Source organism: Lissotriton helveticus, chromosome 12 (assembly GCF_964261635.1).
Source record: "Lissotriton helveticus chromosome 12, aLisHel1.1, whole genome shotgun sequence".
Lineage (NCBI taxonomy): Eukaryota > Metazoa > Chordata > Amphibia > Caudata > Salamandridae > Lissotriton > Lissotriton helveticus.
Window position 1 is genome coordinate 98,118,159 of NC_136073.1, and position 288,358 is coordinate 98,406,516.

The following is a 288,358-nucleotide window of genomic DNA, read 5'->3' on the forward strand; positions in this document are numbered from 1 at the left end:
TTTCACAATGTACCCTTTTTTTGCGAAGTGTCTAGCTGTAGTTTTTGAACACTAGCTCTGCCGACACCCAGGGAAACCTAGCAAACCTATACATTTTTTAAAACTAGACACACAGGGGAATGCAGGATGTGGTGACTTGACTGCCTCTCACCAGTTTCTGTTACCCAGAATCCCTTGCAACCCTAACAAATTGTAAAAAAATAAAAACACATTTTACCTACATTTCTGTGGTGGAAAGTTCTGGAATCTGCATGGATCCACAACTTTCTACCCACCCCGAGTTCCCCAAAGTCTTCCCAAAAAAATGGTAGCTCACTTGTGTGGCTCGGTCTAGTGCCTACGACAGGAAACGGTGCAAAACACAACATGGTCATACCTCAATTTTGCTGTGAAAAATGACCCTTTTTTTGCAAAGTGCCTAGCTGTAGTTTTTTAACCCTACCTCTGCCGGCATCTTGGGAAACCTAGCAAACCTATACATTTGTGAAAACTAGACACCCAGGGGAATCCAGGATGTGGTGACTTGGCTGCCTCCCACCAGGTTCTGTTACCCAGAATCCCTTGCAAACCTAATATATTGCCAAAATAAACATATTTTCCCCACATTTCTATGGTGGAAAGTTCTCGAATCTGCGTGGATCCACAAATTTCCACCCACCCCGCATTTCACAAAGTCTTCTGAGAAAAATGGTACCTCACTTGTGTGGGTCAGCCTAGTGCCTGTGACAGGAAACGGTGCAAAACGCAACGTGATCATACCTCAATTTCGCAGTGAAAAATGAACCTTTTTTGGCAAAGTGCCTAGCTGTTGTTTGTGAACCTTAGCTTTGCTGGCACCTCGGGAAACCTACCAAACACACACATTTCTGAAAAGTAGACACCCGGAGGCTTCCATGGAGGTATGGCTTGCATGGATCTCCCAACGTTTCCTTACCCAGAATACCCTGCAAACCGCTATTTTAACTGAAAAAAATCACTTTTACCAGACATTTTTGTGTGGAAATGTGTAGCATCAACGGGCTCACACAAATTTGATACCACCCAGCGTTCCCCCATGTCTTCCAATAAAAATGGTGGTTCACTTGTGTGGGAGGCCCAAGTACCCACGACAGGGAAGGGCCCAAACATTTTTTGATAGGCAATGTTGATGTTGCCTCAAAACGTTTTGTGTCCTTGCCAGTCGCTGGTATGGAGTAGATGAGTACTACAGACTAATTTTTACCACCATGTCAGTATCAGCTACATGATGATGAGTACAAAACCCAGGCCATATACTCAGATGCCACCAAAGATCAACCAGTGAGTGTCCAAGTATGTCGGGGAACAGACTTAGTGGCACCCGAGCTGGAAGGGTATGCAGTCTGCGATGAGACCTGTACAGTGATATAAACTGTGTCATAAATGAATCACGGTTCAGTTCCACATGTGTGACCTACTCGACCGCAGTGCAGGCTGGAGGCAGTGGACATAAGGGGCACACAGCCACGTGTCATTGGCTTGCGATGCACAGAGTTAGTGACACCAGAGTAGTTGTTGGTAGTGTTCGATCCCCTCTGTGATGAGGATCCTTTCTTCCTCCCGACTGAAACGCGTCTTCCTCTTACACCTCTCCTTGCGTACAATGATATGAACTCTGCCATTGAGAAATCAAGACTCAATTCCAAATTTGTGACCTACCTGACCGCAGTGTGGGCTGAAGGCAGTAGTCAGCAAGGGACCACAGACACATGTGGTTGGAATGCTAGGCACAGAGTTGGTGGCACCACATCGAAGGGAATATAGTGATATAAATACAGCCATTGACATATGAACTTGGCCATAATGATATCAAGACTTAGTTCCAAATGTGTGACCTACTAGACCGCAGTGTAGGCCGGAGGCAGCGATGGAGTATGTCTACGAGAAAGGAGTACTGTGGGACTGCGTCGCGGAGGCCGTGATGGTCTGAGGAGGCTGCCAAGGTTGTGGGCCTCGGGCTTGGAACTTGCACCGGCATGTGATGGCTCCTCTTTAACACACACCGGTGTCGGCAGGTGAGCAGTGAGGCCTGGCTATGCAGGGGCGGCCAAGACGGGTTCATGGACTAGCGGCCCAGGGTGCAGTAGGTGCACAGGATTGCAGGCAACACCACTCACGGCGACAGAATTGGCCTTGTGGCGGGGTGAGAGGCACCACCTTGGCAGACACATTAGGCATTCGAGAAGAACACCACGCCCAGAGCTAAGTGCTTTTTATTCACACCCCTACACTGGCCTGGCGTACGCCGGGCCAGCCCACTCTGCTCACGCTTACTGGAGGGGACGTACCAAGCTACATTTCCGTTATCTTCCCCACTGGTTGGGGTGACATGGTTGCGTACACTATCCACTACACTACCGATCGTTTAGAACAGCGGCAGCTAAACTCTGGAACTCCCTGCCACTATCCTTGAGGAGTCTTGAGGATCTCGTTGCCTTCAGAAAGGTGTTAAAAACCTATCTTTTCCCCAAAACAGGCTAAGCGCTAAATCTGCTGGTTCATTGTTCAAAGCGCCAGGATGCCCTTGGTGGTGACAGGTTTTGCGCTATATAAGAATACCACAATACAATACACTCCAAACACCAGCCGTATATGTCGACATGGACATATCCGTGGTCTGCATACTGCGGTCTGGCCAGCACATCCACGCCACACTTGGCATTGTGTATGTTCTTATTCATGGGTCATTTGCCCCCTTTGCACATGTTTGGTTCCCACCTCTCCCCACATTCTGCTATTGTGTGGCTGAGGTGCTATGCCGTTGATGGCTCATGTACATGGATAGCCCAGGTTACCACTGTAAGTTGTGCTGTCGTGTATGGTGGGTGGTCATGTTGTTTGGCATGTTGTATGTGAGTTTGTAACGTATGCATTACCAGAGTTGTGAGTTGCATGATTGTGGAGTTGGGGTGTGTGGAGTGTTCATTTGGAGCAGAGCAGAGTATTTCCGTAGGTGCCATCCCGGAAGCGCCAGTTGATGATGGACTGTCGGAAGATGTAGGAATCATGCACACTGCCTGGGTAGTAGGCGACGACATTGGTGAAGAGTCTCCGGTGGTCAACTATTGCCTGCACATTTATGGAATGCATGTGCTTTCTGTTGCGGTAATTGTGTACAGTGTCGGCAGGGGCACAATTAGGACATGTGTGCAGTCAATTGCCCCCAACACGTGCGGGAAGCCAGCTATGGCATAGAAGCCTTGCTTGGTCTCCAGCTTTTCCTGTGCAGAGTGGGGGAAGTGAAGGTACCGAGGTACCAAGCTGATGATGGCATTCAAGACAGTTATGAGGAAATTTGATAGGGCTGGCTGTGAGACTCCTCCGACTCTGGCAGTTGCTGGTTTGAAGGGACCAGAGGCCAACAGATGCAGCTTTGTCTACAGAGGGATGTTGGTTGTCCGCTGTGTTGATACCATCAGCCTGTGGGCTAGGATGTTCAGGATGCTGAGGATGGTTATCCTTTTGAACCTGTAGTAGGCAATGACATCCTCTGGTGTTAGGTCTATGAGGCATGTGTGTTTTCTAAAGGTCTGCTGTCTTTATCTGCGCTGCCACTGCCAAGTGGGAGTTGCGGGCCTGGTGGTGGTGGCAGTGGCAGTGGGTGTTGTGGCCCTCTTGGGGCTCCGAGCTGCATGATCAGTAGCTCCATGGCATCTGTTGTTCTTCTGGTGTGGCTCTGGGCTGGGCTCCCTTTTATGGTGCAGGTTGTCATCCGACTTTACACCAGGTAAGAGCAGGTGTTAAATTCCTGCTGCTAACGTGCCTTATCGCCTGTTTTAGGATCTTATCGCCGATCTGGCTGGTCGTTGAGAATGTTGCAGAGTGTTGTTTTTGCCGCTTTTTGCACGGGAGCCCATACTCTGCATCTCATTAGCGTTAGTTGCCGGGGTCATCTGTGGCAATGTTTTTTGCTGCTGCTATCGCAGGATAACTGGTCAACTGGTGTTTTCGGCTGATAGCACCAGCTTGTGATTGGGGCACCAAATTTATCACCACTTTGGCTACGATAAAGTGCCGATAACTCGGCAATAAGTCCTTGAGAATATGCCTATTTGTTATTATGAGTCGCCTTCCGTTGCTGTAATTGGTTACTTGACTGAGCATAGCAAGCACTCTGCATACTTGCAATTCTATCATTCGGGTCTTTTCTTTCACTTGTTATCTGTTGAGTGAAATCCATTGCCTAGCATACCTTTCGCATGGTACTCATATTCAAGAGTTACCTTTTAATAAGACTGAATTGTTTGACATATTGTTTGACTACATTGACTATGAATTCTGTTTTTTTTATAATGTACATTCAGATAGCGTTGTATAGGTCTGTATTTAATATCACTGTATACGGAGTATTTTACACTTGGTTGCAAAACCCTTTCTCGCTTTAAATAAATCTATCATTCACAAAATGGGGTCGCACACTGCTAATACACCAGCGGGATCGCCCCTAAGGACCATGGTAATTGTAGTACAGTTTTCTGCGATGCATCTTCTTTCGAATTCTCGCGTATCTTCGAATCTTCGCCATCCCTGGACACGTGTTTCGGGGTATTTACCCCTCATCAGCAGGGATTAGGCTATCTTCTGGGGTTGCTGCGTGCTGCCAAATATTACCAGGTATAGTACCACACAAAGGCACGCAGGTGCGGGATCCCGAGCTCGTCAGCTCACGGCTCCAAGGAGCATAACATTCACAAAATGGGGTCGCACACTGCTAATACACCAGCGGGATCGCCCCTAAGGACCATGGTAATTGTAGTACAGTTTTCTGCGATGCATCTTCTTTCGAATTCTCGCGTATCTTCGAATCTTCGCCATCCCTGGACACTTGTTTCGGGGTATTTACCCCTCATCAGCAGGGATTAGGCTATCTTCTGGGGTTGCTGCGTGCTGCCAAATATTACCAGGTATAGTACCACACAAAGGCACGCAGGTGCGGGATCCCGAGCTCGTCAGCTCACGGCTCCAAGGAGCATAACATTCACAAAATGGGGTCGCACACTGCTAATACACCAGCGGGATCGCCCCTAAGGACCATGGTAATTGTAAATCTATCATTTATTTTTTTCACCCAAGAATTAGCATAAGGTTTCCCAGCATGCCCATGTGCCTCGAGGACGCTGCTTGGAAAAACAAATTGTGTCTCTAGGCCAGCAGTGTAGAAGCCGGTGGAAAAGGTGAATCACACAAACACCATAGCTACCGCTAGATATGCTAAAGGAATTTAACATTACAAACTTTGCAATTGGCAAAAATCATGGATTCGCGACTGCAACAGTTTTTCCAACTTCCGAAATGTGTTATGCAACCCATAAGAACCGCAATTTGGAAGGGGTGTAAAAGAAGTGTTCCTTTCATCCACATTGTGATTTGCTATGGTTTGCAACCACTATTCGAAACCTCAAAGGAGTTGATAGAAGAGCCCCCTTTAGGGATCATATTGACAGTCTTCAGGCGGTATAAAAAGTGGCACAAATAACTGTAATAAGTTCATGAGCAACACTGTTTGAGACTTAGCTGATAAGGCAGGGTGTTGCTTTGTCACAGAAAATTTGAAATGCAGCAAACTAACATAACTCACTTGCCTCTGAGAAAGTACCTTTGGCTTGGACAAGACAAGACTATAGCTGGGTTGAAGGCAGAACACACGTGACATCCCAAATGCAACAAGGAGTTGCCACCTGCTTGGTCCAGCTGTTTGCAGATACTACCCAAACAGGGCTAGGTGGTTACCTAACAGGAATTACCCAAACCTCTCTGAGAGCTGCAAAGTGTGTGCACTGCTACAGGCCTGCCAACTTACAAACATATTTCACCGTGTGAGAGGGGGCTCGTTTGGCCTAGGAGTGGGTGGGGCCTTGTGCCGAGAGCTACCTAACAAGCATTCCACCCCCTCCCCCACCAATCCCCCATGCGCAATAAAAGGAAAGACAAAAGCTTGCTGTGGATGTCCTGGGGTACTTGTATGCCCCTTAATGGATAACAGAAGCCTCCAGAAATGTGCTGGAAAACCACTCTGTGTACTGGTTTTCAGTTTGCCTATCCTGCCACCGTGTGATTGCGGCTCCTCACCATGTGACCGTGTGAATATTTTTCCAGATGAAAAACTTTTTTTTAAGCAGCACCGATTCTTTTAGGGACCCCGGCAGCTTTAAAAAAAAAGTTTTCTATTTGCAAATGCAAACGCAGGGATGGTAGTCTTGATTCTCCTGCTATACACTATCTCTGTGTTTGTAGCTGTTGCACTTGGCCCTTTTTGCAGGGTCATCCCTGAACTTTTTGCCTTCCTCCTGTATTTTGCCTGACCTTTTTTTGTTGGTATTATGACTCTGGGCACTTTACCATTGTTGAACAGTGCTAAAGGGCATATACTCTCCCTATTATAAATTGATGTATGAATTAGTGATTCCATGTTTGGCTGATTTGGTTTACTTGTCAGACCCTAGTAGAGTGCACTGAGTGTGCCCATGGCTTGTAAACCAAATGCTGCTGGTGAGCTTGCAGCACTGGTTGTGCCACCCACAGAAGCAGCCTGTAAAGGTGTGTCTAAGGTCTGCCATTTCAGAGCTTGTGTGCAATCTGGTACTGTCATGCTGACTGGGCAAGTGCACCCACTTGCCAGTCTCTAAACCTTCCCTTTTCTTCATATCAGACACCCCTATGGTAGGCCCAAGGGCAGGGTGCATTGTAAGTATAAGGTAGGACATGCCCTGGTGTGTGTGGCTTGTCCTAATCGTGAATTACAGCCATTTTCGTTTTTCACTATTGCAAATCTAAATGTTCTCCATAGGCCAGAATGGGCAGTTAGATTATTACATTTTATAATCCTAACTGACTCAGGGAATATGGTGGAAATTCGAGTTTAGTATGCCTGAACTCAGAATGATAAAATACATCTTTTAGTGAAGTTGGTTTTAAGATACCACTTTTAGAAAGTAGGTAGTTTCTTGTCTAACCTTCCAAGCCTGCCTCTGCTACGTTGTGTATTCCTTGTCTGGAGTTTGAGTGACAGGGCTGGGGAATTCCAGGAGACAGAATGAGTCAGCCCAGTGGTGAATAGAGAGATCTGCATCTAGATGGGAGGGAGGAGTTGCACCTGGGACCTGAATAGGACTGTGCCTGCCCCCCACAGTGCTGGTTCCTCCCCCTGTGGCGCGTCTGATGTATCTGCCCTGCACTGTGAAAGGAAAGGAGTCATGTAAACAGAGTGCTCCAGAACTGGTTTGGACTGGGCAAAGGCCCCTCTGCCCTCAGAGGTCAAAGGATTTTGGGGTATAAGTATTGGGACCCTGATCCCAAGAAATTAGATCACTTTTGGACTACAAGAAGAAACCTTTGCTGAGGAGAGGAACCTGAAGAAACTGAGGAGAGACTATCCCTAAGCTGAAGTGCTGCTTGAGGGATTGTCCTGCAGTGGTTGCCTGACTGCCAACGAGAGGAGAAAGGGACTTTGTGTACTTTCATCAACTTGTAAGGATCTCCAAGGGCTTGGAACAGAGCTTGCCTCCTGCTGAAGTCTCAGGGACAACAGACTTCAACCCACAGTTTCTCAGAGTTCCTTGGGAAGTGCCTGCTGCTGTTTTGGGCCTTCTGAGGAACTGCATGTTACAAGGAATTGTGATCACACTAATTTATACATTCATTAAATAGTTCATTTTACAACATCCTTTGAACGGTAACATAGCGCGCCATCCTACATAGGCCATATACAAAATTAGATACTGGTAGCAAATAGTGCTCCATTAAGGACCACTTTTTGTGACCAGTATGACAGTACATCTGGCATAAAGACTTTGGATCCTTTCCTCTTGGCTGAAGTGACCAAAGACAACGTTAGAAATATGTACTGTAAATATTTTTTTTATGTGTGTTACGTGCTCACCCTCTAATGGCTGCACCGACAGCTTTGACCTTGCACTTGGTCAGTCAGTTACTGGATGGCAATATGGATGGCATTTATTCTTGAAAACCAATGTGCTCCGGCCAGAGTAAGCAGTCCATCTAACTAGAAGTCACCTTGTTATATGTTGTTGCTAGTTTTGTTGCCTGTTTTTCCTTATGTACTTTATTTAATGCTATAGTTTGTTGTCAGAACCCCTTTCAAAGGGCCAAAGGGCACGGAGGGCCCCCCGGCCCGAACTGTGGTGGTTGAAGCTTTTTACTCTTGATGACCTGGGGCCGGACCTACTATGGATCCCGAGCAACTGAGCCAAATATCTCTTCTGTACTTGACTTTCAGTGGTGGCTCTGGACGAGCAGTCAAAGTCCTATTCGGGGTGGAGTGAAGAATGGATACAGGTGGGGGAACATAACTCATACCTCAAAGACCACACAGTACTCTAAATAGATCAATGAAATGTCAAATACCAACTTTTACAAGAAAAAAAGTATTTTATTTCTAACTTTACACATCCAAAGGAATAAAGACATTTATAAGCAATAACACAATCCCCTTGATCTCTGGACTCCAGTGTTTGTTAGGCAAAATCCCTGCCTCACCCTCTTCAATGTAATTTGGTTGGGGTTAATCCCGTTTTCCTGGTGGCAGCATCCAGGGCAGTGGTATATCAAAACTTGAGGCCCCCCCCGAAAAGTACATGGAGGGGGCTGTACGCTCTGGACCCAGTCAAGTGGTCTCAGGCCCATCCATGCACAGTGCCGGAGGAAGCCTCCTGGAGTTAGGGCCTCCTCCACTGGGGGTGCTATGGGGGCTATTGTTATGCCACTGATGCAGGTAATTCCCACTAGTAGACTGTACTCAAGAGTTCCCCATTGATTCTTTAGGAATTGGTCAAAGTGTCTATGGTGCCACAGCACCATCAGCAGCGAGGACCCGGGGCCGCACAGTCCAGTTCAAGTTTTACCTGCTCCTGCATTGTGGAAGTGTACAGCTGTGCATCAAATGCTCTTTAAACAGGTGCTCACTAGTACTGATACGTTTGATTTAGTTGGGCTGATCGCAGTACATGCAGCAGCACCTGGCAGACGCAGGTCGACCGCCTTGAGTGGTGCTGCTGCCTTTTCCCAGTGATAGTGATCAGAGCTGCAACCAATCCATGAAGACAAGGTAAGTCACTCTTTCCCACACAGGGAAAGGAGCGTTTGATCCTATAGCACCCGACGAAAGCCTGGCAAGAGTGCAACTTCTCCTGTGACATCTTTTATGATGTTTGGGGGAAGAGTCAGGGCCAGAACCTGATTTGCAGACACGACCCGCTGGTCACAGCTACAATCTTTTTTCCAAGCAAGAACCCAAAATTGGGCACTGTTGTTACTGGTAGCCCCTTCGGTTATATGGACTTGCCACATTACTTTTCGCTCTGGGCTTAGACTATTCTGGTGCAATCACCTTCACCATGGCAGCCCCTCTTGGCATACATGGTATGAAAAACAATGGTCCTCAACCTAATTCAAAAAGTGATCTAAGCCCCAACATACAATCATTATTTAAGAAAATCATTTTTGGAGCTGCAAGCTTCTGGCTCACTGTATTAATACATTCCTTTTTCTAGAAGTGCAACAACCAAACAATTACTCTTGAACAGGGGTTTTTAATTCCACAGTATTGACGTTCACAGAAAAGACATCAATTAGTACAATTAGAAGGCACAAGAGAGTGGTTACTCTTACAGACGTGCAAAGGCAGAGAGAGTGCTCTTGTGATGGAGGGGTGAAAAAAGTTTTAAGAATAATGGAGGTGAAGGCAAACCGTTCAGGGGTAGACTGATTATGCACTTTCAGTCCTTCATACGACTGGCCACATTTGTTTTAAATATAATTATAATTCCATTTGGTTTACAACACACAATAAAATTCTTGTGTAGCACGTAATTTGAAGGGGGAGCGTGGTCCAGGTAATGTGCAGATGGGTGTTGACATTTCGACCCGGCTTAGGGGCTTAAGGGTGAGTGGGGGCCTCAGCCTGCGGGTCTTCTTCAGGGCAAGGGGTAACCTGTGTACCAGGGTGTTGTACCCCTGGATTCATCAGGGTAAGTTCCTTAGGATTCCTGTTAATTGGCGGGTCCCCATTAATGGACTGTTGTGTGGGTTCCTTCAGTTCGTAGGAACTGTAACTCTGATCAAAGTAGACGAGCAAACTCATCCAAGTGTAAAGGGTAACGGGTATTCTTCTTCAAAAAAGGTTGTCCTTTTTATCTTGCCTTTTATAATTAGGTTTGAAATTCTTAAGTCGATGAGCACGGGCTATCTCCTAGGGATTAGAAAAGCATCTTGAGACGCTTTTCCAATCCCTAGGAGAAAGCCCACGCTGGAGTGCTCATCGACTTAAGAACTTCAACCCTAATTATAAAAGGGAAGATAAGAAGGACAACCTTTTTCGAAGTCACCGCTAGAGCAACTGAGGCCCAGTGGTAGGAAGGTTTAAAACCAGCTACAAATCACTAGTGCTCTCAAAGAAGGGGTGATAATACTGCCAAACTTTTCTTGGGCGAGAACAACACCAACTACTCTGACTTCCCCGATCTGTTATATCTGGACCAGGATTTACGCATATGATTTGATGCATAATACGAAGTTCCACTGCGTGGGAGGTTATACAGATGATTAGAGTTAACGTCGGAGTATAATATGGAAGGTGTGATCCTTCTATTATAAATAGATTTTAATAGGTGACTTCACAAACCTTTTTAACAATTACAGAGAGTCTATTCATTTGTCTTGAAAAAGATGGACATATAAATTCACCCATCGAAATGCATTGACGCCTAAATCTAGTACACAATACGTCTACACAGGCATGGTTCAGGAGTATCAATTACAAACTACTGAGTTCCATGCTCAAGACATTGTTATATGACGGATGTGTAAATTCCAAAGACGCCTTGTATTTGTCTATATTATTTTTACTCTCTTTTTAATGTGTGTTGTATAACAATCTCCGACAAAATCTCTCTAGTAAGGATTATGTATATTGATTGTGTGGTCTGTTTCATTGATGAATTGTTAAGATCAATAAATGAATGTGTAACTTTTTATTTTGTTGAAATTGTCATTTCCCAGCTTCATATGGTTCAATCTTCTGTATTGGAGTAAGTGAGATGGATAAGTGAAATATCTGGTTTGTATGTGGCATGCAGACTGTAAGACGTGTGTAACATATAATTCCGCCCAAAGGAATTTGTTCTCTTTTTTGATGTGCAAAGGCAGTGACTGATCTTCTCCACCTATACAGATTGTGTGTGTAAGTATGAGTCTGGCTGAGAGGAAGTATATGGTAGATGTGAAGATGTTTATGGATTTGTTTGTGGATTGGGAGCCAGTTGGAGCTCCTTGAGTTGTGGGGTGATGCAAGTCTGGGGTAGGAGGTTCAGGGTGAGTCTGGTCACATAGTTCTGTCTGGACTGGTGTCTTCTGGTCAGTTAATTGTTGATTCCAGCATACATTTTGCTGCTTTAGTCCAACTTGGAGGCGATGAGAGCTTTGGTGAGGATTTTGCGATGGTTAGTAGAGGCACAATTGAAGACCTTCTTTAGCATTTTGAGCATGTGGAACCAGAAGATGGAGACTGCAGTCATTCAGCTGATCATGTGAGTTGGTTGTCTATTATTCTGCAGTTCTTTGCTTGGATAGCCGGGAGGGGAATAGGTCCAAGTTTGGCAGGCCACCAGGTGGAGTCAAAGAGCAAGGTGTTTTTGAAGAAGATTGCTACTTCTATTGTGTCTGTGTTGTGCTTGAGGCCGTTGGATTTTATTCATCTGGTGATTTTGATCATGCAGGTGGAGAAATTGGTCCAGGTGATCTGTGTCTTGTATGAGTATGAGTTAGTTGTCAATAGCACAGGATATGGTATTGATTCTATAGGCATTGGTGGTGCTGGAGAGGCGAGTCATATAGTCATTGAACAGAATAGGGCCGAGTGAGGATCGTTGTGGAACTCAGCAGATGAAGTCAATGTGATCAAGGTGAAGGTGGCCAGGCCACCGACTGCATACTGGCTGTCAGAAAAGAGCTAATCCAGCAAAGTTCATAACTCTGATGCAGGATTTGTGCAGTCATTGGAAAAGGATGGCATGTTGAAAGCTGCGGAAAGATCCAGCATGATAAGGACCCTACTGTCACCTCTGTCCATGATCATCCAGATGTCATCTGTGGCAGTGATGAGGGAAGTCTCTGTACTGTGGATATATTCGAGTCCAGATTGAGTGGAGTCAAGAAGGTGGTTGTAATTAGAATCGATGGCTTAGTACTTGTGTATCATCTTTTGTCCTGACTTTTACTTAGTAGGGTAGCAGTGACATAATCCTGTAGTTAGCTAGAGCCTTTGGGTCTGCAGAGGGTTTCTTGAGGAGCAGGAGAACTATAGAATTTTCCAGGTTCTGGATATGTGACAGTGATGAGTGAATTCCTCAATATTTGGGTGAGGGTCCATTTCTTTCACAAAGACATGGTGAGGGCAGGGGGTCGAGGGTGCTCTGGAGTTTATGAAGTGCATGGTCATTGGGGTATCTCGAGTGGTGATTATGGGCTAGATGATCAGGGTGGTCTTATGGGTATTGCAAGAGATGGACAAGAAGGATGAGAGGGTCAGATTGGGGCTTGAAGTTTTTGCAGATGCCCGTGATCTTGTTGTTGAAGAATAGGAGCAGCTGGGGAGGAAAATCCTGAGAGGGGTTAGGCTGATGTAGCTTGCTGACAGTGGAAGGAAATCTTTCACAATGGCAAAGATTTTCTTGGTATTGTTGGTGCTACTTTTGATATGGTCAGTCAGTCAGTGTGAAGAATTTGTGGCACTGATCTGCTGATGGTATGAGTATGAGGGCAGATTTCTATGTACTCTTGGTTGTGTCATTCTGACTTTTTCTCCATTTGCATTCAATTTACTCACCATGGTGTTTGGTGAGCCTGAGCTCTTCAGTGTACCAGTTTGCTTATGGTCTGGTTCTCGTGACTTTGTTGTCTTTGAGAGAAACCAGGCTTTCTGTGCAGATGGTGATACAGGCTTTGAAGCTGGAGATCAGTGTGTTACTGTGTCTAGTTGGTGGTGTAGTAGTTTGGATGCCCAGGATACATTTGATATCTGGTTTCAGTCCCATTGTGAAGATTTTGATATGGTGTTTCTACAGTGGGCTGGGATGGTTATGTTCAAGTTGATGAGGCTGTGGTCAGACTGGTTGATTTGTCTGGGCTTGTCTACAGTGATGTTGCTGAAGCTGGTAAAGAAGGGGTCCAGAAAGTGTCCAACAGTGTGTGTGGGGCCTTCCATTTGTTCTTTGAGTCTGAAGTTGGTCAGGTACTTGAGGTTGGTTGTGTTGGGACTGGTGAGGTCCCCCAGGTAGTAGGTGAGGTCATGATGAAGGTGCTCGGGTCTAGGATCATGAGTCAGCATTACTGCTGAAGTTGGTGCATGCATGGTATAGGAGGATGTTAGATGAAGTTTGTGCACAGGGTGTAGTTGGCGGTGATGAGGAATTTAAAGGTCAAGTGTTCCACGTTGCTGGTGGTAATTTCTTAAGTGGTAGAGCATTAGATAGATTTTTTGAAGATGATAGCTATTCTGCCTTTTGATCTGTTTCTTCTTTCCCGTCTTGCAATCTTGTGTCCACGGGGGGATTGCGGTGGCAATGATGGGGTCTGATGAGGTAGATAGCCAGGTTTCAGTCAGGAAAAGCAGGTCAGGTGAGTGGTCATGTAGCTGACTACAAATTTTGTTGGCATGTTTAGTGAGGGAGCAAATGTTGAGTATTATGCAATACAGGAAGGCATGCGGTATAGTTAGCATCAGGCGTGTGTGGCCACATGTGTTGACTATGTTGTGTGTGGGGGAGTCTAGTGGGTGCAGGAGGGTGGTACAGAAGCACATCAGTGTTGGATGGTGAGGTGCAAGGGGAGGATGACCAGAGGACCTGGAACTCGGCGGGGCACGGAGAGGTGCAGACAGGCTTGCCTTTGATGTATCTTTGGTGTGCCATCGTCTTACCAGCTGTGCATGTGCACATTGCAGCCTTCATTAACTGAAGACAGTTTTAGAAGCAATCCAGGTATGTCACTTCCTGTATATATGGCTGATGGAAAATCCAGGGATGTCACTTCAAGTGCTGCTGGATGATAGGAAAATACATACTAGGACAATTAAGAAAAGTAACAGACAACCAATATCCAGTGTTGTACTAATTCTTTACCTTCATGCTGCAAAAATTAAGGTCATGATAGGTTTTAGGCAAAAAGAAATGTTATACTTCCAATTAAACATTTCGGTAACCTCCACTGAAATCATTGGCTGCTGCTCATGTTACATTAAACAAATGTAAGGAGGGTTCTATCTTACATTACCAGTGGTGGTTCCTCTTAATGGGCAGAGGAGTGTCGCCCCGCCTGCTGCAAGTGCATTAGGTGTACATAGATACATCAATACAATTGTAATTTACCATTTTAGTTATCTGGCTGTCAGCAGCATGGGTGTGATATTGGGGGCGGGGCACATTCCTGCAGATCGCAGGATACATCTGTTGGTGCTCAGTGTGCATGTCAGATTGGCTGGCTGCATACAGTCAGCTAATCTGACATGCACCCTTTGAGCCAGCAACCCCGCGTTTTTATAACAGCAGAAGGATTGCAGGCACAGGCCCCAGCCTCAAAATGAGCACTGGGTGAGCCTGCTCCAACCAATCCAAGCTGCTCTCAACAGCATGAGAACAGCTCAGAGATTGTTTGGATTTGGCACTTGGCAGGAAGTCAACCTCTTCCCTTTCCTGATCATCTATGGCACTTCTATCCCTGTTTCCACCCACATGCTTCTTGCCTGGAGAGAAGAGACTTGGAGGAGCAGTGCAGTAGCATCACAGTAAGTTTAGTCTTTGTCTTTATGCCCCCCCCAAAAATGTCTGATGTTACTAGTCACCCCTGTACATTACAGATATCAACAACAGGTAGTTGTGCAATTTTCAAAAATGTCTTTGTTCTTACCAAATTACAAAAAGTTCCATATATGGCAGCCAAATTGGCTCTTCAACTCCCTCACGAGGTGTCCACTTTTGCAATACTGAGGAAAATCCTGTGACTTCCTATGTCTCAAAGGATCAGTTTTAAAGTGATAAGACAGGTCTTTTGAGCTTTTCACAGGCTAAACCCACAATATATTTAGAGACCATGGGCTGGATGTAGGTGGCCCAATACCGGTCGGTAACGGTGAAATTCGTTAAATTTCACCGTTACCGACCGGTATTTAGGCATTTGTAAATACCGATTCCTTAATACCGATTCCTCATGGCCTTGCATTCAAGGAATCGGTAATACCGATTCCTTAAATGTAATGTAGGTAGCACTTCAAACAGTGCACCTCAGCCTTAAGGAATCGCTATTTACCACCAACTCCAAGTTGGTGGTAAATAGCGATTTCCTTTCAAAAAGCACTTTTTTACTTTTTGAAGTGTGCCATGTGGCACACATCCATGCCCTTAGGGCATGCATGTGTGCCATATGGGCACACATGCACATTTCAAGGGTGCAACAGGGTGTCCTTTGGACACCCTGGCACCCTTGTAATACCTCCCGGTATTACCGATTCGGTAATAACGAATCGTTAAGACAGAATGTCTTCACATTCATTCCTATGGGCTTCCAAGCCCATAGGAATGAATGGGTAGGTATTTGTTATTACCAAATCTCAATTACCGATTCGGTAATACCGAATATTAAGAATTTGGGGCTAGATGTAGGTAATCACAGTTTATCGATTCTTAAATACTGAATTTTACAGATTCGGTATTTTAAGAATTGGTAAATGTGATGTAGGTAATAAATCGGTAAAATGTACCGATTCTGTAATATTCCTTATTACCGAATCAGTAATACCGATTTGGTAATGAGGAATACCTTCCCCTTCATTCCTATGTGCCTCGAGGCCCATAGGAATGAATGGGAAGTCATTCACCATTACCGATTTGGTAAATACCGAATCGGTAATAGCTGGAGCATATTCAAGGGTGGCGGGGTGTCACATTGACACCCTGTTGCACCCCTGAATAATGCATGTGTGCACATGTGGCTCACATACATGCCCTAAGGGCATGTATGTCTGCCACATGGCACTTTTAGAAAAGCAATTAATTGTTTTTTTAAAGGTATTCGGTATTTACCACCAACTTGTAGTTGGTGGTGAATAACGAATCCTTAAAGCAAAAATGCACTTCTTAGATAGGTTTTAAGGATTCGGTAATGTACCAATTTCCTCAAATAAGGAATCAGAATTTTACCGATTCCTTAAAATAACGAATCGGTAAATTACCGAATCCTTATTTAGAGCTTCCTACATTGGAAAGGGCTAAATACCGGTCGGTAACAGGAAAATCACCTAATTTTGTCAGTTACCGACCAGTATTAAGCTACCTACATCTGGCCCTAGGTATTTTTTACCAAATTCTTACCTACATCTGAAATACCTTTTCCTAAATACCGAATCGGTAAAATTCGGTATTTAGAATCGGTATTTCCCAGTTACCTACATCTAGCCCTAAGTATCAGAGACATGTTCCGACCTAGCAACTAAGATCTTCTTAAGTTTTGTTTTAAAGGCCCATAGAGTTAACAAATCCAGACTATTTGGCTGAATATTTTTTTAGTAGCGGCGAGCACTTGAAATGCATTGCTGTTTTAGTTGTCGGGTGCTCCATAACTTGTAATCTTTAGGAAGGAACTTAACGCCTGTTTTTTCAGACAATAGGGCATTAGCGTGGCTAGAAGGTCACATTTAACACAGTCTTGTACCTGACACCGCCAGGACACAATACCTAGTGCGATTCCATTACTTTCAAAGTGACCTTGCAAAACGTTCAATGTGGCATTTAATTTGCAAAAAGGTTTTCCTTTTCAAACACAAACCGAGGCCTTGACACTCAAATGTGGTCCTGAAGAATGTATTACAGGTTTCAGGTATACATGGGGAACTACTTACCAAGGGACCACATAAGTCATTTTAATTATTACATTTTGTTTTTGTTTGTATTAAAGTGCACATGACGTTGTGACCTGTTTAGCAGATCCAAAGTGCTTGGAGATAACACTGCCAGATATCCAGGATAATGGAAATGAAGGAACCACTCTGACAAATGGGTTTCCTTTGTTCACAAATTAGTGCCTGCAATTTAAAGTGTACCTAATGGGTGCAAGCAATTTGTGCACAGCCTATATCAGTCCTTACTAAATTTCCTACGTTTATCACTCATTTCCTTGTTAAACAGCATACTAAGGCCTCAACTCAAAATTGGAACTATTGTTAAAAGAGCACAAAAGTACTTTGTGACACTTTCCAAAACATAAAACCCTACGTTTTCTCATCAATATCAATTTGGTCTTTTTAGACAGAAAAAACGCAGAGACTGGCTTGACCAGCATGTGTTTGAGTTTGTGCCCACTAAATAAAATGTGTTTATTTTTGGTTGAGCAGCAACGTTTGCCATTGATTACATGATTCCACGGAGCTGCGTTGCGGAGTGTTGTTAAAACGGGCACGGCCTCTGAACACCTCTCTGCAATGCAGCCCCCTGGTGCATTCCGAGGTACCTGGTGGGCTAGTTGGCCCCCAGGGACCCACAGGATTGAGGAGGAATTAATTCTCTAACTTAAAACGCACCACATGGCGTGTTTGCAGACATGTCACCTCAGGTCTTGCCTCTTTCCTTAACCACTGTGCAAACACACCCCTTGGTGCGTTTTAAGTTGGGAATTAATTCTCTTTCAATACTGAGGTCCCTGAGGGCCAAATAGCCCAACAGGTATCTCCAGTATGCGCCAGGGAGCTGCGTTGCAGACAGGTGTTCAGATGCCACGCCCCTTTTTACACCTTTCTGCAACGCAACTCTGTGGTGTTTATTGGAGGTACCTAGTGGGCTAGTTTGACCCTAGGGACCCTTCAGATTGAAGGGGACTTAATCTCTCAAATTAGAATGGCCACAGGGCGCGTTTACACAGTGGTGAAGGGAGGGGACGGGGCCTGAGGTGATGTGTGCAAACAGGCCCTGTGGGGCGTTTTAAGTTGGGGAAAAAATTCCCCTTCAATCCTGAGGGACCATGGGGGCCAAGTAGCCCACCAGGTGCTTCCAGCAAGCGCCACTGCGCTACGTTGCAGAGAGGTGGTGCAGGCGTGCCCCTTTTTACATCTCTCTGCTATGCAGCTCTGTGGTGTTTACTGGATGTACCTAGTGGGCTAGTTGGACTCTAGGGACCCTCAGGATTGAAGGGGAATTATTTTCCCAACTTAAAATATGCAGTGGTAAAGGGAGGTGGGTGTAGGAACATGGCACTATATATACTGGATCGAAGTAAAATCAGCCGAACTACGATTTCCGATTTATTCACCTGTTATCAGGGGAAACCTCAGTGCTGCATCTTTGAGCCCAGTACTGATCCTGAAAAATAATTTTAACCGCACTTACCAGTAACTTCAATTTCCTTCCATAGGATATCATTGTCTGTTTTTTGCTGAAAGTGTCAATTTTTTAAACTGAAATATTCCTCTAAAATCAGCCAAATTATGAATTCCGATTTACTCACCTGTTATCAGGAGAGACCTCAGTGCTGCATCTTTGAGCCCAGTACTGATCCTGAAAAATAATTTTAACCGCACTTACCAGTAACTTCAATTTCCTTCCATAGGATATCATTGTCTGTTTTTTGCTGAAAGTGTCAATTTTTTAAACTGAAATATTCCTCTAAAATCAGCCAAATTATGAATTCCAATTTACTCACCTGTTATCAGGAGAGACCTCAGTGCTGCATCTTAGAGCCCAGTATTGATCCTGAAAAGTAATGCTAACCGTACTTACCAGTAACTTGAATGTCCTTCCATAGGCTAACATTGACTGGTTTCACTTGGAAATTCTTCTAAGTGTGGAGTTTTGGAACATTATAATATTCCTCTAAAATCAGCCGAACTACGAATTCTGATTTACTCACCTGTTATCAGGAGAGACCTCAGAGCTGCATTTTTTAGCCCAGTACTGATCCTGAAAAGTAATTCTAACCATACTTCCCAGTAACTTTAATTTCCTTCCATTGGATATCATTGCCTGCTTTTTGCTGAAAATGTTTCTGTTGATTTTTTGAAACGTACAAATATTCCTCTAAAATTAGTCGAACTCAGAATTCCGATTTACTCACCTGTTATCAGGAGAGAACCCAGTGCCCCATCTTTTAGCCCAGTACTGACCGTGAAAATTAATTCTAATGGTACTTACCAGTAACTTGTGTTTCCTTCCATAGGATTCCATTGTCTGGTTTTCACCAGAAAAGTTTCTAAGTGTCGATTTTCACAAACTACAAATATTCCTTAAAAATCGCCTGTATGACTTAAACACATTCTTTCAACTGTTTACAGGAGATGCACCAGTGCTGGATCCAGGATCCACCACTGAGTAAGAAAAAGCAACGATAACATTACTTACCTGCTAAGTGAATTTCCTCCCATAGGATAACATTGGTGATTCTATGTGAAAACGTTTCTTAGTGTCAACTTTTGAAATACAATATTGTTCCTTAAAAATCACTACTGTAAACAAAATGCTTTTACTCAACTATTTACAGGAGATGTCCCAGGACTGAATCTAGGATCCAGTCCTGTGGTTAGAAAAGTAATCCATAAATTAACTAATTGCATTTAACTAGAGATTCACATTGAGCTCAATGTTGCATTGTGTTTGAAATTGTGTTGCCCATTGCAACAACTGCAACTACTGTACTTAAAAGTCTATTGCCTATTTGCAAAGTATTTAAACTAAAGTAATTCATTCTGACAAAGTATATTTTTGTAATGTAACGTATAATATATTTAAATTGTAATTAAAAAAATAAAATATCTAAAAATAAATAGTTTAAAAAAAGTAGTAAATCAGTATCAAAAATATAAATATAACAATTAATACATTTAAAAATTGTCATTTACAAAACCTTTGAAATTCACTGAAAAAAAACATAGGTTTCACATGTTATAGTTAGGAATTAGCATTTAAAAAACCTTTGAAATTCACAGAAAAAACCATAGGTTGTGAGGGTGTATAGGTAGCTGGACATTTCACTTGTATAAAACCATTGAAATTCCTCCCTTATAGTTAGTTGTACTAACTATAACTCACGCACCCGCAATCCACCGCTGATGATGTCACATATTACATCATTCATGACATGGTCAGTGACATCACTGATGACAGCACTGATGACATCATCCACGTGACACTCTGATACATCTCATCATACACTAGTATAACCTTTAAACACTCATTATAAAATATGGAGAACCATATTTGAAACCATTGACACACCGATACAAGTTTATCAAAACCCACTCTTTGATTCCTACATCTACACACACATCTAAACACTTACCTATAAATTCACTCATACATACTAACAAAGATCAATAGAACACTATTAAATATTCCTATACACCTTCATCGACATTACACACCAGCACCCATCCTATTCACTTAAGCAGTCATCCTACTCACTTATGCAAACAATTAATTATAATTACATTTACTAAGCTACACACTTATACAAACACAACTTTATTTATTCATATAGATAGTAACTCATACTTAGTGTGTTATAAAATCACTATTACAAGTATACAGTTGTCGATACAGTCACTCATAAAATCATTGAGTCTTCTGTATATTTATTTATATACATCAACTGTCACATACACCGCCTTTTACATTTCTACTTTGTTGGACATGTATCATTGAGAAATATATTTACTCATCACCACACCCATAAAGAGATTCATACACCCAAACAACTGTTTCCACATAAAGTCTTAACCTCATATACCTACTAAATCAACTATTTACACATCTTTGAACAGTCAAACACCTCCCACCTAACCCCACACACATTCACTATCCCATACATATACTCAAGTAACTAATTAATAACTAATATAGACCTTCACATAGCTAGTAACCAACTTATGTAGTAGTTTACACAATAAGAGATAGAGTGATACAGATATTCACACAGTTTAATGACTATCCCACTTTAAATTTGTCACTTAGACAGTCAATCACAGTGCTACTAAATCCTGCATCCAGACACTTAAACATCCACTCAGTCTTCGCATATTGCTATATATATAATACTTATTTAAATATCGAAACAAACCACATGTTCTGGATGATGTAATCAGTGATGTCATTGACAATGTCATGAATGATGTAATATGTGACATCATCACCAGTGGATTGCGGGCACGCGAGTTATAGTTAGTGTAATAAAGAATACTTAGATTCCTTGAGAAAGTGCTAAATACCAAGGAAGTTTCCTGGTGGAATTCCCTCCCCTATGGAAATGGAATGGCTATGAAATCACTCAAGTGGATTCAGGCAGGTTTAGCTCTTCCTCCAGACCTGTGGATTTAACACTATTTCCCCTCTTTCAAAGCCAGGCATATGATGATGTTTCTACTATATTACTAACTGTGCCTGGCTGAAAACTTTGCAGTGCAGTAAAAAGGTGTTATAATTACTCGTCTCTTATGCTCACGACCTTGCAACTGGTAAAGGAAACATGATCTGCAGGTTGCCAATTTATTGCAGAGGGAATTGTATTATATAATAATAGTTTATGCTTTGATTAGTCTAGTTTCCCTACATAATCACCTTTCTTTTTTCTTTTTGAAGGTCTTGAAAATGAGTCTTCTTAGGTTTTTGTTTTATTGTTTTTACTCTTTATATGGGACCTATTTATCATGCCATCCATATAGTCCTCCTAAAGTGTAATGTGATTGATTTAATTAGCCTCATTTTTTTTGTTGCTAGCTGGCCATGTTTTCTAGCATTTGCTCCACTTATGACTGAATAATTCTTTTCCATTGCCCATCCATTTTAATCTCTTTAGGTTTTTGCTGCCTATTTTGTCTGATCAAATCGTGGTTTCTCCAAAGAGAGCTTGAAATTTGGTATTTGTTCAAACCTAAGTGACATGGCCACTTTCTGATCGTTTTTCTATTTGATAGTTCCAGATTGCAGCAAAGAATCTGCTGTTGATTGTTCTCAGACCCATTGAGACGATGGCCTTTATTAGGAACTCTCTTCGCCTGAGTCTCCTTTGCATTGCCATTGCTGTTGATAGAAGGTTGCATAAGTTGTCCTATACTGATGTAGTTTCATCTTTGTCTATGGCAGTCATTAAATTTAGATTAAATCGCCTGTTACTAGCCAACTGTTTTCTGGGTAGCCAGATTGTAATTGTTGCCTGTTGTAAGAATTCCCCAAATGGAAATTATTTGGTGCTAGATTTTTATATATGTTTAAAATTCACATGGAAGTGACTTTATCACTTAAGTGCCAAATTGTAATCAAAGTAATTTGTAAAAAAAAAAAATAATAATAATAATTCTTAGTTTATATGTAGGGAGATTGGAATCAATTTATGTATGTGGCCAGGCCACCTTTAAGACGGCCTTTCTTGAACTCTCTTTTTGCGCTCCTATGGTGGGCTTCAAAACCTGGTAGCTGAGTGTCTGCAAACATAAAACAGTCATTCTTCTGTATTAGTCGTTAGAGTCAACCCAGATTCCATGTGCTCATGTTGTTGGATCTAATGTTTTTGAGCTAGCTTCTGTTCAATCAACCTTCTGATGATTAAGGGTGGCCAGAAGCCAATGGCAGCCTTCATGTGGGATATTTTACTTTAATGCACTCACCTGCCCGACAGGGTTAGCTTGTGAGGTAGCTAAACTTATCCCTAGATTGTGTTGCATCTGTTTAAAATAATTGCTTGTTCCAAGGGTATTCTTCAGAATCAAATCGGAATGGTAAGGGTGCTTTGGCAGCAACTACAGGTGTTTGTGCACTGATCTTAAGGGTTTTGATTTCTGTGGAATTAGTAAGTGGTATGTTTTAAACAATAAAAAAACATTGAAATTCACCAGTTACAGTTATCTCAAGTAACTATATGCCAGATGTAGGTAGCCTAATACTGGTCGGTAACGGCTGAAATTACCGAATTTCAGCCGTTATCGACCGGTATTAGACTTTTCAGATGTAGGAGAAATTGAAGGATTCTGCAATTTACCGAATTGGTAATTTAAGGAATCAGTAAATTACCGAATTCTTAAATACCGATTTGGTAATTTATCGAATCCCTAATGTAGGGAGCAGTAAAAAGAGTGCATTTGTCATTTAAGGATTCGTTATTTACCACCAACTACAGGTTGGTGGTAAATATCGAAAACCTGTGAAAAAGCAAATTTGTGCTTTTTCAAAAGTGCCATGTGGCAGACATACATGCCCTAAGGACATGTATGTGTGCCACATGTGCACCCATGCACTATTCAGGGGTGCAACAGAGTGTCAATGTGCCACTCTGCCACCCTTGTAAGTCTACACCCTATTACCGATTCGGTATTTACCGAATCAGCAATTCCCATTCATTCCTCTGGGCCTCCAGGCCTATATGAATGAATGGGGAATACAGAATTGGTAAATACCGAATCGGTATTTACTGAATTTTACCGATTCGGTAAAAATTACTGAATCGATACCTACAAACCATTTACCGATTCTAAAATACTGAATCTGTAAAATTCGGTACTTTAGAATCGGTAAACGGTATTTACCTACATATGGCCCTTAGACGTGTGCCCTAAGGTAACTATAATGTGTGCTCTTCTCATGCACTGCTTATGACCTCATATATTAAATCACCTGGGCAAACAGAATGTTCCTCCATCACTAAACCTCCAGGAGGCACTATCCTAGAGTCCTTTTTCGCCATTGTGGTTGGAGACGTTGCTAAAGAAATAGACCTCGGTGAGAGGCGTTTGTCCCTAGACATGGGAGAGGATCTACTGGTATATCCAGGGCACCAAAGGAATGGGGGAAATGAAGAGCTTCTTGCAGCCTGTAGCCCCCAGCCTGAAACGCAAAATGCAGGAATATCTCTGCTAACAACCAGCTTGCACAATAACCCCTTTTGAAAATCAATACTTTTGAATATTTATTTTATTTATTTATGTTACAGATTTGTAGAGCGCATGGCTGCCCGTGAGCGTCCCAGTGACAATGCTCGCTCAGCTAAAAGGAAGCATACACATAAACACGAGGGCTCACCCAAGATGTATAGAGCTATTTTCTCCACAGTCCAGCATTGATCCATCTCCTGTGCCAGGTCCAGCAAGTGAAGCCCCCAACATAAACTGGAATTACGTTTTTGAAAACTTCAGATCCATTACAGCTGCCTGCGTATTACCACTAGTGGATAGAATACAGTGCCTGGATGATACCATCACCCAGTTTTCAAAGATTTACCCTTATTTGACAGCTCACCAGGCCCCAATTCAGCAACCAACACCCAATCCATTAGGCCCACGGATTTGAGTTTTGTCCCTAATACCAACCAGTTACCATTCCAAGGTGCCATGAATGTACTGCCCCTTTCTTCCATACAAGCCCCGGCTAATCAGCAGCCAAGGAAAGTAGGGGGGAGCTTGCGGATGAGCCCTAAAGCCCTGAATGAGCCTAAGAGAGTCTATTCTTCAGGCACTGTCTTTTCCAAATCAAATTCGCCTAAACCTCCTCCCTGACTGCTGTCCTTATGTGGCAATCCTGACTGGTGTACCACATCCAACCTCTCCAGGGAAGGAACCCACTGCCTAGAGAAACTCTTTTACATGTAGTGGGCAGCTCCTGCCCTCATATTGCCCCTAGTGCCATCATCCTCTTACAGAAGGATAAGGGTTTAAGACGCAAGTGGAGGGCTCTTGATATCTTTACATACACACATTTGCTGAAAGGGGGAAACATGTCAATTGTAGTTAGTTGCCTGATACTCAGTGACTCCTCTGACCCTGATATCTTAGAGGCCTTTTCGTGTTTAGGGCTTTCTGTTAGAGCTATCCTGCTCAGCCAGAGGGGCCCAAGGAAGCAGGGCTGATTCAACAATAAGTGTTGTACCTCTAACCTTAGGATCTGTGATTTACTGAATATCAGACCCTGCAATCAGCCAAGTATTTTGGCTTCCAGGTTGGTTTATAAAAAGGCAATGCAGAGTAGACAATTTGTACTCAAGGAGGAGAGATGGGACCTCTTGGTTTCGTCTAAGGGATTCCCAGGAGTTTTCATACAGTTTTTTTCCCTTTCATCTGATGGCCTCTGGTCAAACATCAGCCTTGAGAAATTGGAGGCCCATTTTAAATCTATTTACTCATTAGCCCCAGATCTCATGGCAGTTCCTGCTGAAGCTTTGTCTCTGTTGCCCTTGAATATCTTCTTTGAAGTTCCCCAAGTTATTAGTGTTGCACGGCTAGCCCCGTTAAAGTCCCCAGGCCTGGATGGGGTTCTTATGGACCTGTTTAAGGCCAGTGTCGAGCTTTGGGCCCCTCTCATCACTAACGTTTTAAATGATGCTGCTTGCGATAACATCCCTGTATCTGGGAACATGCTATAATTATCCCAGTTTTAAAGAAAGGCAGCAGACAGGAGCCCTGCTGCTATTGACCCATTTCTTTAATGGGACTCTACAGTCAAGATCGTAGGGTGGGTCATTCTTCATCACAAGGAAGCCTGGGTGCAGGATAACAATGTCTTTTACTCAGTGCCGTATGACTTCAGGAAAGGTTTTAGGACTTTAGAGCAATGTATTAACCTTAACCAAATTTTTCGGAAACATGTGACAGACAAAAGAGAGGTACTCCACATTGCCTTTATGGAATGTATAAGAAGCACATTTGATAGGCTCAACTTGTCCAAGCTACAGGACATTTTATTTTGCATAAATCTGCCCCCTCCACTGGTGGATTTTTGACGTACCCTGCATAAAGGGGTCTCTGTAGAGAGGGAATGCACTGAATTGTTTTAACTTTCCTGAGATGTCCGCACGGCTGTGCTTTGGCACCCATTTTGTTTTATTATATATTAACAGTCTTAACTCTTTATAATTGCTAGTGGCAAGAATGTACCAAATCTGTTAAATCTGCATCCACTCTGCCCTACACGTATGCAGATCACTCTGTTCTGCTGTCCTGTAGTCCCAATGGAGGGTGACATATCGATGACTTTTTAAGGTACATTGCTGTCTTGGACCTATACACGAACATCTCCAAGATGCATTACATGGTGTGTGGCAGGCAGACTAGCAAAATGAGGCCAATTTCCGTCAAGCGTAAAATAATCAGGAGGGTCAATGAGTTTGCTTATTTAGAGGATCACCTTTGATGCTCAGAACAGCTGGGTACCCTGCCTTCCCAATTACTGCATAGGTTTAATCAATTTTGTCAAGTTCTCACCCATGTTGGTAAAAAAAACTAATGTTCCTTTATTGAAAGCTTATAAGTTACCGTGTTTAGAGGTGTGGACTTAAAGGGCTGGTTTTTGGTGCCACTATGACTGCATTAAACTGCAGGGAGAGGAGAATCATTGTTGCAGAAGGCTGCTTGGGCTGGCACTTGGAAATCCTTGTTTCTTTATGCACGAGGAACTTAATTTTGTGGAGGATGCAATTAGATTGCCCCTATGCTCCTAGGGTTGGCGGTATTGAGTAATGAATTCATGCGTCTTAATCGATACCTGATAGAAGATTGTTTAAACTGTGAGTTCTGCCAGGCATTTGGCCGACTCTTTGGGCAGACCCAAATTGTATTCCTCCCTTCAGGCCATGATTAGAATAGAGTGACCTCTAATCAGAGAGCAAAGTCTTCTGGGTGCTAAGGATTCTTGAGAAAGGGTGGCCCTGGACAACATTACATAGCAGGATTATCTGATTATTAAAACTAATGAGGGGCCAGAGCCCTACTCGTCAGATCTCTGCTTATCAAAATTCAAATAGGCTTCATCAGAAGTTATCTCCGCCTTTCTGCTGATCAAATTGATTTTCCCACTTGCAGCCCTGTCTGTGCAACAATACCTCGCCATAATCACTTGAGAACGTAATCTAATTCTGTATTTATATGCACCGTTGTGCCAGTGGGACCTGCTGCATATACTTAAAAATCGAGAGTTCCGCCAACATGGGATGTCTCTTTTACTTTCTACATAGGATACCTGACCCTGCAGTCTCCTATGCTGTAGGTGCATTTTTAAAAAGTGACTTTCACTAGCAGAATTCCGAAAAATATTAGTTTGACTTGTTTGAACTACCAAGCGTATTTATGCATTTATTCATTTTAAATGTATTTTTAACAACCCTGCTTTTACATTATTACTCCAATGTGCACTCCTGCTGTACTTCGTACACTCGATTGAGCAATGGACCCTCCACCTGCATCCAATTCCACTTCTCCTGCAGCACAGGGCCGCACTGGACACTGCACCACTTCTTCACAGAGACCCACAAATAAACCAGAACTGCTTCAATGCATCCTGCTCAAAGTCTGTTACCTTTGCCAACACACCACTGAAACCTGTGACACCATCACCTCACTCTTCCCCGGTGTTGCCTTCATCATCAAAACATGGCTCAATCCCTCCTTAAACCCTGACATCACCACTGCAACAACCGATGGCTACAAGATGCTACACCGAGACTGCACCAACAAGCACTGTGGCGGCATCACCATAATCTTCAAGGAAACCTTCTGATGCACCATCAACAACAACTATACCATCCCACTCATGAAACACCTCAACTTCCAACTGCGGACTGCTGCCAAAACCACGCTAAGAGGCACCTTCATCCATAGAGCTCCAGTACCCCAACCAGCCTTCTGCGACACCATCCCCCACCTTATCGCTTCATTGTCTTTGACTCCCTCCACTATGTCCTACTCGGCGACATTAATTTCCACTTAGACAACCCCAGTGAGGTCAATTTCACTTTTTTCCTGGAAAACGTGAACAACATTGGCCTCACCCAACTTGTCACCAAACCGGCACACAAGGCTCGAGAAAGCAATCAATGTACAGGTCACTGACTACCTGGAACAAAACCGCCTTCTTGATGCCTCTCAATCAAAATTCTGTGCCAACCAAAGCACTGAGACAGCACTGTTCACTGCCATAGATCACATCAGAACTTTCCTCAACCGAAAAGAAACTGTGATCCTGATCCTCCTCAACCTCTCAGCTGTCTTTAACATTGTCTCCCACCACACCATCATCGACAGACTCTACAACAGCGGCAAACAGCGAAAATGCCCATATGTGGATTACCTTCTTCCTCTCAAGACACACAACAGAGATTCTGGCTGTGTCCCTTCACCTCCGAACATAAGTACATTATATGCAGCGTACCATAAAGGATTACCACTCAACTCTACCCTGTTCAACATTTACATGACCCTCATTGCAAACATCATCAGATCCTACTGCCTCAACATAATCTACTAGGCCGATGAAACTCAACTAATCCTCTCACTTACCAAAGATGCCACCTCCACCAGAATTAACGTATGCGACACCATGACCAACGTAGCCAACTAGATGAGAAACAACTGACTTAAACTCAAGTCCGACAAGCAGGAAGTACTGATCTTTGGGAAGAACACCTCCATATGGGGCCACAGCTGGTGGCCTAAAGATTTTGGACCAATGCAATAAAGAACAATTGATTCACTGAATATTGATCAGTGTCAAACTTTAACCTCACTACAAAGATATGGGCATAAATCCATCGTTTTGTTGCTCCCCATGCCAATCCAGTTTAGACCCAGCTTTATGCAAATCAGTCTTGACCCTTTTCTCGATGGGAACAGTACAGCCCGAACTGCCAAGCCAGGTCCTCCCTGGACCATGCATGTAACTTAGCCATCATCCTAGACAGTGAACTGACCATGAAATGACAAGTCAAGGCAGTCGCCTCCTCCTGCTTCCACACCCTTTGTATGGTCCACAGAATCTGCAGATGGATCCAATTCCACATCAGAAAATCAGTCATACAGGCTCTCATCACCACCCAGCCCCTTAGACAAATCCAGACCATAAAGAATGCTGCTGCCAGACTCATTATGGACCTCCCCAAATGGATACACATCATTCCCATCTCAAAATCCTTCACTGGCTCCCAATTCTGAACAGATGCAATTCATGATCCTCACACAGGCCTACAAAACACTACACGATCAAGAACCATCCTACATCAACAATCGACTGAGCTTCCACCTTCCCACAAGACAACTGCGCTGCTCCTCTCTGAACCTTGCCCACACCCCTACATCCATCACAGCAGCAGTGGTGCCCGCTCCTTCTCCTACATCTCTGCCAAGACTTGGAACAACCTGCCACTCAACCTCTGAACTGCACCCTGCCTGGCCGACTTCAGAAAGAAACTCAAGACTTGACCCTGTCAGAGACACAGCACCCGCAGCACCCAGATACCCCTTAAGGTAAAATTGCTGCGCTATATAAAAATGTTGATTGATCATTGATGCATTGTCTTATTTATTGTACACCAATTTTTCTCGATAAGTGGATGTTTTTTCCTTTCATGATTATTTGCAAAAATTGAATAAAGTTATAAAAGATGAACGATCCATCCCTCATGACATGTTCTATGACAACATTGATAACAGGACTGCAACATCTGAAATGTCATCGTTGATGACACACTGCATTGAGGGGGCATAAGTTCTATTAACTTAAGGGCATGAGTGTAGTTAAAAAGAAAATCACACCTAGTTTGAATCCGATATATAAATAAATATAAGGGGGAGTGGAGATTAGAATGGAGACACAAATGACTTAGAGATACATGTATGCTTCAATGAAAGATACCATTCTAAAAAGTAAATTATTATCGCACTAGTTATAAGGGTGACAAAACCCATAAGTGAAGGACTAGGTTGCCTTGGAGTGCTAGATGGGCTATAGGGAGCCCTCTAGCTGTAAAATCAGCCATTAGGTAAAGCTTGTGGATTCTGTGTGAAACAAAAAAGTAGATGAATATGACATGAGATTGTCTTTGGATTGGCCTGTAAAACATATGCTTCCATATTTATAAGATTTGAGCTGCGCAATTATTTCCCTTGGTGTATATTGAAAGAAATGTCATTGTTCTTTTCTGCAAATTTGAATATATTTCCAAAGAACCACAACTGGGACAAGACTGTGAGGTAAAGGGTGGGTTTTGCCAGGATCCAGTGAACAATTTCAAGGGCAGGGAGCCAAATCTAAACTGAATATAAAGTTTCCTATCCTGAGGTATAGTGATATTTTCAAAATATTGTTCATATGAGACAGTCAGTTTGAAGTTCATAAATTCTAAGGTTAGACAGCCACAAGAAGAACTGGAAAGTGTGTCCTGTACAACCCAATCCCAGTAGTGTTTCTTTATTGCATCTTTGCTAGGAAGCAATAATGGATCCTTGGTGATCAAGTAACCTTTTAGTCCTTTCGCACTTAACAGGGATTTCACACTACGAATCCAACCTATATTATTCGATTGGTTGAGTGTGATAACTTCCTTGAGGGCAGCATCGTATGTGGACAACTCAGGAGTGCACCTATGCCCTGCCAAAACAATAGGGGACGTAGCTTAGCCTTCTAAGTAATAGTGGCTCTGCCCAAGTCCAGCCTTAGTGGGTGTAGAGGTGTACTTTGTGGTAGCAAAACAAGGGACCTAAAGAACTTGTGGTTAGTAATCAATAGGGCATCCATATTTTCAAAGCCCCACAATTCAGCTCCATCAAGTACCGAGCCTAGAGATTTAGCCTCGTAAATCTGGAGACTGCTGCCAGCGGTTTATAAAAAGAGCTACTGTTTTTTATTAATCAGGGCCCCTACTATTTGCCTACATTTAAGAGTCTGTTTGGCTACATGCAACTTCCACGTCATGTCTTCTGCGATAGTAAATCCCAAGTAGTCAAAAATGCTCACACTCTCCAGGGGAACCCCACTTAATGGTAAATAACCTCTAAATGAACTGTGAGGGTTAAGCAATAGTAGATTCATCTTGGTGGTGTTGACCTCTAGGCCACGAGAGTCACATAATTTTTTCAACAATTTATAAGCAATTGGAGCCCACTTGGTGTTTTAGATATTAGCAAAGTATTGTATGTGAACGGTAGGACTGTCACCCCCCCCCCTGCCTCCCCCCTAGGATTGGAGCATCCGCAGGGACCTCTGAGAGAAACTGAACGACAACATTCACGAAAAGGGAAAAAAGAGTAGGTGCCAAAACATAGCCCTGGCACCCCCCCCCTGTTCTTCTATTGGGTTACTAAGCTGGACTTGGCAGCCCCAACGGACTCTTGCCTCATGAAGGAGGATAATAAGTGATAACCTCTCCAGAGTAATGCCCAAATCATTTTAAACATGCCAAAGCTTGTTTCTGAGGATGAGGTCAAAGGCAGTCTTAAGATCGATGATGGCTACATAGAGGCTTCTTCAACCGAGGACCACTGTCTTCTAGATCAGGAGAAGAAAATGTAACACCTAGTTGATAGTGTTTGTTTTTTGCTTAAATCCAGCTTAGAAAGGTGTGAGGATATTGTATTCACTCATCCAACCCTTTACTTTTAGGAGTAATGCACGTGCGAAACGCTTTTGAAGACAGTCTATAAGACTGATCGGTCTGTAGTTGCATGGTAATGATCTGTCTCCTTTCTTGTAGACAGGAATCAACTCTGCTCCCTTCCAGGAGGTAGGTATTTGGGACACCTCAGCTGTTGCATTGGCTAAGGCCAAGATAGAATTTGCCCAGTTCTCACAGTTGTGGACTCTCCCGAATACCATCATGGCTAGCAGCTTTGGCCTGTGCAATGGAGTTAAGTGGGGGTAAGACCACAACTGAAAAAGGCTCCACGAAGCTGGATACCTTCATTGCAGGGACCCACCGAACAAGATATGCAGCTGCAAAAAAGTTTTAAGAGTAAGAAATCTGAATCTCTAGCCCAGTGTCAACGCACCGTGGTCAGTTTGGCTTGGCATATCTGTGCACGCAGGAAATTCTGTGAACAAATAGTTTCTGTCTCAGTGTTATGATCCTTGAAGTATACCTCTTTGTCCTTGGTAAAAGAAAGCAAGTCCCTTCCTTCAGTGTTCTTCTCAAAACCCAGGCAGCATGTTCAGTTCTGTTCTTATCTTTATCAGGTCCAGTAGCGTTCTGAGGAGTGTACTGGGTATGTCACATTTATGTCTGGCACCAGCCTTTGTGTGCTTAACAATGAGGTAAAAGTTCCCGGGGGTTACCCTACCACTTTTGTAGAATTTCCTGCGTGCCCTGTATCAAATAATCCTACTCTACCCCTTCATGCCTAAATCCCAGATGGCAAAACCCTTCTCTCATTGTGAAGAGCCTGTGTGCCAACCCCAGGGGTGTGGCCTAAGAAATGAGAATCCCCTCCACTGTGGTCTCTTCATACCAGTTCTGGAGAATCCCCTCTCCACTGGGGGGAGAGTCTGCCTTTTTTTGGAAGGCCTGTGCAGATGTCAACTGATACTTGCCTGGGACAGGGCAGGCCCCTATAACCCTTTCCGTTCTGATGACGGAACCGCTCCGTCATCAGCCGCGGTGGCGCTCTGCTGATGACGGAGCGGTTCCGTCATGGCCCGCCCGACGTGCCTGGCGCGGCCCTGATTTCGGACCTGCGCGGCGCGTTCTATTAAGCGGGCGGGGCCATGACGGAACTGCTCCGTCATGAGCACAGCTCAACCGCGGTTCCGTCACCAGCATGGGCGCGCTGTGCGCCCCCCCGCCCCCTTAGCGCTATGGCGGAGGTTAAAGTCAATTAAGGTCATGGGCACTGCCTAAATTGTTATCCTGCCAGAGGAACAGAGACACACATCCCCCACTTCCAAGTCTTTATTTTCTGCTCTGGAAGCAGCGTTAACTCCTCATTCAGGGTTGAACACTCAAGGACCTGTATCTGGAGGGTAATGTTAAAAAATTAGCTTTCTAACTCTTTCTTAGCTGAAGATAACAATATTACATTGAATATTGTATTCCCAGATATTCCTATGAAACAGCTAGACAGGCTTTTTAACATTATGCCTTATGAGCAATAGGGTGCTCATAGATGTAGTGTCGGTCAATGGGTTTATTTTGACAGGTCAAATTACAGTTTAAAAGCTGCTTTAGTCAGGGTACAATGGTAGGCCTGAAGCCATGATTTACATTATTAGTCTAGTGAATGGCACAATAGGTGCTTCAGTCAACTACTGACAATTAACTTATGAGCCATGGGGATAATTTGTACTGTAAACTAGGGACTTATAGGTGTATAACCCATGACAATTAGTATTATATCAATTTTATCATATTGAAAGGAGAAGCACAAGAACATTTCCCCTGGTTAGCAGGGGTAAAGTGCACAACATACTGCAGACAGCAAAAATATTTAAGGCAAAAACCTAGAAGTACACCACACAAAAAGATGGTCATCTTCTACAATAAGGGTAAATAAAACTCACATAAGTTATCAGTGAATGAAGCATATTCTTGCAGAAGTAAACTTTGATATGCGTTACTTATAGCTCCAAATGTAGGAAATGTTTCAGACTCACAGTGACGTGTAAACTGCAGCCATGTGAAAACATCAAATACACTATCATAAAATCCACGTTTTTAAACCAACACTAATAGGCCACATCAAATTGTATTCATTTACACTAATTAGACAGTCACATTTTGTGACCTCCTGCGTGTAGCTCAAATTCAGAGAAGGACTTCTCAAGGCACATCAGACTGCTATTCCCAAATCCACATTTCCCAACATGAAAAGCTTTTTAAAAGGACCTCTTCTTCAATAAAAGGCGTCCAGATTCAAAAGCTACTAATTACTAAATACTGGCTGAATTCAGCAAGTCAGACTTCCTACATTTCTCTCAGAGCCTACAGAGATCAGCTGCAAAGTGCCCTAGGGCTCCTAACTGAGTCCAACCCTCTTCAACGTCTACATGACCCCCTTGCAGCCAGTGTCAGACACCATGGACTCAACATCCTCTCCTACGCCAACAACACCATGCTGATCCTCTCTCTCAATAATGAAGTCACAGCCACCAGAATTAACTTTCACACTTGGATGAATGCTGTTGCCAACTAGATGAAAGATACCTGCTCAAGCTCAACTCGGGCAAGACCGAAGTACTCATCCTGGTACCTGCCCCCTCAGCCTTGGATGACTCCTGTCGGCCCATTGAACTGGGAAACCCCCTCACCCTGGTGGACCACACACCTAACCTCAGCATCATACTGGACTCCTTGCTCACTATCAACCACCTGATCAACCCAGTATCCTCATCTTGCTTCTAATTGCTCCACCTGCTTCGAAAGACATTCAGATGGATCCCCACAGAATCCAGAAAAATGGTCACCCACACACTCATCACCAGCAGACTACTGCAATACACTTTATGCCGGCGTCACCCAGAAACTCCTCAAGAACCTACAGAATGTTCAAAATGCTACAGCTAGACTGGTCAACAAGATACCCCGCAGCAGTCACATCACAGAACACCTTTGACAACTCCACTGGATCTCAGTCAAAAATAAAATCACCTTCAATCTCCTCACACATACCTACAAAGCTCTTCATGATAAAGGACCAGCATATCTGAACCACCACCTCTCATTACACGTACCCTCCAGACAAACGCGCTCAGCCCAACTTGCTCTGGCCACAGTCATATGAATTGCTGTGTTTGAAACTGCAAAATAGCTTTGTACATCAGGCTTAAAGTTCGGAACTATATCAAGGTTTCTATGTTTATTTGGTAAAATAAAAACACATTTTTATATAAATTGATTGTGTGACAAAGTATCAACCTTTTATGAATTGCACTAGAACAAAAACTCATGTTTTACACATTAGTCACACTAACAATTGTGTTTTGGCATTAAAAAACTGCACTCTAATACTGAAACAAATCTCAGGGCTAGTGGCCACCTACAAGAAAAGGGTTCTGTTCATACTTTAGCATTCACAATCTAATCCAACCACTTCTGTCTGTCAGTTTTAAACTCATTAAATTCATGGATGTTTTTAGTGAAAGCCTTACATCAAGCACAATTTCATCTAGAGGTAAAGTTGAATTTCTAGGCATAGAAACGTCAACAGTTCAGAGACAGACACAATGAAGGTGAGTAGAAATTTTACTTATTGTGATTATTGAAACATCGTAGAAGCCAAACAACCCGTCACATGTATGTTTGTACTTATGTGTGTAGATATGGAATTTACAGAACTCACACCATGCCACAGGATATGAACTCATGTGCTTCCGGGAATGTGATGAGGAAGAGTAGAACTAAGTTGCACTTGGCCCTTGAGCCATCGGTAAAATTTGGCCCATCAGGTGACTACACTAAGCACTTTCAGTTAGGAAAAGGGGTCCGGCAGTATTGTATTTTAGCTCCACTCCTTTTCATTTATACATAAATAAATTAGGCCAGTTCTTAAGGGAAGATTGCGAAGACGTCCCGAGGATAGGACACAGAACAGTTCCAGCCTTGTTATATGTGCATGGCTGCAACTTTTAATATGTAATTTTTTATGGTTAAATGGAAACTCTAGGTCTTAACATTAATTATTCTAAATCATATGCCATGACCATAGGATCTCGAGGAACTAAGGCTAAAACCCATGCATTAAAGGTCAACAACATAAGTAAGGTAGACAAGTTTAGCTATTTAGGCACACTACTGGATGATAAATTGCCCTGGGACCCATTATTGAAATCTCACACCCAATCCTTTAATAGGGCTGTTTTTTGCATAGATGCTTTTTCCAGGCGTTTAGGCTACAGTTATATTAAGTCTATTGTATATCTTCATAAGACTAAGGGGCATATTACCAACAACTAGCGATAATTATCGCTATGTTGGCTTAGCGGCTATAATTGTATTACCGTGTAGCGACGATTTTTATCGCTTAGGAGCCTTGATATTATCAAGGTTTATCTCCTAAGCGATAAAAATCGGCCAAAATGCATGAATTTCACTGATATGTCAGCGATATTCATGCATTACCGAGCAAATGCTCTTAGCCATGTTATCCACCTCCCATTGGATAAGATGGCTAAGAACTGCTCAGGGCAGGTGTTAGCTTTTGGAGAAATATCTCCAAAAGTTGGTAATAGGAGATAGCGATGTTAGCGACTGTTTCCAGTCGCTGACATCTTGGCACGCCCACTTTGCATGTCATTAGTGATACATTTCTCTGACATGCAAAGCGGGGCCCAAGATGGTCGCTATCTACTACGAGTTGTCGCTAACTGGTGTTAGCGACAGCTAGGTAATAGGGAGATAATTTCATCTCCGCTTTATTGGCTTTTAAAGCCAAAAAAGCAGAGATAAATCCCTTGATAATATGCCCCTAAGTTTTTTCCAACTGTAGAATGTGGAGCAGAGGTTTGGGCTACAAATCTTTGACTTCCATTCAAAGAGCAGAAAATAAAAATTTAAGGAAAATGTTACGAATTCCACAGAATGTGCCGGCAGAAATAGTACATGATGACATAGGGGCAGGCTATGCAGCTGTCTATATTTGCTTGCACCCCTTATTTTTATGTTGTTCGATTTGGACCAAAAAAGAGCTAGAATTTAATAGAGTAATAGTGAGAGACTGTCTGCACATGGACCAAACTTGCGTATACCTTGGCTGAGTTATAAAAAAGACCCCGACAAATTTGTGGTCATCGCATCTCTTTAATTCCCCAGAGCGAAAATCATATATTGTAGGATTAAGAAATCAGTTATGGTGTATACCCATGAAGCGAGAACTATAGACTCACAGCACAAGCACTGCTGGACACATTATGCAATGGTGAAACCTATTGATAAAATGGAATTTTATTAAACATTAGATATGCTGGTTAGCCACAGAAGACTTCTAACTTTTTTTTGTTTGAATATGTTCCTCCAACTAGTAGCTGGATGGCATAAGCCGCAAGATCCTCCTATTTGTACATGTGATGAGTTCTCTGTACTAAACACTTTACATATTGTTTTAATCTTTCCTAAAGGGCCAATTGTGACAAAAGTATATACACCCACACCTTGTGCCTTTGAATATTAACCAAGCAAGACCAGCTCTCCTATATCTTCAAATTTTAGACAATGTTACTGTTTGCTGGTTTTTAACCAGATTTTTGTTAGGTGTGTATTTTGCTTATGTTTGACACTAAACCATGATGGATTATATATTATGGAATGATATTCCTTGATGTTCTCTTTTTATTGTACTTTTATGATTGCTGAAGCTAATCGAATAAAGTAAATATCGATTGATTGATTGAGCAGAACTCTATGTAAAAATATCACAGTTAAGTTATCAACTCAATAACTATCACTATTAATGCTCCCAGATTATGAAACAATATTCAAGAACCACTAAAGGAGGCACACTTTTTCAACCAAAAGTAATTCACTTTGGATGAAAAAGTAAATGCCTGAAAAAGACTCCCTAAACCAGTATGACAACAGAACAGTCAGTTATTTTCATTATTTAATATGCTGTTTCTGGAAATTGTTTTCTGAATATTTCTAGCCTAGACTGACTGTTTGATCCTTTATAAGATATTTATTTTGTCCCATACGGTGAACACATCAGAGCATATGTGTAACACATTTTGCAGGATCATCAGGAACATTGTATCAGACAGCTACAGTGAAAGTATCTAAGTAGTGTCTTATTTCTTCCCAACGTCCTTTCCCATCAGATATTCCTTTGTGTTCATTTCAGGTCTCAAAAGAATAATGTAACATTTTGGGAAGAATATGCAGGAAACCAATGCAGAACTGGAAGACAAGATGGCAAAGACCTCCATTGCAACCATGTACTTGCCCTTGGTGCTGAGATAGGCTGGAATAAATGAGAGCCAGACGGTAAGAAAGGCCAGCATGCTGAAGGTAATGAATTTGGCCTCATTGAAGCTGTCAGGCAGTTTTCTAGCCAGGAAGGCCACTATAAAACCTATAGTGGCCTGAAGCCCAAGGTATCCAAGCATACACCAGAAAGCAATTGTAGACCCTTCATTACATTCATATAATATCTTTCCAGGTTGAGAATTGATGTTATATTCAGAGGAAGGTGGAGAAAGAATTATCCAGGAGGCACAAAGGATAACTTGAATTAATGTGCAGACAACAATCACTATGTACGATAGTTGGGGCCCAACCCATTTCCTTAGGTCACTGTTGGGTTTTGTGGCATTGAACGCAATGACCACCATAATAGTTTTGGATAAGATGCAAGAAATGCAAAGAGAAAAAGTCATGCCAAAAGCTGCCTGGCGGAGAAGACATTTCACTGTAGTAGGATAACCAATAAAGATCAGTGAACAGAGAAAGCATAGAGCAAGAGAAAATAGCAGGAGGTAGCTTAGAGAACGGTTATTGGCTTTGACAATAGGGGTGTTCCTATGATGAATAAAAAGCTCAAGAATAGCAACTGGCATTAGAGAGCAAAAAAAACATATGACTGTCAGGCCAACTCCTAAAGGCTCTTCATAGGAGAGGAACTCTATGACTCTCAGAATGCAGTTGTCCTGCTTCGCATTTGGCCACTGATCCCACGGACACTTGGAGCATTCAGTTGAGTCTGAGGGAGAAAAGTATCAAATCATTTAGCAGTAATAAACGAAGAAATGTCATGTGTTTATTAAGGACTAAATAGAATTATATACAGTTTCCTATTTGTGCATTACCTTTACACAGATTATACATTTCACAGCAGAGTCATTTAATACCATTGATAGTAATGACAAGGACTATTCAAGTACTTTTTATCTTCACAACTAAGCTCACAGATAATACCAGATACCTTGACTTCATCATCATCATCTACAGCCTATACACACATACGTGTATATATATTTTGAATAACTGAGGTTCTAAAATTATTGGGAAGTGAAATATAAGGACTAAGATGACTAGGAAGTGGTTAATTGTAGGTCTAAAATAACCAGGAGAACTTTCTACGTATGCATGTAGGTATATTGTATATCAAATACATCAAAATATTCAGCTCTGAGTGATATAACTCCACCTAGAATGCATGTGGAAGAAGTATTATTGTCCATATATTGAAGAGGTTAAAAGTTTGGGACATTGCCTCATGGAACAATTTCTGTAATGTACATCAATGAAAGTGAATGAATATGAATATGTAAAGTAAATTAAGCTTGTGATATATCACTCAGATATATATTCATAATTGTGCTTGTAATGTTTTTTGTAACTATTGCATATAATTGAGGATGCTATTGTATATTTAATACTTCACTTAGTGAACTGTAAACCTAATTCAGTTGTAATTGAACTGCTTTCCTTAGGCTGTGTTTATGTTGTGTTTGTCTGCATTACAGCCCTGAAGAAGAATCTCATTACTGCCAAATGCCTGTTCCGGTCAAGATGGATGTTTGAATGGACTAAATTGGAAGTAATAGGGTAGGGGGACATATTTGACTTTTTAAGGGATGCCATCATTAGCATGCATTAAGAATTACTTGTAAAATTGTAAATGTATGTAATAAAATTGTAATGAAAAGGGATTTTAATGTAAAAATTATATAATAATATTATGAAAGGAATGATATATGAAATATTATGAATGACTCTCCAAAAACTGTATAATGTTTAGATATTGTTCCCTACCAATGTATAATGTATTTGGATTTAGAAATTAGTCAGGAAAGCTACTAACTCAGTGGATGGTAGCAAATGTGCAGGGCCAATGGCATCTACCAAATGTTTCTAAATTTGAGCATATTTCTTTAGGTAAGAAAACACACCTTAACTAAAAAAATTATATATCATGCTGAACCCCAAACTATCTCCAGGCATTATACTGCACACATTAGAAGAGCCTCGCACCCACGTGCAGACTCAATTTTGCGGCATATTTGAGATGACAGTGGCTACAAATATCATTGCAACAGCCGGCACCATCGGGAAAATGTAAAATCAGTTTAAATTATTGTTTTTATGCAAACGCCCTACAGAAATATCACTCTAAACAGTATAGTAATAAACCCCTAATGTCTAAAATACTGTAAAATGTGTGCATATATGTGTTTTTGCACTCCCTAAAAAAGGTGCAATCATCTAAGTTACCTGAGTCATCACAACCCTCTGTTTAATCGTGAAAATGGGAAGTAGGGTTTAAATAGTTTCTTAAAAAACGTACTAGAAAAATATGTTTTCATATATGTTTTTAAAGCGGTGATGTGGTTAGTAATGTGTGTATTGTAATAGTTAGAATGAATGTTTTAAGTTGAAATTTTTTAAAGTGGTAGTGGTCATTGAATGTCGGCTTTTGTTTTGCGACATCACCGCAAATTTCAAAAAGTCCTCACAAAAATTATTTATAGAGAAAATGGACAACATTTTAAGTTCTAGGGAGGCTCTGACAGAGCCTTCGTGTTGAGAGTGTGTATAAGAAACACAGAAACCTAGAAACACCCTGTTCCCTTTGTCTGTAAAGTGAACTCCACCACCTCTATATATTCCAGGCATGTCAAAACGCAGATTGTTGTTGTAGATAGAAAACACAATTTAAAAATCTTAAAAATTCAATAGAAAAATCAGATGACATGGACGTTATAGTTGGAAAATAGAATTTGAAAAACCTTAGAAATTCACTGAAAAAACAAAGGTTACAGGGACTATATAGTTATGAAACAGAATTTAAAAATCCTTAGAAATTCACTGAAAAAAACAAAAGTTACAAAGACATTATAGTTAGGCTCAGGTTTCACTGATACAAAATGAGTGAAATTCAACAGTTATAGTAAGCTGAGCTAACTATAGCTTGTGCCCCACAATGCACTGCTTATGACCTCACAGATAATATCACCATTGACATTGTCAGTGACGTCACTGATGACATCTCAAATTACATCACGTATGGCATCACTCATGACGTCATCCACATATTATCTGATGCACCCACTCACACCCCATATAACCTTTCATGCACCCACTACAACTTCCACACTAACATTCTCAAAACCATTGACACACCCATACCAGTACTTACATACCCAGTCACTGATTAATAGGTCTACACACACATCCACTCAGTTACCCATACAGCCACTCATACACCAACGTACTCACTAATGCAGCCATTGATATATCCACTCATATTTCAATAGAGTCACTCACACTGTCAGTCATTCATAGAGCTACTCACATACCTACTCACTCACCAATATAGTCAATCACACAGCTATTTTCTCACCTATACAGTTATACACACACCCACTCACTATTCATACAGATACTAACACATACTCACTCACCTATACAGTCACTCACACAAGCACACACTCACCCATACAACCACTATCCCTCACTCACAAATACAGTCACTTATATAATCTAATACTCACTTATACTACCTTTCACATATCCAGTTATTCATCAATATACCACTGACACATCCATTCACTCAACCTTACAGCCATATACACACACACCCATAGAGCCCCTCACACACATAATCAATAACCCATACAGCCACTGACTCACCCACTCACTCATCCATAAAGGCAGTCACCCCCCCATCCATACAGACATTTAGAAACCCATATAGGTACTTAGATGAGCAATCAATCACCCATACAGCCACTCACATACCCACTCACATATCCACTCACCATCCCATACAGCCACTTAGACACCATCTGACAGACTGATACAGGCATTCAGACAACCTAGTCAGTCACCCATACATTCACTGAGACACCTAATCATTCACGTATATAGTCAGTCATACACCCACTAAATCATCTATACTGACACCCATATACCCACTGATTCATCAATACACCTCGGTATATATATTTAACAATCATGAACATTTGTAAAACTCCCAGGCACTGAATGATGTCATCCGTGAAGTGACCAGTGATGTCTTATGAGATGTCATCAGTGATGTCACTGACCATGTATGACCTACTCGCCAGTATATATACATATGCACACTTGCTAACAGGTTTACTTATACACTCACACACCCACTCAGGGATGCACTCACAAATGAATGCACTCACTCACAGACTTACTCAGACACTGACACACCCACTCAGAGACAAACTCAGACACTGAGACACCCACTCACATACCCACTCAGACATTCACACACACCCTCGCATACCTATTCTGACACTTATACACCCAGTCACAGACCCACTCAGAGACTCATTTACCCAGTCACATACTCAACCAGACACTCATGCACCTAGTCACAGACCTACTGAGAAACTCATGCACTCAGTTAAATACACACTATGAGACTCATGCACCCACTCACATACCCACACAGAGATTCATGCATCCACTCATAGACCCCACTCAGAGACTTCTGTACATACTTACAGACCCACTCAGAGAGTCATGCATCCAGTCGCATACCCACTCAGACTCATACACACACTGGCATACCTACTCAGAGACTCATGCACTCACTTGTATACCCACTCTGAGACTCATGCACCTACTCACAGACTCACTCTGAGACTCATATGCCTCCTCACATACCCACTCAGAGATTTATACACACACTCACAAACTCATGTGCCACTTGCATACCCACTAAGAGACTCATGCACCCACCTTCATATGCACACAGAGACTCATGCACCCACTCACAGACCCCACTCAGATACTTACGCACCTACACACAGACCCATTGAGAGACTCATATACCCACTCCCATACTCACTTAGATAGTCATGCACACAGTGATATACCTATTCAGAGACTCATGCTCTCAGTCACATACCTATTCAGACACTTATGCACCATTTACAGACCCACTCAGAGATGTAAGCACCCAGTCACATACCCATTCAGACACTTACTTGCTCACTGATAAACCCACACTAAGACTCATGAGCCCACTCCCATACCCACTCAAAAACTCTTATGCCAACTCACATATGCACTCAGATACTCATACACCCACTCACATACCCACTCAGAGACTTATACACCCAGTTGCAGACCCACTCAGATGCTCATACACCACTCACAGACCCACTCAGGTATTTGCATACCCATTAAGGGACTTATGCAACCACTGACAGACCCCCTCACAGAGCCCCATTGTTATTGTCATAGTCACTTCCACACCCTTTCAGATACTCATACACCCATGAACAGACATACTGTTAGACTCATGCATTCACTGACAGAACCTGTCAGAGACTGAGACACTTACTTACAGACCCACTAAGACACTGATGCACCCATTGATAGGCCCACTCGAGCACTCATGCACCGAGTCACATGCCTAGTCAGATAGATGTGCCTACTGACAGAGCCAATACAAAACGTATAGTGCCACACAGCAACTCACTCACAGACTCATATACCTACTGACAGACCTAATCAGACATTAATAAACCCATCAATTGTTCACATTCAGACTATCATGCACCCACTCAAAGACCCACTAAGAGTCTGATACAACCAGTCACAGACCCACTCAGATAGGTATGCATCCACTGACACATCCCCTCAGACACTCACGAATCCAGTCACAGACCCACTTAGACCCTTATGCACCCACTGACAGTGACACATTCACACAGCCAGTCACATTACCTAGTCGATCATTCCTTCACAGTGTTTCAGAGACATTCAGAGACTGATATATGTTTTTGTATAGTTATTTAGATAATAACGTATCTAGTGTGATGTTAGAATGAAATGTATAGTTATACATTTTGAATTTGGTGGTGGATATTTAATTTCTGTTTTGCTTTGTTTTTTCACAACGTATTCACGATGGTCGCCATTACCGATGCCCCTGCGACTCCCGACATCACTGCGAACATGAGAAATAGGTTTTAAAGAAGGTTTTTATAGGAACTCACAAAGAAACTATGAGTTTAAACAGTACAGTAATAGACCCCTAGTGTCTGAAACAATGTAAAATGTGTGTATATATGTGCAGTACACTTTGGGAAAAAGGCGCGGTCATCGCGGTTACCAACATCATTGTGGCTTCTGGTGTCACCTTGAACACAGAAAAAAGGTTTTAAAGATGTTTATTGTTAGACATTCAGAAGAGAAACATGAGTTGAAACATGTTTGTTATACAGTTGTTTAGATAGTAGTGTGTGTAGAGTAATCTGTAGAATTACTTTTCTTGTTGTAATTTTTTTTATGTGCCACTGCCGTTGAATGTGTGCTTTTGTTTTGCAATTTCGCAATGTGTTGGCGATGCAGAAACAGTTTTATTAACATGTTTCCTGGCTTTGTCATTCTGCAAATAGAATTGATTGGACCACTTCCATTTCTGCTTTTACCATGTGTTGGACTACACAAAGATAGTGTAAGGGAAAAGCATCATCAATTCAACAAAGGTTTCCATCATTAGGATTTCCAGTCCTACCCCAGTCAAAGTGCCTAGGCCGTTGCCACCACAGAGCAAAATCATGAGGTTAGGGGCAGGTGAATCCACAATGGTTTTAACCAAATGAAGCAATTGATTAAACGTTATTCATCTATGACCAATCCAATTAATGTCCACATTAGCCAAACCCTAGTCCCTCTCAATACTTCTCCTTCCTGCATCCTCACCAGCCCAATAGACATAGCTGCGGCCCAAAATCCTCATTCTAAGAATTTTGAAGGAATGAGGAGTAGCACACAGGACAGGTCTGTAGCTGAATATCACAGTTGGCACAATGAAAGACAGTAAAATTGCATGTGTGCAGGTGGTTTGAAAAAAAACTAAAAAATTGATTGGTTGATGGGAATATGCAGGTGAATAAAAGGAGGTACCCTTTGGAAATGATTAGTAAGTAGATGTTTCATTGGCTCCGGTAAATAGAAAAAAATGTAATAGAGAGTTGGATATGCTTTACAATATATGCAGTATACTACACCTGCAGTAGCATTTTGTAACTAGTATGGGCCTTCTGGAATGTGAACTTGTGACCTACTGGTTCGAATAGGCTTCTATGGAGAACATGCTGAGGGTGTATAGGGGGGGAAGGTTATTCATTTTTACAGATTAGAGGCGTTCAGGTTCATTGTTTTATAAGGCAGTTATTATTACATAGGGGCCCATTACGATGGTGGGCCAACTTTGTCTGCCCATCACCGTATCTGGAAATGGGACCACCCGCCATTGTCATGGCGGTCCCGCAAATGGCACCAGTCTGGCGGGCGCATCCTGCATTTTAAACATTGCGGCGGGCGCTACTGCAAGCAGCACCCGCCGCAATTTATAAAATGCATGTTGTGCATTTGAATGCACAATATGACAGGCACCGCGCGGTGCCTGCCAACTTGTGCATGCAAATGCAGGGGGGATGCTATAGGTACCACCCACCCCCACAAACACCCTGGGGGGCCGCAATGGGTCCCCAAAGACAACACCGCATGCCTTTCCATGGCGGAGTCTCCGCCATGGAAAGTCATTTCACCGCCATGATGATAATATGGATGGTGGTGCCTGCAAGGCACCACCACCATATTCCTGGGCTTTTCTGCACGGTAGGCAATCAGGCAGATTGAAAAACCGGCGAAAAACTGGCGGACAGTCTTCCCATCCGCCGGGGTCCCCCCGCCATCGGAATGTAGCGGGGGGAAGTTATGTGGGCCGTAGATTTTGGCAAGCAGATCACCACCGCCATATGGGCGGTGGCGATCCGCCCGCTATCATAATGACCCCCCTAGTGAGGATTTTGCAATAAACTGTACTATGGTTTTAAAAATATATACCTATGAAGGAACGTAGGTTTTCTGACACCCTTTTTCTTCCGCCAATGTGTTGCGATCATCGCCTGTATTGACACAAAGTTATGCCTTTTGGGCTACCTCTAAAAAGGAGTGAAAGGGTTAGCAGACATTAACCATTCAGAAATGCAGTTACAATAATGAAATATGAAAGGAATGTTTTTATTTGCAGACTTATGCAGTATCAGGCAATGCAAAGTTCAAGTGCTATGTATGAGAGTGGTGTGCTATTTTTTTAAAGCTTTATAACAAACCCTGAGAGCATTGAATTGATCTGATAGGAGAAAAAAAAGATTTTACCAAAATACTCAATTTTCTGGTATTTCAATTATAATTTTTAATAAATAAAAGAATTAATTAAATAAATATCTTAGTATGTCATATTGTAATAAAAGAGTTTAAAATATAAAAAATTTATTTAAAAAAGTTAAGATGGTTTATAACTGATAGTGTGTATCTAATAAGAGGTGACTGAGATATATGTGTTTGAGGTGCATATTAGGTGTCTGTGAAGTTAGTTTACAAAGTGTTTCCATGGAGATGTATATTGCAGTGGAGCTTCTTTAGTCCAGTCTGTAAGTGATGTATAATAATGTACTATAAGATGGGAAAGTTCTATATGTGCATAGGTTATGTGCTGGTCACTAAGATTGTTTTTTTTTGAGTTGTGGGATTTGTAGTCCTATTTTTATCATTATAAAACAGGAATAGAACTCTTAGAATTCAAAGTGGAAACCATGCACTGTAGATGTTTATTAATTATGAATATGTCAAAGGTCACACGTATGTATTATATACTGCTTAGTGTTGCTTTTGGGAAATGACACGGCAGGTTTGTATGTGCATAGATGGTGAGATATGTTCTTTAAATTTATTCTGAATGATATGTAATATAGCACTGCAAGGCATGGTTAAACATGTTGTGTTTAAATATGAATTCAGGTTACTAGTACAGAGTGTGGCTTTGGACTCTCTCTAGCAGACTGTAAAATGAGTTAGTCAAGTATTAAATTGATGTTTTAGTATACATACCTGATCTCTGACATATGCTGTAGGTATACCATAATGCATGGTTGTTTCTGGTTAAAAGAGTGACTCACTCTCCACTTGAATTTGTGCAAGTTAGTCATCACGTACACGCTGTTATGGAAGAAGTATATAATGACAGCACCCATGATGCAACTGACATAGTTGTGTCTAATGCATATAGACTGTGTCTCACCCACTAATGGATCAATAGAAGTACTTTTACGTTCAGTAACATAGTCACCAAGTAGATGCATATCTAGCAGTATCAAAGGGACTTATAGGTATGTTTCTAATTCCGAATACAGGCACTGAGATACTTATTCACCTATGTATGTTCAAATTTCTAAAGTTTTGAAAACAGACCGTCATATACTTGTAGATTTTTTATGTGCCCCAAAAAGCATCTAACCTGCCAAGCAGAGTTTAGTCTGACACAGCTTTCTACCAAACCAGTCAGGCAGAAAAACTCCCACTGACAAAGTGATAAAAGTATCTAAACATTCTGTGATATACACAGGCCTAAGTTATATCTATATATTTGTAATGAAGGCAGTTGCAGATACACCTAAAACACCTAATATTAACACATCCAGGAGTCAAACCACGAAGCTCCTTACAGACATATATAGATACCCTTAGAGATTTTAAGGAGCGACAGTGATTTATCCACAAAATTACATGCACATGTGATCACACCACCATATAGGGACTGAGACATGTATTCATATATCTACTACAGGACTGAAACTTTCAACTATAACCTGCACAGATGTAGCTGTAGCATCATGTTATGGCCCTCGTATAGTTTAGCGTGTGGATGCAGTTTTAGTCCTAGAGTCACCTTAATATTTTAAACTCTTTCACAAGGCATACGTTCATCTTTTATTACATATAAGTAACTACTCAGGTTGGCTGTATCTGGGCCACAGGGAGCTTGGAATGTGCTTAAAAGGGAATACATGTATTCTGAAGATTTTGTGAGCTATATGCACTCCTACAAACTCATATGTACTATTAAACAGCCAGTTTGCCAACGAAAGTTTAATGACACACCTCACTAGGAAAGCAAACAGGTAATAAAATACCCACTAACATAGTGATAAAAGCTGCTAAACATTCACTGATATAGACAGGTAGAAGTGATATCTATATACTGGTAGTGAAGGCAATTGCAGCCACAGTTAAAAGACCTAATACTAACACATCCAGGAGACAAACTATGCTGCTCCTTACAGACACATGTAGATAAGCTTACAGGTTATTAAGAGAGGCAGGGATTTACACACAACTTAATATGCACATGTGATCACAGCCCCAACATGTGTTCATATATCTTATAAAGGGCTGACACTTTCAACAGTAACATGCAGAGAAGTAGCCGTTGCATTATGTTTTGGACCTTGAATAGTTTAGCGTATGGGTGCAGTTTTAGTGCTAGCCTCACCTTCATATTTTAAACTCTTTCACAAGGCATAAATGAATCCCGTTATTACATATACGTCACTCCTGAGGTAGGCTGTAGCTAGGCCATAGGGAGCTAGGTATGTGATTAAAAGGTAATATATGTGCTTTGAAGATTTACTGAGCTATATACACTGATACAAATGCATATGCCCTATTGAACATCCATTTTGCCAACCACAGTTTAATGTGATACACCTTACTAGGAGAGCAGACAGGTAGTAAAATATGCAGTGACATGGTGATAAAGGAGACAAACATTCACTGATATAAACAGACATAAGTGAAATCACAATATTGCTAATGAAGGCAGTAGCATACACAGCTAAAAAAACAAATACTCTGTACGATATTTGTTAGAATTGGGGGTCTCTGGTTGGCACAGGTAGGTACTTGTGACAAGCAGGGATCCTCTTTAGTCAGGGCAAGGGAATTACTCTCTCAAAATAACCCCTGCTCACCCTGAAGGCGGCGTGGCGCGAGCAGTCAAGGCTTATTTCAGAGGTGATGTAAGTCAAGCAGTTGTGACCACATACAGTAACCCAGTGACAACACTACAAATGGACACCACATCAAAAATAAGTTATACTTTATATATAGTTACCACAAGACCAATAAACGACAAAAAGAATCCACAGTACTATTAAGTTTCAAGAGTTCAGGTTAAAAAGGTGTAAATCAAAGTTCTGTGCGAGTCGGTAGCCTTGTCCGGCTACGGTGTTCTGAAAGAACACAGAGTCTAACAAATCCCGCGGACCGCGGCGGTCCGGGCCCACTCAAAAGTCTACAGACTCAAACACAGTACCTTTTCCTTGAGGCGGCCGGCACGGATGTGCGAGCTGGTTCCGGGGATCATCACGGTATACAAAAAGAAAGCGTTGCAGGTCACGGTGTCCCTTCCCTCGCGGTGCAGGCTACGGCTCGCTGACGGCATCGGTGAGCTCAGAGCTGGCGTTGTTCGGGGCGGACGTTGCTCATTGCGGTGCATCCAGCTTTACGGTGCGGCATTCGAGCCGGAGTTCGGGAGCTGGCGTCGGTCAGTCCGGACAGCGGTGTGAGTCGGGCGGTGCGTCGCGAAGTGTGCGAGTCGGTGCCTAACTCTGGTGCGGTCACAGGACTCAAAGTCAGCAGCAGTGACCACGTCGGTCAGACCAGTTCGATTCGGTGTAGCGAGGCATTGCACGTTGCGGTGTCCTTCCAGTCACGGTGAAGGCTACGGCTCGTTGACGGCGTCGAGACGGAGTCGGTGAGCGCAGAGCTTGCGTTGTTCGAGGTGGATGTTGCTCAGAGCGGTGCCAACAGGACACCCGACCGGTCGTGAGAGTCGGTCACAGCTCCCTACCTCTGTAGCCACTGGAACAGCAGCAATTCACAAAGTCCTTTCTCCTCTCTAGGAAGCCAGGCAACCACTGCAGGCCAATCCCCCAAGCAGCACTTCAGCTTGGGAATAGTCTCTCCTCAGTTTCTTCAGGTTCCTTCTCCTCAGAAGAGGTTTCTTCTTGTCAGTTGCAGGAGTGATCTAATTTCATGGGATCAGGGTCCCAATACTTATACCCCAAAATCCTTTGTTCTCTGAGGGTAGAGGAGCCTGTGCCCAGTTCAAGCCAGTTCTGAAGCACTCTGTTTACCAGACTTCTCCTTTCCTTTCACAGAGCAGGGCAGGCCCATCAGACGCCCCACAGGAGGTGGAGCCAGCATTGTGGAAGGCTAGTACAGTCCTGGAGCACTTTGTTGACAGTCTTCCTTCTCTTCTTTCAGTGTGCAGAGCAGAGACATCAGATGCACCACAGGGGGTGGAGCCAGCACTGTGGGGGGCGGGCACAGTCCTATTCAGGTCCCAGGTGCAACTCCTCCCTCCCATCTGGTTGCAGATCTCCCTATTCACCACCGGGCTGGACCAGCCTGTCTCCTGGAATTCCCCAGTCCTGTCACACACAAACCCAGACAAGGAAAACACAACCTAGCAGAGGTGGGCTCAAAGGGTTAGGCAAGCAAATACCTACTTTCTAAAAGTGGTATTTGCAAACACAGAATATTAAAATAAACTTTACTAAAAGATGTATTTTATTATTCTGAGTTTAGGCATACTAAACTCGAATTTGTACCGTGTTCTCTGACCCTGCTAAGATTATAAACATGTAACAATCCAGCAGCCCATTCTAGCCTATGGAGAGCAGGTAGCCTTGCAACAGTGAAAAATGAAAATGGCTGTAATTCACTATTAGGACATGCCACACACATCAGGGCTTGCCCTACCTTATACTTACAATGCACCCTGCCCGTGGGCCTCTAATAGGAGTGACTCATATGAAGAAAAGGGAAGGTTTAGGGACTGGCAAGTGAGTACACTTGCCCAGTCAGCATGACAGTATCAGACTGCATGCAGGCTCTGCAATGGCAGACCTTAGACACATTTTACAAGGCCGCTACTGTGGGGGACACAACCATTGCTGCAAGCCCATTAGCAGCATTTGGATTTACACACCCTGGGCAAACTCAGTGCACTGTACTAGGGTCTGACAAGTAAACCAAATATCCAATCATGGAACCACTTATCAATACATACATTAATTTACAGTAGGGAGAGCATATGTACTTTAGCACTGATCAGCAGTGGTAAAGTGCCCAGAGTCAGAAAATAGCCAACAACAGGTCAGAAAAAATATAGGAGGAAGGCAAAAAGTTCAGGGATGACCCTGCAAAAAGGGCCAAGTCCAACAATATTCAAGAGGGGAATGAAGCAGTCCCTTATATATAGTTAGATAATGTCAGAGTTTACAAATAATAATATAAAGAAAAAGGTACCTGGCCTCCAATTCACAAAACTGCTTTTTTATTCAGTCATTGTACCTTACTTTAGCAATTGTAATCTATTCAACACTTTTTACAACAATTTTACAACAATTTCATTATGTATTGGTGCATTCAAGGTTACACATTTCATGTTTGAGGAAACAATTTATTTGCAAACATCAGGGACCAGCATGGGAAGCATTTTTGCTCCGTGTTTAGCAAATCTTTATGCCCACTACTTTGAACAGGAGCACATTCTAACACCCACTAATCCATACGTGATGGGTTGCGGGTATGGAAACCTTATATCGACGATATATTCGTCATTTGGCATGGTACCATAAAAGATCTTCTCCTTTTTCTTCAGTGGATGAACAATAGGAACACCTTTTTGCCCTTTACAGTGGAGTATGATAAACATCAGCTGGCTTTCCTTGATCTTCTTATACCAGCTACGCCCACGGGACTTAGGTCTGAACTGTACAAAATACCTATGGCACGGAACTCATTGCTGTGCTACGACAGCTGTCACCCCAGAGCTCTTAGGAACAACTTGCCGTATGGACAATTTCTGCAGATACAAAGAAATTGTTTGACTAAAGAAGCTTTTCAAGAACATGCTCACACACTGGAGAAACAGTTGAGTGCTAGGAAGTATCTCAAGAAACTAGTACGTCAGTCATTGAAACGCGCGGCTAATAATAATCGGGAGGCACTTCTTGAACTTGCCATACCAAAAGAGAACACTCAATTGTTGACATTTGTGAACACTTACAGTACAATGTATAACCATATACAAAAAATTGTCAGAAAACACTGGTCGATCCTGAAAACTGGTTTGGAGGTTTTACCACCCCCCTTGTTTGCATTTAGGCGTGGTCCCAACTTGAAAGATAAGCTTGTACACACCAGACCCAAAAGTAAGATCCCACGGGCAGTTGGTACCCTCTGGGATTTACCAGCTGTTGAGGGTCACCATCCTTGCGGCACGTGTACTGCTTGCCCTCAAACATGTAAATCAGTCGCTATTGATATCGGCACGAGTCGTCCATGGCAGCAAAGAAAATTCACAAATTGTAATAGTGATAAATTGATTTATATGATAACCTGCCCATAGGAATGACCACTAGGAAGATTAAACTCCCTATTTCAGAACACAAGAGCACAATACGGTGCAGGAAACAGGCCACTAGACTTACGGGTTATTTTCTGGTTGCAGGACATGGGCCGACAGAATTCACATGGACCGTAGTAGAACAACGTTTCATTCCTGACCGTATAGTTGACATCAGTAAATACCTATTCTTGAAAGAACAGAAGTGAGTATTTAGACTAGGTACAGACAAAGAGGGTGTGAACGAGGACATTCCCTGGATGTCACTGTAATTCCAGATTTGATTATATCATTTGCCTTCATCTACATCACTGATCTTACTTTTGTAAGGGAGCTTGAATGGCACTGATAATAGCTGAGGAACCAGGGCTCTGATTCCAATATGAATGTCCATCACAGCTATAAGAGGGTTTTTCTCTCTTGCTTAATCTATAGTGGTGTTCTACAGCAGGCACTCCAAAGAAGAAACACAGATGGTGGCCTTAATGAGACTCAAGCCCGGTTGACCACAGATTACTAAGTACAAAGTGGTCTGTGCATCCGGTTAGACACAAGCAACCATCATGCTAAATAATAGACTACATCTCCCAGAACTCCCTGGTAAAAAAATGTAGGTCACACCTATACTAAGAGCGCTTACACAGCTACACTGTAAACATAGCTCTGACTCTTATGAGCTTGAATCACCAGGTCATTGGGAGTCAGTAGAGTAGATCATTCCCATGATTTCTTTGTGATGCTGCGTTGTGGCTTTGTGCCTTAGATAGCTATAAGACTGCATCTCTTGGGGTTCCTTGGAGGGACGGCACAGGTTACGCACTCACTGGGAGCGCCCAATATAGTGGCATCGTAACGAGGTTCCAATTGAAGTGGGCGTGCATAACCAGTCTGACAGGAATTAATTACCTATGACCTATGATTCCTGCATGTTGCTATAACGTAACTGTGTGCTTTTTGGTCTTGTGATCATCCCGCTGTTGCCCGTTTTTTGTCACTGCGCTCCAGCTGGTTTCCACTCTATTAGGCTGGCACTACTGGGTATCTGGGAGTTAGACTACTCTTCCCACGATCCCTATACTATGACGCATGTGTACGCCTCCGGACCATGTTACTGATACTTTAAGGAGCTCTCACTGCTATTAGGCTGACGCAACCGAGTTGTGGGAATTAGACTAATTTTCCCAAGATTCCTGTACTACACATCGACGTAACTGCGCGCCTATTGACCATATGACTATCGCGCTTTGAAAACGTTTGATGGGGCGATATAGAAATCAGGCTGTAGGTACTCGTGTTTCTCAACATACCAATACGAGTATAACGATTGACATTAGGTGAATCTAGTACCACTCAGTACATTACATGTTAGTGATCCTTTTTGAGTTCGCCAGTATTGAAACTACTTTTCCCATGATCCCTTGGCGCATACAATGACATGTTCGTGCGCCACCTGATCACGTGATTATCGCCGCCTTTTACACACTAAATAAATATGGCGCCCAAACACTGCTGGTTTCCTCCCCGATACGGTTCAGCTGCTCGCCAGGGGTACAGATGGAGAGGTAAGCCGGGATGAGTCTGGGCAGGCGCTTAGGTGGTGCGCTTTTGCTCTACAAGCACTCATGGTTTGTCTTAGTGCAGGTCGGGCTTGCGAGTGGGGCTATATGTGTTTTTGGCCTTAACTGGACTGTTCCGAGAGGGACGTGCTTTTGACTCCAAAGACTTGGTTGGTAAATGCTAGCCTCGCCAGGATGAGCCGCTCTACATGGGCCGCACTAGACACAATATGGGTATTAATGGCTGCCGCTTATGTATTCATCTGTGGTGCGCTGGAGGACACGGGCACAGTCCTCCAGCACTCGAGCAAAGAGTGGATGTATTACACTCTTATAAACTGCCATCATAGAAATGTTTGCGCTTGTAAAACATACAATTTTATCTACTTGCAGCAGATCTTTGTCCTGTAGGGATCTGCTGTCCTACTGGTAACTGAGTCTGTCTTCATGCACATTGTAGATCACATCAAGTAGGTTTGGTCACATGTGCACTATCCATACCTCCTTTTTTGTTTTTATCAGAGCGGTGCTCCATTCGTCTGAGCCGCAGCCAGGTGAGGTGAAGCCACACCCTCCTACCTACTAGGTAAGCAGGGGTATACACACAATGTATACATTGGGTTAGTTGTTATCCGAGTTGTTGACACTGACTTAGTAGTAAATTATGCTATGTTTGGATGTTAAATAACCATGACACGACAATCTCTTTTCTTTCTCCTTTCCATGGCATGAAACCAACATTATCCTCTGTAAATGATCCAGTAAATAGAAGGAGAAACCAGATATACCTAGGATTACCAGGTGGCATGGTTTATGATTAGTGTCTCTTTATATATATTTTTTCACCCTTTGAAGTAGCGAATTCACGACTAGGTCCTGATGAAGGCAGAGGACAACTTGTCCACTTTTTCTGCTGAAACATGTTGACCATACATTTTCTGTAGCAGATATTAGTTGAAACTGCTACTTTTTGCTTTATTTTTAACTATTGTAAAACTGAGGGACACCATTAAACTTGTATTCCTCTCATTTCTCCAAGTTTAATCACATCACTTCTTTTAGACATTATTTGATGCACTGCAATTCAGTCAGCAAACACCATCCAATACCTCAATATCTGCTTTACATCACTTGGTGTGAGTCATCAAACATAAACATCTAGTTCTGATGGCTGAAACTGTGAGATCCTTAGTGTAAGGAGGCCCGGATGATGACAAGGGCGGTATCGGACTGCGACTGATGGGTATTTTTAGGCACTTTGAGATATCCTGTTTCGCCTCAGACACACTTCTAACATTTTGTTATTTCATTCATTTCTGTTGGTTATTGCCATTGTTAGGTTGAAGGTTCTTTTTACCCGAGACCCATGGGCACTTCACGTTTTCTAAATGTGGCCCAAATACAACAACCCAGAATTCTGGGATTCATTATCCTTACCCCTAAGTAAAATCGCCAGCAATTAAGTCATTATCCTGGGATGCAACTTTAACCTCCTCATGGTTGTAACAGTAGATGGACAATCCAGGTCCATTATTAACCCCTCTAGGGCACACAGATCACTACACAAACTTTGTACAGGATTTAACTTACACAACTCCTAGATGCTCCAGCACCCTGACACTAGAGACTACACCTTCTTTTCAAACCCCCATAAATCCTACTCCAGAATTGACTACCTAATGATATCCAAACCTCATATACATCTAATCGACCAAACAGATATACCAACAAGGTTAGTCTTGGACCAGATCAGATTAGAAAATACTTTATTCGACTCTTGAAAGAGCCATAAAAGATTGCACACACGTTTACAATTTAATACTTTAAAAGCCAACAGGTCCTTGTACACAGGGTTGTATACATTTATAGACAGTAATTAATGTATACTACGGATCTTCAAGCGGTAAAATAATAGTTTAAAATACAGTTTATAATTTGAATTGTTTCCGATCCCCACAGCAAGTAAGAGTGGGCGGATAAAATGCTTTCTCTGGGGAATATACAGACTACAGAATAAAATAAAGTGCATAGTGCTTTGACACGATCGGCTATCACAGAGGCATAATGGAAGTGATGCAAACCATGTTCCTCGAGTGGGAAAAGGGACTAGGTAAATAATTGTTTTTAATCACAGCCTAGTCAGCAGAAATATCCGCCTTTCATTTAGAACAATTTGTAGATACAGTGCAGGTTCTCTTTGTGGCAGGGGGAAGAGTTCCAGTTGATTAGACATGTTATAAGTAGTATCTATCTGCTGAAGGCTTTGGTAGAAAAGAGACTTAATAGAGACAGGTGAAACATTTTTAAGGGTTACCACTGAGGAGCTCTTGATCTTATAGATACCTAAAATATCCTTAGTTGTTTTGTGGCCCAGTCTTTTAGCAAATCTAAAAATAGCATAATTGGATTTCTGGAATTGCACCATTCTAATGTTTAACACGTGTTTCCAATTAAAATCAGAATCAAATGGTGCCCCAGATATGTAAAACGCAGAATCTTTTTAACTTCTTCACCCCCCAGTAAAAATGTCCTTGTTTTAGATTTTTTTGGTCCGCATTTCATGATTAAAGAGTTTGTACAATTAACTTTTAAGCATAAAAGCATACAAAGAATCAATCACTGTTTGTAGGCCATTTACTATCCTGGTTATCAGGACAGCATCATCAGTGTATAATAATACAGGAATTTGACACATATTTAGACTTGGAATATCCTTCCCCACTGCACAAACTTGTTCTCCCAGTCCACTAATATATAATAAAAAGAGGAAAGGTCCAAGACACACCCCTGCCTTACCCCTATGTCAGAGGGGAATTCTTCTGTTAGATCTCCTTCGGTACTATAGCATACTGAGGCTGAGGTACCTTCATGGAGCCTACTTAGCAAAGTAATAATTGTACCATCCCCATTTTTGACATTATGGACCATAATTTGCAGCGGTTTACTGTGTCAAATGCACAGGTTAAGTCCATAAATGCTAAATGAATACTGCCCCTTTAGCCTTTTGTGTATGTTTGGACAATTAGTACCAAATATACAGCCTGATTCATCAAGCCGAAATCGGCTCGCAAAGGGCCAGATTCTGAGAATCTGGCCCTTTGCGAGCGCTATTTTTGCATTTGGGATTCATCATCCCAAATGCAAAAATCGGTAATAGCGATTTCGCTATTTTGCGAGGAATTACATTTAAGGAATCTCTATTTGAGATTCCTTAAATGCAATTCATCATCCATTTAAAAATTGCGAATTCGCAATTTCGGCCCGCTATTTACCGCGAGGTCAAACCTCGTGGTAAATAGCGAAAACATAGAAAAATGCTTTTAAAAGCATTTTTCTAAGTTGCATGTTGCACACACACATGTCCTTTGGACATGTGTGTGCGCAACACCTGTTTCAATTTGCATTTAAGGGGTGCTACAGGGTGTCCGTTGGACACCCCTGGCACCCTTTAAATCGCTATCTAATTTGCGATTAGCAAATTGCTAATCGCAAATAAGGAATACTCCCCATTCATTCCTATGGGCCTTTTGGCCCATAGGAATGAATGGGGAGTTATTCCTTATTTGCGATTTGCAATTTGCTAATCGCAAATAAGGAATGTGTAGGAATCGCATTTCTTTATGCCATTTCTACATGAATCCCGGTTTGCAAGTCCTTAATAGCGATTCGTTATGAATCGCTATTAGGGGCTCGCAAAACGGGAGAATGATGAATCAGGCTGATAGTGTTTGTTTCCCTGTACCCAGCCCGGGACAAAACCAGAAGTGGTATATCGAAAGTGCTTGTTGCTCTAGGGCTCATAGTTCCAATTAGGCCAAGGACACCCTGCGCTAGATCTTGACAGAACTAACTAGCAAAGAAATTGGGTGGTAACAATGAGGCTGGGATTTGTCCCCCTTTTAATAAATTGGAACTATGATAGCTTCCTGCCAGGTCTTAACAAGGGGGCCTACTATTGCTGCCTTAAGGACATTTGTTATCACCGGGCCCAGAAGTCTGGTAAATACTTGTACTAATCAACAGGAATCCTATCTGGATCCAGGGTTTTTGCTGGGGCGACTGTTCTCTATTGCCAACTAAATATCCCCCACCTCTATTGAATCACTTAAAGCTTTAGCAGATCTACTGTCATAAACAATTTCTGATGCAGAAGGATCCTTTAATAATCCTAGCTGTGATGAAAAAATGTCTGAGAAATGATTAACCCAGGCTTCAGCTGGGACTACAGTTTCTGGTTTAGAGATTTCGTCACCAGCCATGGAGGATGCATTTACCTCCTCCCAGAATGCACGTGAGTCTTTGAGGCTTGAGGCAGTTTTTAAGTCATCCCAGGCCTTGTCCTTCAAAAACTTTCCTTTTCCCAATAACTTTCGGACCACTCAGCTATAACTTTCTCCCTTTCTGGTACCAATGCTAATGCCCCGAATAAGATCTGGAGATTTAATGATTAATCGATCAGAGATGCTGCATCAAAAGAGAGGATCTAGAAAACCATCTTAAACTACCTGGAAGACAATATCTGCTCGGATACCTCCCCCTTCACCCACTAGGATGCCCAGAAAGCCACAATAAGTGGTACGCTTATAATAACAATAATAATAGTCACATTTATAAAGCGCATGGTTACACTAGGCTAATGTGCCCCCGTGCTGCGGTACGAACAGTTCGGGCTGGACTGTTCCCATGAGGCACAGGGTTAGTCTGATTTGCATATGGGCTGGACTGTTCCCATGAGGCACAGGGTCAGACTGATTTGCATATGGCCATGTCCGAACTGGGGTGACAGAGTGGGCTAAAGAACGGTGATGGATTAAACCCAGATCTGTTAACTGGGTGTGAGTGTTTAATTGGTTCAAATGCTCCATCCATCACCACCCCCTTTTGTACCGCTTTGGCCGCCATAAGTTGACAGGGTATGCTCAGACGTGAGTCCCTTGCTCACTTTGCCACTGGATTCAAGCAAGCCTGGCTGAAGACAGCTGTAATGCCAGAAACCGGTCCTAGGAAGCTTTAATCCGGTCCAGGGAAGGCAAGGCTTGGCAGTTCGGGCTGGACTGTTCCCATGAGGCACAGGGTCAGACTGATTTGCATATGGCCATGTCTGAACTGGGGTGGCAGAGTGGGCTAAAGAACGGTGATGGATTAAACCCAGATCTGTTGACTGGGTGTGAATGTTTGATTGGTTCAAATGCTCCATCCATCACCACCCCCTTTTGTACCGCGGTATTAACTGAGGCAAACACGCCTACATTTTTAACCTGTTCACAAGGCGTAGGGGTGGGTCCCAGTGTCCGAGGCCACCATGCCGACGACCATACTGATGGTGCTTTCCCTATCACAAGCACCTCAGTCTTGTTGCCATTCAATTTAAGGCAGTTATTCGCTATCCAAGATGCCAGTTCTTGAAGGCAGGTCAAAAAATTGAAAGCTGCTTTCTCCTGTGCCTGTGTAAGGGACACCACCAGTGGAGTATTGTCGGCATAGGACACGACATTGACCCCGAATTTTTCAGTAATCTCCGCCAGAGGAGTGACGTCGGGCTAAGGGTGGACCCCTGTGGCACCCCCTGTTTCAACTTGATGTCTTTAGGGTAGTGGGATCCCTGCGCCACCTGGAAACTGCGCTCAGACAAAAAAGATTCCATCCATTTCAAGGCGCAACCTACCACACCTCCCTTTCTAAGACACAGTGTCGAAAGCGGCACTTAAATCCAATAAGATTAAGGCCGCCGTCTGTCCCTCGTCTACATATTTCTGAATGGTCTCCATGGGAAGAAGCAGAGCCGATTCGGTAGAGAAGAGTGCCTGAAACCCAGACTGGGTAGGATGAAGTAGATTGTGTTTGCTGATGTGGACCGTAAGTTAGATATTTACTACCTTCTCAACCACTTTTGAAAAGTATGGTAGCAGCGAGAAAGGGTGCAGATCGTCTAGTTGGTCAAGACTAACATGGGGCTTCTTTTTTAAAGGAAGAACAACAGCCTCTTTCCATTTTTTTGAAACCATTCGTGAAGTAAAAGAGAGCTCCAGAAGATGTCTTATTCAGGGCTCGAGCGTCTCAATTCTCCCTCTTAGAACCTTAGAGGAAACAGGATCTCTGGGTGAGCCTGACTTAATGCTGATGGCTATCTTATTAAGGGTATCAGGTAGGGGCACGTTAAATTTAGAGAGGCGATCTGTCTCCATAATGTTGACAGGTTCATCAACAACCTCGCACCCATCTCGTGCAGAGACCGAGAAGGTGGAGTAAATCTTCTCCACCTTCTCCACAAAAAATCAGCCACCCGATTACATGACTCCACTGAGCCTACATTAGGTGCTGCAATTTTAGCCAGGGAGGATATCTCTTTATAAACCATGAACAGCTCTTTAGCTGAATTCTCCGTTGTCTAAATCCATTCCTTTTAGCGGGTAGCCCTGGCCTTTCTAATAAGCGCACAATAGCTCTAAAGACTGGCTTTATATTCGCTCTTCACCTGGGCAGAAAAGTCTCTTCTCCACCGCTTTTCCAGTCCTTTGCATGCTGATTTAGCCGTTCTAAGTTTGTCCCTAAACCAGGGGCCAATTTTTGTCTTCTCCCTGACATTTTCGATGACCAGGGTGCAGTACTATATAATGCCTCTGTGATGCGCCTATCCAAGGCTTCACAGGCAAAATCAACATCTGAGCCGCCCGGTAGCCCTGCCTGTAAAAGGGCCCTGTTAAAATTCCCTTGTGAGAAACCCGCCCACTTCCTGTTTTTTGTTTTGAACTCAAATTTCTCCTTTACATTCTATAAGGGCATCCTTGCCCTAAAAGAGATCAACAAATGACCCGACCATAAAACCGGGAGCTCCATTTCTAAAGCTCCCCAATTAGCAAAAATATGGTCAAGTAAGTGGCCCAACTGATGTGTGGGGAGTTCTGATTTTAATGTCAGCTGTGATTTCTGGCGACTCTCTTGAGCCCCAGAGTTAAGTGCATCATCAAAATGAAGATTCATGTCACCCAGCACTAGTAGTTTCTCATAGCATAGTGCAGGTTGTATTAGGCACTCAATCAAACTAAGTGCAAACTGTGTAAAGGGTCCAGGATGTCTATAAACCAGAAACCCTTTAATGATGTAATTGGTAGCGTCCTAATAGAGAAAAGACCTGCCTCTCTATCTGTGATGTCTGCCAGCTCAAGGGAGCACTGGATAGAGTATTTATGAATAATCGCAATCCCCCTCCCCTGCCGGAGGGTCTTTCCACTCTGGTAATCCCATAGCCATTAGGCAGTGCCTAGAGAATTTCGGGAGCTGAATCCTCATATAACCATCTCTCTGTAAGGAATAGTACATCTCCCTGACCATCTAACAGGTAGTCGCAGATCTCCACTGTGTTTCCTCAGGGACCTACAATTTATTAAGGAAAGGCTAAGTAACGGACCTGCCTCCTTGTTCTCCACCTGAGAGCTGCCACTGTCCACCTTCACCGCTGCGCGGCCGCTAAACCACGCGCCTTTTAAAGCAGGTATAGCCCGGCAACTAGAGCGCTAATCATGCAAAGCGGAAGTGCCTGGCTCTCCCTTCCATGCGCTCCGCGCAACGGTACTAGCTACCGCGTTGGACCAAGGCGGGAAGGACCAGCAATTGAGCCCAGGCCTTTGCTATCAGGTGAGAATCAAAATGCCCCCTTGAGCTCCCCAAAATAAGATCAGTAAAAAAACACACTATTTTAAAAAAGATCAGGGCATACAAATTTAAAAGACGCCTTATCAGCCCGTACCGCAAGCAGTTCGGGAGACACTGCCCCGGTGCACCTTCACCACTAACACTTACTAATATAGAAACTAAGATCAACAATGAACATAACAGGGCTCCGCGCTCAGCCCCACGCTGTTTAATGTGTACGTCCGCCCCTTGGCCATGTTGGCTCGAGATCGGAACATCAAATTACAATCTTACGCTGATGATACACAACTCATTTTCACCTTCTCTAAAGACATAGGGGCTGATCAAGCGAAGTTCGAGGAAGACATCTTAGCCATATCAAACTGGCTAGCACAGAATTGTCTCCAGCTTAACTCTGCTAAAACGGAGATACTTCTGGTAGGGAAAGACACTCAGAAATGGGATGAACACTGGTGGCCTCCAACTTTGGGCCTTCCTCCCGCTCCCAAAGAGGTTGTCAAAAATCTGGGCGTGATGTTAGACAACTCACTCTCCATGGAAATCCACGCTAAGAGAGTGGCAGGCAACTGTTATGGTCGCCTACGCTCTTTGAGACCTATTCTTGGCTTCTTTGAGCCTTGTATCCGTCAGATTATAATCCAGGCGTTAGTCTTATCCCATCTAGACTACTGCAATGTTCTGATGCTGGGTTCTAATCAGGCAGTGATACATAGGTTGCAGAGAGCTCAGAATGCTGCAGCTCGCATTCTGTTTGGGCTGCCAAAAAGATGCCATATTTCGCCTATTCTTCACCGGCTACATTGGTTACCGATCAAACAACGTATCCAGTTTAAGAGCCTATGTCTTACCCATAAAATCCTGTATGGCACTGCTCCAAAAACCCTGCAGGGACTCTGCTCCTTCTATGTCCCTACGCGTGCCCTCAGATCGGCTGATCTATCTTAGGCACGCATGATCAAGATCCATAGATGCAGAGCAGGCGGTCGCGCTTTTAGGTATCTGGCGCCGAAACTGTGGAATTCGATCCCACTTACGGTTCGGGCCACTTCTAACCACTTTCTGTTTCGCAAACAAATTAAAACTTGGCTGTTTTCCTCCATTTAATCTCCCTGTTGTGTTGTCTGGTTTCTAGGTATATCCGCAGCGCTGGGACGCCCCATTGCTGGGGTAGCCATGCGCTATACAAGCAGATTTAACATAACATAACAAAGATCTCCTAATTCTAGAACAAAACATTACATTTCTGGAGGCTGCCCACAGATCTGACATGGATCCACAAACCCTTTCTAAACTCACCAACTGGAAATATTAGTTCAATGGAATTGTAAGTGATAGTGCGGGCATATGGGTTAACAAATAGAAAATCTTAAGTCTGTGTGATGCACACAGAGCATGGAAAATTCGGGCCTCTTACCTAAAACATAAACAATACCGCAAGGGAATTTATTCCATCAAGGATAATCTAACATCACACACACCAGACCCCAGAAAATATAAGAATACTAAAATATTTTTACCAGTCTCTAATTATATAAGAGACATCACACTTCCCTCCATCACAGATCCAAAAAAAAAGTTAGCCTAATCTCTCCATTTTCTCTAGAAGGGGCAGACAGAGATTCGCTAGTTAAAAATTAACAAAGCCCCGGCCCCAGGTGGCTATAGGGGCAATGATTTAAAAAACCTTTTCCCATGTACCTAAACCAGCTCCCTTGTGCCTTTTTCAACATTTTGCTGACTCTGGTACCATATTCGGCACCACCAGTAAAGCCACTATCGTTGTAAACCTCGACCCACAAAAATATTGTGGAAAAAAGATATAGGGGCCCATTAGGATGGAGGTCGAAAAATCACCCCGACCGCCATGGAAGCGGAAAACAAACACCCGCCGGGACAGTAGAAAAACTGGTGGTCACATTCGGATCAACCGCCAAAAAAGAAGGGCTGCGGTGGAAGCGGGCCAAGAAAAACTGCCCGTCGCAGGCGGTGATGTCCAAAATCCGACCGCGGCAGTCGGAAAAGCAGCAGAAAATTAACAACCCGCTGCAAGCATAGCGAGGACACTGCGTGGGAAATTAGGATACCCCTGTTGGTCCCGCAGCACGATCCACTGTTTTCGACAGCTGTGGTCGCACACTGGAGTGAATGGGAGAGCCAGCGGAAGAGCTGAAGCATAGCCGCCACAGAGGACGATCCATAGAAAACATGGCAAACCATGCAAAAACCCCACAACAATGCCAAACATTGCACAACTCAAAGTAGCCATGCCCCCCAAATACACAAAACACATCCCAATGAAACAAATACATGCCAAACAGAAACATACAATTCCCAGGACAACACTAACAACACACCTGGCAGGAAATCCCCATTTGGACACACCCACATAGCTGAGTATCAAACCAGCCCCTTCACTGATCACAATCCTTTGCAACACTCCAGAATAGAAGGGCATTCACCAGATCTGAGAGGAGAGGTAAAAGAACACAGCACACTCAACACCACCAACACCACCACCACCACCACCACCACAATCGCACCAGCACCAACAATTCCCCAGCACATAACACACCTCACACACTACCACCACACCCACCACCCTGCACCTACAAACACTTTGCACACCACACACCATGTCCACACATAAAATGCCAAAATTCACTGAGATTGAGTTGACAGTCATGGTAAATGAGATAGTCAGAGTGAAAACAACACTTTGGTAGCCTGGCCCAACAGACACCATTAGCCACAAGGACTCAAATGTGGGAAAGGATAGTACAAAGAGTCAATGCAGTAGGGACCACCCCTCGATCCAAGAAGGAGATCATGAAGCAGTGGTATGATCTAAAGAGGGTTGTCAAAGAAAGGAGGAGCAAGAACTTTGAGCTGGCTAACCGGACTGGCAGTGGCCTTCCCATTCCACAAAAAACTTTCCCACCATGGGAGGAGAAGGTGCTTACCATACTGCATCCCGAGAGTCTCACAGGAGTATCCGGGGGATTGGAGGCTGGTAAGTACAAACAAATGTGAACCAACACACTGATATGTACTGTCTTGCACAACCAAAAACCCACACCACCCAAGAGAAATCCCATCCATCTGCACCACACACCCACAAACACCTGTCTCACAGATCCAACATTCACTCACTCCCATTTACCCTAAACGTAGATAGCAATATAACCATGGGAGCATGAGCACAGGCAGCCGGCACTACAACTCCCACCAGGCAACCTTGTCCCACATCCCATCAGGACGGAGCACACCACCTCGCACAAGCATGTGGAAGCCATTGCAGCACACCAAATGAAGTAACAGGTAGGTAGCCATCTTCACTGGGAGGGCTGTTTGGGGATGGAATGCCGGCAACACAACTCCCACTATGCCCCCTGGCCCATACTCCAGCAGGATGGAGCACTCACTCCCACCCAGAAGCAGTTGGAAGCCATTGCATTGTTCACATTCACCTAAGAGGTAGATAGGCATCTCGACTGGCAGGCCTGTCTGGGGGTGGGAGGCATGCACTACTACTCCCACCATGCCCCCTGACCCACACCCCAACAGCATAGAGCACTCCCCCACTCAGAAGCAGTTGAAAGCCAATGCATTGTTCACCTTCACCTAACAGGTAGGTAGCCATTTTCCCTGGGAGGGCTGTTTGGGGGTGGATGGCCTGCACTACTACTCCCACCATGTCCCCTGTCCCACAGCATCATCAAGGTGGAGCCCTCCCCACACCCCACCCAGAAGCACATGGAAGCCATTGCAGTACACCAAGCAAACTCACAGTTAGGTAGCCATCTTCCCTGGGAGAGTGTGTGTGTGTGTGTGTGTGTGTGAGGCCTGCACGACTACTCCCACCATGCCCCCTGTCCCACACCCCAGCAGGATGGAGCACTTCCCCTCCCATAAGCACTTGGAAGCCATTGCAGTACACCATATGACCTAACAGGTAGCCATTTCCCCTCGGAGGCTGTGTGTGTGTGTGAGGCCTGCCCTACTACTCCCACCATGCCCCCTGTCCCACACCCCAGCAGGATGGAGCACTCCCCCATCCACAAGGAGTTGGAAGCCATTGCATTGTTCACCTTCAGCTAACAGGTAGGTAGCCATCTCCACTGGGAGGCCTGTCTTAGGGTGGGAGGCATGCACTACTACTCCCACCATGCCCCCTGGCCCGTATCCTAGCAGGATGGAGCACTCTCGCCCACCCAGAAGCAGTTGGAAGCCATTGCAGTACACCATACAAACGTACAGCCAGGTAGCCAGCTGCACAGTGAGGGTGTTTGTGGGTGTTAGGCCTGCACTACTACTCCCACCATGCCCCCTGTCCCACACCTCAGCAGGATGGAACACTCCCCCACCTAGAAGCAGTTGGAAGCCATTGCATTGTTCACCTTCACCTAACAGGTAGGTAGCCATCTTCCCTGGGAGGGTTGTTTGGGGGTGGGAGGCCTGAAGTACTACTCCCGCCCTGCCCCCTGTCCCACAGCATCATCAAGATGGAGCTCTCCCCCCACCCCATCCAGAATCACTTGGAAGCCATTGCAGTACACCAAACGACCTAACAGGTAGCTATCTTCCCTGGGAAGGTGTTTGTGAGGCCTGCACTACTACTCCCACCATGCCCCCGTCCCACACCCCAGCAGGATGGAGCACTCCCTCCCACCCTGAAGCACTTGGAAGCCATTGCATTGTTCAGCTTCACCTAACAGGTAGGTAGCCTGTACATGCACCCACACAATTGTCACTAATGAAATGGTGCCATATGGCAACACCAGCCCTCTCATTGCACAAATATGCACACCGACTCCGCTTGACATGCACAGTGTGCACACAGGTAAGCAAAGGGAACTGTCACAGCTACCAAAGAGACACTCATCAATGCACATGCACAAGAAAGACTGGGCACAACCATGTACAGCACACACTGATGAGTGCATTGCCATATGCCGGGAAACCTTCGGGTAGCTGTGCGCTGTACAAATGTAATAATAATAATGTGGCCCAATCAACAAGGACCATTTCAATATTTAGAAAGCATGTGTGGGCTTATAAATCAAAATATGTATTTGACAGAACAAAGTTATGCAGTACAATACAAGGGCCAGTCCATGGCCAGATGTGACGTCTGCCAGGTCAGACAAATCAACAAGGAGACAACAATGAAAATATGTTGTGCTGGTCCCTACATGACAACAGGTCCCTGTGAACAGGATTTCTGCACGAGTTGCATTGTATGCATTGATACCTCACAACATGTACAAGTAATGTATGTACCTCTGCACCATGTTAGGAGGCACAGTAGTGCAGCTAGAAAACGATGTGCAGATCAGTAAATTGTGTAGTGTACAGACAGTGGATGACACACAGCTAACGGAATGCTTGCCGAGTGCACAACAATGACCATTTCTCATCTAATCCACAGGTGACCACAAACTTACTGCTGAGGACAACACCAACCACCTGCAGAGCCAGTCTCCCTCCCTGGTACATGGACTCTCAGGTGTAGACTCCCAGGATTCTCAGGATGTTGAGCTTGAGGTCGGCCCATCTAGTGTGCCAGGGAGCAACAGGTCCCTGGACTCTATCCTCCCCACCACCACATCTGCTGCAACACCAACTGCACAGCAGACCCCTGCTGTTTAGGCCTGTGCGTCCACTGCCACCACCACCACCAGTGCCACCTGCAACACCCTCCCTGTCCCGGAGGATGACCACCCCACCCCATCCCAACAACTGAGGAGGGCAGGGAGAGTGTGTGGGGAGCCACAGTGGTGAGGCAACAGGTCCGTGGCAGCAGGGCAGGTGGGCGGGCCAGGGATACCCCAGACACCAAGAGGCTGGGATCCCTTCCCTGGAACACGTCACCAGAGTTCTTGGGGCATGGCCCAGGGACGATCTTTTATGCGTGGTCATCCTGCTGATGAGATCCATCGACACCCGCATTGGACAAATGGTGGACCTCATGGGCCAGCAAGTGGCGTTACTGAGGGACAGGCCTGCACCACTACCAATACCTCCACCCCTCTCAGGTGGGCTACTGGATTACAGTTCACAATCCTCCCCTGCGGCCACAGAGAGTGGTGAGTCCTCAGACGCCGCTGGCACCACAGCAGGGCCTTCCCAGCAAAGCGACCAAGGGGCCATCCTAAGAAGAGCCTGGGAGTCTCTGGAGGCAAAGCACCTGCCAAACGCAGGTCACAGAGCCAGCCCTGATGACATCCCTCTTCCCTACTGCATTGACTGTTTGGACTGTCATTCCTCACACTGCGAAGTGAATGGCACCTGTCTGTTTGACTGGGTCACCAAATCAATGTGGTATCTCCTCTTTCATCTCATTTACCATGACTGTCAACTCACTGCTCCATCACCACCTCTATGTAAAATTGCACACCAGCCTCACATGTCAACTTTGTAAATAAAATACCTTACACACTTTTATTGTGTCAACTTTGTCTTTAATGCAGATGTACAGTCTTCAAAATGTCCATAATGTATCCGAAGTATGTATTGTATGTAGGCAAGGGTACGTTTGAGGCACCTAGGGAAACACAACAGAAAAAACATTCATTGGTGTGAGTGTGGCATCACAGACATTACACTACACCGACCATCTACAAAAGCCAACATGCATACAATACAATGAGCAACAAGTGTCAACAGACACTTCCCGAATACGTTCACAGATGACATGTCACAGTCACATATCCACACGCAGGTGACTTTACATCTGGCTGATTTACTTTTTACCATTCGCACATAGACCTTCAAGACAACAGCAATATCACCAGAAAATGCATATGTTGGTCCTTGTTGCCTACCTTAAAGTGAAGTAGCGGGTGATGAGCTGTTGAAGCATCACCACCTTCCTCTAGGGTGGTGAGCCTCAGCAAGTCCTACCAGTGCAAGGGATTTGCCCTTCTCTGCACAGAGTCCTCAGACCAATAGGAAGAAGTTGGCACAGAAATTGGAATAGAAAATAAAAGATTTATTAAACCTCATGAGGTGGAACTACATTCACACAACACCCTTCGGTAATGTGTGAAGTAGCACACTGAATTGAAGGAGCTGGGCCCTTTCATACCCACACAGGGGCTCAAATGAAGGCGGTACAAGTACAAAATGCTGGTTTTAGGTACATATAAGGTCATACAGAAAATGCATAGTCAACAAGTGGGAGGAGCTAACAGTTGCTAATTCTGGTGAACACAACCTGACAGTTACAGAATACAGCATGGACAGCTGCAAGCTCAACTGAGCATGTGCGAAGGTGGAAGATGCTAAATATAGTTCGTCTCTAGGCAGATTTCAAGAGCAGTTTTTCAATTCAATTCAAAACCACTTTAATCGATTAATTAAAATCATAAAAGGTACACATTTAAATCACACAATTCATATAATACATTTAGAGTGTTATAAAATGTTAAAAACTACTGGCTAGAAAGAGCAAGAATTCATACTTCAGTCATATTTAAACATCTTAGTTTTTTCATCCGGACAGCTGCTACAAAATAACTAGCAATATTAAAAATGTTCCATGGGTTATCTAACAGTTGTAAATAGAGTAAAGTAGGCTTAGCCTTTGGAACCCCTTCCCTTTTACTAGCGGTGTTATAAATTTAATTCTGATTTCACAATAATAACTACAAAAAAATGTAAAGTGCATAGTATTTTGGGGTGAACTGCTGTCCCAATTACAAAATGATGTTTCTTCAGGTTTACTCCACCCTACACATGATGTCAATAAATAATAAATCAGGTTAAAACGGAATCTAGTTAGCAACCGGCGATGGTAAGGCCTTGTTACTAACTTTAAGTAGGGCTCAATAGATGGCGATGTAACTAATAGAAAATGAGCCCTAACAAGAGTTTTTTTTAATTCCTCTCCCTCCCGCTCCTGAGACCTTAGGGACAGGAATTGCTCTTTAACCCAATTGATGTCCCCTTTAACACCTTGCGTGCGGCGCCAATTCTCCCCCTGTGCTGAACATTCCATTCGCGGGTGTGGTCGTGACGGAACCATTCCGTCATCCGCACAGCTCAACCGTGAGGCATGACGGAATGGTTCCGTCACAAGCATCGAAGGGGTTAACGATACCCTCCGGTTTTTCAAAGATATCTCAGCGCCCAAGTTTCACAAACATTATTTTAATATAAAAGAGCCACTGTATTTCATTCCTCTTTTCTAGCCTAGCACATTCTTTTAAAATCCGTCGGTTTAGAACTAATTCTGGGTTAAGCCAGGTTTTTAACCAGCATATGAGGGGGGGCCAAGCTAATCTGGTCACAAAGATACCCCATCCCCAGCTCCTGGTGGGTAGCAAACATAGGTGAGGATTGGGGAATAGATAAAAGAGAGCGAAAAATGTGTTTTCCACCTTCTGTATCTCTTCCGCTTGTTTGTACCCCCATATAGCTGCACCATACAGCGGTATTGCCATGCATTTTGCTCTATAGATAGAGAGGATTACCTCACAGGGCTTTCCCCCTAGCTATTGTGCAAAGCTCAGAACTACTGATGTCGATCTTCCTAGAGCAGTTTTTTTTGCTAAAAACTGGGGAGCCCAGGAGCAACCGTCATCAAACAGTACCCCCAGGTAGGTAAAAACCCTCACCCTTGTAACCTCCGCCCCCTTGCAATAAAAAGTCCTTACTTTGTTCTTGCGTAACCCCATGGACATAGTGTGAGATTTTGCAATGTTCACTACCAGATCCAGAGAGTCCATGAACTCCCCGAAGGAATTCAACAGTCTCTGTAGACCAGTAGCAGTGTCCAGGGATTTATCTATAGTGTTAATATACAAAGTAAAAAGTAGAGGGGCCAGGATACACCCCTGTCTGACCCCTCTACCAGATTTAAAGTGTCTTGTGCAGGTACCATCATGAGACATCCTAACGGACGCTATTAGATCCCTGTGTAGATCTGCTAGGAAAAAGACCAAACAGGGGTTAATCCCTCTGTCTAATAAAAGCGTCCACAGCTTTGATCTGTTAACCAGATCAAACGCTGTGGATAAATCCATGAAGCCTAAATAAATAGACCCCTTGGATGCTACAGTGTATTTATTAATTAATAAATACAAATTAAGGCATTGATCTACTGTGCTTCTGCCGGATCCAAAACCATATTGGAGGTCAGACAAGATTTTATTGTTACCCACTCAGACATCTTTGACAGAATGACTTTGCCCAGAATTTTGACTGAAGAATCTATTAAAGAAATGGGCCTGTAACATCTTGGATCCCCTCTCTGCCCTTTTTTGAATACAGGAATAATAATAGAATGGGACCAAGAAGCAGGAAAACCCAAAATAACGGAGGAGTTAAAAACATTTGTTAAGATTATAGCCCACAGTTTGGCGTTACTTATATAAAAATCCGTCCGGTCCTGGAGCCTTATTACTTGTGGAGTCATTTATTGCATGCTCCACATCCTCAACATTGAACATTAGTCTAGGACAAGAGTAACTGCTGGCCGGAGCTACAAATGGGTCAAATATCTCGTTGCTTGCATACATACTTTCAAAGTGAGTCAACCACTCCTCTTCTGGGATATTAATTTCCAATACACCATTTTCTTCCCCAGAAAGCAATGGGCTATTAACAATCGACCAAAACTTAGAACTGTCCTTTAAAACATCTTTAGACATCAGACTTTCCCAAGCCTCTTTTTTAATTTCATTTTTAAGGTTTTGTAGAATTTGTTTATAATCTTTTCTGAGGCTAGCTATCAGGGCTTTATCCCTGGGTTTAATTTTCAACGATTTTATTAAACTTTGATGAGCCCTCGGACATTTCGAATCAAACCATCTTTTTACATGATTGAGTTTAGGCCTGGAGAGTACGGTTTAGTCTAGAGCAACCTGTTTATGGATTGTTTCAAAGGCTACAATAGTTTCCCCCTCCGTGGTAGAGCAATCAATACATTTTTGGATTTCATTGTTAACCTTTGAGCTCAAGATATCAAAGGGATGCTCCGGGACTATTTTTGCCCATTTTAGCCCCTCCCTTGATCTTGGGTTCTGATGTTTTTTGGACCTTTACAATTTGCTGCAGTATCTATGTGGTCAAAACCATTGTCAAGTACTAATATCACCGGGTTGTGATCACTAAACAAAGAATATGAAGCATTGTAAAAAAATACATGCCCTAATAAAGCAGGAGATAAGAATATAAAATCAATATTCGTATCGCTTTCTCTACCCTTAAATGTTGCGACCCTCTCTTTAATATCAAAGAAGCTTGGTTCATAGAGGTCAGCAAATGCCAAAAGCTCTTCAAGAGCCTCCCCCTTATGTGTATGTTCAAAATGGGGTGGTGATGCATGGGCAGGAGCATCATGTACCTTAATTTGGCAATTAAAATTACATAAATGAATATTAAAATCGCCCAGAAGGATAATGTAAACAAAAGTGGTTTGCTGTGCTTTGTATATTTCTAAAAACCGTGTCAAATGGCAGAGATGTTCATTGCAATGCTCGCTCTCCTCGTAATTATAACAATTGATTATCAGGGTCTTACAACTATTCGAGGTCGTGAGCTCCGCTATTGGACAATTTGGGGAGGCAGACTCTAGTATTTTTATTAGGCCCTTTAATCTCACTGAGACGAGAAACATCAACCCCCCCCTTAGCTCTCCCAGTGGAAGTTGGACGGACTGGCAGAAAGTAGGACTTGAAACCATCCACCCAAAAGTTGTTTTCCTTGTCCCAGGTCTGTTGAAGGGTGACAATATCACAAGCAACAATAAGCTTGAGCCAATTTTGTTCGTCCCTTTTGGACAGCAGCCCTGCAATGTTCCAGCTCATTAATCAATAATGTTGGTCTTACTTAACAATAAGTTCAATTTCTGGGGGAGAAGATCGGGGGAATTCCTGGGTAGTACCTAATCAATCGTTCTCATTTAGCCTGGACAAAGGCGAAAACCTATTTGATAGTACCAGGGTGTCATTTCTCGAGGTTACCTGAGGACACTGAGCTTGGGGTGTGGGATTGAGATCCACGCTATACCTATCCAGGCGATATTCCCTAATTGTATTATTTCGGGGTGGCCAGTCAGTAGATCCTGGGGTATTTTCACATCCAGAGGCAGAGCGAGGGTATTCTTTAGACCTTCCTGAAGGTGGATAAAAATATCCCAGAGGTAATGCCCTGATTTTTCCTTCCTCTCTCTTCAGGTCAGAAGCATCCCACAGCAACCGTGGTACTTCCTGAGGATTGTTAAAATTTACTATGACGCAATCCCCTTTAATTACTTTTCGGGTGCTCCCTAACCAACCCACCCGCCTTGCCATTATTATACTTGACGAGATTTCAGTGCCACCGGAACAGTTATGGCTACACCATTTTTTTGTGGTCTCTAAGAGGGCATCTGTAGATTCAGTTTCACCCTCCACTAGCGGAGGGACCCTTACTAGAACTACCACCAGTGGGGCTGCTTTAGGGGGAAGATTAATACTTAGCTGAATAACAATTGTATTCCTAGACTGTTGATCCAATTCTAACCCCTGACACCTAGAAGGACCTGATTTACTTTGTAACTCAGACTTTCTGATTTGGCTACTCTGTGGGACCTCCGTCCCTTTTTGATTAACATGCCCCCCAGTCTGGCTAAGTATCTGCCCGGACTTTTCGCTCAAACGGGGATTTCGTACCCCGTTCCCTACGCTTTGAATCCCCCTTTTCATTGTGGCTGAATTGCGAGAACATGGTGGGGGCCCAGGTATATGAACTGGCCCTGAAACACAGTTATGCAAATTTAACACCGTGTTAATCCGCTCACATTTTTCTAAAAGTTAGCAACACAAGTGTTCAATGTATCAGTAATGTCCTTGGCGATACTGGTTAGGGCCAGCTCGAATCGGGAGGTAAAAAATTCCTCCATCATGTCCCGTACAGTGGACTCAATAGTACTTGCTGTGACTGACCCACATATCTGTGTGGGATTTTTTGGCTCTTTTTCCCGCTTGTTAGATCTTTTTGGGGCTTTCTTTGCAGCAGTACAGTCTTTCTTAGTTTGACTTTTATGATTTATAGTCTGAATAGGGCAATTGCTGGGATCATTATTTGCGGAGCATTGGGCTCTGTCTTTGGCACCAACAAGATCTGTTTCCTGGCTACCAATTGTATTGGTAATGATTACCCGTGGTTCCAAGGGGACAGGGATTTCAATGGAAGTAACCTGAGGCAAAGTACCTGTTGCTTGAGTGGTGAGCTGCTCCAGCCCAAGTTCCCTCTGAATAGATTTTATTTCTGATGTTAACACTCCCACTCCCGAAGTCAAATAAGAAATAATTGAAGGGGACTTCCTGGGGACTTTAGCCTTTACTCCCCCCTGGTCCTGAGAAGTATGTAATTTACGCTTACCCATACATCAATTTCACGACGAAGAAGGGGGGCCCAGCCCGGCCTCTTCTGGCCCCTGATGGCCACAGATGGCCCGCCCTTTGCCCGGGTGACACGGAGGGCTGTGGTGGCTATATGCGCCTCCTGGTGCTGCTGCCTGCGCGTTTGAGCGCGCCGCGCCGCTGAGGCTGCCGGGGATTGTAGTCCCAGGGCAGCGGCAGGGCTGCTGGTGACGTCCTGTAACTCCGGCAGTGGTGGTGCCGGCAAGGTGAGCCCCCCGGCAGTACTTTCCGTGATATAATGACTCTTGGCGGTGTCGGCAGGGTTCAAAGCGCTCCCTCCTGCTAGAATGCTCCCCCTCTCCACCGAGGGCTGTGATGGCTATATGCGCCTCCTGGCGCTGCTGCCTGCGTCGTTTGAGCATGCCATGCTGCTGAGGCTGCCGGGGATTGTAGTCCCGGGGCGGCGGCGGCGCTGCTGGTGACGTCCTGTAACTCCAGCAGTTGTGGTGGCGGCAAGGTGAGCCCCCCCCGCAGTACTTTCCATGATATAATGACTCTTGGCGGTGTCAGCAGGGTTCAAAGCGCTCCCTCCTGCTAGAATGCTCCCCCGCTCCACCGAGGGCTGTGGTGGCTATATGCGCCTCCTGGTGCTGCTGCCTGCGTCATTTGAGCGCGCCGCGCCGCTGAGGCTGCCGGGGATTGTAGTCCCGGGGCGGCGGCGGCGCTACTGGTGACGTCCGTAACTCTGGCAGTGGTGGTGGCGGCAAGGTGAGCCCCCCCGCAGTACTTTCCGTGATATAATGACTCTTGGTGGTGTCGGCAGGGTTCAAAGTGCTCCCTCCTGCTAGAATCCAGTTAACAGAAAGGTAGGACAGAGCACAAGGCGAGCACAAGGTAGCACATGGCAAACAAAATGGCTGACAGAAATTGAAAATGGATTCCTCAAAACGGACAAGATAGTTTCTAAATGCAGGATGGCTTCCACTAATGCTAACCTAATCGCTGGCAAATTACAACAGAGGACCCTTTTAGCATTAGCTGAAGACATTTGTTTATCTCGGGTAGTCTAGATATGCATCCTGTACATTAATACTAATAATCTCAGTTATCTCTTTATTTAACATTTGTTGTGCTTTCGTTTCTGTAATATTTCTTTTGGCAGGTGTACACGCAGTGATGCACATGGAGCAAAGCATAGGACCACATTGTATACAAGTACAGCATGTAAATAGTATCACCAGTAGTATATATAGAATAGTCAGTAGCTTCCAGACCCAAGTAATAAAGAGTGTCCATATCAAGTTCGAAAATGTCCATGTACGAGTCTCTGGGTGAATTTCTGCAGCAATCTTATGCAGTTTAGAGATTGCATCATATACTTTAAGACGAGTGACCTGGAATGAAGACACAAGAGTTGCTGCCCATGATGCTGCATGCACCCCCTCTATCGGCTAGAATCACATCTAATATCATGCGATTCTGGAGTGCTACAATCCTCGCAACTTGCAGCTCCTCTGTAATGTTCCCAAGTGCCATAGCTGTTTTATTGGTGATAGCTTCCACACACGAGTCAATCACCTGATATTTCTGCTATTCAATGCGGACTATTGCAAACATTGTAAGGAACTTCTTCCACAACCCCCACTTTAATCAAATCATGTACAATGCGTGTAAGTGCTTCTTCGCCTTCTCGAGAAATTTCATACAGAGGCAGTTTTGGCAATGAAGCACCCTCCTTGACACTAATATGCACTGGCGGAATAACCATTTGCCCTGAATCGGTGTCTGAAGTAACCAACAAAGTACTGGGGAGTGAAGCTAATGCAATGTCCTTTTTAACAATACAGGATCTCTCAATCACAGGGTAGTTGTCATTCAAAATAACCCGTACTCCTTCCAGAGAACATCGTAACGTAGCCCTGAAATATTTGAGCATATCAAGACCCACAATATTATCTGGTGTGTTTGGAGAGAGCAAAAACGGACATGGAGCAGTAAACTTATCAACATGGAATGCAAGTGGTTGTGACAGTGGGATAAGGGAAGGCGTTCCATCGAACCCTAATGATGTAATGGTTGAGCCAGACAGGGGAGCCCTTGGAACCAATTGTTTAGATAAGGCTCTACGAGTAGCTCCTGTATCAACCAGAAACTGATCAGTAGAACCCAAGACATGTGCTGTAACATAGGGACCCCTCTGATCAACTGGAACTTCAACTGATTCCTTAAGCCATCCTAGGCAATCCTATGCATAAGCAGAATCTTGAAAATCAGACGGCACATAGTCAGACATTTGATATTGGTTCATTCTATCAAAAGTGTTAACCCCATCCTGTCCACATGTATTAGCATCAAACCTAGCACGATCATTTGTGCTTCCTCTAGGCCCTGAATATCCTGATCAATTTCTTATTTGTCCCCGACCACGTGGACACTGCTGAGCATGCAGCACTGGACAATCAGAAACCCAATGTCCAAATTTCTTGCAGTACGCACACTGGTCAACATACAAATTCGAATGAGTATAGGAAGGAAAGGACGAACCGTAAGATCCACAGCCACCTCTATCATTACCTCCAGAAGGCGGACCATAAGCCCAAGCCAACATAACCTTTGTTTTCAACTCTTTAGTATTTTTATCCTCATTACCCTTCACTTCTAATTCCTGGCATTCATAATACTGAGCCATAGTTAGGACAGAAAGCGGAGATGAGGTAGTCCATGAACTTTCAGTGGCCTTTAGGTGACTAGCTATTCCTCGCAAAAAGTTTGCAACATATTTATCGACAAACAGATGCCTACCCGTGTCATTTGTCAATGACGGGCCACTAAAATCGTGGAATTCTTCTTCAAAGCTTGTGAAGAAGTCAGAAACTCATTCATCTACCTTTTGCTTGCAAGACGCTAACACTGTCCAATCTATCTTTTTTAGGGGGAATAATCGTCTTTAACTTAACTAATATACCTGCCAGAAGATTTAATATTAACTGACACAGTTTCTGTGCAGGTTCTCTATCTCCGTCTAACTGCTCTATATATTTCCATAATGCCCCAAATGTTGCACGATCATCAACTTTACACACAGTTCTCCACATAACAGGCGGTAATATTAGTCCAAAAAACAGATCAATATCAGGCAAAGTCATAGTACAAGAGCTAATAGCATCCTCAACTTCCTCATAAAAGGCTGCTGGATACTTTCGCGGATCAGGTAATGCAGTTTTAAGAGCCATGACATCTGCTCTATTCCAAGGAGTATAAACCCAATTATAAATAAAATATCCCTTTGCATCTGTAGAAGTCTTATCATCACTTGTACCCGTTCCTTTAGGAGGAACATATAAAGGCGTGGCTTCCCGCATGGGTTTCATATTAATTACAACATTCTTATCTGTTTCAGGAGTAGAAGTTCGTGCCATGCTGATCTGGGATGTTTGTACAGCTGCGTCTGCTGCCTTTTTCTCCTCTCGCAAACGGGCTGCTTCAACACGCAGTTTAACCAAGCGTCTGATCATGTCAGCCACCTGGGAGAAGACAAAAAGTCCTTCACGTAGCTGTTTACAATCATTTGCTACATCATCGGGCTCCATTTCTACAGAATATTTCCTGTACCGTTCAAGAACTTCTGCAGCAAATGTGTCGGTAAAATATTTTTTCTCCCTTTCCTGCCATTCTTTTATACTATCAAAAAGTTCAGAAGCAGTGGCAGTAGTACGAATGGCTTTACGTGCAGCAGATCTAATGTCAGACGAACGCCCAGCAGATAACATTGAGTGTGTTTCTCGAGCTTTGTCCTGGTCTGTAGGAGAGTCCTCACCCAACTCATAAGGAGCAGAAGGAAGAGTATACGGAGGTGGACAATGATCTAATAAGAGAGAATCATCTTGGGATTTATTAAGAATAGGATAAAGAGGTCTAGGAACAGCGTATTGGCCATTTACCTGTAAATGACGCTCCCTATCTTCCTTCTGTTTAATTTCCCTATTTTTCATTTCTAATGCTTTTGCATGAATGCTCTTACGCTGTTCTTTTTCAATCAAGACTTGCTCACGCTTCATTCGCTCACGCACTTCTTTCTCCCACATTCGCACACAGTCAAACATGTCTTGCCTAGCCTTTCACTTAAACATTCGTTGTTCCACATACTAAATCTTTGTCAAATCAAATGACCCATGCATAGGCCAAAGAAACTCAGGATCTTTACGAGTATATGTATTCCAAAACGTGCTGTACATTATAGAAGAAATACCATACTTAACCGCTACCGCGTTTTCCCGCTGTGCGCTAAAATTTTAAAAATGGCTTGTTTATGACAAAGCCAGCTCGTCATCCGCGCAGCGCAGGTAACGTTGATGACGAGCTGGCTTTGTCATCAGCGCCGAAGGGGTTAATATACATGTCCCTATTAGGCGTCCCCTCCGGGGGGGGGAGATTGTGCTTCATTGAGTCTCAAACTGGTACCTGTACAAAAGCAACACATCCTACGAAGTGTGCTGGAAACAGGCTTGCCAAAAATAGTGCAGACTATGCAGTATTATAAACTTCGTATGTTGCGCCGTTCAAATAAATTCAAATAGAGAAAAATCTCCTCATTACCTGCCTATATAAATTGCAATTCATATATACCTTATAAACAAATACTAATATTGGCCAATCCTTCACACAAAAAGCCGCAGTAAGTGTTACTAAACTACCTTACCAATCCAAGGCATCAAAAACCAACAGCAAGTGCCGCAGAACGACTCTTACCAATCAAATGGTGTCCAGGTTCCAACTGCCAAGTTCTCAAATCGACCAAATGGTCACTGCACAGTGAATCAACAGACGAGATCTCAGTCGAGGACCAGCACCAGCTGGATGGTCAGATCAGAAAGAAAGGAAAAACGCTGTGGTTGCCAAGACTCGGGTCTCCTCAGGCAGCGATCGCGTTCAAAGCGAGATTCCAATCCTTCGTCTCGTCCACTCCTTCGGGCATCCGAGTCGCCGATGAGCCCCACGTTGGGTGCCAATTTTTGGTGGTGAGCCTCAGCAAGGCCTACCAGTGAAAGGGATTCGCCCTTTTCTGCACAGAGTCCTCAGACCAATAGGAAGAAGTTGGCACAGAAACTGGAATAGAAAATACAAGATTGATTAAACCTCATGAGGTGGAACTACATTCACACAACACCCTTTAGTAACGTATGAAGTAGCACACTGAATGGAAGGCGCTGGGTCCTTTTATACCCACACAGGGGCTCAAATGAAGGTGGTACAAGTGCAAAATGCTGGTTTTAGGTACCTATAAGGTCATACGAAAAATGCACAGTCAACAAGTGGGAGGAGCTAACAGTTGCTAATTCCGGTGAACACATCCTGACAGTTAAAGACTACAGCAGCTGCATGGACAGCTGCAAGCTCAACTGAGCATGTGCGAAGGTTAAAGATGCTAAATATAGTTCGTCTCTAGGCAGATTTCAAGAGCAGTTAACAGAAAGGTAGGACAGAGCAGATGGCGAGCACATGGTAGCACATGGCAAATGGTGACAGAAATACAAAATGGATTCCTCAAAACGGACAAGATAGTCTCTAAATGCAGGATGGCTTCCGCTAATGCTAACCTAATCGCTGCCAAATTACAACACCTCCTCTCCACTGTCCTCATCACACTGGGTTGTTGTGCAGGCGGGGGGCCTTGGGTCCTCATCATCATCCAGGAGCAGGGGAATCTCCTTGCGAATGGCTAGGTTGAGGAGCATGCATCATGCCACTACAATCTGACACACCTTCCCAGGCGAATATGCAAGTGCACCTCCGGTTTTGTCCAGACAGCGGAAACGTGACTTGAGCAGACCAAAAGTATGCTCCACTACACAACGTCCATGGGCCTCATTGTATAGGATTTCAGCCGGGGTCCTGGGATTCCGCAGTGGGCTCACCAGCCATGGACGACTGGGATATGCAGAGTCACCTAGGTATGATGAATAGACATTGCAATGTTGCACAGGCAGAGGGGAGCAGGTCACACACCCAGCACGCCTTACGACTAGGTATACTCACCCACAATCCATGCACGCTCGGGAAGCAGATTAGCCATCAGCCGGGGCAAAATGCTGTTTCGCAGGATGTAGGAGTCATGGGCTGAGCCAGGGAATCTGGCACACACATGTGAGATGATCATCTCTGCCAAGCACACCACCTGCACACTGTGAGAGTTGTAATGTTTGCGATTACAAAAAATGTGCTCACTTGCCTGAGGCACAAGACCAACATGTGTGCAATCCATGGCATCAACAACATGGGGGATATGACCGTAGGGATAGAAGTCTCCCTTCACAGATGGCAATTCAACACCCCTGGGGAAATGGATATATGGGTCCTTGTATATCATCATTGCAGACAGAACGTCACGCAGCACCATTCTGAACATCGGTTGAGACATGCCACCAGCGCTAACCACTGTCTCCTGGAACGATCCAGTCGCAAAAGAATGCATAGCTGCCATAACTTTATAGGTTGGGGTGAAGGCTGTTGGATATGTCCAGCGAGGCTGCAGGTGGGGCTCCAAAATATCACAAAGGGTGCTCAGGGTGGCTCTATCTAGACGGAAATTGTGAATGATCGCTACATCCTCCATGTCCTCCGGCAGTGTCAAGTGACATCCAATCAGATTTAGCCTCCTCCTAGTTCAGATGAAAGTGAACACATGTCAATGAAATCCATCACGAGAAGGCCACAGCATATCCTGTTCTTGATGACACAGAAAAAACAAAGACTGACTTGATAACTGAGTGACAGACCAGGTTACATGGGTGGATGTTTGAGCCACACAGAGGGCACACCTCTCTATTTACAATACACAAGTGCCTCACACATCATGTAGGTCAATATGAATGCAAATAGTTATATGGCCACATTTCACATGTGCACACCTGGGAGCGTGGCATCCAGCCAATGTGTGACAAATCAACACCACGGTCTCATACTCATCTGCTGTACCTATCCCACCTCAATGCATCATTCAAACTTGGCACACATCCACAACATAATGACCACAGTTGGCAGTGAACTGACAATTGCGTGTATGAGCAGACAGAAAAACACAAGTAAGTAAATACATCATACAGTGAGACAAGCCTTGCCAAGGTGATCACTGCCCCTCAACACATTGATGTGTGTACACATTGTAGAGTCCACTACAGCACTGTCCTGCCTCATCAGCGATATAATGCATTCATGACATGTTAGGGATTACAGAACAATATACGTCACACATACACAACCATGGCATGTGTAGGCACCAGTAGAGTCAATGGAACATTGGCATTGTGTGCACGATGATGTGCCCTTCACCATGTGACCACTGTGCACTGTTGAAGTGTTTCAGATGGACATTGCCATTCTATGTCCCCCAAATCTCGGTAGCTATTGCCTGGCCCCTGCGGTGTTTCTCCGGCACCCCCCTGACACAGGTGCGGTAGTCTTTGGCATGGAGACATGCCCAAAAGGCGGTTGGCATGCTCTGCCATCCACATCGCGGTGCCTCATGTCATTGTATATTCCTTAAATCGCTGTAGCCCCCACCTGGCCCCGGCAGTGTGTGACCACCATGAAGCATGCCTTAGAGCCAAAGGGAAAGATGATTGCAGTGGCATTATGCAAATTTGAAAATCGCGGTAGGCATTCACCACCACCGCGGAGGCGTTCATTGAATACTTTTGAAAGGCGCACCATCGCGGTAGCGCACCCCAGGCCCCTGCGGTGCATTACCGCCATGGAATATGCCCTAGAGCCGATGGGAACGATGATTGTAGTGGCGTGATGCAATTTAGAAAATCGTGGTAGGCTGTATGGTTCCCCAAATGTCATGGTAAGTCCTCAGAAGCGGAGGTGTAGGGCAGGCGGGGCACACATGTAGTTGGACTGATGCAGTATATGCCAGAGGGTGTGGTGTTGTGTCATGCACTGACAAACATGCTGTCTCCAGGGGGAAGGAGTGCGTGTACCAATGTCACAGGTCTCCCTGCCTGCAGCTGTAGGTATAAGTGAAGTGTGTTGGACTGTCAACCATACAGTGAGACAGTATGTTGGTCATGCAGGTGCCCGGACAGTGATTGTTTGGCTGAATGGCTGTGTGTGCCCCTGTTGTCCATCCCAGTGTAAGCCCAGATGCTCAGCACAGTGTCCGCCCACCAAGACGAGCTCACGTCACTGCACTTACTGTGTCCTCGCTATTGTGTTTTGGACGGTCAAATCCAGCTATGCACCATCTCAGCCCTGTAGATTGTACACAACCAGACTTGTGTGGATCAATATTGTGAGTCCATGTCCCTCGATGCCACAAACATGACATACTGAGATATTCACAGGGCATGGACATTGAGTTCTGCACAGTCTTACACACCCCTGACACAGGTTGATATGTGATGTATTGGTGCCCAGACATGAAAATGACTGGAGAAGTGTGCAAGCTACATTGGGGGTTCAGTGCTGGCATACTGTATGTGTGTGAGATGTGCAGGGACTGTGTTCCCCCTCACTTCTGCATGCAATCACATCAGGTAATCCCTTGCAGAGTGCCCATTTGAGATGTACCCTAGTGTGGGCAGGACAGATGGAAGGCTTAGTTATTGGTTTGTATCTTGCTACATACTGATAGAAGTTGGTACATGACACTGTGTCACTGATCATTTCCCCCTCTTGTCTCCCATTCCTGCAGCTCAAGGTACACCAGCATAAGGCCGTGTGGAGGGCCATTTCAGCATAGGTTCGAGCTCTGGTGGTATCTAACCGATGGTGCACCCACTGCCACAAGAGGTGGGATGACATCAGCCGTCTGGCAAAGAATGTGGCAGAGATGACATTGGGGCTGCTTCCTCACACTGGGCGGTTGGCTCGGCGCAGCAGGACACCACTGATGGGCTGCATCTTGGCGGAGACTCATCCTGATCTGGATGCACGTCTGAAGGAGCATCAGCAGCAAGGCCGGGGTGAGTATTTGGTGTGGGTGACTTTGGCTGGGAGCGGCTACAAGTGAACAGGACCTGTGCCAGCGCAGGCTTATGTTATTTTGGTGGAGTGGTGCAGTGTCATGTAAGTGGCTGCTGTGCTGGGTGCCAGTGTCATGCCCAAACTGTTGTTATGGAAGTAAGCCTCTATGCTGTGCATTCCTATTGCAGTCTGAGTTGTGCTTTTCAACTTTTTTCAGTATTGGGGTAGTTGGGGGGAATCAAATTGGTAGTGAACATCAGGGTACCCAGTCTGAGTGTGATCTCATCAATGCATCCATTGCCTGCACCATGAATGTTGAGGCTTAGACATGTGACAACAATGTTCACTTGTCTTTGGGCCCCAGAGTGCAAAATGGTGGTTGGCATGGGCTTTTTGTCATTGATGACTGTCATGTTGTAGTCGGTGTCTGCGTTGTCCCCTCCTGTTCCTTCCAGGTCTGTCAGTGGCAACAAGTGGTGTGCCCACATCATGTCCGTAGGTGTGGCCAGTGCAAGTTGTGTGTCTGGTAGAATCCAGCCACGGGCAGGGTGTGGTGCTGTGTGGCCTTAACATGGCTCATCCATGACAGATGATCAGGGTTACATGCACTGTTTTGGTCTATGTAGTGAGCTGCTGCAATGTGATTGCAGAGTGTGGTGTGCAACAGGTAGATTTGGGCATCTTTTGTACTGCATTGATTGCATTGCTTTGTCCTGTTGCTGCCACAAACCTGACCCTGCATCTCTCTCTCATGCAGATTCACCAGTGGTCACGGAGGAACAGGAGCCGGACACCAGTGGGGGTGAGACTAGCACTACAGCTGCACAGGAGCCCAGTGACACAGAGGTCACCAGCGCCTCAGAGGGGGACCGGAGTATGCAGGAGGAATCCCTGCCTGAGACACAAAGTACCACATCATCTGATGCCAGCGGGGATGCATCCATGTTGGCGGGCACAGGGAATGGAGACTCTGCATCATCTTCTACCACACAGTGGCCAGTGCCCACACTCCCATCCACTTCCTCTAGTGCTGCCCGTGTCTGTGTCAATAAGAGGCCATGAGTGACATTCACACCTGGCACCACTGCCCCTGCACCGGTACCCCCTGCTGTCCTCAGTGCTGAGTCTGTTGATCTTCTATGTCAGCTTTGTGTGGGCCAGACAGCTCTCCTGAATGCCTTCAGTGACCATGACAAAAAATGTGCCCGGGTGGTTGCCTACATGTAGGGCATACACTCTGACATGGGTGGGCTGCGTTGTACTATCCAGGCTTTGTCCTCCACAGTGATGTCTGCCCTTCAACAGGCACATACTCCCATTCCTGCTCCAGGGCCTCTGTCCACCCCCCAGTTAATAGCCAGGTCTGATTAAAGTTGCCACTGTTCACATGAATAAACGAACTATTGGATGTGAGGTGCACTCAGGTAATCCTACTTGACCTACTTAGGCTTAACAAAAGGTGCTGTGGCTTACAAGGGCTGTCACCCCTTGCTTATTACAAAGGCAAACTAATTACTAACCGAATAGTTTGTTACAGCCACGCACTGTTCACAGGGAATTTGCCACGAATTATAAACAAGCTCTTCACAATTTTTGATTGTACAATATTATATTGTTTGTATACTTATCATATCATGTTCATCAGATATGTACATTTCAATACATTGACAGTGTGTAAATTTTTCACTTGTAAAATTGTGAAGAGCTTGTTTATAATTCGTGGCAAATGCCCTGTGAACAGTGCGTGGCTGTAACAAACTATTCGGTTTGTAATTAGTTTGCCACTGTTCACATGAGCCATAGTCACAATACAGCACAAGAAGTACCCAGCAGAAACAACCAAAGTGGGCAGCCCTCAGACACCATCCCCACAGAAGAACAAAGCCACCCCAGAATGCAAAGACAGGAGCCCGTCAGGAAAAGGCAAGGCCCAAAAAGCAAAGAAGCAGACCTCAGGCTCACATGCCTCAGAGGCATCCTCAGCTAAGGACTCTCCTGTCCCTAAAGCTCCACGCAAAGCAAGGCATGCAGTTTCTGTGCCCACTGAGGAGGTATTGCATGGCAAGGGTACACCTAGGAAGGGCTCAGAGCCACATTTCCCCACCATATCGACTCCCATTCCAAGCTCAGTGAAGCAGGTGAATGAGGGCACTATAGGGAGTACACCTGGCAAACAGGGGAATGAGGGCCAGAGGCGTAACCAGACGAAGCTCTCAGCAGGATCCAGCACGTCACCAGGGGGAGTGCCAGGGTCTGCACCTGATGCGGCGTTGGCGTATGTGCCTGTTATGTCAACACCAGTTCCCATTAACCCCAGTACAGGGAAGCAATTTTGAATTCCCAAGAAGTGGGAAGGCCCCCCTCAAACCTCTCCCACCCACACTGTGTCTCAGGTTTGCATGACTCCACCTCCATTTGCCACTACATCACCTGGTCCAAGTAGCCCCCCGTCTTGCCAAGCCACTGACAGGCCTACCTAACCTGGGCCGCTCTCTCTCCAAGCAGGTGCTCCTGATGTCCCCGACACAGAGCCAGCTCCCAGTCCGCTTGACAGCCAAGTGTGAGTGCTAGTCCCCCTCACACACCTGTCTCTCTCACAGGTGGGCCTGTTCTGACCATTGTTACCCCCCTGACTGTGTTGCAGCCAATGGAAGGGTATAGTCGCACACACTGCCTGTGCAGATTCTCACATACTCGCTCTGCACTTTGCTCTGGACACTGGCCCTGTTGCTCTGCTGTGTTGGACTATTGACTGTGTAGCCTCTCATGTACTGATTCTGCACTTTGCCCTGCCCACTGGCCTTGTCATTCACTGCTTTTCTGCCCTTGCCTGTGCAGCCTTTCATGTACTGACTCTGCACTTTGCCCTGCCTACTGGTCTTTTTGCTCTGCTGTGTTGGACTATTCCCTATGCAGCCTCTCATGTACTGACTCTGCATGTTGCCCTGCCCACTGGCCTTGTCATTCACTGCTGCTCTGGCCTTGCCTGTGCAGCTTCTCATGTACTGACTCTGTGCTTTGCCCTGCCCACTGGCCTTGCCATTAACTGCTGTTCTGACCTTGCCTGTGCAGCTTCTCATGTACTGACTCTGCACCCTGTACTGGCCACAGGCTTTGCTGTTTTGCCCTTGCCTGTGCAGATTCTCATGGACATGCTGTGCACCCTGGACTGGCCATCGGCCTTGCTGTTTTGCCCTTGCCTGTGCAGATTCTCATGGACATGCTGTGCTCCCTGGACTGGCCACTGGCCTTGCTGTTCCGCCCTTGCCTGTGCAGCTTCTCATGTACTCACTCTGCACCCTGGACTGGCCACTGGCATTGCTGTTCTGCCCTTGCCTATGCAGCTTATCATGTACTCACTCTGCACCCTGGACTGGCCACTGGCCTTGCTGTTTGCCCTTGCCTGTGCAGCTTCTCAGGGACTCACTCTGCACCCTGGACTGGCCGCAGGCCTTGCTGCATTGCCCTTGCCTATGCAGATTCTCGTGGATATGCTGTGCATTTTGTGCCTTGCTCTTCCCTACTGTTGGTGCCTATCTGTGCAACAGAATAAAAACAGTTACTTCTGTTGTCTGTTTTGTCAGTGTCCTTACTGAATAAAGTTATTTTGGTGTGTGCATATGTTTGGCTCTGCCCCATGCTCTATGAGGCACTTTAACATTGCAGAGGTCTTTGCTCGCCTACTCTTTTTTCACAGGGGTGACAGGGACTTCAGTTCTTTCTTGCACTGAGACTTGTGGCATCTGGGGTGTCAATTTAACCAGTGATGCAGTTATTATTTTCAAGGTTTTTACTTGTTGGCTACATTGTTCAAATGTCAGGTTGGGGGACACTGCCAGCACGGAGTGTGACTCTGTGCACAGGTTTGCATGCAGTGTGGGCAATGTTATCATGTGTGTGTGTTATTCCTTTATGTGTGCCCTGCTTTGTATGTATATGGTCATCTTGCGATGGCCCATCATCCTCGTCCCATGTCCTACATGATATATGTGCTGTTGGGTTGTCAAGAGGTGTGCAGTATGTTGGAATGTCCATGCTGTTCTGTCTGACTCCTAATTGTTGTTTAAGTCACTTGTGGGTGTGCAAAGTGTGTAACTGGCACATCTGTGTTGTGTTTGTTTGGTCATCCATGTATCTTGATTCTGTTTGTGTAGACTGTGCAGACCTGCTGCTCCACACTGCCATTGTGGTTGTGTTTGTCATGCATTGCAGGCACATGGTGCCTTTTAGCCTCCTGTATGGCATGGTGTGTGTGTTGTAATGCCATCCCCTATGTGTGCTTCTTGTGCCTACTCTTTGTGGGCCTGTATTCCCTCTGATTGTGTTTTGTGCATTCCTGCAATGTGCACTGATGACGTGCAGTACAGTTCACTTGGATGTCGGCTGTCCCCTTGGTTTGTGTGTGCCTGTACCTCCTCATCACTTCATTTGTGACATTGTGCTGTGTGGTGAATTTCTTTGGGCTGGGGCTATGTACCACTCCGTTTCTTTCCCTAAATGTTCCTTTGTGGTGTTCTAGTGCTGTCTGGCAGTCATGGTTGCTCATCTGCTGTTCAGCTGTGTGTGCTGGTCAGTGCTATGTTCAAGTTGATTCCACCATTGTGTCCCAACATGTTGTTGTTGTGTGGGATGTATGTGTGCTGGCTGTGTTGTTGCTTCACTTCGTGAGTGTGCTGTTGTGTTTGTGCTGTGCTGATTTATGTTGTATGGGTTGGTGTTGTGTCACTCATGTCTGTGTGTGACTGGTATGCTTGGTGAGCGCACACTGCTTGTTGTGCGTACAGTGATGTGTGTATGTGACCTTGACATTGCCTGATGTGCATCCTCTGATGTCCTGCAGTGTTTGTTCAGTTTTTCTGCCTGTGCATCTGTAGTTGGTTTGATGTGGCTGTGTTGTTCTGTGATGGTGCACTTCTTGTGTGATTTGTGTTATGTTGTGTGCGCTTTGTTCCTGAGTGATAAGGGTGTACACTCCTGTTGTGTCCGTGCTCCCATTGCCTTTCCACAGTTTGGCTGACAGGTTATGTCTGTTTTTGTTGTGGTTCTGTGTGTGTTTCATTTGGGTTATGTGTTTGTGTGATGTTTTTATGCAGACATTTGCTGTGGCATCCCTGTGTGTGATGTTTGTGGCTACACCCAGGGTGTGTGTTTTTTGTGTGTAAATGGACTGGCAAGTATTGACAGCCTTCAATGTGTGTGGCACTGGTTTTGTGTGCTTCTGTTGTGAGGGAGGTATGTGTGTAGATTCCTCCTGGTGTTTGTCAGTGAAAAAGTATGTATATGGGCCCTGTGTGTTGTGCTGCTGGTGTACTCCTGTGAGGTGGTTGTATGCGTGTGGCTATTCCCAGTTTGACTTCCAGGCCTTCCTTTCTTCCTTGTGCCTTTACCTGGTATGCCTTGCTGTCTCCCTGTGTTTTTGCACTGTGGTTCCTGTGGCTTGACTTCACTGATTGTACCAGCCATGTGTGGTTTGATGGTCTGAGGAGGGAGTTGTGTGTTCCTTGTCTTGCATCTGATGTGCACATGCTTGTTGTGTGTCTCCATGCCCTTCCATTTGTGTACATCCCACTTTGGCTTGCTGATTTGTTGTGCTCCATTGCTGTTGGCATTTATGGTGTCTGTGTGTCAGTGTCTGGTATGTATGTGTGACTCTGCAGGCTGTGTGTCCATTTGTATGTTTGTTCCTTGTATGTGTTCATTTGGTGCTTGTACTCATGCTTGTTTCCATGTGTGTGGTGGTGTTGTGGTGTGTCTGTTTTCCTTTCGCTGTGCTGTGTGTTGTGTGTTCCTGTGCAGCCACTCCTGCAGTGGCTGTCTCCCTGGTTGTTTGTTGTGTGGAGCAGGATGTCGATTCACCTGGCTTGTTGCTGTGCATGGGAGTGCACAGGACGGGCACATGGTCTGTGCCTTCATGTGGTGTGCTGATGTGTGGTGGGGGAGTTGTGTCCCTGAGGTATTTGTGCCCTGCTCATGCCTTGGACTGACCCTGCCTTCTGCATTGTGCGCATGTATTCCCTTGTATTCACCACTGTGGTGACATGACCGGGGCCTTGCTGCAAGTTTGCGGTAGATGTGTGTCCAGGATGCAGAGGGGTGACTTGGTGGCAGGTGGGTCATGAGTGGGTGCCCTTGTGGATGTGTTCCTTTCCCCAGCAGGGTTGTTGTAGATTTGGACCCTGTGTCATCCCGTGTGTTGTGTGTTGTATTTGTGTAGTTGCGTACCTGCAGCAGCGTCCGCGGTGGGCCATGAGTTGATAGTGGTGTATCAGGTACAGCACCAGGAACAGGTGTAGAGCTGGGTCTATGGCAGCAGTGCCCGGGTGGAGAGGACCAGAACTCGGGTTTTGTGCTCCGCTGTCAAGCTTCCGCCGTCTCTGATTGTGCAGTGTCTCCGCTGCGGTGCGTCTGCTTGTTTGGGGCATCCCAATTTGTGGAGCGGTGCGGACATCATTCTGTGAGTCTCCATTGGCTCACACCGCCGCGGTGGCAGGCGCACTTTGATGGCAGTGCGCGTCGCTTTGTGGCGGACGGGAATTGGCCTACATTTGGCAATACTAATATGGCGGACTTGTGTTTCGCTGCTCGCAGGCGGAAAAATGTGTTTTTCCGCACCGCCAGCTCCACGATGGTGCCACCGCCCAACATCCTAATGGACCCCTTAGTCTATAAAAATATTGATAACAAAAATATCAACGACACACATATCAATAAAATACATAGAAACTACATCAAAAAGAACATTTAAAATTAAAAAATACTATTTAAAGTTATATAATTGATTTACGTATCCCAATTACTTTAAATAAACTATAACAAGATATATAAAAATATGTAATTATTTAAAATAAATACCATTATAATAGTAACACAAATAAATACATAGATTAACTATGCACCATTACAAAAAATCCAACAAACCGAAAATTTACTAAAATTAATATATATCAAATATAAATATTTTAAATTACATTTATTTACAATTTATATTTAAATAACAACAATAAATAACATAAATACAAACATTAAACACACTGTATTTATATGTTACACTAATTAAAAGACAACTGCTAAAACATTCAAAAAAGGTATCTCAACCAATATATGTAAACTAAACAAAAACAAACCAATGGAAAATGTTAACTAATTAAATAAACATTATGAAAACAAAGGAATTAATTAACACAATTTTACTGTATATTGGCCAAGCAAGGAAGAAGAGCATTACTTTGCAAGAGAGAGAACAGAGTAGAAAAAAGAACTACATAAACAACTACACAGGTAAGAGCAAAACTTTATGACCTAATTAAGTAAAATCATTACATGTTTTTCTTTAAGTATCACAAATTAAACTTCATTACAAATACACATAGAAAATACAGGAGAAACATTTTAGTGTCCACAATATTTAACTCAATATCAATAGAAATATAACAAAGTAACTATAGAACTTAACCTACAAATGAATTAAATTACTTTGATTTTTAAAAAGTAATAAAAGTACAAAACATAGCTAACCAATGCTTTTCTTTTCACAGCTCCCACAAAATTCAACTAAACATCAACAAAAAACACACCGTCAATGAAAAATAGTATGTATATAATTTGTATTAGAAAATGTTTTAAAATAAAAACTAGTTAGCACATGCATCAATCTTATTACCAGTCACAAGCAAGCCAATAATCAAAATAGCCTCATTTGTAATCAACTCAAAACGCAAAAGATAAATAGGTACTATCACACTACGAATAGTTTCCAATTGATTCCTATTACCCTCTACACCCACAGGAATTAATAACAAAATAATATACATTTATTCAGCAATTCCTACATGCAGTAAAGATTTGCAACTCTTAAATAGCAATTTGTTAAGCATGGCCATTAAAGATTTGCTATTCTTTAGCTTCATATGTGTGTTCATACATTTAAAAAATCTGATAAACTAAAAATATAACCTTTTCTCTTTAACTCACAGCTTACACTTCAATACAACTGCACCAAAAATGGTGACAACAGACAACTTCAAAGAAAACTACAAAATCTACATTAATTATAAACATCAAACAAAGTAAGTGTCTAAAGGAACTAACAAATAAAACAAAACAACAAACACTAAATTAAATGAAATAACAATTTTAACTAAAAAATACTTTTTCTCTTCTCAGCTTCTGCAAACTGCATCAACAAAAAACATCCAGGAAATTAAATTCATCAGCTACAATCAGTAAGTATTAATTGTCTTACTACTAAATACAAAATGATGCAATGTAATTAAAAATATATGTAAAATTTTAATAACATGAATATTTTGATTTCATACCAACAGAAAATATAACAGTGAATAAACAATGACCATCAACACATACCATCAAAAAAAGTAAAGCAACACTAATTTAAGTACATTGTATATAATAATAATTTTAATATTCCCTGGTAGAACGTATACACTAGTACTGTGGCTCGAAAAGCCAAAACAAACAACGTGAAGGAAAGATAGCATAATGCCTTCCGAGCCACAATAGGAAGGGGACAACCAACACTTCACAAACTCATTGAAGCAATTAAAAAAGAACAGAGCTACCAAGAACTCAGACTAGAACAATCACTAGGTAAAATGGCCCGTAACTAAGCAAACAAACTAAAACCATGTACGAATAGCTGCAACATAAAACTAAGTTGTATCCAACTACACAAGGTATAAAATTCCTAGACATAATTGCTAAATCAATTCTTTAAACTAAACAAAATAGTAAACATCATTTAAATCTTACAACTATAAAACATATAAACAACATATTTTTTTTAATTAATAGTTATAATTATGTCATAAAATTTTTAATATTACACTAAATTATGACATACTATAAATATTGAATACAAAAAGAAACAATGAAAAAAGAGATACATTTCCCACCCATAGTAAAAAAAAATGTTTTGCAGTTATGTAGCAGTAGAATATCCTCAAAAACGATAAAATCCTTAGCAAACCAATTAAATATGAATCCATTAGATAACATAGCCCAAAAACAAAAACAGAAATAGCTCCAACAGACCGGGAAAAAAAGGAAATGTAAAGTAACTTGTTATCAAACAAGAAATTACATTTTCCTTTACTGAAAAAAAAATTCACCTGCCAATCCATCAGTTCACCAAAGACAAAACCTGTAAATAAAAAAACGACACCCACCCACAACACAAATACAAACCCACAAGCACTAACATCAACATTAAATAAACAATGATACATTTAATAAACACATAACCAACACTACATAACATTCTAATTATACCCAACACTACGTCGAACACATAAAACACTAAACTACCAATACAACACCTAACAACAACAAAAACAATGAAATAACACCCTAACAAATCTATTTACACTACTACTACCTTACCCCTTCCCTAAAACTAGTTAAAAGTATATAAAATTAAACTTACCCGAACGGGCGAGAAGCAGCTCCCAACAGCGAGGTCTGTGACCTAAAAAAGAAACCAATAGGAAAAAAAGTGAGAAAAAAAGAACAAAATGGCCGCATAATTGAAATAAAAAAACTAAATTCCCATATAAAACAATAGAAAATATAGAAAACAAATCTTTAAATTATTATGTACAACGTTATGTATTGCACTGTTGTTTCCAAATGTTTAAAATACATTTAAAAACATATACGATATACATAAACTGTTATATTATCCATTGAAGCTAAAATATAATATTTAATGAATATTAAAATATATGTTTATTTCATACAGTGTAAATGGACGAAAAATGATTGAACTTATTAAATATTTTTTTTAAATAATATTCAATATACTAAATAATAAAATATAACCTTCTCAAATACATATTATACAATTTTCTAAAGTAATACAATTATATTAAATGTTTTATAAAAATGTTTTTGGTAGAAAAAAATAATAAACCTGTTATTACCTGTTAATAAAACTGTTTATGAATAAAAAAAATATTTAGCTTTTACTATTATATGACTATGTTACAAATGTTTTTACTATTTTTCAAAAGTGTAAAACAAAATGTATATATAAAATATATTATTTGTTTGTATTATACATGAAAAATGAATGTTACAAATATGTTATAGTTTGAATATTACAATCCATTTTCTATCCCAAAGAAATACAAATAATTTATTTGTGAATGAAAATATCAATGTTTCACAAAACAAGTGTTGAAAAGAATAACTAACATATATCTATTTACTTATTACAATATACTGATAAAATGTACAAAATAATTATACATAATAGATAATTAAAACATGTATTACTAACTTCCAGATAAAATGAACTCTGACAAAAAGCAGAATAATACCCCCCAAAAAGTACTATCTCAACAACAAAAATAACTATACTCAACAAAACTGCTGTATAATAAACCATAATGATTTACTATTCCAACTCACTCCAACTCAAAACAAACCCAGGAAAAGTGCTGGATAGTAAACCATAATAATTTACTATTCCAACTCCAAATCCAACTAATCGCAGGGAAAGTGCTGGGTAGTACCCATAATAATTTACTATTCCAACTCCAACTAAACTCAGGGTAAGTGCTGGATAGTAAACCATAGTCATTTAGTATTCTAACTCCAATTAAAATCAGAGGAAGGGCTGGATAGTAAACCATGATAATTTACTATTCCAACTCCAAATGCAACTAAACTCAGGGAAAGTGCTGGATAACAATCCATAATAATGTACTATTCCAACTCAAATCCAACTATACTCGAGGAAAGTGCTGGATGGTAAACAATTATAATTTGGTAGAAAGGGAGCTCCTAGGAGAGGTTCACCCAATCTCTCTTCTATCCAGCAACACCAAACCATAATCCTTGAGTAAATATATTTTCCACAGCACCAAAAGAAGGCTCTTAAAAATCGATTAAAACCTAGAAATCCTGATCTCTAACTTGAATATGACCTCCCTTTGGAACAACTCTAAAATTTGAATCCAAGGCTGCTGGTCTTACTGGGCTTCTAAGGGCATTCACTTCCTGAAAGACCTAGGGCCCTCCCAAAATCCGCTATCCTTTAAAGTATTCAAAAAGCACTTCAACCTTCAAAACTTAAATTTGTTGAAGCTTAAGTTGCTCTTTCAAACAAAAGCTTTCAAACAACAACGCTCCCCTCATCAGGATCATCCTACCCTTAAATAAATCCAGCCACCAGGCCTGCAAGCTCTTCCATCTTATAAAACTGAAGTACTCCACCGCATCCTCGAGACTCCAAGCTAAATGGGACCCCAACGAAATGATAACATCACAATCTGGGCATCAACAAGGAGGTCAGTGGTCTCTTATAAAATATCCCCCTCCCTTGCACAGAAGAAATTCTCATTACCACACAGGACCTTCTGGACCCTAGCACTCCTCCACAAACTCTCCTAAACAGAGACTCCAAATTGCTGACACTGTGATTACCCTATGGGTGATCTCCCTCCCCTTCTCTTTTACTGCTGAGCGGTCAGTCCTTTTTGGGGTTCAGTGTTTAGCTTTATTCACTCTATCTGCGGAATCCCTCTTGAGCGATCATTTTTAACACTATTCAAGGGATTTTTAGATCTGAACATTAGATCCCGCAACAACAGTCTATTAATTGATATCCTTCTTACTGCGGCCTGCAAATCTATTTTACCTAACTGGAAGAACACAGCCGCCACCTCCTTCTGCCCCTTGGATAAACTGGATTTCTTTTCTTAGAGGGGCAAATAACACTTTATTACAAATCTCCCTGTGGATTATATACAATATATCTATCTGGAAATTCCTTGATAACTATTTTGCCACTTCCAAACCACTGTGATTCTCTATTTCCCACCCCCTGTACTCCTTTGCATTTTCCTTCTATCGCACGGGTACACATATGAGAGCTATTCAGATCTGATATCACCTCCTCCCAAAACCCTGAACTGAACTCTTGGATTGAGTGGAGCATATGTAATGCATCTGCACTTATATACATTAGGGCCTCCTTGGATTTTACATGCTGATTCATGTGTTTTGTCTCTATACCTACTAGTGCCCATCCTTTTCCCTTTTATCTTGCTTCTTTTACTTTACTTCTATCAGTTAATGTTATGCGACATCACAGATCCTATGGGTTTATCAAATCTCCTTATGTGGTTTTGCTCTCACTTACCATCTGCTACCTGGATTTTGCTTTGTAATCTAGACCCTCAGGTCACTATCAACCGTTCAGGACTCTATGTACCTGAACTGTATACCTTAAATTGAACCCCTGTGTCCTCTCATTGTCCTCTTTTCTATGTTTATTTGTTCATAAAAAATTGCTCAATAAAATTCAACTGAAACTTAGAATTAGTACCTATTCCAGAAGTACTTAAATGTTTGAATGTTTCTGAATCCATTTTAATACAATATATACATCTGTTCCAAACTATAGTTAATACTGAGCCAAAGAAAGGGAAATTAACACAAACTAAGCTCCAGAAAGGTCTGAAAGGTAGAGTTGAATACTTGGCAGTAGATTTTAAAATATTAAAACTATAGTGGTACAGAGAAATTTGAAAGAGGGACTTATAATTCTAGTAAATGGTGTCACTTTGAAGAGAAATAGATATGGCAAAAGTTAGTAGATGTTACTAAAGTTAAAAAGGCAATGTACAAAATAACATATATTACTAAAATGTAGATATTCTTCAAGATATAACACATCTAGAGGGCAACACTTCACCAGCGACAGGTCAGATAGAAAAAGTGGATCAATCCAGATTAGAGCATATTTATTAATATTATAGTATCCATCCTCCACATTCTGAAGAAATTGTTGGTGATGCTATTGATCTATATCAACTAATAAAAGGAAAAGGAGCTCCTTTAGGTGTATGGGAAAAAGTTTAGAAGCTTGCTGTTTCCCACATCTCTTTCCTAATGGAATAGGTGGTAGGTATGACGATCAGCATGTACAAATACCAGCGGCCAAGTATAAATCCACAAGACTTTATTCAGTGGACCCTTGATTTTGTCAAGGTATTCCTTATTTGTTTCATCTACTATATGAAAGTGACTTGTCTGCATTGTCTTATGCCATCAATCACATTTTGAAAAGAGGTGTGAATCTTCAAAATTTATCAGCAAGAAAATTTATGGAGAAAAATCAATACAACTTTATTAATCTAATGGCATGTCAACATGGAACTAACAAACAGTGGTAACATTGTCACAGTGAGCTCAAACTCATGTTGAAAAACCTATTAGTGCCTACATGGTGTCTAAAACTCAGTTGTGATGAGTATCCATGTGATGACCACCTACAATTCTTGCAAAAGGCAAATTCAAATTAATTTGAAGAAACTAGGAGAATTCTGCTCAGTGGACCAAGCAAATGTTTGCAGATATTTTAACCACATATTTCAAGCCATGATGGCTTTTATCTGCAATAAATCAAATTCACCTCTCGGTGAAGTGACTGATTTCTTTCTGTGCAAAGAATACCAAGCCAGAGGTTCTCCACATATTCATATGCCTTTATGGGTAAACGATGCTCCAAAGTTTAGAACAGACGCTGATGAGTCTGTATTGTTTTTCATAGAGCAGTTTGTGACTCCAAAGAAGAGTGGTGACAACATTTTAAGACAACAAATTCTACAATTCCAAAATCATAGGTGTGAGAAATACTGTCATAGAAAATACAGATTGTAAGGAACATTTATACCACATGTTGTTTTGGATTCCCACAACTTGTAATCTTAGAAGTAAGAGTTAACAGCTTTTTGTCTGAAGTCAGGCAAACTCTCACATGGAAATTACAGAGGAACACATACAACCTCAGACGAGCAAAAGCTTCCAAAACCTCAATGACGGCAATCCTGTGATTTTGAAGATGTGGAATGCGAATATGGATATACAGTTTGTTGCAGACTTCTCAATTGCTGTTGCTAGCTACATCACTTCTTATATAATGAAGTCAGAGAAGACAGAGATGAAGGAGATGTGGGAGGAGATTTCAGCAGAAAAGAGTCTTACATAGAAATTGTACAGTTTTAGTTTAAAAATGATTTCCCACAGAGAAATAGGCTCTTATAAATACTTATACAGGTTAAGCTCATCTAGTTTGTTTTCTAAATCAAGAGGAGTTATGTGGGTAAGTTTAGGGCTTGCTAACAGTCACAATAAAGTATTATAGTCTTTTACTGAAATACAGTACATTGCAGAATTCAAGCCTGAGAATACAGGCATTCGACTAACATGCTGGATACGTACCATCTTCTTCTTGAAAGGATGTGCCTATATCAAGTACTTCAACATTATACATATAGAAGTAATTTCTGTGAAAACATAGAAGAAGGAAGATTTGCTGTCCTTGGATGTGAAATATGTTTGGTCAGTATGAACAAAGGAAACCATGGAAAGCTAAGTTGTTAAAGTCCGGAGAAAAGAGAGTTTTTCTATTTAGCCCTGTTGCAGTTGTTCAAGCCATGGCACACTGAATCTGAGTTACATAGACACTTTGAGTGCTATCAATACTCATTCAATGCTGTAAAAGACACCATTGAGTGACAAGTGTATCGTCAAATGTTGAGACAAGAGATTGTATAGGAAGAAACAATTGCTGCAGAGATAGCAAGAGAGAGTTCTTAGAGCAGCCAAAGTTCAGCATCTGCAATTCAAGAAGCTCTTGAAGAGGCAATCATTCAAAATGTAGGTGCAATAGCTATGAGTGTGGTGGAGAATGCAATGCATCAAGCAAGACAAAAAAGACTTCAAATGGTCCAGAACCAGGCTGTCAGACTGATTCATAAATAACCCAAGTGGCAGTCAGCCAGACCTGGCCTGGCACAACTCCACAGGCTCCCAATTTCCCAACGAGTAACCTTCAAGACCTGCTGCCTAGCCTTCAAGGCCCTGCACGGCAAAAGCCCCAGATTCATCCGCAGTATGATTACCAAATATACTCCTCAGCGCAGCCTCCGCTCAGCCCACCACTTCCTGCTTACTACTTCGTCTTTCAGACTTGAATGTCAGGGAGGCTGCCGCTTTTCCCACTTGGCTCCCAAGCTCTGGAATTCACTCTCCCCGACGCTCAGAAGATGCGATAATCTTCTTAGCTTCAGGAAGGGTTTAAAAACATGGTTATTCAAGCAAGCCTATGCCTGGAATCTCGGCTGCAAATTTTTCAGTTTTAGCGCCATTAAACCCTAGGGTGTACGTGCGCTCTACAAGTGCTTGCTAACATAACAAGACAAGAATCTGCGGATTTTTCACAAATAATACAACTCAATACAGATCAGAATTATCTTTTGATGAAATAAAAGATAAAGTAGAACATGGATTCCTGCGTGAGAAAACAGAGTGCAAATGTTCTACATATAAACACGTACTACGATGCATAAATCCTTTACATCTAACCTGGGCTTCTATTGGAATTCTATAACGCATATTAGCAAGCCCATTATCGCCGTTTTAGCTGCAGTTTCCTGCCGCTAAAGCGGCGATAATTTAACGAGGTTCTTGGTAATATGCCCCTTACACGTTAAATCCAGATTCTAATTTATCATGTGTAGTATCTGCACCAACAGGCTTAGCTGTACATATTAATATAGGAGCTACTCTTCATTGAATATTACTGCTACTTGTTGAACATGAGAACAAATTGGAATGCAAAAAAATATCTGGTGATGCTTGTCATGAGGTTGCAAGAGTATTAAAGACATGGAAGATTTTAATTATTATCAAAGTGAGCATGGTGTTGAACCTAATAGTAGCTTTTATACATCTAAGAATGCAGCAGATTTTATAAACTAACTAGAACATACTTTTTGTTGGAAATCACATGATAGTGTTTTGGAGACCTGCTAAAACTAATACCAGTCACAGGACCTGTTTAAAAAAAAATTCAATTCAAAGAAAAGTATGTGCCAAGCATCAGATGTGCAATATGGACATATAGGCAAGGACATAAGAGTGGGAGTTCTCGCAATAAAAGAAAAAGTGCAATAGAAAGCCATTTTATAAAAAATCTATTTCCATGTAATGTTACAGCTACTCAACTAATGTATAATTTTATTAAAGAAGACACATCTACAGTTTGTTTGATTCTAACCCTTCAACAGTGTTCAGAATTCAATGAATAATTACTACAACTGGAAAAGGAAGACATTATAGAAATTACAGCAACTGATAAAGCAGAACATCAAGGAGTTACAGTACCACTCACAGAAAAACTGCAATCAAAATTTGACACTTTAGAGAAATCTGTTTCTAAAACTGCAATATTAGAAAAATAGTTAGGTGTCTACAAAAGTTTTCATCCCCACTGTTTGTCGATACTTCATAAAGAACACTGTTTATGGTGAAGTATGAAAGCTGAGAACAGTAAAAAGGAATTTTTGGGGGGTGTGTTGTATTACAATGTAAAAGTATACGTAACATATATTAGTATAATTTTGCAATTTTGAAGAGGACATTCTAACATATTTTGTATTATTGTTTTGCAGGGTGGATGGAGTGCAGCAAAATTCTATGTGTAAAATCGGTTTACTCCAACTTATGCCTTCATTCAATAATCTGTTCACCAGTCATGTACTCATTCAATCATGCATGTCCCACTCATACCTCACTTATTCACTCATTCTTACATCCATGCATGACTAATGCACTCATTGAATAATCCATACACCACTCTTGTACAATCATCCAAGTACCACTCATGCAGACAGTCGAACATCCATGCACCACTCATATACTCATAGTAATATCCATGTACCACTCATGCACTCATTCAATCATACATGTACCATTTATGTACTCATTCAATCATCCAAGTACTGCTCAGTGCCCATGCAATCCTTCAATCAATCGTGCAGCACTCATGCACTAATTCAATTATCTATGTACCACTCATGCACTCATGCAATCATCCATATACTAGCGTGTGCACTAATTCAATGAGACATGCACCACTCATGTACTCAAACTAACATCCATGCACCACTCAAGCATTCATTCAATCATCCATGTACCACTCTTGCACTCATTTGAAGATCAACAAGCCTATCCTTCGGGTAATGTGCACTCTATAAAACTACTACATTCATTCATTCATTCACCACTTATACACTTATTCAGTCATCCATACACTACACATGCATGAATTCAATCATGCTTGTGTTGCTCATGTACTCATACTAACATCCATTCACCACACATGCACTCAATTAATCATCCACACACCACTCATGCACCTATTCATTTATGCACCACCTATGCACTCATTGGATCAGCCATACACTGCTCATACATGCATGCATTCATCCATACCCAAATCATCCACTCATTCTTACATCTGTGCAGCACTAAGACACTCATTCAATTATCCATGCACCACTCTTGCACTCATTCAATCATCCATGCACCACTCATACACTCCTTCAATCATCCATGCACCAATGTCAGTAGTTCAGTGAAGTTGTGAGTGGGTAAATGAGAGGATTCTATGGGCCCGTGAGTGAGATGAGAGACTCTCTAGGTGGATGATGTCATCAGTGATGCCATATGAGATGTCAACAGGCACATATTCCCAATCCTGCTCTGGGGGCGTTGTTCACCCCCTAGGTTGTGGCCACGTCTGATGATAGTGACCATGGTTCACATACAACACAGTCACGATACAGTACACGAACAACACAGCAGCAACAACCCAAGCAGTCCCGCCCACAGACACCATCCCCACAGAAGAGCAAAGCCACCCCAGAGTGCAAAGACAAAAGCCTGTCAGGCAAAATCAAGGCCCAAAAAGCTAAGAAGTAGACCTCAGGCTCCCATGCCTCAGAGGCATCCCCAGCTAAAGACTCTCCTGTCCCTAAAGCATCTCGCAAAGAGAGGCATGCAGTTTCTGTGCCCACGGAGGAGGTGGTGCATGACAAGGGTACACTTAAGAAGGGCTCTGAGGCACATTCCCCAACCACCTCCACTCCCATTCCAAGTCCAGTGAAGCAGGGGAAGGAGGGCACTGTAGGGGGTCAAACCTGGCAAACAGGGAATGGAGGGTCAAAGGCGAGGCCAGGGGAAGCATTCTGCTGGATCCAGCACATTCTTAGAGGGAGTGCCAGCGTCTGCACCTGATGCAGCTTTGGTGGAGAGTGTGCCTGTTGTGTCCGCCCCACATCCCACTGCTACCAAGACAGTGAAATCATTTAGACTCCCAAAAAATTGGAAGGGCACCCCTCCACAATCTCCCAGCCACACTGTGTCTCACATCTGCACGACCCCGCCTCCACGTGCCACTACACCACCTGGTCCAAGCAGCCCTCTGGCTTGCCAAGCCACTGATTGCACTACCTCACATGGTCCACGCTCTCCCCAGTCCAGTGCTCCTACTGTCCCCGACACACAGCCATCTCCCAGTCCACCTGACAGCCAAGTCTGAGTGGTAGCCCCCCTCACACACCTGTCTCTCACACAGGTGGGCCTGTACTGCCCCATGACACACCCCTGAATGTGTTGATTACCCTGGAAGGGTACAGTCGCACACATTCCATGTGCAGATTCTCATGTATTGGCTCTGCACTTTGCCCTGCCCACTGGCCTTCCTGTTTTGCATTTGCCTGTGCTGATTCTCATGGATATGATGTGCACCCTTACCTGGCCACTGACCTTCCTGTTTTGACCTTGCCTGTGCAGCCTCTCATGTACTCGCTCTGCACTTTGCCCTGGACACTGGCCTTGTTGCTCTTTGCTGTGTTGGACTTTTCCCTGTGCAGCCTCTCATGTACTCACTCTGCACTTTGCCCTGCCCACTGGCCTTCCTGTTTTCACCTTGCCTGGGCAGATTCTCATGGATATCCAGTGCACCTTGAACTGGCCACTTGCCTTCCTGTTTTGACCTTGCCTGTGCAGCCTCTCATGTACTCACTCTGCCCTTTGCCCTGGACACTGGCCTTGTTGCTCTTTGCTGTGTTGGACTATTCCCTGTGCAGCCTCTCATGTACTCGCTCAGCACTTTGCCCTGCCCACTGGCCTTCCTGTTTTGACCGTGCCTGTGCAGATTCTCATGGATATGCTGTGCACCCTGAACTGCAAAAACAACAGTTGATGGACAGAATGCAGAACAATGGCATACATTCACCCCAATACAGAGATCTAGGCCTAAATCCATAGTTCCTTTGCACTCCACACCACCCGAGTTCAGACATGGCCATATGCAAATCAACCTTGACCCTGTGCCTCATGGGAACAGTCCAGCCTGAACTGCCAAGCTATGTCTTCCCTGGACCGGAATCAAGCATCCTAAGACCGGTTTTTGGCTATCAACCGTCATCAGCCAGGATAGCTTGACTCCAGTGGTGTGGAGAGCACGGGACTCATGTCTGAGCATACCCATCCCACTCGGGGGGACAAATGCAAAAACAACAGTTGATGGACAGAATGCAGAACAATGTCATACATTCATCCCAGTATAGAGATCTGGGCCTAAATCCATCGTTTTTTTGCACTCCACACCAACCCAGTTCAGACATGGCCATATAAAAATCAACCTTGACCCTGTGCCTCATGGGAACAGTCCAGCCCGAACTGCCAAGCCATGTCTTCCCTGGACCGGAATCAAGCATCCTAAGACCGGTTTCTGGCTATCAGCCGTCATCAGCCAGGATAGCTTGACTCCAGTGGTGTGAAGAGCACGGGACTCATGTTTGAGCATACCCATCCCACTCGGGGTGACAAATGCAAAAACAACAGTTGATGGACAGAATGCAGAACAATGTCATACATTCACCCCAGTATAGAGATCTGGGCCTAAATCCATTGTTTTTTTGCACTCCACACCACCCCAGTTCAGACATGGCCATATGCAAATCAGCCTTGACCCTGTGCCTCATGGGAACAGTCCAGCCCGAACTGCCAAGCCATGTCTTCCCTGGACCAGAATCAAGCATCCTAGGACCGGTTTCTGGCTATCAGCCGCCATCAGCCAGGATAGCTTGATTCCAGTGGTGTGGAAAGCACGGGACTCACATCTGAGCATACCCGTCCCACTCAGGGTGACAAATGCAAAAACCACAGTTGATGGACAGAATGCAGAACAATGTCATACATTCACCCCAGTACAGAGATCTGGGCCTAAATCCATCGTTTTTTTGCACTCCACACCACCCCAGTTCAGACATGGCCATATGCAAATCAGCCTTGACCCTGTGCCTCATGGGAACAGTCCAGCCCAAACTGCCAAGCCATGTCTTCCCTGGACCGTAATCAAGCACCCTAGGACAGGTTTCTGGCTATCAGCCATCATCAGCCAAGATAGCTTGACTCCAGTGGTGTGGAGAGCACGGGACTCACGTCTGAGCATACCCGTCCCACTCTGGGTGACAAATGCAAAAACAACAGTTGATGGACAGAATGCAGAACAATATCATACATTCACCCCAGTACAGAGATCTGGGCCTAAACCCATCGTTTTTTTGCACTCCACACCACCCCAGTTCAGACATGGCCATATGCAAATCAGCCTTGACCCTGTGCCTGATGGGAATAGTCCAGCCCGAACTGCCAAGCCATGTCTTCCCTGGACCGGAATCAAGCATCCTAGGACCGGTTTCTGGCTATCAGCCGTCATCAGCCAGGATAGCTTGACTCCAGTGGTGTGGAGAGCACGGGACTCATGTCTGAGCATACCCATCCAACTCAGGGTGACAAATGCAAAAACAACAGTTGAAGGACAGAATGCAGAACAATGTCATACATTCACCCCAGTACAGGGGAGATTCATCAAACAGTGTCAAATTTATTAGCAACACAAAACATCCTTTCCTATGGAAACGCTGACCTAACTAAAACTACCCAGTGGCAAACAGCAGTGGGTAAAATATAAATATGTACATTCACACAAAAAATCAAAGGCTAAATTAATGTTATAGTTAGGTGAATTACTCAGTGACAGCATTAATGCTTTGAAGAAAAATAACTAAAAATTAACCAGATATAGTCAGCATCGCTAACTATAACTTGCACCCCGCAATGCACTGCTTAAGACCACGCATGTTGCATCACTAATGACATGTTCTATGAGATCATTTATGACATCACTGATGACATCTCAAGCGACATCATTTCTGTGTTTTTTCAGTTCAAACCATTAATGTTGTCTATGACAGATTCATCTCACTATAACATAACTTTAACCTTTTGTTTTTAGAGTGAATTTCAAAGGTTTAACAAAACAAAATCCTTTTATCACCCCTAACTATGACCTTACTATTACCTTTGCTTTTTTCCTCTAAAGTTCCAGGTCTCAGGGGCGTGGCCAAGATGGCGGCGGAGTGAGACGTTTCGATCAGTCCCTCCGGCGCCGCTTTGATTCCAGCTTTGTTTTGCGCCCTACAGAGGTCTCCGTTCGAGACACACGGCTGCTGCCCGGCATCTGGACCCTTCGCGGAGTTAATAGCCGTTCTGAAGCGGCGTTGCAGGCATTCTGGGCGCGGCCTCTCACCAGCGCGCGACCATGTGTTGCGCCCTCCTGCTGCCGGAGCCCGCTTCCGGCAGGTGACTACGAGAGTCCCCGGCGCCGTGGGCCGGAATAGACGCGGCCCCCGTGGGGGCTCTGCGGATCTAGCGGGGCTGCGCTGAGTGCTGACGGGCCACTGCACGGAAGATTTGCAGGGCATACACGACTATCCGGCCCGCTGGAAGTGCGGACATAAAGCGCTGTTCGGACCCTGCCCAGAGCTCTTCAAGCTGACCACGAGGGGCCTGAGGCGAGGTGTGACGTGGTGAGGGAGGAAGAGAGCCGTGGAGGGCCCACTCTGGAGACCCATCGCCCCATGGACCTGGAGGTGAGCGGTGCCCCGGTGTGACAAGCTTAACTACACGGGGTGTCCTGCCCCAGGAAGCTGCGTGGAGAGCGTGTTTGGTGCCGGTGGTGCTCGCGGGGCGGCCTTCATGGATTGCGCTGTGGTGCATGGCGCTTGCTGCCATAGTGCGCCGCGCCGCTGACTGGCCCCCCGGTCAGTGAGATACCACGGGCCTGTATCATTCGAAGGGCCCCAAGTCTGCGCCCGTGTTTCTCTTGCCCGGACGGGTGGCGGCACGCCTTGGCCTGGTGGTGTGACGCAGCGGTGCCGGCGCTCCACAGGCGCGGGGCGGAGCCGTGAACGACATACCCGCAGACGACTTGGCCTGATTCCCTTGGAGGCTGGGATAGCCCCGTGAAGAGGCCCACAGGCGCCACGCGCCGGCCATTGCTTTGGTGCGGAGGACAGGGGGAAGCACCATGGCGTCGAACAGACCGAAGAAGGACAAGCCCCTGAAGGATGGGGTCCCGAAGAGCTCACCGCTGTGACCCACGCCGGTAGCTGACAAGCCCCCGTGATCGGACGACAGTGATGCCCCTGCCACCAAAGCCTTTATGCCGGAGCTCTTTGCAGCAATGAAGGAGGACATCCAGGAGCTGCGGACCCAGCTAGCATCAGATCTGAGGGAGGTGCGCAGGGACGTCGACGCCATTGGAGACAGGGTTGCCACCCTGGAAGAGCACGACTTGGGGACGGCCGAGGACATACACCAGCTCCAGCAGGATGTCCTGCGCCTCACGGAACAGAACCTGGACTTACAGGCACACACGGAGGATCTAGAGAATAGATCTCGCCGCAATAATATCAGGATTCGAGCAGTCCCGTGGAAAGGAGAGGGGACGGACCTGCCGGAGTACGTCGAAGGCCTCTTCCGCCACGTCCTGCAGAAGGAAGACTTCCGAGAGATCCAGATGGACAGAGTTCACAGAGTCGGCCTTCCGCGTGGATCCAATGCACCTCCCCCTGATATCCTGGTGACGTCCACGATTTTCAGCTTAAAGAAAGGATTCCGAGGAAGGCACGCGATCACACTCCCCTCGTGTTCCGTGACCATCGTCCGGTGCTATATCAGGATTTGGCGGCGTCCACTCTGGCTAAGCGGAGAGACATTTTCGGCAGGTCACCGCCTTCCTGCGTGAGCAGGGTGTCCCCTACTCTTGGGGGCATCCTTTCAGGCTGGTCTGCAGATGGAAAGGCAAGTTGATCCAGGTGCAGTCCTTGGAGGCGGCTCGTGAGCTGCTGGGCCTGGAGGGATCTGATGCCCAGCCGGGGGCCTCATCCTCCCCTGCGAGACGACGTCGTCGATCCACGGAATGGCAAACAGTGGGAAAACCGGCAAAACCTGCAGGTCCGGACCTGTCCATTAGCTTGAAAGAGAGGAGGGCAGCCGTGGCTTCTGTGGCGAAGGTGACGGAGACACCGGAGGATTCCTGATTACTGTCTCCGCATGCTCGACCTTTGCAGGCTGACAGCTGGTGTCGGAGGGAACTATCGTCTGGACTCGGATGGGTAACGTACTGTCATGCCCGCCAAGGGAGTTGTCCTGTATCAGGGGCAGAGTCCATGCCCTCAGCCCTTTGGACTTTTGTGACGGACTATTGTTCCCTCCTTTTGCCTATTGTGCGGGGGGCCCAGTCATGTTGTTGGGGTTTTTGTAACGGGGGGTTTTCTTCGAGGGGAAGAGGGGGGGGAGTTGGGACAGGGTGGTTTGGGGGGGAGGGGGACTCTGCATCAGCTGTTAAATGCCTCCATTTCAGTGCTACACGATCTACTGCCGATGTGTGGTGTGCTTCACCTTAGTAGAGCTTTCGGTGTTCTGCCGGTATGATGGGGAATGATTTGAAAATTGTTAGTCTGAATGTGCGGGGCCTCAACAGCCCAGTTAAGCGTGCAGTGATCCTGTCGCTGTTGGAGGGGGCGGAGAGTGATATCTGCTTGTTGCAGGAAACGCACCTCTTTTCCAAGGACACTAAGAGAATGAGAGATAGGCGCTTCCCAATACAAATGTGGTCCTCTTGCGCTGCGAAGAAGCAAGGGGTAGCGATTCTGATCAGTGCTAAGGCGCACTGCAAAATATTGTCTCGGGTGGTCGACATCAAGGGCCACTTTCTAGCTGTCAGGATTCAATGGGGCGACACCCGCCTTACAGTAGGCTCTCTGTATGCTCCTAATGTTCAGCAGGAATCCTTCCTGACCTCATCGCTTGCGGATGCCCTAGCGTCTCCTGACCCCTGGGTGCTGGTGGGGGGTGATCTGAATGTGGTCATGGACCCGTCCTTGGATAGATCGGAAGCCCGCTCGCACCAGACTGGGGCCATGTCCAAGGGAGGGCTATTGTGGTTACAGGAAGGGGGACTCTATGATGTTTGGTGTACTCTGCACCCTTTAGAGTGCGACTACACATACTACTCAGCGGCCCACAAAACCTACGCACGTTTAGACCACTTCCTTGCTTCTACCTCACTCATGCCCCAGCTCTCTGCGGCGGAGATTGCCCCGCGCTCCCTATCCGATCATGCTCTCATTTCCGTACGGGTGGCTGGGGGCGGGTGCAAGCGACCATCGGGGAGCTGGCGATTGGGCGACTCTCTCCTCAATTCCGCATCAGTAGTTGCCCGCCTGCGAGACACGATCACACACTACCTCGCGACTAACGAAGTGGATGACATGCCGCTGAGCTCGGTGTGGGAAGCGCTTAAGTTGGTGGTGAGGGGCTATTGCATAGCGGTCTCGGCGTAGCTAGCTAAACTTTGCAGGGAGAAACGGGAAGAGCTCGAGAGCGATGTACGGGGACTGGAGGCGATCCATAAGCGCACTGGAGCGCAGCGGGTCTGGAGAGAACTGGAGTCGAAGAGGCGCATGCTCAAACACCTGGATCTTGACCGTGCGGAATACACACTCTTGCGCTTACGGCATAAGTTCTATCTTAGTGGCGATAAGGGGGGCAGGAGGCTATCCCGGCCATTCGGGACGAGACTGCAGAGGAGCAGACGGCGGACGACCACATGGCGGCGGCCTTTCAGCACTTCTATCACACGTTGTATACGTGTGAGCCGCCCGAGCCTGATCGTGTCCAGGCCTACCTGGCGACCTGTGGGATCACGCCTCTCTCCCCGAGTTCGGCTGCTAATCTCGATGCGGAGATACGCATTGACGAGGTCATCTCCGCAATCTCGCGCCTGAAGCCGGCCAAGTCCTCGGGCCGGATGGCTTCTCGGCCATCTTTTACAAGACGTTCTGCAGGGAGCTGGCGCCCTTCCTGACGTGCCTCTTTAACTCCTTCAAGGAGACAGGGAAAGTAACTCCCTCTATGGCAGAAGCAGTGATCACGGTTATCCCCAAGGCGGGGAAGGATGCCAAGGAGTGCAGCTCATACCGCCCCATCTCTCTCCTCAATGTTGACATGAAGCTATTTTCGGGTATCTTAGCAGCTCGCCTTAGCCCTTACATGGATGGAGTTATTGAGCCTGATCAGGTGGGGTTTGTCCCCACGCGACAGGGGGGTGAAAACACTAAGAGGTTCCTACACCTAATGGACTCGGTGCACCATTCCCGAACGCAGGCCCTATTCCTCTCCATAGACGCCGAGAAGGTGTTTGACCGGGTTGACTGGTCGTACCTGTTCGCAGTCCTAAAGACCTTTGGGCTAGGGGACACCTATGTCAACTGGGTGCCCTGCCTCTATGATTCCCCGAGTGCGGCTGTGAGGGTCAATGGATGCCGGTCGGAGCACTTCCCCATCACACACGGGACGCGGCAGGGTTGCCCCCTGTCGCCCTTGCTCTTTGCGCTCTATATGGAGCCGTTCGCTCAACGCCTCCGAGACAACGCGGCCATCCACGGGATTCGCTTTGGCGCAGAGGAACACAAGGTGAGTCTCTACGCCGACGATGTGATCCTCTCGCTCACCCACCCTCATTCTTCTTTGCGGCACCTCTCACACGAGGTCCGGGAGTTCGAGTCGGTGGCTGGCTTCAAGGTCAACTGCCTTAAAAATCCCAGATCCTCAACATATCGGTACCAGCCGAGGACGTCTGGGATCTTCAGAAAGACTTCAACTTCCAATGGGTCCACACGGACATTCCATACCTAGGAATTCGATTAGCTCCCACAATACCACAGACTGTTTCCCTCAACTACAGGCTCCTGCTTGAACAGACAGCCAAGTCCGTCTCAGATTGGTCCCGGTTGCAGCTGGCCTGGTTTGGTCGACTGGCGGCGATAAAGATGACGATCCTCCTGCGCATCCTCTACCTCTTTCAGATGTTGCCCTTGCGCCCCCCGCCGGGGGCACTGAAGAAACTACAGAGGCTGCTTACCACATTTCTGTGGAATCACAAGCGTCCACGGGTGGCGTTCGCCCGGGTTACGACTCCCCGAGCCGAGGGTGGTCTGGGTTTTCCCTGCATCGAGGCATACTATCAAGCGTCATGCCTGCGCTACATCCTTGAGTGGAATAGACCACTGTCCAGCAAACACTGGCTATTTATGGACCAGACGGTGGCAGGCCGCAATATTTGGCGCGAACTGTGGCTCCCACGTAAACATAGGGCGTGGGGCCTGTACTCATCACCGGTCACCTTCCCAACGTTGGACGCCTGGGATCGGCTGGCGCGCAAGCGGGGTTGGACCACCTTCCCGTCGCCTTTGACGCCTATTGTGGACAACCCGGAGTTCCCCCCGGGCTGCGCTTCGCCAGTGTTTCAACGCTGGAGAGAACAGGTCACCTCTTTGATTTGATGGGGCTGATCCCGTTCTCCTCTCTACGTCGAGAGTACTTTGATCTGCTTGAGTCAGATGCCTTCCCCTACTCGCAAGTCACTCACTGGGTCACGCTACCTTCTAACGTGGCTAACATGTCCCGCCCCATGACGAAGCTGGAGTGCTGGGTTGTCTGTAAAAAGGATGACCGCTACATCATTTCTGAGCTTTACGCACTGATCCTTGCGCGGCCACATACACAGCGCACTAAGGCGCAGGTTCGGTGGGAGACAGAGTTGGGCCGCCCGCTGACTCACAAGGAATGGGACAAGGTGCACAATCGCGCACACCACACCGCTACTAATGTAGCTGGGGCCGAATCGGCCTACAAAATGGTGTACTACTGGTATCACACCCCGGCTAGGATCCACGCGTGGGATCCCAAATGCCCGAGTCTCTGTTGGCGGGGCTGTGGTGCGACGGGCACCCTGACGCATCTGCTCTGGCACTGCCCCAAACTGGTGCGGTATTGGCAGGCAGTCCTGGATGACATAGACAACGCATTTGGCATTATATTTCCCAGGGCCGCGGAGTATGTGCTGCTAGGTCTTCCGCACCCTAAAGCGTTCCCCTTGTGCTCCATGCGGGGTAGGCAGATAGTCCTAGCTCTATTGGCCGCGCGCCTAGTCATCCTTGCGCAGTGGCACTCCCCTGATGCCCCTGACCCGAGAGATTGGATTAGACGGCTGTGGCTACTGCTGGGTATGGAGAGGCTTTCGCTTTGTGAGGATGGCAAGGGAGAGACGTATGCGGAGCTGTGGGAACCATTCATACACTTGCTATCGCGAGATTTGCGAGAGGTAACATGCCTCAAGTTCTTGCAAATCCTGCAGCTTATTCCTTTGGAACCGGTGGGGGCGAGCTCCTAGGGAGATTGGGAGGGTCCTGTGCGGGCTGGGAAGCGGAAGTGGGCAGAGGCGGAGGCACAGGCAGGGCTGATGCGGAGTGGGGAGGCGGGGGGTGGAGGGGGTCCATGGTGGGGGGGTTGGAGGGGGTGGGGGGCTTCTGTTTTCATGTGAGTGTTTGTTTTTTCTCTTCTATAAAATGCAGTATCAGTACGAGACCTGGTTGCTCCATCTGGCCGTTAGTTTATTCTCGCCGGGTCGCCCCCAGGGATGTAGACCCTATGGCTATGTTTCAACGTTGTTGAATTCTGCTCTGCCGGCCGTTGGATGTAGGCAGCCTAGCTGTGTTAAATGATATGTTGCTGCTCAATAAAAAACGTTTAATTCTAAAGTTCCAGGTCTTTTATGAAAGTAATTTGTTATTATGTTTTTATGCGTAAATCAAACCCCTTGCAGCCAGGCCCTGTGGCCAATCCCCCCACCACTATTCGAAGCTATGCTGTGCACTGCTTTTAGCTGTGAGGAGTGGAGGGTCGGCCACAACAGGCCAGGCCCCTGTAGCAAACTCACAGTAAGAACATCTAATCCCACACTATTCAGGGCCTTCAGTCATGCCTGGCAGGGGGTTGGCCATTGAGACTGGCTGCAGCCAGCCCTAGGCATGTACCCAATTACATACTATGCATGGCCATTGGCCATGCATGGTCGAAGGTTGACCAGAAGGCCTGGCTCTGGGTAACACATCCCCAGGGTTTTTTTAAAAAAAAGAGGACAGAGTCCTGGGGACCCCATCCTCCCTGGCCACTCTTTTAAATAAAAGGGAGGAGGCGCACATTGCTCCTAAGGCTGATTTCAGCCCCAGGGACCTCATCCCCCAGAGACCCCATCCTCCCAGGGTCCAGCGTGGTTTTCAGGGGTAGAAGGGCACATGGTCCTAATCCTCCGGCCAACTTTGGCCCTGGGGACACACCCCCCTGGGCCCAATGTGATTCTTAAGGGGAGAGGGGCACACAGCCCCTTCCTGGGTTAATTTTGGCTCTGGTGACTCCATCACCAAGGGTACGGCATTATACTTATTTGGAGTGAGCACAGGGCTGACCCACTCTAGGCCAATTGCGGTCCCAAGGACCCCACTCCCTGAGGCCCAGCTTGCTTTTCAGGGGGAGGGGGACACTCAGCCCACTCCCTGGGCCAATATTGACCCTTGGGACCCCATTCACTGGGGCCCTAACACTGAAAGTGGGTGCCCTTCTTTTCACCCAGGGAACCCACCATCCTCTTGTTGGTGGCTGAGGGGGAGCCAGCATTGCCCCCCACAGGGATCAGCTACTTATACTGCTCCCTCCAGCAATATTTGATCTGTTTCCCTTTCCAAATCACTATGTGCTGGGAAACAGATCAAAAGTCCACTTCCAGAGAGCAGGAGCATTTTCAAAGCTCTGGCAAGCTGGGAGCGGACTTGGTGTTTGCTCTTGCTTCCTAGTAAATAAAAAATGCTCCTGCCAAGTGAGAGTAATCACTGGTTTCTCTGCCTGCGCCGCTGCAGGCAAAGAAACCACTATGTCCCAGGGGTGGGTTCCCAGGAATTTTGAAGCTCTGGAGGTTCGGGAGGGTGACAACGTGGCTCTCCTCCCCTTCAACAATACCGCCTCATGGGTTGGCTCCCTGGGGATAATAATTGCAGAATGCAACTCAGACATCTTTTGCTTGTTTTTTATTCTGCAAGAGTTTTGCAGAATCACAGCATTTCTTGCCAATTTATTTTCTTTTCTGGCTCCAGGGAGGAGGTCCCTCTAAATCCTTGTGATGCATGTCTTGTAATATTTGATTGAATCAGGAAAGCTTGGGAACTAGCGACTTGAACATTTAGTTGGATACAGCCAAATGAACTCTGATAATACCTTGAAAAAACCTTATATGTGACATTCTCAGAAATAACATGACAAAACCTAAATGATTATAAGGTATCTAAAATGTTTAATTGCCCATGAGGGTTGGAACACTAGTGCATACGTAGGATTGAGAAGGGCAAACGTCTATGCATTGAGATGATTTAGAACTTGCTTTTGCCATTTCGTAAAAGGAATGGACCTTCATGTCCCTTCATTAATTTATGTATTAACTTTCTAGCCTCAAATATGCTGAGGGGGCATTAGTTATGTGCCTGCGGACAACCACTGCCAAGTCCTCTATATGTAACTTTTTAGATAATCAACTAGTTTTTGCAAGGCTGATCTCCTTAGTCTGGGTGGCAGAAAAATGTGTTCTTTGAGAAATATTTTTGTCTGAAGTCCTGGAATGGCTTAGGCAAGCAACTGGCAGATAGTAGACAGAACTGATATCAGTGGCAGCTTCAGTGGACTTTTAAATTATTTACTCTGTTAGAAACGTAAGGATTGCTCTAGGACATGGTATAGGTCTTTGAGTTTGAAGATATTGAATTCTATATTAGGGATTCATATGAGAGCTTTCTTAGAAATGGAGGGAGTAAATAATTCAGGATCACAATCGTAGGCATTAAGTGCAAGGGTTCCTGAAGTGTTGTGCCTTCCTGTTAGGGCTGAAAAGCAAACCTTTTCTCACTGGATCTAATATTCATGTCACTTATTATTGTAAAGAACCAAAAATGCAGATATATTTACCCGTCTGGTTGGATATCTCACCCTGAGGACAAGGGACACATAGAAAGCAACAAACTGGCTTCCCTTCTTTCATAGCTTTTCTGAACCCAGGTAGGCAGCTTTGACTACACACTGAAATGGGGACCTGAAAAACATAACCACATACAGAAAATGTTTCTATGGCAATATATTGCTTATAATGCTTTATACCGGAAAACATCAAATATTTTTTAAATGTACTGTAGGAGGACATATCCTTAGGGTCCACACATATAGCTTGCCTTCGTTTATGTTTGCCACTATCCATCCATGCTATTTGCAAGTTCAAAGTTTCACAAGTCCCAAAATATCTATCATGCTATTGTTCTCTAACAGATTTCCTCAAAGCAGTCAAGGAATAAAATACTTTTATAGGACTAATTGAAAATAAAACACCACAATGGTAAAACTCTTTAGCTTTGAAATATGAATGCAATATCTTTATTCGATTATTATTAATAATCATAAAAGTACAAGATACAAAAATATAGTCATAAAAACTCATATATCACTGCAAAAAGAGGATAAGATCAAAGTTATTACATAAACCATTAAAATTGTGTAAAAGAGAATTTGATCATATAAAGGCACATTGTAAGTCTGAATGATGGGACTAATATTTAGATAATAAAACATAATACATGGATCATGTATTCAGTGCAACATTCAAATACAAGACCCAACAGGAATTAGAACGTCAGGGTCGGCAAGCTTCTGGAAATGGAGAAAGGCAGGCCTATATTGACAAAAGTCCCTTATACGTAAAATAGGATTAAAGTATCTTCTTTAGGTCAATTTATTTATTTTTCACAAATAAAAGTAAGAGTTCCATGGTGTGTGTTGAACTGTTAATACAAGGGCTATTCAGTTTTGAGTTTAGATCATTTTGTCTGGGGAGAAACATAGCCTGGATAATATTGCACCCAACCAAAATTTAGAGAGCAGAGATCTCTCCCAAAGATTTCTGATTAGAGTGAGGTAGGCTGCAAGGCTCTCTCTAGTTTGAATGATCCTAAAGGCTCTCAAGATCTGCTTTTCCAAAGCCATGGATTCCCTCCTCTCCAAGGCCTGTTTTAAAAACAGTTCTTTAATTGTCTTCTCATCGTTTACGGTGAACAGCTGGAGGCTTGGTACAATTCAGGGCATCCCAACTGAAAAACTACATTTTTGATGTAAGACAGCCACGGGATTTTATGCCCACACTTCAAACAGTCTTGGATCACTTCTCTATTACAGATTGTGTGTTCCCCACTCCAAACATATACCCATCGAAGCAGTGAGGCTAATTTTGCATAATCTTCATCATTCCCCAATCCTAGTTCATTATGAACAAAATAGCTTTGCAAGCAATTCCCTGCACAACTGATTCTCCTCCTGCTGTAAGTATATTCTCGCACAATTGTGATAGTCCAATATGGTGGCCCAATAGGTAAGAACCAGCAAACATTTCATTCTGTAGATTCGGAGCAAAGGAACTATTGGCTTGCTACCAATCAGTAACTTAACTTAAAAAGGGCACTACATTCTTAATTAATCCAATTATTATGTTGGTCAAAGGTGACACCCAAATATGGAAAAACACTGACCCTTGAGATAACCTTCCTTTTGATGGTTAGAGTCCTCACTTTGGGGGACTGCCTCCCACAGACCATATAATAGGTTTTCTCAGTCTTGGTATCAAGGTCAATATCGTCTCTAAATTTAACGAACGGATCCACAAAGCCCCTATAGCAGAACCACATCATCAGTATATAGCAAAGTCAGGACAAAAACAGTTTTGGCCTTCGGCATTTCTTCCATTTAGTGATAAACAAAAAAGAGGTGCCAAGAAGCAAACATGCCTAACCCCTCGGGGAAGACCTAGATCTTCTGGACATTCCCTCGCCTGTCCTTACCTAATGGAGGCAGCAATATTTGTGTGCAAAGCTCATAGGAAATTAAACAGGGCTTGGGGCATTCCTAGATCTGCCAATAAAACTAAAGTCTTTGACCGATTAACTCAGCCAAAGGCGCTGCTCAGGTCCATGAATGCTAAATACATTTTACCTTGCTTAGCCGCATCATATTTCGATTTCATCAGGTTAAGATTCAGGCATTGCTCCAATGTATGCATACCTTCCCAGAACCCATACTGACTAAGACTAAAATCAATATTAAGCTGGTCCCACTCATCAATTCGGTTCATAATAATTCTGCCTGCCACTTTCACAATTGAGTTCAATCAGGAGATAGGCCTATAAGAGCTTAGGTCCTGCCAATTTAGTTTTTTAAATATGGGTACAATTGTAGCAACTTTCGATGCCTTGGAGTTACCTTATACAGCAGCTGCAATAAGGACATTTATAATTAGCTGGGACCAAAAAGGAATATTTGTCTAGAGGGACCTCAGGAGTGCCTAGGGACAGTTGTCTCCCCTTAACTGTCTCCCAGATTCCTTTAGTGTCTTCCGTATCACAGGTGTACATCAGTCGATACCATGCCTCTTCTTTGAGGGTATGTTCCTTCGCCCTAATAACTAGCCTATATTGAGCTCTAGCAAGGGAAATATCCTTTTTAATCCATGGCTGGGTGTTATGGACCTCTTTTAGTCACTGGATTGCAGCTCTACAGCTATCAACAAACCACCTACGTTTAGCCATTATTCTAGTGCCAGACAGACTATGCATAATCTGCTTTGCTGAGTAGTTTAGAGAATTGAACTCCTCCAAGACACCTGCTGGGGGAAGTCTATTGAAAGTAGTGAGTCCATAAGCATTCTCAAATTTGCCCCAATAACAGAATTAAAAAGGACAAGGATAGAAATGCTGCACCATTTAATTCGAAGCCCTTTGTCCATCATGCTCAATCTAATTAAGCCTGGTTTACTTTTGTTCGTTGCACCAGTGGGTATTAACTTTTCAAAAAAATAGGGTCATGTTCACTAAGGCAAAATTCCACAAATCCCCTCACTTGCACTATTGTTCCAAGGGCAATTAAGATAAAAGCATAGTTGATTACTGATCCTTCGCTCTATCCCACAAAACTTGATTTTTGGTCAAATTGTTGTGCCACAATAGTCCCCACACTGAGAAGTTTGGTTTGGCCTAATACTTTAATCAACCTCTGACCCCTCTCATAAGTCTCTAGGAAACAGAGGGAGGTATCATCTTTCACAAAAAAGATCAGCCTCACAAAGGGGCTGACCTATCTTGGCCTTAAAGTCTTCTTCTATTACCATGTTAAAGCATTTAAATTTGGAGAAGGCTCTAACTTTTATACAGACAGCACTTTAAACAAACAGCCAGGATTATACACAGAATTATTTAAATTTAAAAAAGCTAAAATTACAGGATGCCAAGACCCACACAACCTGAATTCTCCCATGCCTCATGGGAACGGCAACTTTGAACAGGTTTGATATATCAAGATGGGCAGCGCCCATTGGGCTCCCTGCACTGTAACAGCTTTAACTGGCACACAGAAAAACTTGAACCCATTCAGAAAAAAACAAATCCTGTACCCAGGTTTCCTGCAACATCATCACATCAAACTGTGTGCTTAAATCAAGCCATTCTGGATCTGACATTGTTTATCTGATACCTGCTATATTCCAGCTAACAATTCTTAGAGCAGGATCCTGTTTTGAACTCTCATTAGTTATTATTGGGTGTACCAGCAAAGGCTGTTCCTCATTTACACAATTAGCAGTAGAATAAGGAAGGTCAGGGAGATAATCATTGTAATCCCAACATGTCAGTTGAAAAAAACCTATTAAAGGTAGGTATAGGAGGCTTAAAGGTTGGGTTGGGTTGGTCTTTCCTTGGGGGTAAACTGGAGGTGCCTATAGAACTGCAAGTGCCTAAAGGTACAATACTGATACCTTATTCTAGTGGGCGTTGTATATTGAAGTTTTAGCTTTTAGATCCCCACAGACTTTTTTGTCATACGGGATGGTGAAAAGTTCAGAATGAAAAGCTGCAGTGGTCATTAGTTTCGGTAAAAGAAACAAAAGGTGTACATGTTTGTACACCATTCAAAAGTACATTTTAGAACCTAAACTAGGCTTAGACCTGTGCGGACTAGTTAAACTTAATTGTTGCAAATTTAAGAACATAATTCTGCTATATGGATCAATTAAGAACCAAGGGGCATATTAACAAGGGATTTATCTCTGCTTTTTTGGCTTTAAAAGCCAAAAAAGCAGAGATAAAACTAGCGCCCTATCAGCTACAGGGTGCTAACACGCAAAATTGCATGTTAAAACCCTTTTACTCTACGCTTTCCCTTGCACCTTTAATGAGATGCAAAGGGGGCATTCCAGAGTGAAATAATAGCAGAAATGTTGCTAAGCGACATTTCTGCTATTATCAAGGATATCAGTAACCCTGTTAGCGAAAAAAAAAGCAGCGCTAACCGTGGTTAACGCTGCTTTTTTATGTCTGGTATTTTTCTGACTTAGCCATAAGATCCTATGTAAGGTAGATATCATGGCTAAGTATGTCTATCCCTATCAGCAAACTATCGCCAAACCTTGTGGGAATATCGCTGTATTTCCAGCGATAATCTCACAATTGGCAGCTTGCGCTCTGAATTTGATCACTTTGGAGATAAGCGTTGCTGATAGCACGCTATCTCCTCGATAAAATTCAGAGTTGGCCGGCGATAATTTTCCTAGCGATAAGTGCGCTTAGCGATAATTATCGCCTGGCCTTGTTAATATGCCCCCAAATCTCTACCACACCTTGTGAATTTGGAGTGTATACATGCTGGGTTGCATGATTCAGCCAGAAGATAATGTTACTAAAAAACCTCCCGCAAATGTAGTCTTAAAAAGCAACAAGGTGATACAATGGGTCATTTGTTAGACATCCAACAGTATTTTCCTGCAGTTATATTTCCCTTCAATTAACTTTATCAGGATTAATCATCAATAAACTTGGACACTGGATCATTATATTGGTCTACAGAATGAGACATGATTAAGCAATTTAGCATTATCAGCCACAAGAAGTGTCAAGGACTGGACGCTAGGAAGGTTAATCTGGATTCCTTCTTGTTTAACTGAGTTAAGGGCTACTCCTCAAATCAGTCACAATGCTGGCCTGCCCTAGATATATATGAGAAAGGTATAAAGGGTCTGCTTACATGTGCCTAGATTAGAATAAAAAAAAAACACAGCAGTGAAAATCTTGGTTGTTCTTGATTGAAATAACAAATACAGATAGCACAATACCACACAGAACCAGAGGTGAGAAAGAGCTACCACAGAACATCATCCAGACAGGAGTTAAGCTCGAAAGTGGGGCAAAAATCAGGGACAAAAATAGTCACAAGAGGGTGCTGAATTGACAAAAAATAAAGGCACTAATGTGTTACAATGCACCCATCTTTTTTTCAGAGTCTCCTTTTATATGGTCTAAATGGAAAATGACATAAATAGAAAAATGTGAACTCCAGCTTGGTTTTGGGAACTTCAATGATCACTGGAAAAACCGACATCTTGGGAAGAGTCATGTAAAAGGCTAGTAACACAACATCTTCAGAAAAGTAGTTTGAAAAAAGCTTTGGGTTTGATATTCCTCGTTCCATGTGATCATCCATGCCCTGGATGTTACCCTTCCGGGCTGGTGCTGCACGCACACTGTTTAGCTCCCATGATCTAAACAGGGTGACCTTGGCTGCAGAAATGCCAATGCAGACTGGGAAGAGAATGAAAGATCTTCTAATACTTATTGAGCACTGAAACTAGAAATGCACTGACTATGGTGACTAGGGATTTGCTGCCTTCCCATAGTTGTGCATCACTGCCTCAGGTAAGCTTATGGCATGAACATGACAGTATGCCTTCCTCCTGAATCTCCAGGTGTATCAGTATAGGACTGGATAACATGCTAAACCAATATGGTAGCATAAACTGAAAAGGCATTTTTAGAAGAAAGTTCCATGGGTAGACATTGCTTCCTTTCCAATTAATCAGAAAGTAAGGACAAGTTCAACACATTTCAGGAATCACCGATTTTCTAATAATTCTGGTTTTCCTTTTACCAAAGTTGGTAGAGATTCAAAAAGTTGCTGAGGATAAGGAAACAAAAACTATATTTTCCAGGTGTGAGTCACAGGCTACAAGGTGAACGACAAATAGACCAAAATATCAAAGTCAAATCTCTACTTTCAATGTATGGAAAAAAAATCGAGATAATACCCAAGCATGAACTCCAAAAGAAAATGGAGCAGAACTCAATCTTGACATCTTGAATTTAGATTCATATCAGCTTTCCATAACTAGGTGTCTTTGTGTCTGTAAATTACTCAACGTTTTCAGCAGATGAGACAAATGGATCAGTGTCAGGCAACAAAGTGAAAAACTCTCTGAGTAAATCTTTCCAAGCAGAAAATTAGCGAAACATCGGTGGCACTTCGAGTCACATTAATAAAAGAAAACTATTTAGTAAGTGGATAATAGACCCAGTGGTCCAGAAAAGCATTAAAGTAAAATCCAAAATACTGCTCCTGATTGCCCTATTGATAAAGGATGATAATAGAAGAAATGACTTGTTCATTTCCTAGTGCTTTGCAAACAGACCTAAAGATAAGTAAAAAAAAATATTGAGATCCTCTGTCAAAAATAATAGCATGAGGCTCACCATGAAGACAAACTCAATTGCTATAAACATATTGTAATTTCTCCAGCTGTAGATAATTTAGGCAAAGAAAGCATATGTGTTGTCGTTGAAAATGTGCCTTTTTAACCATTGTTACTTAAATTGTGTCTTAAATTGAAAGAACCATTAATAACTTAGTAGGCATTATATTCCATATTTCAAGAGTCACTGCTAAAGGCCACAATGTTCAAAAGGATTGGTACCTAACAATTTATTTTGAGCCCAAAAAGGATGTGAAATAACATTCTTTTTTTATTAGTTTAATTATACAATTTCTCAAAAATACAAGAGTAGTTATCACTTCTGAAATTGTTACATCAAGTAAATGATTAGGCAACAAGGGCACATACATAAGGCTCAAACCTCAACTGCAGTCGTTAGTGAAACAAGATGTAGAATATTTACTCATTCAGCAGCAGTGTCCCTTCTGGGCAGATCAACCCTGCTCTTGTATTTGTGCTTCTGAACTGGCATCTCCTTCAGGTGCAGGCTGTGAGCTAAATGAGTAGTAGTTTGCCCTGACCTAATGTATGTTCAATACGGCTCCCAAAATACATGGGTCTTGCCTTGGGGAGCATGAGATCAGTGTACTCCACTATAGCCATACAGCTGTACGCCATGTCCTTTAACCATGCTGCCTCCGTGGGAGCCACAGGAGACATACAGCACAGTGCAACCTATCACTTAGCCAGCAGCAAGGCCACTGATTCAAAGTGTCACATTGATTTGGGACCTTCTTTTGCCAATCCAAGGAGGGCAAGCTCAGGTGTGGAATTCAAAGAGACCTCCAACATGTTTGCCAAGTTAGCAAACACCTTTCCCCAATATAGGTTTAATGCAGGAAAAGCCAAGGCTATATGCAAAAAGGCAACATTCATCGCTTTGCATTTTTTACAGCAAACCATACCCCCAGGTGAAAATTGAGCAATACGTTTGGGTGTGTAATATAAGTGATGTAGAAATTTGAAGTCCATTAATTTGTGCTGATATGTGAAGGGGACAATCTTCACTTTAGTCCAACAATATTGCCAGGCCTTGTCTGGAATCAATCTCCCAAAATCCATTTCCCATGCTCTTTTATTTACATGTCAAGTTGTGGTTGCATCCGCTATGTCATGATGTTAATATGAAATTGTTCTGGTCTCTCCGATGTAGCTCTGTGTCAGAGTATATGTTACAGCAGTGCAGCCTGGAACGTACTTCCCCCTCGTTCCTAGAATGTGTGAAATGAAAAAAAGCTCTCCACCAGTTAACAAATCTCCCCTTTTCGCAAACCCAACTGATGCAGGAGAGCTGCTGAAGATTGATCAATTAGTGGCAACAGAAGGGGGTTGGTATCTACCAGCAAGAGTGGGGAGTATGCCATATCTGTGCACAGAAGGTCTGCATTGGCCCACCACGCATGCCCATAGTAGCAATAACATCCACCTCATACTGTCTCCTATGGACCGAACAATGGCTCTTCCAACTTTACCATGTGTAAGCAGTTTTTGTGATACCAATCTTGTGCGTGGACAGAGTTTGCACCACTAAATATTAAAAGGAGGGATCGGGGACTGCCAGACTGCCTTTGTCCAAGGGCTGCATCAGAACAGTCCAGCCTATATGTGTCTGTTTTCCGCACAGATCGATTTGGTAAATATTTGCTGTAATTGGCGGAAGAATACTTTAGGAAAGACCACAAGGACATTTGTGGATTTATATAAATACTTTGACAGATCAACAAACTTAAGGATGGAGATTTTCCCCAGCTTTGAGCGAGTCAAGTGTCAGACCAAAAATTCACCTTGCCAACTCTCTCATGTCTCCCAATACATTACTCTATATATTACTCCATCTGCCATTCAGCGAAATGGAAAGTTCCCTTACCAGGGAGTAGTACAGTATCACCCAAGTCGTATAATATCTCTGATGAGCAGATCTAAGTTCCCCACTGGATGCTGTAAAACCAGAATGATGTCATCCACTTATAAGGAGAGTGATAACGGACCCTCCTCCACATGTTTCCCTCTGTGGAAGTGAAACTCTCATACCCAGCACACCAATGGCTCAATAGCCAGTGCAGAGATCAGGGGGGATCAGGGGGGATAATGAAAATCCTGATGCTCTGATCTGTGATCTGCACACTTGGGCAGTTGGACACATGTAGAGTAATTCAATCAATTTAAAAAACTGTGTCAGTGCCCCAGCCTCCACAAGAGTTCTCACATAAAGTTCCACTCAAAGAAGTCAAATGCTTTCTCAGCATTTATTAAAATCACCACAGCTAGCAGCGTTAAGTCAATTCTATGCAACATGGCCATCAAAGTGCATAGGTTCAATGCCGTAGACCTCTGAGGTAGAACGCTCACTTGATCAGCCAGGACCAGTCATTGCATTAGCAGCTGAAGCCTCTGAGCCCAAATCTTGGCAACAATTTTATTGTCAATATTCAATAGTGACAGTAGTTGATAGGAGGAGCAGAGTTGAATTGTGGCAGTCTACCCCTTTCATTAGCCTCTCCATACACAGCAAGCAGCTGTGTCTCAAGCAAGTCCATATATTCATTATATAATTCCATTGGAATGCCATCGCAACCTGCCACTTTACTGCTATCCAGGGCATTTATTGCCAGTTGATGTTTTCCACTCTTATTGAGGAGTTAAGAATTTCCCAAATGCCTACCTACACTCATTCCATAGCTACTTTGCCATGGTATGCAGGGATCTCCGATTGAGCGTGTTGGACTTTGTTCAAACACAACTGTTCATAATAGTCTCAGAAAATCCCCAAATTATCTACGGTGAATATCTTCATAGCCCCATCAGGACCCCGAATACCAGCAATTTAGGTATGCTATGTATGTAATCTCAACACTAAGCTAGTGTTCTACCTGCGTGGTGCCCCTCCCCATGGCCGCACGCTCTTCTCTGTTTCCCTCAATACAGGGCCTCACATTCCACAGTGTCCTGAAAGTCCTCCAAGGCTTCCTATAAAGGGCCCAAGTAAGAGGAGTCATCAGTATTGTTGCAATCAGTCTGGAGTCTTTTGATTTTTCATTCAAGCATATCAAGTCAAGCAATCGTCAGCGTGGCCGCATGCACCCAAATTGAAGCAAGGGCCCTTGCTTCATTTTGGGTGCATGCGGCCACGCTGACGATTTATTCAGCTCTTTATGCAGATCTCTTGTCTTCCATAAAGAATTAAAGTAAAGGGGAAGGCTCTGTGCGACATCAATTTGCGCAGTAGATTAACAATTCATAACCGCCTGCATTAAACTGCGAGAGTTATTTGAGCTGAACCAACCGAAATACATTCAAGTAGAAGATTGCATATGCCACTTACTATACAGAAGGGCATTATCGATCGCCTTTTTTAATCATCAATAAAGTGTATTTGGAGGCTACAAGACCCCATCTTATCAGGGTTTTCCAGATATGATTTATATGTCCTGAGGATGGTCTCTTCAACTCAAGACTAGAGACCGAAACGTCGACATATACGCTTTGTCTGTTTAAATAATTGATCAACTGTGAAGAAGCGGACAAGCGCTTACAATTGTTATAGAGAGTTTTTGTTTGATTGTTATTCTTGAATCATTTTCTCCTATAACATTGTTATATTTCTGTACCCTTTTTAAAAAACAATTTATTTTTGGAGTATTAAATACGAACTTTTTCATACACACCTTCTCCCTCTCTTCTCTTTTGGATCACTTGCAGTGACCTATATAAATTGCATAAAAATTTGAGATTGTTGCTTTGCACTATTGGTCTTATACATATAAGGACCTCAAATATTGTTGAAATTCTATGTGAATTGTATAATAACAAAACCCCTTGAAGGTATTTCTACCCTACCATTGTGGAATCATGGCATATATTATTGAATAAAACACGAACATTTTGTCATACCATGTGAGGAAATGCCCTCTTTCTTGCATGGTATGCGACCACTTTTTGCAGAATTGTTGATGTCCTTTGACTGAGTGTGCCCTGGGATTCTGCTAATCAGATACCAAGGGCCTATGTTCCTTCCCTAAAACTGCATTGAAGCCTAAACCCAATTGGCATCATTGACCACGTCAGCCCCTGGTAAATGGTACCACAGGTACCTAGGGCACTGTGACCAGAGAAGGCCTCTAAGGGCTGCAGCACTTATTTTGCCACCCTTAGAGGACCTGTACCCTGACACTCACACACTGCTTTTGCAGGCTGCATGTCTAAGTGCAGAACAAAACAAAGAGTCGACATGGCCCACAAAGCACTGCCCTGGCATACATCAGTCTCCCCTCTAGCCGGGTGCCCTATGCCAGTGGTGAGGGTACAGGTGCATGAGCCCTTTGCCCTTGCGGTGCCCAAGCCCATTCCTGGGCACTGTAAGTGCAGTATTGCCAATAAGAGTATATTTTGCTGGGAGTCTGTCGTTATGAATGCCACAGCACCATGATGTCTACACTGATGACTGGGAAGTTTGGTATCAAACTTCTGAGCACATCAAACCCGCACTGATGCCAGTGTGGGATTTAATGTGAAATGCACAACATCTTAGAGATACCCCTTGAAATTCAACCAACTTTTAGTGACCTGACTGAGTGGCTGCTTAGGCTGCCACCACCAGACATGTTTCTAGACCCCTGGGTTGAGAGCCTGCTGCACTTGTGGGCCTGAAACAATGCACATCTTGGGACGAGGTGCCAAGCCTCCTCCCCCAGGATCGGCAGGTTCATGAAGGAGATGCTTCAAAGGCATGCAGCCTTTGTGAGCCTCTCCAGACCATTTGCTCCTTTCAGCAACTGGTCCCTACTGGTTCTACCGCCCACTTTGGGCGGGAGAACCGGCGGGAAAAACAAGTGAGGAAGGGAGGTGTGCCCACCTCTGCCAACTCCACCCCTCAGGTGGTGGAGGCGAGGTGAAGCACAACCTTGAGTCACCGCCATCTTGAGGATGGGGACCCAGCCAACCAGGGACAGGCTCCCGCCTCCCTCCCCCAGGAGAGTGGCAGAATAGGGGGTGTACCTACCTGTATTGCCTCTAAATCTAGTATTTAGGGGGCACCCTGATCCTTGCGTTCTCAGATTAGAAACAACAAGAAAAGAAGATAAGAAGGACTGAAGAGCCATGCGGAGCTTACAAGGGGATGACGCCCACTGACTTGGCCCCAGCCATACAGGCCTGTCTCCACTTGGACCTGCTTCCGTGAAATCACGGCATGTCCTCCAGCCAGCAACCTCACAAACCCCGGAGGACCTGCCTGCCTTCACATCAAGGTCTCTAGCTCCCGAGAACACAGGACGTGTTTAAACTGTAGCTTCTGATGTCACCCAGAGACCGCAAATCCAGCCCACTCTGTACCCGCCGACCCCGGCCTGAGCTCGAGTGAACAAACACCAAGAGGAGTTCCCCCTGGCGATCCTGACCCGAGATCTGGCGACCCCTGACCTGCCTCAAGCCTCCAGTTTATGCCTGCAGCCTCAATCTGGAGGACCCCCTATACCGCGACCAGAGCGTGAAAGAAAATCTGACACGAAAAGTCACCCCTGCACCAGAGGCCCCACAGCTTTGTATGACCAAACCAGCAGTGCCTAACCAACCCACGACATCCCAACTTACCACTCGAAGTGGTGGTCGCACCCGGAAGGTCTTCGTCCCCGAGCCTGCAGCGTTTCTTCAAACCAGCAAAGTTCCATAGAGACCCACAGGGCACCTGACATCGTAACGGCACTTTGCACCTGGCCGCCCCAGTGCCGCTGAGGGTGCACTTTCTGCGCTTACTTGTTTCCCCCTGTGCCCTGACCTACACCCCAGGAGCTTTGCTCCAACAGCTGTATGGCCTGCTAGCCAGCAGCCACCAACTGGAGACCCCCCAATCCTCTATAGGATAACATTGGGCCTCAACACTCTGCACCCAGCCACCCTAGTGCCGTTGAAGGTGAAATCACAGTGACCCTGGGAGACCCCTGAGTCTAACCCCAGAACCTTAACTCCCCTGCTAACTGATAACCTGTTTTTCTTCCATAGAATAACATTAACAATTCTGTTTCGAAAAAACAACTAAGTGTGGAGTTTTGAAAACTTTAAATATTCCTTAAAAATCGTAACAATAACCTAAGCGCATTTTCTCAACTGTTTACAGAAATTGTCTCAGTGCTGAATCTAGGCATCCAGCACTGAGTTAGAAAAAGTATTGTGAAAGTTACTTGCTTGCAATTATTGAAAAAGCCCATTCATTCGAATGTACTATACCTGCCAAGGGGTCCATTAGGATGGCGGGCGGATCCCCCCTGTCAGGCCGGCGGCGGGGGTAATCCATCCGCCATCCTTGCAGGAATAACCCCCAGCCATATTATTATGGCTGGGGGGTTCCCTAGGGATGGAAAGACCGTCGACCGCACTTCCGGCCCGGTCGCCTTGTGACCGGGACGGAAAAGGCTGCAATATGGTGGCGGTGTCTGTTTGACACCGCCAGCCATATTGCAATGTGCGTCGGGGAATGCCTTTCCGTGGTGGCACTGCCTCCATGGAAAGGCATGCAGAGTCTACCTGCGAGGGCCCGTTGCAAGCCCCCAGGGACTCCGGGGGGTGGGGGTACCTACGGTACCCCCCTGCATTTTAAAGAACAACATGGCAGGCACTGCGTGGAGCCTGTCACGTTGTGCTTTGAAATGCACAACATGTATTCTTAGCATTGCGGCGGGTGGTGCTTTCAGCACCGCCCACCGCAATGTTAAAAATACAAGATGCGCCTGCCACTGTGGCGGGCGCATCCTAATTTTCCCCACGGGACCCCAGCCCTTAAGGCGGGCGGTCCCTTTCTACGATGGGATAGCGGCGGACAAAGTCATCCTCATCATCCTAATGGGCCCCTAAGTGTTGCAATCTGCTTCCTTAACTGTTACCAAAACCAGTACAATTTATACTGCAATTTTGAACTATGTTCAAACAAGTAAATTATTACTGCAAAGTATTTTTATGCTTATCTGTACCAGGATTGTTTGGTTCTAGATATAAAACTACATTATTTTGTTTATACATAAACAATTGGCCTAGAGTTCAGTTCTTGAGTGTGTGAATTTACTTGCTGACTGAGTGGGTACATAACATGCTTACCACTGTCCTCTTATGCTGCATTACTGCTCGACCAAGCTTCCACTTTAGAGAGTAATCGTCTATCTAACTTTAACCTCTGCCTACCTCTGGAGACCCTTGGACTCTATACACACTGTACCTATATAGAGCCAGTTTCTTACATTCCATAGGTGTCTAAAAGAACAATTCAAACTACAGGATGAGAAGGGATTTTAGTATGATTTTAGGTGTGATATCTGGATAGTGGTAAGATAAAGCACCAGTAAAAACATTCTTTAAATCAGGTGTATAAGTAATAGTAAAATTATACGGGACACAGAAAATGCTCATCTAGCTTATCGACTCCTCCTACTTTGAATAAATCAGTAAACACAATATCTAATTATGAGTTTGAAATTTAAATGGTTTCCTGGTGTACGTCAAAATATGTCTTCATACAGTACAAACCATCTTAGGTTTTAGCTCTCTTTCAAGAGCTGAATAATGTGTTCACCTCCTGGCAAGAGGCATGAGACCAGTAGAAAATACTGTATTATTATCCATCAATATCTTGCAATCACAGAAAAAGTGCTCCCACAGCTCTTTCAAAGGCATAAGCCTCTACAATGAATGCTGTACTGCTTTCTTAAGGGCATACCATTGGAGTTGAAATCAGTATTTTTTAAAAATTATATTAAAGACCTTTTCAATTTTTAGCATCCCAAAAAACCCTTCCTTCATATTTTCCTTCTTAAATAGTGTTCTTCTTTAACATTAGTAAGTAAAAGCTATTCAAATTTGATGAAAACCTTCATCAGCCTTCTCTGCCTCCAGCGCTGGGAGGCTAATTTTTGGGTGGACTGTCTAATATAACAAAACATAACATAACATTGGGTCAATAGAATGGCATTCAAATAAAATCCATTTTACGAATACTATCCTCCTTAAATTGATATTTTCTGATGTTCTTGCTATCCAATCTTTCTTGGTTGCTCATACGTTTAGTAGAAAAAATATTCTTCTACCTGTGGAGATCTCTGCATAGGAAAGGTATGAGAGAAGGATACAAAGATCACCAACTGTAGATTAGTGACTAGCATTTTGCATTATGTGAGTACTATTACTGTAGTAGAGTCTCACGTAATACAAAATTCAGTTTGTGAATAGCTTCACTGTTTTTAAAATAATAAAAATGCTGAATTACATTTGCATTTCATTTAAAGTGTTTAACTCCAAAGATTCTTCTTGCTACAATTGAATATAATTTTCAATTTAACTATAAATGTTTTAATGTGAGATGACAAATCATTGCCATGCCCAGAACAAATTATGTCAATTGTAAATCTGTTCACTTATGGAATTCTGAAAAGGCCTTCAAGACTTGGCTGTTCGAATGATATAGGGTGAAAAGCAGCACAATATAATTCCTGACTGATTGATTCTACAGGATAGCAAGTACCATGGTGGTTGCTTTTTGCATGGCTTCGGAAAAATAACCACATCTTTAAAAAACCTCATACAAAAATCTGATTTCAGTGAAGTTCATAAGGATGACTTGCAAAATGAACCCAGGTAAGGAACCAAGAATTCTATGATTCTATTCTTCAAAATAATCAATGATAGTGTGATATAAATTTTAATGTTTGGCCTGGGCATAAAGTCGGTGCAGATGAAAGGAAGGTTTATAAAGGAATGAAAATATTGATTCTTAAGATCACATAGTTGATTTATTGTGCAATCGTTTCCTGCTTCTTTTGATTGTGCATTCCTTGAAGAAATGACTACTTCCTCTCTCCCATGAAAGCTTGCCGGCTTTTTGCTAAAAGAAATGACATTCGTTTATCTGTTATACATACACCACAACCACCGCCAGAAACTGCCTCCAGTGAAAAGAATCAGTTTGAGCAAATCTAATATGGATAGTCATATAAGCATACCTGAGAGATCCCTGAAGACCAAAAAATGGCATTTGTGTTAATTTGGAGAGTCTGTCCTCCAGGGGCACTGTAGTCGTATAATCCAACCGTCACTTGTCTGAGGTTACCATCAGGGTCCAGTTGCCAGTTTACAATATCATACTGAGCACCAACTTCACCATTGTTATTGAAAAATATCTCTGCCCCCACTTTGCTTTGAAACCTCACATTCTTAAGATAATGGAGGAGCTAGGAAGAGAGATAACCAAATTAACACAATTTGTGGATGATTTAGATATATTAGCATAGTTATACAAATAAGCGTATCTATTCTAGCAAAGGTCTGATTTAAGATTATAAATCTTCTATAGCATGATCTTTAACTCGTAGGTAAACTGCTAGTGGAATTACTCTACAATATTGAGAATAATTGGGGGTAAGTCAGCTAGGGAATTATCCACTGAAAGAGAATCCTCCAATGTGGATTTAGCATTTCTCCATCCAAGGACATCCTTCTGAAATACAATTCTATATTAATCCATGTCAAATATAAGCTTCTACAAAGTTCATCCATTTTCATTTAAAAAAGCACACTGAAATAAAAAGATTGGTAATGGACTTCTGTCCTGCATTTTATTATTACTTCCCTGCTCCTAACCTAATGGCAGAATTGCATTAATTTATGACATCTGATGTCAGATTTGCATAATAAAAATTGATTAGGGAATTACTTTCAACTTTATTTGCACTGGAAACTTTCCCTAAAGTAACTCAAAGTAGCTCAAGCACTCCTTTGTTTGAAGAAGGTATACCATAGTTTTTGATGGCAAGCGCTATCTACTAACATTTGTAGACATGTAGACAATGTCTCTTAACTTTTCCAACATGCATGTATTCTGTACTGTACAACACACTTCCACTGTGGGAAAATATTTAAACTATGTCTGTGTGTGGAATAACTGGAGGTGTTTTACGACAATATCAAGTTGCAAATATTGTCTTACCATAATATTGTGTCATTTATATTGTGATATCCAAAACATTGTCTAGAATATCAAAGGTATAAACATTGTTTTTAAGTGCTGTACTTATTATCACTGTTAATAACATCAGTGTATATAATATATGTGTACATAATATAGGTTTTCTATATCTGTGTACTACTCTAACCATTATAATTGTATTATTCTTTTATTTAGATGTTTAAATATTTTAGGAGAAGAATATTGTTTTTGTAGGGGTATCGGGTGGTTAGGTTTCCGGAAAAGCTTTTTATATTTTATTATTTTTTTAAATGAAGAATTTTTTGTTATTCGTTTGTTAGTCTAATTTTCAGTTTGGTATTTCAGTGGCAGGAGTTTGGTTTTATTGGGGAAAGTGGTGAAAAGCGTACAAACATTAGTTTTACAAATATAGATTTGGCCATTTCATTTTATTTCTTTATATATTATTTTTGGTACACTTTTACACTAATTGGTTTTGTAAGGTTTATACAGAAAATGATTTACTATTTTTTTTAAATTGCAAGAAATGTGTTGAAATATTGTATATTATATTTTCTGTTTTATTGATCAAATATATATATAACATTTTGTTGTGCTTTTAAATTTTTATATTTTCGTTTTCTTAACAAAGTAATTTACAATTCAAACTCATTTTATTGTTGTGTTTTTTATTTTTAAAGCAAATGTTTAATTTTAATGTTGATGTTATTGTTTTTAAAGTACATTCATTTTGAGGTAATTCTTAAAAGAATAATATGTTAAGCTATATATGTAATAATAATATTTAGATAATATTAAATAATTTAAATTAGATTTTATTTTTTTAAACATACTTTTTTAAATTTTTTATTTTACTAAATTTACTATATTACAATTTGGAAACAAATTTGCTGCATTTTTTATTTAATTTACTCTGTTTTTAAAATATGTTTTTCTTTGAGTGGTAATAGTAAATATACCCCACGAAGTCCAACACTTTCTGCAGATTAATTTCGATTGGAGCAGGTATAGTATATCTTCTACCTTTAGTGTCCACCACTTTCCCCAGTATAGTTTAGACTACAATGGGAATAGCACATTAATTCCCCTCAATGTCTAACATGTGCCCCAATGTAGATTAGATTGGAAAGAGAATAGTAAATGTTACCCCTTCAATGTCCAACATCTTCCCCAATTAATCTTACATTGGAGTGGCAATAATAAATATAACTCCTTCAGTATCCAACACTTTCCCCAATGTACCTTAGATTGGAATGGGAATAGTAAATCGAGTCCTTTCAATGTCCAACGCTTTCCTCAATGAAGCATATGTTGGAGTGGAAAAGTAAATCTAACCTCTTGAATGTCCAACACCTTACTCCTTGGCCCTTAGATTGGATTGGGAATAGTAAGTGTAACCCCTTTTATGTCTAATTGCTTCCTCAATGTTGCTTAAATTTGAGTGATAATAGAAAGTCTAACCCCTTCTACCAAATCCCTTTTCAATGTAGCATAGATTGGAGTGGGAAAATAAATGAACCTTCATTTTAGTATAAAGCTTTTCCATATGTAGTTTAGGGTGCACTGTTGTGGTATTATCAAAAGTAGTTTTGCCCACATTCTTTTTTTTTACTTTACTCAACCTTCTACAGTAGCAGTGATATCTTTGAAGACATTATTACATTTTTAATAATTCTATTGTTTTATTCTCTATTACATTGATTTAATTTTCATTGTTATAAATAAACATATATTTGTTTAATATTTTTGCTACGTGTTAATATTTTTACCTTTTTAACAAAACATTCTATACATGTATTTTAACTTTTAAATATTGTAGCATTGTTATAACACTTTTTACACACGTTTTGATTAAACAAGACATATTTTTCAGAAAAACCTTTTATAACAGTTTTACAAATATGTGCTGTTTTATACTAAGTACCATACATTAATCAATATAAATATGTGACAACCTTAATATGCTTTATTTTCTACATTGGTATGTTTTTGCCATTTTCATAACATTTTTAAGAAAATGTTTTCCAAAATCAGAAAGTTAATATTCAAGTTTATTATTATGCCCAGATTTTCAATTTCTGGAGATTGAAACAAATGAGCAAACAATATGAAAGCTGAAAGGACCTGGTGAAAAGACTATGGGGAAACAGGCAAACAGAAATATCAAGACTCTATTAGAGCCTATCAGGCTAACATTAAAAAAGCACCAGCAACCTATTTTGAGGAGAAAATCTATTGCGCTGCCAACTCCCCCCATGAAACATTCCATATTGTAAAAACTCTCCTAGAGCATTACTCCACCAGCCCCCCTCTGGGACCGTCACCCTCATGGTATAAAGAGACCAGCCTTGATTTTTTTCAGAAGAAAATCCAAGAAATCTATGCCATGTTCACCATTCCTGCCCTACTTGTATTACTAGCCTTAAAGTTGACCCGGCAGTTTTTATTAATAACAGCCTCTTGGAATTCCCTATCTTAAAACTTTATACAGTCTCACAGAGATCCTGAATCAAGTCAAATCTTGCTCTCCCAATGGCCTGGCCCATCCACAAATCTTAGCCATAGTTGTGGACCCTATATTCTCCTCGCTGCTTGAATTTGCAAACCTTTTTCTTACTATGGGATGTGTCCCACAGGCTTGGAAAAATGCTATGGTCAAAGTACTACTAAAAAAACAAACCTGGATCCGTCGGTTGTAGGAAATGACCGAACACCCATCTCCCTCCTTCCAGGGATTAGTAAAATATTAGAAAAACATTCCAAGTAGACTCCATTGGAATGTCTTGAAAGTCACAAAATATTGCGCTTAATCCAAATTGGATTCTGACTGCTCCACGGCACAGAGACTGCCCTCTTGACAGTAGTTGAGGAATACAAAAGACTGTTTTATTGGGGAGGTTCAGCATCTATTATCCTGCTCAACCTAAGCTCAGTGTTTGACATAGTAAATTATGACATCCTTTTAAATAGACTGCTTAGTGTTGGAATTTCTGGAAGAACTGTCTCCTGCTGTAAGTCCTTCCTTGAAGACAGGACCTTTCAGGTCTTTGAAGAAGGTTGCACATTCGACCCCCTCCTTCTAAAATTTGGAGTACACTAGGGCTCATCCTTGAGCTTAACTCTGCTTTATGAGTTAGTGAAGCCACTCACAGACATCATCATCCTCTGTAGGATGCCTACTTGGCAATTGTATTGCCCCATTGCCTGCCTCTTTTATGTAATTTTGTTGTCATTTTTTACTGGCTATATATCATTGCTGTTCGCCCACAATTATCTGAAGACTGGAGCTTCACTTCTACAGCTGGGAGTGTAGAGGTTTCTAAGGGCTACTTCCATAGTTCCATTTCATGTGGACTGAAGGTGTATAAAGAATATACATGGAGTGTAGCACCCTCTAGGGGCTTGATCTATGGTTTGGTTTTATGTGGTAAAAAAGTGTCTCTCTCTAGGATCTGTTGCATTTTCTGTTACCTTAAAGAAAATATTTAAAAAACAGACAAGTTGTGTTCATTCTAAAATGCTTTATTGATATAATAATGTTGACAGTAATTACTACTCAAGGTTAATATTTATTGATAATAATAATTGCATTTATACATGAATAATATTGATTATTGCATTTAGACACAAAATGGTGGTGTTTTTATCATGTAGTTTGTTCTTGTAATGTGATGACCGTTCATAGAGTCAAGCTCGATAGCGCCAATAAATATGTTATTTAAAGTGATGTCCCCCTATATTGTGATGTGTTATCTGGTATAGGTGGGGGAGTACTGTGATTTAGGGGGTCATGACCCTTCAGGGGTCAAATGTGATTTCATATTGCCATCTAATGTGTATTCAATGTTACTTATGTATGTAGCTGTAAAGTGAGGCATAGTATTTAGGCGCGTGTGTAATAAATGCACTTTTCTTTTTTTTGAAAAAGCACAAACTGGACAATAATAATGTGTGCCAGTGAATAGTGATTTATAGCCCACACCACCTACCCTGAGGGGTTGACGTTTGTAAACAGAACAGTGCAGTCTTCAAACGCAAATATCATGATTCTTTGGTAGTGGATAGGTGTTTGTAGTGGTATGCTCTTCTGTTACTAGGACATTTAGGGCCAGATGTAGGTCGCCCAATACCGGTCGGTAATGGGCGAAATTACCGAATTTCGGCCGTTACCGACCGGTATTGGGCTATTTAGATGTAGGTGGCATTTTTTTAGGATTCGGTATTTTACCGAAAAGGTAATTTAAGGATTCTGTAAAATACCTAATTCTTAACATACCGATTCGGTAAATTACCGAATCCAGGATGTAGGGAGCACTCAAGTTGGTGCATTCCTCAGTTAAGGATTCGTTATTTACCACCAACTACAAGTTGATGGTAAATAATGAAAACCTTTAAAAAAGCATTTTAAATTTTTTATTTTGCTTTTCACACCCTGCCACCCTTCAATGTTTTCCCGGTATTTACCGATTCGGGAATTGCCATTCATTCCTATGGGCCTCCAGGTATCTACAGTCTGACCGGCAAATACTGGGAGAAACACACCTTTTACGTTTGAAATGGAATGCCCATAGATGTATGTATAACTAAATATATGGATGAGTGGCTGAGTATACCACAGCATGCAAAGAAACATCACATGGAAACAGAACATCAATGCACTCAGAAAAGTATGTCCACATAAACATGTGCACTGGCACCAGGGCCACTCCTAGATTCAATGTTTCCCCAGGCAGAAACTGGATATCTGAAATGCATATAAATAACACAAGATGTCATGTCATAGGAAGTCACATTGCAGGAAGTGACATCATTTTCCATAATTACCCTGCTATTGTTCATACACAATTGCAAGAAACACTTTATCTAGTCTGGATATCTTAAAATTGGACAACTATATGTAGAAATCCCACTTTAAAATGATGTCAAAATATATGGCTGATGTACCAAGAAGCAATACAAAACATCCACCCAATTAAATGGAAAAGCTCAATCTCACATCTTACCTGATGCACCAATTTTTGATAGATCAATACATGACTCTAAACACCAAATTGACTAATACAGTCCAACGTGGCCTGCCACTTCCCCACCATCCTAATCGTGCAGTCCCACATCCTGTGTTGTGATGAGTAAAACAGTGTTGGAGCAGGCATCTACTAAAGCTTTCACTCTCCATGATCTCAGCCTCACCGCAGTGCAGGTAGCCAGGTCATCATAGGGAGTCACAACCAGCATGGGATGTTCAATGTGTCAGTAATAACAATATTTGAAGGAACAAGCACATATTCAAAGCAGGACTCAGACATATGAACCCTTCCATAAAATCCATACAATGCACACAGGTCTGCTTTCATGTATACCTTACTCAAATACAATGGGCCACAACTATCTTTGGGACCCCTATGCTTTGTCTAGCCAGGTGTACACACCCCTGGTGGACCTGTGGCATTCTTTCACCACTGTTCACTGAGGCGAGCCTGCGGGGCATGAGCTACGATACCTACCTGTAGAATCATGAAAATTATATCAAAATGTCCCACTTGGAGTTAAATGTTCTCAAAAAGGTCTAAAGTAATACGAGTCTACACAGAGCAGGCTTCGATTCTGCAGGCACATAAAGGATAGTTACTTTTACAAAACCTTGGGAAAAGAACATACACAACTCAAAACTAGGACAATTTCTTACATACAAAATAAAGAGACAGGGAATTGCATTGGATGCCATATGGCTCCTGCACAAGAGCCACAAGACATTTCAACATCCAAACATATCTCTTAATTTCAGCTCATTATCATGTCTTGGGAACATGTACGGATGGATGAAAATCATCTTTCGTCAAGCAGGCAATGCAGATCCGGTCAGCAGGGCATAACAAACATACATCATTGAGTCAAGTATACCACAAAAGGAGCATATGGTACAATATTTAACAACTCCAAAAACACAACAACCATCACAAGATAGATGAGCACAGAGGGATCATGGGCATTTAGAAGGTCAGCATCCCATATACCTCACAGTCCACTCATAGGGGGTCAGACTGTGGCCTCTAGTACAATAGCCATTGTCATTAGTTGACATTGTAGCATATGTGAATTCTAAGAGAACCCCTTCCATGTGATTGAAGGAGGCAATGTCAGGCAGACACATGGCAGAGTAGCTGCCTCATCTAGCCATGTCCGGACCACCTCTGATAGGTCCTGACCCTTCAAGGTCCTTCACCTAATCCAGTGGCTCTACTTGTGCATCTTGTAAGTCCTGTAACATGTTGTCCTACAGCTTAGCTATTGCTAGCCTGTGGAGGCACTCAACTTACTCCCTGGGCTGCACAGTAGCCTAACCCTACCCCATTAGAGACGGCTGATACAGAGAAACTGCGAGATGCCAGCAGGATCCCCACAAAGCCGTCGGCTGTCCCACAGTTTGTCCGTATCGTCGGAGGTGCTGGACGGAAATCTGAATCCACTGCTCCTGTTTTCCTAGGTTTATCATTCTGACTTTTTTGGACTCTCCGGTGTGCCTATCCTGGGTTTCTATCTAAAGAGTTTTGTGGGTCCAAATGAGGGATATCTATCTCTATTGACTCTGCAGTGTTGTAAGGCTGGGTCCCACCTTTAAGGTCTCTAAAACCACACCCTCCTGGTGGAGGAACACATCTGTCCCATAGAAATTGATATGGGCCCTGAACCCATTTTTAAGCTTTAAAAACGTTGATGTTCAGCCGCCATTCCATCGGTCATTGATTCCAGGCGCGTCCTCCCACATTTTGCACATGATTGTTGCGCCCTGAAGAAGGTGAGACCCATAATTGTGTCAAACAACGAAACGCACGTGGGCACTGGAGTTCTGCTTGTCAACTTGCTGTTGTTTCTTGTTTCCCCCACCTTCAACTGTTAATACAGTTAGAAATAGAAAAAATTGGAATTTAAAATATGAACTGTATCATCAAGTGATTTCTTGCTTCATGTACTAACTTTATTGATCATATGTATTCAATATATGTTGACATTACAAGGATCATTTGTCCTACACTACAAAAAGGGGGGACCTGTTCATGTGTATACTTTGATATTCAGTAAATGCGGAACCCTATGGTTGGAGGACGTACAAGTATGAGTGAGTATGTGTTTGCTTGTTTGAACAAATGTGTGTGCGTGATATTCGATGCACTTGGATTATTGTAGTGTCATTGTCACTATATTTAAAGTGCAATATTATATTCATTAAATAAATTTTATACTTTTGGTACTCAATGGCTTTTTGTACCATACTTTGGAAGGCCAGTTTCTTCATGTCCGTGGCATGATATCAGTGACTATTAGCACATTGTGACTTTGGACACACGCAGAGTACTGTTGTTATTTGTTATGAGTATAGTCTTGATTTCCCCTGTTTTCTCTGCCTATTTTTCGTTTCAAAGAAAAGCCAAAGGACATGATGGACTGAGCGTTGACAATAAAAGCACTCACCCCCAGTCAACTGATCTGGGTTTAATCCATCACCATTCTTTAGCCCACTCTGCCACCCAGGTTCAGACATGGCCATATGCAAATCAGTCTGACCATGTGCCTCATGGGAACAGTCCAGCCCGAACTGCGAAGCCATGCCTTCCCTGGACCGGAAACAAGCTACCGAGGACCGGTTTCTGACATTTCAGCCGTTTTCAGCCCGGCTTGCTAGAATCCAGTGGCAAAGTGAGCAAGGGACTCACGTCTGAGCATACCCTGCCAACTTATGGCAAACAAAGAAAAACCAAAGGAAAGGATGGACGGAGCGTTGACAATACAAACACTCACCCCCAGTCAACTGATCTGGGTTTAATCCATCACCGTTCTTTAGCCCACTCTGCCACCCCAGTTCAGACATGGCCATATGCAAATCAGTCTGACCCTGTGCCTCATGGGAACAGTCCAGCCCGAACTGCCAAGCCATGCCTTCCCTGGACCGGAAACAAGCTACCGAGTACCGGTTTTGGAATTTCAGCCGTCTTCAGCCCGGCTTGCTTGAATCCAGTGGCAAAGTGAGCAAGGGACTCACGTCTGAGCATACCCTGCCAACTTATGGCGTACAAAGAAAAACCAAAGGAAATGATGGACGGAGCATTGACAATACAAGCACTCACCCCCAGTCAACTGATCTGGGTTTAATCCATCACCGTTCTTTAGCCCACTCTGCCACCCCAGTTCAGACATGGCCATATGCAAATCAGTCTGACCCTGTCCCTCATGGGAACAGTCCAGCCCGAAATGCCAAGCCATGCCTTCCCTAGACCAGAAACAAGCTACCGAGGATCGGTTTCTGGCACTTCAGCCGTCTTCAGCCCGGCTTGCTTGAATCCAGTGGCAAAGTGAGCAAGGGACTCACGTCTGAGCATACCCTGCCAACTTATGGCGAACAAAGAAAAACCAAAGGAAATGATGGACGGAGCGTTGACAATACAAGCATTCACCCCCAGTCAACTGATCTGGGTTAAATCCATCACTGTTCTTTAGCCCACTCAGCCACCCCAGTTCAGAAATCAGTCTGACCCAGTGCCTCATGGGAACAGTCCAGCCCGAACTGCCAAGCCATGCCGTCCCTGGACCGGAAACAAGCTACAGAGGACCGGTTTCTGGCATTTCCCCCTTTTGTACCGCTTTGGCCGCCATAAGTGTGGCAGGGTATGCTCAGAGGTGAGTCCCTTGCTCACTTTGCCACTGGATTCAAGCAAGCCGGGCTGAAGAAGGTTGTAATGCCAGAAACCGGTCCTCGGAAGCTTGTTCCCGGTCCAGGGAAGGCATGGCTTGGCAGTTCGGGCTGGACTGTTCCCATGAGGCACAGGGTCAGACTGATTTGCATATAGCCATGTCTGAACTGGGGTGGCAGAGTGGGCTAAAGAACGGTGATGGATTAAATCCAAATCTTTTGACTGGGTGTGAGTGTTTGGTTGGTTCAGATGCTCCGTCCATCACCACCCCCTTTTGTACCGCTTTGGCCGCCATAAGTATGGCAGGGTATGCTCAGACATGAGTCCCTTGCTCACTTTGCCACTGGATTCAAACAAGCCGGGCTGAAGAAGGCTGTAATGCCAGAAACCGGTCCTCGGAAGCTTGTTTCCGGTCCAGGGAAGGCATGGCTTGGCAGTTCGGGCTGGACTGTTCCCATGAGGCACAGGGTCAGACTGATTTGCGTATAGCCATGTCTGAACTGGGGTGGCAGAGTGGGCTAAAGAACGGTGATGGATTGAACCCAAATCTTTTGACTGGGTGTGAGTGTTTGATTGGTTCAGATGCTCCGTCCATCACCACCACCTTTTCTACCGCTTTGGCCACCATAAGTGTGGCAGGGTATGCTCAGATGTGAGTCCCTTGCTCACTTTGCCACTGGATTCAAGCAAGCCGGGCTGAAGAAGGCTGTATTGCCAGAAACCGGTCCTCGGAAGCTTGTTTCCGGTCCAGGGAAGGCATGGCTTGGCAATTCGGGCTATACTGTTCCCATGAGGCACAGGGTCAGACTGATTTGCATATATCCATGTCTGAACTGGGTTGGCAGAGTGGGCTAAAGAACGGTGATGGATTAAACCCAGATCTTTTGACTGGGTGTGAGTGTTTGATTGGTTCAGATGCTCCGTCCATCCCCACCCACTTTTGTACCGCTTTGGCCGCCATAAGTGTGGCAGGGTATGCTCAGACGTGAGTCCCTTGCTCACTTTGCCACTGGATTCAAGCAAGCCGGGCTGAAGAAGGCTGTAATACCAGAAACCGGTCCTCGGAAGCTTGTTTCCGGTCCTTGTAAGGCATTGCTTGGCAGTTCGGGCTGGACTGTTCCCATGAGGCACAGGGTCAGACTGATTCGCATATAGCCATGTCTGAACAGGGGTGGCAAAGTGGGCTAAAGAACGGTGATGGATTAAACCCAGATCTTTTGACTGGGTGTGAGTGTTTGATTGGTTCAGATGCTCCGTCCATCACCACCCCCTTTTGTACCACTTTGGCCGCCATTAGTGTGGCAGGGTATGCTCAGACGTGAGTCCCTTGCTCACTTTGCCACTGGGTTCAAGCAAGCCAGGCTGAAGAAGGCTGTAATGCCAGAAACCGTTCCTCTGAAGCTTGTTTCCGGTCCAGGGAAGGCATGGCTTGGCAGTTCGGGCTGGACTGTTCCCATGAGGCACAGGGTCAGACTGATTTGTATATAGTCATGTCTGAACTGGGATGGCGGAGTGGGCTAAAGCACGGTGAATGATTAAACCCAGATATTTTGACTGGGTGTGAGTGTTTGATTGGTTCAAATGCTCCGTCCATCACCAACCCCTTTAGTACCGCTTTGGCCGCCATAAGTGTGGCAGGGTATGCTCAGACGTGAGTCCCTTGCTCACTTTGCCACTGGATTCAAGCAAGCCGGGCTGAAGAAGGCTGTAATGCCAGAAACCGGTCCTCGGAAGCTTGTTTCCGGTCCAGGGAAGGCATGGCTTGGCAGTTTGGGCTGGACTGTTCCCATGAAGCACAGGGTCAGAATGATTTGCATATAGCCATGTCTGAACTGGGGTGGCAGAGTGGGCTAAAGAACGGTGATGGATTAAACCCAGAACTTTTGACTGGGTGTGAGTGTTTGATTGGTTCAGATGCTCCGTCCATCACCACCCCCTTTTGTACCTCTCTGGCCGCCATAAGTGTGGCAGGGTATGCTCAGACGTGAGTCCCTTGCACACTTTGCCACTGGATTCAAGCATGCCGGGCTGAAGAAGGCTGTAATGCCAGAAACCGGTCCTCGGAAGCTTGTTTCTGGTCCAGGGAAGGCATGGCTTGGCATTTCGGGCTGGACTGTTCCCATGAGGCACAGGGTCAGACTGATTTGCATATAGCCATGTCTGAACTGGGGTGGCAGAGTGGGCTAAAGAACGGTGATGGATTAAACCCAGATCTTTTGACTGGGTGTGAGTGTTTGATTGGTTCAGATGCTCCGTCCATCACCACCCCCTTGTGTACCGCTTTGGCCGCTATAAGTGTGGCAGGGTATGCTCAGACGTGAGTCCCTTGCTCACTTTGCCACTGGGTTCAAGCAAGCCGGGCTGAAGAAGGCTGTAATGCCAGAAACCGGTCCCCGGAAGCTTGTTTCCGGTCCAGGGAAGGCATGGCTTGGCAATTCAGGCTGGACTGTTCCCATGAGGCACAGGGTCAGATTGATTTGCATATAGCCATGTCTGAACTGGGGTGGCAGAGTGGGCTAAAGAACGGTGATGGATTAAACCCAGATCTTTTGACTGGGTATGAGTGTTTGATTGGTTCAGATGCTCCGTCCATCACCACCCCCAGTTTGTACCGCTTTGGCCGCCATAAGTGTGGCAGGGTATGCTCAGACGTGAGTCCCTTGCTCACTTTGCCATTGGATTCAAGCAAGCCGGGATGAAGAAGGCTGTAATGCCAGAAACCGGTCCTCGGAAGCTTGTTTCCGGTCCAGGGAAGGCATGGCTTGGCAGTTCAGGCTGGACTGTTCCCATGAGGCACAGGGTCAGACTGATTTGCATATAGCCATGTCTGAACTGGGGTGGCAGAGTGGGCTAAAGAACGGTGATGGATTAAACCCAGATCTTTTGACTGGGTGTGAGTGTTTAATTGGTTTCGATGCTCCGTCCATCACCACCCCCTTTTGTACTATTTTTCGTTTCAGGCGCCCCCTACTATTGAGTAGTACATCAACAAATAAGATCACCATTCTCTGAACCTCCACCCATGAGGTGCAGGGCGTGAGTTAAGAGGTGATGGACCGGTTTAGTGTCTGTGACTCTCCACAGGTGTCCCATTTCAGCTATCAGTGTGCCATGTCCCAGGAAATGGCCCAAAGAAATGTCAGAATCTTCCTGTAACTGCCCAAATGTAATGTGTTCCTGGGCCTTGAATGGGACCCCCACTGAGCTCAGTCTCGTGTCTGTCCATGCCGCCAGTCCTTCTCAACAAAGCTTCTATGGAAAAGTGCTAGGAAGTGCAGAGTAACAGACAGAGAGTTCAGGATCATGTCCATCAGTAGCCTCAGGCCATTTTAGCTCAAATAAGCCACATTCACCAGGCTGTCAGCTCCACAGGGAAGCTGTGCTCCAGGGATCAACATTTATATTACCATCTCCTATGCCCTGCATGTTGGAAACATGTTCACTTTGTACAACTGCTTCCCAGGCAAACATCACACCGGCCATTGCAGCGATGCTGCTACATAACATTTCATAAAAACTGCACACCCCGGACAGCCATCACACGGGCAGATGCAGCCTCCCCAGAGCTACACTTATCATACCACTATTGCATATCAACCCTCGCAGTATGGAGGATACTCCACACAGAGGGGAAAGCACAATACACTGCAAATCTGATGGCCTCACAGAAATATCTGGAATGTCACTGCAGATAGAATGAATATAGAGCTGCATGTCGTCTGCATCAATGGGTACTACATGTACCTCATTGCCTAGTGGAAATCACCAAGCTTACCACCCCTGTCAAATTTACTGTGATAGCGGGTACATTGTCAGGGCAAAGAGCAGTGGGGAAAGGGGACAGCCCTGACGAGTCCCTCTGCCCAACCTAAAAGAGGGTGACATGTCTATTAAAAAACTTAACTTGGGCAGTTGGCTTGTTATGAAAAACACATATGTGTTGTTGCACCTGCCCTGCAGTGTCCAGTTTTGACTTAGTGGTAAACAAGTATTCCCAATCAACAGTATGGAATTCCTTCACTAATTCCAGCACGAAGCAGGCTATGTAGGGACTCCTCCCCGGGACCAGCTCCAGCACTCTGTTTTGTCTCTGAATGTTAAGAGTTGTAGATCTATCAGGGATATAAACATTGTTGGCACCATGCATTAGAAGCAGTATGTGTACCAGCAGGTGAGGCACCACTACTGTACTAAGGTTTTTAAATCAATTGCAAACATGGACAATGTTTTGTAGGATGTGAGTTTGGCTAGGTCACTGTTGGGTTTTACCAATGATCACAAAAAATACCTCTGCATGGAATTTGGTTCTCTACAATCACTCATGGTGGCTGGAGAGAGCTACAGTCACCTGTGGGCAAGTACAAGCTCATTGGCCTTGTTGAGTATGGACAGAACCCTCGAGTTGTCAATGTGGCATTGTGCATAATCACTCTGTGTATCTCTGGTACCAGCCAATGGTTTGTTGATCACTGTACATGCTGCAGGATCACGTACAGGTAGATTCAATCTAGTCAGGAATTAGGAAATATCTACCTTGCATTCAGACTATGGGGGAATGCATAGGCCACAACAGTACCCCGTGAAGGATTCATGGATGGCTGCCTGACTAATGCACTTTGGGTTCACATGATTCTTAGTCATAGTCATGTGATGGCTTGTTGTTAAGCAACGGAGAGGCAGGCCATGAGTTGCCCTGACTTATCTCCCTCTGCGTGCATTTCAGCTCCAAATTAAAAGCAACGCAGTTGCTCAATTAGATAGGTGTGGTGTGTTTGAGCAGATATCAGCGTGGGTAACATCCCAGGATGCAACTGAACCGCAGTCTCCTGCTGACTTAGTGGTGCCTCTGTTTCCATCAAAGCCCAGTGGATATTGGCCCTAGACACCACAAAAGCCACAAGCCCCCGTCAGTTAGAACCGCTTGCAGTGATTCCTGCTCCTACATCCTAGAAGTGGCTGTGTCCCAGTTGTCATTGAAATAATTGGATATTGAATCCCTCAGTAATGATAAAAATGCATGGGGAAACAACAACGTTGGCTGCAGTCAAATCAAATCAAAGTAAGCATAATTTGATTTAAAAGATGAAATCATAAAAGCACATTATATAAAAAACAATTGCCATATCTTGCATTTACATTGTCACACAATGTCTAAAATCAATCATATTAAATTAATAAAAGAAAAAGTTACATCGTTTTCCTACTTCTAATAACACCCTTCAGATATTCAGTCAGGTGACTGGTATAGTTGTCATATTCTAAAAGTTGCAATTTAAAAAAGGCAGGGCGACATTGTCTTAGTCCTAACACCCTTAATATTGGTAATATCCATCTTTTCCTGGACTGAGAAGACATGTCATCAAATGGGCATGGCCATAATGATCAGAACCAGTCATTCATGTTAGGAAACAAAGTCAATCTAAAAGAATTGCCTAGTCGAAAGTGAGTCAACAGCATCCTATCATAGCCTCCCTTTACTGTTACAAGATAGGATTGCATAAATGGCTTTGCTAATAGCAATTGGTTCTCTTTAACTATTGGTTTTATTAAGTCAGTAGACAGTCTATTGGTCTCCAAGAGGTCCAAACAGCAATCTTTAAGGATTTCCTTAGGATTAAAATAATAATGGTTGATTTGAAAAAGTATTCTGGGTGTCCCAAATCAACCATAAAATTTTTAACGTATTTAAGCCATGGGATATGAAACACCCGTTGCAGCTTAAGACAGTCATTTAGCAAGTCCCAATTAAAGCCAGTAGTGGTGCTAGACCACATTTTGTGCCATAATAAGACTGGTTGTATTTTTAATTTGATCCGATATATATGGCAATCTAAGCTCTGTATGCCAAATGAATGTAGCGCAGCCAATCACCCAGCTAGAGATAGCTCCAACAGCCGCCCAACTCCACCCCACCACCAATCACAGTCAGCACACTAGAGTAGAGCCCCATTCACATTCCCACTCACAATGGCTCCATGGCCCGCCCCCTCAACCTCCCACAGCGCAACCTACCACCCAGCTAGAGATAGCTCTATCACTTCCCCTGAACCCTACTAGAAATAACGATACTTGCGGCTCGCCCTCCCACATCCTTCAAGACAGGTCCATACACTCCTCCCCAATACAGAACAACACCCTTCCTCCCACCCACACAAATATCCTGGCGCATCACTCCAGCCTTCTTGAAGCTCAGCCTGAAACCACAGAGTTAGTTCCCCCACCTCCTCTGAACCATATTAGAAACATTGATACATGCGGCCTGCCCACCATCTCTCAACAAGACAGGACCGCACACTCACCCCCAACACAGAGCACCACCCACCTTGCCCCTCCCACTCACACAAACAACATGTCGCATCGCCTCAACCTTCTGGAAGCGCAGCTCAAAACCCTGGTCCGAGGCCTGAACGAAACTCTACCCTCCCTAGCTAAAATTTGTTTCTCCACCCAACAGCCCGCTGACCCCCCTACCCCCGCCCTTCCCAGAATACCCAAATCGCCTCCCGCCAACTTGACCCCCACTCCCCCAGATATCGTCTGCCCATCACTAAACCAGAGACAGAGAAGCGAGCGGACAGACCAAGAAGAATGAAACACTCCCTCTCCCCCCAGGAAGCGATCACACTCGCCTCATCTTATGACCACCCCACGAACCCCGACCACATCACCTCACAGCCTTCACAGAGAGGGACCCCACCTGCCTTAACACAGGACCCTTTGTTGAACTCCTCACCCAAGTCCTCGATTCAAGAAATTACAGGAGTGGGCAGGGAACATCCCCCCTAGAATCCCCAGACCCCCGGCCCACCTAACCTCCCTAACCAGAGCCCAACCCAGCAAGTCGAGGTCCGAAGAAGAACCCCTCATCAAATGCATACTCATCAACAGCAGATCTGCCTCCAAACATGCAACAGATTTAGCAGAAGTTATCCTCTCCCAATACCTAGATGTAGCTTTCATAACGGAAACCTGGCTCAACACCTTGTCCAACCCCATCATGGACATGCTGGTGCCGCCCGGATTTTCAATAACCCACAAAGATTGACATAAGCAGAGAGGTGGAGGGTTAGCTATCATTCATAAACGTATCTTCTCTATCACTGAAAGCTCTTCGTGCCTGTATTGCTCCTTCGAAGGCCTCTCAATCAACATCAAATCATGCGCGAACAGATCGATACTATGCCATCTCTTGTACCACCCTCCAGGCAATTCCAAGGAATTGGAGCGCAGCTCTCTGACCTAATCACCCACTGCACGCTCAGCAACGCCAACAGCATAATTCTGGGCGATCTCAACATAAGATGGAATGAAACAAATAACCCGCTCATCCAATCCCTCAATAGTCTTCTGCTAGAAAATGATCTGATACAACACTGCTCTGAAGAAACGCACCACAGAGGAGCGATACTGGATGCAATCATTGCGGACAAAAACACAATCACTATTGACTATATCATTCCAGTAGACTGGTCAGATCATCACATTATTCTTTTCCATATCAACTAACCGGCCCTAACTCAACCCATAAAACAAGCTCCTCCCAAATGGGTCAGGAATACTGCTCAAGTCCCACGGAACAACCTTGAAGAAGAGCTAAGCACGCTCCTCCCGAACACGATGGAGCACCTCTCAACCACAGATCTCACCTCTCTACCATTCCAACATGACGGCCACCTTAGACTGCCTGGCACCCTTGAAACAAAAAAAAACAGAAACACCCCCTCCAGATCTTGGTTCACCTCTGACATCATTGATGAAAGAAGACATCTCAGATCCCTAGAAAGAATCTGGAGGAGCAATCCCTCCGCCCATCACCGCGAACAACTCAAGGCTGCACGCAGAAACTACAACAAACACATCAAGAACAAAAAAACTTCTTTCTTCTGCTCCGCTCTAGACAATTCAAAAAGCCTACCCAAAGAACTCTTTAACATCATCAGAAGCCAAACATCCAAATCAAATTCATCTGAGTTAGTGGCCTCCAAAGAAAAAATGTGACAACTTTGCCAGCTTTTTCAACAAAAAATCGCCAAGATCGATCTCTCTCTCAGCACAAACCCCCCTTTCATAGGGAGACCAAGACGCCAGCACTGATGGTCAGCACCCCAGTGAACCCACCCGCTCACTGGTCCGTCTTCACGCCCATTCAGGAAGCAGAGGTAGTCAATCTGATCACCAATGCCAAACCGTCATCCCACTCCCTAGATCAGCTTCCTACTAACCTGGCCAAAGACCTGAAACACATCCTAGCCCCAATTTGGTGCAAGATCATCAACAGTTCGCTGAGCTCGGGAAGTATCCCTGACTGCCTCAAGGTCGGCCAAGTCACGGCGCTACAAAAAAAACCTGGGCTAGACACGGAGGATATGAACAACTTTAAACCTGTGTCGAACCGACCTCTCTTATCCAAAATACTGGAAAGATGTGTTCTCCCACAGTTAACCCAGCACTTGGTGAACATCAAGCTCCTTGACCCACACCAATCGGGATTCAGAAAGGGATGCAGCACTGAAACTGCAATCCTAAACGTCATAGTCGATCTACACAAATCACTTGACTCAGACCAATGCTGCCTTCTCATTCTCCTTGACTTATCGGCCGCTTTCTATACAGTTGATCACACACTGCTCCTCAAAGTCCTTCGAGAAAGAGCAGGCATGGAAATGACAGTACTAAACTGGTTCTCCTCCTTTCTACACAACTGCTCGCAAAGAATACAAATTAAAAACTTTGAATCCGACCGACGGACAGGATCTCTAGATTCACTGACTGCCACGAATCACGCGTGGAGCAACCTTCTAAAGAGGCAAAATGGCGCATTGCTGTATTCCCCTATTATGCCCATTGACTGGACCCGTTGGCTGCCCCCACTTTGCGAGACAGGGATGCCAGCTGCTATGCGGAAGCTTGGGATTGAGACGGTAGGAGATCTGTTCAGGGATGGGGTGGTTAACCCTTGGGAGCAAGTGATAGCTGGTCTGGATGTGCCATCGCCACTATCGAGGTTCCAATACTTTAGGATACGCCATGCTCTTTCTGACCTTTTGGGGGGGGATATGGCGGAGCCACTGGAGGTGAAAGAACTCACATACGTCATTAAGGTCACAACTCCACAGAAATTGATATCTCATTTATATACCCTATCACAGTCCCACAGGGAAAGTACATACACCAAAGCGCGACTGGCGTGGCAATCGGATTTACAAACGGTACTAGACGATGACACTTGGACATACTGCTGCACTAGCACTAGGAAGATCTCGCTGAATGGACGGCACAGGCTGGTCCACTTTAAATTCCTCAATCGGATATATTATACACCAGCTAGGCTTTGCAAGTATGGTCTTAGAACCACAGCAGAGTGCGAGAGGTGTCATTCTCCCAACGCTGATTTTATGCACCTTGCGTGGCAATGCCCGGGGATAAATGATTTTTGGGTAAAGATTTTCGCAGAACTCAGCTCCATCACTGAGGTTGTCATTCCACCAGACCCTATGATAGCTCTGATAGGGTACACCAAGAAATTGCCGAGAACAGTCCGTAGGCTAGCTGACATGGGGTTATTAATTGCGCGCAGAGCGGTGGCATGCTGCTGGATGAGAGGACCGAAGCCGACACCTAAGAGATGGGCACATGACATGATGTATTGCTGCACGCAGTCTGAGAATTATAGTGAGCTCCTCTCTCCTACCAGTAGACCCAAGAACTTTTGGGGTCTATACCAAACCTACTTGGCGGCTAGGGAAGAAAATAACCCAAATGTTGAACCGCAAGCGATCTGAGTGGGTGGGGCGCAGCGCCTGGTGCACCTGGAACATTGAGAAATCGCCTGATTTGAGCGCCTGGGTCGCGAGTCGCGACACTGCTGCTTCCCTGCGCTGCCTGCTCGGCATGTGTATGCACCAATACGCACTCTTAACGCCGCCTGCCCTACTGACTGGGTTGTTGGCTAAATGGCTGTGTACTCATTGGAAAATGTCCAGATAGGTGTCTGATGCCAAATTGATGTGCTGCACAATTGGTGGGTGGGGGGGGGGGCATGTTGGATTGGTTCATAACTTGCCTCAAAAAGTTCTATAAATAAAATAAAAAATAAAAAACTTTGAATCCGACCCACTACCCGTCATCAGAGGAGTCCCACAAGGGTCAGTAAACTCTCCCCAACTCTTCAATATCTTCATGGAACCCCTCACCACACTACTCAGGAACTCCAACATCCCCTTTCACCTCTACACGGATGACACGCAGCTTTATATGGAAACCACCTCCATGGACCACATGCACAAACTAAATGACACGCTCAAAGAGATTCAACAATGGCTTTCACAGAACCACCTTAAGCTTAATCAAGAGAAAACTGAAGTTCTACTCCTCTCCAACAGAGACAAAAAAAAACAAATCGAAGAATGGCTTAAAGCCGTCGATGTCCTCAATGGCACCCTCACGCCAACGGACTCGGTAAAATCCCTAGGTATCACCCTAGACCCCAAACTAGACATGAAAAAACACATCTCTTGTTCCGCCAAAAGCGCGTTCCTCAATCTGAAACTTTTCTACAAAATAAAACCCTTCCTTCTTCCAAAAGACCTTCAACAGGCCACTCAAGCACTGGTGCTCTCCAGAATTGACTATGGAATCGCAGCCCTGACCGTATCAGCCAAATCGCACCTAGGCCCCTTGAAAACCACCCTCAGTGCCGCAGCTAGAATGGTCACAGGAACCAAGAAATTTGATCACATTTCTCCCGCACTCAAGGAACTGAAATGGCTCCCAATTGAACAACGAGCCAACTTCCGAACAGCATGTCTTACGCACAAAGCCCTTCACACAGACAAACCAGAATACCTGGCCGCGAAACTCAAAAGGGCCGGCCAGACCAGGAATCTCAGAAGTTCCAACAAGCTCCTTCTCGTGCCATTGAAATCTCGGAAACGCAAAACCATAAATAAATCCTTTGCGGGAAATGCACCCAAGATCTGGAACTCCACCCCCCCCCCACATTAGAATGACCTCCTATTTCCCAAAATTCAAGACCCTACTGAAAGCCCTCTTCCTTGAGCGCACCTGAATTTAACGGGAAGAACACAGGACATGCTGGAAAAGCTCGACATCGCTCCACAACCCTGTTGTGGACGAAAGAACAGTCGTCTCAGAATTTTAACCACCGAGATTCTTCGACATCTCGTCCGACTTGATTGACTCCCCTCTCGCAACCAGCAAAGGATCTCCTCTGTCTCATACCCCGCAGCTGCAACCCTCCTGTGGACCACAAGATCTGTATTGTAATGTTATTTGCAATGCTCTTAAGTTTACCAGATGTGGATTCTGCCTTCGCCGCTAAGGCGCATTATTGTACCTGATGTGAAGCGCTCCGATACCCTTGGGTCCAGCTTGCGCTATACAAAACTTATAATAAATAAATTAGTAAATAAACAAATGGAGCAGCGCTATTGGGGATCGCTAATAAATATTGCAAGAAAATCTTCTCAATTAGCTGTAAAGGCTGTGGGTCAACGTAACCCCAAATACCCGCTACATACATGGCGGTTGAGACACATTTTCCTTTATAGATTTTTATCAATTCAACGATTGGTTGTTTACCTAATTTTCTTTCTAAATTTCAACAGTGCTGCAGTCGCTTTTGCAAATAGCAAATTTTCTAAATAGTATTACATTTGACCAAGAGCCCCTTTTTCCAAAAAGGATTCCCAAGTATGCAAACTAGTTGGTGAACTCGACGTTCTTGTCATTAATACAACATTTTCAACATTTTATACTATTGGTACCACACTTCACACCATATGTTTTAGAGGTTTTTAGATGGAGACCTAAATTCGATATGAAGATTACAAAGCTGAAAAGAAGTCTCTGCAATCCTATTTGTGTACGGGACAGTAGAACAGCATAGTCCGCGTATAACAATTCTGGGATTGGGTGATTTTCAATATCTGGAAAATTCTGGCATTCACTGATCAATGCTGCACCTAATCCATTTATATACAGATTAAAAAGAAAAGGTGCTAGCACGCACCGCTGCCTTACCCCCTTCCTGATAGGAAATGTATAACTGCACTCTCCTGAGCTTTCATATTGAACACTGGCCTGTGTGTCTTGGTATAACTGCTTCATGAAATTTACAATTTGGATTTCCATGCCTGTGGCCTCTAGGATGTTCCAAAGTATGCAGTGGCTAACGCAGTCAAATGGCAAACTTAGGTCGACAAATGCCAAAAATAAGGTTCCCACGTTTGCATTGCGTATACTTACCCCAAAGTATATTTAAATTTAGGACTTGTTCGATAGCACCCAATCCTTCGCGGAACTCATATTGCAGTTCTGATATTACATCCATACCCTCAGCCTATGTCTGTAGTCTGTTTAAGATTATTCGGACGTCCACTCTTACAAATAAATCTAAAAGGGAAATCGGTCTGTAACATATAGGGTCATTACGATCTCCTTTTTTTAAAATAGGGACCAGATTTGATTCTGAGCAAGAAGGGATGAAGCCCCGTTTACAGCAAGCATTTAGAACAGAAGCTAATAATGGGCTCCAAAGTAATGGATTAGATTTATATAAATCCACTGGCACAGTATCAGGGCTTTACCTCCAGCACTATAATTGCGTGAATAACTACCTCCACTGTGAAATCACTCTGAATTTGGAGAAGATTTGCTAGCTGAGTCCCCAGGGGAGGCCAGCGATGATATACCTGCATGATCATTATACAGTTTACAAAAATGGGTCACTCATTGGTCCTCACAGAAAGTCAACTCTACTGTTGGTTGATTTTGAGGTGCCAGGAAAGGAATGTTCACCGCTTTCCAGAAACCAGAATTATCTCTAAGATCTGAGGCTTCTTCAAGGACCCACCAGGCTTCAGATCTTATCGCCTCATTATGTTGCAAAGATAAAAAAGGTTTTTAGTAAATACTAATGGATCTATCCTGGACCACGTAGTTGCATATCTATTACATTTATTTAAAGAGATATCCTGTACTAGGTGATAAGAATGACCTCTTATATTTAACATGTTAGATGGAAAAGCTATAGTGATACTTATTGGAAAATGATCGCTGTAGGCAACAGGATGGGTTGTGAAGGTATATAGTATACGTGCATTTTGATTTGGTACTAATACATACTCAATAATAGAGCACATCTTGTGTACATTGAAAGTAAGTCTAAATGGTACTATGGGGGAACATAATTGATTTGCAAACCCCAAATCGGAGGAAATCATGATTGTGTTTAGCTGGTCCCCTAGCGGTGAATGAGAAAAGTGGGCTTTGTCTACCCCAACTTATGGAGTTAGGCCGCCTATACCTCTATCGACATAAGGACACAATGTAGAATTAAAATCTCCCCAAATCACACACATATCCTTGTTTGTCCCCATCTGCATAATATACATGTCCTTCTGTAGACCTCTCAAGACCACCTCAACCTGATCTTTTGGAATGTTGTGATAAAAATGTAAAAGAACAGTACAATGTGTATTATAGATATGCAATTTCAAAACCTGTTAGTAAGTGTCTGAGACCATAAATTCTAACTTTTTGATATTCATCCTGTAAGAAACATATACACAAAATCCTCCCTTCTTTCTCCCATGTGTGGTTGGTACTGTTGAGGTGTGAAATATTTTAAAACCATTAATATGCACCGTATCATCCACCCAGGTTTCCTGTAGGCATAAATATTCAAAGGCTTCAACAAAGTCTAGCCATGAAGGATTAGAAAGTTTTGCTTGGAGACCTGCCACATTCCAAAATAATACTCTACTAGATGATGTCTCCCCTGTCCGTGATTACTAGTCTCAGTGTTAGCATTATCGGTTACTGTACTAGATGACCTTAAGTGTTGGCAGAGAACAGGAATGTTTATATGGATAGTTACATTTTTATCAATGGTGGGGGAACCCACAGAATCAAGAGGTGTCGGCTTGATAGTCATATTATGCAACAATTCAAACTGGTTTGGGTTTACGTGGTTGCCCTGTGTTTCAAGTCAATCGATATCCTCTAACGTAGGCAATAACTCGGATTGATTTTCCATAGTAATCCCATAAATATATGGTGGGATACAACGGAATCTCTCAAGTGAGTATTCTTCTGCATTAAATTAGGTAGTGGATGAAAATAGCCAAGAGGTAATACATTACTGTCCGTGGTCAAGATGTATTCATTACTAAGTCTAGTAAGGGTCTCATGTGTCAACTGTGGCATTATAGATGTCAGGATTATACACTCACCTCAGAGTATTTTGTCACCATTCCCAACCCACCCTACCCTTCTTGCCATCTTGAATTCCCTGAGCAAGGCCTTTGTTAGTTCGTTTTAGTGCAGAGCCAAAAGAGGGAGTTGTTTCTCAGTGAGTCCCATGTTTCAGTCTCCTGAATAGTTAGATGGGGGACATTGGCCATGACCTTCGTGTAGTAGGTGGCCGCAGGTGGTAAATACAACCTGATGCCTTCTATCTCTGGGTGATTTAGGTGAAATAAGCCGGTTTGCGGGTTAGGCCCGATGTCAGGGCAGACCGAAATCCATATATTATACATGTGTCCTTTCTTTATTTGCATATGTGTTAGAAGGGTTTCGACCATTAACTGTTTGGTTATTGTTATACTTCTCGAATGACCCTTTCTTTATATGCGTGTTTTGGTGGTGTGCCCCTTTCTATGAATGGTCGGACTGGAGGGGAAGTTGATTGCAATGGTTAGAGCGGCAGACCCTGATGCAGAGGTCTAGCCCGGGACCAGGGTTCAATTCCCCTCCTTGGCGGGTCTTGGGCTCAAAATTCCACGGACCTGATAATTCTCGCCTCGGTGCCTTTTCCAATCATGGAGTCCCACTCTGCAACTCTGGGCAATAGCTTGCTTAATCTCCACAACGGCCCCCACAACGCTAAGGATGCCTGGCCTCCACCTTGGGGGTGCCCAGGAGTGGACACCTCACAGGGAAAGCCAGGATGGGTTCCACAGCGGTATTCATACAAGCGCCTGAAATCCTTGCGGGAGAGTAGTGCGCTATACAAGTATCAATTTACTTTACATTGTTATCTAAACTTACTGCCAGATTAGGCTTATTAATCGTGATGGTTTCGGGAGGTTCTCTAGAATGTTTCCTGAGTATGTCTTCAATAGCTATCACCCTGGTCATTAAATTTGTTAAGGCTTCAGAAAAGGTGTTTTGCTGACCACCTATTTTAAGGCATAATTTATCATAATCTGTGGCATGGCTATATTTATAAATGGTTGATGATGATGAACCTTTTCTCCCGTTATCAGCTTCAGACTGATTTATTTTTTTCTTTTGTTTTTTGATTACAGCGTTAGGCCTAGGATTTGGTATTTCCTTAACCGGGGGTCACTGATGTTACCTCTGGATTCCTAGGGCGCTTTGAGTGTGGTTGTATCTCACGTTCCAGATCAGAAATGTAGATGTGATCTGACACATCCTGCACACACCCATTTTTGTTGGTTGTGTTACCTGAATTATTTATGATGTCCGGGTGTGAGGATTGTGAAACTGAGCGCTCAGCAATTAGGGAGCCCAAAAGTCCCTCTCCCGCCTTATTACCTTGGTTTAACGTCTCCTCCACTGAGTGTATTTGCTTCTCTATTGCTGCCATAGCTGCCGATAGATACTTTATTATCGAGTTTTGAGACCCCCCTGCCACCTTAATTGAACTACTACGATTCAGAACAGTGTGCTTAACCTTTAGATAATTATGACACATGAATACGTGGCCCAGTGAATTTCTCACTATTCAATACTATATCATCCTCCAAATTAGTCATGCAGGTATTCAGGGGCATGTGCCACTCTATAACACTATATATGTTAAACTATGGTTCCATAGTCAATCAAATGATAGGTAATAAAACTCCTGCTCCGTCCAATTATATATCGAAAATGCCAACACTCTTTATGGGCTGCAACAGTCCCAGATCTAACTTTGTTAGAGTTCAGTTTTAACTGTTAGCTGGATAGTGTCCCAAGGTGAATAACAAAGAGTGGTGGGACTCATCTTCCAGTACTGTGGTCCCTGGGACAGATATCAGAGATGTGGCCCAGCCAGGCCTCGTCCAGTCTATGGCGGGCCAAGACGGACAAGTCTTGGCCCGGTCTTGGCCTGGGCCGCGCCCGGGAACGCTCCACGTGCGTCTCACGCTGCGGTAAGCGTCAGCATCTTTTGAAGCGCTCCGGTGCTTGGGTACAGGTGCTGCTGCAGTAAGCCCCTCCCTCGCAGACCAGGTACCGGGTGGCAGTTAAAAACGCTAAGTACTACCAACAGGAGCAAGGCAAAAGGGATAAAGTGCAATGCAGTTCAAAGTCTAGGTAAAAAATGAAAACGCGTCCCGTGCTGCGGGGTGCTTCGGCGTCTTTTGAAGCGTTCCGGTGCTTGGTTACAGGTGCTTTTGCAGTAAGCCCCTCCATCGCAGACTATGTACCAGGAGCAGCTAAAAAGTGCTGAGTGCTGTCACCGGGGGCAAGGGAAAAGGGATAAATTGCAATGCAGTTCAAAGACCAGGCAAAAAACTAAAGCGCGTCCCATGTTGCGGGATGCATCAGCGTCTTTTGAAGCGCTCCTGCGATTGATACCAGGTGCTGCTGCAGTAAGCCCCTCCCTCGCAGAACAGGTACTGGGAGGCAGCTAAAAAGTGCTGAGTGCTGTCACAGAGGGCAAGGGAAAAGGGATAAAGTGCATTGCAGTTCAAAGTCCAGGCAAAAAATGAAAACGCGTCCCCTTGTTTGGTCTGGGGTTCGCTGCCCTCTACACTCAATGTGTATGTGTATTGGGTTGTGTTCTGAGAATGTTCTTCACAGGTATTTAGCATCTAGCACCTCGGGCTGTAGTATGTGGTGTTAACAAATATTTCAATTCAGAATGTGAGGATTGTACTTCAAAGTAGTAGGAGTACTCATGGGTCTTTGGATGTAGTACCCACCAACAGTGTCGGAGGGAGCAGTGCACAGCAATTGTATTAGGCATGCTGCCAACACTTGACAGGATGTCTGGGGGGGATAACAGTTAACATGTGGTTCTTGGACACAACTGACATTGCCATCCTCAAGCCTGGGGATATGGGTACACTTAATGGAGAATGAGCGATAGGTGCAGAATGAAGTCCAGTTTGTTCACATTCGGCACAGAACACTGCCCAATAATACTCGAAATCATCAAGTGGCCCCTTTACAAAGACACTTTGACCTCAGGCTCCATGCCAGTGTCTAATGGGTTAAATTGGACCCCATTCAAACCCACACAAGTGCTACCCTTGCCAAACCAGATTATGTCAAAGTAAGGGCACTGCAAATACTTCTGGAACTCGGTCTAATGCTCTTGTGTCACATGGAGCTCTTGTAACAGTGCAATATATTTTCTCAGCGCATCCTGATATATCCTCACAACATTAACCTCTCCAATAACATGTGCAGCTAAGCCTCATATTCCAACACCCACGCCCTCCCTTGTCTGTCACTTTAGTGCATGGGTGTAACACAGGCTCCTGTAGCACCTGCACAGCCGACGGGCCCACAACACTTCTATGCGCTCACGGTCCACTCAGCTGACCACATGTAGTTTCACTGCCTAAGCGCTCAGGTGGCTATCGCAGCCCCCCAAGCATGTAGGCAGACGGGGGAGGTATCGTTGGAAAGAGGAGAATCCCTTGTTTCCAACGGTATCTATCCCTCATGGATCCCTGCTTGGAGATCGCTGCAGGGGGTGATGCCCAAGCAGGGATCGACCCACAGACACCAGGGATGTATATTCTGTCTTTCTGCCCCCCTGGGTAGTAGATAGGAGTAATAGCCCTCAATCTGCCACGGGGGGATGGGCAGAAAGCAAATTAGGCACCAGGGATTTATTTTAGCGCACATTTATGGATGGGGGCTGCACAAAATGGCAATACCAATGCCCCCCCCCAAAACATTCCATAGTCTTTATGCCCCCCTGGGAGTCAGATGGGGCAATAGCCCCCGACCTACCCCCCTCTACAGAGGCAGAAAGCACACTAGGCACCAGGGATTTTGTATAGGTAATTAGGGGTGGGGGATGCCCAAAATGGTCATGCCAATGTGCCCATATCCCCAAACAAATTCCACAGTCATTCTGCCCCCAGGAGACAGATGGGGCAACAGCCCTTGATCTGCCCACTGTGGGGGAGTCAGAAAACCCACTAGGCACCAGGGATTGATTTTTTTTTATACAAAGGGGTTGGGGCTGGCCAAAATGTGCCACCGTCTTTCTGCCTCCCCTGGGAGGCAGATAGGGGTAATAGCCCCTGATTTGCCATGCCGGGGTGGGGCAGAAAGGGATTGTCTTTTTTTTATACATAGGGGTGTAGGCTGCCCAGAATAGGTATCCCAATGCCCCATCCCCAAAATAATTTAACACAGCCTTTCACCCCTACGGGAGGCAGATTAGGCACTAGTCCCTTACTTGCCCCCTTGGGGGCAGAAAGCCTACTGGACACCTGGGACTTCTTTTTTTTCTACATAGGAGTTGGGGCTGCCCAGAATGGGCATGCCAATGCCCCTCTCTGGAGGCAGATGGGGCAAAAGCTCCTTACCTGCCCCGTCAGAAATCCCACTAGGCACCAGGGATTATGTTTTTTATCATACGAAGTGGTGGGGGATGACCAGAATGGGCATGCCAATGCCCCTACCCCCAACAAAGTTGCCCACAGTCTTTCCGCCTTCCTCGAGAGGCAGATAAGGCAATAGTCCTACCCAGAATCTCCTGCACCTCTCAAATTTAGCTGAAAACATCACATTTTTCTCATGTTTCTGTGTCTCCTGATAAAAATGGTACTTCACTTCTGTGGGTGGGCCAAATACCCGCAGCAGGGAAGGGCCCAAAACTTATTGTGGAGATATCAAAATTACCATCACAAAACAACCAGGTTTGCATGTGGGTCACCTGGGTTTTTGGCCCCGAGATCGGCGGCCATCAAAGGAAACTCACCAAACTTAGGTTTTTCTGACAATCCAGGGAGGTATGGTTTGTTGTATTCTCCAACATGTTCCTACCCGGAATCCCCTGCAAACCTCAAATTTAGCTGAAAAACAAATTTTTTTCAAGTTTCTGTGTGGGAAATTTGTGGGATCACCGGGCTGACACACATTTCCCACCACCCAGCATTCCCCTAGATCTCCTCATAAAAATGGCACCTCACTTGTGTTGGTGTGCCAAGTACCTATGGCAGGGAAGGGCCCAAAATATATTGTGGAGACATCAAAATCACTAATTACAAAACAATCTGGTTTTGCAAGGAGCACCTTCTTTTTTGCTCCCGGGCTTAGCGGACATCTAGGGAAACCTACCAAACCCACACATATGTTAAAACTAGACATTTGGGGAAGTCCAGGGATGTGTGGCTTATGTGAATCCCCCAACGTTTTCCCACCCAGAATCCCTTGGAGACCAAGGGGAACACTGTGTGATAGGACATTTGTGCCGGCATGGTGATCCCACACAGAAATGTGAGGACAATCTTATTTATTTAGCTACATTTTAGATTTGCCGGGGATTCTGGGTAAAAAAACATTGGGGATCCACGCAAGCCACACATCCCTCGACTTCCTCCAGGTGTCTCATTTAAAAAAATTCTGGGTTAGTTAGGTTTCCCCAGATGGTCACCAAGTCCGGGGCAAAAAACCCAGTTGACCCAACTAGCAAGTGATAGATAATTTTGATGTCTCCACAATACGTTTTGGGCCTTGCACGTTACAGGTACTTGGGCCACCCACACAAGTGAGGTACCATTTTTATCGGGAGACCTAGGGGACTGCTGGGTGGTAGGAAGTTTGTGGCGGCCTTGAGATCCCTCAACTTTCTGACACAGAAAAGTTATGAACATATGATTTTCTTCGATTAGTTTGAGGTTTGCAGAGGATTCTAGGTAGGAAAATGTTGGGAGATCCATCCAGGCAACTCCCTCCCTGGGTTACTATAGGTGTCTTGTTTTTAGCCATGTCTAGGTTCAGTATGTTTCCCTAGATGGCCGCCGAGCCCGGGCATAACCCAATTGACCCCCGTGCAAAACTAGGTTGTTTTGTGAATGGTAATTGTGATGTTTACACAATACGTTTTGAGCCATTCCCTGCCGGGGGCACTTGGTCCACCCAAACAAGTGAGGTACCAATTTTATCGACAGACTTTAGGGAATTCTGGGTGTGTGTAAGTTTGTGGATCCACACAGATTCCAGAACTTTCAATCACAGAAATGTGAGAAGTCATCCTATCCTGGATTCCTCTGGGTATTTAGTTTTAAAAAATGTAAAAGTTTGCTAGGTTTTCCTTAGGTGCCAGCTGAGTTAGGGTTCAAAATCCACAGCTTCGCCCATTGCAAAAAAAGAGTCAGTTTTCACTGGAAAAATGTGATGTGTCCATCTTGTGTTTTGGGCCATTTCCTTTTGCGGTCACTAGGCCTCCGAACACTAGTGAGGTAGCATTTTTATCAGGAGACTTATGGGAACACAGTATAATAGAACAAGTGTCATGACCAATTGACTTTCATTACATGTCTGCCTTCCAAATGTCAGACAATTTATAAATAAAGAATTAATTTTGAGAAATGACCTATAATTTACATGCTTGTATGGGTAACCACAATTTTGGACTAGTGCAAATAACCACTGCTTCTAAACTCTATTTTGTTCCCATTTAAAAAATATATAGGTTGCCTTAGTACCTATTTTTCACTCTTTATATTTTACCAAATGAATTGATATATACCCAGTATACAATGACAAAACATTGAAAGACACATCTCAGTTATTGGCTCTGGGTTCCTCGGGTTCTTGGTGAACCTATTAGTCCTATATATCCCCACAACCAGAAGGGTCCAGCAGATGTAACGTTACTTTGCTTTAAAAAATCTGTCATACTTAAAAGAAGTTACAGGTGAAAACGTTGGCACAAATGGCTGTCTTTCTCAACTCAATTTCAATATTTTTTATTTTCAACCGTTTCTAAAAATACTTTTCTGAAATAAATAACTCTTCGGGTTCCATTACTGCTTTCACACCCATTTCTACCACTAACTGGAATGAGGTTGAAAGCACAAAAATAGGCTATGTCCTAGTAAAATGCCAAAACTGTGTGGAAAACGTTGGTTTTTGGACAATCGTCTGCCTGTCCATGAAAGATGAGAAGATGGTGATTTCAGCAGCACAAACCCTTTGTTGATGCCATCTGCAGCCCTTTTTCCCATCTTATTTTTAAAAACCCAAAATTTAGCTGTATTTTGGCTAATTTCTGGGTCCCCTCCAGCGGGATCCACAAACCCTGGGCATCTATAGAATCCTCAGCATTTTGGCAGCAAAGGACATAATTTTAGCATGGATACCTTATGTGGACAACACGTTACAGGGGCCTAACTACCCCAAATAGCCAAAAAAAAGCTTAGCACAGACGGGGAAAAGGCCTGGCAGTGAAAGGGTTAACAATCCTCCAAGTTCATCTCTGTGTGATCTTGACCAGCATCAAGAATATCTTAAAAGTACTCCATAGTTTTCAATACACAAATGACTACATCCACACCAAATATATGTTCAACTACAAATGATGTGTGGGTAAAATTGCATAGTCCTAGATTGTACAAGCAAAATATTTTTCAGTGGAAAAGTAAGAAAAAAAAACAAAATCTCATCCATTCTCCTCTCCTCCCCCTCTGCCCTCATTCCTGCTGAGCAGTGACCATTGTGCTACAAAGCCATTATGGCTGTCAGACTTCACTTGTGTGGGTGTACCATAGAATTCCCCGATGTTCATCCAGGCAGGGGCAGGTGATGGTCACATCCATAGCATATTCAAGTGATGTGGCCATATGATGTAATCATCATGATGCAATCTGTACACCGAATAAGGGCTGAGAGCAAGTCAAGTCTGGCAGGTAAAGAAACGCAGATTAAACACTCTCATTCTAGTCTGTAACTGAAACAAATGAACATCCCTGCCCATTCCATAGGGACCCAGGTGAGGGGTGTTATGCATTGCACCATGGCTGAAAAATCCAAGGGAGGGCTCTGTCCACCTGTAGCTCATAACTCTGATAGCCCACTAAAGTCAGTGCTCTATGTGGGCTCTGTAGTCATAAGTATTTGTGAGGCCCTGGGCAGCTGTCCACGGGCAGCATCAGCTTGTACTGGCACAGAGCATCCACCCTGAACTAAATCCACTCTACACCACTCCAGATACAAACGATTTAGGTCAGTCTGCTTGCCTTAACTGAGCCAAGAATAAGATTGATGCCATGGATGGTCATGCAGAAAAGGCAAATCTTTAGTTGTGTCACATGAGGGGGCTAGAAAGGGCATTGGATGACTAAGCTCAGACAAATGCTGTTCACTCATAATGTACTATCAGGACTTTACATAACCTAGTATTCCCCACAGGACAATTTGATGTACATCAAAAATACCCTTTGAAATGTATAGACTTTGGATAAATGTATGAAACATAGATGACACACTTAGATCATGCAGTACCCACCAGTATCTCTGAACAAGTAGATGACATATCTTAGACACAATAAGCACAATCTACTCCTGACAGTATTGTGACAACTCCTAATCCCTATGGAGCTAGGTCACATGAGAGTCACCTAACTGATATGACTACAACAGCCTTTGACAAATACAAACTGTCTGCCATCTTAGTTACAATGTCAGGCATATTTCAGAATTATCATATGCCTGAAACTACAATATTTAGAAAAAGTGCCTATATGTGAAATACACTAGCGAGTTGCTCATTTCTGTGGAAAAGGTAATCACATACTCATGATACACATCCCTATGACTCCACACAACCAAACCCTTGTCAAACTAAAATACACAATAGGGTTCCTCAAAGTCAAGTCAGAGAATTTATATAGCGCACTACATACCCAGAGGGTCTCAAGGCGCTTAGGGAGGGGAGGACGCTTACTTGTCAAATATCCACGTTTTAAGTTGTTTTCTAAAAGCTAGGTGGTTCTGGGTAAGGCGAAGGTAGGTGGGGAGTGAGTTCCATGTTTTAGCTGCCAGGTATGAGAAGGATCTGCCTCCCATGGTGGTCTTGTTGATGCGGGGAACAGTGGCGAGGGCTTGGCTGGAAGAACGTAGTTGGCGAGAGGGGGTGTAGAAGGACAGTCGTGAGTTGAGGCATTCTGGTCCGATGTCGTAGAGTGATTTGTGTGCGTGGGTTAGCAGTCGGAAAGTGATCCTCTTATTGACGGGTAGCCAGTGGAGGTCTTTCAGGTGTCCAGCGATGTGTTCGTTACGTGGGATGTCTAATATGATCCTGGCTGAGGCGTTTTGGATTCGTTGGAGTTTCTTCTGGAGTTTAGCGGTAGTACCTGCGTAGAGGGTGTTTCCGTAGTCCAGTCGGCTCGTGACCAGAGCATGGGTGACTGTTTTTCTGGTTTCGGTGGGGATCCAGCGAAATGTTTTTTTTGAGCATGCGAAGAATGTTGAAGCAGGATGAGGATACGGCGTTGACTTGTCTGTTCATTGAGAGTGAAGAGTCCAGGATAACGCCTAGGTTCCGTGCGTGGTCTGTCGGGATGGGTGCTTTTCCAAGGGCTTCCGGCCACCAAGAGTCGTCCCATGCAGAGGGGGATGTACCTAAGATGAGGACTTCTGTTTTATCTGAGTTCAGTTTCAGACGGCTTTGTTTCATCCATTCGGCAACTTCTTTCATTCCTTCGTGTAAGTTTGTTTTGGCGGTGCTGGGGTCATTGGTGAGAGAAAGGATCAGCTGAGTGTCATCTGCGTAGGAGATGATGTTGAGGTTGTGTTGGCGAGCGATGGCCGCAAGGGGGCTCATGTATACGTTGAAGAGAGTGGGACTGAGTGAGGATCCTTGTGGTACGCCACAGATGACTTCAGTGGCTTCGGATTTGAATGGTGGAAGGCGGACTCTCTGGGTTCTTCCGGTGAGGAACGAGGTGATCCATTCAAGTGCTTTTCCTTGTATTCCGATGTTTCTGAGGCGTTGTAAAAGGCTACTGTGGCAGACTGTGTCGAAGGCTGCAGAGAGGTCGAGGAGGATGAGGGCGACTGTGTCTCCATTGTCCAGTAGAGTTCGAATGTCGTCTGTTGCTGCGATGAGGGAGGTCTCAGTGCTGTGTTTTGCTCGGAAGCCAGATTGTGAGGAGTCGAGGGATTTGTTGGCTTCGAGGAAGGCGGCGAGTTGGTTGTTGACAGCTTTCTCGATGACTTTGGCTGGGAAAGGAAGGAGCGATATGGGGCGGTAATTTTTGAGTTCGGTGGGGTCCGCTGTGGGTTTTTTCAGAAGGGCGGTGAGTTTAGCGTGTTTCCAGCTTTCTGGGAAGGCGGCGGAGTTGAAGGAGCAGTTGATGACGTCTCGGAGGTGCGGTGCTATGACTGAGTCTGCTTTGTTGAAGATGTGGTGAGGACATGGGTCTGTGGGGGACCCTGAGTGGATAGAGTTCATCAGGCGGATGGTGTCCTCAGTGGAGATTGGGTTCCAGTCGTTAAGAGCGTTCAAGGGGGGAGAATGTTCAGCATATGGTTGGGTGGGTTTGTCTCCGGGTTGGTTGTCGAAGCTGTTGTGGATGTCTGCAATTTTGTTGTGGAAGAATAAAGCCAGGGAGTCGCAGAGGGCTTGAGAAGGGGTGATGTCGTTGGAGTTGGCCGAGGGGTTGGTAAATTCCTTGACGATGTTGAAAAGTTCCTTGCTGTTGTGGGCGTTGTTGTCTAGTCGATCCTTGAATGCTGTTTTCTTGGCCTTTCGGATTAGTTGGTGGTGTGTGCGGGTGGCGTTTTTGAAGGCGTCCCTGGTGCTAGTGGTTGGGTCTTTTTTCCAGGCCTTTTCAAGGGAGCGGCAGAGTTTCTTGGACTTCTTGAGATCATCGTTGAACCATGAGGCCTTCTTGCTGCCAAGTTTGCGTTGACGTTTTTTCAGTGGTGCTAGGATGTCGGCGGTGTTGGATAACCATAAGGTGAAGTTGGCGGCGGCTTGGTCTGGGTTAGAAGAGTGGGCTGGGGTATTTAGAAGGAGCGATGAGGAGATCTGGTCGATGGTGATTTTGTTCCAGTTTCTTTGCAGAGTTGGTTGGAGGTGGTTGGTGGGTTTCGGCTTGTTGTAGGTGAAGTGAACGCAGCTGTGGTCCGTCCAGAGGAGATCCGTAGTGTGGCTGAAGGAGACATGATTGCTGGAGGTGAAGATGGGGTCGAGTGTGTGACCTGCGATGTGGGTGGGGGAAGTGACCAGTTGTTTAAGTCCGAGGTTGGCGAGGTTGTCCAAGAGGGTGGTGGTGTTGCGGTCGTTGTTTTTTTCAAGGTGAAAGTTGAGGTCTCCCAGAAGGATGTAATCTTTGGAGGGGAGCGCGTGTGGAGTGATGAAGTCCGTGATGTCTTCACTGAATTTTGCGCGGGGTCCTGGTGGTCTGTAAAGGAGGGTGCCTCTGAGTGTGGTCTTGGGGTCGATGTGGATCTGGAAGTGAAGGTGTTCAGAGTTGGCGAGGTTGACGTCAGAGCTGGTTGAGATGTGGATTGATTTTTTATGGACGATAGCGATTCCTCCTCCTGTGTGGCCGGTACGGTCCTTGCGTGTGATCTTATAGTCTTCAGGGATGGCAATGGTGATGTCTGGGGCGGAGGAAGCGTTCATCCATGTTTCTGTAAGGAAGGCAATGTCTGGAGAGATGGTGTCTAGTAGATTCCATAGGTCAATGGCGTGTCTGTGGACCGATCGAGTGTTGAGAAGGATGCATTGTAGGTGGTTGGGGTCAGGAATCTGTGGTGTGGTTGTAGTGGAGATGTTGTCGGTGCCGATGAATTTGCAGGAGTAGCAAGAGAAAGGTCCATGGGTTTGTCCAGGAGCGGCTTGGACGCAGTTGGGGGCGCGACCGGGGTTAAGGGCTAGGAGGGTGGCGGCGTCGTAGGTAATGCGGGAGGGCTGGGCAGCGCGAGGGGCAGGGGGTCTGGTGCTGGGCGCGGTCCAGGCGCGGACGGGCGTAGACGGGCTTACCTTTGGCGCACCTTCGGCGTGTACGTAGCGCGTGGACGCTGCGCGTTGGGACATCAGGCATAAATGAAGTGTGGAGGGGGCGGAGCGTGGGAGGGTCAGCTGGGAGGCGGGGTCTGGGAGGAGGAGACACGGGTGAAACTACAAACAAAACCAAATGGCCGCCCAGAAAGGAATCGAAAGTGGGGCACAGCCGGAGCTTCACTCTAACATTCAAGTACAAAGTTAATGAATAAATGAATACACGCTACGCCGACAATAACATATGCCACTATACACAGATAAATGAATTGGAGCAGTGCGAGCGCAAACAATAACAAGCGCTCAACGTTATGCAAATATTTAGGAAAGGCAGTGCGAGTAGAAACGATACCAAGCGCAGTTAAGTGGTCTATGCGCTCTAGCAGGACGGCAGTCAGCAGGTCAATGCAGGCAGCAGGCAAGGCAGGCAGCGAGCACAAGGCTTCCGTGAAGCAAGTGGAGTGCTGGGGGAGCGACCGTGGTGGAGGGAGTCCAGACGGTCACAGGGAAACAGAGGACGGGGCTACTGTAGTGTATCAGTGTGTGGGAGGGTCAGCTGGGAGGCGGGGTCTGGGAGGAGGAGACACGGGTGAAACTACAAACAAAACCAAATGGCCGCCCAGAAAGGAATCGAAAGTGGGGCACAGCCGGAGCTTCACTCTAACATTCAAGTACAAAGTTAATGAATAAATTAATACACGCTACGCCGACAATAACATATGCCACTATACACAGATAAATGAATTGGAGCAGTGCGAGCGCAAACAATAACAAGCGCTCAACGTTATGCAAATATTTAGGAAAGGCAGTGCGAGTAGAAACGATACCAAGCGCAGTTAAGTGGTCTATGCGCTCTAGCAGGACGGCAGTCAGCAGGTCAATGCAGGCAGCAGGCAAGGCAGGCAGCGAGCACAAGGCTTCCGTGAAGCAAGTGGAGTGCTGGGGGAGCGACCGTGGTGGAGGGAGTCCAGACGGTCACCTAACAAATGAACAACATAAAGCTTGTCACAATGAAACAAACAATTAGAATACACCACAAAATCACAACCCACAAGTACTATGCATTGTGTCTTGGCCACAGTTAGCTTATCACACATCGTCTATGGCCGGGTTGGCACACTCAACTTCACTTATCTCACAAATACTCATTGAAAACATTAGCCTGGGATAGGTCATACATCCCATATCCTGCTGTTTTTCATACTCTAGTCTGGTGCATCATGTCTCTGCGTGTATGAGCAAATACAGGGCTATGTGTGACCCAACAGAGAATCCAAAGGAACATCACATAAGCATGATGTGGATTATTTCCAGTTCACAGATTAGGGAAATGGTCAGACTCTCACACTCTAACTGTGGCATAAAGCCAGATTGATATGTACATTACAACACTAGGGGCCAGATGTGCAACCGTTTTTTGCAGTTACAAAGGGGTTTTAGTCCCTAATCAATTAGCGACTCACAAAATATGGTTAGTGACTCACTATTAGGAAGGGGCATTCCAAGGGTTTCCCATTGTAATTGCGACTCCAAAAACAATGTATGGATGTTTTGTGACTGCAATTGTGGTTGCCAAACACTCGCAGATTACCACCCTTCTCAGAAGGGTGGTAAGGTACTCGCAAAATTTGGCATCTGCTTCTTTGTGAATTTTTCAAGGGTGGAACAGCCAAAAGTGGGTTGAAAAGGCCAATGTAGGGATATGATGGTGTCATTAGCCCCTGCCAAAATGGGTTCCATGAGGACTTGGACACCTTAGCTGGAGCTTAAATTTAAATATTTGTAAATACACAATAGCAAAGCTGGATCGTACGTGCCTGGCCTTCATGGACCTTTCTTGCACATCAATCAATAAAATGTTGGCAAACGTTGCTAGAAATAGGGTTGGATGATATATTAGTTCACTTTCTTGCTGATTTATATAGAGATTTGCAAGCTAGGGTGTGTTCGACGTTTAGTGCCAATGCAGACTATACTGTCATTTTTAAACTAGAGCAAGAAGTGTGTCTACGTTGTGTCCTTGCTCCCATTTTGTTTCTTTTATATATTAATCACTCAAACAAGTATTTGGTACAAAATAATCTGGGCATGCCAAAAAATTAAGTCCATAGTGGTCCCGGCCTTATTGCATTCGGACAACACACTTTTAATGGCATGCATCCCTAAGAGGCTGCAGCTATTGGTTGGAGCTTTCTGCAAATTCATGTCTCTTTTAGATTTGTATACTAAGGTTAACAAATCCCAACTGATGGTATGAGGCTTCTTAGTGAGATTTCTCTATAGACAGTAATATATTGATGAGGGTCTCTCAGCTCCCCTATTAGGAATTATTTTTGACTCTTCTGCCTTGTGGAGTCATAACCTTTCTATCAAGTATTAAAAATTGATGCAGAAGGAGGAATCTCTGTTTAATCTATTGTCCGCAATTGGAAATTGCTACATTACTCAAAATATATAAGAGACCAACGGCCAGATTCATCAAAGTAAAATCGGCTCGCAAAGGGCCAGATTCTGAGAATCCGGCCCTTTGCGAGCGCTATTTTTGCATTTGGGATTCATCATCCCAAATGCAAAAATCGCAATTACAGAACTCGCTAAATTGCGAAGAATCGCATTTAAGGAATCTCAATTAGAGATTCCTTAATTGCTATTCATGAACCTTTTAAAAATTGCGATTTCGCAATATGGGGCCGCTATTTACCGCGAAGTGTAACTTCGTGGTAAATAGCAAAAACTTAGAAAAATGCACTTTAGTGCATTTTTCTAAGTTGTATGTTACACACACACATGTCCTTTGGACATGTGTGTGTGCAACACCTGTGTACATTTGAATTTCAGGGGTGCTACAGGGTGTCCTTTGGACACCCTGGCACCCTTGAAATCGCTTCCTTATTCGCTATTTGCTAATCGCAAATAAGGAATGACTCCCCATTCATTCCTATGGGCCTTGAGGCCCATAGGAATGAATGGGAAAGCCAATTAGCTAATCGCAAATAAGGAAGCAGTAGAAATCACAAAATTAATTGCGATTTCTACATGCATCCGGTTTTGCGAGTCTTTAATAGCGATTCCTTAATAATCGCTATTAAGGTCTCTTTGAATCTGGCGGTATGTGTGCCCGTGGCACCAGCACTGGCGTAGGAGACTGGAGCTATGCTAACAATGTTGGTTTTGTTAAAATGGAATCATTGTCTTCGATGATTTTTGGTGCTTTCTCCTTCTAGCTCCATCTACATATGCCATGAAGAGCTGGGACCTTTTTATTTAGATGATTCTATTAAACTTGCCTCGCATATCATTTGGCTCTCTGTTTGGCACAAAGCACATGCAAATCTAAACTGACTTACCATCAGTGACTGCTTAAGATGTGATGAGGGCCTTAGTCAGCCATGGTCCGTGCAGGTAACAGCTCTGGGGTGGTGAGGCTGTGTCAGGGGGTATTTGAAGGGGCAATGCGGAGGCAAAATTAAATAAATAATTAATTTTCTCTCCGCATCATCCCTCTAAATACCCCCTCACGCGGCCCCACCGCCCCACTGCTGTTACATGCAAGGACTGTGGCTGGCCTTAATATTCCTTGTCTTTCATATTTTAAGACGGCCTTGGAGGCTTTGAGGCTGCTTACGTTTTTACCAACCCTTCTACTATTCAGTCGGATAACCTGAAAGTAAAGCAATTCTTTCTGGATAAAAGGAGCTTGGTTAGGAAAAGTGAGGAATCAACTATGGGCCATATGTACAAAGCTATTTTGCATTTATTAATGGACCGACTCTCTATTTCAGTACGTTAAGAATTTCTAAATAGCCTTTTGGCATGTACAATGGCCTAAAGGCAGTCGCAAAATGCTATTTCTACCCAGTTGTATTTTGGGATTCCCAAAATAGGATATCACAAAAAGGGATTTCCTATTTGCGATTTCCTATGCACATGTACAAAGCATTTCCTAAATGCAAAGTAAGCAATTAGGAAATGCTATTACTGTCAACTCCAAGTCAATGCTAAGCGTGTACAATTTAAAAAAATTAACCTAAAATGCATTTTTCCAGTGCCATAGAGGGTCCACATGCCCCTAGGGCAATTGAGCGCTCTACATGAGCACTACTTTTTCCCCCTTTTAATTGAGGGGGAGCCTATGGCTTATGGGTAGGAATGCTTTTACATTTCCAGGTTTGCAAATTTCCATTAGTTTGGAAATACATCACCATTCATACCTAAGCCCTAAGGGGCACATGCATCATTGTAGGATTTTGCACTTCCTAAATTGCGAAAATTAAGGAATCGCAATTTAGGAATTGCAAAATCCTATGCATCAAGAAATCCTAAATTTTTTTAGGATTTCTTAATTTTCGGAATTTGCGATTCCTTAATTGCGAATCGCAATTAAGGAATGGCATTACATTGATTCCTATGGGCCTAGAGGCCCATAGGAATCAATGCCGTTTTGCATTTCTTTTTTTTGGAAATCGCAATTTGTTGATGCATTGCAAGGGTGCAGAGGGGGGTCCAAAGGACCCCCCCCCTGCACCCCTGAAATGTATTTTAAAGTGCATGTTTCACAAACACATGTCCTAAGGACATGTGTGTGTGTAACATGACACTTCCCAAAATGCATTTTTGTGCTTTTTTAAAGAATTTCGCAAATTAACACGAGTGTCAACCTCGTGTTAATTTTCACTTCCTATTTCAAAATTCGCATTGTTTAAAAAATTGATGCATTGCATTTAAGGAATCGCACAAATGCGATTCCTTAAATGCATTCGCATTTTTAGGAAATACAAAAAATAACGAATTTTGAAAAAGAAAAATTGTTTCCTGCATCCCAAAAACGTATTTAGGAAGCGCACCGTTTGCACTTCCTAAATAGGTTGATGCATGTGCCCCATAGGAACGAAGGGTTAGCATTTCCTAACTCAGTAGCAATCGCTATTAGGAAATTACTATTTTTGTACATTGCATTTCCTTAATAGCGATTTCTTTCGATTCACTATGCAGATAATGCAAAATGGAAGTTTTGTACATATGGCCCTAAATCTGCAGTTCTCTTACAGACAACTCCGGGAATTGCTCCCTATTTATTATAAGCTGCGTGAAATTGGGAAAGATCTTTTGGATACAATTCTGGATAACATTTCATTCTATTTTAGCACTATTACCAGGGTTTAAATGAGGCCTCAAGTGAGACACAGTGCTCAATTAATCATACACAAACAAAAACCCTTTCCTCTGTTGATCTGCAGACACTCTCTGTTCCGTTTAGTGTTAGTTTCTTTTTTTGATGCAGTTGACGTTTAAGTTGGGAAACTCAACAAAAAGGTATGGGGCAATGCTATGTGCAAACTCATTTATCTAGTTGGTAACCTAAGCTCCAAACCTCGTTATACCTACTTAATATGAGATCATTATATGTGTTGTTAAAATCTGGGAGCTACATAAGCAGTATTTGCTTGGGTGTTTTGTCTAGGTTTAATTATAATCCCTTCCCATAATATTATTGCGTGAGTACGGATTGCTCTCTTTCTTTGATGTGCAATGCCAGAGTAGTAAATGCACCAACACTAGACCGTATGTCAATGTGCATTCAGAGAACCTTTAATATGCCTAATGAAACTCATCAAATAAATGTAAACCTGGTTTTATAAATACTGTTTATAGTCTAATATGTTTGACTATACAAGGCATATCATGATCTGTACCATATTTACAGTTCCATAAATAGATGTTCAGGTGATAATGACTGTTAATCATCACCTTTGGAATGCTCATTCTATATACAATATGCATTTTTCCAAAAGAACAAGTTCAGTGTACCTGCCATGGCTGGAAGTCTGTATTGTCACCACAGTTTTTATCCATCAATGCAGATTCACTGTTGCTGCAGAATTTCAGATTCTGTAGCGCCCATGCAGTTGCATAAACAGCATTATATACATTGTAAGCAACTCTTGAATTGGATACAAGGGTATAGTCATTATGAAGTCCCTCCAGATTCTCCTCTCCAGTGCACAGTATGGATCTGTTATCCAAAGAGTAATTGTGCAGTTGATGGTCAGGCCACTTGCATCCAAACACTTCTTCCCAAAACTTGCTGATAAATCCATTGGTTGATGATCTTGAGGGATGAATACTGGTGAGATGCTGTTCAAATCCTGGCATAGGTCCACTACGAATTGCAAACCCTATGGTGCCCGCAAGGAATTTTCTGTATTTAGCCATCAAAAGAGGGGCAGATGTAGACCAAGCTTCACTGGCTATCCACGTCTTCCCAGTCACATTATGTGCCACCATCTCATCTATCAATGGAATCAAACCAGCATCACTGCAGAAGATGACAACAGCATCAGCAGTCGAGCTCTTGATAACCTGTATAATGTGCAGGGCATTTCTGTCTGCTTGGTTTAACACAATGTTTTCTGAGAAGGCGATGCAAACATCAGTTTTAGCCAGTTCTTGCCTTAATTTCTGAACTCCTTGTTGCCCATAGTCGTTGTCTTCAATTAAAAGGCCTACCCAAGTCCAGCCGTAGTGCACCAGTAACTGTGCCAGTCCATGGGATTGGAAATCATCACTTGGAATAGTCCGGAAAAAAGAGGGGAACTGGTTACGGTCACTCAAGGCAGGACTTGATGAGAAATAGCTGATCTGCAAAAGGCAAAACAAATGTTGTTGAAGCTTAATAGCAAGTCTTGATCTTTGGAAATTATCCTCTAATTCCACTGTATCTATCAATCCATATTTTCGAAGTCTATCATCTATGACTATGGGGAGAGGAGTTGGCCTAACGGCTAGGGTGCTCGACCTCGGAACTGGGGATCTGGGTTCGAGTCTCGGTAACGACGCCAAAACCTCCTGTGATTCTGGGCAAATCACTTAATCTCCCCGTGCCTAAAATGAAAGTGTGTCCTCTTGTAACGTAACTGGAAAATATGTAAAGCGCTCTGATACCTGATTTGGTTCGGGTCTAGTTCGCGCTACATAAAACTCTGCAAAAAAATGACTATAAGATAGTTAATGTTTGTGAAATGACTATTGGTAACTCACTTTTACATTTATTACACAGTACTGGTAACAACAATTGGTAATGTACAGTTGATTACAGTGATTTTAGAAATGTTGTGTAGGACCCCAGGCAAAGTTGATCTTCTCTTTCAACATTTTTGGTTGATAATGATAGTCACTGGTCTATTTATTGAGTATTGTAATGGAGCATCTGTATGGTGCTTTGTTACGTTTCACACAGGGGCCCGATTTAGGCTCAGGTAGCAACCAGACCTTTCACATATATTTCCTCTGCCATTACACTACATAACAGTTCTTAGTGCTGACCTTTTACCCAGTTATGGTAATGCTTAAAATGACAAGAGGTTTTCTATGAAAAACTAGCCTCATCCATTATGCATGAGGATCCTTGGAATCACAGTAGGACTACCAACTCCTGCATAATAACTATGTATAAGGGCCATACCTTCCATCATCCCAGTCCGACATGACACACCAAGGTAAATCCCCTGGGGTACCGCTTTGGGTATATAAACATCATACCTCTGCTGATGCAGGAGAGAAGAAAGGGACTTCCATGCTGACACACTGTCATGATTCGCTGAGGTTCATGCATGCAGACACTCCAGCACGGAGTGGTCTGACATCCCTCGCAGGGTGTCCATCTCGAAACCAAGATGGGGTCCCACAGTCTCTCAATCCAGGTAATGGGTTTGGCTTTATCCTAGGGGGATTCTTGGCTCCACACCTACATACATGCTAGGTACACATAGGTACATCTAGTTAGGGTTTCATTGTACACATTATTAATATCATGTATTTATATACCTGCCTGTATTCAGTGTTTTAGCACAATGGTAGGAATCTACCATCCATTTACTCTGTTGGTGCATACAATCTTTTATATCTGTTTCTGTCTTATCGTTGTTTTAGCACACCTATTTTACATTAGAATGACGCGGGTTCAATACATGCTTACTGAAAAACATCTGAACCATCTATTCTGTGTATTTCTCTAAGACAAAGTGAGCACAAGTGACTGAACAAGAAGTACTGTACTGTTTCCACGATCCCTGACGGGACAAAGTTGTCATGTTTGATAGTTGCCAAGAACTATTCTCTCCTTGGTAAGAGGGGCTTATAGTGGCACTGTGAGCTAGCTGGCAAACAGGTTATCATACCCAGCGGGGGTGTCTGGAATTAGTCTGGACACCAATCCTACAGTGTATTTTGTCTGAATGCACAGATCCTATATAGGTTTATAGGAACTACACAACAGCTTAATATCAAAACTCTGAAGAAAGTTGTGAAGCCCTCTGTGTTACAGTGAGTTACTAGAAAAACGTTCAGATTGTATGGTTATTGGCTATAGGCTGCTCTTTGCCATATATATAGGGCATATAGAAGGAGCTACCTGAAGGTCAAGGATGTTTCAAATATGGTGCAGTGCACATCAATGAACAAAAATATGAACTATTATGGAGGGTTTGAGAACAAACACATTCATGCATATCTAGATTCTAACTTATTTAGAATGCAATCTGCATATTTGATTGTATGATTGGGGTCAGACAGGTTTCAGTGATCTCTACCATCATGGTGATTATTAAATATTCTTATATGTACAGAGATCAAGTTTTGAAGATTTGGCATCTGGATAGAAAAGCATCTGCTTCTTTGTGAATTTTTCAAGGGTGGAAAAGTCAAAAGTTTGTTGAAAAGGCCAATGTAGGTATATGATGGCATTGTGTGAGTTCACATTGGTAGGCTAAGAAGCTCTCTGTCAGCTGCAATCTGAGCTTTTTGCTATTTCCTTTGAGTCTGAGCATCACCAAAATCTTTATTCAGCCTCATAAACCATATACAGATCATATTAATACATAATTTAGCAAAAGTCAAATAGTAAAGCAGTTCATGTTCTAAAACACATCAGTTTGCAAAATGAATTACTTCTAAACAAATGGCTGCAGAAGGCAGTGTCTGTTTATGGTGCTAAGCATCGGTATCAAATACCACTTCCAAAGTATCTTATGACATTTCTAAAATAAACATAAAATTAAGCATGAATTGGACAGAGTGATCATCACATGTGTAACATGGGTGCTCTGCGTTCTATAATCCACCATTTGAGAAAGGGGCAAAAGGATTAACAATATTTATCCGAAAGGGAGCCTACAAAATATTAGTTGCGTGTTTGTCACAAAGGAGAGATAGGGTTCTATGGCATCAGTGGTCATTAGTAGTTTAAGACCTGGCAGCCTTGCTGTGGTTTTCCCTGAATTTTTGCTTCTACTGTCAGGTACTGACCTGGCGCCTACCGAACTACATCACCCATGATGCTCTGGCCCTAAACTACAGCTCCCATGATCCTTTGCGGCGCAGTGGTTATAGCGCGGCTGGACGTTGGAGCGGGTGTACTTGATTCTTCCTGTTTCCCGCGGATGCGCTGGCGGCTCGCTCGGCTGTGAGCTTCAAAGGCTGTGGAGATTCTGACGGTATTGCCGGCCTGGATTCTGCGTTCTGGTATAGTACCGCGCCTTTTATTAGGCGCACCTGTGTTGTTGCAAGCGAGCCTCTGCTCACTTGAATGAGGCTGGGCATTTTTGCCGTCTCCATTGCGGGACTTAAGACTGTAGAGGGAGTGAGTGGCTACTCACTTTCCAGCTGCTGCTTGGTGCAATTTGGATTCGTCTAGTGGCGGAATGTTGAGGGGGCTCCTTCACATTGCCGTCATGAACTCATGACAATAGGATATTACTAACGTTTGTGGACTACAAGTACCAAAGCGGAGGGCTGCAGTGCAGGAACTGCGCCCTGCCGTGTTTGGGTTTTTTGACTATACGTGTGTTGTGGATTACAGGTACCAAAGCGGACAGCGGCAGTGCAGGAACTGCGCCCTGCCGTGTTTTTTTTTTTTTTACTATACGTGTGTTGTGGATTACAGGTACCAAAGCGGACGGCGGTAGTGCTGGAACTACGCCCTGCCGTGTTTGGGGTGATTGATAACATTAACTGCAATCAGGAACTCACCAGTGTTGTGGATGAAGGAATCCAACTAGCTGTTCTGATGTTACATTGGAGGTTGTTTGGAGCGGGTGGTTACTTCACCAGGGGTAGGTCTCCTTCCTTAAAGGTGTATATACGATAGTTGCTGCTTCATACACGTTTTCTAATACTGGCATTCATGTTATACAGGGAAGGAGAGAAGAAGGAGTGCATGTTGGCTGGACGCTAAAAGGGCAGCAAAAGGCAGGTGGCATATCTTCTAATGTTTTAGCGAGAATTGAATGAGAGTAGGGTTTATGAACAGTATTAACCTGTGCGCCTTTCTTTTTACAGCTACCCTTTCCCAGCTGCTCCCTTCCTTTCCTTTCCCGGGTTTTTTCCCCTTTTGGGGTTTTTCCCTCGCCGTATCGCTTGAACTCCCTGTGATTTCATATTCAGGGTGTTTGAGAGATCCGGAGGTGGAGCTTTATTACGACACATCGATCCTGCGGAGTGCAGAACCTGACAGAATCAAGTACCCACGAATTACACTCTGCCTGGTCGGTGTTGTCGTGATAAATGGCGTCCATGGAGGATGTGTTGCATGCGCTAGTGTTAGTGCAGCAGGAGTTGGCTTCTTCCAAAGCCAAAACTGCCGCACTGCGAGACAAGGTAGAACAATTGTCAAAGAATCCTTTTAATGCCTCATCTGCTGCTTCTGCTATACAGGTTACAGTACCTCCGCCCATTCCCTTAGCTAATCCTGAAAGGTACTCTGGGGATCCAGGCAAAATACAAGTATTTTTGACTCAGGTGTTGATGCATTTTTCGTGTAAACCAGCTTCGTTCCCGACCAATCATTCCCGAGTGGCGTTCGCCATATCTTATTTGGTAGGGGACGCAGCCAATTGGGCGGTGCCATTGGTAAAAAATAATGATGCCATCTTGTCTGACTGGTCGGCTTTTAGAACCGAATTCGAGAGAGTGTTTGACCGCAGGGCGACCAATTTCAGCGCCGATAAGGAGCTTTTGGAGTTAAGACAGGGAAGGGGCGAGTTGATCACCTATTTGACTAAGTTCAATAAATTGGTGGCGGAGGCTGAGTGGCCGGAAGAAAAGAGGATGTCCCTTTTCTATCAGGGTTTGAAGGAAGATCTAAAAGATGTCATAGCTCAGGTGGATCCCCAACCTAGGACATGCGTAGACATGATTAATCTCGCATTGAGATTAGATAGCAGAATGACGGAAAGAGGGGGCTCTAGGAGAAGATGGGAAAGAGGTTCATATTATGTGGAACGTTCCCCTCGTAAGATGCCAGGGGGAATGGAGAGCAGCCCGGAACCAACGGAGATAGGTGCACTCAGAGCCCCGTTGTCCAGGGAAGAGAGGGAAGTCAGGAGAACACAGGGGCTATGTATGTACTGCGGTAAAAAAGGGCATTATGTACGTGAATGCCCTTCCAAGCCAAAGTCATCTGCTGGTAATCGGTTCAAGAAAGTGGCGGTGTCTGCCACCGGGAGTGAGACAGAACAGGCCAAGGACAAGAGGCAGGTGGTGGACGAAGAGAAGGAGTGGAAACTCACTTCTCTCTCTACTATAGGGATAGGAGAGACAGAATCCCATCTGGTTATAGGCATGACCTTGGAATGCGAGCAACTGTTCTATCAGGTGTTGGTCATGTTGGATTCCGGAGCCACTGGTAACTTTATAGATGATGGATTGGTGTCTAGGCTGTCATTACCTCGTGTACCCAGAGACAACCCTGAGGAAGTCCTGGCTGTGGACGGGCAGCCATTGAAGTCCGGACAGATAACGGAAAAAACCTGTGAGGTAGGGTTATCGGTAAGACAGCAAGGGATAGTCCACTCAGAGACTCTATCATTAAACATCATAGCAGCTCCCCAGTATGAGGTGATCCTTGGGATGCCCTGGTTGTGTCATCACAACCCAGTCGTGGACTGGAAATCCAAAACGTTCCGGTTCTTACCCGAGAATTGCGGAGCACATATGGTGTCCTGTCTTTCCTCACACATTGCAGTTCTGACTTCATCTTATTCTGCAGCCACGGCAGCGGAAACGAATGTGCAGCTTCCAAGTGTCTACAGTCATTATAGCGACGTATTCAGTGAGAGCAAGGCAGAAACCTTGCCACCACATCGGGACTACGATTGTCGCATCGATCTGGTGGAAGGGGCTACTATACCTTCTTGTAGGGTATATGCGTTATCCGTGCCCGAAACTGCTCACTTGAGGGAATACATAGACCACTACCTCCGGCTGGAGTTCATTAGACCTTCCCGTTCGCCTGCTGCCTCCCCTTTGTTCTTCATAGCGAAAGCTAATGGGGATCTCAGGGCTTGTGTGGATTATCGCGTCTTGAACAGGAACACCGTGCGGAATCGTTACCCTCTCCCCCTCATATCTGTCTTGCTCGACCAGGTGAGAGAAGCCAAGATCTACCCCCGGTTGGATTTACGGGGGGCTTATCACCTGGTCAGAGTTCGTGAGGGGGATGAGTGGAAAACCGCGTTCAAGACGCGATATGGGCTCTATGAGAACCTGGTAATGCCCTTTGGGTTGTGTAACGCCCCTGCGGCGTTTCAGTTTTTTATTAACAACGTGCTAAAGGACTATGTGGACCGTTTTGTAGTGGTATATATAGATGATATACTGGTGTACTCACAGAACGAGGCAAGTCACACAACGCAAGTTAAAATGGTCTTGGATAAATTGAGAGAAAACCAATTATACGTCAAGTTGAGCAAGTGTGAATTCGGGGTCAGCGAGGTGGAGTTTTTGGGGGTCAACCTCAGTTCACAGGGACTGCAGATGTCCGAAAGGAAAGTGCAGGCGGTAAGGGAGTGGCCCGCCCCAGGGAATGTGCGTGAAGTACAGAGTTTCCTGGGGTTCGCCAATTATTATCGCCGATTTATAGTCCATTTCTCACAGACAACTGTCCCCATTACTAGACTGCTGAGAAAGGGGCACCTTTTGTGTGGACCGCAGAGGCGGATGAAGCATTCCGGACCTTAAAAAAGGCGTTTACTTCGGCTCCGGTGCTGGCACACCCTGTGTTGGAACATCCGTTTGTGGTGGAGGCCGACGCTTCGGACGAAGCGATAGGAGCGGTTTTGTCTCAGCAAGACCCTCTCACTGGTCAACTCCATCCAGTGGGCTATCTCTCCAAGAAATTGACCCCTGCTGAATACAATTATACCATTGCTGAAAAGGAACTTCTAGCCATCAAGAGGGCTTTTCAGGAATGGAGGCAGTACTTATGGGGGGCTTGTCATGCTGTGACTGTATACACTGATCACAGAAACCTGCAATACATGACCTCCGCTAGGCACCTAACGCAAAGACAAATGCGCTGGATGCTTTTCTTTGCGGAATATAATTTCGTGGTGACATTCAGACCAGGTACCGACAACAGAAAGGCTGATGCGTTGTCCAGACAACAATCTCCCAACGAACAACAGACAGAGACCCAGCATGCTATCATCCCCTCAGCTAAGGTGTTGTGTGTGGTTCGGGCCGAGACCTTCCTGGAAGAAATCAGGAACTCCAGATCGGTGGCAGCTTGGGGGCTCTGGTCTGCTGGGGTCTCCTGGAAGGGTTATTCTGCAGGGGACGATTCGTGGGAGCCCTGGAGCAATGTCCACGCCCCTCGGGCTGTGCGTTCCTTCCACTTGAGATGTCCGTCCAAGCCGGGTCCTAGGAGGCGCTTGGGAGGAGGGCGTACTGTCAGGTACTGACCTGGCGCCAACCGAACTACATCACCCATGATGCTCTGGCCCTAAACTACAGCTCCCATGATCCTTTGCGGCGCAGTGGTTATAGCGCGGCTGGACGTTGGAGCGGGTGTACTTGATTCTTCCTGTTTCCCGCGGATGCGCTGGCGGCTCGCTCGGCTGTGAGCTTCAAAGGCTGTGGAGATTCTGACGGTATTGCCGGCCTGGATTCTGCGTTCTGGTATAGTACCGCGCCTTTTATTAGGCGCACCTGTGTTGTTGCAAGCGAGCCTCTGCTCACTTGAATGAGGCTGGGCATTTTTGCCGTCTCCATTGCGGGACTTAAGACTGTAGAGGGAGTGAGTGGCTACTCACTTTCCAGCTGCTGCTTGGTGCAATTTGGATTCGTCCAGTGGCGGAATGTTGAGAGGGCTCCTTCACATTGCCGTCATGAACTCATGACAATAGGATATTACTAACGTTTGTGGACTACAAGTACCAAAGCGGAGGGCTGCAGTGCAGGAACTGCGCCCTGCCGTGTTTGGGGTTTTTGACTATACGTGTGTTGTGGATTACAGGTACCAAAGCGGACGGCGGCAGTGCAGGAACTGCGCCCTGCCGTGTTTTTTTTTTTTTTACTATACGTGTGTTGTGGATTACAGGTACCAAAGCGGACGGCGGTAGTGCTGGAACTACGCCCTGCCGTGTTTGGGGTGATTGATAACATTAACTGCAATCAGGAACTCACCAGTGTTGTGGATGAAGGAATCCAACTAGCTGGTCTGATGTTACATTGGAGGTTGTTTGGAGCGGGTGGTTACTTCACCAGGGGTAGGTCTCCTTCCTTAAAGGTGTATATACGATAGTTGCTGCTTCATACACGTTTTCTAATACTGGCATTCATGTTATACAGGGAAGGAGAGAAGAAGGAGTGCATGTTGGCTGGACGCTAAAAGGGCAGCAAAAGGCAGGTGGCATATCTTCTAATGTTTTAGCGAGAATTGAATGAGAGTAGGGTTAATGAACTGTATTAACCTGTGCGCCTTTCTTTTTACAGCTACCCTTTCCCAGCTGCTCCCTTCCTTTCCTTTCCCGGGTTTTTTCCCCTTTTGGGGTTTTTCCCTCGCCGTATCGCTTGAACTCCCTGTGATTTCATATTCAGGGTGTTTGAGAGATCCGGAGGTGGAGCTTTATTATGACGCATCGATCCTGCGGAGTGCAGAACCTGACATCTACCTCCTGTGTTTTTGATGGCTTGCTGGATTTTGTTTTTGGTGGCTTAGATGCTTTTAGCACTTTGTCACTTCTGATCAGTCTCAAGGTGCAAGTGCTCCCTTTGTAAATTGATATTGTGATTGGTTCTCCCTGATTGGCATATTCGTTTTACCAGTTGGTCCCTAGTAAAGTGCACTGAGTGTACCAGGGCTGGTAAATAGATTGCTACTAGTGGGCTTGCAGTGCTGATAGTACCACCCATAGGACAGAATGGGGAATGCTTTGTACATTTTACAAGCAGATCTACCCATAGGGATATGATGGAAAAATGGAGTTTGATATCCCTGAATTCGGGATTTAATAATACATCTTTTAGTAAAGATGGTTTTTAAATTGTGTGTTTGAAAATACCACTTTTAGAAAGTGGCTATTTTGTTGTTCAACCATCCTGTGTAACTCTGCCTGTTTGTAAATTGATTGTCTGGCTTTGGAGTGACAGGGGCTGGGGAGGTACAGCGGCTCCAGGAGTCTGGACGAATCAGCACTAGGCTGAATAGGCCTGATCTGCAATGGGAGTGGTGAGAAGAGTAGCACCTGTACCTGAATAGAGCTGTGCCTATTTTCCACAATGATGGCTCCCTCCCCCATGTGGTGTGTCTTGAGCCAAGGCTCACACTGACAATGGATGTTGTTGTGCACTTGCAGAGTGCCCCCCAGAACTGGTTTGAACTGGGCTCAGAGCCCCTTGCACAAAGAGGACAAAAACATTTTGGGGTATAAGTATCAGACCCAAAACCCCAGACTTTAGATCATTCCTGGAATTTAAGAGGACCCTTTGCCAAGAAGAGGAGCCTGAGAAACTGAGGAGAAGTTCTGCCCTTGCTGTGTATCTGGGGTTGGGCTGCAGTTGCTGTTTATGCCAAGGAAATGAGAAGGACTTTGCTGTGTGCTGTGCCCCCTGTTTGAAGAAGATCTCCAAGGGCCTGTGTGTGTTAGCCTCCTGTTCTGAAGTCTCAGGGACAAAAAGACTTCACTCCAAACTACCCTGAACTCTCCTGTTGTGAGTTCTGACCTGCCTAGAGGTGCCTTTGGCTGTTTGGGAGCAGGAAGAAAGAAGAAATGTTAACAACTGCTAAAATCGGCAGTTTGCTCTTCTTGTGGCTGTTTTCTTGGCGAATCTCCATGGCGCAAGAAGAATTTAACGCATCACTGTGCCACCGTGAAAACCGTTGTAGCGCCTGTTGCTGCTGCAAGAATCGATGCATCGATAGCCGATGCATCCTGAAGATCCACGCATCGTACCTCTGCGGCACGCTTCCCTGATGCATCACCTGCAAACCGGAATCATCACGGAGAATCAGCGCATCACTCCCCATACAGACCGGATTCGACACAGCTCATCCTCTGTGTGTCGCAGAACTGTCGCTGAGCCTCCCCAAGGTCTCAGGAGAGTCACATCTCTTTGTTTTCCGACTCTGTGGCTGTTTAGCTTGTGGAACTTCGATGCATCTACAGGTACTTTGGTGAAAAGTCACGCATCCATAGTTTTCTATTGAACAAGTTCTTGAAACATTTTGAAAGTCCTATTTTTAACTGCGTATTTTGGATTTTTGTTGTTTTGGTCTTCTTTAGTTTAGATAAAGATACTTTATTTTTCTAAACTTGTTTGGTGTCCTTTTGTGGTGTTTTCGCTGTGTTACTGTGAGTGTTGATTAATGCTTTACACATTGCCTTTGGTATAAGCCTGTCTGCTTGTGCCAAGCCACCAAGTGGGTGATCAGGGGTTATCTAAAGTGTGTATCCGCCTTACCCTGACTAGAAGCTAGGGTCCGTATTTGGACAAAGGTACCTACCTCTGCCAACTAGAGACTCCCATTTCTAACAAGTAGTGATTGATCTCTTAGCATAGATTTACAGGAGCCTTTGAATATCCCTGCAACATTGCATGTTCAAAGTCTGCGTTGGTAAGCTAAGAAAGTGTCTCTCAACTGCATACTGAATCCCGTGCAGTTTCCGTGGTGTTAACATGGGGTTTCAAAGTTAAAGTCTCTTAAAAAACTGGGAAGGAGCTTCCTGAAGGAAACAGTGATGGTGCAGTGCCCTAAGAAGTTACCCTTTGAGGGGAAACATGGTCATCAGGGATCTGGCTAACATGCCATTATTGAGGAATATGATGTGATTGGAAAATAAAGCTTAATTTAAGTAATAAAGAACAAGTGTTTCTGAGTTTGTTTAAGGAAAATATTTTTACAGTTTTGGCAGAAAGGAAAGGCAGGAATAGATTATGTTATCCTGGTACTCCTGAAATCAATGAAGCAAGGGATTTCATAAAGCTGGTCCAACCTTCACAGAACTTCCAAGTATTCAATCTCCCCCATTCTTACAGCAGAGTCAATACAAACATTTGATTCTTCAGTTCTGTGATCTACCACCCTTTGCAATACAGTCCCTCATTCTTGGGAAGTCTATCCACTACAATATATATTTTCCACTTCAATCCAAACGGTGATTAGCCCTGGCCTATAAACCAATAGCTTCCAAACGTTCTACTAAGCCTTGGCCAGCAGTGTGTATGAAATCATTTCTTCTGTCACAAGAACCTGATGTGCCATTGTTGTGAACACTACACTAGCTCCCATCTATAAATATTTATTTTCTAAGTTGGTTTTGCATTAAATCATTATTGTATCTGCATTAGAAAGTGTGAGATTCCTTCTCCATGCAAACTGCTGATAAACACATATGCCTCAAGTGTAGGCAGACATTTCTTGTTTCCATTTATAACTTCACAATGGAACTCTTCATTGTAGGCTGGCATCTTACTTGACTAATCACATGCTTACGCACATGTCAACCTGAAAGTTCTCTTTGTGTGCTCAAAGCTAACATGCCTCTGTTCTCAAATGCAAATATGTGGAATTAAGATTTTGTATTTTAGGCTGCGATAGTTTAGACTGATGAGATAACAATGGCTCACACTGTGATTTATTCTGAAAACATAAGATCAAATCAGTGGCCAAATCCCAATAGAAATTCTGGGTTTTTAACCATTTATTAGAAGTATTTATCATAGAGATTATCACCAGAGGCCATGACAATTAGAGAGCTAGATCAAGAGAGCCAGCTGCAGGAGCTGGGATCAGCTATGGGTTTGGCATTACAGTCGAGGATGCTATTTAACTTAGAAACATGCTTGCAATCTTATTATTGTTCTAAATATTAGTAACAATTTTAACTGCAATCTTACGGGTCGCTGTCAGACTCAGGGCAAGCTGTAATTAATATTTGTATTGCCAATTATGTATTTTTATCTGTGTTTAGATTACCTGGAATTTACTATATTTGTCAATTTGTAACCTGAATGACGGTATATTGATGTTTGTATGACTTTTATGGTTTTAATTTTGAAGCCGAATAAAGTTTATTGATAATGAACTGCAATCCTATTCTCTTTCTGTGTCATTACCATGTATTGCATTTGCAGAAGATCAAGACTTTTAAAATAAACTTTTAAACTACAAGTCCCAATTTCTTAGTGGGATGTTTGAGTGTCTAATCTGCCGTAAGAACAAATTGCTTTGAAGACCGCTGTGTCCCTGAACTCAGTTACAGGGACTGCTGATATGTAACATGAAAACATTGCCTGAACATAGGATTAGCTTGGTGGACTTGTGTTAGGTCTGCGGGCAATTGGGCAAATCTAAATCTGTATGCACTGATCTGAGTCCTGTGGGTTTAAAATCACACCCCTGCAGTTCTGAATATAATCTCCTGAATTTGCATCACCATCACAAATCAATGACTCTCTACGGAAGAAATACGTTCCAAGACCTCTGAAGAAACCATTATTTTGCCCAATGTGAGGACATCAGCATTTGACTTGAGGGATCTTACTGCCTATAGTCAAATCTCTGATCTCCTCTTCCCAGTAAGATCCTGAAGAGCTGTTTGTGGGACAAGTTCAAGACTATCTGTAACCATGTTCCATTTTTTTATGATCATCAGTCTGGATTCAGGCCTATGACAGTCACATCCACCTTGGTCTAGAACTCTTCCACTCCTTCGATGAGAAAATTAAATCAGCTTCATACGTTTCAAACTTAAAGCAGGGTGATACCATGGAACACAATGCCCCTTATATGGGGTGGATAGTCTAGAACCACCATGAAATGGATAAGGTAAGTTCACTCCAACTACACCCATCATGTTTCATATATCAGATGAGGCTCTTGATATAGGACAACAAAATCCTAGCCTATTTCCAGCTGGAAATTGATCAGAAACCAGACAACATTATAAAATTAGAAGAAGCATGTACAACATGCTACTCTTGATGTAATAGATTATGCAGTGGATGAACTGAACCAGCACTAAACTAAAGTCATAGCTAAAGTCATGGCACAAGGAGGAGCAACCATTTGTATGTCCTCCCTCCCCAAACTTGTCTCATCTCATTCCAGCTTGCCAAAAGTGAGAAGCCTTACAGCACTTTTCATCATCTCCTTTTCTCAGATAATGCAATGTTCAAAGGCTTCAAACTTTGGTATTCCTTGTTATGGAAACTGCAAAAGAGATTTCACAAAGTGGAAAATGGAGACACAATACAATTAAATATGCTGAGAGAAGCCTAAGGGAATAAATACACACATCCGGAAGAGTCTAAAAACTGAAAAGATTTTAATCACACATGATTATGATTGAAATTCTACTCATCAGGTGGGGCTTCCCTTTCACTCACTGGTTTCACTTTCTCCTTCTCTAAATGTAATTTGTATGGCCTAATCATAGCCCTCCGATGTCTCTGGAAGACAATACATAAGTGTCTACAAAATTCTTTGATAAATAAATGAATACATAAATTAATAATGACTAAACTAGTAGAAAAAATCTAGACTGACAAGTTTGTTTGAGTACTTTTCATGCTTAGGATTGCTCTACTTATTTGAGCATTGCTCATATAGGCCCAACACTATTGTCCATCAGCAATTTTGCCCCAACAGGTTTTGTATAGCCTACTTATCAGGTGTTGCTCCTTTTTTGGGAATACTGTATAGATGGATGTCTCATTCATACCTGGGGAAATCTGTACAGGCCTAACACTCGAGCCATGACGATGGAGCATGATGAACCAGCATCTCCGATGATGCCAAGGAGTGATAGGTTAATTTGACATCGAAAATTCGGAACAGGCTCCTCTTGACCGGTTAATATCCATAGGACGCCCTCAAGAGCCCGTCGCATCATGGCGCAGGAGTCGTAAATCCAGAAGCCCAAGGTAATGTTGGACAGGAGGTGGCTATTGTTATTGATCTCATCAATTGCAAACACCATAGCTTGCATAACCTGGTAATTCTGTAAACCAAACCTGAAACAATCATAAAGGGTTGTTGTTGCAACAAATCATTGTCACTGACAAAATATTTGCAAGTTTGAAAAAATGTTTACAAAACGAAACAGTAGCATGGATTTTAAAAATACATTTTGTGTTTGTTTTAATAACATTCTAGTGCCTTGGGAGTGTACAATGAGAACATTTCACTGCTAATGCATTTGACATTGCACTTTGTTGTGCCAAGCTTGCTTTGGCTGAGATTCTTGAATTCCACACACTGTTAGCAATGTTTCTCAATCACTACCTAGCAAACCACCTCTTGCTAAACAGTCAAGATCCTTAGACAGAATTTCAGGAGACCTTCGTTCTTAACCTGTACAGCACATGAGATTTGAGTTGGATTATCATCTACTGTCTCGTTAAAGGTCACTGGTCATTGAGCCGTAGTCTCTGATCCTTCTCTTTGATCTTCCTGAAAGAAATCTAATGGATTTCAATGTGGAATAGATTTTGGGCCATCTTTTCCTACTGCAGAAAATGAGTACACCCATAGATCTTTGCTAAAGACCTCAAGCGGTCGGCACCAATGTTTTAGCCATGCAAAAGATATTCGAATTAGTGGGCCATGACAGATTCTTGGAGGCATATTTACAATTTTTTCTGAAGTGTAGACCAACTTGCGAAGCTGCTGTGCTGCTCTATATGAAAGAAAGACAGCAGAAAAGTGATATATCAAATAAGATATGGCTTTTATACTGCTGTCTTCCAGCACTAGCACACTATGTGCTGCCTAACACCAATGCAGACACCCTTGCACATTGATTCAAATGTGTCTGTTTTGCTGGCAAGATTGTTTTTGTGCACAAACAATCCATGACAGCATTTTCCTATTTCAGTGTATGCTGTAGAATGCAGCACACATAGAAAGAGAAAGTAGCGAGGAGAAATAAAGATATTTTTCCTTGTTATGTCTAGTTCAGGGAAGAGTGGCATTTTGTAACATTCCCAGGTATACTAGCTTTTGTAAATCTGAGAATGCACCAAAATGCATGGAACGCCTCCCTGATGCAAATGTAATGCAAGGAATCGCTAAGGGCTTCGTAGTGTTACTTTCCATTTATAAAACCATACAAATCTGTTAGATATGGTATCATTGCCGTAAGTCTCCTTTCCATTTTTTCTGATTGCCTCCTCTGTTTTTGATCTGTTTGCTGGTTTTAGATGCTTTGGACACTGTGCCACTGCTATTCAGTGCCACAGTGCAGGTGCTCCCGGTGTTAAAATGCTGTACTAATTAGTGACTCCATGATTGGGTTATTTGATTGACTTGTCAGACCCTACTACAGTGCACCATGTGTGCCCAGCGCTTGTAAATCAAATGCTGCTGGTGGGTGTGCCCCACTGGTTGTGGCACCCACGGAGGCAGCTTGTAAAGTGTGTCTCAGGTCTGCCATTGCAGGGCCTGTGTGCAGTCTGTGACTGCCATGTTGACTTGATTGAAATAAAAAGGGGTGACCCTGTGTCTCTCAGAGCCTGGGTAAGTACATAAATATAACAACAGTGGTTCTGTTGGGTTAAGCGAACATAAATTAAACAATGCTATTAATGCTGTCTAAGAATTGAGGCCTCAGACACAAAAACATACTTAATAAATGAAGCATGTAGGAACCAATTGTTTCAACATACTTAATGAATAAGGCCAATAAGAATAATAATGAATATGAATAAGAACAATACAAAATGAAGGGACAAATGTGTAAGGTATTCAAGTGGAGCGTCCCGTCCTAGACCTACTTGAAGTCAGGCTGAGTTCAAGTAGGTCTTCGACGGGACGCTTGCCCTCCTTCCTGATTCCCGGATTCATCGTAACTCCATTGCGCCTTTTCATCTTGTCCTGGCTCAATACCCGGCCTCCAGTAGGACTGTCAACTCCTCCACCTGTCTTGAGAAAGACCCGCCTTAAGCTCCAACTGGGGCAGCATAGGGTCAAAACATCGACGCTTTACATTTGGTCCAGCATCTACAAGATTCTGTACTTAGATAGATAGGAATTCTTGTTTGTATAACAATTTTTCTGGCCTATCTTCATTTACCGCTTGTACATATGTATATGTTTGCACTGTATATATCGCTCACCACTTGCATACCTTACATATTTGTCCCTTCATTTTGTATTGTTCTTGACAGTCCGTATTAAGATATTGTATTTATCAGTGAAAGAAGTAATTCTGTGATAAAATATATTTGACTAATGCAATTTGGTTTTCCTCATGCCTTATTCATTAAGTATGTATACACATATGAAACAATTGATTCCTACACGCTTCATTTATTAAGTATGTTTTTGTGTCTGAGGCCTCAATTCTAAGACAGCATTAATAGCATTGTTTAATATCTGTTCGCTTAATCCGACAGAACCACTTTTGTTATATTTATGCCATGTTGACTTGGCAAATGCACCAACTTGCCAGTCCCTAAACCTTCCCTTTTCTTCATATCAGACACCCCTAAGGTTGGCCCAAAGGCAGGGTGCATTGTAAGGATAAAGTAGGACACGCCCTGGTGTGTGTGGCATGTCCTAATAGTGAATTACAGCCATTTTTGTTGTTCACTATTGCAAGGCTACCAGTCCCCCATAGGCCAGAATTGTCAGTTTCATTATTACATCTTATAATCCTAACTGACTATGGGAACATGGTAGAAATTCAAATTTAGTATGCCTGAACTCAGAATGATAAAATACATCCTTTAGTGAAGAGGGTTTTAACATTCTGTGTTTGAAAATACCACTTTTAGAAAGTAGGTATTTTCTTGCCTAACTATCCAAGCCTGCTTCTGCTAGGTTGTGTATTCCTTGTCTGTAGTTTGAGTGACAGGGGCTGGGGAAATCCAGGAGACAGGGTCAGTCAGGACAGGGCTGAATAGGGAGATCTGCATGTATATGGTTGGCAGGAGTTGCACCTGGGACCTAAATAGGGCTGGGCCTTGCCTCCACAATGCTGGCTCCACCTCCTGTGGTTTGTCTGATGTCCCTGGCCTACAATGTGAAACAAAATAAGGACGCATGTCAACAAAGTGATACAGGACTGACCAGGACTGGTTTGGACTCTGGCTTCAGAGAACAAAGGGAATTTGAGTATAAATATGGGGACCCAGATCCCAAGAATTTAGATCACTTCTGGGAACAAGACAAACCTTTTGCCAAGGAGAAGAACCAAGGAAGCTGCAGGAGTTTGGACTGCCCCTCTGTTGGATTGGCCTGCAGTGGTCTCTTCATTACCAAGCAAAGGAGAAGGAACTTTTAAAGGACTTCCATCATCTTGCAGAATATTACTCCACGGGCTTGATTTGAGCTTGCCTCCTGACCCAAGTCTCAGGGATGCCAGACTTCACCCCCTTCTGTTTGCCTGCATCTGTAACTTGCTGTTGTAGTGCTACAGAAGGAATCTGCAATACCGGCGTGGCAAGCAACTCAATCTGCTCCGAAGTTGTGAGCGCTGCTCCGACTTGCAAGGTAGACCTGACACCGGCTGCCGTGCCACATTGACGCCAGCGAACGACATCGTAAGCCTGCCATAGCCGTGAGCGCTGCTCCAATTTGCGATGCCGGGCCGACGCCTGCTGCTGTGCCGCATCGACTCCGAGGCCGACATCATCGCTGAGCCGATCGTCGACGTGGGTGGTCAGGAATCCATTGACATCATGACATCGTACGGAACTATGATTTCGGCGCCATCATGACGTCACCTCCTCTCCAGTCAGGAACCGACGCCTCCCCTGCCTGCGCAAGCATCCAGGTCCCGACGCATCATGTCCCCCGAAGCAAGGAACTGACGCCACAATGCGCGAACTACGCCACATCTCCCCAATGCCGTGAGCTGTCTTTGTTTTTACTTTTCCAAGGTACTGTTCTTTGTGGGTCTGTTTTGACTCCAAGCTCGATACCGCACACCTTTCGGTCAGCGCCGTACTTTGGGATTTCTTTGACCTTGACGTCATGATAGCTCCAGTTTGGGTTATCTGTTGCTAAAGACTGCTTTTAAGTGAATAGGATATTTTGGAACTATTTCTGCCATCTTGAAGAATTCTTATTTGGTACAGTATTGTGGATTTTTGTCCTTTATGGTCTTGTGATAATTCTATATAAAGAATACTTATTTTTATAAAACCAGTGTGGTGTCAATCTGTAGTGTTTCACTGTATTACTGTGTGTACTCACAAATGCTTAACACACTGCCTCTGAGATAAGCCTGTCTGCTTGTGCCAAGCTACGAAGGGGGTGAGCAGGGGTTATCCAGTAGTGTAATCCCATTTCCTTGACTTAGAAGCAAGGGTCCCTATTTGGTCAAAGGTGTATACCATTGCCAACTAGAGACCCCCAGTTCTAACAAAAGCCATGCAAACTGGCTTAGCATTACTTAATTGTAATTGTAATTGTAATTGTAAATAAATTTCTTAAGCGCGATTGCTGCCCAGGGGCGTCCAAGCGCTGAGTGAGCAAACAGAGATAGGCGATGGAAGGAGAGCAGGACTAGGTGGATTTAGCAAACAATAGGGTTTTCAATTGTTTGCGAAAAGATAGCAGGTTCGGGTTAGACCGGAGCTGGAGTGGGAGGGCATTCCACAGCTTCGAGGCGTTCGAAGAGAACATCCTGCCTCCGGCCCTAGCTCTCCTAATTCTGGGTACCACAACCAGGAAGGCCTCGGTGGAACGAAGGTTTCTGTTGGGGTGATACGGTATGACTAGTTTGTTATTGATTGCCGGACCTGTCCGCCAAAAGGCCCGATGAGCGATACAGAGCGCCTTAAATGACAATCTCTGTCTTATTGGTAGCCAATGTAAACTTTCTAGTCCAGGTCTGGCTGACTGAGTGCGTGGGATTTGTAGCAGGGTGCGGGCTGCACAATTCTGTGCCACCTGCAACTTCCGAAGCGTCATCTCGGGGGCCCCCACATATAGGGCGTTGTTTGAATCTAGGCGAGATTGGATCAGGCCTTGCACCGCCACCTGTTTGGCTTCTGATGGTAGAAGCGGAAGAACTTTTCTAAGTGTTCTGAGTAAGCCAAAACATGTGGCGGACACCTTGGTAGCCTGGGTGGAGAGGGAGAGACCTTTGTCCAGCCAAACTCCTAGGCTTTTTACACTTTCCTTAGGGATAGGAGGGGGGCCGAGACATGGAGGCCATAGGGAGGTGAAAGGCACTGGTGAAGTTGGTCCGAGGAGCATGAGCTCGGTTTTATCTCCGTTCAGTCTGAGTGAGGAGGCAGACATCCACTCCCTTACATCCTCTAAACAGCTCCTTAGGCCTTCCGGAGTTTGCCTGTTGTTCTCTTGTGCTAATGAAACCACTAGCTGGGTATCGTCGGCATATGATATAATTTTGATGCCGTGAGGTTCAACGACCCCAGCAAGTGGCTTCATGTACACGTTGAACAACGCAGGGCTCAAGGAGGAGCCCTGCGGCACTCCGCAATTTAGTGGTTTTCTAGCTGACACTCTGTCCCCATCAAAGATCTGAAAAGATCTATTGGTCAGGAAGGATTCAAACCACCTAAGTGCCTCGCCTGATACACCGATGTTGGATAGACGGTTCAGTAAGGTGACATAACTGACCGTATCGAAGGCTGCACTTAGATCAAGGAGGATCACTGCCACTGATCCTCCCTGATCTAGTATCCTTCGTGACTCTTCGGTGACCGCTAATAGGGCGGTTTCAGTACCATGCTTCGGTCTAAAGCCTGTCTGCGACGTATCCAATATTGCGTTGTTCTCAAGGAACTGGACCAGGTGGGAGTTTATGTACTTCTCCAGGACCTTGCTTGCCCAGGGGAGAAGTGAGATGGGGCGGTAACTGGAATGATCGTTTGGGTCCAGGTTGGGTTTTTTCAATAACGCCCGTACCATGGCTTGCTTCCAGGCGATGGGTACAGTGCAGGAGGAGATGGAGGAATTTAGTAGCTCCAGGATAACAGGCAAGGTAGCCTGGCTTGCTTGCATCAGAGTCCCTGGTGGCGCTGGGTCCCGTGGGGAACCCGATTTAACTTGACGTGCCATTTTGCCAAGGATGTCAAGGTCTAGCGGGGGAAAGTGCTCAAGGCTTGGCTGATCAGGTGAGGGACGGTTATTATTCGAGAGAGGCAGGTCAGTTACCTCAGGGGTTATAGGTGATGTTGGAAAGGTAGAGTAGATTTTTAAGACTTTATTGTGGAAAAACTCCGCAAGCTCGTCGCATTGTGCCTGAGTTTTTTGCGGAGGGGGAACTGTGTTCACTTTAGTGCATTGTTTTATTATGTGGAAGATTTCCTTGGGCTTGGATTTGGCTTCCATAATACTGTCCGAGAAATAGGTGGTCTGGGCCGCTATAATCTCTTCTTTATAGGCCTTGATGGCATCCCTGTATTGTACCTTTTTTTCTGGTAGAAAGTCTAGGCGCCATGCTCTCTCTCGTTGCCTACAGAGGCGTTTTTTATCTTTCAAAGAGTCTGAAAACCAGGGGGCTGATTTGTGCAGCCTCTTTGAGGTGGAACTACGAAGAGGGAGAATCGCGTCTAGGGAATTTGTAATCCATCCTTCAAAATTAGTGTTTGCCACGTTGGGGTCCGTGCAGGGGGGAGGGCGGGTGGAAGCTAGGTTGCTTGCCCAGGAATCCAAGGGGAGTTTGGTCCAGTTTCTCCTTGTTATGACTTGGGGGGTCAACAGGGGGGTTTTGTGTGTGCACCAGGTGAATGGGATTAAAAAGTGGTCCGACCAGGGCAGGGGGGTAGGTTTATCGACTGTCAAATTGCTGCAATTGCTGAAGATTGGATCAAGAAGGTTGCCCTTTTCATGAGTAGGGGCTGTGACCAGCTGAGATAGCTGGAGAGCACCTAGATCATCAGTCAGTTCTTTGGCAGTATGATCTGAAGGGGAGTTAAAATGGAAATTAAGGTCCCCTAAGACCGTATAGTTAGCGGAAGTCATAAGTCTTTTGGCTATGATTTCGGGAAGAGACTTATGGAACAGTTTGGTAGCCTCCGGGGGGCGGTAGATCAGAGTACCGGAGAAGGTGCTGTTTGCATTAAAATCTATTTTAAATTCTAGACTCTCGCATTCCGGGATGGTTTCGGCTGTGGTCCGACAGCGATGCGGATCTTTTAGTATTATTGCCAGACCTCCTCCTCTCCCCTCTGGCCTGTCCAATCTAAGAATTTGAAAACCAGCAGGTAGAGCTGAGATTATGTCTGGTTCGGATTGGGATGTGAGCCATGTCTCAGTCAAGAAAATGGCATCTGGTTTTTGCTCCTCTAGCAGCAAGGCAATTTGTGTGCTATGCCTCGGTAAGGATCGACAGTTTAGTACATACATACGATACGTCTGAGATTCAGCTGGTAGCATAGTGCTGCGAAAGGAGTGTTTACATCCAGGGCAGGAAAAAGGGAGCTCCAATGGTGCATAGATGTGAGTACATTTAGCATCCAATGTGCTTCGTATGTTACGGGCGGCTGCCGAGCTATACGTCCTGCGCTGTGTTGTGTGAGAACCAGGGGGTATGGCCCCTGGTCCCGTCTGGTCGCGGACGGGCGCAGACGGGCTTGCCTTTGGCGCGCCTTCGGCGCACCGCCGGCGCGCCCGCTGCGCCCGTCCGCTGCGCCTCCGGAACCAACACATCCTTATATGTCGGAAGAGGGGGGGTGTGGCCTGTGTCAATGGGCGTGGCCCGGGGGTCCCGGCGATTCTCCTGCGACCCGCAGCAGCGCCTGACTCGGCTGCGCGGGGAGGGAATCACGAAGGGGAGCCAAGAGAAAAATAGCGTGGATTTAAAATCAAGTACACGTTATCACAATACACAAGTTTAAAAAAATCAGTCTTTTTTAAAAAAGGTCCTGCTCTCGGCTTTCCGCCTCAAGAGCTCTGCTTGCTAACAAGCGCTGGCGGGAAGGGCGCGCTTTTGTAGCGAGGGGGGCGTGGCCTGTGTCAATGGGCGTGGCCCGGGGGTCCCGGCGATTCTCCTGCGACCCGCAGCAGCGCCTGACTCGGCTGCGCGGGGAGGGAATCACGAAGGGGAGCCAAGAGAAAAATAGCGTGGATTTAAAATCAAGTACACGTTATCACAATACACAAGTTTAAAAAAATCAGTCTTTTTTAAAAAAGGTCCTGCTCTCGGCTTTCCGCCTCAAGAGCTCTGCTTGCTAACAAGCGCTGGCGGGAAGGGCGCGCTTTTGTAGCGAGGGGGGCGTGGCCTGTGTCAATGGGCGTGGCCCGGGGGTCCCGGCGATTCTCCTGCGACCCGCAGCAGCGCCTGACTCGGCTGCGCGGGGAGGGAATCACGAAGGGGAGCCAAGAGAAAATAGCGTGGATTTAAAATCAAGTACACGTTATCACAATACACAAGTTTAAAAAAATCAGTCTTTTTTAAAAAAGGTCCTGCTCTCGGCTTTCCGCCTCAAGAGCTCTGCTTGCTAACAAGCGCTGGCGGGAAGGGCGTGCTTTTGTAGCGAGGGGGCGTGGCCTGTGTCAATGGGCGTGGCCCGGGGGTCCCGGCGATTCTCCTGCGACCCGCAGCAGCGCCTGACTCGGCTGCGCGGGGAGGGAATCACGAAGGGGAGCCAAGAGAAAATAGCGTGGATTTAAAATCAAGTACACGTTATCACAATACACAAGTTTAAAAAAAACCAGTCTTTTTTAAAAAAGGTCCTGCTCTCGGCTTTCCGCCTCAAGAGCTCTGCTTGCTAACAAGCGCTGGCGGGAAGGGCGCGCTTTTGTAGCGAGGGGGGCGTGGCCTGTGTCAATGGGCGTGGCCCGGGGGTCCCGGCGATTCTCCTGCGACCCGCAGCAGCGCCTGACTCGGCTGCGCGGGGAGGGAATCACGAAGGGGAGCCAAGAGAAAAATAGCGTGGATTTAAAATCAAGTACACGTTATCACAATACACAAGTTTAAAAAAATCAGTCTTTTTTAAAAAAGGTCCTGCTCTCGGCTTTCCGCCTCAAGAGCTCTGCTTGCTAACAAGCGCTGGCGGGAAGGGCGCGCTTTTGTAGCGAGGGGGGCGTGGCCTGTGTCAATGGGCGTGGCCCGGGGGTCCCGGCGATTCTCCTGCGACCCGCAGCAGCGCCTGACTCGGCTGCGCGGGGAGGGAATCACGAAGGGGAGCCAAGAGAAAAATAGCGTGGATTTAAAATCAAGTACACGTTATCACAATACACAAGTTTAAAAAAATCAGTCTTTTTTAAAAAAGGTCCTGCTCTCGGCTTTCCGCCTCAAGAGCTCTGCTTGCTAACAAGCGCTGGCGGGAAGGGCGCGCTTTTGTAGCGAGGGGGGCGTGGCCTGTGTCAATGGGCGTGGCCCGGGGGTCCCGGCGATTCTCCTGCGACCCGCAGCAGCGCCTGACTCGGCTGCGCGGGGAGGGAATCACGAAGGGGAGCCAAGAGAAAATAGCGTGGATTTAAAATCAAGTACACGTTATCACAATACACAAGTTTAAAAAAATCAGTCTTTTTTAAAAAAGGTCCTGCTCTCGGCTTTCCGCCTCAAGAGCTCTGCTTGCTAATCATTATATGAAATGAGTTTGCGTAGGGATCGAGCCACAAAGGTGATGCAGCATCTACACAAAATCTCAGTAAATCTTCCCCTTGGTATGGGGACTCTGTTTGAACTCTTATGTTCCCAGTCTGAGCCAGCAGTTTGCAGGCAAGTTAGGTTATACCCATTTGCTTTTGTCTTTCTGAAGACAATAAAGTCTCTGCAATCCAAAGACCCTGATATATGAGGAAGGTGCAAGCGTGCCAACATTCCTAAGTTACAGAGATGCAGAGGGCTCTTGGAATTTGAACTCTGAGGGTTGATAGTGAATTACAAAGTAAACAGACCATCAAAAAGGTGACTATGTACACAGTTTATGATGAGGCATGGCAAAGTATGGAAGAGCCTTGAAGAGGATGGATATTTGGTTACATGGGCATTTAGATAGATCTTACAAAATGTAGCTTCATTTTTCTATCTCCCACTATCCAAATGTTACATATGGTCATAAAAAATTGTTGGTAAAGAACAAAAAGATGAAAGGAGGGTCCAAGGGAATATTTAAAGACCTCAACACAGTTATAGCCCCCTTAACAAAACTTGTAAACTACGAATGAATAACTGTGGGTCTAAGAAAAAACATCTATATTAACTATGTGTGTCCTGACCTGTTTCTTATGTGCATCCTATGTGTAGATATGGAATGCAACAGGATATTTCACCATGTGAAAGGTTTCCATCAGTTACACGCTCTGTGCCGCCCTTTCCATCATCTGGGCCACTTCACAGAGTGGAGAGTCCATGTTGTAACCACTTCACCAAGTTTTAGCAATGAAATGTCTAACCCAGTGTGCGTTGGGTCTCTAAAGGTTGTCAGCTGACATATACTAGCAACTGAAAGCAGTGCATGAAAAAAGTGTGAGTGATGAGAAAAGTGCTCTATTAAAATTAGATAGAGAGTGTACGCAAAAACGACTTTATTCAATAGCCGTACACTTCCAATAGATAAAAACATTATAAGTACAAAGAATCAGTAGGTTCAACAAATAGCTACTGACTGGAATGTTCAGGTCGACATCTTTCTGCAGTTTTAATGATCCACACGGGTATCTACTGCTTCGTCAGGACCGTTACTAACTTTGCTACTGCTTATAACTTTATTTAATGAAAAATCAGAATAAATGTTAATTATATCACCTGATTCGTCTTCTCTATCCTCCTATGTAATGGGGCAGTATCCAAACGCAGGAGGCAACAAGTCAAAGACACAACATAGACAACAAAGAGGTAAAGATAACATTAATCATATTAGTTAAGTTATCTAACATAAAGCTGTTCTCGTTGTAATAGCTCATGTATAAGTTAGTTCAACATAACCCATCTCAGTCTGATGGGGTATACTCCGGTTCACCTTGAGTGCGAGAGGAACGTGCTTCTCCTCACCTGGCTACAGCTCAGGTTGTTGGGGCACGGCTCTGTTAGTGAAGAGATGTAGGTAAAAAGTGAAAATGACCTTCGCGACAGCTAAACAGTAATAAATAGACTCTTCCTGCAAACTATGTAAATGTACATGTAGTTTGTATGTAAGTTACTGCAGATTGAAAGAATGAGTGCCATACATCAAACAGACTGCAATTGATGAACTTTCATAATCGGCAGAGTGGGTTATCAAATGCCGTCAGAATATGTGCCAACAGGTATTTCTATAAAACATCTTGCGCCCATTTACACCAGCGAAGATAGTATATAAGCGGGAACGTTTGAGAGCCTGCCATGTAGAAAAAATTCTGCTGTCTCGGCCGCTGAAACAATCAGTTGGCTACAGGCAAGGCAGTAGGAAAGAGTGAACAAGGCAGATAACGCTCACCCCGAGTAAGAAACTACAACTAGAAAAGAGCAGATTTTATCATAGCTCGCAGCAAAAACACAGCGGACCTCCGCCGGGCATATTAAGGCACCCACCTTTCCGTCGGTACTCCACACGGCCATCTGGGCTGTTTGGGGAAGTACCTTGACCGTGCCGGTGGCCATTTTTGTTTCTAGTTGCTGTGATGCCATTGGTCTCTTGCTGCATCATTGTGCCACGACGGGGAGTCATGGCAAATGTAGTCCCAGGTTCCAAGAACATGACGTGCGTATAGAAACGCGTAATTGTCTGCCTACAAAGCCCGTGACGTTCATAGGACATGTAGTCATGTCTAAGCAGATTGTATGGTAGAAAGAAGCACCTATATAGCTTAAGAAACTAGTTTATAAATGCTAATCATGTGCGGCGACTTTTACAGTGCGAAGTAAAATAGAATATTCTAAATTACGGCTACTGCAGGGCTCGTCAGGATGGCCATAATTTGGTTATTATGTTATTCAGTAAGTATCACGGGTTTGACTGGATAATAGTGCAGCACTGTTCAAGCACTAGAATTTTAAGGATGATCGTGACCTGATGTTGTACCCTCTGTCTCATATTATTCATCTGTGGGGGAGGGCAATTGTCCATAGTTTAAAGAGTGGTGTCGTATTGGTGATATATACACCCAGTGTAGTATAAGGACAACAGTAAGCCCAGCGACAATTATAACGACATCCAAGGGATATCCTCGTTAAGGCCCAGTTTGTCGGAGTTCAATTTGTACACCAACTTCTGCTCAAGCTTGAATAGATGTTTAGAGATGTCGGTGACATGTGCGTGGAATGCGGGGTTGCTCTGATACAGTCCAGGTGAAGTCAGTGGGTTTATGCCCTACCTCCAGGAAGTGGTTAGTGAGGTGGGTCGCCTGCTTCTTGCACCTGATGGTGCTCTTATGCTCCGAGATCCTATCCTGATTTTAATCTTCCTCATCATCATCCCAACATACTTCAGATGACAAGGACACGTGATCATGTAAATTAAGTTGTTACTATTACAATTTGTGAACCGGCTTTGTTCCCATCGGCGGTAGCTTCCAATGTCAATACTCGTAGAGTGGGTAGTCTGTGGACAGGCCGCACAGTTGCCGCAAGGATGATGTCCTTCTACTTGTGGCATTTCCCACAGCGTTCCTACTTGGTGAGTCAGTTTCGTGGGCGGTCTAGTGTGAACCAGTCGATCTCTAATACTGGTTCCCCTTTTGAAAGCAAACAGAGGCTGTTGTAAGGTATCCGTGCCGGTGTTCAGAATACTCCAGTGTTTCTTCACAATCCGTTGGATAGCATTTCACTTAGTACTGAATGTATTCACACAGGTGATCCGCTGGTTTTGAGGTTTTGAAGGGAGCTGGTTCAAGCAGTGATTTGCGGTTGTTATTTGCTGCTCTTTTCATAGACTGCCGTATTAGTTTTTTAGTGTATTTCCTATGGCTCAGTTGTTTCTCTAGAGTTTTAGCATGTGTTTAGAAGGTCTCCTTGGTGGAGCAATTGCGTTGAATGCGCAAAAATTGCCCAAATGGCAAGTTGCCACGCAATGCTTTAGGGTGGCAACTGTCATACTGCAGTAATGAATTGCGAGACATGGGCTTCCAATAGAGCTCAGATCTCAGACCATCAGATGTTGCTGTGATCAAGAGATCAAGGAAGGCTAAAGAGTGTTCATCAAATTCCACAGTGAAACGTAGGATGGTGTTTTGTTCATTTAGCCACTTGTGGAAAGCCATTAGTTCTGCTGTAGTACCACGCCACACCACCAGAATATCATCAATGTAGCGTTTCCATATTAGATATCGATGCGTAATAAGGATTCGTTGGTGTCAACACACAGTCTTGCTCGAATTTGTGCATGTACAAATTCGCTAGACTGGGGGCAAAGACGCTGCCCATACTGGTCCCTGATATCTGTAAAAAAAATCTTCAAATTGAAAGAAATTTTCTTTCATGGCTAGAGTGGCCAGATTCATTATTAAGGATACCGGCGTGATCGCCGGCGATGCCTCTTTTGCATCATGTGCAAACACAACAATGATGGACAGAATGTGGATCAATGTCACACATTCACCCCAGTCCAAAGATCTGGGCCCAAATCCATCGTTTTTCCACTCCACACCACCCTGGGTTAGACAATGGCGATATGCAAATCAGCGCTGACCCTGTGCCCCATGGGAACAGTCCTGTCCGAACTACAAAAGCCATGTCCTTCCCAGAACGGAAACAAGCATCCGAGGACCGGCCCGGTTTCGAGGTAACACCTCTCTTCAGCCCGGCTAGCTTGATTCCAGTGGTGTGGAGTGCCTGGGACTCACGTCTGAGCATCCCCAGTACACTTAGAGCGGTAACTGCAAACACAACAATGATGGACAGAATGTGGATCAATGTCACACATTCACCCCAGTCCAAAGATCTGGGCCCAAATCCATCGTTTTTCCACTCCACACCACCCTGGGTTAGACAATGGCGATATGCAAATCAGCGCTGACCCTGTGCCCCATGGGAACAGTCCTGTCCGAACTACAAAAGCCATGTCCTTCCCAGAACGGAAACAAGCATCCGAGGACCGGCCCGGTTTCGAGGTAACACCTCTCTTCAGTCCGGCTAGCTTGATTCCAGTGGTGTGGAGTGCCTGGGACTCACGTCTGAGCATCCCCAGTACACTTAGAGCGGTAACTGCAAACACAACAATGATGGACCGAATATGGATCAATGTCACACATTCAACCCAGTCCAAAGATCTGGGCCCAAATCCATCGTTGTTACCTCGAAACCGGGCCGGTCCTCGGATGCTTGTTTCCGTTCTGGGAAGGACATGGCTTTTGTAGTTCGGACTGGACTGTTCCCATGGGGCACAGGGTCAGCGCTGATTTGCATATCGCCATTGTCTAACCCAGGGTGGTGTGGAGTGGAAAAACGATGGATTTGGGCCCAGATCTTTGGACTGGGGTGAATGTGAGACATTGATCCACATTCTGTCCATCATTGTTGTGTTTGCAGGTACCGCGCTAAGTGTACTGGGGATGCTCAGACGTGAGTCCCAGGCACTCCACACCACTGGAATCAAGCTAGCCGGGCTGATGAGAGGTGTTACCTCGAAACCGGGCCGGTCCTCGATGCTTGTTTCCGTTCTGGGAAGGACATGGCTTTTGTAGTTCGGACTGGACTGTTCCCATGGGGCACAGGGTCAGCGCTGATTTGCATATCGCCATTGTCTAACCCAGGGTGGTGTGGAGTGGAAAAATGATGGATTTGGGCCCAGAACTTTGGACTGGGGTGAATGTGTGACATTGATCCACATTCTGTCCATCATTGTTGTGTTTGCAGGTACCGCTCTAAGTGTACTGGGGATGCTCAGACGTGAGTCCCAGGCACTCCACACCACTGGAATCAAGCTAGCCGGGCTGATGAGAGGTGTTACCTCGAAACCGGGCCGGTCCTCGGATGCTTGTTTCCGTTCTGGGAAGGACATGGCTTTTGTAGTTCGGACTGGACTGTTCCCATGGGGCACAGGGTCAGCGCTGATTTGCATATCGCCATTGTCTAACCTAGGGTGGTGTGGAGTGGAAAAACGATGGATTTGGGCCCAGATCTTTGGACTGGGGTGAATGTGTGACATTGATCCACATTCTGTCCATCATTGTTGTGTTTGCAGGTACCGCTCTTTTGCATCATGAACATATATCGGTCCTGGGAGAAACTGGGGCACTTCGCCTCCTGAGGTCCACCGGACTGCATGTCATGGGGGATATCTTCCCGGGTGGCACCTTTATCACATTGCCAGCTTTTCTGGCAATGGGTGGCAATGCAAGCATGGCCACGTTTATATATATTAGACTCAGAGCTGCGCTCCGGAGCCTATATCCGTCTTTTCCAGCAGAGCCACCGACACTGGAGGGGTTGCAACTCCTCTGCACGTCAAAAGACAAAACGAAACTGGTGTCCCGGTTATATAGAGCTGCGCAGCGTGATGAGGGTGTGACGGATGGTCGCTCGAAATGCAACTGGGATGCTGTGCTTCAGCAACCATTAGCGGATGAAGAATGGGAGAAGTGCTGCTCCATGACCGGAAACTATGCTGCGAATGGCAACTTTAGACTCATACATTATAAGTATTTGCATTAACTCTATTATACTCCGGTGCAATTGCGCAGGTATGGGCTGAGAGACACTGATAACTGCACGCGCTGTGGGGTAGGGGCTGCAGACTTTATGCACCTGGCTTGGGGATGCAACAAGGTTGGTGAGTTCTGTACTGCTGTGGTGGCGACATTATCTGCTATGGCTGAGGTTGAGATTGACTGTACTCCTCGAGTGTGTCTCCTGGGCTTGGTCTCCGGGGTTCCGAAGGGAGTGCGTAAGCTTGTATCTTTGTCACTCCAAATGGCCAAGCGCAGGGTTGCAGTGTGCTGGGGAGGGAGGAGGGCACCTGCCCTGAAGGATTGGCTGAGGGACCTGGCGTACTGTCGGGATCAACTTGTTTGCTACCACGAAGAATTGCCGGCTGGCTCTAGGCCTACTGACATTTGGGGGCCATACACTGCTTATATGCTTGCTAGAGCGGAGACTGAATCGGGGGCTGACTGACTCAGGCTGCGTGTGACCTTAACACGGACAGATTTTACACTTTTAGGGACGAGGGGACTACTGAGGCATGCTTGTTGACTGCATTGGATTGCTATGTGGCATTACACCAACAGGTCCCACATCCTTACAGGTTTCTTATTGACTAACTAGGCTTGAGTCTTGGGTAAAGAAGGGGGCTGCGCTGTCACTTGCTGTCTGGACTGCTTTCTTCACCCTGGCTGTGTTGTGCTCTGTATATAGTTAGCTAGGGGTGCCTTTCGGGATGAGCTGGGCTTACGACCCCTACTACGAATTTGCTGATAACGTCCATATGGTCTCAAATACCTTTGACGGGTGGTTCTTCCAACAGCGTCACAGCAATGATTAACCTATCATGCAGTATCCACTTCTGTCAACTGCGCTTTTTTGATATGATGGACATGCGGTTTAAACTGCGGCCGGCCCTGCGGGGTTGTTGGCGGAACGCTGTGTTAACTGAAGTATGCATATGGAGCAGCCGGCCAATTGATGGTTGTAGGCTACCAGCTGTGTTCACTGTATTACTGGATAATAAAGGTTTTTGAAAATAAAAAAAAAATAAAAAAGGATACCGGCGTGATGGAGTCCAGATCTTTCTCTCGTAATAGTTCTTCTATTACTTCCAAAGTCTCGATCTGGGGGAGAGAGGTATAAAGTGACTCAACATCAAAAGATACCAGCAAATCAGTTAAGACATCAAACTCAATATCAGGGAGAATCCTTAGTAGATCTTTAGTATCTTGGAGGTATGTGGCCATAAGCTTAACCATGGGTCTTAAAAAAATATCAACATAAGTTGATAATGGTTCAAGCAAAGAACCAATGGCAGATATTATCGGGCGTCCTGGTGGTGGCCGTTGTTCTTTGTGGATCTTCGGGAGCACATAAAAATATGGCATCCCCGGATGTGTTGTCGCAGACGGTGGAGCTCTTTGAGTGTGTTTGGTGGTGGCCTATAAACTGAAATATGGCGAGCGTGATTCTTCTGTAAAGTAATGGAAATCGTAGGCGAGTTTATACAACCGATTGCACATTCCAAGATGGCGATCGTAAATAGTCCTCTTTCTATGGCAATGTAAGTCGCGTGGCGTCTCCACGCGATAATACGGACCCGTCGGTTGATTGTCAGGGAGACGGCGTTTAGTATTTAAAGCTGGCGCAAGCAAGGCGGTTACAAGTTAAACTTTTTCGGAGGTGTCATTGGGAGACCTACACAGAGGCAACTATTATTCGTAAAAGAAGGTGAGAGACCGAAAATAGTAGGGAGATGGCTTTTGCATTGTATTTAATGACTATATGGTGAGTCGTACTGGACTGTGCCAAAAAGAAACCGGGCACTGCTAGGGTACCCGGGCAGTATGACCTCTTTCCCTATGAAGATTCGGGTGGGGTACTGATCGGAACCGCAGTCTGCGCATCACGCCTATTGATAGGCAGTTGTAAACAATTTTAGTCTAAAATGGGAGATGTGACTTTATTTCTCTTTAATGAGGGGACTACGCTAATCCAAAGAAAGAACTACAAGCTTAGAATGACACAGTGTGGGGATGGCACATACTTCGTGCAAACCCATGTTATCAAATAGCTTATTATATGTCAGGGCACAGTATTGCCTAGTGCTTATGTGTGACTCTCGTTGTAGGTACGTTATATTCATCGCTATCTTGGACCAAAACAACTTGTTGCGAAAATACCTATACCATGGGCTTGGCCCATTGGAATTGAGAAGGACGTTACCTTAGTTTTTAAGGTCAGTAGAATCACTTAGACCGGAATAGCATAAGATGCATGTCACTAGATAGTGTGGTACTTAGCAGGACGTGGTATTTACTAATCTCTCACCACACTGGAATGGGATAGCCGACTATGTGAACCATGTACATTTGTTGCTTTTTTGGGTAAGTTGGTAATATGAGAGTAGCCCCTAATATGTGATCAACGTACTTTTGTGACATCAGTGATCTAATGAGGGTCCTTTAAACCTATTACTTTAGGAAGTGTGGATAGGATCTCCCTATGTATTGATCGGACGACTTTGATGGCTAGAAAATACCTTTACCAATAGGACGTTCGTGGTTCAGACTTATATGTAAGTTAGATATATTTTGACATATTGGATGATTGTTTGTATGAATGCACTATGTGGGATGGGGGATGAAGTACATCATTCTTACAAGTGAATTTTCAGATCAAGTAGGATTGTGGATGTTTTGAATTAAAGTCAATGAGTTTTTTGTACATGTCCTTGAGATCGATTTGGGAACCCAACTGGGGAATCTTGGGAACTTTTTCTAAATCTCTTTATCCCCGATTTGTATGATGGGAGTGGTATGATGTGTCCTTTCCTGAGCTGTGGGGGGGACCGTTGTTGGATTAGACAATTCAATTGAAATAGTATTTTCATTAAATGTCTGTGTAGGTACACCATGTTGATATTCTGTTATATGTATTTGTAGGTCCCCTGGAATCTCCATGTGGTATATCTGACAAGGTCCTGAAGAAGGTGGTTGTTGAACATCATTTAATCCACCGAAACGCGCGTAGACCAATCTAGTGCAGAGTCTCATACATCGGTATTGAGACGTCTTGAGTACCATGTTTGGATATAGTTTGCATTGATGTTTTGGGAATGAAAGCAGTGATATGATAGCTGGTATGAGTGGTTGTGTGTGAGGTGATCCAGGGGGGTGTAGCAAGAAATGTTTTTCATATTTATACATTTTATAATTATCATGGTTTAAAAGAAATATATGTATCAATGAACATATGTATGGTAGGATTGAAGCCTTCATCTAAATACTTGATGAATTGATGTGTTGAAAAAAGAAAAAGACACACATACTTTTTTATACAAATATAATGATAAACTTTTGATATAATTAAAAAGAAATTTTGAGATAAACTGATTTGTTCAGGGGTGTACTTTTTGAAATGTAATTGTTAATGATGTGAATTTGTCATTGGGTAAAAGTAATACGGTCTATGAGGGAAACACTGATACTATTGAGTGTAGATTTATGACTTTGTGAAATTCAAAAATATTTTCAAGGGCACACATGAAAAGCTATGTCAGGATCAGGCTTCCATACGTATTTTCTGGAAGGAAGGGTGACCAATCATCCATAAATTTTAAGGAGCATGCATTATTTTGGCCTCTTTTCCATGATGATCCCTTTCACGTATGCCTGTTGTTTGTAATTCTGGACATTGGAGCAAGCTGTGCTGATCCCTCTCACCCATTGTGAAGCCTCAGAGTTCTGCAACTCTCACGGCAGGGGCAGCTGATACTGCTTCCCTGAACTAAAGGGACTGCAGCAGCCCATCCCTGGCATGACACCTTATTATCAGTCGGTTTGCCAGCAATTATACCATACGGAAGGGAATTGATTGGGCCTCTCTGTGCAGTTACAGCATTTGCTGGGCCTCCTTCTGCCCAATCCTAGGTCACAGCGTTCTGCTCTTGTTCAGGAGCTGGTGTCACCTCACTAGGGGCCGAGCTCTCAAGCTCTGGGGGCTGGAGGGATTGCATTTTTACACTTCTTACAGGGTCAAAGGCACAGACTTCAGATCCATTGTGTACCACCAATTTAGAGGGTAAACATGTCAGTTTAACTCTGGCGATTAGTGTATCTGTTTAAGAGATCTGAGTTTTGTCTTGTCTGAGATTTGACTTATCATAAAGTAGCACAAGGGGATAGTGTGCCTCCAGCAAAGCACAATGCGTAACATGCAGATCACAGAATTGCTTTTTTATGTAGACAGATCAGTGAGTTGCCGTTTTTGTCGTAGGGATCCTTTTGTTAATTGCAGTTCATAAGATACAATCCTTATATAGCACAGTGAGCTATGAACCAAAATCAAATAGTAGCCCTATTGATTTTCTCTAATCGTTCATCATACTAAGGTTGATAAATATGGTTCCTCCGGATAATAACTACTTATTAGTAAACACAACCCGTTATGTGTTTTAACCTGTTAACCGCGGCCGTTTTTTTGCGGCAGTGTGGCCGTTTTAAAGAACGGGCGGGGCAGCGTCGGCCGTTGAACGTGCGCAGCACCAGCCAGGTAGTGCTCCGGACGTTCAACTGCCGACGGCAGCACTTAACGGGTTAAACCCCAAGTTTGTCAGACTAAGCAATCCTAACATATAAGACCTATCAGTATGGATGACATTTGACTCCTATACGCTGTAGTCCTCATTGTCTTAAGCAGTTTCACTGGAATTATGTGTCCGGGGTGGTGCAAATTATGCAGCAGGGTTGAGTAAATTATGCAGCAAGAAGAGGCAACTTATATTGTGTAATGCAGAACATTTTGCAATAGTAATACCTATTTAGTTTGATATTCTTAAACTTGTTTACACTGTCTGGGCTTAGGTTGCACCTCATTAGTACCAGTTTGACACTCAAATATAGCAAATAAGCAACAGAAAGGTGACCAGGCATCATTTGCAAAGAGCCTTCCACTGCGCAGAAACATGTGTGTTACTGCTTTTTAGTAACTTTTGAATCATTTTAGCTAAATCTGCAGAATATGCGGCAGTTGATGGATTATGCAGCAAATGCAGCAAATCTATTATTACGCGAAAATCACGGCGTCTGGACAATTGAATAATTCCAGTGGCCCTTGTCTCAAGAAACGTTTCCTATATATTGGCTTACACAATTACACAAGCAATGTGTGTCTGTATAATATGTGTGTGATATAACACAAGCCAACACCCTACTCTACCCTACATACTTGGAATGAGTAGCAGTGTAATAGAAATTAACTACACTTGAGAGCGGGTCTATTTATTTATTTATTTGTATGTTTATATAGCGCTTGAATCACTCCGGCAGGAGTATCTCTGCGCTTTTTGACCGGAAATCAGCAACATAATGGTAATACGGGGATGAACTAGACTTCATTTTTAAAAAGAACGGTTTTTAAAAGTTTACAGAATATCAGGTGCTCTTTACATTGTCTTAAGGCCAGAGGTAACTTGTTCCACAGTTTAGGGCCTGTGGTAGATAAGGCTCTGCCTCCGTGTCTTACTTTTTTTATGTGAGGGACCACAAGAAGGAAATTGTTACTAGATCTGAGAGATCGTGCTGGAACATAGGGAATGAATTTCCTTTCTAGATAGATTGGTCCCTGTGTGTTCAGACATTTGTGGATCAGGCAGCATATTTTAAATTTGACCCTCTGTCGGATTGGAAGCCAATGTAGGCGATCCAGGAGAGGTTTGGAAGCGGTTCTCGGAGGGGCATTCAGAACAAGGCGAGCTGCCGTGTTCTGGATGACTTGCAATTTATCCAGCACTCCTTCATTGGCTGATAGTAACAAACCGTTACAGTAATCAATCCGGCTGAGGATCAACGCTTGAACAAGCGTTTTCCTTACTGAATCAGGTAGAAGTGGAAAGACCTTACGGAGGAGTCCAATGGTGTGGAAGCAGATCCCGGATATATAACTAGTATGTTGTTTAAATGACAGGTCGTGATCAAGCCGGACTCCCAGATTCCTCACAACCTGTTTGGGTTCAGGTTCTCACAACCTGTTTGGGTTCCCAGTTCTGACGGCCACCATTCAGGGGTCCATAGTATTTTAGCCTCTCCAAATAACATGATCTCTGTTTTGGTGACATTGCATTGGAGATAGTTGGTAGCCATCCATTTTGCCACTTCTTTCATGCCTGTCGAGAAAGAGTTCCTGACCTCCGTGGTGAGAGTTTTAAAGGGGAAGAGGAGCTGTGTATCATCTGCGTATGATATGGGTATAAAGCCGTATCTACGCAGAACTCCTCCTCTATGTAGAGATAAGGGACACCATTGGAGGGTGGTACTGATCGAATCCTTCTAGGTCTTTGGGTGTGCGAAAAAAAGATTCTCACACCATATGGCACCATCACTAAAGCCATCTCTGGCTGGGGTGTACCTATCACTCTTGCAGCCTGTGCAGTGCCCCAGGCCATGAGTTAAAAGCTGATAGGAAGGTATAGTCTTTGAACGGAGGGATTTTATTTTATTGTAGTGTGTATTTCTGTAAAGATTGTATTTAAACATTTTCAGTTAATGCAGAACAAACAGCACAAAGAGAAATGCCTGCATAACATGACTGATGTGCTCTCAATACAGAATCTTATAGTGCTGCCCTGTAACCTCCCAGACACATGCTACGGGCCGGAACTTTGGATTGATTTCTCCCTCATTCTTTAAAAAATAGCGTTTTCTTAACAGTGATTTTCTGCCTGTATGTAGGTTATCCCCAGCCGAAAAGCAGAGGAGAATTGCACAAGGTCCGAAACAAAAGTTAAGGGCCTGATTTAGATGTCGGTTGTAGGAAATACTCTGTTCCAAGCGTCACGGATATCCCATTTGTGGTATTATGATCACCTTTTGTCCTATGGCGTACATAATACAGTGGACAGGATATCAGTCACGTTTGTGATGAGTGTTCCCACCGCGGACTTATAAATCAAGCCCCAACTCTGAACACCTGTGCAAATCTTTGAGGGATATATTTAATAACATTTCACACAACACATTACAGTAAGTGAAGTTGGGCTGTGTTGTGTGAAAAGGGAAGAGTAGAGCAGCACCATATTGAAAAATATGGTCAATGGAATTGGGATTGAAAGGTCTGATATGCAAATTACAATGTGAACCCTCGCATAGTCTCTCCATTCACTCCCTCCCCAACCTATTCACCTCTTGGTTAAATTTTTTCTATCTGTTTCCTCCTTTATCCTACCTAGCCATTAGTCTCTGCCTCTCTTCCCCCACATGCTTTCTCTCGCCTCTTAAATGCACGCTACCTTGTTTCCTCTTTTCAACCTTTGTCACTATCCCAATCTTCTGTATCTGTTTTTGCTCTTTTCTCTGCTCCATATTCTTCTGTTGTCATCTTTTCTCTTTTCACCATCTGTTCTATCTCTCATCTGGCAAGCCCTTGCTTGCCTTACACTTCTCTCACTGTTCACTCTCAATGTACCAACATTCTTTCTATCCCTCTCAGCATATAGCCCTCTCTCCTTTCTCACCATTATTTCCCTCTCTTTTTCACACTCTCTATTAGTGCTACTGCCTGTGAACTATAAGTCTTTGTTCAGGAACAGAGCAATGCTTCCGGCTCTATCATTCATGGTACGGGGTAGAAAGGTGAAATCTGCCTCTTGTGTTGGCTGTTAAATTCTGCTTGGAGTGTATATGTTTACTAGCTTATTCATCTTTAAATCTGTCCAGCTATTTGTGAATGTTTGCTCAACACTCCAATGTGTAATACAAACTAAAGAACATAAACCAGCTATATAGAATATTTGAGCTGTGCTGGGTGAGGGTGAATTGTTATGTTTTTTGTAGACTATGATTGTTGATTATCATGGTTGGAACGCTTTTGGGCGTGGGGATCAACTATATGGAACATCTGAACTGTGTGGAATGTGTGCTCAGGGTTCTGTCCAATGTATTCTGTGGATGTTTTTGCTGTTTTCCAATGGAATTTATTGCTTTGTACATAGCAATATCCAAATGCTGCTTGCCTCCAAACAACGATATTCATACATTTTCAGCAACATCTATCCTTCTTTGGTAAGTGTTGAGCAAATAAGGAGCACAGATCGAGGGTGACCAACGGTCCATATATTTAATGGACAGTCTGTAATTTTGGCCTTGATAAATTCTTGAACAGATGCCATTGGTACGCAATTGTAATGGATTTGGGTGATAGCTAATGCACCCTCCAACTATCACCCAGGAAGTTGAATGGAGAGCCTATAAAGCTGCCTAGGTTTGGATTGAAAACCATCAGCCAATCCTAGTGCACGCTGCTCCACTGTAGGACTAGTATCATTGGCCCTGATTCATCTGGCCAATAAGAACAGCTTTAGGACACCCACTCTTGGGTTACTTTAGTAAATTCTGAAGCACCTCCTGCAATCAACTTCTCAATGGGTAAGTTGAATCAAAGTGCTTTTCTCTCATTTTCACTGCTTTCTCCTTGCTTTGTCCCTGTTTTGGTGAGCCTCCTCCTTGCTTTTAGCCTGGTTTTATGTGCAGCCTAACCATGCAAACCTGGAACAACACCTCTCTCTTTCTCTCCTGGTTCCCACTCCCAGGGTACTGCTTCACTTCAAACGTTGCCTTGATCTACTTGAAAATTCATTTGATTTTTACATGTGCTGCAATAGTAGGCTCATGTCCCCTGACCAAACAAACATCTGAGAATATTAAACTGAAGTCCATTGCTTTGGTCGAGTTAAGTTAGCACTCTCAGCCTTAAAAGGTGTGAGACTTGATCTTTATTTTGCTGTTCCATTCTCAGTTTTTTAAAATATGACTGCTTGATGAGGACACAGGGATTGGAGGACTTCTGTTTGCGAGGCTGCAGAAAACTCTGCGAACCATTTTGCTCTGAGAAATGCCCCACCACTGCCTCAACAGTTTCTGCAGGGTAGAATTTAGGCAATGTTGGTGTATTCTGCAATGGATTCAAAAGTGATTTATTTTTATAAGGTTAAACATGAAGCGCACAATAATGAGCTCTCCCTCATTATATCCACTGTAAGTTCATGTTGCTTTTTTAAGGCTCCCCATGCCATCAGCTTTATTTTACCTGGTCATTCCTGGTGATCATTTGGTCCATAGAATTGCCAGTCTACTCTCATGTGGTTGTTTGAGTGATCAGAGTGATGTCCAGAGGTTTACTCAGTCTGGAATGCTGTCTCACGGTTCACTGTATGTACAGACTGCTGTGAAATGGTACACTGTGTGTTCAAGCTACTGAATGATGATTTATGGTTTGATCAGGCTGGGATATGATGATTTCCTGTCTGTCCAGGCAACTTTATGATTTTTCCTGTTGTGACTTGGCTTCCGTCCGAAGGCTTACTTAGTCTTAGTGAGCAGTCCGATGGAGAAATGTCAAAAGGGTACTGACGGATAACAGTGTGATGTGGCTGCCATTGAATGCCAATGCAAATGTCACTGTGACCTCTTTAATGGGTAGGCTGCTGCTCGATATTTCATATGTGTCAAGTCTTGGTTGAGTTATGCCTCATTATGGTTTGAGCTATCTCACCACATAGTATCTTTTAAACTGTACTTTAGTATAGCTTGGAGAGCACCTGGGGGCTTATTAGGAGGATGCTTTGCGCACTTGCAGAAACAGTATTCAAATTGGCCTAGATTGGCTTGGTGATGGGTTGGTGAGGCAAAATGAATTGTATTAGGACAGCTTTTGGGTAGCTTGGACAATAATAATATGGTTAATACAAAACATTCATACTGAAGGGAGGTCTTTAAGCACATCAGTGTTTGAGAGAGACTCAGGAAGGAGCATGTGAATTAACAGTTTACAAGACACCTCAAGTCCAACTGGCATGACAGAAATACGACACAATCTAGATACTGCAATACATAGTGGATTGCTTGGGGTGGGACATAATAGAATGAGAGAATACTCATGGATGTGTCATTACTTTTCAAATAGTTACTGTTGTGTAAGCAGTTAACTGTCTCCCCCCTTTGAGGATGTCCAATCTTCAGTAGTGTATGAATATGCAGCAAGTAAACTCCTTAAACTACTTGTGATCTTAAAACATAGCCTAGGACACAGATGTCTTAAACATCTTTCAGCTAAAAAAAATAACTTCAGTGTCAGTGCTAATCTCCCCAGGATTAAACCAGTCTACCTTCCCATTCAAACATGATTGCGAAGTAGGAGAAACTTTATACAGTTTGAAATTAAGGTGTCTGAATGTATAAATTGGACATATTAGGAACATCAAAAACTCACACCTCAATTTCTAGCGGGTGGTGGGTAATGCCCTAAACGCAAAGTGTCAAATTTCTAATTCACTTGTAGGCCCATTCGAGACAAGCCAAGAAAATTGTATTTATTTGCAGGGGTATATGCTTTCATCCAGTAAGTTACCTTTCCCCTCGGCCACCATGTACTTAAATCACTGATTGGCAATGAAGAACATGTGAATCAATCCTGGTAATGCTTCCTTTAGCCTACACCCTTTCTACATCAAACAATTGGGTACTGATACTAGCAAAATGTTACTCTTTAACATAATAGTTCCTCTCCAACATAATTTATGAGATTTTGAGGAACAGAACACATGTATCTCCTCTACAGCACCACCGGCAAGATGTACTAACTTCACACCCTTGTACAACGAGCCTAAGAGCTAGTGCACAAAGTCTAGTGAACTATCACACATACATCCCAGCCTTATCATGAGTTTGAGTTGAGAAGGTGAATGGGCAGTAAAGACGCCTTTACATTTTTGTTTTCAGCTTGTCACAAGTGCTAGCTATTGAAAAATAGAGGGCAAATGTGAAGCTGTAGCATCTGCAAATTTCTGCTTTTTCCTTTAACATGTGAATCAGTGTTTACAAAATTCTCTATCTTTGCAATCAAAGACAGAATAGTAAAGTGGACTAGTTGACAGTCTTGTTGTGATGGTAAGGGTGTGTGAAACAAAGGCTGTAAACAGTCCGTTTTTTTGTAGCAGACAACAACTTTCAAATAACTGTAAATGAACTGTGCAAATGTTTCAAAACATAGCAGTTAGGAAATGACAAATGGACCACTTGTTTGTAATTAAGAAGTGTGCTGCAAACAGAATTTTAAAAGGATCAAAACAATAAATACACTTTACTTGGTGATATTCAAATGATACATATTTGCCAAAGCCACATTTATATTTATTATTATTTGTGAGATATATAATTTTATCAGTAAAACGACATGTTGGCATTTTGCTTTCATTTCAATGGAAAATGTTCTGTAGGTAAAAGACAGTGCCTCCTTCCAACCTACAATAATGCTCAACAACATGTACAGTTTCTAGTCTGTAGCAGACTTCTGTGCATCAATTAGAATCTGCAGTTTCCCGCTCACAGAAATAAAATAGCCCAATCAGTAAACTAGTTCCCACATGCAGGTGAAATAAGGAGAGTTGATATATGCTTAGCCAGGGCAAAATATAGTAATGTAATCTCCTATCTAACCATTCTGGCTCACAATAATGCCATAACACTCAGTGATCTGCACCCAATTATAGTTATGCAGACTGGTTAATAACTCTCTTTCCCTGTTTAATGCTCTTATTCTCACACAAGACCTGTCCACTACAGAGCTCTTCCATCACTCAGTCCTGTACCTTTTCACCAGCTGAACAGACCTGGAATACCTGAAGCCACCAGACACATACATCTGGCCACTCGGAGGACCACACTCTAGTCCAGCACTGCAGTTCCCAATTAGCTACATTCTACGTGTGCTGCTTTACATCTCACAATGGCACTCAGATATGAGACGCTAGTAACAAAGTCCATCCGAGCAGATCTTAACAACCACTTCCCTTGCCAAACCTGCCTGCTTGGGACCATGAACTGTAAACAAAATATCAGACTGGACAACCCAGTGCAGTAACCATATAAATAGATTATGATTGTATGAAATTCGACAAAAAGACCTGCACAGTTATTCAATGTTGAGCACATAGCGAAAAAACATGAAGTGCATGATTGTTTCAACCTAATATAAACTTATTCTGATTTGTACTCATGATGGTTGTCTATGTAAACCCAACCAAACCACATCTACACACCCTACTATCCCAACTACCACACATATCCACCATCACCCACAAACAGTACACAACTCTATCCTATACCACTAACCAATACACTCATTATTAACACAACGCCAATCAACACCATAAATAACTACATCCCACTCAGACACACTCTCCCTGCTGTAATTACACCTAACAGTCCACCTTTTATCACTAACAAATATATAATGATCCTCCCATCAGTTGTCCAACAAACACCCTCCTCTCTCTTCTACCATAATAACACTAACACACAACACACACACGCACACCATCACACTTCGTAACTCTTGAAACAAACCAATCTAAGATAAACACTCTCACCTCTACTTCATTCCCTCCTACATATAACATACTCCTCCTCTCACAAACAATACTACACAACCAAATCAGGTGCATGAAACATATACATCAGCACCCCTTTTCACCACACCTCAAAAGCAAAACATATCACACACACCAGCACAGCAAGATCTTCAGAGCGCAACACCTCATAATACTTACCATCACAAAATACATACATATACCCACCTTTCAAAGCACACAAAGGAACAAACTCCAATGCCAAGCTTTCACTCTTCCACCACACCTAACACAGATACAGCAATACAGCACCTCTCTTCTAACCGCCTCTCATCCATTGGACAATTTAAAACATTACGACATGACCCACATGCTGCACCACCTCCCCTGACTCATACACCTTCCGCCTTTAACACACGCAAAAAATATAAGCAACATGCCACACCTCACAACTTTGCTTCCCCAAGTCTACCGCACAACAATGTTACATGACAAAAGCAAGAGAGCACTCCAACTCATTCTCAAACACCATCTCCAACACATACACATGCAGACCCATCAAAATGTCTTCATAGCATGCTGGATGAGGAACACGATACAGAACAGTTACACAATTGCTATCCTAATACAGCTAATACCAGCACTAAAAACACACCTGCTACACACCCACACAATACTGATCACTCTTCTACAAAACAAAGTCCCACTATCACCTAAGGCTACTATATACACTGTCTACTAATAAATGCTTGATCCCTCTCTAAAAACAAGCATCACATCTACGACCTTCTCACCGATGCAAAACCAGACATACTATTCATAACCGAATCATGGTTGGGAGAGGATATGGCTCCAGTCCTGCATGAAGCCATTCCTCTAGGCTATCAAATAATCACCCAAAATCGTATAGCCAAAAAAGGAGGTGGTCTAGCTGTTGTGTTCAGGCAAACAATACATATCACTAAAGTTGACAACATCTCCATAAAGAATTGTGAGGCTCTTCTAACAAGATGCAATCCTACACCGTCTTCCACCTGTAACTTCCTGCTCCTTTACAGACCTCCACCTAGCAAGGCAACATTCCCAGACGCACTTCTAGACACAGTTTCAAATCTGATAACAATACACTCCAACCTGGGTGACCTTAACATTTGGTTTGATAAAACCAATATGACCCATCCAAAAACAATAATCACTGGCCTAGACGCATTGAACCTGCATCAGATTGCCCCCAATCCGACACACATCGCTGGACATATCCTAGATGTCATTATTGCTAATACTGAACTAGTTACCTTTCAAACTATAACTCCAGTCACTTGGTCAGACCACCACTTGCTTGCTTTCCAACATAAAACAACACTCAGCGACTCACCTAAAACTACCTTACATCCATCCACCTATCGGCCGTGGAACAAACTCAATTTGGAACACTTGGAAACACAACTAACATCCAGTATAAATCTGGAAACCATAAATTCTGTTCAGAATCTATGTGAGTGGCTACAGGAAGCTTTTGACATCCTGATACCACTCAAAACCACACAACAGAACAAAAGTAAAAAAGCGCCTTGGAGAAACATAGAAATAAAAAACATAAAACAACAAATTAGAAAGCTGCAACGTACCTGGCTCAAAACAAACACCAAACAAGACAAACTTCACCTACAAAAATTAACAGATTATATAAGTAGGCTATCAAAACAGCTAAGAAAAGGTACTATTCAGACAGAATTCAAAACGCTAAATGTGCAAATAAAGAATTCTATAAAATACTCAATGATTTTCGAAAACCAAATTGCCTAGAAGGAACTCATCCTGTTACTCAAGATTTCACAGACAAACTGGCAAATCATTACAAGGACAAAGCAGACACGTTGGACTCGTACTTACAACAGAAACAAAGCACCAGCACTAACCCTTGTATAAAACAACTATCCAAGAATGCTTTAATCAAGCCTCTCCATTCCTTCCAACACATCTCACACGATACATTTATGTACCTGGTCAAAGCAAGCAGGCCTGCCGGCAACCCTTCTGACCCCTGTCCGCCACAAACTTTCAAGACAATTCTTTTAACAACCTCTGCTGCCATTCCAGTAAGAAGAATCATCAACGGTTCCTTAACTACTGGAATATTACCAGAAGAACTCAAAAAGTCATACATCCGCCCTTTACTGAAGAAAACAAACTTGGACCCGCTGAACCCCGACAACTACAGACCCATTACAAATGGACCTTTCCTGGGCAAACTGATAGAAAGAGCAGCGTTCGCCCAGATGTCACAATTCATTGAAGAGAATGACATTCTTTCAGATTTCCAAACAGGATTCCGTCCGGGAAGAGGCACTGAATCTTCCCTCCTTGCCATCTGGGATGACCTAAAGAATACAGTTGACCGCAACAGGGTTGCTGCGCTACTCCTCTTGGACCTCTCAGCTGCCTTTGACACGGTTGACCATGACACTCTGAAACAAAGACTTTATGAAGCCGGCATAGAGGGAACTGCTCTAGACTGGATCGCGTCCTACCTTCGAAACAGAACTAATGTCATCCACACCCCACCTTTCTCGTCCAAACCGTACTCCACAAAAGCAGGGGTCCCTCAAGGTTCTATCATCTCGCCTATGCTTTTCAACATCTACATGAAGTCTTTACCAGTACTGATCAATAAATTTCACCTCACGTACTACAACTATTCAGATTACACGCAAATACTCCTTCAACTGGAATGCCTCAAAGACATTGGAAAATCACCAATTTTCAGCTGTCTCAGAGCCGTGGATCAGTGGATGACTTGGAGCCATCTCAAATTGAATGCTTCAAAAACTGAAATACTCACGTGTGGCGATTGGAAAAATTACAACCCGCTTGCCGCATGGCCTGATGAACTGGGATCACTGCCTAACGTATCGAAGGAAGTAAGAAACCTCGGAATGACCATGGACTCCAAGCTGTCGATGAATGTCCAAGTAGATAAACTAGCAAGATCAAGCTTTGCTACTATAAAAACGCTGCGACGGATTTCCACACAAGGTCCAAGCTACCATCTCCCTTGTTCTATCCAAACTCGATTACGCCAATAGCCTCTACCACGGATCACCTTTAACGACCATGAAAAGACTACAACGGATTCAGAACTCGGCTGCCAGACTACTCTTGCATATCAAACCACGAGACCACATCTCCCCTGCCTTGAAAGCCCTGCATTGGTTACCGGTTGCCAGAAGATCCACGTTCAAGCTGCTTTGTATTACCCACAATGCAATACATAGAATAGGACCACTCTTCATCAGGAATAAAATCACCAAACACATTCAACAAAGGAACCTACGCTCTTAAGGAGCATCTCGCCTCAAAATCCCACCATACAAGAAAAAAACAATGGGTGGCACATCCTTCTATGTTCAAGCAGCCAAACTATGGAGCTCTTTACCCCCCAACATAAGATCCACCGACAACCACCTTATCTTCAGAAAACTACTCAAGATCTGTCTCTTCCCCACATACGGAAATAGAAATTTACAGCATATCCCTCTGTATATAAGCATTTGTTCTCACTATAGATATGTACCTATCTTTGTGTATTACTTTATAAAACATGTAAAACAATTATGTTGTTAAGAGAAGAAAAAAATATATATTAATAATAATAATCATCAATAAATAAAAATCATTTTTGGTCTACATGTACATACTTCCATTGTACATCTATGTACCTTCCATGTACTTGGATCTGTGTGTCTGTTACTTTTCTCCTGAAAAAGCATATCCAATGCACTACCCTATTTCTCATCCTGTGCCACTATCAATATATTTAATCTAAATATACTTACTTCTTTTATGTATCTATATACTTTTAATGTACTTATGGATCTATATATTTATCACTTTCTTCTAATTTAGCATTTCCAATGCACTAGCCTATTTCTCAGCCTATACTTCGCTCAATATATCTTCTAGCCCAACCTTCTGACTCCTCTCAAACTTCTTTCTACTACTCCTTCTAATGCACTACCCTATCTCTCATCCTATAGATCTATCAATATATCCTCTACATCCACTCTCTCATTTATCCCAAACCCCATACCACTACTATGATCGCCAAAATAACCTTTTCTAGACTCTCTCCTGCTCTACCCCTCCTTGCATCATCTGACACCTCTTTTTACTACACTGACCCCCTAAAACAAACATTTCTAAACTCTCCCTCTGACTCCTTCCCTCAAACTCATTTTTACTCATCCAAAAGCCTCTTCCTACTGCTAAGACTTAAAAAAAAAAAGAAAAATCCTTCACTCTTTTATCCCTCCACTATCCTTTTTCAATCAAAATTAACAGACTGACCTGTTTCACTTCTCAAATTCCATATTTCATATTCAACTATACTAATATACTGCCCAAATAACTGAATAACATATCTACTACTCTAATTACTTCATATTTATACTATACTAATTTTCAACACTAATCCTTTATGGGTTCCGAAGTGGCGTGCTACTCGCCAGAAAAGCACTTCAACGCCCATCAGGGGTAACAAGTGCTATATGAATGCAAATCTTTCTTCCCCTTTTATCCATCCGCTATCCTTCTCACTCCAAGTAACAGACTAATATCCACCACTGAAATTACCTCATATTTCACCATATTAATTCACCACTAATCCTCTATAGGCTCCCTGAATAGCATGCGTCAACAAGCGAGCGATAAATAAATACAAACCTTTGTCCTACTCTATCCTTCTGCTATCATTCCAAATTCAAATAACTGATTAACCTATCCACCACTTAAAATGTACTTGCATGTTTCACTATACAAATTCAACACTAATCCTCTGTGGGTCCCAGGGTAGCGTGCTACCCGCCGAAAAAGCGCTTCGACGCCTCGTCAGGGGTAGTAAGCGCTATATAAATGCAATTACAATACATTACAATACTATTGCTTCTCCTCCTCTGATGTGTCTGTAAAACTTGTCTTTAGCCTTGATCATTTGCCCTGAATTTTGACCTTTCGTCTTGAGTTTTTGCCCTGAAATTTGACCCTTTGTCCTGAATTCTTACACTCATCATCTTGAATTTGCAGACATGCCAGTTGGTCACTCTACTGGAGGGTCAAGTAACATTCCCACAGAATGGTATTCCCATTAGCTCACTGTATGATCAGATCAACAGTTGATTAAGGTTTCGCTACCAGGCCTGACTCCTCTGATAGCTCCCCCATGTTCCAAACTACGTAGAAATTGGTCTAGAGTGGATTTGGATTCAATTTTGGAATCTTTACCCTTCCTTCTACCCAGGATGAAATAGACAGCACGTGGAAAGCATGTCCGACTGGCTAACTGCAGCTAGCAATGCATATGCCCCTATCCTAAAACGAAAGCAAGTTCATCGCCATAACACCACTAACTGGTTTTCAGAGATTTAAAATCATTAAAATTCATTCTTCACCGTGCTGAAAGGAAATGGTCAGCAAAATATTTAATAGAAGACAAGCCAGTTTTTCTGTCACTTCTTAAAGAATATAAGAGGCTAATTAAGCAAGCCAAGACAAACTTCTTCTCCACAAAAGCCTGACTTCTTCAAATAAGTGCAAGGACATTTTCAACATTGTATCTGAACTGTCTCACTCTGATAGTATGACACTTCCCATTCAACCATCACAAAGTTTGTGTGATATTCTCAACACTGTCTTCGTAGAGAAGCGCAGGATAAATCTCCCACAGTTCTACTGTTAATGTGACAGTCACTGAAGATAGCAATTCTGTCAAACTATCTGCTTTTCCCAGAATCAACAAAGATGATTTTCAGCAACTACTCTCTAAAATTAAGCTGGGTTCCCCTGCTGATATCTGTCTGCTTAGAATCCTCATAATGGTCAATTCAATTTAAACTGAGATAGCAATCTCTCTACTCAATACCTCCCTCAACTATGGCACGGTATGTAACACTTTCAAAGAGACTATAGTGGTTCCTCTTTAAAAGAAAGTGGATGAGGACCCCCTCCACTTGAAAAATTACTGGCCAATTTCACTATTGCATTACTTGATGAAGGCAGTGGAGGCACACATGGCCAGTTGCCTTTGATCCCTCTTGGAGGAGTTTTCGATCCCCAGAGTACAGACTTTGGCATGACCTACTCAACAGAAACAGTCATCCTTTCAGTCATTGATGATGTGCGGAAGGAGACTGATAGCGGCATTTACACAAGCGTTAGTCCTTCTAGATCTCTCCGCGACTTTTGACACAGTCAACTATGAGATTTTAGTCAACTGTGTCAGAGCCACAGACCTTCAAGGTTCGGCATTGGCCTGGGTCACATCTTTTTTAAAGGATCGGTCACAGTGTGTCCGGTTATCCTCTAAAAAATCCTCTTAGGTCCAACTTACCTGTGGAGTCCCTCAGGGATTTTCTCTGTCTCCTCATCTTTTTAATTTCTACATTCATCCATTGGTGAACTCACTGAAAGATAGACAAGTCTCAGTCTTTAATTATGCTGATAATTTGGAGCTGCTAATTTCCATCAAAAACTCCCTTGAATCCATGGAATTCTTTCAGAATACCATGTTGATCATAAGAGATTGGATGAATAGCAACTATTTAAAACTTAACTCTGATAAAGCCGAGATTGTTATCACATAAAGGACAAGTAGAACTCCCCTTTTTGGCTCCATCGATGGGCGATCCCCCAAGAGCCTTGAAACATTATAGACAAGAATCTATCTCTGAAACCCCATTTCGGAGTAGTCACTTCTGCCTGCTTCTCCCAACTAAGAAGAATTAGGAAAAATACTAGATTTCATTGCAAGACCGGAGGCTCACATTATGCATACAACTTTTAATGCATCTCCAAGCAGCCGCAAACATCATAATAGAAAGGTTCCATTGAGAACATTCATAACAAATAAACTCCAAGAGCCATCAGAAGACTGCCTCTTTTAAATGCGGCTCTGAGCAGATAAGTAACATGTTACTTCTTGCCTTTCACATTGTTTGTTTACTGTTATTATACTTTATTTGAAGGAAGTTTGAAATCTCAGGGTTTGGTTTACCATTCCTCCTCCCCTTCCCCCTCCTTTTTCTATCCATACTGATTTCCAATTTACGGAAATCCCCCCTTTTCCCTCATTTTCGTTGGTCGGATTTTATGTTTGACTGTTACACTTATAATTAATTACTGTACGTGTAAATTACCCCTTTATCCTAATGGTTTTCCTTTTCAGCCACGTAAGTATTTTAGGCTGCTTATATATTTAAACCGATTTTTATAATTTCTGTGCTAACTTACGTTTTTGATTGACGAAATTTTGATATATCAAAGGATAGCCCCTTCGCTATGTCTTTTCGCCGCTTTTTACACTTGCGTGCCTTTTATTTGCCGAGTTTTCTTTAAAAAAAAGCCTCGACGCGAACTCGACTTTATCCTTCTTCGCGTAGAGGAAAGGACCTTGTGAGGAACAACGTCGCGTAAGCGCGTTGCCAAGGTGCTTTCTTTATTGCTTCATGTAGTTGCCAAGCATCGGCTGAGCGCGCGAGAGGCTACGAGTTCGTTACTCGACCTCCGCGTTCAGCTGTGCACCTTCCCAAACACGGAGCTATTTCTCGCCCGAATTTCGTTTATTTCTTTCTTGAATCTAGTCACTTTGACATATTCCTTTAACATATTACGAACTTTGACTCCTCTGATTTCAGGTTGTTTTTTCTTAGTACAAGTCCATACATTACTATAGGGGAATCATTTATTTCCATTTAAATTAATTTAAATTAAACCATTTGCTTTCTTTTAAATTATTAAAGGATCATGTCTGATTCTGACTCTGAGGGTGCCTCGGCCCCTACCCCTGGTGTTGAATGTAATAAAGCGCAATCACATCAGCGCAATCCTTTGAGCACAGCCTTATCTTCAAAAAGGACCATCTCCCCTAATGAAGATGAATTTACTGATGGTCATTATCAAGATTCCTACGAATCAAGGGGTAAAAAAAACAAGAAGGTTAAAAATTTACAAGACTTACCCCCTATGAGCACTGTGGGAGGTCCTCGCACCTCGCTATATCTGGGAGGTCCTCGCACCTCAAACCAAATGGGTGTCCTTCGCGGCACAACTTATCATGGTGTCCACCGCGGCACAACTTATTATGGTGTCCCTCGCGGCACAAGATATTCTGGTGTCCCTCGCGGCACAAGATATTCTGGTGTCCTTGGCGGCACACAAAATCTGAGTGCTAATGACCCTGTGCTCAACAATGATTATGGAGATGATAATTCTGATAGCACTCCTGACGAATACATGCTAGATTTGAATGATGATTACAATGAAGATCTCTTCAACCCTCCGGAGTCTTCTTCCTCTTCTGTTCCTAAAGATACCATTCTTGACCCTCTTGGGGAGGAAATGTTTTCACCCCTTAGTCTTACACACCCTAGAAGCTCTGAATGGTGGCCCCACGATCACGTGGCTAAATTCATTAATAAATGGTTAAGATTTCCCCTCGAGCTCAATACTCGTAATATCCTGAGGGCCGAGTGTGCAAGACCCTCTATTGACAATAAGGTGTGCCAAACCCCTAATTTGGACCCTGAATTAATAAAATTTATTTTTAAACTTGGTCGAGACCCCCGCAAAGGGATGGAGAGGTCTCCTAAAGGTTGCCAAGACTGTGTCCTAGATGTCCTTGGTCCTCTAGCAAGAATTATAGATGCTGCAGAGGAGAGCCACCTTAATGGGACCCCACTTAACACTGATTTAATAAGAGGCCTGAGTCAAAGAGCCTTAATCCTCCTCGGAAATGCTAATTCAGGCTTGAAGGCTGAGAGACGAAGAGTTGTCCTAACTAGAATTAACCCAAAGCTTTCGGATTTGGCCGATAAAGAAACATCTCACAATCCGAAAGGTCTTCTCTTTGGCGAAGAACTCATCAAGAATCTGGGAAAATATGTTTCCATGTTTACAGCCTTGGATAAGGCACAGCAGAATATGCGTAAGGTTTTTAACAACAACCTTTTTGGACGGGCCGGAACAAGAGGCCGCTCTTCCGGCCGATATAATCAAAGGTCCACTTCAAGATCAAGAGGCTTCGGAAGAGGCTTCCAACAAACCAACTATTCACAATTCTTTCCGCAAAGAGGACGTGGCATGCGCTCAAGAGGTTACAGATCTCGCGGACAATCCTCCAGCGACACCACACCAAGTGAGTACCTTTTCCCCTCCTGCCCCTCTTTCTTTCCCCTCAGAGGTGGGAGGGAGACTCAGATTCTTTTTCCAGAACTGGGAAAAGATCACTTAAGATTCTTGGGTTTTGAACACCGTCCGAGGTTTCAAAATAGACTTCACAGAAACCCCAAAACAGTTCTTTATTCCAAAGAATTTTCAGATACCCCAAAACAACAAAGTATAATAAAGGAAGAGATCTCTTCCATGCTCAAAAAAGGGGCGATCATGCAAGTCCCAATGGAGGAACTCAGGTTCATAAGCACACTCTTCCTTGTAGAGAAAAAAAGACAAAGGGTGGAGACCAGTTATAAACTTAAAACATCTCAACAAATTTTTAGTGTACCGACACTTCAAAATGGAAGGGATTCATCTCTTAAGGGATCTTTTTCTAGAAGGAGATTGGCTAGTAAAATTAGACCTGAAAGATGCCTATTTCACCATTCGCATGGCAGAAATTCACCAACCCTTCCTACAATTTATTTGGAAAGATCGTCTATTCCAGTTCAAGGCCCTTCCTTTCGGTCTTTCATCAGCCCCTTGGTGCTTTACCAAGGTCATGAGACCAATTGCCTCCTTTTTGAGGGAAAGAGGAATACGTCTAATCATTTATCTAGACGACATTCTAATTATGTCTCAAGAACTCTCTCAAATCTCCCAAGACCTGGAAACCGTTATGAACCTTTTAGAAAATTTAGGTTTCATACTCCAAAAAAAAAAAAAACTGTCTTAACTCCTTCAAAGTCGATGGAGTTTTTGGGGTTCACTGTGGATACATCCAAGTGTCTCCTTCTTCTTCCCTCCAAAAAAATTACGAAAATCAAAAAAGAAATACGTCGTGTTCTGAAGCTCAAAGAATTTCCCCTCAGGGATCTTGCAAGACTCCTCGGTCTCCTTTCTTCCTCTATCCAAGCGATATTCCCTGGACCCTTGTACTATCGAGCTCTCCAAAGAGTGAAAGGGAGAGCTTTAAGATCCGGTCTTTGGTACGAGGACCTCATTTCCTTAGACAAGGATGCCAGTCTAGAACTGAACTGGTGACTAGAAAATCTAGAAGCCTGGAACGGAAAAGCGATTTTTGGGACGAAACCCGAATTCGTTTTGGAATCAGATGCCAGCTTGCATGGCTGGGGTGCTTGCCTTCTAGACCAGAATACTGGTGGAACGTGGTCTCGGGAAGAATCTTTCCAACACATAAATTATTTGGAACTCACCGCTGGTCTTTACACTTTAATGAGTTTCAAACACTCCCTACAAGGGAGATCGGTCGTTTTGAAGATGGACAATATATCGGCGGTAGCCTATATAAACCGCCTGGGCGGCACAAGATCTGCAGACCGTTCGAATCTGGTGAAAAAACTTTGGATGTTCTGCTTAGTACACAAGATTGCCCTGAAAGCGGAATATCTTCCTGGGAAAACGAACATTTCTGCAGACTGGAACGCGAGATTCCTCAGAGATCACAGCGATTGGAAGCTCGACATTTCAATTTTCAATTCGCTCAATACAATTTGGGGACCTTTAGAAATAGATCTTTTTGCAAGCAGATTAACATTCCAACTAGAAAAATACTTCAGTTGGATGCCCGATCCTGAAGCTCTAGCCGTGAATGCATTTCTTCAATCGTGGAAGAATCTGAAGTCTTATGCCTTTCCCCCCTTCGCGATGATCCAAAGAGTTCTACAGAAAGTCAGAGTCGAACAATGCTGCCTTGTTCTAGTCACTCCCTTCTAGCCCTCCCAAGCTTGGTTCCCAACAGCTCTGGAACTGAGTTACGACACCCCTTTCCTAATCCCGTGCCAGGATCATCTACTAATAGGCGTAGATGGCAAAATTCATCCTCTAATACAGACAGGGAATTTGAACCTTCTTGCTTGGAGAGTGTCAGGAGATCTAACGAAGTCTCAGGACTTTCGACAACGGCTTCGACTCTCCTCTCTGAGTCATGGTCTCCAGGAACCCATTACAGATATAACAACATCTGGAGAACATGGGTTCGTTGGTGCTTGGAAAGAAACTGCGATCCCCTTGAGGCACCTATTGTCCACATAGTTAATTTCCTATGTGAACAATTTGATAAAGGTCTTAGCTACAGAACCATCAATTGCTATAGATCTGCAATTTCTTCTGGTCATATTCTGGTGAATGGTAAGACGGTAGGTAAGAATGTTATTATTTGTAGAGTTATGAAGAGCATCCGTCTGAGAAGACCACCCAAGCCGAAATATGATTCTCTATGGGATGTTAACTTAATTTTAGACCTCTTTATTTCTTGGCCTCACAACAGTTTTCTCAGTAGAAAATTTCTCTCTTTCAAACTTGCTACTCTTCTCTGTCTCATTTCTTGCAGAAGGGTCTCTGATGTTAAAGCATTAGACATTTCTAATAGATCTTTCAACATGATTGGTGTAAAATTTGAAATTTATCGAAGAACTAAGACTATGTCTGATTCTATCTTCTATCCCCACTTCGACTCCTGTCCTAAACTTTGTGTTGTCGATTGTTTACAAGAGTATGAACACAGAGTGTCCCTTCTCCGTTTTCCAAACGTAAATCAATTACTGGTTTCTTTTGTTAAACCTCATAAAGCTATTTCCTCTAGCTCTATTTCTAGGTGGGTTAAATCTGTTATGGGTCTAGCTGGTATTAATTTACGTAAATTTCAAGCTCATTCTATAAGAGGTGCTATGGCCAGCAAATCACTTTGGTCTGGAGGTAAATTAGATGATATTCTTAAAGCTGCTGATTGGTCAAACGCTAGCACTTTTGCTTGACATTACTGCATTACTGCAAACCTATAGAACACATGTCTGATGTAGTTTTACAAAGCTACAAACATACATAATGTAGCCTCCGGTCTTGTAATGAAATTGCGATTCTCCTATTACCATGACCAGAGAATCTGGATTTCATTAAAGACACGGAGGCTCATATTATCCCACCCATCCCTCCCTGGGATGTGAAGTGCATTTGTTTGAACTGTACTCTTTACAATTGTCTTTCTTTATCAAATACCGCTTATATATTATTAAATAAACATTGTTGAAATATTTCATTGTTGATATGTTGCTTTCCTATCCTTTAATTTTGTTTACTCTCAAACTTACACATTTTTTATGTTTTTCAGATAACCCTTCTTAAATCTTGGGATGTTTGGAATGAGGAAAATTGAATTTTGCCCTGTCATGTGTCCCTACGTGTTCCCCATTATAAGTTATATGTGCATGATCGATATGCATATTTATCCCTTACCCGAATACAGACGCAATTATAGTTGTGTCCAACGTCAGTATGTCAGTTATCCAGTCCCCCTGAAAGCAACAAGTATTAGGCCTATGTTGCCAACGTCTTTACATTGTACACGTTAAATCATCGAGTTGTCCCCGTTTTTAGGCCTCACAGGGCCCGGACACCAGATTCAAGCCTCGAGTCTCCTGAACCACTCCGAGGAGTGATGCAGCCCCTCCCGCATCCCTGACCCTTCACTTACTTCCTGCCAAGCAGCGCGGTGCCCGGCCTGGCCTGCCTGCCTGTCTGCCAAGAATATGTTATGCCTCTAGTTATCAGTTCAGCTCCCCGGCTTCACATTCCTAGCTAACGAACCGCATAAACATCTTCATCTATAGTCTAGTCTTTCTGTCTCCATGCAAGAGAATTACTGAATTAATATCCATAGAAGATTCATAGCACACGCAATACATTAGGAAATATATGCATGCACTAGCCTTAGTGACAAGTAGCCTTTACCCTGATGACTTTTAGATTCTATCAACATGTACTCCAAACACGAGATATCAGATATGCTATAGGTACATGTCGTCCTGACATCCCAGACTTTAGTCTCCTCTTCTAGTGCTAGAAGTCAGAGCCCCAGCTCTCCCCAGTTACACGTCATGACTCGTTTGCGCGCACCAGTAGGTTAAAGGTTCCAGCTGCCCAGGTAGCCCCCTCAATGTTTCCACCCATTTATGACACTTCTGTGACGTTCACATCACATGTCTCCGTGCACGCCCTGTGCACGCCCTCTTTTCACGCCCATATGTTCTTATCTTTCGTTTGTCACTTGTTACGCCTACTGTATTCAATGCAATTGTACTGTTTTACTATATATACTGTATGATGTTAATGAGATGCTGCAGCTGCCATTCCCCCTTTCCTTGTGTCTGTCCCTTCCTGAACCTTTGCAGGTGATGGAACCCGATGGTCCATTGGCTCGAGCCATCTAATTAAAGCCAATATGACTCACATACCCCGGATTCTGCCTCTTATTTATTGAGCTATCCTTTTTTGTTAATGCATAGAAAAATAGTACCGGTAATTATTTATTTATTTACCACATAAATGGCGCCCGAACAGGGACGAGCCCCTTCCCCACGCGCCGGCGATGTAACGCAGGCCCCCTGACCCTTCTACAGCCGTGACGGACCCCTACTGTGCACGTGCAGATATTTCTGCTTCAAGTCTCCCTCAGGTCCACGGAGGAGACGGAGACTGCGGTCCGGCATCCAGACGAGGCGGTGAGGAAGGCGGATCGTCCCGACCAGAGCCCAAGCCGAGAGAGCAAGGTCCGAGGTATCCGGAGGCCCACCTGTTTCCGAAGCCCGAGGCGCGTGCGTAGTGCGTAGCAGTAACCAGACGTCGTAGCTGTCCAGTCCAGTCCGAGGCCTTCAGTTTTGCTTCCCGGTGAGTACCGTTGCTGGGACGTATCTAGAAGGGTTCATTAATTTGTGCCCGGTCCGACGGGTTTGGGTACACAGATCCGGTCCGACGTGTTCACTTAGGTGGATACGGTATGACGTGTCTCTTTAGGAGACCGGTATGTTCTGTACTGTTTTAGCAGTGCATCCAGTAATTCTAGTAAGTCTGTTCTCGAGAAATTCAAGTATTATGTTTTCAATGTATTAGGTAGTATCTTTTCGAACTGTTATTAATGTATTTTTGATGTCGTGGTATGAATGATTGTTTTGCTGTTCATTACTGTGTTCATTGTGTATTGTGTTCAAGTTCAAGTACGGTTCAAATATGCCGCTGTTTTCTAAGTTACGTCAGATAAAAACCAGAAAAGGGTTACTCGAAGAATCAGTTCCTGTCCCTCCTAGGGACAGTCCTGGACATTTCATGTACCATAAGCATGGCTTAGATGCCATACTGTATCTAGATTTATGGGTGGACTACACCAAGCATCTCGAAGAGAAATATAGATGGCCTGTTTCAGGAACATGGGATGCCGAGTGCATCATGAGAGCAGAAGAAGCATTATGGAAAAAGAAAGCCAGACAATCCCAGAAAGATGCCATAGAATTATGGCGTAAAGAATCACATAAGAGAACTGAAAAAGAATTCAGAAAGGCAGAATTAAGTAGGGAATCCTCAGAAAAAGCCCAAGAAAGGGAATTACTAGAAGAAGGTGAACGAGTTAGAGCAGAACAGTCAGACAGACAAAGAAATGCCCTTATTAAAGGTATGTATCCCCTTCTCGCCGAGGGTTTGCCGAAGGCGACCCCGGAAGCACTCTGTAATTTACCATCACCATTGGTCCCGACTAAGCTACGTCATAAACCGACTGCAGCTGAAATTTTCCTTTCTTCCTATTTAGACGACACTGTCCCAAAATATGCTAATACGAATCCTACTCCGCCTGTTCAAGTTCAACTTCCACCTCCTGTTAATAATGTAATTACTGTACCTCCAGTCGTTGGTCCCGGGAATCCCGTCCATATGCCAGTACCCCAGGACCAACCCACATTACGTACACCTACTTTACCAGTCACGTTACCAGCGGCCGCACATTCAGTATTAATTGACGATTCTAGTTCAGGAGGAGCAGGGGGAGGTATTCCTATCACCCCGCCTCAAACAAAGCGCCTGACGCTGAGAGACGCAGCATTACAGCGTACGCCAAAAGTGGCTACGTACGAAGCACTCAAAAAGTATCTTACTGATTGTAGATATGACGCAGTGCCAGGTGAAGATCACATGATATTGCATTCCGTACGTTTACGACGAGTTGTAGACTTTCTGATTACCATATCAGATATGAAAGAACATTTAGACAGAATATATCATTTTATCCGAACAGGGGAGAAACCAGAAAGTATTCACGAAGCCATGGCACATAGGAAAGTCGAGACTCAAGGCATGATTTTGCAATTTTTAATACATTGTTTAATAAGAGAACAGGATCGTCCTGATAAAGACAAAGAAGAGATGAAAGTCCTGACAAGATGGAGTGACAATATAGCAGATGGAAAACACAAGACACAGAATAGTATAGAAACCATGTACAGAAAGATTCGTAAAGAAATTATAGGCATACACGAGAGGGAGAAAGCAAGGATAATAGCAGAGAAAGAGAATGACTCTTCAGACGAAGATGTAGACAACGAGAATCCCACCAGAATAGCGTATGTAGGTAGGACGAGACCTTCTGATAGACACACACGCCTAGATTACAAGAAAGCTTTTCCTCCTCCCGTACCAGAACAGTGTTCTCTTGAACAATTATTCCAGGCTACCGATAAAGTTCTGAAACTACGAATAGGTTACAGTGAGCTTAGTACCATGTATGAACAGGAACTAGCCCGATTAGCATTCCGATGGACTAGTGATTCCACCACGTTTTCAGACGAAGTAGTGGCTCAAATGTTCCTGAAACTGCCCCCAGCCGAGCAGCGACTGGTGGGTATGTACATGATCCAGCACCTCATTACACTGTATGAGGATCAGCATTCTGATCCAGGTCCGTTATATAATGTACTGAACGAGTTACTCCTAAACAGATGGAAAGGTCTAGGTACCGATCTGATTAGCGCCATTTTAGAACAGCGCCACAAATACAGAACGTTCCTAACTCCGCATTTTGTTCCTGTTTCACCCCCATTCTACATAGACAGACAGAATCCGTTGCGAGAAGTGCATCCTGTTAAGGGAACGGGGGGTGAGCTCGAACGAGTATTTGTTTACACCCCTATAACGAAAATAGAACTACTAGAAATGAAAAAGTTAGTGCCCTGTCACGATAAAGATCCAGCAGGGTTCCACCGTGAGTTAAAAGACATGCTCCGTATGGGAGAATACACGTATCCCGATATCATCAAAATGTTAAAGGTCCTGTTGCCTGCGGGCATATATGAAAAACTTAAAGAAAAAGAATGGGAGGTGGGAGAGAAAAAGATTGATTGGACCGCGTTAGAGAACGAAGATAATACACGAGTCCCAGGTACTGGTCTTGGGGATAAAGCTAAAGAATTGCCCGAACTGTTAATACAAGTCTTGCCAAGATTATTAGCCACGAAAAAGGAAGATTGGGATGCCATCTCAGCCTGTAAACAGAAACAAGACGAAGACACTAGTGATTTTTATTCCAGATTTGAGAAATGTTTCATTATTAATAGCGGTTTGAAGACAAGTAGTGAGTCGTATCCACATCTTTTTGTTACCAAACTAGTTGAGAATTCTTTACCACAAGTTAAAAATCGAGTATTAAAAGTCGAGAGTACATGGCAAGCTAATACTCCGTCCCAAATGCTACAGATGTTACAGTATCACCAGAACCGAATCAGGGAAGAGCAAGAACACGAAAGGAGACGTATGAAAGACACGAAAATGAAAGTTCTAGTTGCACAGTCTGTTCCAGCAGATAGTCAGAAGAGGGGTACGAATCAGACTACTCATTCTGCAGCTCCCGTTAAGGGGACATGCAATTACTGTAAACAACCAGGTCATTATATAAACGAATGTGCAGTTCTGAAACACAACATAGCTACAGGTAAGACGAAAGAGAGACCGCGTCCTCCGAGACAGGAACATGTTCCGCAGAATTCGCAACCGCCGCAGAACGCACAACAGACAGTTACAGTACCGCAGCCTATAGCTGCTACACAACACGTTACACAACAGATGTACCAGTACGCACAGTCAGATTATCCAGAATATCAGCAGTATTCATGAAACAGCCTAGAGAGGGAGGTTGGCTTGCCTCTCATCGAGGTTCCTGTAGATCAAGAGGGTCCCTATGTACACAGTCAAGTATTAGGGAAAGACAGAAAGTTTCTGATTGATACAGGGGCAAGTAGGACTACCATCAGTCATGACGAGGTTCCAGGGGCTCCACTCTCAGGCTCAAGAAATGTTTCCCTGGGATTTTCAGGAAAGCCTATTGTTAATGAAGTATCGAAACCAGTTTCCCTAGAAGTTGGTCCATTGTCCCGAACTACAGACTTGTTACTTACGAAATCATGTCCTGAAAATTTACTTGGTATTAAAACATTGAAAGAATTAGGAGCAGTCATATGCTGTTCTCCGGAAGGAGTGAGATTGTTTTTACGTGATTTTAAAGGTCATTATGTGTTACGTGATTTTGATCCAAGATTACTGAATGTACCACAGCATTTATGGGCGCAAGGTCCAACTGATGTAGGTTGTATGCACATTACGCCATATCGTGTCACTCTGAAACAAGGTGTTGTATTACCACGAATCCGACAATACAAATTGCCACCTGAGGCTGTAGCAGCCTTATCGAAAATCATTGACGAGCTCATTGCTCAAGGAGTAGTTGTAGAAACTGACTCCAATGTATGTAATTCTCCTATCATTCCGATTCTTAAACGTACTCATCCAAATGCACCTCCAGTTTATCGATTAGTGATTGACCTCCGAGAACTTAATAAATGTATCATACCCCAGTACCCAGTGGTTCCAGATATTTCATCCCTATTGACTGCCATTGATTCTGAAGCTACGTTCTTTACTGTTATTGATCTCAAGAACGCATTCTTTAGTGTCCCCATTCATCCAGACAGCCAGTTCCTTTTCGGATTCTGTTTAAATGGAAGAAGCTATAAATTTACACGTGCTCCTCAAGGTTTCACAGAAAGTCCTAGTATTTACAGTCAAGCACTTAAGAGACAACTAGACAGTATTCACATGCCAACTGACACTGCCCTGCTCCAGTATGTCGATGATCTATTGATCACAGCCCGTACAGAACGTGACTGCGAACGTGCGTCACTGACAGTCTTGTATTTTCTGGCAGACATGGGGCACAAGGTGTCCCCTTCGAAACTGCAATTCTGTGTCCAGCAAGTGGTATACCTCGGACACTTGCTGTCCAAGAGGGGTAGACAGTTGACACCAGACCGTATCCAGTTAATAGCACATCTTCCACAGCCCAAGACACAGAAGGAGGTACGAGCTTTTATCGGCCTTACTTCTTACTGCAGACAATGGATTCCTCAGTACGCATATCTAGCCAAGCCACTGATACAGTTGACAACACAGGAGGCAGCCACATCGACTGTCCTCCCTTGGACCCAGGAACATACACTTGTTTTCAATGAGTTAAAGAAAGCTTTATGTAATGCACCTGTTTTAGCGACACCAAACTACAGTAAGTCTTTTACACTTTTTGTCACTGAACGTGATGGTACGGCATTATCTGTTCTCACGCAAGATCAAGCAGGACAACACAAGCCTTGTGCTTATTTTTCTAGCACATTAGATCCAGTAGCCCAGGCTCTGCCTGCGTGCCTCAAGTCAGTTGCAGCCACAGCTCTAGCTATCAGACAAAGTGATTCCATAGTGTTAGGACATTCCCTGACAGTACAAGTTCCACACTCCGTGGAAGTTCTGTTAAACCGAACACAGACTCAGCACTTGACAATTGCACGTTTAACAGGATATGAACTGACTCTGTTTCAGCCACACATAGAAATCAGACGCTGCAACATTTTAAATCCTGCTACACTGTTACCCTCGATTACATCAAATCCTGCCACACATGACTGTGTGGAAGTCATTAACACCATGACAAAGCCAAGACAAGACTTGACGGATATTGCATTACCTGACCCAGACCTGACACTTTACGTGGATGGTTCATGTATGAGAACAAGTATAGGAGAGTTAGTAGCCGCGTATGCAGTGACTACTGAAACTGAAGTTATAGAAACACATCGTATTGACACCCTGTCTGCTCAAGCAGCAGAGCTCATCGCTCTGACCCAAGCCTGCATACGAGCCAAGAACCTGAAAGTAAACATATATACAGATTCACGTTATGCATTCGGAGTCGTACACGACTTTGGAGTACTCTGGCAAGAAAGAGGTTTCATGACCTCTCATGGAGCCAAGATTCAGCATGGCCCCCTTATTCAAGCTCTGTTAGAAGCAATACATTTACCGACAGCCATTGCCATTATGAAGTGCAAAGCACATACGAAAGCCACTGACACCATTTCCCAAGGTAACGATCTAGCAGATCGAACAGCCAAACTTACAGCTCAGACTCCAGACATTCCAGTTAACAGGACAAAGACAGATGTTCCAGATCAGACGACTTGTATGACAGTTAAGGACCCTACACAAGACGTACTAGACATCCAGACACATGCTACCCCAGACGAAATCAAGAAATGGTCTGAACAAGGAGGGGTCCAGACAGATCAGGGATGGTTGACGAAGGGAAAAGCCACATGGTTTCTCCCCGACTCAATGGTTCAAGTCATTATTAATACAGCACATAGTCCAGCACATTTAGGAGAAAAAGCCATGTTAGACAGTATCCAGAACCTTTGGTTTAACAAGCATTTACGAGCAGCAGCGAAGCAGAAAGTGCGTACCTGCATGATCTGTTGTCAATTCAATCCAGGTAAAGGTGTCCCCGTGGAACAAGGTGGATTCCATCCTCCTGACCACCCTTTTGAAGTCCTCCAGATGGATTATATCCAGATGGATCGATGTCGAGGTTTCAAGTATGTCCTCGTAGTTGTATGCGCTTTGTCCAGATGGACAGAAGCATATCCAGTTCCAGATTACACTGCCGCGACCACTGCCAGGCAGTTGGTTCGTGAGTTTTTCCCCCGCTATGGTTTGCCCAGGGTCGTGTATTCAGACAACGGCCAGCCATTCTCATCCGAACTCATGAAACAAGTATCTCTTCTGTTAGGGTACCAGTGGAAGTTCCACTGCGTACGACACCCCGAGGCAGCTGGCCTCGTCGAGAGACATAATCAAACTCTGAAAATCCGTATTGCGAAGGTATGTGCCGAGAAAGGTGTAGATTGGATGGTAGCTCTGCCGGTTGCCCTTTTCTACATGAGAATGGTCGCTCACTCCCGTTCGGGTCTGTCACCCTTAGAAGTTGTATTTGGCCGTCCCCCAAACATGTGGGGTACACCTATGCCACGTAAAATTACCGATGTTGACAGTAATATGCTGACAGATTACCTAGCTTCCTTGATGTCTGCACTACTCTCTTGTCGTTCACAGGTCGCGGCTGCTTTTCCAGACAACACCCAAGTGAAACCGCACGAGGTCGTTCCGGGCGACTTCGTCCTCGTAAGGAACTTTGATCGTTCAAGCCCTCTGGAACCCCGCTGGAAAGAGCCGAAACTTGTTCTGATGACCACCAGGACCGCTGTGAAACTGGAGGGCCGGAAGGGCTGGCTACACTCCAGCCACATCAAGCGTTTTCATGGACTCCGTCCAAAGACTTTTTTCAAGGACTGCCCCGATACTGACTCTAAACTTCCCCTGTTAGAGAAAACTCCACAGCAGGAGTATAAAATCAAATTACGGTCTAGCAAGTCAGACAGTTTAATTGTTTAAGTCCCTCTCGTGTGAAGCGGTTAGACAGGTTCCTGACATGTATGAGATAGACCCCCATAGTGAGAGAGTTAGACGAAACTCCAAGAAAATACGTTATTGTAAGAATCTACGCAGCAGATGCGTTATTACGTTATTGTTTATGTTATTTCTGAGTCTTACGATCACATGCATAAGTTATGTTTTACATGTATTTTGTCCTCCTCTTGATTCGCATGTACATTTTTCCTCTAATGATACAGTAGAGCATACGTTTAGTGAACTACCCCCTCACGAGTTATCCTACCGACTTGCCAAGCGCAACAATACTTTTATACGTATGTTACACTATTCACACCAGACCAGCAATGCCACTAATTGTTGGGTGTGTGGTCGACTCCCCCCTTTCCAGACACCAAAGGGAGTTCTGCCACTTTTTCCCTATCCGTTTTCACACAATGGTTCGTGTGGAGCATGGTTCACGTTAACATCATCCTTAGACGATAAGTCCCTTTTGAATAGAACATGTTTCCCAGACAAGGAAGGTCTTTCCCATAGGACAGGGTTAGATCTAGAAAATGAAGTATATGATCTAGGTAATTTCTCCTCAAATTTCATGGTTTTGAATGTTCAGTCCGAGACTACTCCAGACTTGCCTGCTATAACAGTTCTACCAGTGAAAGGCGAGTTATGTGTGAGAAAGAATGGTTCGGTACATCTAGGACACAGTGATTGTACTACTGTGGTCGAGTATAGTGACAGTGGGAAATCTACTTTCAAAGCCTCACGTCATTCATATTTTGTATGTGGTCAGACCGCATATGTACGTCTGCCCCTAGATTGGGATGGAACATGTTACATTGCCTTCCTACTGCCACCAGTTTTCCTAGCCCCATCCGATTATCATAGAAATACACATCTAGTACACGTTAGACATAGAAGGGAGATCGAGTCCCCAATTGTCGATCAGACTGAAACTGCCTTAGAACAGTATACAGATTTCAATAAAGGTTTCTTTTTCTTCATAGGACCTATCCAGAATAGTAAGCTAATACGTAGGCTAACCAGAACCCTTGAAGCAGTAGTGAATGAGACTACTTCCGCTCTAGGTAACTTAACCGAAGAGCAATCTGCTATGAGATTTGTCGTTCTTCAGAACCGCCTTGTTCTTGACGTCATACTGGCCGATAGGGGCGGAGCTTGTAGAGTCATCGGATCTAGTTGCTGCATTTTCATTCCTAATAACGCACCGTCTGTATATTCAGCTATAACTAGACTTCATAAAATTGCCCATCAGTTACACCAGAATCCAGGCACCTGGACATGGTCCGGTTGGCTCTGGAATATAATATCTGCCTGGGGATGGAAAGTACTGTCATTTCTAGGAATAGTAGTAATGATCATATTCAGTTGTTGTCTCTGTTTACAATGTGGCCCTGCGATTTGCGGCTTGTGCGCTACCTCTTGTATTCCAAGTCCAAAGTTCCATTCCCAGAAGATAAGAGACGAGCAAATGATGCTGTATGAACAGATAGATGGTATCATGAATATTGATGTTTCCTGAAGGAAACGTAGGGAACAAGGAGGGAATGAGGAAAATTGAATTTTGCCCTGTCATGTGTCCCTACGTGTCCCCCATTATAAGTTATATGTGCATGATCGATATGCATATTTATCCCTTGCCCGAATACAGACGCAATTATAGTTGTGTCCAACGTCAGTATGTCAGTTATCCAGTCCCCCTGAAAGCAACAAGTATTAGGCCTATGTTGCCAACGTCTTTACATTGTACACGTTAAATCATCGAGTTGTCCCCGTTTTTAGGCCTCACAGGGCCCGGACACCAGATTCAAGCCTCGAGTCTCCTGAACCACTCCGAGGAGTGATGCAGCCCCTCCCGCATCCCTGACCCTTCACTTACTTCCTGCCAAGCAGCGCGGTGCCCGGCCTGGCCTGCCTGCCTGTCTGCCAAGAATATGTTATGCCTCTAGTTATCAGTTCAGCTCCCCGGCTTCACATTCCTAGCTAACGAACCGCATAAACATCTTCATCTATAGTCTAGTCTTTCTGTCTCCATGCAAGAGAATTACTGAATTAATATCCATAGAAGATTCATAGCACACGCAATACATTAGGAAATATATGCATGCACTAGCCTTACTGACAAGTAGCCTTTACCCTGATGACTTTTAGATTCTATCAACATGTACTCCAAACACGAGATATCAGATATGCTATAGGTACATGTCGTCCTGACATCCCAGACTTTAGTCTCCTCTTCTAGTGCTAGAAGTCAGAGCCCCAGCTCTCCCCAGTTACACGTCATGACTCGTTTGCGCGCACCAGTAGGTTAAAGGTTCCAGCTGCCCAGGTAGCCCCCTCCATGTTTCCACCCATTTATGACACTTCTGTGACGTTCACATCACATGTCTCCGTGCACGCCCTGTGCACGCCCTCTTTTCACGCCCATATGTTCTTATCTTTCGTTTGTCACTTGTTACGCCTACTGTATTCAATGCAATTGTACTGTTTTACTATATATACTGTATGATGTTAATGAGATGCTGCAGCTGCATTCCCCCTTTCCTTGTGTCTGTCCCTTCCTGAACCTTTGCAGGTGATGGAACCCGATGGTCCATTGGCTCGAGCCATCTAATTAAAGCCAATATGACTCAGATACCCCGGATTCTGCCTCTTATTTATTGAGCTATCCTTTGTTTGTTAATGCATAGAAAAATAGTACCGGTAATTATTTATTTATTTACCACAGGATCCTTGTTGAACTCCGAATTGTTTGGAATTTCTCATCCTATGCTCCTCTGAAGTTACTCGAAAATTTGGAACTTGTTGCAGTTTTATTAACTTTATTTGAAACCTTTTGCTGTTTTATGACTTCTCTGTAATTTCCTCATTTAAAAGAGGCAGTCTTCTGATGGCTCTTGGAGTTTATTTGTTATGAATGTTCTCAATGGAACCTTTCTATTATGATGTTTGCGGCTGCTTGGAGACGCATTAAAAGTTGTATGCATAATGTGAGCCTCCGTGTCTTTAATGAATTCCAGATTCTCTGGTCATGGTAATAGGAGAATCGCAATTTTTTACTTTGGATATCCTAGTTCATACTGTGTTGGCTTTAGTATCCTCTGGATTAGATTACGTCTATTTCTTCTGTCTTGGCCTTCAACACAAGGAACAATATTTTTCTAAGAGAAAAGGCCTTTTCCCCTGAACACCGAGGAGCAAATATTGGAGTGTTAAATTCCCATTCCCACCCTGGAAGAGATCCTTTATTCGCACTAAACATGAGTAAATCAAGGATCTTTTCCAGGGTGTAAAGGGAAAGTTGAAGAGTTTGTGAATTGCAACTAAAAATCCGTTTCTGGGCATTCTGAAGCTTCCAAGTATAACCCCTTCCTTGGAACCCTCTTTTTTCACTGGTTTAGTGGAGTTATGCGTGATGGGAATTCCGCACTTGTGTCAGGGATCTCCGTACATGTAACCGGACCGAGAATCACATTACTAATTCCCAACAGGCATAAGTAGGATACATTGAGCCATAAACATATATTTACACATCTATTTACCTTGGTAATAGGCCCTGTGTATTTTTGCATTGTCCCCAAAAACCTGAGTCTAGGTATAGAATCTCTGTCATTTGAATAATTCTGGATTACCTATAATGTCAGGTACATTTTGGGAACTTAAAAAAAAATTAATTGATCATTATCTAATAAGGGGTTTGCACCTCTTGTCCGGAATTTTCCAAAAAAACAACATATAGTTTGCATGGGTGGGTGCAGAAAGAGATTGAAGAGGTACAAACCACCGAGCACCGCCTTTTGGAACACAGCTCTGGCAGACAGGTGCATAACCACCTGGGCCAGGAAAGGGTTAATGTAGCTTCTAGAAGTGATCTATAAGTTTCATGGGAACTCATTTGTTATGTTGCTGATACAGTACAGCAAATGGCAGGGCCAGATATTTTCTTCCAAGCATCGACAAACAACACTCAATACTTACATATACGTAAATGAAACATAACAGTTAATGATATAAGAACCAAATTCAAAATAAATCTGAAACAAAACTGAGATACTGAATAGTATCTTGCGCCTGTGATGGTGAGGATGCCAAGTAAGCTGCCAGGATGAAATTGCTCTGGTACAAAAGCAGCCTTTATTGTCTGGAGTAAGTTTGAAAAAATCTTCCAGCTCGACGCAATTCAGAAACTCCCCCTCTCCCCCTCACACACACACACATCTCACTATACATGCAACATCTCCAACGTAGACTTGCTTGTTTGCTTGAAGAAACCTGTCATTTAAAGAAGCGAGCGAATGATGTTTCATAGCGCATAGAAGAGTCTCAAAGATGCACCAGTGTAGGCAAGTTTGGAATCGAGGCTCGGAGACAGTCTTATTGAGCTGGGAAGAATTTAAAGAACAGCGCGGCTTAATGCAAGGTCTTGGGTTGTGGTCCTAAAAGGGAGCCTACAAAGTCTTTGAAACAAAAAAGCCTGCCGCTTAAAACGGTTACAACTCTTTAAAGAAACCGATAACAGGCACTCCTGACTTCATCAATAAGCGTATTTCTGGTGACTGACACGAACATCATTACAGTTTCACCAATCACCAATACCACTCAAAACTAATCCATTGGGCTTTTATTAATTGATCTCATGCATTGCCCTGGCATTATTTGTCCTAAAACATTGCACTATTAATTGACTTAAAATAGTGCACTGTTTTTAATTGACCTAATACATGCACTGTTTTTAATTGACATTAATCACATACCAGTAATCTGGCTGCACCTTGATCCGGACCTTGCGGATTCTGTTTTAGCTGAAAATACTTTCCTCGTTCAACCAATGTAACTCATTCCTGAACCGCAGCTCTCGGCAATGAACCGACTGACCATTTTATCTCTTACCCTCTGCATCTCGACCGGGAGGTGCTCTGCTGTGAACAGACACTGACCATCACAGCTCTCCATCAGGGCACCTCATTCATGCCCTGCTTCTCTGTTATTAACTGATACATTCATTGATAGTTCTACCAACGTACTTTATTCATTCACTGTTAAACGACATTTACCTCATGCATGGAGCCACCAATGCGCCTTGATCCTGTCACCAGCTGCCCTCCGTGATTGGCACAAGCCACTTCGACCTTTCAAACTATAGCGCTCGGTCTGACCTTTGCACTCAGCTATCATTGGGTTTCAACTAACCCTGGGCGGAGTTCTCAGAGTTGCACTACGCAAAGCTACGCAAAGTGAAAAAAAACCTCTGCTACACTACGCGGAGCTCCGTCAGTGACGGAGTACAGTCGAAAAATGCTGTTTGCTGTGATTACACAGTGCCGGATGCTTGTCTGCACTGTGCAATCATTGCAAACAGCACCATACACAGCGCAAGCTTACCTTTTATGCCGCTCGAGTAGATTTTTACTTGAGCGGCAGCTTTCTCAACATGAACGGGCAGTTACTCAATGCGAGCGGTCGCGAGCATACACGACCACTCGCAATGAGAAACCTGCCCACCCCTCGTTGAGAAATCTTGCCAGGAGGTTTATTTTCCACGCTCGTTCTCCCCCTAACTTGATGTCAGCGATCGCGAACGAGGAAAAATCTCGCTGGGAGGTTATTTGCCCTCGCTCGCGATTGCCAACTTGACATTGGTGAATGTGAACGAGGAAAAAAATCTGCTCCGCTGCGCGAAGCCTAGTTTTTCGAAAGTCTACGAGCTCCGCAGAGTGTGGGAAACTCCGTAAACTCCGCGAGCAGATTGGAGTTCACCGCCCAGGGTTAGTTTCAACCTCATTAGTAATTCATCAATGCACCTCAGTTTTGACCAGGGCTGACTGGGAACCAAAACCGGCCCTGGCAAAGTGCTCGACCGGCCCCCCCACCCCCTGGGGGGTTGGGGGTGCCGCCAAGCTCTTTTCCAGGGCCGGTTTCTGGACAATTTTGTTACAGGGCCGTTTTTGCAGCAACGCTGCAAAAACGGCCCTGTAACAAAAACGGCCCCCAGTGGCCCAAAATCGGCCCCCACCCTTGCGGCACACTGGGGGATTGCCTGGTGCCCACAATGGCTAGTCCGGGCCTGGTTTTGACCTGCTGCACACTGCTAGTCCCTAATGTCAATCCAGTAACACAGATTTAGCAAAATCCCTGAAACTTTGTGTGTTCAGCTCACTGCTGCCCCTTCGACATTGTAGAACTCCCTCAGTAAGTCCTACAGCACATTTGAAACCTGACAAGGAGCTATAAAGCATGCACCAGGATTTACAATGAAGCTCTTAGATATAAATACAACATGATAATTTCTCATCTTACCTTTGGCAGGTGATGGGCGCAGGCCTTGATGTGAAGGTGGTCTCCTGCAACTCTATGTCATCGTGCACCACAAAGATTCCACCCAGGATGATGTCCCCATCTCTGGAGAGCCCGCTCTCCTCCGGGGTGGGCAGCCAGCACCTGGGGTCCACACTCGGGTCCGATGAGGCTGGGACCAGGCAGTGGGTCAGCAGATACAGCAGGACCTTCCGACTGAAGAAGTGGTTTGTGTGCCTTCTACGCATTCTACTCTCAATGGTCTGATGCTGGGCGCCTACTCCCTGAAGGCGTGAATGTGTGTTCTTCGGTGGAAGCCAAGGGTTGTCCAACTCCATGGTATTAGAAATGACTGGTGGGCTTTAAAGAGATGCCTCTTCCCCAAAACCTGCACAGAACTTCCAATAGAATTTCAGACTGATCTACACTTCTGTTGAATAGGGAGCCTACTTCACACAAATCTGTAACTCGTGCTCAGTCCTCACTGTCAACACCTTCAGTGTCACTGAGTAAAAAGAAAGCCACAAACAGAGGTGGGTGCCAAAGAGCCCCTGAAAGCATCAAATATGGCACACGAGCCAGTATTAGCCAGGAAATGCAAGTTCACATGAAGCACCAGATAACCCAGTAATGGCCCTGGCAAGGAGCTTGGTCGAGAACACACAGAGCATCCATAGGGGTGCTGGGACCGGTTCATGTAAGCAATTCATGAGATTCTGTTGGAGAATTATGGGTGTTAGAAGTTCTGCTGGTTTCATACCTCAACTAACGAGATCAGTCTAAGCCCTAATCTTACTGGTTAACACATGTCTAAGGGCACCGAGGCAGAGAGCGACAACACTATTTACACATTGTCCTGCAATCGGTGAAGTCAGGAAGGCTCGTTCATCAGTGGGCAGCGTGGACACATGACCTGCTCTAGTCCTGGCTAACACGTTCACACCGCATACACACGAGTCGAGGTAATCGTGCCCTGTACTATCAGGGTGCTGGAACTGGCCGCCTTTATAAAGCCCTCAAGCTTCGATTAGATTGTGTGCGGAGGGAAAAGGAGCGACCACATGTGCAGCTGGCTTCATTACGTCATAACTTCATTAACATAAATGAATTGCCTTGTGAGACATTTTTACGTGCACTGGTGAGAAATGATGCTCAAACCAATCTGCTGTCTCCAGAGGCACTCTTGCATTAAGTGCTGCGCACTTTCGCAACAATAACAGAGTGAAAGTAAACAAAAAAAAATTGAGTAATACCATTTTTGGACGCTGGTGCCCTGCGTCCAATACATTATGAGAGGGCAAACAATTGAACAGAGAGATATAAAAACGAGAAACTATTAGCTGTCAGCAAGATGAAACACGCTAAAGTGTGTGTGCATTTTATGCTTTTGTAACAACGTGCACTACGTCGATTCACTTTCAAAATTAAATAGGGATACTAATATGGTGCTAATTCGTTTGACATGAATTTGAAATGTCTTGCTAAAGTGTGTTTTATAGGCCCAGTCCATTTTTTTTATTCCACTTAGGGAATTGGAGGAATTTGGCGCCTCTGTGTTACTCTTTTAATGTAGAATTCCAGCGAAATTTCGCTAATCACTGCATGGTTGATTTTTTTTCCCGTTCGAGCAACACAATGACAACGGGAACAATGGAAGGGTCCAGCAAGCACACTGGCAAACGTGGGAGAGATTTGGGGGCATTTTACAAGAACAGGTGATAAAATTATCGTCGCTTTAGCGGCAGGAAACTGCCGCTAAAGCGGCGATAATGGGCATGATAATATGTCCTTGTGAATTCCTATAGAAGCCCAGGTTATGGTGTTAACCTGGGCTTCTATGGGAATTCACAAGGGCATATTATCAAGCCCATTATCGCCGCTTTAGCGACCGTTTCCTGCCACTAAAGTGGCGATAATTATAACGCCGTTCCTTGATAAAATGCCCCTTGGCGTCTTGTAGCATGATTTCCAGACGCCAGGAAGCCTTCCACCTGATTTACTAACATGACCGACAGATCACGGTCAGAGGGCTGCTTCTCGAATAGATTTTAAACTCAAGCGGCAGCAAAATCAATTTTAGTGGCTGCGTGCTCTTGCAGCTTGCTACATCCGCTAAATCCCACCATGAGAAGAGTGACATGCATTTTTTCCTCCCATTGGTGGAACTCCATAAAATCTCACAGAGTTTTTATGTAACTCCGTGGAGTTCTGCCACCGATGGTGGAGATTGTTAACAAGGCCTCAATTTAGGCCTTGATGAAATCTTGTTCAAAATGGATGTCTCCTCCTGCATGGACTCTGTTCATTATTTCTGCAGCACACAGTCAAGCAGTCACGTTTGTTTATTTACATTGATTTTGTTCCTGGTTTCAAAGAAAACTTTCTGACATGGACACAGTAATTTAGCATTTCTTAAGGCCCTTCCGCTACCTCACTGCACCTTATTCATTCACAGTAGTTTTGCTGTTGTTCATGTAATACTTTGTCTTGGCATCTCCAGATGACATTAGTATAGAGTGGACAGAATCAATATTCATGTAGTGGGATAGTGCCTAGATGCTAAGGCAATATGAAGTTTAAAGTTATTGTGCTGTGATTTGCTGAGAATGTCACTCTTTTGCTCACACCATGATGATTATGCAAAAATTGATTTCCTATGCAAGAAAACTAAATATAAACCCTCGACTGTGGTGGTGAGCAAGAGCTTTCCTGAAATCTTTCTGATGCTACTAGGGATATTGCCTAAGTTCTTATGGATTTTGCTGCTCACTTGGGACTTAAAGACATTCCAGATTTTTCCTGACTGCACATCAATCTGTACTGTGCAATTTACTGAAAGCCTTCATGGCAATGACTTCATCATCTGCATTTAGGATTTTTGCTTTACAACCATTTGACTTTTTGTAACAGATTCTTCACATGTTTATTCCTGCTCTAGATCTCAGCTTGAGCTTGAGCTGGTTCTTACTTAATTGAGTTTATTTAAATATTTTGCGGGCTGCTTTTTCTCTGGTACACATGAAATTGAGTTTAACATCGGCTACGATTTATCAACCCATGGGCGAGGTTTGAGGTAATATTTTGGATTGTACAAATTTAGGGGCTCTCCTGGTCAACAAGAATTTTAGTAGCAGAGGATGGTTACAAGATAACACCACCACCTTTTCTGCTTTAGCAATTCTCTTTTAGCCCTGTCCTGACTGTTATCAAAGTGGATGTAGTTATGAAGTTCCTTATCGGCACTACTGAGCAAAAGGGACTGAGAGAGACAGTGATTTGGTATGTTATTAAAGTATTGTTGTTTGTGTTGTGTAATGGATTATTATGCTGCAGTGAGGTGTTTGCTTAAGTGATGTTGATTCTTGGTTAAATCAGTGGTCTGACCACTCATTTTATTGTATTTGACATATTTGTGATTTCGCGTCAAAGAACTTTGATCTTATTATTGGTTGATTTGGTAAATGTATTCATTAAAATTCAAGATCTCGAGATAATATTGTTGAACTTTCTTCAGAAAAGATATTATGCTTTGCCAGGAGCCACATTCACACAGATAAAACTTTTCCTGAACTTATGAGTTTCCTTTGTAGGGTTTGCATGTCTAAAAAGGTTGGAATTATTTGCTCTTTAGTGCACATGAGAAAGTACATTAACCAGACATAGATTGCCCTGGATGGGAGTCTGCTTCAGTGTGAATTGAGTTTGACAAGTATTGCGGAAGTACGAGTCTCTTTTCTATTGTTTGCAAAATTTATTTCATTCTAGCTTACTTATTTTCCTTTATTTAGGCTGAGCAGACAAGATTTCTTTTTGTTTATTTGTGTGTGTTCATCATTGAGAAGAGGTTGCACAATGGTTTTCTAATTCACTGAGAAATCGGCTCTGTGATTGATTAATCGACCAAGGAGTCGCACTGAGATTGGTGAGACATTACTAAAGAGTTGCCCTGTCATTGGTCAGGTGATGTCAGTAGTGGTGTCATTGATTGACCTTCAACATAGCTGCACTGGGATTGGTTGGTAATTGCCTTCTTGTTTTGTGTGGTGTTGGATTATTTTGAGTAAGAATAATGTGTGCTGTGTTGATAAATTCTACAACCCCTACTGTATTTGCTATGGAGGGACAGAAAATACCTTAAAAGAGTTCACCTGCATTGGAAATGTTGACAAATGTTCTATAAGGTGTACCTGGATTCACATTTGGCATGAATACACTTCTGGTGACAAGGACTTATAATTTCCTTCCTAGAAAAGTATGTTTCTTAAGCCAGTCACTGAATGAGAGAAAGCCATTATCGAGATCTGTCCGATTTGAGGCATTGAATGAATGGAATTGAATGGCCACAGAGAAGGGAAGATAGAAAATGAAAAAGCAGGGAAGAGTTCCTCCAGACAATGGTTAGAGAAAGTGGGACAATCAGGAGCGGGAGAGAGGATATGGTAGAAGGAGTAAGTGTTTTCCCTGCAATGATCAAAGAAGCTGCCAGCAACAAGAAAGAACGGAATTCAGATGAGGAGGATAACGTTTTAAATGATCTTGGGGTAAACATTAGTATTCCCACTCTAGTAATTGCAACAGTAGGAAAAGTGTTGGATAGCGTAAGGATAAAAATTACTATTCCAACTTCAAACAGTGGAACAGTAGGGAAAGTGTTGGATAGCGTAGGGGTAAAAATTACTATGCCCACTCCAATGAATGTAACAGTAGGGAAAGTGTTGGATAGCGTAAGGGTAAGAAATACTGTTCCCACTCCAGTGAGTGCAACAGTAGGGAAAGTGTTGGATAGCGTAGGGTTTAAAATTACTATTCACACTCCAGGGAGGGAAACAGTAGGGAAAGTGTTGGATAGCATAGGGGTACAAATTACCAATCCCACTCCAGTGAGTGCAATATTAGGGAAAGTGTTGGAAAGCGTAGGGGTTAAAATTACTATTCCAACTCCAGTGAGTGTAACAGTGTGGAAAATGTAGGATAGCGTAGGGGTTAAATTAACATACTTAATAATTAAATCATTTTTGTAAAATGAATAACATATTAATAATTAATTAATAAAATAATAATAAAGACCAATACAATTAAATTAATATTTACTTAAATAACATTAACTTAATTCCCACCCTATTCCCCCATAAACACACAACCTGCTATACATACAAAATACCACAATTAATTTAATTATCAATTATTCAATTAATAAAAATTAATTACCAATGAAAAATGAACTAACAAAAAAATAATAATCAATTCCAATTAGGAAATATTATTAATTTCTTCAATATAATAAATTACTTCCCCTATCCCCTATAAACCCCCAACCCACTACACCTAAAAAATAACACAATTAATGTAATTAACAATTAATCAATTAATAACAATCACTTACCAGTTCATAATTAATTTACAAAAAGAATACTCAATAATAATAAATGCAAATAGATTAATTAATGAATTAATTATGATTAAATTACTTAACTCCCTATGGCCCTATATACCCACAACCCGCTACACATAAAAAATAAAATAATGAATTTAATTAACACATTATCAATTAATAAAAAGTATTTACCAATTACAAATTATTTACCAATAAATTAATTATCAATAACAATAACTAAAAAATAACGATAAATTAATTATAATTAATACAATGATAAATTCATCAATTGATACAAATTAATTACAAATAATGGTGAATTAACAATAAAATATTAATCAATAACAATACATAGAAACATATTGATTAATTAATTAACTATAATTAAATTACTTCTCACCCTATTCCCCTAATAACCTACAACCCGCTCTGATACTAAAACGCACAATTTACCTACAAAAAATGACTAATTTCTAAACATTTAATAAATATATTTAAAAATAATAAAAATACATTACACATTTTTTAAACATACATATAAAATACATACTAAAATAAATAACACTAATATAAATAGTGATATTATTAACAGCAATATTTTTGCTGACAAAATTACTTACTTCGGTATTACTTACTTCAATATAATAAAAACGGTATCACTTACCTTAAGGTCGATATTCTGGTCACTGATATTCTTGACATCGATATTCTGTCCCTATGATATTAAAAAATCTATATTAGTGTAGGTCGATATAAAAAAATCTATATTTTCACTGCACACCAACTTTAACATGTAATAACAGAGACTCTACTATTGCCTCTCCAGTTTCAAATTACATGTCTTTTACTGTTCCTGCAGTGCCCCTTAAGGAGGGTGAAACAAATATTGGGCTTTAAAAATCTAATTTGGGGACATTTTAGAAAAAATAGTTGATCTAAATAGGCTGAAGTCTTACAATATAGATGAAATGAGAATTCTAATCAGCGAAGCAAGAAGGTGTGTAAATGAAGCACATGATAAACTTGATGAATTAGCTAAATGGTGCCACTTAGACATTGGCAGAATGAAGAATGTGCAGAGAAGTTATAAAATGGATTAAACTAAAGAGGAAATACAAGAATTGGGTTTGGTGACTTTACCAGATCACATTAAGGATATAGTTGATAAAATAAAATAATGGAGAGATTTTGAGAAATACCAAGAAATTTGGAAAAATAAAGTTGCTAATAAAAGGACAGATAACAAGTCACAAATGAAAAAGGGACTGGTAGTGATTCAGAACCAGAGAGAGGGTCAGATTTCCCCTTGAAAGAAGCACATAGAGGGAATTATTTGCGTGTGCCCTGGACTAGAGGTGAGCTTTTTGCATTTCTAACACATTTTCCAGAATTGTGAGAAGAACCTGACAAATGGTACAAGGAGGTGAAAATATTAGTGACAATTTTGAAAATGCTTTTGATTTTTGTGATTATTGTTTCAAATATTCTATGGACTGAGTGTACGACTGCTGTTGTCTGACCGACTGTGAAACTGGCTAATGTTGCACCTTACAATGTTCCATCAGAGGTAGTAGCTGAAAATATAGAGTAGTAATAGATCATTTGAAAAAGAAAATGCCAGAGAAATTAGTGATTTGGGCAAAGATTCTGAGAGATATAGAAGATCCGAAGGAGTCAGTTCATGCCTACTTTGGGAGGATAAAGCAAATTTATAAAAAAAAACACAAGCATTGAAGATCCCAAGAAAAAATGTGCTAGTGGTTTCATATCAGCTTTAGTTATAGATTCACATTCCAAGTTTAGTTTGCATATTCAGCAGAGTGTGATGTGTTGGCAGATTAAGGGTACCGCTGAGATCCTGAAATATGCAAGTGTTCCAGTGACTGCTTTGATGCAAATCAGAAAAGGATTAAAGAGAAATGGATGATTTTTCAGACTAACAGATTTAAAGAAGTGGTACTAATCAGATGAGGAGTTCTGGTTTTAATTTTGTGCAACCAGATACATTTGGAATCCCATTTGAGGTGTGAGAAGGTGACATGCGATGGTGCAAATGGAAGGTTGTGGTGTGGTAGAGGAATTGGTTAAAATTCTGTAATGAATGCAAATATTAATTTGCTGAAGAACACTGTTCGTTATTTCTGCTGTGAAATTTGGCATTTGAAAAGTGAATGCAGGCAGAATCCAGATCCAATTCAGAATGATTTTGTTCCCCAGATTCAACGAAATACAAATCAGATGCACAACCAGTCAGTGACCCCAGTAGAGCCAGCTCCTGTGCAGAGTTTGCACAATCAAGGGCAGTTCCATATGAATAAGTAGTTCCAGTTATGCAGTAAAACGTGAGAAATAAAATGCTTTCCACTTCAAGTTACCAGCGAAATCCATTGATACTGAATAATGATTTTTCTCAGTTTTCAACAGAGAGTAGTTCCCAGTGACAGTGACTGAGAGGGGGAGGAGAATAACCCATATGTAGATGGTGGGGGGGAATGGCCACCCCTTATTAGTTCTAATTGACACTGGTGCTACACGCTCTACAGTTAGATCTGTGGAGGTTCCAAACCCACCCTCTCGGTCCATGTTGTAGACATTAGCAATAAACTGATTGTTAACCAGGTTATGGTAGATGTTTCATTTAAAACAGGATCAATAGAGAGCATTAATCTGTTCATATTGTTATTCGAGCACTGTTAATTTACTTGGCAGAAACTTTGTTGCTTTTCTTTCCCTCCTGTTTTAGTTTGATTCTCTTGTCATGGCTTTAGGGCTCAGGGCGCACATCCTTCCTACACATGCCAGGAAGTGGTGCTGACTTGATTGGCTTAGGTTTTGTACCTGTGAGTGCACTGTAAAAAGGTATGCCACATACCCAGGGCAGGTAGTGAGATGCAGCACTGATTGTGCCACCCACCAGTATACCAGTATAGGCTTTCAAACATGTATCAAGCGTGCCATTGCAGGCCTGTGGATGCGCAGGTGCGCTTATGTGCAGAGCGGCATTTCTAACTGCCAAACCTGAGTGGGCCTTCCTCTAGAACCAGAGCACATGGGTGTTCCATGCTAACATAGTGAAGAACCCCTATATGGGTTTTCCCTACCTAGAAGGTCAGCTCTTCCTATGGGACAACACCAGGGTTGCTGATTCTCTTTTAGTGTTCTTAGGGCTCTGGGCATTTTTCCAATGTAAGTGCGATATGAAAGTGAGCACGACCTTCCTACACATTTTAGAAAGTGGTGCCTACCTGATGTGTTTAAACATGTCTCAAGACTGTCGTTGCAAGACTGTGTGTGCAATTGCACTTATGCTCAGTTTGTCCTGTCTAAACCACTGGCCAATCCTTAGGGGACCTTTCACTACCGCAAGAGGGTCCGTAGGATAAGTCATGAGGGGCGAAGCAAGTGGTATGTGAAAGGCATGGCAGGTACTGATCTGTGTTCCCTGCCCAGGTAGGGAAGAATACCTATGTGTCTTTTCACTTGTGAGGTGTACTCTTCCCATAGGTTAACTTAACATGGGGGAATGGTGAAATTACTTCAAGCTGCAATGGTGGCTTGCAGTGGAGCAGCATCATAATGTTAACTATCATTGGATTCACAATGACAAACCCTCTTCTGAGGTAAAGGTGGATTTGTCTTTAATAGCTTAGAAATGCCACTTCTAGAAAGTGGCAATTTCTCTGATCTAAAACTGTTTCTGTGCCTTTCCACTGGAGGCTGGGCGAGCATATCTGTGCATTCCCTAATGACAGCTATAAACATTGGGCATGCAACTGGAATGACAGACCTCTGCCATCTTAGGGATTGGCTGGATAGAATGGGGGAAGGGGTTTTGACACTTGACTTCTGGAAAGCCAGATTGTGGCCCCACTAAAGATCAAGGGCCAGATGTAGGTAAATCTCATTTACCGATTCATAAACACCGAATTTTACAGATTCGGTATTTCTGAATCTGTAAATGAGATGTAGGTAAAAAATCGGTATTTTTTACTGAATCTGTAAGATTCGGTATTTACCGATTCGGTAAATACCGAATCGGTATTTGCTATTGAATCCTATGGGCCTTGAAGCCCATAGGATTCAATAGCAAATACCGATTCGGTATTTACCGAATCGGTAAAAATACCGAATTGCTAAGGGGGACAGGGTGTCACTTTGAGACCCTGTTGCACCCCTGTAACTGGCGTTTGGGCCATGTGGCACACAGACATGCCCTTAGGGCATGTCTGTGTGCCACATAGCACAGGTGTACATGCACAGATGTGCATGTACACTAGAATTCGTTATTTACCATGCAATTGTATTGCATGGTAAATACCGAATTCTAAAGGCCCTGTAGCACTGTTAGAAGTGCTACCTACATCACAAAATACATTTTCGGTATTTTTACCGAATGGTAAATTTACCGAATCGGTAAAATTTACAGATTCTGTAAATTTACCGATTCTATAATTTTACCGATTCGGTAAAATTACCGAAAATGTCAGTTTTTTGTGCCCCTACATCTTCATAGCCCTTTACCGGTCGGAAACGGCCGAAAATCGGTATTTTCGGCCGATTCCGACCTGTAAAGGGCTACCTACATCTGGCCCAAAGATCTGCATTCCACGGCATCATGGCAGACAGGACTCAAATTTAGGGTAGACATCTGTGGTACAATGGGAAACCCTCTGAGCCATCCCCAACCTCAAAGGCACAATGCAGCATAACTACTGGTGCTATACTTCAGCAGGGCAGAGATACACCTGTGGGGACAAGGACCACACATCTAGGAACTGCGTGGTGGTGTACACTGCCACAGGGATCTGTTGTGCACAAGGAGGGTTATTGCAATTGGAAGGTGCTATGCACCCGTCCTTAATAGTAGCTCTCCTGGGCTGACTACCTGCTGAAGTGTGCTCTCCAAGGGCTGTTGGCTTGCCCATTCTTCTCTTGTGGAGGTCTCAGTGACATCAAAGACCTTCTACGAGGGACCCACACTGTCTACTTGTGACACCTGGAGATCGGTGCACTATTAAGTGCCTACACCGTTTGCTGGATCCCAACTGGTGGTGGGGCATGAGCGTGAAACTAAGTATTGTGCCTGGAGACCACTTTGCCTTTTGAGGAGCCCCAAAAGTATTGCCCACATCTAAGGAGTGTGGCCCCTGCATCGCAGGGGCCTCAACACACATATGTGTGTTGTTTTTGGTGAGCGGATTCACCGGTTGCAGGATCCAGCGTGGCCCGCATCATCAATCGTACCGCATCTCTCTCGTGTGACACGCCAACTGGATGCTCAGAGCGTGCAGTGTCCGATTCACAGGTTGTAACCCTCGGAGAGCAGTCATACCTGTAGAAGTGCCTCACTTTACCTTGTGTGGCACTGCTAAACTTGCGTCTGTGTGTGATCAGAACTGTCTGGTGCAACACATATCAACACGCACCAGCCTTTGTGCCTCATTTCCAGGGAGGTATGGAATTTGAAACTATTTGTTGTGTGTCACTGCTATTGTCTGTGTGAAGCGTATCAACGCAAACAAGATATGGTGCCTCTTTGCCAGGGAGGGACAGAATTTGCAACTCTCCATTGTGTGTGACCGGTATTGTCTGGTGTGACTAAGATAAACGCGCACCAGCGTTGTGCCTCATTTACAAAGAGGTACTACTGAGTTTGCGACTCTTCATTGGTTGTGACCAGAGCCGTCTGGTGTTAATCGTATCTAAGCATACCAGATGTTGTGCCTCCTTTCCATGGAGGCGCGGAAAAGTAGATTCATGTTCCGTTGTGCCTGGATTTCCTGGGTGCTAGTTTGATCAAGGGGAGGCTGACGGGGTACATCTTTTGTCCAAGAGACTCTCCTGCTTCACCCCCCATTTGTTAATTGTTCCTTTTGTACCCTCAGTGCGGTGACTCAACTGCCCACTCTTCATCCCAGCCCCAACTACTTTGTGTTGCCAGATAGTATTCTCCGGATCTGGCCTGGGTAGTGAGAGTAATTGACTGGGCTAAGAATGCTTCCAAAAGTGATTGGATGCAGGTCAAGAGACTGTAGGACACCCCCACCTCCTGTTCTTCGCAAAACTGGACTGATGCCAGAAATCCATTTGTGAAACCCTTTGATTGAACAACTATTGCCCTCAGCCTGCTTCTGCTCTGCATAACGTTGGTGAACTTCTCAGGTGGTAGCTAACTCTGACCGCAATCGGCCTAGTGTCAAGGGGAGGTTTTTTTTTTATCTCCATCCCATGCGCAATGGGTAGTTGGGGTTATCTGGAGGGTGGAGCAGGGCTTGGTCCACGGAGCCTGCATTTGTATTATCCATTGACCTGCCAGATATCAGTTGCACTGCATTACGGACATGTGTGGTATTGCACTCCATATGGACCTGCATGATATCCGTTGCACTGTGTAGCAGTGCTGACTGCTGAGTGAGTATGTGGGAATGATTGCATGAGGACCGCCTGTTATTAATTACACATTATTACAAAGAATAATGGTCCTAAGCTTAGAGAGGATATTCAAACAAGTTATTTATAGACTACGATGAGTGCTATAAGTTTACTTCCTATGTCCAGCCGGACATGGAATATTTATTTCGTCAATGTCTAGAATACGAAAAATAGAAACACAAAAAATTACAGTAGGGCACAGTCCTGTACCCAGTGTGAGGGAAAGAAAATGGAGAAAAAGGTGGAAAATAAAGTGTTTTTTCAGGCAATAACTTTGGAGCAAAACGTGGCTTGCATCTCAATACGTAGTACAGCAAGCTCAGAGCGACAGTAACTACAATACATAAACACAATGGTAAATTTGCAGCACTGTTTTTGAAAGTCGGCGTTTCGATCCCATGCTCCTATATTAGCGGGATCATCATCAGGACTATTTAATGATTGCCTGGTTGTTTGAAAATGTCGCCTTAACGTAGCTCAGAGTGGAGTACCGCGCGTCCAAGGCCTCGGAGTCGGGTGCTGGTAACTTCTCCTGCGTGTCCTGGTGGTGACAGATGGTCTACGTGGCATAGGCTAGGATTCACGATCGAGCCCAGGGCCCAGGGGGGCTGCCGCATAGGATCGCGTTGTGGTTCCTTATGGAGCTCAATTGAGTTATGTTATGTTATGTTATGTTAAACTCATTTATTAGGCGCACAGATGCTCCAGCGAAGGAGCGTCTCGGCGCCCGCCAAGGTAGCAACACAACACAACAGAACGAGAAAGGGCCGAAAGGAAAACTAAGGGAACAAAAAAGTTTTTACAGCCCGCCGAAAGGAGAGCAGATCCACAAGGGCGCGAATCTCGAAGGGAAGAGAATTCCATAGCACAGCGGCGCGCACTTGAAAGGAGCGGCCGCCGGCCCGGCAGCGCTTAAACCGGGGGACAGCAGCGAGTTCCAGGTCAGAAGATCTTAGAGCACGGCCTGGGATATAACGGGACAGAAGGTTGGAAAGAATCAAGGCAGGCGATCCCTTGATGATCTTGTAAGCAACACAAAGGACCTTAAACTGGATCCTTTGAGCAATCGGAAGCCAGTGCAACGTGCGCAAAGTATTGGTTGTAGAGCAGAATCTAGGCAGGCCCACGACAGCTCTCGCTGCTGCGTTCTGTACACGCTGCAGGCGGGTGATTTCAGCCTGGTTTAGGCCCAGTAATAGGGCGCTGGCATAATCGAGCCGCGACATCACAGTCGCCTGGATCACGAGTTGCCTGGTATTCGCATAAAAATGTTTTAATACGGGTCAAAATCCACGCTAAGATGCCAAAGCAACAGGCCCCGTGCCCTTGGTATGGCATTCGAATGAAAGAGATGGATCGAGCCACACCCCAAGATTTTTTAGCTCGACGACCGGAATAGGTGTAGGGCCCAGATCCGATGGCGACCACCTGTCACCCCAGAGTTCCGTATGCTTGCCAAAGATCATAACCTCCGTCTTACTTGCGTTCAGCTGGAGACAGTTGGAAGTCATCCAGCTGGCGACCGCCCGAAGTCCGTTCTGGAATCTGGGGGCATCCACATCCGCATCCCCGCTGATTGTAACCGCTAGCTGGGTGTCATCACCATAAAACACCATGGTCATACCCCAATACCTTACAACCTCAGCCAGCGGTCTCACATATAGATTGAATAATGTGGGACTCAGCGAGGAGCCCTGGGGGACCCCCAGTTCCAGAAGATGGAATTTGGACTGATGGGGCGGAACGGCCACGCAAAAAGAACGGGTGGCAAGAAAAGATCGGAACCACTGGAGCGCAGGGCCGGTGACACCCGCTTCCTCCAAGCGCCGCAGAAGGATCGGGTGGGCCACGGTGTCGAAGGCGGCGCTCAGATCTAATAGCACCAGCGCCGCCGTGTGACCCGCGTCGAGCACGGAGCGCAAATGCTCCACCATATAGAGTAGAGCCGTCTCCGTGCTATGCCCTGCACGAAAACCATTCTGCGTCCTGTCCAAGATGTTAGCCTGTAAAAGGTGATCAGAGAGGACAGAGTTGACATGCGCCTCCGCAACTTTAGCAGGCCACGGGAGAAGGGAGATTGGGCGGTAATTCTCAGGTTTATCAACATCCAGAGTTGGTTTCTTAAGGATGGGTGCATATACTAGGAGTCAAGAGGGAAGTACAGGACTAGGTCGCCCTCCACTCAGTCATTCAATAATCACAAAAAGACCTAGTCCTAAAGGCAATTTATCTTATGGACCTGTGAACATCTATGGATTGCCAAAGATCGTTCCACACAAACCTCTAATCTTAGAGATTATTATCATGTTCCAGTCTCTTGCCAAGCTAAAAAGTAGACAGTGAATGGTGCAACAAGAGAATGTGAGTAAAAGGTAAAAGGTTTCTGTATCTTGTTTGCACAGTAGTACTTGTGTTATATGTTGAATGTTGTTAGTCCTTGTCACATATAAGTTTTGCGTACACTGCACCATTCACTGTCTCTTTTCCTTTGGGTTTTGGACACGTTTACGTTAAGCTAGATGACACCGATGATGAGAACAGGGCCATCCTGGTGAGTACCAACCAGGGGTCCCATTGGTGGTGCGCCCGTGAGGTGTCTTCTAGCTATTCACACATTTTTTCTAATGTTGTCCTTCTAGTGAATGTACGTCCTGTGTTGTGTGTCTATCAGAGAAATAGCTACTTTTTAGCTTGGCAAGAGACTGGAACATGATAATAATCTCTAAGATTAGAGGTTTGTGTGGAACGATCTTTGGCAATCCATAGATGTTCACAGGTCCATAAGATAAATTGCCTATAGGACTAGGTCTTTTTGTGATTATTGGATTTCTTAAGGATGGGCACAACTACCGCCTGTTTCCACTTCACTGGGACCACACCGGATGCTAAAGAGATGTTAATCAAAGAGCAAACCGGTGGGAGGCCATTAGATGGTAGGTCTCTAAACAAGGCCGGCCGTAGAGGATCAGCCGGGGATCCTGACTTGACCTGTTGGGCCAACTTACCAAAACTTACCGATGTTAATCTCGGGAAGGAATGTAACACATCCAGGGTAAGGGGCTTAAGGGGACTACCGACAGAGGGTACGACCATAGGAAAAGCTCTATAGATGGCATGGACCTTTTCCAAAAAGAAAGCCGCCAGAGTTTCACAATGAGCGATGGAACCCTGGTGAGTCGCGATCACTTTTTTGGCGATAAGGTCTTTCAGGGCTTTAAAAATAGTTTTGGAGGGGTTAGTACTGGTACGAAATTGTAGGGCATAATAGGCCGCGCGGGTTCTGCACACTGCTCGATGGTAAAGTTTTACAGCGGCAGAATACAAAGCTTTTTTATCGCTGGCATAAGCTTTGCGCCAAACCCGCTCGGCACGCCTACAGGTGTTTTTGAGCGCCCGCAGCGAATCATCGTACCAAGGACTCGGGTCCCTAGACCCACACTTACACGAAACTATCGGAATAAGGGAGTCGAGGGCCCTAGTAACCCACTCACAAAAGCAATCGTAGCCCGCATCCACAGTGTCGGCTGAGTCTAGCGGGTCAGAGGATAATAGATGGAAAAAATCCTCGAGTTTTAATTTATTCCAGCACCGTCTAGGAATCGAGCGGACCGCAGATTTGCGGTGCGGCTCGTACAGTGGACACTGGATACGCACCAAATAGTGATCGTCCAGGCCAGAGGGGAAGGGGTAAGGATACTGGCTTCTGCTAAATTGGTAAAAAAAGGGTCTAAGATGTGACCACCAACATGGGTGGGCTGCAACACAAGCTGGACTAACTGGAGCGCCTCGAGGTCGGCAACAGAGCTGTAAACTGCAGGTATAGACAAATTATCATATTGGAGGTTTAAATCTCCAAGGATGGAAAAGTTGGAACAGCCTGCTGCCAAGGAGCTGATAGCGTCTGGAAGGGCCTCCCTGAAAGCCACATCGCTACCAGGGGGACGATAAATCAAAAGGCCTGTGAACGCAAAGTTGGGCGTGACTGAGATTTTAAACAGCGCGCTTTCACAGCCAGAGATTTTTTGCCCTTGCCAGACACACGGGTAGCAAGTCTTGACCGCAAGCGCTAGTCCCCCTCCTCTAGAAGCTCGGTTGAGGGTATAAACCGAGTACTCAGGCGGAAAGGCCAAGTTAATCACAGCCGTGTCGGTCTCCTGTAGCCAGGTCTCCGTCACACAGAAAGCGTCCGGCAACTCCTTACCTATCAGGTCGAAGATATCTTGATGGTGTTTAACCATTGACCTGACATTCAGGTTCCATATAGTGAAAAAAGGGCGGGAGCGGGTTCCAGCAACATCCAGAACGTTGCTTAAGCAAGTAGTGGGGGCGGAAAGATCAAACATCCCGCAAGTACAGGAATAAGGTCCGCATAGCGGCGCTACCCGTGGAGCATCACAGCTCCTGTAGCTAAGCCCGATGGCAAGTAGAGCATCCCTAGAGTGGTACGGCATAATGTTATCCGCAATGGTCAGCGGAAGAGCCGGGGTCCTGCCACATCCTGCACGTCCTGGCACGGACGGGCGCAGACGGGCAGGACTCTGACACGACTCCGGCCACGCGAAGGCACGCCCGCTGCGCGATCCCGCTGCGCTAAGGGAGGAGCTTCAAATAGGCGTCCCTCGCCGGCTCCTGCGCACTGAAGCGCACGTAGGGAGTGGCTCCTGAGCAAACACCCACCCCGCTCCAAGATGGCGGCGACAGTGATTCCCCCCTCATCCCCCGGACCCGCCCAAGCGGCGGTGCTGTAACAATTAAGATGCAGGTGAGGGGGTCCTTTAAAAACAGGGAAGAACAAACCAAAAATAAAAATAAATGCAAAACAGGATCTTTAAAAGCAGTTTCGGAGGATATGCGCGAAGCGCTCCTGCAGCAATGCGCTACCTTGGCAGAACGAGGCTAGACTGGGGACTCGCCTCAAATAGGCGTCCCTCGCCGGCTCCTGCGCACTGAAGCGCACGTAGGGAGTGGCTCCTGAGCAAACACCCACCCGCTCCAAGATGGCGGCGACAGTGATTCCCCCCTCAGGCCCCGGACCCGCCCAAGCGGCGGTGCTGTAACAATTAAGATGCAGGTGAGGGGGTCCTTTAAAAACAGGGAAGAACAAACCAAAAATAAAAATAAATGCAAAACGGGATCTTTAAAAGCAGTTTCGGAGGATATGCGCGAAGCGCTCCTGCAGCAATGCGCTACCTTGGCAGAACGCCTCTTCGGGAGTTGACGCTGTGGTCAATCTTCCTGGTTAAGTGCAATGGCAATGGCAGGAACCTGCCATTGCGCTTAACCAGGAAGATTGACCACAGTGTCGAACCTGCCATTGCGCTTAACCAGGAAGAACTGCAGCCACAGTAAGCAGCAGCAAACATCATTGTAGCAAGAGATGATAGATAGGACTTCCTTCCACTTCATCATCATCACTTGCACCTCCTTCCCTGCTTTGGGCATGCCTGACACCGGTGGTAAAAAATAATAAGAGCTTCATGAACACTGTACCACATATTCACCATATATAGAGCCTTGGATTCCCCGCGCACCAACTTGGCAGTCTGGCAGCTGAATTTCAAAGCAAGCGGTGCATAGACTAAAGACTGCTCCAGCACTGCCATCACCACCAGGAAATCTCAACGTGATGGCGGAGGGATAGGCCAATGCATCTGTTGGAAGGCAGACCAGCAGTTCCCCCGCCAGCCAAATTACGATGCCCCTTCCCGCAGACGTTACTATAGTGGTAAAACCTCCACACCTGAGTTAGTGAAAAGGGACAGATATGAGGCAGAAACTCACATGTACTCAGCGTCACACGTCCTGTGCTGCCATGTACATGTTTTGCCGCTGCTGCTTGATGATATCCAAGACTGACACCATTGTGGATGCAACCGATGCTAAGCCACAATCTAACCCATTTCTGTTGACTTTGGTGCACAGGCACAGACATTTAGGGGTCCATTACGATGTCGGGCGGATCTCCACCGCCATGGTTGCGGTGGCGATCCGCTCGACATAAATGCCCGCCCGCCACCCTTTCCCCCCGCCACATTACAAAGGCGGTTGGGACCGCAGCGGAGGCAAACACCGCCGCCACTTTTCCGCCCCGGTCGCCTTGCGGCCGGGGCGGAAAAGGGTTCATATGGTGGCGGTGTCTATCAGACACCGCCAGCCATATTTGGATGCGTGTGAATAGGTGCCTTTCCGCGGCGGCCTTGCCGCCACGGAAAGGCAGGCAATCTTTGATTTGGGGGGCCCCTGCGGGCCCCCCTGGTGAAGGCCGAGGTGGGGGTGTACAGGGGGGGTACCTATGGTACCCCCCTTCATTTGCATGTACAAAGCAGCAGGCACCGCGCAGTGCCTGCCGCTTTGTATATGCAAATGTGGCAATGCATTTTCAGCATTGTGGCGGGCGGTGCAGAGTGCACCGCCCGCCACAATGCTAAAAATTAAGGATGTGGCCGCCACTGTGGCGGGCACATCCTAATTCCCCTAACGGGACCCCCGCCCTTATGGCGGGCGGTCCCGAATCCCGCTAGGATGACGGGCGGACAAAGTCCGCTCGTCATCATAATGACCCCCTTAATGTTTCTGGAGGGGCCAGGGGCATACCTATTTTTTGGGTCCCTGTTCGAAAAAGCTTTGAATTTCTAATCCAAAATCAGCACTCTGATGCGCTCTTTGGCCGGGTCATCGAAACTGCACAGGCACAGTCTTCCAAATGCGAAATGTGCACCCATCTAACATTCTTGGATAGTGATGTGTGTTTTTAATTTTTAAACACAACAACTGCTCCTCACTAACATTTGAGAAAATAATCTCTGTGACACCCTTCCATTTCTCACATGCTAGATCCTGTTTTGATATGAAAGAAACTTTATTATGGATGTCTCATGAAATAGAAACACACCTTCTCTGCAAAATTTCTGTAATAGACTCTCACACATCACCTTCATTAAAAAGTAGTTTTTTGAAAATGTCGATTAAAGCAATCTGTTCAAGAAGTATTTCAAGGTCATTCTGGAAGGACTCTCTGTAGAACAGAGCTGGCTCAATCAGGGGGCACCATGAAAGTCTGGCTCTATGGGCCGGAGCTCACTTTGCTCATGCCTCTAAACGCCTCTGTGTACTGGTCACCTGGCTATAAGTATATCAGGGACAACCAATAGCATCCAAGTGCCATGCATATATGTGTGTAATATGAAAGTGCAAGATATTAAAACAGATACATCAGTAACAGCATTCTTCCCATAGAGCTATATTAAGTGCAAGGAACACACAAAATAATGGACACATGTCCAAAAACTTAAGACAAAAAGTTATGACAACTAACCAGCCTCCAGGTGTGGCTAAACAAATAACTAACTTACACACATTAAACATATATCCAACATACATCAAAGGGAGAAGTGCAAGCAAAGTGATATGGACAGTTCTCAAGACAAACTGAAACCTATTCCATTTGAAATACCACCCAAATCAATGTTTGGCCCAATTTGGGTTCATAACACATATCAATCAATGGAACACTTCCCTTTGTCTTGTGTGACTCCTGAATTGTTTCAAAGCTCTAAGTATAAAAACCTGTTCATTTTGATCACCAATCAGGGTGAAACAAACACACCTGTAGTCGCACATTTAAATGTATCAAATCACATGAATTAGGTTGTTCAAGTGGTCATCACTTTGATGAATCCCTGCCCATAAAAACTAATCGCATATGATATCAAATTGTGCATGTGCAGAACAAAGTACATTCTAAAAATGTATGTAGTATAGCCTGCCAAAATGTATAAACACAATAACATTGAGTAACAATCTAACCTCTGCAACATTGCTATGTTCTCAAAAATAGCTAGGAAAAAGTAATGCCAGGACATGTATTCAAAAACAAAGCAGAATTTCTTTGTCTGAACAAACTACACAGACAAAACAGAGCAGAAGGCCAACGCCCAGTCCATGGAGAAATTGTGTTGCTTACCACACTGCAGTCTCAAAATACTTGCCCAAAAGACACTGGTAGGGTAAGCTCCTCACAATTGGTCATCCATTGGGCAGAACAGGCACCTCAAAGATGTTATTGGGGATGGGGACTTTTGGTTTTGGGATGATTGTTTTGGGTAAGGAAGTCGCGGTTTTGGAAGAGGAAAGGGTGGACATATGTTTAGGAGGGGGGCTTTAGAATGTGAAGAGGAGGGACATTTGGCAGGGGTACCTTGGGAAGTAGAAGGAGGGGGTGGGCCAGTCATATGGGTTGGTTTGGAGGTGCAAGAGGTGGTCCTGCATGTGGAAGGGGTAGTAAGGTTGTTGGAAGTGTTGGTTGGTGGTTTGGAAGGGATGAGGGAAAGGGGAAATGAAGGATATTCTTTAGGGTACTTAGTATTGGGAATGTGTTGTATCTATGACTTTAAGTAAGCGCATTCTCAAGAGAGAATGCAGCCATGTCACTATAGAATTCATATGAAGCAGTTGAGTTTTGCTGTTCTTGGATGTGGACGACTTGCCTCCCTGTTGGGCTAATAAACCCGTTTCAACTAACTTCCTGCGTATTCATCATTACAATACTGGCGACGACGAGGAGCCCAGCAGGTGTTAATGAACCCAGCGCCTTGAATATAAAGATTTCCTTTAAATTGGACTTCCGTTTTTTTTGGGAGAGAAGAAAACCATCGTTTTCCATTCAACTATATACTTTTCGTGAGTTAGCGAGGTATACTTGACTGACAGCGCAAGGACACAGCGGAAGGTATAATTTCGTAATTTTCATAAAAAGTGGATTATTTAACAAAGTATTCCCTACCTCCGTTGCTCGGCATCATTCAAATCCTGCTCGAGCTGTTGGAGCGTGCCTGCCAGGAACGCGATCCTTGCGAGTTGTTCCATAGAGCGTGCCTGCCTTGAGCGTCATTGTCTCTGCGCGTCCTACGTGATCTTACTTGGTCACGTCACACACAACGTGCCTGGCGTTCTCCAATCTTCACGTCATACGCTTCATGTTGCTAGGTGACAAACAACAAACGCGTCTCTGTTTCCTTACGCCTAGCTCCATCATCCAGCAACTGCGCGTTTGTCAACACGACATGTCGTGACTGTTCCTCGGCAATTTATTTTAAACGCGCTAAAGATTTTCTCCTGACTATTTTGAATTGAGGCAAGTCAAATTTTTGTTTGATGCAAATTGTCTACTTGCAATTGGCGGAGAAAAGTTTTCTGCTGTCAGGAAACAGGCTGTTTTACTTAACAACCTTGGAATTGAGGGAAGAAACATCTATGACAGTTTAGATCCAATACCCATTGGCAGGGGTGCTGGTGAGCCTTCAGATGTTTTTGAGATGAGTGTTCTTCTCCTTAAAAAACATTTTGGTGCACGAATTAACGTTGTTATGGAGAGACACAAATTCTTCATGCGTGTCCAAGCTAAGAGTGAGAGAGTTGGAAACTACGTTGCAGCACTTAAATCCCTTGCGCAGACCTGCGAATTTGAACTTTTAACGGATTCCCTCATTCGTGATCAACTTGTTCGTTGCACCAATGATACCAAAATTCAAGAGAAACTGTTGTCGAAAAATCCCAATTTAAAAGAGGCCATACTTATTGTTGAGAGTGTTGAACATACCTCTACTTGGGTCAAGGAGATCAGGAAGGGTCCCTCTCAGAATGATCCGGTTTCCAGTGTTGGTCATGAGCACCGACACATTTCCCAAGCTGAATGTAATGTTACTGCAGTTAACAAAATTTCTCCCAGGCAAGAGAAAACCTTCGTTAAAGTTGAGAAACCTAAACAGAACTTTAACATTAATAATTTTAATAAAGATAACAAATTTAAATGTCCCAGATGCGGTAGTGAGAAACATGGTCCGAATTATCCGAACTGTTTTGCTAAAAGTACTGTTTGTAGGAATTGTGGGAGGAAGGGTCATTATGCAAGGATGTGTAAAAGTAACAAAGTCAATTGTATTGATGAAGAAGAAGCTTATTACCAAGATTCTATTCATTGCATTACGGATGATGTTATCAATGGTGTAAATCAAGTTGATGATGATATAGTAGTTATGCCCTCTTGTGACATCCAAATTGCCAACAAAGTGGTTCCCATGTTAGCCGATTCTGGCTCACTGTTCACCCTTATTAGTGATAAGTTTTGGTTTGCAAATTTTGATGGGGATAAAATTACACTTACAGCATCTGATATCAATCCCGTAGGGTATGCTAAACAAAAAATTGAAATATTGGGATATTCCATCCAAACCATTACTTTCAAAGGCAGGGAAACTGTTGGTAAAGTTTATATTGCTAAGAGGGGAGATAATCTCCTTGGTTGGCGTCATCAAAGAAATCTGGGGATCACTTTAAATCCCAATGCACCCGAACAAGTTATGTTAGTATCTGAAGGGGGTGATTTTTCAGATGTTCTTGAGAAATTCCCTGAAGTTTTTACTGAAGACCTGGGGTTACTCAAAGGTTTCAAACACAGGATAATTTTGAAAAGTAGTGCCAAGTCTGTAGTGCATAAAGTCAGGAAGGTGCCAAATCTTATGTTGCAACCCTTGCAAGTTGAGATTGACAGGTTGTTGAAGCTTGGTGTTATAGAGGAGATAGAATCCTCGGAATGGCTTGCGCCGATTGTTTTGGCACCTAAGGACAAGGGTACCAAAATTAGGATGTGTGTGGACCTCAGGAGTTTAAACAGTTCCATCTGGGTAGACAGGCAGCCTTTACCTAATATCAATGAGATATTGACCAAGTTAGGTGGTGCCAATTTGTTCAGTGTTATGGATTTGTCGGCTGCCTACCACCAGGTTCTCTTACATGAAGAGTCAAGACATCTCACTTCTTTTGTCACTCCCATCGGTGCATATAGATCCGTCAGGATGCCTTTTGGGTTAGCCAGCGCTGCTGCTTGCTTCCAGAGAATCATGAAAAATATTCTTTCTGGTATTGATTGTGTCCTCTTTTTCCAAGATGACATTTTAGTGCATGGTGTAGATACAAACAGACATGATGTTACCCTTTTTGCTGTCTTGTCCAGGCTCAAAAATGCCGGTCTGACTCTTAAGCAAGAGAAATGCAAATTCAGGGTTAGGTCTGTATCTTATTTGGGGCATAACATATCAGGGGAAGGCATCAGCCCTAAGTTTGATCTGGCTGAAGCCATTCTCAAAGCTCAACCTCCTTCTAATAAGGATCAAGTCAAGTCTTTTAATGGATTATCGGAGTATTACTCCAAATTTATCCCCAACTTTGCCAGCGTTATGCAGCCCATTAGACTTCTCCTTAAGAAAGGAGCTGTTTTTGATTGGAACCAAGATTGTTCAATTGCTTTTGACACAGTTAAGTCAGTGATTGCCAAGATGCCTACCTTAGGGCATTTTGATGTACGTAAGAAGACCATTCTATCCACCGATGCCAGCTTACGTGGTTTGGGGGCTGTTTTGGCTCAGCTCGTAGATGGTTCAGAGAAAGTTATCGGTTTCGCGTCACGTTCCTTAAAGGGTGCAGAGGAACGCTATTCTGTCATTGAGCGCGAAGCTTTGGCTTGCTTTTGGGCCATCAAACACTTCAGGTTCTATCTGTGGGGCCTGCCGTTTGTAGTGAGATCTGATCACAAACCCCTAGTGCAGTTGTTCTCATGTAGGAATGTTGAATGTACCACCCCCAGAATTAAGAGATGGGTTGAGGGTCTCATGGATTACAATTTTTGTGTTGAATATTTACCTGGTCCCAAGAATGTTCCCGCTGATTTTCTTTCTAGATTGCCTCTCGATAAGTTGGTCACGTATGACCAGGATGTTTCCATTGTTTCATGGGTGAGAGAGTCTGCATTAAATGAAGTAGAATGGAAAGGATGTTTTTCTGATGATCCTGCCAGAGATTTTATCTTGGAAGCTACGGTCAATGGTTGGCCTGTTTTAAGAGAAGTTCCTGATTCTGCCAAAGGTTATTGGAACATTAGGGACGAGTTAAACATTGTACAGGGTGAATTATTTAGAGGTAACAGACTTATCCCTCCTTCTGGCATGAGAGAAAAGATAATCAACCTAGCCCATGAGGGACATTTAGGTCGCAGTCTCACCAAAGCAAGAGTGAGAGAATCCTACTGGTGGCCTGAGTTGGACCGTGAAGTCGAAGCTGTCGTTAAAGACTGCCACATTTGTGCCAATAACGATAAATCAAGGAAAGTGTGCACCGCTCCGCTTTCTCCCATTGCCATTCCTGAACGACCTTGGTCCAAGGTTGCCATTGATATAGTTGGACCTTTCGTGAATCTGGGACTCGCTGAAAGATTTGTCGTTGTCCTTGTAGATTACACTTCTAAGTGGTTGTCTGCTGCCTGTATGGGAACTGTTTTGAGTAGGAATATCATTGAATTTCTTAAGGATGCCTTTACCTGTGAAGGGATTCCGGAGACTTTAGTCTCCGATAATGGTGTCCAATTCACCTCACAAGAAATGTCTGTTTTCCTTAAAGATCTCTCCATCTCACATCATAAGACTGCCCTCTATGCTCCACAAGCGAATGGTTTAGTGGAAAGTATGAACAGACTGATTAGAGCGTGTGCTCAGACTGCTTTAGAGAGAGGACTTCCCCTGAAACCCATTCTTAGGGAAAAACTGTGGGCACACAGGAACACCCCTAACAGCGTGACAGGTATTTCACCTTTTGAGAAACTTAGGGGACGAGTAGCTGGTTCTAAGCTCAACCCCGTGTGGTTATCTATTAAAGATAGAGGTGTGGTACTCAACAATCCTAGATTAAATGATTATCAGGATGGTTACAAGCGAAGATATGATGCTTTGAAGGGTGTGAAAGATTCTTTTTGGAAAGTGGGCGATTTAGTTTTTATCAAGAAAGGCCTTTGGTCCCCTAAGGGTGAGTCCAAGTTCTTTGGACCAAGACGCATTACAAAAGTCATGAAGAATGTAGTCATGCTTGAAGGGGGTGATGTGTGGAGCATGTCACGTTTGTCGAAGTGTATGGAAGGGGATAATGCTGTTTGGGAACCTTCTACTCCCCGTGATAGTGTTGCTTACCCTTCATCTTGCCCATCAACTTCTCAAGATGAGTGTGTTTCTTCTCGTGGGGTGAACCCTAGAATCAGGAAACCACCTTTATATCTCCAAGATTACTGTACTGTTTAATTTCTAATTTTTCAAGTTTTCTTTTCCCCTTTGTTCTTTTCCTTTTCATTGTCTTTGTTTTATTTCATTATTATTACAAGGGAGATGTGTTGTATCTATGACTTTAAGTAAGCGCATTCTCAAGAGAGAATGCAGCCATGTCACTATAGAATTCATATGAAGCAGTTGAGTTTTGCTGTTCTTGGATGTGGACGACTTGCCTCCCTGTTGGGCTAATAAACCCGTTTCAACTAACTTCCTGCGTATTCATCATTACAATAGAATGGTAAGCAGTGGGGTCTTGAGATAGAGGGAGAGACTGTATGTGATGTGCTTGGGTCTTTTGAGGGTGTAGATAATTGTGTGTCAGGTGTATGTGCTACACGTAGGGGTGTGATTAGTTTCTGTGGTGCTTGATTGTGTGTGTCTGTATTTCTTATGTGTGTAGAATGTGACTGGTGTATCTGTAGATGTCATGGGAGTGGAAATGCTGGGTGTGGGTGTTGTGTGTGCTGACGTGGTAGTGACAGTGGGTGTCATTGTGTTTGGTGTGTACATGGGAGCAATGGTTGTTGTGGGTGTGGGTGGTGTTGTATTTGCTGGCTGTGGATGTGGTAGTGAGGTTGTAGTGTGTGCTGTCATCTGTGCTGTGTGGTAATGTGATGGGGGAGTGGTGTGAGGATGTGGGAGTGCTGTCGTGATTGGTGGCTGTGGATGTGATGGTGATGAGGGAGCCTGTGGATGTGGGCAGGGGTGTGGTGTCTGTCTGTTTGGATGCATGCCTTTTTTGTTGGGTTTCTGCTTATGTGTGGATGTGATGCTAGGCTTTGTGTGAGTGGGTGTGCACAAATGATTGTGTGTGCTTTGGCTAGGTTTTGGAATAGGGTATTGGTATGGGTAAGGGCCAGGGGGAGGGACACAAGGTTGTGAGGATGGGAGGCTGTGCTGAGGGAGGAGGTCAGAGCCTGAAAAGATCTCCAGAGGCCAGATATTGAACAGTGAATGCCTTCCAGGTAGGACACTATCTGCTGCAGATGGCTGCCTTGCTTCTGGATATCATTCAGTAGTGCAGTCTGACCCAGAGAGATGTTTCTCAGGAGGTAAACAACCTCCTTAGTCTGCGCAGTGGGGGGACAGGAGCTGTGGCACCTGGAGCAAAGGAGACTGCTCCCCTCATAGGGGAGCGGGTCTGACCTACTAGTTGGGGAGCAACAGGCAGGGTGGAGATGGAACTGGGGGTAGCAGACAAGGATGGTGCTGGAATTTATCCTGTGGCATCTACCATCACGTGGGTCCAGCCACTGGAGGATGACTCTTAAGATGACGAAGTAGAGCTTGAGTCTTACGTGGCATTCACCACACCCTCTCGGTCACTGGGTCCTTCTGTGTCAGTACTGCCAGGACTGTAACCACTGTGGCCAGGTGCCTCTCAAACGATGTTGGCAAATTCTCCTTCGCTTGCCTGGTATGGAACTGAAATGACATGTAAAATTGGTTTATTGCAACTGCGTTAACACACCTAAGCATCAGATGTAAACACAAAACATTTCTACAGAGTACATATTTCACTAGCTTCATGGTTAACTATATAGGTTTCAACATTAGCATGTGCACATGCATGCAGCTACATTAACAGGAAACAGTTGGTCACAGTGATGTCATAACCCTCTACAGCTCCAATACCTTAATTAACCTGTCTTCACTACTAGGATAGTTGATCACATTGTATACTTTGGCCCTTGTAGTATACCATAGTGAACTGATGTCACCAAATAGGATGGCTACAAAAAATACATTACCACACTGTTCAGAGAAGCTCCTGAATTCAGCAAATGTTCATTTACCTTAAACAGCATCATGATTTAACGAAGGGCAAGTAGTACAGCAATGTAGTAGCAATATCTTCTGAAGCAGAAATCATGTCACATGCAAATGCTCATTTCACACTGATGTTCTTTTTAGTTGAAACGTCATCCTATGTCCACTGTAAAAAAGGACAAATGAAAGCTGAACTGAAATATTTTTGCTACGTAGAACATGTAGCATAGAAAAGTATGATGGAGGCATTCAGGGCCACATTATTGGGAGATCGAAACTACAGATGCACACATCATAAGAGTTCATATAGTCCTATGAACATCCCCATTCCTGCTTGCAACTGGTAAAAGCACCATTCTTAAATTGCATTCCTAAAAGCTAATGCACTTTTGAAAGTTGTTGTGTGCCATTGAATATCTATGGCATGAGGAGGGATGGCACATCACAGCACCATTTTGTATTGCAAACACCAATTGTCTTGTTAGATTGAGTGTAAACTTTCACATATGATCCCTACATTTCTACATCTCACTCCCTGATGCATGTCACCAGTCAGTGAATGAATCCTGAAACAGTATTGCAGATGAAACAACAACAGAGAAAGGTATGACTGGGCTACATGTAGGCACTAATGCTGATGGCCCAGTGATATCTGCATACTCATGTTACTGTAGAATCCCAGCTTACCATTAGGAAGTGTTGTCCAGTTACTGCATCAAAAGTGCACTGTATGCAATGTCACTTGCAACAGGGCTAGCATCACATGAGACACAGTAGTAAGGGAATCATCACTCCTGACACAATAAAGACAAGTGGCCTGTTTGGTACAACTGTCTCCAAGAACATCAAACAACATGAAGTCATTTATGACATTACTTTGTCTTGTGTCTTCTCAAGTCAGTAAATTGGTAGTGGACTGGTCTGTACTAGGTTCCTGGTCATAAAGACAATATGTATGTGCGTTGGACATGGGTCACCTCCAGTGTTGACGGGGAAATGCCTGCCTGTAACAAACAAAGTTGGCAATGTAACATGTATAAGTCTTGCCAGGACTCATCATCTTGTAGCTGCTCTTGGGCCATCAAAAGCCCATCAAGCCCTGGATAGGCCACTGCCAGTATGAGGGCCATTAGGGGGGCAAAGGGGTGGTGCGTGCCCTGTCCACATTGGGAGGACTTCGGCAGCTGGACCTCTGCGATCTTCCAGGTCCAACTCTCAGGTCCTCCCACATTTTTCTGCCATTGATGCTGCGCCTGCTATAGACCCCAGGGGGCACACCTTCCAGGTGATGGCCTTCCAAATGGCGCGCTTCTGATGGCCATTGACCTGTATGGATACATGAGAATGAAAACAGAATATCATGCAGGTTTTTGGATATCTTTTTTGTTGTCACACAATGTATACACGTCTAGCACAGGCATACATCAAAGGTTAACACACAACATGTGTAGTTTTCACATGCTGAGTACTAAAAAGACATGAATACACACTTTTTTAGTCATCTGTTGACTATTGTCATCATTGGTCATGTCCTACACTGACTAAGCCAACCCACTAACATCATCTTGCCCTGGGCAATCCTACATGTACCGTCAGGTACTATAAAACACAACACACCACAGTGCACTTTTGAAGGGTAAAATACTGATGCATTATTATACAAATACCTTTACAGCCAGTCCAATTATTTGATGCATACGATCCATAGCATGTGGTACCATAAATTAGGCTAAACCCTAAGACTTAGGTCACTATGAAAGGGCTGCCCTGTATGTCAGTGAACGCTTCCTCTCTGGGGATGTGTGGACATGTGGACTACTTAATGGGATGCCATGCTAAGCCTGATTGAGCTTGTGTGGTATCTACTGGCATCACAGGACATACATTTTGCCATATGTGGCACTGGTACAGGGATGACATCAACATACCATTGCATTTCTTGTTTGATTGGTTGAATGTAAAAAAGCTGGTGGTTCACATGTCAAAATTTGTTCTAAAGTAACCAACCATCTGCCCTTTTAATGTGTCACATGTGAACTAGGTCTGTAGATTGCAAGCATGACTCATGGAAAAGTGAAAACAGACCTGTGGGACTGAGGGGCCTGCAATTAGTAAATTAGACACATTCACAATGTGGGTCAATGGAATGAAGCATCTGGCCAAGGGCTTACATCAGTCACCATTCAAATGTGGTCCATGTGAAACAAATAAGGACTACTATTGTTTCTGAAAACTCATTTTAAGAGCATCCAAGGATCTACAGGTCTACAGGGATTTTACTCTGTGCATCAGCTGCATTGCCACAGAAACTTAGCCCCAGCCTGGTGCATGGCTCAGACTGGGTACAACTTATTGTCAGGCCTTGCTTTCTACAGGCTCATCATACTGATCCCACATAAACCAAGCATTTCCACCAGTTCAATATATAAAGGATCAGCTTGTGGCCTGTCAAGATCAAGTTTCAAGTTCATCTATTTATGATTACGGAACTCTGAAGAGGTCCACATTAATCAAAAAGTCACCAACACATAAAAAATATTTTGTTTTGAAAATAAAATCGATTCAAAAGACTATTCCTCCCCAACAAGAGAACAGAGACTTCTTAATGGGATCCAGCGATAAAAGAGTTTTCTGATTAACAACATTCCAGCATATCATACAGTAAAAAGTATTAAAGTGTCATTTGTGCCATTAGTGAAAAGGTTTAGAAAATAAATAACATAAGATGGTATACATACACCATGAAATACCATCACAAGATAAAAAATAAAATCGTCCACATAGAACAAATATTAGCAACTACTCCCTACATATCTAATGTACCTTAGTATAGATTTAAAGAACACATAAAACATTCTATAACAGATCATTTTGTTAGGGGTAATACTGAGATTCTAATACTGCTGAGGCAGAGAAAATAGATAGCTGTAGAATTGTGTCCAGTCAGCACATGAGCTGAAGGCTGTCTGGCAATCTGAAGGGGTCTGTGGGCTATTCCTAGGTCCAGGCTGTGATATGTGGGACTGTACACATAGATAATATCATCCTCAACTGCTTTTTACAGACCAAATTCACAGCTCATCCTGGACAGGGTATACTTTTGTTTGCACATTTAGCACAATCTGATTAGTAAATATATCATAGGTACCATAAAATGTATACATACATAGCTGTGTATTTGCACCACAAGTAGAATCTCTAGGGCTTTTTGCATTTCGCACATCCCAATGGTAATGTGAAGGTACACAATGTATAGTGCTTGACAATCCAAGACACAATTGTCCTATTGAGGGTCTACAAAATGTTAAAACAGTAATCACACTTAACTCTGGTACCCAAAGGCACATTGTAGCCTGTAGGAATGGAAATGATGGAGTTAAACAGTAACATATGTATGTAGATAGTTACCTGTTTCTCTGGTGGGCAATAGAGTTGGCCGTACAGGGAAAGGACCTCATCAGCCAGCAGCTCTAGCTCCTATGCTGAGAAGGTACAGGCCCTCTCACCTGCTTGGCCTGGCATGATTGATCCCAGAGGTGGCAAACAGCAGCTAAAGTGAAAGATAGCAGCAGTGTCAGGAGGCAAGTGAGGTATTTATCAAACCATGGCATACATGTACAAGACGTACGCTGTCATCAGCTTATACAGACACAGTCATTGACCCTATGCCGTCACAATCACCAACATTAGCCTATTGCTTTGTCTGTCCTCGAGTAAACCATCCACTGCGGGGTCAACTTCTGCCGGCGGCGTCAAATGCACAATGTCCAATATGGGAGGTCAGGCAGCCGCCATTTCATCGGTTAAAAGTACTTTATTGGAGGCTGATAAATGTGTCACCATCACTCTTTACATGTTTAAATATGTACAAATTCATTGCCAGTAAATGTTTTCAATGCCTTTAAGTTGTCTAGTGCTTTACTGTGAATTAAGACTATATTGTTGCTGTGCAGTGTACACGCTGTTGACTGTATTTTGTCCAAAACAAAATAAAAAACATAAAGGTGGAAATAATACATCTGATATGTATTATTTGCACATTAATGGTCAAGACTCATATGAAGGCCACAATGTGGATTTGTGATGGATGTTGCACCATTTACTATTTAAAAGTAATATGTGAATATTGCAATCTGAAACATTTATGTCCTGGCACGTGTTTTGGCTTACTCTTCACATACCATTCTCCAGTTTACTGCACCTTCCAGCGTACCACCCATTTCCAGTCCTTCAGACCATGGAAGAAAGTGATATCAAAAAGACTTTTTGTTTGAATAGGCAAATCATAATGGATTTATGTCATCAGTTGGAGCCTGATCTACTTCCTCACTAATCCCAAATGTATCACACCAATTGTAAAACCTATAGCAATATTGCATTTTCTGGCCACGGGTTCCTTTCAATACACTGTGGCAATATCTGGTGGTATGTCACAACTCAGAAGCAAGTTTCAGTAGCGTACTACAAATGTGCTTCCAGCAATGATGAGACACATTGACAGCTAGTTACAGTTGCCCAGATGTGAGGATTTAGCCTCTGTGAAAGTTGACTTATATGGATTTGATCACCTCCCATATGTGGTTGAAGCCATTGATGGCATCCAGATTGCCTTAGTACCATTACAAGCAAGGGAACAAGTTTACTGTAACAGAAAGCACTAACATTCTATTAACATACAAGTTGTCTGGTTGTCTGCTCATTGGATTTGTATATTTCAAATGTCTGTGCACCGTTCCCAGGATCAGCCCATGATTCTTTTGTACTGCAAAACAGCACCATACCCCAGCTGATGTGACAAATACTACCGGAGAGGACCTGGCTTGTTTGTAAATATGATCTGTCCTAAGTTTGTGTGGGAAATGTCAGATAATATATTCAGAAAGTGCGTAACTTATTGTTGCACTCATTTCTGTCTCCCATCTAGAAGGTTCAGCCTGTCCCAACTGTACATAGTTGCTGGCACCACTGAGGAATCCACCAAAGCCAGGGGAAGTCTGCTTCAGTGAAGGCCATGGAAGGACACAGCGGCCAGAGTAGTGGGCTTTCAGGATCCTGAAGGCCAAATGTAGATGTCTGGATGAAACTGGGGTGCCCTCATTTACTCATCATTGAAGGTGTGTCAAATCACTGTAACTTGCTGCATGCACCCCAACATTGAGCTGTGATGGAACATCCCTTATATCACAGAGGATGGAGACCACGAAGTGCCACTGGGCGAGGATCCTGAAATGCCAAATGACGATGATGGTAGTGAAGAGGAAGAACCAGACTTACGTCAAGATCTCATCAATAAATTATTTTCATGAGTGTAAGCATTTTGTCAAATGTCATGACTTTGACTGTTACAACAGCTTGTGTTGTGATGATAAGAGGAGCATAAAGGTAAAATATTAGGGAAGGCAAGCTCTTGGAAGGTGTTTGTTTAACAAAGTTTTAACACTTGGTCATTTTATTTGTGGTGCATTGTTTTGCTCAGATTGTTGTCATTGGCTGTGTTCTCCAAAAGTTGACTATGTGAATTATCTAATATTTAGTGTTTGATAGCTAATTTCTTTGTTTTCGTCTGTTTTAGGTACCTTCACCGTGGCATCTTCCTTTGAATATTTCAGGGCTGTGACATTTGCAGGTATATGATGGTGTTTGGAAGTACAAAGGGGACATGGAATGTTCCTAGGAATGACAGACACAGACTTTGGGTGTACAAATCCTGTACCAAGATAGCTGGCACAGTGATAGGATGGAAGTTATGAGGAATCCATTGGATTTATTCCTTGTCGTGTAGTGGTCATAAGGCAAAATGTGCACCTTCATGTGCTCAAACAAAATGTGGTAGAATCAAATCATGCTAAAGGCTTGGTCCTGGGATGGAGTGGGTATCTCTTCTGTGACTAAGCTAAGGGCATGTGCTCTGCCGGATATACCTATTGTGAAATAGAGAACATTGTTAATGGTGGAAGTGTGGTATCTACATCCACATATTTTGTGACACTGTAATTAGAAATCTAGGAAAAACAAAATTTGTAGAGATTACAAATGTTATATAATTAAGCCATATTGAACTTGTTAACAAGACATTTGTAGATGTTAAATATATGTACTTGATTTGAGCAGCTCATTGGAAGTCATGAGATGTTGCATTTTGAATTAAGGAATAAACACGACATCTCCCAAACATTCAAGCCAACACTGTGGAGAGGTAACGTATATTTGACCATTTAATCAAGGAGGGGGTTCTATCGAAGAGCCAGGTCTTGAGATTTCGTGCAAAGATGGGGAGCGATGTTGTCTGTTTGAGGTGGAGCGGAAGGGCGTCCCATGCATAGGTCGCGAGGAAGAAGATGGAGAGGCCTCCCGATCTGGTCTTTCTGGTGCAGGGGACCACGGTGTAGGAGACCTGGGCTTATTGTAGGGTCCATTGGGTTGCGTGGATTTTGAGTCAGCTGTTCAGGTATGCTGGTCCGGTGCTGTGGAGGGCCTTGTGTGCGTAGGTGGGTATCTTGAAAGTGACTTTCGCCTCGACGGGGAGTCAGTGGAGTGTGCGCAGGTGCTGGGAGATGTGGCAGTGTTTTGGCAGGTTGAGGACTAGTCTTGTGGCAGCGTTCTGGATGTTCTGTAGCTTGCCGGTGAGGTTTTGTTTATTCCGGCATAGAATGCATTGCAGTACTCGAGTCTGCTGGTGACCAGGGCGTGAGTCACGGTCTTTCAGTGTTTGAGGGGGATCCATTTGAAGGTCTTACGAAGGAGGCGGAGGGTGTGAAGCAGGAAGATGAGACGGAGTTGATTTGGCGATCCATTTTGAGCTCGGAGTCCAGGATGATTCCCAGATTACGTGCTTGGTCCGAGGGGGTTGGCAGGTTTCTGAGAGCAGGGGGCCACCAGGTGTCACTCCAGGCATCGGGGTTTGGGCCCATGATGAGTACTTCTGTTTTGTTGGTGTTTAGTTGCACGCAGCTGTTTTTCATCCATTTGGCGACGGCTTCCATGCCTTCTCGAAAGTTGTGTCTGGCGGTGTTGGTCTGGTTGAATAGGGAGAGGATGAGTTGGGTGTCGTCTGCGTATGACACAATGTTGAGTCCGTAGGCTCTGACGATGGGGGTGAGTGGAGCCATGTAGACATTGAAAAGCATCGGGCTGAGGGAGGAGCCCTTGGGGACTCCGCAGGTGGTAGCTCTAGGGTCCGAGAGGAAAGGGTTTGACCCGCTGTATTCTGCTGGAGAGGAAGGAGCGGTTCCAGTCAAGGGCCTTGTCCTGGATTCCTGCGTCATAGAGTCTGCGTCTTAGGGTGCAGTGGGAGACTGTGTTGAATGCCGCTAAGAGGTCATGGAGGATGAAGGCTACTGTCTCTTCTTTGTCCAGTAGCATGCGGATGTCATCTGTTGCGGCGAGGAAGATGATTTACATGCTGTGTTTTTTTCTGAAGCCGGACTGGGAGGAGTCAAAGATGTTGTGTTCTTCAATGAATGTGGCGAGTTGGCTGTTGATGGCTTTCTCGATGACTTTCGCTGGGAATGAGAGCAGGGAGATGGGTCTGTAGTTTTTGAGGTCAGTGGGGTCCTCTGAGGGTTTCTTCAGGAGGGGGTTGACCTCGCGTGTTTCCAGTCGTCGGGGAAAGAGGCGGTCACCAGGGGGCGGTTGATGGTGTGGCGAAGCATGGGTGCAATGGTGTCAGAGGCTCTGTTGAAGATGTGGTTGGGCAGGGGTCCGTGGGGACCCCTGCGTGGGTTGATTTAATTGTCTTCAGTGTGTCTTTGGTGGTTAGGGTTGTCCAGTTGTCAATCTCTGGTTTCTGGGCGTCAGGGATGGTTGTTTATGGTTCAGTGTGTTGGTTGTTTTTGTCGAAGTTGTCATAGATGCTCTTGATTTTGTGGTGGAAAAAGGTGTGCAGATTGTCCCAGAGGTCTTGTGAGGGAGGGATGTTGGTAGACTCGCTGGTGGGTTGGGTGAACTCCTTGATGATGCTGAAGAGTTCCTTGTTGTTGTGCATGTGAGTGGAGATTCTGTCTTCAATCGCTTTTTTCCTCGTTTCGATGATGAGTTGATGGCGGGCGTTGGTGACGGCTCTGAAGTTGTTGTGGGCATCTGTGAATTTGGTGTTCCTCCAGGCCTTTTTAAGGCGGCGGCAAGTGCGTCTGGACTCTCAAAGATTGGCGATAAACCACCTGGCTTTCTTGGCGCGGGTATTGTTGTTTTTCTTGAGGGGGGCTAGGGTGTTGGCGCTGTCCGAGTTCCATCTATGCAGGGTTCAGGCTACGGTGTTGGGGTCGTCGTTTTCCAAAAACGTAGGGGTTGAATTGTTGAGTGAGGAGGTGAGCTGGTCATCAGTGATTTTGGTCCAGTTTCTTCATGGGAGCAGGTGCTGGTGACTGTGGATGGTGGGTGTTCTGAAGGTGAAGTGGACGCAGCGATGGATGGTCCATGGGGGTTCAGTGATGTGGCTGAAGGAGATGGAGTTTCCTGTAGTGTTGAGAGGGTCGAGGGTGTGTCCTGCTGAGTGTGTGGCCTCGGTCACGATCTGGCATAGTCCAATGTTGTGGAGGTTGTCCAGGAGGGATGTGGTGTTGGAGTCCAGTTGGTTGTGGAGGTGGAAGTTGAGGTCTCCCAGCAGGGTGTAGTTGGTGGATGGATGGCCTGTGGGAAGATGATGTCCGTGATGGAGTTGGCGAAAGGTCCGCAGGGTCCAGGGGGTCGGTAGATGAGGGTTACATGGAGGGTGGTGGTGGGGCTGGCCAGTATCTTGAAATGAAGGTGTTCCATCAGTTCTGTGGGCTCGTCGGGGAGTCTGCTCAGGCAGAGGCTGGATTTGTGGACGATTGCGATTTCTCCTCCCGGGCAGGTGGGGCGGTCCTTCCTGGAGATCTTGTATCGTTGGGGGATGGCGATGGTGATGTCCGGTCCTGAGGTGGTGTTGGCCCAGGTTTTGGTGAATAACGCTACGTCCGGGATGGTGCTGTTAAAGAGGTTCCAGATTTCGGTGGTGTGTTTGTGGAGAGATCGGATGCTGAGGAGGATGCATTGCAGGTTGTTTGGTTAGGTTGTGTTATTGCGGGCGGGTGGCGGTGGGTCTGTGTTCTTGGCGGTGCTGCAGGAGTGCCGGCAGCGGTGACAGCTGGAGGGTCCATGGGTGTTGGCTGGTGATGCTAGCTTGCAGTTGTTGTTGTGGCCTGGTTGGAGTGGGTGGAGTGCCGCTGGGTCGAAGCGTTCGTGGGGCGGAGGACTAGTGTTTCTGGCGCTGGTCGCTGTTGGGTTGCGGATGGGCGAAGACGTGCATCGTCAGCAGCGAGGAGGGCTGGATAGCTGGGAGGCGGCAATGGGAGCTGGATTGGGCCAGTTGCGCTGGGGAGAGGGGCCTGCGGGGGCAGCAGTGGCGAATATGGGATAAAGGAGATAAAGGAAAGGGGGAAAATAAGCAGAAATAAGGTACAGAATAGCAGGGCTGCAGAAAACTGCAGGAAGGTGAAAAATAGAAGAGGGCAGAAAAAAGAGTGAAAACGAGTGAAAGAGCAGAACAAAAGGAAGGAGACAGAGGTCCACTGGACCACCAAGGATGAGGCGCAGGGAAGGCTGCAGGTGGAGGAGGGCCTCGATCACCAGGGCGAAATAAAGCAAAGTATGCAGAAGTGTCTCTGAGTAGAGCATTGTATGTAGATTCCTCACTCCAAGAGTAATGAATATAATTTTGTTTTGAGTCACAGAAATAGGGCCTCAAGAGACAATAATGCAGGTGGTGGTTTAAACACAGGTCAGTGGCACCCGCTTGGTAACACCCAGTTTGTTTGTATAAATAGCTTTGCAGTGCACTAGGCGAGGGGAAATCACAATAAGACCCCTTGAGAAATGGACCGATGTCCCAGTAATGTACACAGAACCTATGCACACGCTACAATATTCATTGACAGTTTTAGTGAGTACACATAAGAAAGCATGAGAAAATCTTGTGTGATGTTTCTTCTTATTTATTCGAACTCTGAGTCCAGCCAACACGTGTTTTGTCCAAAGGGTAGTGACCCTGGACTTCTTTGAGGTGGCCTGGTCGATAAGACTATCCCTAAGCGTGTAGCGTGGCATCTGTACCTCCCCTACCATACACCAGCAAGGGATTTGCTCTCGCTGATGCCAGCCATCCCAGTCATCTCTGTGCTGGGTTACACCAATCTACCGGTTTTGGAGGCTGGGGGACCTCCTCTGGGGCAACAAGCCACAAGACCCAGGGGGGGGTTTACTGGGCTCAGTTCGACCCTCCACTCATCAGTTGTGACCCATCAGGTCCAGACGGAATGAGGAGTACATGCTCCTCTACAGCCCTCAGAAAGCCCTAAGGTCAGTGGGAAGTTTGTGGCAATCCTGAAAGGTAAATCCACCAGTGAAGGGGAAAACAGGGGACCCAGATGAACAGCATGCAGCCCTGAGTGAAGGAAACATCCCAGGTGGGAATTAGAGGAGAGGCATGTGTTGAGGATAGAAAGAGAAAGAGCTCTCGCCTGGGGAGCCCAGCAGGCAGAGGGAACAACTCCCCCGCCTGACTTACACCGAGTCGAAGTAAATGCAAACTTCAGGTAAAGAGAAAGGGCGGGAGACATCCCCTACTCAAGAGCTAAACAGGTTTTATTAAGGAAAGGGACCATTGTGTGCAGCATACCCCTGTGGGGCACAATAGACCCCAGCACTCACCAGCGCCTTCACAGCTCAAGCAGCCCCTAACATACTTCAGACATGATGTGGGCATAGGATCCCAGCTAAATGGAGAGGGTGGGTCTTGTGCATGGCAGGGCTGATGCACAGGTTTCCTGACAGGAGCACCTGTAACAGTGGTAGTGCCCCTGCCTACTTAGTGCTGCCACCAGTGTCAGACACCAGGCAGCCTGGGTTGATGTGGGTAGCCACTCTCATTTAGAATGATGCATACGTTGGGTCTTTCCCTGACATGATGTTAAGTACTGGAAGGACCTCCAGTGGGCTTGTGCGGTCTTCAGAAAATGTAGAACGGGTGGGAGGCACGTCACAAAGCCTTGAAAATATGTTGTGTTCCAACAGTGGACCTTACAGACCTTTGAAAAGAATTGTCTCTCAGAATTATAGATAACACTTAAGTATCTCAGACATGTGTGCTCCAAAGTAGACAAAATAAACCCCAGGTGATTGGTGCGCTGATTACTTTCTATCCATCCCATCAGACCGTGCAGCTACTAGCCCCCTCCTCGCCACTAGATTCTCCTCTCGAGACTGTGATTACCTATAAAAGTCTTCCTTCCTCTTGGCCTGGAGATCATTGCCCGCCCATGAGATGGAGTGATCGCTCTGCTGCTCCGAGGCTGTGAACGTCATCCGCCCAGACCTGAGGATAATCAAAGAATCGCAGTTTAAGAGACACGTTTACTTTCATCATCAGCGTCAAGTCGTTCCTCTCTCCTACTCTGGCACAACAGTTTGTCTGGACTCCATTGCATGCAGAAGGCTGTGAGTAACACATTTTTAAGTGTGTTTAAAAGGGACCTTCAAGGCTACCAAAACGAAACTTTATTCGTCTTCATATTTACATTTCTAATCAGACTATTATGAGTTTAATATGATGTGAAATCACACATTGTGCATTCGATGCATAGACAATTAATTGATCTTTTTTCAGGCAGGAGAATTGATTCCTCACCTGACATATTTTGCACCGACAAAGATGAGTCCATTTAATGTTATCCTCATGCGACATACTCTGACATATTGTTTTAGAAGTGGGGATCCAGAAGGTACCACATTTGCAGTGGACAGTATAATCGTTTTGTGATAAGCAGGACCACTGGAAATATGATATGTATGCATCTAGGCAGATAAGTCTTGTTGTAAAGCACTGCTCCACATGAAACCTACGTCAGGTATCATGTGGGCGTTCTGTCGCAGTGTGGGCATTCCGTCCGAGGAAAGCCTCAGAAAAGTAACGCAGTGAAATCTACGAGATTTCACTCAGTCACTTTTCTGTCGCCGCTGCGTCAAAACCTTGCGCCTGCTTGAAGCAGGTATAAGGCGTGACGAAGCATGTTGGAGATAGGCCAGGTTGGAACATTGCTGGAGTTGCTCCGCGCCCGAGACACGCCTCTCGCACTGCGCCAACCTTGAGCCAGCAGATACGTCACATATCTGCCTATCCGTGTGCCACCACATCCATGGTGGCGCACGGGTACTTTTGTGTGATGCATCTTTCTTGGTGCATCCCTGCTGATTTGCAGGGATGCGCCAGAAGTTGGAAATCTGCCCCCTTGTAAATACAGCCCCTTCAAACGCAGCACTTTGCGTTGATGGGGCGTTCCATGGGTGTTGCTGTGAGTGTTCCCATGCAACACCCATGGAACAAGACACATCTCCAGATTTACGAGAAATCGTAAATCTGGAGATGCTTCTGAATGCTACACCACCCTAAAGGTGGCGTAGCGAGGCGCTACGAGGAGAAATGTTTTCATTTCTCCTCGTTTTTTCCTCTGTCAATGCGTGCTGCATTGTACAGCACGAATTGAAAGAGAAAAAAAATGTCTGTAGTGGTTGTTTTTGTGCAGGAAGGTGCCCCTTCCTGCACAAAAACAATCTCCCCACAACGCAGGCATCCTTGCACCATGGTGCAAGGGTGCCTGCGCCAGCGCATGGCTGCAGTTTGTGAGCAAGCGCAAGGGGAAGCACAGAGATGCGACATATTCTTGCAAAATATGTTGCATCCCTGTGCTTCGGAAGTGCCGCAGCGAGGCGCAGCCAAAGGGCTTGCGGTGCCACGCTGCGGCACTTCCTTGTAGATCTGCCCCTCAGTTCTTATGAGTTGTCCTTCAGTTGCTGTGATTGGTTACTTGGCTGAGCATGGCATGCACTATGTACATGCAGTTCTATCATGCGGGTCTTTTCTTTCACAAGTTATCTGTTGAGTGAAATCCATTGCCTAGCAGACTTTTCGCATGGCTCTCATATTCATGAGTTACCTTTTAATAAGACTGAATTGTTTGACATATTGTTTGACTGCACTGACTATAAATTCCGTTATTTTTATAATGTACATTGAGATAGCGTTGTATCGTTCTGTATGCGGAGTAAATGATTTTTTTGCAAAAGCCTTTTTGCTTTAAATAAATCTATCATTTATTTTTTCACCCAAGAATTAACATAAGGTTTCCCAGCATGCCCATGTGTCTCGAGGAAGCTGCTTGGAAAACCAAATTGTGTCTCGAGGTCACAGCAGTGTAGAAGCCGGTGGAAAAGGTGAATCATTCACACACCCCAGCTAGAGCCAGAGGTGCGGAAGGAATTTAACATTGCAAACTTTGCGATTCACAAAAATCACGGATTCGCAACTGCAACTGTTTTTTCAACTTCCGAAATGTGTTTTCCAACCCATAAGAATCGCAATTTGGAAGGGGGTGTAAAAGGAGTGTTCCTTCCATCTACATTGCGAAACAACTAAAGGGATACCGAAACCTCAAAGGAGTTGATAGCAGAGCCCCCTTTAGGAATGATATTGCTAGTCTTTAAGTAGTATAAAAAGTGGCACAAATAATTGTAATAAGTTCATGAGCAACACTGTTTGAGAGTTAGCTGATAAGGCAGGATGACGCTTCGTCACAGAAGGTTTAAAAGGCTGCAAACTACCATAACTCTGAGAAAGTACCATTGGCTTTTAGAAGGACAAGACTTTAGCTGGGTTGAAGAACACACCTTACATCTTAAACGCAACTAGGTGTTCCCACTTGCTTGGTCTTGCTGTTTGCAGATACTAGCCAAACAGGCCCAGGCGGTTACCAAACAGGATTTACCCAAACCGTTCTAAGAGCTGCAAAGTGTTGGCACTGCTACAGGCCTGCCAACTTACAAACATATTTCGTGTGATGAGAGGGGGCTGGCTTGACCTAGGAGTGTGTGGGGCCTTGTGCAGAGAGCTACCTAGGAGGCATTCTTGCCCCTCCCCCACCAATTCCCCTTTCGCAATAAAAGGAAAGACAAAAGCTTGCAGCTGATGTCCTGGGCCCGCGGCGTAACGAAAAGTGAGGGGCCTCCCTGCACGGTACTAAGAGGGGCCCCCTCCGGGCTCAATCAGGAGCTCTCCGTCCACAGTTCAGTGCCGAGGGCGCACCTTGGAGCTAGAGGCCCCCCGCACCGCGGGGGCTGCGTGGGCCGGGCTGCGTGGGCCTGTGTTACGCACAGTGGTCGAAGTGGGAAAAAAAAGTAGGGGAACTGTGGGTGGAGAATCAGGGGGCGGGAATAACCAAAGATTGAATCAGTGGGCGGAGTCAAGGGTGTGGCTAGAAATAGCAAAACATGCCAATTTTTAGTACGTTTAGCATTTCACTGACCAGTTACAGCTTATAACGTTATTTATTTCAAACAATGGATAAACATGTTTATTTGAGGTTTAATTCAGGAAAAAGCAAACACTCGTAGGGAATACAGGTTTATGTAAAGCGTGCGAAATATAAGCAGGAACAACATGTTACCTTAATGCTTTTACTCTCATTGTTCAGAAATCCATGATTAATTTTATCTCAAACATTGAGGTCATGAATAAAGGGCTCCTCCAGTTCACATGTGTTAAGCAGGGCTCAGAAGAGAAAGGGACTCTTCAGGAGAATCTAGACTCACGGAAACCCACAAATGCTCCTTCACATTCATGTCAGCCAAGCAGCTCAATCATAGTATAGAAAAAAGAATAACTAGTGGACAGAATGCAGAACAATGTCATACATTCATCCCAGTACAGAGATCTGGGCCTAAATTCATCGTTTCTTTGCTCGCCATTCCAGTCTGGCCCCAGTCATATGCAAATCAGTTTTGATCCTACGCCCAATGGGAACAGTCCAGCCCGAACTGCCGTCCCGGGATGCTTTTTTGAGAGTAAGAAGTAGGGGAACGGACTGGAATAATTTTTAGAAGTAGGGGCACCCCGTGCCCTTCCGTCCCCGCCCACTTCTACCACTGGTTACGCCCCGATCTGGGGTATTTTTACACCCCTTAATGCATATCAGAATCCTCCAAAAATGTGCTAGAAAACCACTCTGTGTACTGGTTTTTAGTTTGCCTTTCCTGCCACAGTGTGTGACCGTGGGAATATTTTTCCAGATGAAAACCTTTTTTTTTTAAGCAGTACCGGTTCTATTAGGGACCACAGGCAGTTTAAAAAAAAAAAATCCATTTGCAAATGCAAACACAGGGATGGTAGTCTGCATTCTCGTGCTGGACACTATCTCTGTGTTTGTAGCCATTCACTGTGGGACCCAAATTGTGATCGCACTAATTCATATATTCATTAGGTAGGTCATATTACAACACCCTGTGAATGGTAACAAAGCGATCCAACCTACATAGGCCAAAATTCCAAATTAGATACTGGTAGCAAATAGTGTTCCATTTAGCACCACTTTTTGAGACCAGATGATAGTACATCTGGCCCAAATACTTTGGATCTTTTTTCTTGGCTATAGTGACCAATGACATTGTTAGACATATGTCCTGTAAATAATGTTTTTGTGTGTGACGTGCTCGCTCTCGAATGGCTACACTGACAACTTTGACCTTGCACTTGGTCAGTCAGTTAATGCATGACAAACTAGATGGCAATTATTCTTGAAAACCAATGTGCTCCGGCCAGAGTAAGCAGTCCATTTCAATAGTGTACAGCTGTACATCAATCATCTTTTAACAGGTGCTCACTAGTCCTGATACTATTTAATTTAGTTGGGCTGCTCGCAGTACATGTAGCAGCACCGGGCAGGCGCAGGCTGACCCTCTTGAATGGTGCGTCTGCCATTTCCCAGCGATCGGGATGGGAGCTGCTACCAATCCATGAAGAAATGGTAAGTCACTCTTTCCCACACAGGGAAGGGGGAGTTTGATCCTATAGCTCCAGACTGAAACCCTGCAAGGGTGCAACTTCTCCTGTGACATCCTTTATGGTGTTTGTGGGGACAAATCAGGGGCAGGACCTGAAGTGCAGGCACGACCCGCTGGTCACAACCACAATCTTTTTTCCAGGCAAGATCCCAAAATTCTGGCACTGTTGTTACTGACAGCCCCTTCCGTTATATGGAGTTGCCACAGTACTTTCCACCCTGGGCATAGACTATTCAGGTGCAAATCACCCACACCACGGCAGACCCTCTTGGCATACAAGGTTGCTGAATAAGGCGGACCCAAGTCTTGACTCTCTGGCAGCACTACATTCAATGGTGACCCCCCCGACATACAGGGTCACCATGACAAGGAGGTGTGGGACTGGTGCTTCTCGCACAATGCTCCCAACACGGCTCAGGTCATAGCAGCCCTCTCCTGACATACACAGATCAATAGATCGCTCCTGCACTTGGGCAACAGCCTGAGCGGTGCACACCTGCTTCCTCACATCACTCTAAGGGAGTCCTCTAGGAAGCCCTCCCACTGGACAACATTCACTCCAATGCTCTCCTCTTCCTCAAAGGGCACACTGGACTTGGAAAGCAGACAGGCACTGGTGCTCCAGGTCAGCTGATCTTGGCTTCCCTAGGTGATGCACCCTAACCCAACAGGGATACTAGCAGGTCTTTGCCCCTAGTTCTGGTCATAGGCAAAAGTCTTTGAGATCTTTCCCTTCTCACACAGCCCATCTGGCTGCTTGGCAGATGACCAAGCTTGGACTGTCAACCTCCCCTTCTTATAGTCCATTTCCAGACATCAAATGTGATTTAGGGTCTGAGTCTTTGAAGTTTTATGTTTCGGTCCTACTACTTTTGAAGTGTACACCATTCTTTTTTGCTTCTTGAAAGGCTCTGTCAGAACAGGAAAGACTCCGAAAGCTGATTGTCATACACCACGGTTCATAAGAGTGACCAGAGTTCACACCTGGATGTCAGCCACAGTGATACGTGTATCAAAAGTTTAATCCTGAGTTCCCAGCTCTACTTTTTATGATTCCTGTTAGACCTGTAAGTCTTAGGGTAATCTTCCCCCAAACCTTTTGATAACCAGTAATAAAGTGCTTGTGCTCACTCCTCTAAACATGGTTTGATTGGGAAATATATCTAATTGATATATTTAAATTACTTCAAAGTCCCCTGTAGAGTACTATACCATATACCCTGGACTTGTAAATTAAATGCTACCAGTGGGCCTGCAGAAAGTGTTGTGCAAATCACTTAAGTAGCCCTCCAAAACATGTCCCAGGCCTGCCATTGCAGCCTCATTTCAGAGTCACAATGTCATGTCAACTTGGCATTTAAGCTCCCTTACTAAGCCTTAAACTCCTATTTTCTACATATAAGTCACCCCTAAGGTAGGCCCTAGGTATCCCCAAGGGCAGTGTTCTCTGTAATAAAAAAGGTTAATCGTGCACTTTGTTAGTTTTACATGTACTGGTAGTGAAAAACTTCCATATTCGTTTTTTCAGTACTGTGAGGCCTACCCTCCCATTGAATAACATTCAGGATTCCATATTACACTTAATACGCTGCGTTTCCTAATTCAGAGCTGGTAGATATGTCATTTTTGGTACCTATGAAATTGTAGTGAAACCCCCATGTTAAAGGTAAAGTTAGATTTTTCATCACAATTTAAAAAATGCCACGTTTAGAAAGTTTACATATAAAAGTGTTCCTAGTGAAAATGTTTGTACATCACTCAGTAGTTAATTGGCCACAATACATGATCCCACTACATATCATCAAAAAATCACTCATGTATGATAACACAGGTGTACTGTTAACAAAAATATATTTTTATATGACTGAATCAATATATTATCGAATACATTATGAAAAATTGCACTACAAAAACAGACATTGTATACATCAATACATCAGTATAGCAACATTGGTGCCACCACATGATCCCCAGGAGCTAGTAATATAAATTCATTGTGGCGATCTAGGGAAGCACAACATTCTATTAACAATATAGTTTCACAAACCCACAGTCCCAGTAGTATAACTCCTTATCTTTCAACAGGTTGAAAAGGACCAAAGCACCACAAGGTGTAATCAATGGTGTTAAAGAGGACAGACTGTTGACGTTTTAGTCTGAGTGGCCCATAAAGTCTATGAGACCATTATCAGGACTCAGTGTTGGAAAGGAATCAAACCTGCAAGTACTGACGTAAACCACATAAACACACCGGTGAAACATAAAACAAACCATGCACCAAACAATTATGTGCATTGCTTGCCCACAATCTAAACACTAAAAAAAACACGGGCGACCAAAACCCAGTGCACAAAACCTGACCAATCTAGCATGAAAGACATAATAGAAAATGAAAATTTTAAATTTTAAATTATTATAAAGGGTGCCAGAATCATGCAACGTCTGAACAATAATCCAGTGGACATGTTAGTCAAATCTCATAGAAAATACCTTGCCTCCAAATTTAAATATTTACCACAAAGATGCTCAGTGTATTCGTTAGTCAAATCTAAAAGAAATTACCTTGCCTCCAACTTAATTAATTCTCACAAAAGTGCTCCGCATCTGCCTTATGCATCAAGTCAATCCCACTATAAACAAAAGAAGCACACAAACTACTTAGAGGCCCTCCTCCAACCACAGTGAATGTAGTATCACCTTATCAAACATAGACACTTAGGGGCATATTACCAAGGGCCCTTATCGCCGCTTTAGCGGGGCTTTTTCCCGCTAAAGCGACGATAATTTTCTCGCCCAATTACCAAGCTGTCGCTAACACCAGTTAGCGACAGCTTGTAGGCGATAGCGAGCATTTTGGGGCCCACTTTGCATGTCTGCGATATTTATCGCTAATGACATGCAAAGTGGGCGTGCCAAAATGTTAGCGACTGAAAACAGTCGCTAACATCGCTATCGCCTATGATCAACACAGGCGTAGTTTTGGAAATATTCGCGCTAAGCGCGAATATTTCCAAAAGCTAACGCCTGCCCTGACCAGTTCTTAGCCATGTTATCCAATGGGAGGTGAATAACATGGCTAAGAGCATTGTCACGCTAATGCATGAATATTGCTGTATTGACAGCGATAGTCACGCATTTCGCCTGATTTTTATCGCTTTTGAGATAAACCTTGCTAATAGCAAGTTATCTCAGTGATAAAAACAGGTGAAGGGCGGCGATAAAAATATTACCGCTAACCCTATTTAGCGATAAATATCGCTCTAGGTTGGTAATATGCCCCTTAATCTCTTACCCGAATGCAACTTGTCCACAGGTAATTCAACCTACAGAGAAAACAATGGCAATCAATGTATTAGGACAAAAACAAGTAACTCCCTGTGAAAGCTACACTCCAGACTTGCCACGCCTAGTGTGGGACTTACTTTTACTGCAGCATAAACCAGCCTGACAACTCCTTCAATGCATCCATGCCATCAGAGCACCACAGGATAGTTGAATCCAGTGTGTCGATTACAGAGAAACGCCCCCGGTAGGTCACGTGTACCATAATGGACTACGGACCATTTTGACATAGATAAAATCAACAATAGAAGGGTGTTAGCCAATCCAATCAAAATCTGGGTAGTATCAGGAACGTGGTTATTGAAACAACCCGGCTGGAGCACAAGTGTGCCCCAGCCAAACAAGCAAAAAGCGAACTAAACGTACCCACGGAAATTGGCCATAAAGAAAAGAAACCATGAATATTGTTACTGTTAATGGTGGAAACAGCCTAACAAGGCTGGTAGTTGGACATGTGTAGTGAATGATAAACCTTGGAACTAGAAACATCCTTTAAATTGTAGTTCAAAGAATGTCATATACTACATTGAGTGCCCAAATGCAATGTTTTATATTGGTAAAACCTCACAGGAAGTCAGGAAATGGATTATCCAACATCAATCATTGATACTTTGTAAAGTGGTGAATGCTCCACTTGTTGACCATTATGTAAGCATGACACACGCCCCCAATTCAATGGAACGGTTTTCCCTTGAAGTGGTCAAATGCTCCAGATGCAGACATGATGTGGATCGCTTGCTCACAATGAGGGAAAATAGATGGAGCTGGATGGTGAATACCGTGAATAAGGGTTTGAGCCAACCTGTTGCTTGGCATACATTGGCCACATTAAAAATAAATTTTTCAGTGTGGTATACTGGCTCATTTAGTCATTTACAATCCTCCAATGTAAATAGACGTGGTTGGTGAGTGATAGTTCTATACATATACTATCTGCTCTTGTGTTTGGCCATGTTCGATATTCAATATGAGATTGTAGCGGCTATATTATATCCCTTAGATTGGGCATGACATTGTGGACATTCAGGGATCCATAATATAATTTGTCTTTCTAGGGTCAATAATCCTCTTTGAATGTTCATTTCGGTTGCTTTTCTTTTCTTTTTGTTTAACTTTGTTTTATTGATTTTAGCATAAGGCAAGTACAATACAATTCTCATATATGCCCAAGGAAATACAGTGAAGATGAGTCCTGGTACCCGCTCGTCCCCTTTATGATGACGCGATTCCGCATAAGTACATCTATATAGCGTGTATTCTTGGGTGCTGTCTGGGTCATGGCTCCGGCTTCCACCCCCCCTCGAAACTCCCCCCACCCCAACCAGTGTGCCATGCCTTTACCTCCGTATGTCATTATGTGGGAGAGCAGCTAGGTGTCTATGTTCCAGAAGTGCCCTTAGAAGGCAGTGCGTCAGTAAGTCGCAAGAGGGGGAGATACTTTGGGCAGGTTATTTCATTAAATTCCGTTGATATGAATGACAAGATAGGTTGCCAAACTGTATGAAAGGATGCTGTGGATTGCGTAAGGGTGGCCTGGATGCGTTCCATTCCCAGCGTGTTCCATAATTTATGTAGCCAGCCTGTGTGAGTGGGCCAAGTGTGTGTACCCCAGAGAGATAAGATGTGCTGAACAGCCGTGCTCATGACCAGACCCATTTTTCGCCCTCTGGTTGATTTCAGAGGAAATGTGAGTGCGTTAGGAAGCCCCAGCAGTGTGTAGGTGGGGAATCGGGGAATTTCGGTATCAAAGTGACTGTCAATGTTGTTAAGGACTGCTGTCCAGTAGGCTGTAATGTCCCTGCAATCCCAAAGGAGATGTGTTAATGTGCCTTTTTCGTTGCACCCTCTCCAGCAAGTCGGGCTGCAGTTAAGATTACCTCTATGTAACCTTACCAGAGTCAAGCACCAATATGTCACAAGCTTCGCCGCTGATTCCCTACTGGCAGTGTTCCTGGCTGTGTGGTGGGCCCTATAATATATAGTCCTTGTTTGTGAGGGTTCTCCCTAACTTCTCTTCCCACCGCCGTTGACCGGCTGAGCTATGCACATCTGAGGGTGGGCATATAATTTTGTATAAGTCAGTGAAAAGCTTGCAGTCTGGCTCTGGTAATTAGCCACTTTTCAAATGTCGTCATTTTCCTACCGATTAGGGGGCGTATTTCGGGTTGTGTTAGCCAATGTCGGATTTGAAAGTATTGAAATTGTTATGGGGCGGTGATGCTTTAAAGCTGCGGTAGCTCGGTGAGCTGTATGAACCCCTTGAGGTCAAAAAGATGACATGCAGATCTGCATTCTGACCTACGCCACTGTTGGAATGTGTTCGCGTCCATCCCCGGGGTAAAATCAGGATTATCAAACAATTTTGTGAGTGGCGATGGGAAAGTGGTGAGCCCCCTTTTAGCTGCTACTGTGTCCCACACACGCAGCACTGTGTGCATTATGGGGGATTTCTGAAGGTATGTAGGTCTATTAGCGTGTTTTAAGAAAGGCAACTTCCAAAGCGAGTTTTGCGCCATCGCACCGTCTTGGAAGAGCCGCCTCTTCTCTGACTCGGGCCGGTACCACTCCACTAGATATCTCAGTTGTGCCGCTTGGAAATATTGCTGCAGGCTTGGGATCCCTAGGACCCCCTCATCCGGTGTCCGATAGGACAAGCCTTTTCGCATCCTTGGCCTTTTCCGGGACCATATAAAGTGCTGCACTGCATCTTGCAGTCTCTTAATGGTGACCACGGGGGGAATCACTCGGATAGTCTGGAAAATATATAAAAGTTTGGGGAGTGCAGACATTTGTACCGCAGTGATACGCCCCAGTAGTGACAGAGGCTGTTTCTGCCATCCCATGAGGTCTCCTTGGACTTAAGAGGTGATGTTTGTGTAGTTTAGGGTGACTGTCTGCTCAGTAGAGGGGGTGAGGACAATCCCCAGGTATGGGAGCTTCATCTGGACTTGCAGGCCCCCATAAATCGAAGGTGATTCATGGGTGAGATGTGAGTTGCTGCCTAATGGTAGGAGCATAGATTTCCCCCTGTTCATTTTGAAGCCAGACACCCTCCCAAAGGCCTCCACCTCCCCCAGGAAGGCAGGCACTGACTGTGTGGGATTGTCTAGCGCAGCCCAGATATCGCCGGCATATAAACTGATTGGTTGTGGTTCCCCCCCAAAGGTAGTGCCAAGGATGTCCGGGTTGTCCCGATTCCTCTGCGCAAGGGTTCTACATAAA

At 44.1% G+C, this 288,358-nt stretch overlaps 1 protein-coding gene across 1 annotated transcript; it reads right to left on the reverse strand.

Annotated features, from left to right (window-relative positions):
- Window positions 1-37,526: 37,526 nt before the first annotated feature.
- On the reverse strand, window positions 37,527-239,559 carry LOC144797938 (extracellular calcium-sensing receptor-like). Its single transcript, XM_078668742.1, has 7 exons — window positions 239,225-239,559; window positions 183,922-184,213; window positions 169,730-170,560; window positions 128,241-128,468; window positions 115,717-115,725; window positions 112,599-112,722; window positions 37,527-38,437 (listed from the first exon to the last, which is right to left on the reverse strand). Exons 1-7 carry the CDS (start codon window positions 239,557-239,559, stop codon window positions 37,527-37,529), a joined length of 2,730 nt encoding a protein of 909 aa, XP_078524868.1.
- Window positions 239,560-288,358: the final 48,799 nt, after the last annotated feature.

What these genes read in the sequence shown, in the direction of transcription:
- LOC144797938 (XM_078668742.1), bottom strand. Translation starts at nt 239,559, where the DNA reads ATGGAGTTGGACAACCCTTGGCTTCCACCGAAGAACACACATTCACGC. An exon ending in CAGACTTCCAGCCATGGCAG is followed by an intron (nt 128,469 to 169,729) that starts GTACACTGAACT and finishes CTCTCTTCCTAG; the next exon opens with CTCCTCCATTATCTTAAGAA. An exon ending in TGAGATATCCAACCAGACGG is followed by an intron (nt 38,438 to 112,598) that starts GTAAATATATCT and finishes TTTCTCCCTCAG; the next exon opens with ACTCAACTGAATGCTCCAAG.